This window comes from Scyliorhinus torazame, chromosome 12 (genome assembly GCF_047496885.1).
Source record: "Scyliorhinus torazame isolate Kashiwa2021f chromosome 12, sScyTor2.1, whole genome shotgun sequence".
NCBI classification, from domain to species: Eukaryota; Metazoa; Chordata; class Chondrichthyes; order Carcharhiniformes; family Scyliorhinidae; genus Scyliorhinus; species Scyliorhinus torazame.
In genome coordinates, this window is record NC_092718.1 from 65,611,772 (window position 1) to 65,855,564 (window position 243,793).

The following is a 243,793-nucleotide window of genomic DNA, read 5'->3' on the forward strand; positions in this document are numbered from 1 at the left end:
TGGGCCGTTAAGTCCTGTGACGTTCCAGGTGGCTACTCTGTATGTGGTAATCCTGGAGGGAGTTAAGGGTGGGTGGTTGCGAGCTTAGTGGCCTATTTTCGGTTTAAAAGTGCCAAATCCAAACTTCCAGAAGGAGGGCCACCTTTCCTGCCACTGCTCAGCACATCTCCACCACCGGAAGTCTCCTTAATCCTTTTAAACTCCTTCCCAGATACCTTTGCCGCTAACTTCCCATTCGGTCTCTCTTCGTCTATGCCCTTGAGATTTGCTGAACACCCCTCAGGGCTGATTGTTGAAGGTTACCGTTGTCTATTAATCGTTCATAACTTTAATCTTTTGTTCTAATAATTTGTCTGCAACATCGGTGGCTCGAGCACACCGTCATAACCTACAGGCTGCCCAGTCCTTTGTTTTATAATCCCTTCGCACATCCTGGCCATCACGTGGGGCTCACTGCCCTCTTAATTCAGCCTCAGGCGTTAACTCCTGACCGACCACTCTGGACCGACCACTCTGGACCTCTCTGAACTTAGGCGTGTCCCATTTGGGGTGACAAAAATACTGTCGCCCTCTACTGGCTTCAACTGATGAAATAGGCAAATCAGTTGAAATGTGGATTATACTCAATACCAACTTTATTTAATATACGTTTTGAGGGGATGGAGGATGTTTGTGAACACTGTGGAGGGGGGGGGGGGGGGGGGGTCTGTAAATCACATTCATATGTTTTGGTCCTGCCCAAAACTTGAGGGGTATTGGAAGGAGGTCTTTAGGGTAATCTCAAAGGTAGTGCATGTGAGACTCGAATCAGGTCCCTTAGAAGCCATATTTGGGGTGTCGGATCAGCCAGAGTTGGAAGTCTTCGCCTTCGCCTCGCTGATTGCCCGAAGGCGGATTCTGTTGGGGTAGAGGTTGACTTCTCCGCCCTGTGCCTCGGCATGGCGGGGTAACCTGCTGGAGTTCTTAACGCTCGAGAAAGTTAAGTTTGAGCTGAGAGGGAGGGTGGAAGTGTTCTACAGCCCATGGGCCTTGTTCATCATGCATTTTCATGAATTGGATAACATTGACCATTATGTGGAGATGCCGGCATTGGACTGGGGTGGGCACAGTAAGAAGTCTTACAACACCAGGTTAAAGTCCAACAGGTTTGTTTCAAATCACGAGCTTTCGGAGCACTGCTCCTTCACCTGAGGAATTGAAACAAACCTGTTGGACTTTAAGCTGGTGTTGTAAGACTTGTTACTATACATTGAACATGAGGGGAGGGTTGGAGAAGGGTTGGAATGCATGAATTAATGATGATTCTTTTTCATTGGTGTTTTGTATTCAAAATGTTGAGAACTGATGAGGGTGAACGGGATGAGGGGATTGTTGGCTCGGGGATTCCCATTGCATTTGTTGTTATTGTTAATTATTTGGTGTTGTAAATATGATAAATGTGGAAAAGGAGGAGAATAAAAATATATATAACTTTATTTAACTCACTGAGACTTTAGTTGTGTGCTTATTTGAACAGTCATACAAGTTTCAAGACTCACAACTTAAACTCAGAATCCTACCCGATAGATAAAACTTGGCCAAGTCTGCACTGGAGGGTGTGCTTGTCTCTGAGTTTCCAAAGTCACAGTCTCTTCTTGCAAATGTTGGTCCCAGGGTTATCGCTGCTGAAATCTCGGAAGCTTCTGCGATTTATAAGGTTTACAGTTCTTAGTTGTAAACAATCCTTTACCACTTAGGCATCAGTTGTCCATGGAGAATCTTGTTTTCGCTGTTTCAAGGTAAAGTGTTATCAGTGAAAAGTCCAAATTGTAAGGAACCCTCTTGTCAATCCTCATCGGGCTCTTCTGACTGTTATAGTTCCTGCACCTGGGCATTGCTGGGGCCTACCCCTTTATCACAGAATCATAGAATTTACAGTGCAGAAGGAGACCATTCGGCAAACCGTGTCTGCACTGGCCCTTGGAAAGAACACCTGACCTAAGCCCACACCTCCACCCTAAGCCCATAACCCAGTAACCCCACCTAACCTTTTGGACACTAAGGGCAATTTAGCGTGGCCAATCCACCTAACCTGCACAGCTTTGGACTGTGGGAGGAAACCGTAGCACCCGGAGGAAACCTATGCAGACATGGGGAGAAAATACAAACTCCACACAGACAGTCACCCAAGGCCAAAATGAACCTGAGACCCTGGAGATGTGAGGCAGCAGTGCTAACCAGTGTGCCACCACGCCACTCATTTAATTTGAAAAAAAAACCAAGAGCAGGATGTGCTCTGACATCAGCAAACCCGCAGCAGCCAATTGGCTCTCCTAGAATTCTGGGACAACCCCTTTTGTCGATTGCGATTGGTGGAACCCCTCAGAAGCTCCTATGAAGACAGGCAGACTGACTCTCAGGTTTTGGTTTCATTCTTTGGGACAGTGTTGAAGAAGGCTTTTTAAGTTCTCACTCCCTGAAGGGGGTGGATCTCTCTCAAAAACCCAAGTTGGAGGCTCTGTTTTTTCCTCAGCTGAGCTGATAGGCAATCTGTGTGAGACAGTTTATCCAAATTAGTTTTTGGTTGGATCCAGCAGCTGGAGAATAAAAGCCCTGATCTCTCTGATTTGATAGTTTTATGTCTGAAAGGGCAGATTTAAAACATTCTCTTTAGCCAGCCAGGTCTGAGGAAGTTTCACTTCTGATTAAAAGGCTGAGCATCTGAAACTGATTTTCCTCTACTGATGACCTGTGTTCAAAGACCTTTCTCTCTGTACTCAGTTAAACCTGCAGGCGGTTCCAGTCCAGCGCCACCTGCAGGAAGAGGGGCAGGTTTAAAGCCCCATTTGAAATCTTCAGGTGAAAGATTCTAATATTGGGTTGAATTCTCCGCCCCGCCGCGCCACATTTCTGTTTCACCCCACCGGTGGGATGCTCCGTTACGCCGGCTGGTCAATGGGGTTTCCCATTGTGGGGCAGCCCACGCCGCCGGGGAACCCCCCGGCTGCAGGCAAAGCGGAGCATCCCGCCGGCGGAGAAACCAGCCCATTGTCTCAGTGAGTCAGAGAGCCAATCTGGTGGAGGTCATTCAACTGAAATCAAATATTTTGGGACAAGACATCCAAGAAGAAAATACTGTCACAGCGCGAGCAGTCTCACAGCCTGTGCGGTGAGTGTACCATCCCAGTGTTTGAGGATGTAAATAGCATATGGAGAGCAACCTAAGGGTCGCCGTAAAACAAACAAAAGAGTTTTGAACCAAAAGTTCCGAATGGGGTGCGTATGGGCCGCGGCTGGTAAGAATGGGTGGAATTCCCGGGTAGGACGGTGACCAGTGCCGTATGTGTACTACCTGAGTATAGCTGACCAGATGGGGGGGCCACAGGCAGGGCGGGGACCAGTGCCGTTTCTCCACTGCCTGAGCAACCGGACAAGAGCGGTAAGAATTTGTGTTCATCGTGGATGTTGCCTTTCGTGATTACCTTCAAATCAGGAGAGTAGTTATGATCGGTTGTCTGCTGCCAAACTTGTTCCTTTAAATGCCAGTGGGCATTAAAAGAGTGGTGGCGTGGGGCCATGAAAAAGTTCCTTTTTACCATCATCTGGACACCTTATTGCTCTATAGCGAACAGAGTTGCAAAGGGCTTCATCTGGTGGGAGTCAGACTCTAAGTCATCATCATCCCCCGGTTGCCATACTCGTGACTGGAGTAGCTGTGCCAAAGCTGCTTGGGGCGAATTGGGGTCCATCTCATCATTCCGGATGAGTCTGAATGAATATCTCGGTGCCAGTGTTTTGTGTCGAGGTTGGAGGTGGTAGGGGGAAATCCATAATCATCGGGCGGTGGGTCTGGATCAGGGGCCTTAATGCGTGTGGTTTCAAAGGGGTCGAAGGAATCTTTTTCGGAGTCGCTGGGAGTGGAGCCTGGTGCAGGGGTGTAATCATGGCGTGGTGGCATGGGGCTGTCGCTATCGCTGCCGCTGTCGCTGCTGGTTGGAGGAAGGGGGAGGCGGAGTCGTGCCTCTGGGGATGGAGTCGAAGTAGTGTCTGAGGATGGGCTGGACTGGTTGTGGGAGGGTAGGAATAGGTTGTTCGTGGGCGGGGCGTGTTCATCTGCTGCTGCAAGTGAGATGTGGTGTGAGTGGTTGTTCTGTGTGCCATAAGCCTTAAGCTGGTTTATGTCGAACCATGCAGACTTGCCATTGGGATAGGTGATTTTATATCAAAAATGGAGTACAGTCCTGCAAATTTGGGGGAAAGGAATGAGCTCGGGTTATATAGGAATAGCATGACCTGCTGCCCTACTACAAATTCTGTGGCGTGTACTGTCTTGTCAAAGCAAACTTTATATTGTTTCTTTCGTGTCCCAAGGCTAACAGCTGCTGCGAGCTGGGCTGCTTTTACATTCTCGACAATCTGCTGAACTGCTTTCTCATTGGTGAGGGCGGTGACTGTGGGGCTGGCCAAATCGAGTCCTAACAAATATTCTGTCCCTTTCATGGATCGTCTGGTCATGAGGGTGTGGGGGGTGTATCCTGTCGAAGTGGATACCGTGTTCCTTATGAACATCAGTGCAAAGGGGAGAACTGTGTCCCAGGTGCTATTGTCCTATTCATTCTTTCTACTATTCCGCTGGATTGGGGGTGGTATGCAATGTGGAATTTTTGTTTGATTCCGAAAATTGTGAGGACGTTTTTCATCACTCGTCCTGTAAAATGTGAGCCTTGGTCGGACTCTATGCTACGGAGAAGTCCCCATCTTGTAAAGATGTGCTGAGTGAGGATCTTGGCTGTCGCTTTAACCGTGTTCGTTCTGGATGGAAAGGTTTCCACCCAATTTGTGAAGGTGTCGATGACCACCAACACATACTTAAAACCATTCTTGCAGGGGGGTAGGGGTCCTATATAATCAATTTGCAAATTCGTCCAGGGGCCATTAACGGGGCGGGAGTGACTAAGCTGACCTTTCCTTGCATATCTGTCTGGATTGTTCTGGGCGCAGATTAAACAGTTTTCAATATAGTACGTTACATTGGCTTTTAAATCAGGCCACCAGCAGAGAGGCCTGAGGTGGGCGAGGGTGGCTTCTATGCCTTGATGTCCATGGTTGTTATGGAATTGACAAATAATTTGGTTTCTGTCCTGACTGGGGACTTCATACATACGTTCTTTTAAAATTACACCGTCATGTGTTGTCAACGTGTTCTTGTATTTATCGTAGGGGGCTGGGAAGTTGTCTTTTAAAACTTCCCTGAGCTTCTCATCTTCCTTTTGGGCCTGTGCTAAATCCTGAATGTTGGTCTGTGAGACCTGAACCGTGCGTACTGGGGCACTCTCGGGAGGATTCCAAAAGTGACCGTGTCTGGAACCTGCCTTTGCTAGGGCGTCTGCCTTAACGTTACCAGGGGGGGAAGAACGATGGGGGCTACGATCTTTAATAATGCCATATTTCCAATCTTTTTCTGTCTTTAGGATATGCTGGAGTAATGGGGCTGAGGGTAGGGGTTTTCCATCTGCGGAAACGAAAACTCTAGATTCCCACAGGGGTAGGAACTCTGTCAAACTATTACAGACATATAGACTGTCGGAATATATGTCGGCTGGGGTCGGGAATGAGTCGGGGTGCTCTACAATATACGCTACAGCTGCTAGTTCTGCTGCCTGCGAGCCTAAATGTCTGGGCAATTTCAAAGATATTTCTTCTAACGTGCGTCCCTGCACGTCGTCTACATGTATACCGCAACCGGTAATCCTTTTTCCGTTCAAAATTGTGGAGGAGCCATCCACATAAATCCTAAGGGGTGTGCCAATGTCTGTGGGCTGGGATCTCTGGGGTGTAGTACCTGGTTTTGGGGGAGCTGACTTGGTATAAAGGGTCCCTATAAGAGAAGGGTCCATTGGGCTGCGCGAATTTGGCTGACTGTGCCGTCCTTTAATCTACCATCAAGTAGGAGTTGTGTTGGGGTGTGCTCAGTTAAAATGGTGATGGGGTTGAGTCCTGTAATGTAGGCGAAATATTGGACTGCTCAAAAAACTGCGAGCAGGTGCCTTTCGCAGACAGAAAATCCTTACTCAACTGGATCAAGTACTCGTGAGGCGTATGCGCCGGAGCCTAAACGATCATGTCTTTCTTGGAGGAGAACGGCTGAATGGGTTCAGTAGGTGGTTGCAACTTCAATTGCGTACAGGGAGAGTGGATCTGGGACCTGTAATGCGGGAGCTGAGCTGAGGGCTCGTTTTAATGCATCCACGGCATCCGTGTGCTGTGGAAGCCATTCCCATGGTGCTTGCTTCTTTAGGAGTTCGGAGAGGTGGGCTGCCTTTGTGGCAAAACCGTCGATGTGATTCCTACAGTAGCCAACCAGTGCTAGAAATGACCAGAGGGCTGTGACATTATAGGGCAGGGGTAATTTGACAATGGAGTCGATGCGTTTCTGTCGATCTTGCGTTTGCCATGGGTAATCACTCATCCTAAGTAAAGTACTTTTTCTTGTAGAATCTGGGACTTTTTGGGGTTCACTTTACATCCAATTTGTTGAAGAAGTCCTAATAGTTCGGCGAGAAGCGAAATGTGCTCTCCCTTAGTGTCGGTCTGTAGAAGCAAATCATCTACATATTGGACCAGGCAATCGGGTCGGGAAAATTTGGCTAAACCATTCGCCAGCTGTCGGTGGAAAATGGAGGGGGAGCTGTGGAAGCCTTGTGAAAGGCACGTCCACGTGTATTTCTGTCCCTGGAAGGTGAAAGCAAATTTTATATTGGCACGCTTTATCCAATGGAATGGACCAAAAGCCATTGCTAATGTCCAAAACCGATTTTTTATTTTTATTTTTTGACTGGAGTCCCTGTTTTAGTATTGTCTCGGGACTCATGGCTATGGTGGGGGCTGCTACTGGGGTACTTTGTTTAGTTCCCAATAATCAATGGTCAGTCGCAATGATCCATCGGGTTTCCTGATGGGCCAAATTGGGGCATTTTTCTTTGAGGCTACTGAACGGAGTACGCCTTGGTCAAGCAAACTCTGGATAACTTTTGAGATTTCTCCCTCTGCTTCTTGGGGAAAACCGTACTGCTTTTGGGGTCTCGGGTCGGGACCTGTAATGTTCACTAAGCCAGCGATCTTGCCACAGTCGTGCTTGTGCTGCAAAAAGCTGCTTTGTGTCATTGCAAAACTTCCCTATCTTCTCTATCCTGACTAATGGCTCGAGGGTCGAACCAGAGGTCTCCTACTGCACTGATTCTGTTTTCGTAGTCTCCAACTGTGAGCGTGGGGCGGGGCTCGTGCTGCCTTTGCCATTCTCCGCACACATTTGTTTACTGGTTCAAGTGATAGATTGTGCGAGCTCATAAAATCGACACCTAAAGTGTGTTAGGCTGTCTGGGGTAGATCGACTAGAACTACGGGGTGTTTAGTTTTAATGTTCCCTATCTGAATCGCTACAGGGGCTGTGATGTGTCCCTGCTGCAAATGCCCTGTAAAACCGCTGAGAGTAATAGTGTCTGTGGTGGGCCATGTGTCTCGCTGAAACATTGTGGAGGAGTTTAGCGTGGTGCGGGACCTTCCTGTGTCCCAAAGAAATTCTACGGTGTGTCCCTGGACTGTGCCTGCCACTACCGGTCTTCCGGACTTGTCCCAAAGGGTGTCGCAGACCCAAGTTGGGGAGTCCGAACACCATCAATCGGTGCCGTTCATATCTGCGTTATCGGAACGGGCGCTGACACTATGGATTGGCTTGGCCCTATTCTTATTCAGGGTGCCTGCCTGCTGGTTGTGCTGCTGCTTCTGGGGCGCATTGCACTCTCATGCGTAGTGTCCTAATTGTCTGCAATTGTAACATTCGTGGGATTTATGCTGCTGTGGGCTGTTTCTTCCCTCATTTACTCATGCGGGGTTCTGGTGTGTCCTAACTGGATGCATGTTAGCATCTGCCTGCTCTTCCTCTGCTTTACCATAAGCTGATTTTCTCTGGACGGACTGTTCCCAAGCGCGGGATAATCGTTTTAGTACCCATTTCTCATTGTGGGCCTCGTCTGAGGGGTCATAATTTGCGCAAGCTCTCTGTCCTGCTTCTGTCGCATGAGAGACTAGGATGCCGGTCCATTTGGCCATATTGTCTGGGGTCAAATGGGCACGGGCTAACTCTCCAAATACTGCTGTGAAATGAATCCACAGTCGTCCAGCAAATGCTGTGGGGTGCTCTGTCTTTTTCTGCCTACATTTGTTTAGGCCTTCTACGGGGTCTCCTTTGTTGTAGCTGATCGCATCTAGGATCGCTGCATGCATTTCTTGGAGGGTGCCCCCTCCTACATTCTGTGGGTCGGGAAGGGCTGCCACGACTGAGGGGTCGAGGCTCAAAACTGTGAGCTTCACTTGCTCTTTTTCATCCAGGCCGTACATGGTCGCCTGTTGTTTGACTCTTGCGAAATAATGGTGTGGGTCCGTGTGGGTAGGAATGGTGTTATCTTATCGCACGCGTCCCTTAATTGAGTGACGGTTAATGGGGTGGTGTACAAAAAATCTGGGTCTCCGTCTGTTGTGGCCCTGCGCTGTGTGGTGACAGGGCTCATGGGGTTGTGTTCTACCTGTGCAGTCGGGGGGTGGGGGTGCTTTCCTTTTCTGAGGCTTGTCCTGAGTACATGTTCCATGTACATATCGATGGGCAGTCTCATTTAACTCCTGCCAATCGGGGCCATTTTCTTGGTCTAATTGGGGTCCAAACGTGTTCTGGAATCCATTTTGTACAGAAAGCAGAGATTGCAGGTCTGCAATTTGCTTTCGGCATTTAGCGTGGTCTACCGAACTCTGCCTTTGTTCCGTCGTGGAACTGTGGAGTGCTCGTAGGGCTGTTTTTAAATCGTTACATTGTTTCTGTAACTGTGCGACTTGGTGTTCTGTTTCTTCTCTTACCAACACCGCGCGTTGCGTGTCTTGGTAGGCCTTATCATATTGCGACTGAAAGCTGCTTAAATGGGCGAGACAAGATTGGTGTGCCCGTTTGACATCAGTCATCTCCTTGTCCTTCGCTGCTAACTGCTCTCTCAGTTCCCTGTTAGCTTTCTCATACTCGCTCACCTCTCCCTCACTATTCTTATCTCTCTCTTCAATCTCTCTGCAGAGCGTCCTCGCAATTGTGCCAAGCAGGACACGATTGCCATCGGCTTACGAGCTTTCCCTAAGCTCTTCTTATGGATCTCTATCAGGTTCTCCCAACAAGTATGCCTTATACATCCGGGACCTGTTTCAGCATTCTCACAAAATTCACTCCAAAGGGTCCATCCTTTCCCTTTGAGGTACTTTCTAATCTCTTCTTCCCGTAAGGGACACTGTCCTACTCTACTGGTCGCTGCAACCTCGAATTCCTGGGGATTCATAAGGCGTTCCATTGCCTTCATTGCCATTTCTATCGCTATCTCTGGGGTTTCTACTGAATTTGGAACAGGGGGAATAAAGTGGTGATGTAAACACGGGTGCGACTTACGTTATTTTCCGTTCTACAAAACTCCCGACAGTTTTACGCAACAAAATCTCTCAGGTTTACCTTATATCCCTGTTAGTACGCATGCAAATAACACACTTCCGAATCTTGGAGGCTTGATCAGTATTGGTCTTACGCTTGTGGTTTTTCTTTTTCCAATTGGATTCTAATTCAAATTTGGGTTCTCTCGGAGTGACTAGGCCACTTCTAGGTCGGGTCCCGTCAGATGTCGCCAGTAATGACGCTCTGTTTATCTGGTTATAAATATGGCGGTCAATATGGTCACCTTCCTTAATCCTAATTATGTTTGCTTTAGAGTCGCCAGGTATCTCTCGATACCGCCACAATGTTCAAACCCGAATACTGATCAAAGAGCCAATACACCAGTTAGTTAGTTCAAAGTCAATACTATTTATTTACACACACAGTAAGATCTACTCCTGCACAACAGTACTACAAACTAAACTATCTCTAACGCTAATGCCTGTACTTAACTTCGGATGCCCACTTAGTCAGAGGAACAATGGCCGTTGTTCGGATCTGAGGCTGTTGGGTTCGAAGATATACAGGAGAACAGCTAAGGTCACCCGTCTGGTACCTTGAACTTACTTACTTCTGGTGATGCTGGTGAATGGGTCTCTCCGCTTTGAGAGCCAAGTCCAAGAGAGCGAATCTCTCGTGGGGGTTCCTTCTTATACTTGGAGGGGCTTCGCGCGTTTAGGCGGGCCTTAAACTTGGTCCCAATTAATTGGGCCGCTTCTCGATCACTGTTATAGATCTTGACCAATTAAGGGGTGGGTGCCCTGATGGCTGGGCCTGTCTTAAGTGGCCGTTGGCCTTGCTTTGTTTGTGCTTTTCGGTTGGGTAACTGGCGCCGGGATGTCTGCAATAGTGTCGGTTACCTGAGTGTCAATCCTTTGTTTCCCGGAGATGGGCCATCAATATGCGAATCGACCCATAATTTCAATTCTGTCTGTTTGCCAAATATCAATCCAGGCTCAGTGCCTGCTTGTTTTCTAGCATTGTCCACAGTTCCCTATATTTTTTGTGAGCGCCCATTTTGTATTCTGGAATTGTCCATCCGAGATGGCTACACAGTGTGTAAGAGATTGGGACAATGTATGAGAAACTGGGACAGTGTATGAGAAATTGGGACAGTGTGGAAGAAATTGGGACAGTGTTTGAGAAATTGGGACAGTGTGTAAGAAATTGGGACAGTGTTTGAGAAATTGGGACAGTGTGTAAGAGATTCGAACTATGTATGAAAAATTGGGAAAGTGTGTGAGAGATTGGGACAGTGTGTGAGAGATTGGTACAGTGTGTGAGAGATTCTAAGAGCGTGTGAGAGATTGGGGCAGTGTGTGAGAGATTATGACAGTGTGTTTGAGATTGGGACAGTGTGTGCGAGATTAAGACAGTTTGTGTGAGAATGGGACAGTGTGTGAGAGATTAGGACAGTATGTGAGGGATTGGGACAGTGTGTGAGAGAATGGGGCAGTGTGTGAGAGATTGGGACAGTTTGTGAGAGATTCGGAGACAGTGTGTGAGATTGGAACCGTGTGTGGTAGATTGGGACAATGTGTGAGAGATTGGGAGAGAGTGTGAGAGATTGAGACAATTTGTGTGAAACATTGGGAAAGTATGTGAGAGATTGGGACAGTGTATGAGAGACTTGGACAGTGCGTGAGAGATTAGGATAGTGTGTGAGAGACTGGGATAGTGTGTGAGAGACTCGGACAGTGCGTGAGAGATTGGGACAGTGTGTGAGAGATTGCGACAGTGTGTCAGAGAATAGGACAGTGTGTGAGAGATTGGGACAGTGTGTGAGAGATTAGGATAGAGTGTGAGAGACTGGGATAGTGTGTGAGAGACTCGGACAGTGCGTGAGAGATTGGGACAGTGTGTCAGAGATTGCGACAGTGTGTCAGAGAATAGGACAGTGTGTGAGAGATTGGGACAGTGTGTGAGAGATTGGGACAGTGTGTGAGACTAAGAGAGTGTGTGAGAGATTGGAACAGTCTGTGAGAGATTGGGCCAGTGTGTGAGAGATGAGACAGTGTGTGAAAGATTGGGACTGTGTGAGAGATTAGGACAGTATGAGAGATTGGGACAGTGTGTAAAAGATTAGGACATTGGGTGAGAGATTGGGACAGTGTGTGACGTCATGATATTCAGGTAAACATCATGGTGCAAACATACATACATACTGATGGACAGATCAACGGACCAATCAATACACACACAACACCACAGCCAATCACAGGCAAGAGCATACACACTATAAAACGGGGAACATGACACTTCCCGCGCAGTCCAGCAGGAGACAGCTCAGGGCACAGAGCTCACAACAAGCCACTCAGATATCCACCATGTGCTGAGTGCCACTCCAAGATAGTGTTAGGAATCGGTCCACAGATTCAAGGGTTATGATCGAACCACAGTAACCAGTTTAACATTGTAAATATATGTTAGTAATAAAACTGAGTTGTACCATCCGCAAACGTGTTGGTTCGTCTGTGTAGCAGAGCACCCAACACAACGTAGTACCAGGATTAGAATCCGGTAACTGTGAGACCTACCTACGAATCCTCAGGAATCTGCCATACTGCGCCATGGACACCGTCAGCACACCGCAGCCGCTACAAATCGCTGGAAACCTCGGCATCAATTGGAAGCTGTTCAAACAGCGCTTCCAGCTCTTCCTGGAAGCCACCGAAAGGGAGAGCGCTTTGGACATCAGGAAAGTCACCCTCCTCCTCTCCACGGCAGGGCAACACGCCATCAACTACAACTCCCTGGTGTTCACGGAAGGTGAGGACAAGACCAAGTACAAGACGGTCCTTCTCAAACTCGACCAACACTTCAGCGTCGAGGTAAACAAGAGTTTCGAGAGGTATCTCTTCCAGCAGCGCCTGCAGGGTAAGGATGAGCCCTTTCAATCTTTCCTTACACACCTCCGTACCCTCGCGCAGTCCTGCAGTTACGACACCACCTCCGATTCAATAATTCGGAACCAGATTGTTTTTGGGGTCGCCTCGGGCACCCTACGCCAGCAGCTCCTCAAAATTAAAGGCCTCACCCTAGCCTCTGCAATCGAAGCCTGTGTCCTTCATGAAAACGCGACCAGCCGCTACTCCCAATTTCAAGTGGCCGAATCGGCGCGGCAGGGGTCCTACGCGCCCGAATCGGCGAGGCAGGCGTCCTGCGAGACCAAACAGGTTCAGGCGATTGGGTTCCTCCCGGCCCGCGGCCCGGACGAGGTCAGACATTTTGCGTGCTTTCCGCGACCGCCCGCGTTTGTGCGCGCCAAGAAAGACGTCGACGCAGAGGGATGTGATGCGCAGGCGTGCTCGACGCAAGGCTGAACTGCGCATGCGCGGTGGCACAACGAACACCATGACTTCACGACGTGCGGCAACTGCGGAGCCGCACATTTAAAGCGGCAATGTCCGGCAAGAAACCGACAATGCTTCCGCTGTGGCAAGATGGGCCACTACGCTGCCTGCTGTCGAGCAGCTCAACCTGCCAATGCTCCCCAATTCCGACAACCTCGCAGGGACGTGCGGACCATTCATCCTCCGTACCACGAGTCGTGCCCAGACGATATCCAGACCAGTGACACAGACGACCGGGACGCCTTCTGTGTTGCGGTCATTGATAGGAACCGGATGTCTCCAGGCAGGACCCACCAGCCGATGCCAGTGAACAGTGTCAATCCGGGTGATGGATGGTGTGCCACCCTAACGGACAACTGATCACCGATAACATTCCGTCTGGACACTGGCGCCTCCGCCAACCTCATAGCATGGTCAGCCTTCTACACCTTGAAGATCAGACCACCAATTCGGCCATCCCGTTGCAAGATGGTCGACTACAATGGAAACGTTATCCCGGCCATGGGATCCTGCCAGCTCCAGGTGACACACAACACATACGCGGCCACACTGTGATTTGAAATAGTCGGATCATCAAAGGACTCCCTGCTAGGCGCACAGGCATGCAAGGTTCTCCACCTCGTGCAGCGGGTCCACGCTCTGCCTCCAGAAGGCACATCAGACTTCCCGGATGCAGAATCTAGGGCACAGCTTCAATCGCTCCTCGCCCACAACCAGGAGGCATTCGAGGGCATGGGCACATTGCCCTATACCTACAGAATACGACTTAAACCGGACGCCACCCCGGTCATTCACGCACCTCGCTGAGTCCCAGCAACACTCAAAGAGCACCTCAAGCAGCAGCTGCAGGATCTCCAGGACCAAGGGGTGCTATCCTGGGTCACGGAGCCCAAGCCATGGGTCAGCCCCATGGTGTGTGTTAAGAAGCCCTCTGGCAAGCTCCGGATCTGCATTGATCCAAAAGACCTCAACAACAGCATAATGATGGAACACTACCCCATACTCAAACGGGAAGAGATCACGAGCGAAATGGCCCGGGCTAAAATCTTTACAAAGCCTCGAAGGGTTTGAGAGATTGGGAGAGTGTGTCAGACATTGGGGCAGTGTGTGAGAGATTGGGACAGTATGTGTGAGAATGGGACAATGTGTGAGAGATTGGGAGAGAGTGTGAGAGATTGAGACAATTTGTGTTAGACATTGGGACAGAGTGTGAGAGATTGGGAAAGTGAGTGAGAGATTGGACCAGTGAGTGAGAGATTGGGACAGTGTGTGAGAAATTGGGGCAGTGTGTGAGAGATGGGGACAGTGTGTGAGAGACTGGGACAGTGTTGAGAGATTGGGAATTTCTGTGAGAGATAAGTCAGTTTGTGTGAGATTGGGACAGTTTGTGAGAGTTTGGGACACTGTGTGAGCTTGGGACAGTGTGTGAGAGACTGAGACAGTGTGTGAGAGATTGGGATAGTGTGTGAGAGATTGGAACAGTGTGTGAGAGATTAGAACAGCGTGTAAGAGATTGGGACAGTGTGTGAGAGATAGGGACAGTGTGTGAGAGATTGGGACAGTGTGTGAGAGATTGGGAAAGTGAGTGAGAGATTGGACCAGTGAGTGTGAGATTGGGACAGTGTGTGAGAATGGGACAATGTGTGAGAGATTGGGAGAGAGTGTGAGAGATTGAGACAATTTGTGTTAGACATTGGGACAGAGTGTGAGAGATTGGGAAAGTGAGTGAGAGATTGGACCAGTGAGTGAGAGATTGGGACAGTGTGTGAGAAATTGGGGCAGTGTGTGAGAGATGGGGACAGTGTGTGAGAGACTGGGACAGTGTTGAGAGATTGGGAATTTCTGTGAGAGATAAGTCAGTTTGTGTGAGATTGGGACAGTTTGTGAGAGTTTGGGACACTGTGTGAGCTTGGGACAGTGTGTGAGAGACTGAGACAGTGTGTGAGAGATTGGGATAGTGTGTGAGAGATTGGAACAGTGTGTGAGAGATTAGAACAGCGTGTAAGAGATTGGGACAGTGTGTGAGAGATAGGGACAGTGTGTGAGAGATTGGGACAGTGTGTGAGAGATTGGGAAAGTGAGTGAGAGATTGGACCAGTGAGTGAGAGATTGGGACAGTGTGTGAGAGATTGGGACTGTGTGTGAGAGACTGGGACAGTGTTGAGAGATTGGGAATTTCTGTGAGAGATAAGTCAGTTTGTGTGAGATTGGGACAATTTGTGAGAGTTTGGGACACTGTGTGAGCTTGGGACAGTGTGTGTGAGACTGAGACAGTGTGTGAGAGATTGGGATAGTGTGTGAGTGATTGGAACAGTGTGTGAGAGATTAGAACAGCGTGTAAGAGATTCGGACAGTGTGTGAGAGATAGGGACAGTGTGTGAGAGATTGGGGCAGTGTGCGAGAGATTGGGAAATTGTGTGAGAGATTGGGATAGTGTGTGAGTGATTGGAACAGTGTGTGAGAGATTAGAACAGCGTGTAAGAGATTCGGACAGTGAGTGAGAGATTGTGACAGTGTGTGAGAGATTGGGACTGTGTGTGAGAGACTGGGACAGTGTTGAGAGATTGGGAATTTCTGTGAGAGATTAGGACAGTTTGTGAGAGATTGGGACTGTCATGATATTCAAACACACACATCATGATAGACACACCAACAGACAGATCAGCACACACAACACGACAACCAATCATAGACAAGGACAGAGACAGTATAAGAGAAGAAACACGACACCTGGTGGCCAGTAGATCTGGAGACCAGGACAAGGACAGGACCTGATTAACATCACACACAGGGAGTCACCATGTGCAGAGTATCAAGACAGAACTGTAAATAACAAGCTGAAATAAAACAGCGTTGTACCAAATACAACCATGTTGGTTCATCTGTACATCAGAACACCCAACACTACAGGGACTGTGTGTGAGAGACTGGAACAGTGTGTGAGAGATTAGAACAGCGTGTAAGAGATTAAGACAGTGTGTGAGAGGTTGTGACAGTGTGTGAGAGACTGGGACAGTGTGTGAGAGACTGGAACAGTGTGTGAGAGATTAGAACAGCGTGTAAGAGATTAAGACAGTGTGTGAGAGGTTGTGACAGTGTGTGAGAGACTGGGACAGTGTGTGTGAGATTGGGAAAGTGAGTGAGAGATTGGGACAGTGTGTGAGAGATTGGGACAGTGTGTGAGAGACTGGGACAGTGAGTGAGAGATTGGGACAGTGTGTGAGAGACTGGGACAGTGTGTGAGAGATTGGGACAGTGAGTGAGAGACTGGGACAGTGTGTGAGAGATTGGGAAAGTGAGTGAGAGGTTGGGACAGTGTGTGAGAGACTGGGACAGTGTGTGAGAGATTGGGAAAGTGAGTGAGAGGTTGGGACAGTGTGTGAGAGACTTGCACAGTGTGTGAGAGATTGGGCCAGTGTGTGAGAGATTGGGACAGTGTGTGGGAGATTGGGACAGTGTGTGAGAGATTGGGAGAGAGTGTGAGAGATTGAGACAATTTGTGTGAAACATTGGGAAACTATGTGAGAGCTTGGGACAATGTATGAGAAGTTGGGACAGTGCGCAACAGATTGGGACAGTGTATGAGAAGTTGGGACAGTGTGTGAGATATTGGGACAGTGTATGAGAGATTGGGAAAGTGAGTGAGAGATTGTGACAGTGTGTGAGAGATTGGGACTGTGTGTGAGAGACTGGGACAGTGTTGAGAGATTGGGAATTTCTGTGAGAGATTAGGACAGTTTGTGAGAGATTGGGACTGTCATGATATTCAAACACACACATCATGATAGACACACCAACAGACAGATCAGCACACACAACACGACAACCAATCATAGACAAGTACAGAGACAGTATAAGAGAAGAAACACGACACCTGGTGGCCAGTAGATCTGGAGACCAGGACAAGGACAGGACCTGATTAACATCACACACAGGGAGTCACCACATGCAGATTATCAAGACAGAACTGTAAATAACAAGTTGAAATAAAATAGCATTGTACCAAATACAACCGTGTTGGTTCATCTGTACATCAGACCACCCAACACTACATGGTACAGGAGTGGATCGATACCTGCCGGCAAACCTGCCATCCTGTGATATGGACATCACCAACAAACCGCAGCCGTTGCAAGTCGCTGGGAACCTTGGCACCAATTGGAAGATTTTCAAGCAGCGATTTGAACTGTACATGCGAGCCAACGAGAAACAGAGTGCCTCGGACGAAACAAAGATTGCGATGCTCCTCACCACCGCAGGTCAGCACACCATCGATGTATTCAACTCACTGGTGTTCGCGGAAGGCGAGAACCAATCCAAGTATGACACGGTCCTCCTCAAGCTCGACCAGCACTTTAACGTTGAAGTGAATGAAAGTTTTGAAAGGTATATCTTTCAGCAACGCCTGCAAGGTAATGATGAGCTCTTTCAACCCGAATTCGTCGCACACCTACTAGATTGGACTTATGAGACTGTTCACACGTTACAGTTGAAACACTATTGTATTGTAACATGTTACTGTTTTATCATTCCAGATATTGTTTGACCGGACCACACTTCAAAGTTTTTCTTCTTCCTGTTTTGTTATGGTACAACCTCGTTAGCATGACACACCCGACATCGCCCCATGTATATAGTTACGCCACATGCACCTGCTGTAAATATCACGCACACACACTTTTAGATGCACTCATGACACATTTGTATTTATAACCACGTAGGCACATAATTTTGTAAAAAAAGGGGGGATGTCATGATATTCAAACACACACATCATGATAGACACATCAACAGACAAATCAGCACACACAACACGACAACCAATCATAGACAAGGACAGAGACAGTACAAGAGAAGAAACACGACACCTGGTGGCCAGTAGATCTGGAGACCAGGACAAGGATAGGACCTGATTAACATCACACACAGGGAGTCACCACGTGCAGAGTATCAAGACAGAACTGTAAATAACAAGTTGAAATAAAACAGCGTTGTACCAAATACAACCGTGTTGGCTCATCTGTACATCAGAACACCCAACACTACAGGGAATGTGTGTGAGAGATTAGAACAGCGTGTAAGAGATTGGGATAGTGTGTGAGAGATAGGGACAGTGTGTGAGAGACTGGAACAGTGTGTGAGAGATTAGAACAGCGTGTAAGAGATTAAGACAGTGTGTGAGAGGTTGTGACAGTGTGTGAGAGGTTGGGACAGTGTGTGAGAGACTGGGACTGTGTGTGAGAGATTGGGACAGTGAGTGATAGATTGGGACAGTGTGTGAGAGATTGGGAAAGTGAGTGAGAGATTGGGACAGTGAGTAATAGATTGGGACAGTGTGTGAGAGATTGTGACTGTGTGTGAGAGACTGGGACAGTGGTGAGAGATTGGGAATTTATGTGAGAGATTAGGACAGTTTGCGTGAGATTGGGACAGTTTGTGAGAGTTTGGGACACTGTGTGCGAGCTTGGGCCAGTGTGTGAGAGACTGAGACAGTGTGTGAGAGATTGGAACAGTGTGACAGAGACTGGGACAGTGTATGAGAGACTCGGACACTGTGTGAGAGATTGTGACCGTGTGTGAGAGATTGGGACAGTGTGTGAGAGATCAGGGGCGTCATTCTCCGCCGGCGGGAGTCTCCGTTCTGCCGGCGCCCGGGGGTTTCCCGACGGCGTGGGGGTGCCCCACAATGGGAAACTCCATTGACCGGCCGGTGTTACGGAGACTCCCGCCGGCCGGTCGGGGCAGAAATGTGGCGGGGCGGGTAGGAGAATTTTGCCCCAGGATTGTGTGCGAGCGATTGCGACAGTGTATGACAGGTTGGGACAGTATGTGAGAGATTGGGACAGTGTGTGAGAGATTGGGACAGTGTGTGTGAGATTGGGATGGTATGCAAGTGACTGGGTCAGTATGTGAGAGATTGGGATAGTGTATGAGAAATTGGGACAGTGTGTGGGAAATTGCAACCGTGTATGAGTAATTGGGACAGTGTCTGAGAGATTGGGACAGTATGTGAGAGATTCCAAAAGTGTGTGAGAGATTGGGACAGTATGTGAGAGATTGGGACAATGTGTCAGAGAATAGGAGAGAGTGTGAGAGATTGAGACAATTTGGGTGAAATATTGGGAAAGTATATGAGAGATTGAGACAGTGTATGAGAAATTGGGAAAGTGTGTCACAGATTGGGACAGTGTATGTGAGATTGGGACAGTGTATGAGAAATTGGGACAGTGTGCCAGAGATTGGGACAGTGTATGAGAGATTGGGACAGTGTGCAAGAGATTGGGACAGTGTGTGTGAAATTGCAACCGTGTATGAGAAATTGGGAGAGTGTGTGAGAGATTGGAACGGTGTGTGAGAGATTCTAAGAGTGTGTGAGAGATTGGGCCAGTGTGTGAGAGATTGGGACAGTGTGTGGGAGATGGGGACAGTGTGTGAGAGATTGGGAGAGAGTGTGAGAGATTGAGACAATTTGTGTGAAACATTGGGAAACTATGTGAGAGCTTGGGACAATGTATGAGAAGTTGGGATAGTGTGTAAGAGACTGGGACACTGTATGAGAAATTGGGACAGTGTATGAGACATTGGGACAGTATGTAAGAGATTCAAACTGTGTGTGAGGAATTGGGACAGTGTGTGAGAGATTGGGAGAGTGTGTGGGAAATTGCAATCGTGTATGAGAAATTGTGACAGTGTGCGAGAGTTTGGGACAGTGCGTGAGAGATTGTAAGAGTGTGCGAGAGATTGGGACAGTGTGTGAGAGAATGGGACAATGTGTGAGAGATTGGGAGAGAGTATGAGAGAGTGAGACATTTTGGGAGAAATATTGGGAAAGTATGTGAGAGATTGGGACAGTGTGTGAGAGATTGGGACAGTGTGTGAGAGATTGGGAAAGTAAGTGAGAGATTGGGACAGTGAGTGAGAGAATGGGACAGTGTATGAGAGATTGGGACAGTGCATTCGAGACTGGGACAGTGTGTGAGATATTGGGACAGTGTGTGAGAGATTGAGGATTTGTGTGAGAGATTTGAACAGTGTGTGAGAGATTGCGACACTGTTTGAGAGATTGGGACAGTGTGCGAGGGACTGAGGCATTGGGTGAGAGATTCTAAAAGTGAGTGAGAGAATAGGACAGTTTGAGAGAGATTGGGACAATGTGTGAGAGATTGGCAGAGAGTGTGAGAGAATGAGATAATTTGTGTGAAATGTTGGGAAATTATGTGAGAGATTGGGACAGTGTGTGAGAGCTTGGGAATTTGTGTGAGAGATTAGGACAATTTGTGAAAGATTGGGACAATGTGTGAGAGATTGGAACAGCGTGTAAGAGATTAGGAATTTGTGTAAGAGATTAGGACAGTGTGTGAGAGATTGGGACAGTGTGTGAGAGATTGGGAAAGTGAGTGAGAGATTGGACCAGTGAGTGAGAGATTGGGACAGTGTGTGAGAGATTGGGACTGTGTGTGAGAGACTGGGACAGTGTTGAGAGATTGGGAATTTCTGTGAGAGATAAGTCAGTTTGTGTGAGATTGGGACAATTTGTGAGAGTTTGGGACACTGTGTGAGCTTGGGACAGTGTGTGTGAGACTGAGACAGTGTGTGAGAGATTGGGATAGTGTGTGAGTGATTGGAACAGTGTGTGAGAGATTAGAACAGCGTGTAAGAGATTCGGACAGTGTGTGAGAGATAGGGACAGTGTGTGAGAGATTGGGGCAGTGTGCGAGAGATTGGGAAATTGTGTGAGAGATTGGGATAGTGTGTGAGTGATTGGAACAGTGTGTGAGAGATTAGAACAGCGTGTAAGAGATTCGGACAGTGTGTGAGAGATTAGGACAGTTTGTGAGAGATTGGGACTGTCATGATATTCAAACACACACATCATGATAGACACACCAACAGACAGATCAGCACACACAACACGACAACCAATCATAGACAAGGACAGAGACAGTATAAGAGAAGAAACACGACACCTGGTGGCCAGTAGATCTGGAGACCAGGACAAGGACAGGACCTGATTAACATCACACACAGGGAGTCACCATGTGCAGAGTATCAAGACAGAACTGTAAATAACAAGCTGAAATAAAACAGCGTTGTACCAAATACAACCATGTTGGTTCATCTGTACATCAGAACACCCAACACTACAGGGACTGTGTGTGAGAGACTGGAACAGTGTGTGAGAGATTAGAACAGCGTGTAAGAGATTAAGACAGTGTGTGAGAGACTGGGACAGTGTGTGAGAGACTGGAACAGTGTGTGAGAGATTAGAACAGCGTGTAAGAGATTAAGACAGTGTGTGAGAGGTTGTGACAGTGTGTGAGAGACTGGGACAGTGTGTGTGAGATTGGGAAAGTGAGTGAGAGATTGGGACAGTGTGTGAGAGATTGGGACAGTGTGTGAGAGACTGGGACAGTGAGTGAGAGATTGGGACAGTGTGTGAGAGACTGGGACAGTGTGTGAGAGATTGGGACAGTGAGTGAGAGACTGGGACAGTGTGTGAGAGATTGGGAAAGTGAGTGAGAGGTTGGGACAGTGTGTGAGAGACTGGGACAGTGTGTGAGAGATTGGGAAAGTGAGTGAGAGGTTGGGACAGTGTGTGAGAGACTTGCACAGTGTGTGAGAGATTGGGCCAGTGTGTGAGAGATTGGGACAGTGTGTGGGAGATTGGGACAGTGTGTGAGAGATTGGGAGAGAGTGTGAGAGATTGAGACAATTTGTGTGAAACATTGGGAAACTATGTGAGAGCTTGGGACAATGTATGAGAAGTTGGGACAGTGCGCAACAGATTGGGACAGTGTATGAGAAGTTGGGACAGTGTGTGAGATATTGGGACAGTGTATGAGAGATTGGGAAAGTGAGTGAGAGATTGTGACAGTGTGTGAGAGATTGGGACTGTGTGTGAGAGACTGGGACAGTGTTGAGAGATTGGGAATTTCTGTGAGAGATTAGGACAGTTTGTGAGAGATTGGGACTGTCATGATATTCAAACACACACATCATGATAGACACACCAACAGACAGATCAGCACACACAACACGACAACCAATCATAGACAAGGACAGAGACAGTATAAGAGAAGAAACACGACACCTGGTGGCCAGTAGATCTGGAGACCAGGACAAGGACAGGACCTGATTAACATCACACACAGGGAGTCACCACATGCAGATTATCAAGACAGAACTGTAAATAACAAGTTGAAATAAAATAGCATTGTACCAAATACAACCGTGTTGGTTCATCTGTACATCAGACCACCCAACACTACATGGTACAGGAGTGGATCGATACCTGCCGGCAAACCTGCCATCCTGTGATATGGACATCACCAACAAACCGCAGCCGTTGCAAGTCGCTGGGAACCTTGGCACCAATTGGAAGATTTTCAAGCAGCGATTTGAACTGTACATGCGAGCCAACGAGAAACAGAGTGCCTCGGACGAAACAAAGATTGCGATGCTCCTCACCACCGCAGGTCAGCACACCATCGATGTATTCAACTCACTGGTGTTCGCGGAAGGCGAGAACCAATCCAAGTATGACACGGTCCTCCTCAAGCTCGACCAGCACTTTAACGTTGAAGTGAATGAAAGTTTTGAAAGGTATATCTTTCAGCAACGCCTGCAAGGTAATGATGAGCTCTTTCAACCCGAATTCGTCGCACACCTACTAGATTGGACTTATGAGACTGTTCACACGTTACAGTTGAAACACTATTGTATTGTAACATGTTACTGTTTTATCATTCCAGATATTGTTTGACCGGACCACACTTCAAAGTTTTTCTTCTTCCTGTTTTGTTATGGTACAACCTCGTTAGCATGACACACCCGACATCGCCCCATGTATATAGTTACGCCACATGCACCTGCTGTAAATATCACGCACACACACTTTTAGATGCACTCATGACACATTTGTATTTATAACCACGTAGGCACATAATTTTGTAAAAAAAGGGGGGATGTCATGATATTCAAACACACACATCATGATAGACACATCAACAGACAAATCAGCACACACAACACGACAACCAATCATAGACAAGGACAGAGACAGTACAAGAGAAGAAACACGACACCTGGTGGCCAGTAGATCTGGAGACCAGGACAAGGATAGGACCTGATTAACATCACACACAGGGAGTCACCACGTGCAGAGTATCAAGACAGAACTGTAAATAACAAGTTGAAATAAAACAGCGTTGTACCAAATACAACCGTGTTGGCTCATCTGTACATCAGAACACCCAACACTACAGGGAATGTGTGTGAGAGATTAGAACAGCGTGTAAGAGATTGGGATAGTGTGTGAGAGATAGGGACAGTGTGTGAGAGACTGGAACAGTGTGTGAGAGATTAGAACAGCGTGTAAGAGATTAAGACAGTGTGTGAGAGGTTGTGACAGTGTGTGAGAGGTTGGGACAGTGTGTGAGAGACTGGGACTGTGTGTGAGAGATTGGGACAGTGAGTGATAGATTGGGACAGTGTGTGAGAGATTGGGAAAGTGAGTGAGAGATTGGGACAGTGAGTAATAGATTGGGACAGTGTGTGAGAGATTGTGACTGTGTGTGAGAGACTGGGACAGTGGTGAGAGATTGGGAATTTATGTGAGAGATTAGGACAGTTTGCGTGAGATTGGGACAGTTTGTGAGAGTTTGGGACACTGTGTGCGAGCTTGGGCCAGTGTGTGAGAGACTGAGACAGTGTGTGAGAGATTGGAACAGTGTGACAGAGACTGGGACAGTGTATGAGAGACTCGGACACTGTGTGAGAGATTGTGACCGTGTGTGAGAGATTGGGACAGTGTGTGAGAGATCAGGGGCGTCATTCTCCGCCGGCGGGAGTCTCCGTTCTGCCGGCGCCCGGGGGTTTCCCGACGGCGTGGGGGTGCCCCACAATGGGAAACTCCATTGACCGGCCGGTGTTACGGAGACTCCCGCCGGCCGGTCGGGGCAGAAATGTGGCGGGGCGGGTAGGAGAATTTTGCCCCAGGATTGTGTGCGAGCGATTGCGACAGTGTATGACAGGTTGGGACAGTATGTGAGAGATTGGGACAGTGTGTGAGAGATTGGGACAGTGTGTGTGAGATTGGGATGGTATGCAAGTGACTGGGTCAGTATGTGAGAGATTGGGACAGTGTATGAGAAATTGGGACAGTGTGTGGGAAATTGCAACCGTGTATGAGTAATTGGGACAGTGTCTGAGAGATTGGGACAGTATGTGAGAGATTCCAAAAGTGTGTGAGAGATTGGGACAGTATGTGAGAGATTGGGACAATGTGTCAGAGAATAGGAGAGAGTGTGAGAGATTGAGACAATTTGGGTGAAATATTGGGAAAGTATATGAGAGATTGAGACAGTGTATGAGAAATTGGGAAAGTGTGTCACAGATTGGGACAGTGTATGTGAGATTGGGACAGTGTATGAGAAATTGGGACAGTGTGCCAGAGATTGGGACAGTGTATGAGAGATTGGGACAGTGTGCAAGAGATTGGGACAGTGTGTGTGAAATTGCAACCGTGTATGAGAAATTGGGAGAGTGTGTGAGAGATTGGAACGGTGTGTGAGAGATTCTAAGAGTGTGTGAGAGATTGGGCCAGTGTGTGAGAGATTGGGACAGTGTGTGGGAGATGGGGACAGTGTGTGAGAGATTGGGAGAGAGTGTGAGAGATTGAGACAATTTGTGTGAAACATTGGGAAACTATGTGAGAGCTTGGGACAATGTATGAGAAGTTGGGATAGTGTGTAAGAGACTGGGACACTGTATGAGAAATTGGGACAGTGTATGAGACATTGGGACAGTATGTAAGAGATTCAAACTGTGTGTGAGGAATTGGGACAGTGTGTGAGAGATTGGGAGAGTGTGTGGGAAATTGCAATCGTGTATGAGAAATTGTGACAGTGTGCGAGAGTTTGGGACAGTGCGTGAGAGATTGTAAGAGTGTGCGAGAGATTGGGACAGTGTGTGAGAGAATGGGACAATGTGTGAGAGATTGGGAGAGAGTATGAGAGAGTGAGACATTTTGGGAGAAATATTGGGAAAGTATGTGAGAGATTGGGACAGTGTGTGAGAGATTGGGACAGTGTGTGAGAGATTGGGAAAGTAAGTGAGAGATTGGGACAGTGAGTGAGAGAATGGGACAGTGTATGAGAGATTGGGACAGTGCATTCGAGACTGGGACAGTGTGTGAGATATTGGGACAGTGTGTGAGAGATTGAGGATTTGTGTGAGAGATTTGAACAGTGTGTGAGAGATTGCGACACTGTTTGAGAGATTGGGACAGTGTGCGAGGGACTGAGGCATTGGGTGAGAGATTCTAAAAGTGAGTGAGAGAATAGGACAGTTTGAGAGAGATTGGGACAATGTGTGAGAGATTGGGAGAGAGTGTGAGAGAATGAGATAATTTGTGTGAAATGTTGGGAAATTATGTGAGAGATTGGGACAGTGTGTGAGAGCTTGGGAATTTGTGTGAGAGATTAGGACAATTTGTGAAAGATTGGGACAATGTGTGAGAGATTGGAACAGCGTGTAAGAGATTAGGAATTTGTGTAAGAGATTAGGACAGTTTGTGAGAGATTGAGACAGTGTATGAGAGATAGGGACAGTGTGTGAGAGATTGGAACAGTGTATGAGAGATTAGAACAGCGTGAAAGAGATCAGGACAGTGTGTGAGAGATTGGGACAGTGTGTGAGAGAAAGGGACAGTGTGTGAGAGATTGGAACAGTGTGTGAGAGATTAGAACAGTGTGTAAGAGATCAGGACAGTGTGTGAGAGATTGGGACAGTGTGTGAGAGATAGGGACAGTGTGTGAGAGATTGGGACAGTGTGTGAGAGATTGGAACAGTGTGTGAAAGATTAGAACAGCGTGTAAGAGATCAGGACAGTGTGTGAGGGATTGGGACAGTGTGTGGTAGATTGGGACAGTGTGTGAGAGATTGCGGGAGAGTGTGAGCGATTGAGGTAATCTGTGTGAAACGTTGGGAAAATATGTGAGAGATAGGACAGTGTGTGAGAGATTGGGACAGTTTGTGTGAGATTGGGGCAAAGTGTGAGAGATTGGGAGAGAGTGTGAGCGATTGAGACAATTTGTGTGAAACGTTGGGAAAATATGTGAGAGATTGGGACCGTGCATGAGAAGTTGGGACAGTGTGCCAGGGATTGGGACAGTGTATGAGAGATTGGGACAGTGTGTGAGAGATTGGGACAGTGTGTGAGAGATTGGGACAGTGTGTGAGAGATTGGGACAGTGTGTGAGAGATTGGGACAGTGTGTGAGAGATTGGGACAGTGTGTGAGAGATTGGGACAGTGTATGAGAAATTGGGACAGTGTGTGAGAAATTGGGACAGAGTATGAGAAATTGGGACAGTGTATGAGAGATTGGGAGGGTGTATGAGAAATTGGGACAGTGTATGAGAAATTGGGACAGTGTGTGAGAGATTGGGACAGAGTATGAGAAATTGGGACAGTGTATGAGAGATTGGGACAGTGTTTGAGAGATTGGGAGGGTGTATGAGAAATTGGGACAGTGTATGAGAAATTGGGACAGTGTGTGTGAGATTGGGACAGAGTATGAGAAATTGGGAGGGTGTATGAGAAATTGGGACAGTGTTTGAGAGATTGGGACAGTGTATGAGAGATTGGAACAGTGTGTGAGAGATTGGGACAGAGTATGAGAAATTGGGAGGGTGTATGAGAAATTGGGACAGTGTATGAGAGATTGGGTCAGTGTATGAGAGATTGGGACAGTGTATGAGAGATTGGAACAGTGTGTGAGAGATTGGGACAGAGTATGAGAAATTGGGAGGGTGTATGAGAAATTGGGACAGTGTATGAGAGATTGGGTCAGTGTATGAGAGATTGGGACAGTGTATGAGAGATTGGGAGAGTTTGTGAGAAATTGGGACAGTGTGTGAGAAATTGGGACAGTGTGTGAGAAATTGGGACAGTGTATGAGAGATTGGGACAGAGTATGAGAAATTGGGAGAGTGTGTGAGAGACTGGGACAGTCTATGAGAGATTGGGACAGTGTGTGGGAGATGGAACAGTGTATGAGAGATTGGGACAGAGTGTGAGAGATTGGGACAGTGTATGAGAGATTGGAACAGTGTGTGAGAGATTGGGACAGAGTGTGAGAGATTGGAACAGTGTGTGAGAGATTGGGACAGAGTGTGAGAGATTGGGACAGTGTATGAGAAATTGGGACAGTATATGAGAGATTGGAACAGTGTGTGAGAGATTGGGACAGAGTATGAGAAATTGGGACAGAGAATGAGAAATTGGGACAGTGTGTGAGAGATTGGGACAGAGTATGAGAAATTGGGAGAGTGTGTGAGAGATTGGGACAGTGTGTGAGAGATTGGGACAATGTGTGAGAAATTGGGACAGTGTGTGAGAGATTGGGACAGTGTGTGACAGACTGGGACAGTGTGTGAGAGATTGGGACAGTGTGTGAGAGATTGGGACAGTGTGTGAGAGATTGGGACAGAGTATGAGAAATTGGGAGGGTGTATGAGAAATTGGTACAGTGTATGAGAGATTGGGACAGTGTATGAGAGATTGGAACAGTGTGTGAGAGATTGGGACAGAGTGTGAGAGATTGGGTCAGTGTGTGAGAAATTGGGAGGGTGTATGAGAAATTGGGACAGTGTATGAGAAATTGGGACAGTGTGTGAGAAATTGGGACAGAGTATGAGAAATTGGGACAGTGTGTGAGAGATTGGGACAGTGTATGAGAGATTGGGAGGGTGTATGAGAAATTGGGACAGTGTATGAGAGATTGGGACAGTGTAGGAGAGATTGGGAGGGTGTATGAGAAATTGGGAGGGTGTATGAGAAATTGGGACAGTGTGTGAGAAATTGGGACAGAGTATGAGAAATTGGAACAGTGTGTGAGAGATTGGGACAGAGAATGAGAAATTGGGACAGTGTATGAGAGATTGGGACAGTGTGTGAGAGATTGGGACAGTGTGTGAAAGATTGGGACAGTGCATGAGAGATTGGAACAGTGTGTGAGAGATTGGGACAGAGTGTGAGAGATTGGAACAGTGTATGAGAGATTGGGACAGAGTGTGAGAGATTGGGACAGTGTATGAGAAATTGGGACAGTGTATGAGAGATTGGAACAGTGTATAAGAGATTGGGAGGGTGTATGAGAAATTGGGACAGTGTATGAGAGATTGGGACAGTGTATGAGAGATTGGGAGGGTGTATGAGAAATTGGGAGGGTGTATGAGAAATTGGGACAGTGTGTGGGAAATTGGGACAGAGTATGAGAAATTGGAACAGTGTGTGAGAGATCGGGACAGAGTATGAGAAATTGGGACAGTGTATGAGAGATTGGGACAGTTTGTGAGAGATTGGGACAGTGTGTGAGAGATTGGGACAGTGTGTGAGAGATTGGGACAGTGTATGAGAGATTGGAACAGTGTGTGAGAGATTGGAACAGTGTGTGATAGATTGGGACAGAGTGTGAGTGATTTGGACAGTGTATGAGAAATTGGGACAGTGTGTGAGAGATTGGAACAGTGTGTGAGAGATTGGGACAGAGTATGAGAAATTGGGACAGAGAATGAGAAATTGGAACAGTGTGTGAGAGATTGGGACAGAGTATGAGAAATTGGGACAGTGAATGAGAGATTGGGACAGAGTATGACAAATTGGGAGAGTGTGTGAGAGATTGGGACAGTGTGTGAGAGATTGGGACAGTGTGTGAGAAATTGGGACAGTGTGTGAGAGATTGGGACAGTGTGTGAGAAATTGGGACAGTGTATGAGAGATTGGGACAGAGTATGAGAAATTGGGAGAGTGTGTGAGAGACTGGGACAGTCTATGAGAGATTGGGACAGTGTGTGGGAGATGGAACAGTGTATGAGAGATTGGGACAGAGTGTGAGAGATTGGGACAGTGTATGAGAGATTGGAACAGTGTGTGAGAGATTGGGACAGAGTGTGAGAGATTGGAACAGTGTGTGAGAGATTGGGACAGAGTGTGAGAGATTGGGACAGTGTATGAGAAATTGGGACAGTATATGAGAGATTGGAACAGTGTGTGAGAGATTGGGACAGAGAATGAGAAATTGGGACAGTGTGTGAGAGATTGGGACAGAGTATGAGAAATTGGGAGAGTGTCTGAGAGATTGGGACAGTGTGTGAGAGATTGGGACAGTGTGTGAGAAATTGGGACAGTGTGTGAGAGATTGGGACAGTGTGTGACAGACTGGGACAGTGTGTGAGAGATTGGGACAGTGTGTGAGAGATTGGGACAGTGTGTGAGAGATTGGGACAGTGTGTGAGAGATTGGGACAGTGTGTGAGAAATTGGGACAGTGTGTGAGAGATTGGGACAGTCTGTGAGAGATTGGGACTGTGTGTGAGAGATTGGGACAGTGTGAGAGAAATTGGGACAGTGTGTGAGAGATTGGGACAGTGTGTGAGAGATTTGGACAGTGTGTGAGAGATTGGGACAGTCTGTGAGAGATTGGGACAGTGTGTGAGAGATTGGGACAGTGTGTGAGAAATTGGGACAGTGTGTGAGAGATTGGGAGAGGGTGTGAGAGATTGGGACAGAGTATGAGAAATTGGGAGAGTGTGTGAGAGACTGGGACAGAGTATGAGAGATTGGGACAGAGTATGATAAATTGGGAGAGTTTGTGAGAAATTGGGACAGTGTGTGAGAAATTGGGACAGTGTGTGAGAAATTGGGACAGTGTATGAGAGATTGGGACAGAGTATGAGAGATTGGGAGAGTGTGTGAGAGACTGGGACAGTCTGTGAGAGATTGGGACAGTGTGTGGGAGATGGAACAGTGTATGAGAGATTGGGACAGAGTGTGAGAGATTGGAACAGTGTGTGAGAGATTGGAACAGAGTGTGAGAGATTGGGACAGTGTGTGAGAGATTGGGACAGTGTGTGAGAGATTGGAACAGAGTGTGAGAGATTGGGACAGTGTATGAGAAATTGGGACAGTGTATGAGAGATTGGAACAGTGTGTGAGAGATTGGGACAGAGTATGAGAAATTGGGACAGAGAATGAGAAATTGGGACAGAGTGTGAGAGACTGGGACAGTGTATGAGAGATTGGGAGGGTGTATGAGAAATTGGGACAGTGTATGAGAGATTGGGACAGTGTATGAGAGATTGGGAGGGTGTATGAGAAATTGGGAGGGTGTATGAGAAATTGGGACAGTGTGTGAGAAATTGGGACAGAGTATGAGAAATTGGAACTGTGTGTGAGAGATCGGGACAGAGTATGAGAAATTGGGACAGTGTATGAGAGATTGGGACAGTGTGTGAGAGATTGGGACAGTGTGTGAGAGATTGGGACAGTGTGTGAGAGATTGGAGCAGTGTGTGAGAGATTGGGACAGAGTGTGAGAGATTGGAACAGTGTGTGAGAGATTGGGACAGAGTGTGAGAGATTTGGACAGTGTATGAGAAATTGGGACAGTGTATGAGAGATTGGGACAGAGTATGAGAAATTGGGACAGAGAATGAGAAATTGGAACAGTGTGTGAGAGATTGGGACAGAGTGTGAGAGATTGGGACAGTGTATGAGAAATTGGGAGAGTGTGTGAGAGATTGGGACAGTGTGTGAGAGATTGGGACAGTGTGTGAGAAATTGGGACAGTGTGTGAGAGATTGGGACAGTGTGTGAGAGACTGGGACAGTGTGTGAGAGATTGGGACAGTGTGTGAGAGATTGGGACAGTGTGTGAGAGATTGGGACAGTGTGTGAGAAATTGGGACAGTGTGTGAGAGATTGGGACAGTCTGTGAGAGATTGCGACAGTGTGTGAGAGATTGGGACAGTGTGAGAGAAATTGGTACAGTGTGTGAGAGATTGGGACAGTGTGTGAGAGATTGGGACAGTGTGTCAGAGATTGGCACAGTGTATGAGAGATTGGGACAGAGTATGAAAAATTGGGAGAGTGTGTGAGAAATTGGGACAGTGTGTGAGAAATTGGGACAGTGTGTGAGAAATTGGGACAGTGTATGAGAGATTGGGACAGAGTATCAGAAATTGGGAGAGTGTGTGAGAGACTGGGACAGTCTGTGAGAGATTGGGACAGTGTGTGGGAGATGGAACAGTGTATGAGAGATTGGGACAGAGTGTGAGAGATTGGGACAGTGTATGAGAGATTGGGACAGAGTGTGAGAGATTGGGACAGTGTATGCGAGATTGGGACAGAGTATGAGAAATTGGGAGAGTGTGTGAGAGATTGGGACAGTGTGTGAGAGATTCGGACAGAGAATCAGAAATTGGGAGAGTGTGTGAGAGATTGGGACAGTGTGTGTGAGATTGGGATAGTGTTTAAGAGATTGGAACAGTGTATGAGAGATTGGGACAGAGTACGAGAAATTGGGACAGTGTATGAGAAGTTGGGACAGTGTGTAAGCGATTGGGACAGTGTGTGAGAGACTGGGACAGTGTGTGAAATTGCAACCGTGTATGAGAAATTGGGAGAGTGTGTGAGAGATTGGGACGGTGTGTGAGAGTTTGGGACAGTGTGTGGGAGATTGGGACGGTGTGTGAGAGATTAGGACTGTGTGTGAGAGATTGGGACAGTGTGTGAGAGATTGGGACAGTGTGTGAGAGATTGGGACAGAGTATCAGAAATTGGGACAGTGTATGAGAAGTTGGTACAGTGTGTAAGCGATTGGGACAGTGTGTGAGAGTTTGGGACAGTGTGTGGGAGATTGGGACGGTGTGTGAGAGATTGGGACAGTGTGTGAGAGTTTGGGACAGTGTGTGAGAGATTGGGACAGTGTATGAGAGATTGGGACAGTGTGCAAGAGATTGGGACAGTGTGTGAGAGTTTGGGACAGTGTGTGAGAGATTGGGAGAGAGTGTGAGCGATTGAGACAATTTGTGTGAAACATTGGGAAAATATGTGAGAGATTGGAACAGTGTATGAGAAATTGGAACAGTGTATCACAGATTGGGACAGTGTGTGAGAGATTGGGACAGTGTGTGAGAGATTGGGACAGTGTGCCAGAGATTGGGACAGTGTATGAGAGATTGGGACAGTGTGCAAGAGATTGGGACAGTGTGTGTGAAATTGCAACCGTGTATGAGAAATTGGGAGAGTGTGTGAGAGATTGGAATGGTGTGTGAGAGATTCTCAGAGTGTGTGAGAGATTGGGCCAGTGTGTGAGTGATTGGGACAGTGTGTGAGAGACTGGGACAGTGTGTGAGAGATTGGACCAGTGTGTGAGAGATTGGGACAGCGTGTGGGAGATTGGGACAGTGTGTGAGAGATTGGGAGAGGGTGTGAGAGATTGAGACAATTTGTTTGAAACATTGGGAAACTATGTGAGAGCTTGGGACAGTGTATGAAAAGTTGGGACAGTGTGCAAGAGACTGGGACACTGTATGAGAAATTGGGACAGTGTATGAGACATTGGGACAGTATGTAAGAGATTCAAACTGTGTGTGAGGAATTGGGACAGTGTGTGAGAGATTGGGAGAGTGTGTGGGAAATTGCAATCGTGTATGAGAAATTGTGACAGTGTGTGAGAGTTTGGGACAGTGCGTGAGAGATTGTAAGAGTGTGCGAGAGATTGGGACAGTGTGTGAGAGAATGGGACAATGTGTGAGAGATTGGGAGAGAGTATGAGAGAATGAGACATTTTTGGTGAAATATTGGGAAAGTATGTGAGAAATTGGGACAGTGTGTGAGAGATTGGGACAGTGTGTGAGAGATTGGGTATTTGTGTGAGAGATCAGGACAGTTTGTGAGGGTTTTGGACAGTGTGTGAAAGATTGCGACAGTGTGTCAGAGATTGGGACAGTTTTTGAGAGACTGGGACAGTGTGAGATATTGGGACAGTGTGTGAGAGATTGAGGATTTGTGTGAGAGATTTGAACAGTGTGTGAGAGATTGCGACACTAGTTGAGAGTTTGGGTCAGTGTGTGAGGGACTGAGGCATTGGGTGAGAGGTTCTAAGAGTGTTTGAGAGAATAGGACAGTTTGTGAGAGATTGGGACAATGTGTGAGAGATTGGAATGGTGTGTGAGAGATTCTCAGAGTGTGTGAGAGATTGGGCCAGTGTGTGAGTGATTGGGACAGTGTGTGAGAGACTGGGACAGTGTGTGAGAGATTGGACCAGTGTGTGAGAGATTGGGACAGCGTGTGGGAGATTGGGACAGTGTGTGAGAGATTGGGAGAGGGTGTGAGAGATTGAGACAATTTGTTTGAAACATTGGGAAACTATGTGAGAGCTTGGGACAGTGTATGAGAAGTTGGGACAGTGTGCAAGAGACTGGGACACTGTATGAGAAATTGGGACAGTGTATGAGACATTGGGACAGTATGTAAGAGATTCAAACTGTGTGTGAGGAATTGGGACAGTGTGTGAGAGATTGGGAGAGTGTGTGGGAAATTGCAATCGTGTATGAGAAATTGTGACAGTGTGTGAGAGTTTGGGACAGTGCGTGAGAGATTGTAAGAGTGTGCGAGAGATTGGGACAGTGTGTGAGAGAATGGGACAATGTGTGAGAGATTGGGAGAGAGTATGAGAGAATGAGACATTTTTGGTGAAATATTGGGAAAGTATGTGAGAAATTGGGACAGTGTGTGAGAGATTGGGACAGTGTGTGAGAGATTGGGTATTTGTGTGAGAGATCAGGACAGTTTGTGAGGGTTTTGGACAGTGTGTGAAAGATTGCGACAGTGTGTCAGAGATTGGGACAGTTTTTGAGAGACTGGGACAGTGTGAGATATTGGGACAGTGTGTGAGAGATTGAGGATTTGTGTGAGAGATTTGAACAGTGTGTGAGAGATTGCGACACTAGTTGAGAGTTTGGGTCAGTGTGTGAGGGACTGAGGCATTGGGTGAGAGATTCTAAGAGTCTTTGAGAGAATAGGACAGTTTGTGAGAGATTGGGACAATGTGTGAGAGATTGGAATGGTGTGTGAGAGATTCTCAGAGTGTGTGAGAGATTGGGCCAGTGTGTGAGTGATTGGGACAGTGTGTGAGAGACTGGGACAGTGTGTGAGAGATTGGACCAGTGTGTGAGAGATTGGGACAGCGTGTGGGAGATTGGGACAGTGTGTGAGAGATTGGAAGAGGGTGTGAGAGATTGAGACAATTTGTTTGAAACATTGGGAAACTATGTGAGAGCTTGGGACAGTGTATGAGAAGTTGGGACAGTGTGCAAGAGACTGGGACACTGTATGAGAAATTGGGACAGTGTATGAGACATTGGGACAGTATGTAAGAGATTCAAACTGTGTGTGAGGAATTGGGACAGTGTGTGAGAGATTGGGAGAGTGTGTGGGAAATTGCAATCGTGTATGAGAAATTGTGACATGCGCCTCTTCCTCAACAATCCTTCCTCAGGCTCTTCCGCATACCTCCTGTCTACCCTCACCATCTCCCCCACCAGCCTCTCCCTCTCCCCCCACTCCCTCCGCTCCTTGTGGGCCCTAATGGTGATCAGCTCTCCCCTCACCACCGCCTTCAGTGCCTCCCATACAATCCCCACTCGGACCTCCCCGTTGTCGTTGGTCTCCATGTACCTCTCTATACTTCCTCGGACCCGCTCGCTCACCTCCTCGTCCACCAACAGCCCCACCTCCAAGCGCCACAGCGGGCGCTGGTCCCTCTCCTCCCCCATCTCCAAGTCCACCCAATGCGGGGCGTGGTCCGAAATGGCTGTTGCCGAATACTCGGTATCCTCTACTCTCGCTATCAGCGCCCTACTCAAAATGAAAAAGTCGATTCGAGAATAAGCCTTATGGACATGTGAGAAGAATGAAAATTCCCTAGCCCCCGGCCTTGCAAATCTCCAAGGGTCCACCCCCCCCATCTGGTCCATAAACCCCCTCAGCACCTTAGCCGCTGCCAGCTTCCTACCCGTCCTAGACCTGGAGCGATCCAGTGCCGGATCCAACACCGTGTTAAAGTCTCCCCCCATTATCAGGCCCCCCACTTCCAAGTTTGGGATCCGACCCAACATACGCCGCATAAAACCCGCATCGTCCCAGTTCGGAGCATACACATTACCACTTACCATTATGCACCTGCCGCCAATGTCTGCCACAATGCTCGACGCCTCGAATAACAGCTTCGTTCCCACCAAGGTCGCCATCCCTCGATTTTTGGCATCTAGCCCTGAGTGAAACACCTGACCTACCCACCCTTTCCTCAGTCTTTCCTGGTCTGCCACCTTCAGGTGTGTCTCCTGGAGCATAACCACATCCGCCTTGAGCCCCTTCAGGTGCGCGAAAATGCGAGCCCGCTAAACCGGCCCATTCAGTCCCCTTACATTCCAGGTTATCAGCCGGATCAGGGGGCTACCCGCCCCCCCCTCCCCCGCCGACTAGCCATGACCCCTCCTCGGCCAGCCACGCGCCCGCACCCCACACCCGGCCCGTTCCCCACAGCGGCATACCCCCGTCTTGACTCCCCCCACTCGCTCCAGCTCCTCCTTGACAGCAGCAGCAACTCAATTCCCCCCCACCCACCCCCGGCTAGGACCTATCCTAGCTGGTTTACTCCCCCATTGCACTTCCGCAAGTCAGCTGACTCCTGCTGTCCCCGGCCACTCCCGCCTCCCCTTCGACTCCTCCCATTGTGTGGCCCACCCTCCTCTCCCGCTCCCCATCCACAGGCTCTCCCCCTCCCCCCTCCATTCTAAGCACGGGAAACAATCCTCGCTTCCCCGCCCCGGCCCCCCCAGTCTTCGGCGCAGGAAAAAAGCCCGCGCTCTCCATCTACCAGTCCCCGCCACCAACCAAAACAGTGCCCAACCCGCCCCATCCACCCTCCCCAACCCGAAAGAGAAAAACACAGAGAAAAGGAAACCCAAAACAATGCAAAGGCCCCCCCCCCCCACGAACGTAAAATAGGCATAACATATCCACCGTAGTCCCCAATCGTCCATCCCGACCCTCAGTCTGTGTCCAGCTTCTCGGCCTGAACAAAGGCCCACGCCGCCTCCGGTGACTCAAAATAATGGTGCCGGTCCTTTTAGGTAACCCACAATCACGCCGGCTGCAACATGCCAAACTTCACCCCCTTCCTGTGCAGCACCGCCTTCGCTCGATTGTACCCGGCCCTCCTCTTCGCCACCTCCTCACTCCAGTCCTGATATATCCGAACCTCCGCGTTCTCCCACCTGCTGCTCCTCTCCTTCTTGGCCCACCTGAGCACACACTCCCGATCGACGAATCGATGGAACTGCACCAGCACCGCCCGCGGAGGCTCGTTAGCCTTGGGCCTCCTCGCCAACACTCTATGGGCCCCTTCCAGCTCCAGGGGCCCCTGGAAGGACCCCGCTCCCATCAGCGAGTTCCACATGGTGACCACATAGGCCCCCACGTCCGGCCCCTACAGCCCCTCCGGGAGGCCCAGAATCCGCAGATTCTTCCGCCTCGACCGATTCTCCATCTCCTCGAACCGCTCCTGCCATTTCTTGTGGAGTGCCTCGTGCGCCTCCACCTTTACCGCCAGACCTAAGATCTCGTCCTCATTGTCAGAGATCTTTTGTCGAGCCTCTCGGATTGCCACCCCCTGGGCCGTCTGTGTCTCCAGCAGCTTATCAACAGAAGCCTTCATCGGCTCTAGCAGGTCTGTTTTAATCTCTCTGAGGCAGCGCTGGATACCCTCCTGTTGCTCCTCCGCCCACTGCCTTCACGCTGCCTGGTCTCCGCCCGCTGCCATTTTGTCCTTCTTCCCTCCCTTCTTTGGGTTCACCACCACCGTTTTTTGTTGCCCCGCTCCTAGTTGAAGCCATATACTGACGGGGAGCTATTATTAACTCCTTCCCACACCGGGAAGCATCGAAAAAGTGCCCTTTGGGGCCCTAAAGTCCATTTTTGCGGGAGCCGCCGAATGTGCGACTTAGCTCTGCATAGCCGCAACCGGAAGTCTGTGTGAGAGATTCTAAGAGTGTGTGAGAGATTGATGTCGTGTTGGGTGCTCTGCTACACCGACGAACCAACACGGCTGCGGATGGTACAACTCAGTTTTATTACTAACAATATTTACAACGGAAAACTGGTTACAGTGGTTCGTTCATTACCCTTGAATCTGTGGACCTACCCCTAACACTATCTTGGAGAAGCACTCAGCACATGGTGGATGTCTGAGTGGCTTGCTGTGAGCTCTGTGCGCTGAGCTGTCTCCTGCTGGAATGAGCGGGAAGTGTCGTATTTCCCGTTTTATAGTATGTACGCTCTTGCCTGTGATTGGCTGTGGTGTTGTGTGTGTATTGATTGGTCCGTTGATCTGTCCATCAGTATGTATGAATATTTGCACCATGATGTTTACCTGAATATCATGACATCCCCCCTTTTTTTACAAGAACATGTGCCTATGTGGTTATAAATAGAGATATGGGGCGAGATTCTCCGACCCCCCCCGCCGGGTCGGAGAATCGCCGGGGGCTGGCGTGAATCCCGCCCCCGCTGGTTGCCGAAGTCTCCGGCACCGGATATTCGGCGGGGGCGGGAATCGCGCCGCGCTGGTTGGCGGGCCCCCCCGCGCGATTCTCCGGACCGGATGGGCCAAAGTCCCGCCGCTAAAATGCCTGTCCCGCCGGCATAGATTAAACCACCTACCTTACCGGCGGGACAAGGCGGCGCGGGCGGGCTCCAGGGTCCTGGGGGGGGCGCGGGGCGATCTGGCCCCGGGGGGTGCCCCCACGGTGGCCTGGCCTGCGATCGAGGCCCACCGATCCGCGGGCGGGCCTGTGCCGTGGGCACTCTTACCCTTCCGCCATTGCCACGGTCTCCACCATGGCGGAGGCGGAAGAGACTCCCTCCAATGCGCATGCGTGGGAATGCCGTCAGCGGCCGCTAACGCTCCCGCGTATGCGCCGCCCGGAGATGTCATTTCCGCGCCAGCTGGCGGGGCACCAAAGGCCTTTTCCGCCAGCTGGCGGGGAGGAAATTCGTCCGGCGCAGGCCTGGCCCCTTAAGGTTGGGTCTCGGCCCCCAAAGATGCGGAGCATTCCGCACCTTTGGGGTGGCGCGATGCCCGATTGATTTGCGCCGTTTCCGGCGCCAGTCGGCGGACATCGCGCCATTTCCGGAGAATTTCGCCCTTGTACTGAGTGCAGCTGAATGTGTGTGTGTGCAATATCTACAGCATGTACATGAGGCTAAACTATATACAAGGGGCGATGTCGGGTGCGACATAGCAACAAAGTTGTCCCATAAACAAAACACGTGGAAATGTTAAACGTCAAAACAAACTCTTGTAACGACAAGGAAAAAGAGAAACATATCAACACAGTGGTATGATACAGCAGTGAGTTCAATGTTCAAACAGGCTCATAAGACCAGCCTAGTAGGTGGGCGACGAATTTGGGTTGACCGCCTCAACGGTGGGTCAGGATTCACCGGCTGAGGAATGGGCCTGGCCACGGGCGACGACAGAATGGGCATGGTGGCAGGAAGCTCCACGAAGTCGACATCAGGAACAACAGGAGGGCGTGGCACCGGTGTAAGTTCCCGTAGCGAGCGTGGAAGCAGGCGAAGAGCCCGGCGATTGCGCCTGCGAATGGAGCCATCAGGGATGTTAACCAGGAACGAGCGGGGAGCCACGCATCGGAGAACTTCGGCAGGTGCTGACCAGCCACCTTCTGGTAGGTGGATGCGGACATCGTCCCCAGGCGCCAGGGCGGGAAGATCAGTGTGCCCGTGTGTCATGTGCCACCTTCTGGCGAACAAGCTGCTGTCGCATCCTGTGCAGTACCGGAGCATGGTTGGTTGTGGGGACCAGAATGGACGGCACAGTAGTCCTGAGGCCGCGACCCATCAACAGCTGGGCTGGTGAGAGGCCAGTGGATAGTGGGGCCGAGCGATAGGCCAGCAGGGCTAAGCAGAAGTCCGATCCGGCAGCAGCAGCCTTGCAGAGGAGCCGCTTGACGATGTGAACGCCCTTCTCCGCCTTTCCATTGGACTGGGGATGCAGAGGGCTGGACGTCACGTGTGTGAAGCCATACGAAGCAGCAAAGGACGACCATTCCTGGCTGGCAAAACAGGGCCCATTGTCCGACATGACAGTAATCGGAATGCCGTGGCAAGCGAAGGTGTCTTTGCAGGCCCTTATGACAGCGGACAATGTCAAATCGTGCAGGCGTATGACCTCTGGATAGTTTGAAAAGTAATCTATAATGATGACGTAGTCCCTGCCGAGCGCATGAAAAAGGTCCACACCCACCTTCGCCCAGGGGGACGTCACCAGCTCATGGGGCTGAAGCGTCTCAGGGGGTTGCGCCGGCTGAAACCTTTGGCAGGTGGGGCAGTTGAGCACCATATTGGCAATGTCATCACTGATGCCCGGCCAGTATACCGCCTCTCGGGCCCTCGTCTGCACTTCTCGACCCCCAGGTGGCCTTTGCGTAGTTGGTCGAGGACCAGCTTGTGCATGCTGTGCGGAATCACAATCCGGTCCAGCTTTAGGAGGACACCATCAATGACGGCCAAGTCGTCCCGGACATTGTAGAACTGCGGACACTGTCCTTTGAGCCACCCTCCCGTCATGTGGAGCATCACACGTTGTAGAAGGGGGTCAGCCGCAGTCTCCCGGCGAATACGGGCCAGACTGGAGTCATCGACTGGCAGATTTGCCGATGTGAAGTCCACCTGTGCTTCGACCTGACAGGTGAACCCCTCCGAGTCGGGCGGTGTGCTCACTGCTCTAGATAGGGCATCCGCAATGATAAGGTCCTTTCCCGGGGTGGAGACCAGTTGGACGTCGTACCTCCTGAGTTTGTGTAGGATGCGCTGGAGGCGAGGGGTCATCTCATTCAGGTCCTTATGTATGATGCTGACCAGGGGGCAATGGTCAGTCTCAACGATAAACTGGGGGAGACCATACACGTAGTCATGGAACTTATCTATTCCGGTTAGCAAACCCAGGCACTCCTTTTCGATCTGCGCGTAGCGCTGTTCTGTGGGGGTCATGGCCCGCGAGGCATAGGCGACCGGGGCCCATGACGCAGTGTCATCCCGCTGTAGGAGTACCGCCCCAATGCCGGACTGGCTGGCATCAGTCGAAATTTTAGTGTCACGAGATGTGTCGAAAAACGCCAATATCAGGGCTGTGGTGAGCTTGATTTTGAGCTCCTCCCATTCCTTCTGGTGTGCGGGCAGCCACTGGAACTCCGTGGACTTCTTGACGAGGTGGCGCAGAGCCGTCGTGTGGGAGGCAAGGTTGGGAATGAACTTCCCCAGGAAGTTGACCATGCCTAGGAAGCGTAGCACTGCTTTCTTGTCTGCCGGCTGCGGCATGGCTGTAATGGTGCTCACCTTGTCTGCATCCGGACGGACCCCTGACCGGGAAATGTGATCCCCCAGAAACTTCAGCTCGGTTTGGCCGAAAGAACACTTGGCTCGGTTGAGGAGCAGGCCATTTTCCCGTATCCGTGCAAAGACGCGCTGGAGACGATTGATGTGCTCCTGTGGTGTGGTGGACCAGATGATGACATCGTCAACGTAGACGCGCACCCCTTCGATGCCCTCCATCATCTGTTCCATGATCCTGTGAAAGACCTCGGATGCCGAGATGATGCCAAACGGCATTCTGTTATAGCAGAACCTGCCGAAAGGAGTATTGAAGGTGCACAGCTTCCTGCTGGACTGGTCCAGTTGGATCTGCCAAAAACCCTTTGAGGAATCCAGCTTTGTAAAGATTTTAGCCCGGGCCATTTTGCTTGTGATCTCTTCCCGTTTGGGTATGGGGTAGTGTTCCCTCATTATGTTGTTGTTCAGGTCTTTCGGGTCGATGCAGATCCGGAGCTCGCCAGAGGGCTTCTTGACACACACCATGGAGCTGACCCATGGCGTGGGCTCCGTGACCCGGGATAGCACCCCTTGGTCCTGGAGATCCTGCAGCTGCTGCTTGAGGCGGTCTTTGAGTGGCGCTGGGACCCTGCGAGGTGCGTGAATGACCGGGGTGGCGTCCGGCTTGAGTCGTATTCTGTAGGTATAGGGCAGTATGCCCATGCCCTCGAATGCCTCCTGGTTGTGGGCGAGGAGCAATTGAAGCTGTGCCCTAAATTCTGCATCCGGGAAGTCTGATGTGCCTTCTGGAGACAGAGCGTGGACCCGCTGCACGAGATGGAGAACCTTGCATGCCTGTGCGCCTAGCAGGGAGTCCTTTGATGATCCGACTATTTCGAAGGACAGTGTGGCCGTGTATGTGTTGTGTGTCACCTGAAGCTGGCAGTATCCCATGGCCGGGATAACGTTTCCATTGTAGTCGACCATCTTGCAGCGGGATAGCCGAATTGGTGGTCTGACCTTCAAGGCGTAGAAGGCTGACCATGCTATGAGGTTGGCGGAGGCACCAGTGTCCAGACGGAATGTTATCGGTGATCAGTTGACCGTTAGGGTGGCACACCGTCCATCACCCGGATTGACGCTGTTCACTGGCATTGGCTGGTGGGTCCTGCCTGGAGACATCCGGTTCCTATCAATGACCGCAACACGGAAGGCATCCCGGTCGTCTGTGTCACTGGTCTGGATATCGTCTGGGCACGACTCGTAGTACGGAGGCTGAATGGTCCGCACGTCCCTGCGAGGTTGTCGGAATTGGGGAGCATTGGCAGGTTGAGCTGCTCGACAGCAGGCAGCGTAGTGGCCCATCTTGCCACAGCGGAGGCATTGTCGTTTTTGTGCCGGACATTGCCGCTTTAAATGTGCGGCCCCGCAGTTGCCGCACGTCGTGACGTCATGGCGTTTGTTGCGCCACCGCGCATGCGCAGTTCGGTCTTGCGTCGAGCGTGCCTGCGCATCCCGTCCCTCTGCATCAACGTCTTTTTTGGCGCGCACAAACGCGGGAGGCCGCGTAAAGTGCGCGAAATGGCCGCCCTCGTCCGGGCCGCGGGCCGGGAGGAACTTGATCGCCTGGACCCATTCAGCCTCATAGGACCCCTGCCTTGCCGATCCGGCCGCTTGAAATTGGGAGTAGCGGCTGGTCGCGTTTTCATGAGGGACACCAGCTTCGATTGCGGAGGCTAGGGTGAGGCCTTTAATTTTGAAGAGCTGCTGGTGTAGGGCGCCCGAGGTGACCCCAAAAACAATCTGGTCCCGAATCATTGATTTGGAGGTGGTGTCGTAACCGCAGGACTGCGCGAGGATACGGAGGTGTGTAAGGAAAGATTGAAAGGGCTCATCCTTACCCTGCAGGCGCTGCTGGAAGAGATACCTCTCAAAACTCTCATTTACCTCGACGCTGAAGTGTTGGTCGAGTTTGAGAAGGACCGTCTTGTACTTGGTCTTGTCCTCACCTTCCGTGAACACCAGGGAGTTGTAGACATGGATGGCGTGTTGTCCTGCCATGGAGAGGAAGATGGCGATTTTCCTGCTGTCCGAAGCGCTCTCCTTTTCGTTGGCTTCCAGGAAGAGCTGGAAGCGCTGTTTGAACAGCTTCCAATTGACGCCGAGGTTTCCAGCGATTTGTAATGGCTGCGGCGTGCTGACGGTGTCCATGGCGCAGGATGGCAGATTCCTGAGGATTCATAGGTAAGTCTCACAGTTACCGGGTTCCAATCCTGGTACTATGTCGTGTTGGGTGCTCTGCTACATAACGAACCAACACGGCTGCGGATGGTACAACTCAGTTTTATTACTAACAATATTTACAATGGTAAATTGGTTACTGTGGTTCGTTCATTACCCTTGAATCTGTGGACCTATCCCTAACACTATCTTGGAGTGGCACTCAGCACATGGTGGATGTCTGAGTGGCTTGCTGTGAGCTCTGTGCCCTGAGCTGTCTCCTGCTGGATTGAGCGGGAAGTGTCATGTTCCCCGTTTTAAGTGCTCTTGCCTGTGATTGGCTGTGGTGTTGTGTGTGTATTGATTGGTCCGTTGATCTGTCCATCAGTATGTATGTATGTTTGCACCATGATGTTTACCTGAATATCATGACAATTGGGACAGTGTGTGGGAGATTGGGACAGTGTGTGAGAGTTTGGGACAGTGTGTGAGAGATTGGGATAGTGTGTGAGAGATTGGGACAGTGTGTGAGAGATTGGGACAGTGTGTGAGAGATTGGGATAGTGTGTGAGAGATTGGGACAGTGTGTGAGAGATTGGGACAGTGTGTGTGAGATTGGGACAGTGTGTGAGAGACTGGGACAGTGTGTGAGAGATTGGGACAGTGTGTGAGAGATTGGGATAGTGTGTGAGAGATTGGGATAGTGTGTGAGAGATTGGGACAGTGTGTGAGAGATTGGGACAGTGTGTGTGAGATTGGGACAGTGTGTGAGAGATGAGGACAGTGTGTGAGAGATTGGGACAGTGTGTGAGAGATTGGGACAGTGTGTGTGTGATTGGGACAGTGTGTGAGAGATTGGGACAGTGTGTGAGAGACTGGGACAGTGTGTGAGAGACTGGGACAGTGTGTGAGAGATTGGGACAGTGTGTGAGAGATTGGGACAGCGTGTGGGAGACTGGGGCAGTGTGTGAGAGACTGGGGCAGTGTGTGAGAGATTGGGGCAGTGTGTGAGAGATTGGGACAGTCTGTGAGAGATTGGGGCAGTGTGTGAGAGACTGGGATAGTGTGTGAGAGATTGGGACAGTGTGTTAGAGACTGGGACAGTGTGTGAGAGATTAGGACAGTGTGTAAGAGATTGGGACAGTGTGTTAGAGACTGGGACAGTGTGTGAGAGATTGGGACAGCGTGTGGGAGACTGGGGCAGTGTGTGAGAGACTGGGGCAGTGTGTGAGAGATTGGGGCAGTGTGTGAGAGATTGGGACAGTGTGTGAGAGATTGGTTCAGTGTGTGAGAGATTGGGACAGTGTGTGAGAGATTGGGACAGTGTGTGAGAGATTGGGACAGTGTGTGAGAGATTAGGACAGTGTGTGAGAGATTGGGACAGTGTGTGAGAGACTGGGACAGTGTGTGTGAGATTGGGACAGTGTGTGAGAGATTGGGACAGTGTGTAAGCGATGTTTAGTGTGTGAGAGATTGGGACAGTGTGTGAGAGATTTGGACAGTGTGTAAGCGATGTTTAGTGTGTGAGAGGGTGGGACAGTGTGTGAGAGACTGGGACAGTGTGTGTGTGATTGGGACAGTGTGTGTGTGATTGGGACAGTGTGTGAGAGACTGGGACAGTGTGTGTGTGATTGGGACAGTGTGTGAGAGATTGGGACAGTGTGTGTGTGATTGGGACAGTGTGTGAGAGACTGGGACAGTGTGTGAGAGATTGGGAGAGTGTATGAGAGACTGGGACAGTGTGTGAGAGATTGGGACAGTGTATGAGAGATTGGGACAGTGTGTGTGTGATTGGGACAGTGTGTGTGTGATTGGGACAGTGTGTGAGAGACTGGGACAGTGTGTGAGAGATTGGGACAGTGTGTGAGAGATGAGACAGTGTGTGAGAGATTGGGACAGTGTGTGAGAGATTGGGACAGTGTGTGAGAGATTGGGACAGCGTGTGAGAGATGGGGACAGTGTGTGAGAGATTGGGACAGTGTGTGAGAGGTTAGGACAGTGTGTGTGTGATTGGGACAGTGTGTGAGAGATTGGGACAGTGTGTGAGAGACAGGGACAGTGTGTGTGTGATTGGGACAGTGTGTGTGTGATTGGGACAGTGTGTGAGAGATTGGGACAGTGTGTGTGTGATTGGGACAGTGTGTGAGAGATTGGGACAGTGTGTGAGAGATTGGGACAGTGTGTATGTGATGTTTATTGTGTGAGAGAGTGGGTCAGTGTGTGAGAGATTGGGACAGTGTGTGAGAGATTAGGACAGTGTGAGAGATTAGACCAGTGTGAGAGATTGGGACAGTGTGTGAGATTGGGACAGTGTGTGAGAGATTGGGACAGTATGTGAGAGATTGGGACAGTGTGTGAGATTGGGACAGTGTGTGAGAGATTGGGACAGTGTGTGAGAGATTAGGACAGCGTGTGAGAGATTGGGACAGTGTGTGAGAGATTGGGACAGTGTGAGAGTTTGGGGCAGTGTGTGAGAGATTGGGACGACGTGTGAGATTGGGACAGTGCGTGAGAGATTGGGACAATGTGTGAGAGATTGGGACAGTGTGTAAGCGATGCTTAGTCTTTGAGTGATTGGGACAGTGTGTGTGAGATTGGGACAATGTGTGAGAGATGAGGGTAGTGTGTGAGAGATTGGGACAGTGTGTGTGAGATTGGGACAGTGTGTGTGAGATTAGGACAGTTTGCGAGAGATTAGGAAAGTGCGTGAGAGATTGGGACAATGTGTGAGAGATTGGGGCAGTGTGTAAGCGATGTTTAGCGTTTGAGTGATTGGGACAGTGTGTGTGAGATTGGGACAATGTGTGAGAGATGAGGGTAGTGTGTGAGAGATCGGCACACTGCTGGCCTTGGATCGACTTTCTGGTGTTTTCAGCTGCCAATTTAACTCACTGTTCAACCCAAGTTTAATGAAACGCGTCCCCACTCCCAGTTCGTTTCTTGTTACAAAAGCTGCTCACCTTTCGGACAGTGTATATTGTGTGCCAGAGTGTGCTGGCAGTGTTAGTCAGTGGCAGCTCAGTGTGAGCCCTGACTTTAAGCACGATTCATGCTGCCACTCTTTTGGATTTATTAATTGACTGGGTTAACATGAACTCCACGGTCCAGATTAACTCAACAATAACACATCCACTGTGGTAAATGTCAAAGCTAATGTGTTCACCACAAATCACATTCCTGTACACACAATCACATATTTGTCCACATACTTCCACCTAATTAAATGTTTCCTTTTCCTTTACGTCGTCAGTGTTCATAGGAAGCATTCTCTGAATAAGCAGTCTCGGGGAGAGTGTCGCTTTAAACAGGCGGGACTCGTTGGGTGAGGTGGGAGCGACCAATCGGTGTGGTCTCTGTTTAAAAACTAGCTCGATACAAACTTTCCCAAATTCCCTTCCACCCTCAGTGGAACCGCAGTCACGGGAAACACTGGCTCAGCGATGGCAGAGAACGGGGTGATGGACAACGGAGAGACAGAGAGAGAACTGCTGCCTCGACTGCCGAACTTCTCCAAAAGCCTGACCGTGAAATACACCAAGGTAACTCAGATATTGTAATCTAGATATTGTAATCCTGACATTGTAATCTAGATATTGTAATCCTGACATTGTAATCTAGATATTGTAATCCTGACATTATAATCTAGATATTTTAATCCTGACATTGTAATCTAGATATTGTAATCCTGATATTGTAATCTAGATATTGTAATCCTGATACTGTAATCTAGATATTGTAATCCTGATATTGTAATCTAGATCTTGTTTTCTTGCCATTGTAACCCAAATATTGTAATCCAAATATTGTAATCCAGATATTGTAATCCAGCTATTGTAATCCAGATATTGTAACTCAGATATAGTTACCCAGGTATTGAAATCCAGATATTGTAATCCAGGTAGTCACCCTGACATTGGGAACTATGCCTGGGAATGGGATACTGAAAATTATTGTCAATGATGGGCTGTTAATGATGTTCGCTGTGATCCGGGATTCAGTATGAACAGCAATAGGAACAGGGTTAAACTGGTTCAATGTGATCCAAATTCAGTGTGAAGTGAATAGAAGCAAGAGTGAACTGGTTCAATGTGGCCCGGTACATTGTGATCTGGAACGGGAACAGGAGTGAACTGTTTCACTGTGATCCAGAATCAGTCTGAACCGGAATAGGAAATGAAGGAACTGGTTCAATGTGATCCGGATTTATGTGAACGGGACTAGGAATATGAATGAACTGGCGCAGTGTGATCCGGATTCAGGGTGATCAAGAACAGGAACAGGAGTGAACTGGTTCACTGTGATCCAGAAAAGTCTGAACTGTCAACAGGAATGGGAACAGGAGTGAACTGGTGTGATGGGATCCGGATTTATATAAACTGGAATAGGAAGATGTGTGAACCGATACAATGTGATCCAGATTCATTGCAAACAGGAATGGGAATAGGAGTGAACTGGTTCACAGCGATCCTGACTATGCGTGACCAAGAATGTGAACAGGTGTGAACTGGTTCACTGTGATCTGGATTCATTGTGAACTGGATTGTGGGCAGTGTCTTGAGATGGATTGAAAGCTGGTTAGCAGACAGGAAGCAAAAAGTTGGAAAAAATTGGTCTTTTCCCGACTGGCAGGCAGGGACTACTGACGTACCACAGGGGTCTGTGTTAGGACCCAGCTGTTCACATTGTATATTAATAATTTGGACAATGTATTATCTCCAAATTTGCAGATGGTACAAAGTTAAGTGAGAGGGTGAGCTGTGAGGAGGATGCAGAGATGTTTCAGTGAGATTTGGACAGGCTGAGTGAGTGGGTATGTGCATGACAGATGCAGTATAATGTGGATAAATGTGAGGTGTCCTCATGCATCAATCGCTGAAAGTAAGCACACAGGTACAGCAGGTAGTAAAGAAGGCAAATGGTATGTTGGCCTTCATAGCGAGAGGATTCGAGTATAGGAATATGGATGTTTTGGGCAGCACAGTAGCACACGTGGCTAGCACTGTGGCTTCACAGCGCCAGGGTCCCAGGTTTGATTCCCTGCTGGGTCACTGTGTGTGCGGAGTCTGCACGTTCTCCCCGTGTCTGCGTGGGTTTCCTCCGAGTGCTCCGGTTTCCTCCCACAGTCCAAAGACGTGCAGGTTAGGTGGATTGGCCATGATAAATTGCCCTGAGTGTCCAAAAAAGATTAGGAGGGGTTATTGGGTTATGGGGATAGGGTGGAAGTGAGGGCTTAAGTGGGCCGGTGCAGATTCGATGGGCCGAATGGCCTCCTTCGGCACTGTATGTTCTATGTTTTACTGCAATTGTATAGGGCATTAGTGAGGCCACACCTGGAGTATCGTGTGCAGTTTTGCTGTCCTTATCGGAGGAAGGATGTTCTTGCTATGGAGGGAGTGCAGCGAAGGTTTACCAGGCTGATTCCTGGGATGGCCGGACTGTCATATGAGAAGAGACTAAGTTGGTTAGAATTATATTCATTGGAGTTTTGAAGAGTGAGAGGGGATCTCATAGAAACTTATAAAATTCCAACAAGATTAGTCAGAGTTGATTCAGAAAAAATGTTCCCAATGATGGGATGTCCAGGACTAGGGGTGATGGATTAAGGATAAGGGGGTAAAGCTTTACGACTGAGGTGAGGAGACGTTTCTTCACCCAGAGAGCGATGAATCTGTGGAATTCACTCGTTGAGGCAAAATCATTTTGGAATTTCAAGAAGAAATTAGATATAGCTCTTGGGGCTGAAGGGATCAAGGGATATGGGGGGAAGGTGGGATCAGGGAATTGAATTTGGTGTTCAACAATGAGCATATTGAATGGCGGAGCAGCCAAGGGCTGAATGACCTCCTCCATTCTATTTTCTCTGTATGAACTGGTTCACTATGATTCAGATTAAGGGTTTATTAGAATAGGTACAGGAGTTAACTGGTTCACCATGATCTGGATTCTGGATGAACTAGAATAGGAGCAGGAGAAGACTGATTCGCTGTGATCCAGATTAATTGTGAACAGGAATAAGAACAGGAGTGAACTGGTTCACTGTGATCCAGATTCAGAGTGAGCTAGAATAGGAATGGGAGTGAACTGGTTCATCATGATCTGGATTCTGGATGAACTGGAATAGGAGCAGGAGAGGACTGGTTCACTGTGATCCAGATTCATTGCGAACTTGAATAGGAACAGCAGTGAACTGGTTCACTGTGATCTGAATTTAGGGTGAACTGGATAGGAACAGGAGGGAACTGTTTGAATGTGAGCCAGATGCAGTGTGGACTGTAATAGAAACAGGAGTGAGGTGCTTCGCTGAGATCGAAATTCAGTGTGGACTGAAATAGGAACAGGAGTGAACTGGTTCACTGTGATCCATATTCGTTGTGAACTGGAATAGGAACAGTAGTGTTCTGGTGCTGTGTGATCCAGATTCTTTGTATCCAGATTCATTGTGAACTTGAATAGGAACAGGAGTGAACTGTTTTAATGTCATCCTGAATCAATATGAACAGGAATAAGTTTGGGGTTGAACTGGTTCCCTGTGATCTGATTGAGTGTGAACTGTAATAGGAACAAGGAATGAACTGGTTCACTATTATCTAGACAGTGTAAACTGGAATAGAAACAGCAATTAATTGGTTCAATGTGATCCGGGTTCAGTGTGAACTGGAAAATGGAACAGTAGTCAAATTGTTCACTGTGATCTGATAGAGTCTGAACTGGAATAGGAACAGGACTGATCTGGTTCAATGTGATCGAGATTCAGGGTGAATGGGAAGAGGGGCAGTTGTGAACTGGTTCAATGTGGTCGGGGTTCAGTGTGAACTGGAACATGGAACAGTAGTCAAATTATTCACCGTAATTTGATAGAGTCTGAACTGGAATAGTAACGGGACTGATCTGGTTCAATGTGATACAGATTCAGAGTGAACGGGAATAGGAACAATTGAGAACTGGTTCAATGTGATCCAAATTCAAGGTGAACGTGAATAGGAACATGAGTGAACTGGTTCAATGTGACCCAGATTCAAGGTGAACGGGAATAGGAACATGAGTGAACTGGTTCGATGTGATCCAGATTCAGGGTGAACAGGAATAGAAACAGCTGTAAACTGATTCAATGTGATCCGGATTTGGGGTGAACGGGATCAGGAACAGAACTGACCTGGTTCAATATGATCCGGATTTGGGGTGAACAGGAATAGGAACAGGACTGATCTGGTTCAATATGATCCGTATTCAGGGTGAACGGGAATAGGAACAGTTGTGAACTGGTTCAATGTGATCTGGATTCAGGGCGAACGGGAATAGGAACAGGAGTGAACTGGTTCAATGTGGTCCGGATTCAGGGAGAATGGGGATAGGAAAAGGAGTTAACTGGTTCAATACGGATTCAAGGGGAACAGGAAAGGAACAGTTGTGAACTGGTTCAATGTGATCCGGATCCAAGACGAATGGGAATAGGAACAGGAGTGAACTGGTTCAATGTGATCCAGATTCAAGGCGAATGGGTATGGGAACAGGAGTGAACTGGTTCAATGTGATCCAGATTCAAGGTGAACGGGAAGAGGAACATGAGTGAACTGGTTCAATGTGATCCAGATTCAAGGTGAACGGGAATAGGAACAGGAGTGAACTGGTTCAATGTGATCCAGATTCAAGGTGAACGGGAATAGGAACAGGAGTGAACTGGTTCAATGTGATCCAGATTCAAGGCAAATGGGAATAGGAACAGGAGTGAACTGGTTCAATGTGATCCAGATTCAAGGTGAACGGGAATAGGAACAGGAGTGAACTGGTTCAATGTGATCCAGATTCAAGGCGAATGGGAATAGGAACAGGAGTGAACTGGTTCAATGTGATCTAGATTCAAGGTGAACGGGAATAGGAACAGGAGTGAACTGGTTCAATGTGCTCCAGATTCAAGGTGAACGGGAATAGGAACAGGAGTGAACTGGTTCAATGTGCTCCAGATTCAAGGTGAACGGGAATAGGAACAGGAGTGAACCGGTTCAATGTGATCCAGATTCAAGGCGAATGGGAATAGGAACAGGAGTGAACTGGTTCAATGTGATCCAGATTCAAGGCGAATGGGAAGAGGAACATGAGTAAACTGGTTCAATGTGATCCAGATTCAAGGTGAACGGGAATAGGAACAGGGGTGAACTGGTTCAATGTGATCCAGATTCAGGGTGAATGGGAATAGGAACAGGAGTGAACCGGTTCAATGTGATCCAGATTCAGGGTGAATGGGAATAGGAACAGGAGTGAACAGGTTCAATGTGATCCAGATTCAAGAGGCGTGATTCTCCACTCCCACGCCGAAGTGGCCGCGCCGTCGTGAACGCCGTCGGGGTTCACGACGGCGCGGAACGGCCCCGGTCCCGACCGATTCAGGCCCTGACAATGGGCCAGTATCGGGGCCGCGTCATCTACCCGCGCCAGGCCTTGTCGCCCACGTAAAAGCGGTGCCGCATAGATGACGCGGCCGGCGCCGCATAACGGACGTCATCCGCGCATGCGCGGGTTGGCCGGCGTGGTTGCCGTCCTGTCCAAATCCGCCCCGCTAGAAGATGGGGGACGGATCTTCGGGGCCGCGGAAGGAAGGAGGTCCTCCTTCAGAGAGGACGGCCCGACGATCGGTGGGCACCGATCGCGGGCCACCCCACATTGCAGGTGAAGCCCGGTGCAGGATCCCCCCTCGCCCCCCCCACAGGCCGCCCCCCCAGCATTCACGCACCGCCCACGACTGCAGCGACCAGGTGTGGACAGCGCCGGGGGGAACCCACCGTTTTGGCCTGGCCACTCGGCCCATCCGGGCCTCAGAATCGCGGGGGTGCCGGAGAATCGCCATTTTGGGTGTCTCCGGCGATTCTCCGGCCTGCGGCCCGCGAAACTCGACCGGGCCGTTCCCGCCGCTTGGGAGCATCGCGGGAGGGCGTCGGACCGGCGGCCCCGGATATTTTGGCGGCCCAGGCGATTCTCCCAACCGGCGTGGGAGTGGAGAATCGCGCCCATGGTGAACGGGAATAGGAACAGGAGTGAACTGGTTCAATGTGATCCAGATTCAGGGTGAATGGGAATAGAATCAGGAATAGAATTGTTCAATGTGATCCAGATTCAGGGTGAATGGGAATAGGAACAGGAGTGAACTGGTTCAATGTGATCCAGATTCAGGGTGAATGGGAATAGGAACAGGAGTGAACTGGTTCAATGTGATCCAGATTCTGGGTGAATGGGAATAGGAACAGAAGTGAACTGGGTCAATGTGATCCAGATTCAGGGTGAATGGGAATAGGAACAGGAATAAAATTGTTCAATGTGATCGGGATTCAGATTGAACTGGAATAGGAACAGGCATGAACTGGTTCAATGTGATCCGGATTCAGGGTGAACTAGAATAGGGACAGTAGTGAACTGATTCAACGTGATCCGGATTCAGTCTTACCTGCTATAGGAACAGGAGTAAACTGGTTCACTGTGATCTGGATTCAGTATGAACTGGAATAGGAGCTGAAGAGAACTGGTTCAATGTGATCCAGATTCACTGTGCACAGGAATGGGAAGGGGGCTGATTTAAAAAAAAATTAATTCATGGGATGTGTGTGTCGCAGGCTGGACCAACATTTATTGCCCATCCCTAATTGCATTTGAGGGGGCAGTTAAGACTCAACCTGTGGATCTGGAGTCACATGTAGGTCAGATCAGGTACGGTTGGCAGGTATCCTTCCCTCAAGGACATTAGTGAACCAGATGGGTTTTTACAACAATCAACAATAATTTCATAGTCATCATTAGACTTTTAATTCCAGATTTTTATGAATCTGGGTCCCCAGGTATTACTCTGGGTCTCTAATGTAATAGTGCAGTGAAAATGTCACTACGCCACCGCCACCCCATTCTGGGTGAACTGGGAGAGGAACAGGATTGAACTGTTTCAATGTGATCCTGATTCAGTGTTAAGGGGAATAGAAATGAATTGGTTCACCGTGATCCGGATTCAGGCTGAACAGGAATAGGACCAGGAGTGTACTGTTTCAATGTGATCTGGATTAATGAGATTTGGAATAAGAACATGAGTGAAGTGGTTCACTGTAATCCGTATACTGGGTGAACTGGGAGAGGAACAGGAGGTAACTGATTCAGTGTGATCCAGATTCAATGAGATCTGGAATACGAACAGGAGTGAATTGGTTTAATGTGGTCAGGATTCTGGGTAATCAGGAATATGAACATGAGGTAACTGATTCACTGTGATCCGGATTCAATGAGATTTGGAATACAAACAGGAGTGAACTTCTTCACTGTGATCTGGATTCTGGGTGAACTTGGATAGGAACGGAAGTGACTGGTTCACTTTGATCTGGATTCTGGATGGACATGGATAGGAATAGGAGTGAACTGGTTCACTGTGATCCAGATTCAGTTCAAACTGCAACAGGAACAGGAGTGAACTGGTTTGCTGTGATCCTGATATATTGTGAACTGGGACAGGAACAGAAGTGAACTGGTTCACTGTGATCCGGAATCTAGGTGAACTGGAATAGGAACAAGAGTGAGGTTCAATGTGATCCAGAATCTGGGTGAACTGGACTAGGAACAGTAGTGAACTGATTCACTGAGACCCGAATTCAGTGTGAACTGGAATTGGAACATGAGTGAACCGGTTCAATGTGATCCGGAATCAGTCTGAACTGGAATAGGAACAGAAGTGAACTGGTTCATGTGATCCAGATTCAATATGAACAGGGAAATGTTGTAGATTTATTGAGAACTGGAATAGGAACAGGAGTGAACTGGTTCAGTGTGATCCGGATTCTGGATAAACAGGAATACGGACTGGAACGAACAGGTGCATTGTGATCCGGATTCATCGTGAATTGGAATAGGAATAGGAATGAACTGGTTCACATTGATCCAGATTCGGTGTGACCTGGAATTGGAACAGGAGTGAACTGGTTCACTGTGATCCAGATTCAGTGTGACCTGGAATAGGAACATGAGTGAACTGGTTCACTGTGATCCAGATTCAGTGTGACCTGGAATAGGAACAGGAGTGAACTGGTTCACTGGGATCCAGATTCAGTTTGCCCTGGAATAGGAATAGGAATGAACTGGTTCACATTGATCCAGATTCAGTGTGACCTGGAATAGGAACAGGAGTGAACTGGTTTACTGTGATCCAGATTCATTGTGAATTGGAATAGGAACAGGAGTGAACTGGTTCACTGTGATCGGGATTCATTGTGAATTGGAATAGGAACAGGAATGAACTCGTTCACATTGATCCAGATTCAGTGTGACCTGGAATAGGAACAGGAGTGAACTGGTTCACTGTGATCGGGATTCATTGTGAATTGGAATGGGAACAGGATTGAACTGGTTCACATTGATCCAGATTCAGTGTGACCTCGAAAAGGAACAGGAATAAACTAGTTCATCATGATCCGGATTCGGGTTTATAAAAACCCATGAAGCCGAACGGTAGTATGAACGCTGCTTTACTCATGGTCATAAGCATCTGCTTATGGCAGTAAATACACACACAGAATAAGTCCAGTTCGGAGAACCAACACGGCCAACTAACTAGATTTTTGTCAGCCCCTCTTGGGCAGCCTCTGCCCTCTAGTGGGGAAGCTCATTTCCCATGTGACCCATGTGGAGATCAGCCAGGGTATCCTGGTGGGCCTCTTGGGGTTATTACATTCCTTCCCCCCTGCACACTACCCCCCGCCCCTCGCAAGTCCAAACGATCCCCCCCCCCCCCCCCCCCTCTGCCACAATTTGGGGAGGCCTTCTGTACCACATGGACACAGCTGTGCTTCCACCAGCGGCGGTTCTGGGTCGGGTTACATGTAGCGATTCGCCGATCGACTTTTCCGAAATGACTGCCGGAGGGACACTGCCGGGGGTTCGGCTCCGGACACAACTTGTTCCGTGAGCGTGGACGATAGGGCTGGGGAATGGCTAGGTTGTTTTTTTGGGAACCGGTGCAGACAAGATGGACCAAATGGCTGTCCGTCTGTTCTGTAAATAGCAAATAAATAACAAACAAAGAATCGGCGTCATTTTAGGGGTTGTGATGCAGTTAGAATCATCGAACCATAGAATTTACAGTGCAGAAGGAGGCCATTCGGCCCATCGGGTCTGCACCAGCCCTTGGAAAGAGCACCCTACTAAAGCCCACACCTCCACCCGGTCCCCGTAACCCAGTAACCCCACCTAAACTTTTTGGACACTAAGGGCAAAATTAAAGTGGTCAATCCACCTAACCTGCACATCTTTGGACTGTGGGAGGAAACCAGAGCACCCGGAGGAAACGCAGACACGGGGAGAATGTGCAAACACCACACAGTCACTCGAGGCCGGAATTCAACCCGGGTCCCTGGCGCTGTGAGGCAGCAGTGCTAACTAATGTGCCACTGTGCCGTGCCATTTTGGTGGTGATCTGGCCATTCGAGCACTGCACCGAGAGAATGCCGGATTCCAGCATGGAGGTCGAGCAACACTGTGTTCCATGGAATCTTGGAGTTTCTGAACCCCCTTCTCAGAGTTCTCGCGGGACAGCACTAACCCAATGACTCTCTTCAAATCAAGTCTCGGCTCCGCCAACAGCTCCCTCGGAGTGGCCATGTTATGAATTCCACACAGCAGCCGATCCCTCAACATCTCAGAAAGGGATGGTCCAAACCCGCAATGCTCCGCCAGTCTTCGGAGTCAAGTTAAAAAATCTGAAACTGACTACCCCGGAGTCCGCACAGCAGTATTGAATCGGTCGGCCTTTGCATAATCACGGACAGTTTCGGGTCATAATGGTTAGATACAAACTCTGATGATTCGTCAAAAGATTTTGAACCCAGAGAAGCCAGGTACTTTAGGCTTTTACTTATGCTGAAGGTCCGGGCCCCGCAGGCAATTAGGAGGATTTCCTGCTGTCGGTCCTCTCACTGATACCGTTAGCCTAGATAAGGTACCTCATTCACAGGGCTACTGAGGATGAGGTTAGAGAGCAGGAGCAGATCCAGGCTCTGGAAGCATCTTCCTCACCACAGAAACATTCAATGGTACATTAGTGCCCAGGACCAGAAAGTAGATTTTGTAAATGTGCCAAATGTTAACAAAAGATTGAGCCGGATATCTGAGTAAACGGAATAAAGTTCTGAAACTGAGGATGGTCTTCATTTAGTATTTAAAAACTGGTTTGACCAGAAAATGATCTGCTGCATCCATGAATGGTGTATTTCTTTTGCCTGTGAATAAAGTCAGGAATCCTGATTTGATGCTGGGGGAATAATCATTTCTATCATGAAAATGCACTCCATGGTTGTTCGGCTGTGCATTGGCCCCCCCCCCCCCCCCCACCCCCCTCGTGCTTTAACCATGATCTTTATATTACCAGAGCTTTAATAGTTACTTTTCCGTTTTAAAAACTTTGCAAGACCTCTTTCCTTTTATATATTGCCAGTGTAGATTTTGTTTGCAGGCCCCAGCTCGGAACTGTCTGCTGGTTATTGAGGATGGGGCTCTGGCAGCTTCACATCTATATAAGCCCCAGACCAGCCGAACCCCAGGCTGTGCTCCACCACAAATGCAATGAACAGTGTTTTGTGATGGTTCGTTTTCCCTCATAGAACCCAACAAGCTTGGCTTTTGCAAATCTCAAACCTTTGAAATGGCAATTTCGAATGCCCCGTGTATGCAATTTCATAGAATTTACAGTGCAAAAGGAGCCCATTTAGCCCATCGAGTCTGCACCGGCCCTTGGAAAGAGCACCCTGCCTAAGCCCACACCTTCGTCCTATCCCCGTAACCCCACCTAACTTTTTTTGGACACTAAGGGCAATTTATCATGGCCAATCCACCAAACCAATCCAATCCAATCCAACCTGCACATCTTTGGACTGTGGGATGAAACCGGAGCACCTGGAGGAAACCCACGCAGACATGGGGAAAACGTGCAGTCTCCGCACAGAGAGTGACCCAAGCCGGGAATCGAACCTGGGACCCTGGAGCTGTGAAGCAACTGTGCTAAACCACTGTGCTATCGTGCCGGCCACTTTCTTTTACCACCATGCCGCCACCTCCCCCTTGGTAAGCAAGGGGGTAGTAAGTTATTGGTTGTAGGAAGGATACGGATTTGAAGTTACGATCAGATTAATCTATATATGAATGTCCTTATGTTGGCATTGCCCCACCAATGCTTAAATGCCAGCGATGTGATATCAACCAGAAGAGCATGGAGACAGCATAATGTGGTCCACCTCTTCAGGAAGTGTGGGGGATGAGATAATACTGGTTAATGGAGAATTTTGTCATCTTATTTCAATGTTTCTTTTGCAGAATACCTAGGGGGAGGCAGTGGATTAAGTGGTATTGTCACCGGACGGGTAATTCACAGTTCCAATCCCATCAGCATGGTGAAATTTGAATTCAATAAAAATCGGGAATGAAAAGTTTAACCATGCATGGTCTTGTTGTAAAAACCCATCTGGTTCACTAATGTCCTCACCTGGTCTTGCCTACACGTGACTCCAGATCCACAGCAATGTGGTTTATTCTTAACTAGCCTCTGATGTGGCCCAGCAAGCCCCTCAGCTCAAGGGCAATTGAGGCTTAGCTAGGGCCGCCCACATCCCATGAAAGAGTTTAAAAACTCGACACTAAGATGACACAATTCTCATACGAATAACATTGTATAGGCAGTTCAGCTTTATTGCTGTGTAATTGTATACGTGTAACTGGATTCCTTTTAGTTCTGGAATAATTGCAAACATTATTGATTGCTTCTTTCCCCGAAGCCCTCCCCTTCTCACTTCCCTTTGCTCCTCGAAAATGCTCCTTAAAATCTGCCCTTTGATCATTCCTTCTGTCAAAACCTTAATTCTTCCCTCACCACTTCTCGGTGCCCAGATGTTTTGTCTTTGTGAAAGACTTGGGGACATTCTATTCCAGACATTAGATAAGGACAAGGTGTGATTGTTATTACATTCAGTCTGCGTGTCTCTACACATGTGTGAAAGTTTATGGATAAAACTGTTTGTACACCGATGCATGTTGCTTTACATATAACGTGTTTGTGTGGATGCATATTTCTATATCGAGATAAAAATCTTAACCTCGTTAATTATCCCTTAATCTAATGTAATTGCAATAAGTTTGGCAGGAGTCTATCAAAAGAGGCAGAAAGCAGGGTGGGAACAGACAGACTGCATCCTAACCTGGAGCCTGTCAGGTAGGGCTGGGACAAGAGTGGGGCCTGGTGTGTGTCCAGTTGCTTGTTTTCTATCTGCTGTCAATTGAACCTCATCGGTCTGAGTGGCAGTGGGGCTCAATCATGGTTATCGGCCAGGATTGACATTTGGACTTTGAGAGAAATACATTCTCCTTTCTCAATGGTTTATTTCTGGATGAGGTTTAGTAATCCTCTTACAAAGGACCCATAGGACGCAGCTATTATTTCTTCACAGAGGGGGACACCTCCCACCGCCCTTCAGCCCATCCATCATTGTTGGACTTTCAGCCAATGAATCATTGAACCTTGGCCATGCACAGAGCTGAAAGAAGCCATTTAGTGGCTCTTTGCTGCGATAATCCAATATTAATCCCATAGCTCGTGCTTTCTCCATCTATCTTTCTCCATCTAAAATATATTTCTAATTTTCTCTTAAAAGGTGCCGCAATCTCTGCCTCAAGGACTCACTGTGACAAAGCATTCCATGTTCCAAATACCCTCCATGGAAAAAAAATCTCTCCTCACTTCTTTTGTCAATGGTATGGAAATTAAAGAGCTTATCCCAGAAAAATCCACCAGAATCAATGGGGGAGCTTCCGACAGATGCTTCACCTCTAAGTAAAATGTTTTGGGTTTGAGACCCACTCCAAAGACTTGAGAACATTTATTTTAATGCATTATTGATGGAGTGCAGCACTGTCATCTTTCAATGAAACCCAAAGCCCTGTCTTCCCTCTTCGATGGATATAAAAGATCCCTTGGAACTTGTGTATTCATAGTGTTCTTAATGTTTCCTCACAAGCAGCCTTGTAGCTGAACAGGGGCATTTTACGAGAACGCTTAGAGATGACATTAGGTTTGGAGGATTGACCATGCTAAATTTCCCCAAAGTGTCCAAAGGCTAGGTGGGGTTCCGGGGATAGCGCAGGGGCCTAGGCGGGTCGGTGCTGACTTGATGGGCCTCCTTCTGCACTGTCAGGATTCTATGACATCATTAGCTGTTTGTGCGGGCAAATTGGCAGTCTAACATCACAGCCAGTAGTGTTAACACCTTCTAAATAAATCTCTACATTTTGGTTGAACCTTCAAGGCCTGCAAACTCAATCTTGAATCTACCACAGAACTACTCAAAGAAAAGCAGGGGAGTTCTCCCTGTTCTCCTGGCCCATATTTACCCCTCAAATAACATAATTTAAACAAACCATCTGGTCATTACCTTACTGCCATTCCTGGGATCCTGTCTTGTTTCTGTTGACAGTAATTACACTTCAAAACAATGCATTTGGCTCAATAAAAGCAACAACTTGTGTTTATCCTGCACCTCTAGTGTAATAATATATCGCAAGAGTATTTTCACAGGCGCATTATCAAAGAAAACTGTGCGCCAAGCCACATAAGGAGATTTAAGGTAAATAACTAGATACTTGGTCAAAGAGGCAAATTATAAGGACTGTCTTAAATGTGGAAAGTGAGGTTGGGAGGTAAAGGGAATTGCAGAGTCTGGGGCCTTGGCAGTTGAAGGCATGGTCACCAATGGTGGAGTGGTTAAAATCGCAATGCACAATAGACCAGAGTTAGAGGGGTGCAGAGACCTGGGAGTGCTGTATGGATGGAGGAGGTTACCTCGATAGGCTTTGGGGAGTCAGGAGGTGAGTTACTCACTGCAAACAAACCCTGCTTCTGATCTGATCTTAGTCCAGTTAAGTTGATGGTTAATCGTGACCCTCAGGATGTTGACCATGATGGTTGTTGTGTTCTGTACTCTGGGATAACACAGGCTGCAACTCGATGCAGCTTTGACCAAAGGATACTCCAGACTTTGAAGTAAGTTGAACTATTAGCACAGTTCTCTATGAGTTTGACTCTCCTGCTAATCTTGCTACAGTAACTCAGTTTAACTAACCAGTCTGCTCTAAGCCACATGGTGGGTGTGATGCTTCTGATCTGCCCCTGTCTTACTCTCTAAGTGTCGCCTGTGGAAAGAGACAGAGCATTTGCGCCCTGTCCTTATATATGGGTTGTGTAATGTCCCCTTGTGGTAGTGTCACCCGTGGGTGCCTTGACTGCCCATTGGTCGTGTCCTATTCTATGTGTTCATTAGCTGTATGTCTGCATGTCATGACGTCTCTGGTGCTCCCTCTAGTGTTTACTTAGTCGTAGTGTATTTACATTAACCCCTTGTGTATTTACAGTGATGCATATCACCACAATAGTAATGTCATTGTCAAAGGGATAGAAACAGAGAATGGTGGAAATACTCAGCGGATCAGGTAGTATCTGTGGAGATAGAAACAAAGTGAGTGTTTTAGCTCTGCGTCCTTTCATCAGAACATGCATCCTGCTTCTAGCATTTTCTCTTTTTATTGCAGATTTCCAGCATTATCAGTATTTTACTTTTGTATAAGCGATAATGGGAGATGGTTAGATTCTCTCTCTTTAGGGATGGTGATTGGTTCGTGTGAGGCACAAACACTCCTGACAAATTATTAGCCAAGTCTGAATTTTGTTCAGGTCGTGCTGGACATGGACTGCTTCAGTATCAGGAGTCACAAATGGTGCTGAATATTGTAATGGAGGGAAGGTCATTGATGAAGCAGCTAAAGATGGCTGAGCCTAGGACACGACCCTGAGGAACTCCTGCATTAATGATGTCCTAGAACTGAGATGATTGACCTCCAACAACCACGGCCACCTTCCTTTGTGCCAGGTGTGACGCCAACCAGTGGAGCGTTTTCCTTCCGATTCCCACTGGCTCCAGTTTTTCTGGGACTCCTTGTTGACAGTTAGACAAAATAAACATCTGGCTTATTGACATCTGAGAGAGAGATTGAGAGGGGGTGGACAATAAGAGGGTCTTTCTGAGTGTCTCGCATTATCTCACTAGGTTGTTGACAATGGTATTTTGTCTGTGAGACAGAAAGAGAAAGAACGAGAGATAGAAATGAGTTAATGAGAGGCAGACATTCTCTTCCCTCATATCATTTTAATTTATTGTTGAAAAGAATTCAGCTAATGTTTGAAAGCAATTAGGATCACGTCATTAGGGAGGAGACAGGATGAGATCTGCCGAGTCACATCTTCCCTGAAACCCCCCCAGTAAAGAACACAGCCTCCAGCCATTAGCAGCTCCCCTACCCGATCTTCACATCCTCTCATATTGTGTCACCCACTCACCTCCTGTCTGAAAGGGAAGGGAAATCAAATGGTTGAGGGAGACAAGCAGAAAATTCACAAAAAGAAGTCTTGAGAAGAAAGAGAGAGCCAGAATTAGAAAAGTGAGACAGAGCAGGAGCCAGTAATAGTGAGGCAACTGAGAGAAATAGGGGAGATGAGAACGCCATTGTAATGCTGTAGTTTCAACTATGGCCACCGGGTAGCTCCATTGAGCGTGCTACTGATATCCCTCTTCCAACTCCATCTTCACCATGTACTCATCAACTAACTGTGGCAACACTGAGAAATATACTGTCCACATAAACACAGCTATACATATTGTATGTGTTTACATATTGGTGTGGATCTGTGTGCATCTCAGTGTTTGTAAATCTAAGTGTATGTACACATGTGTGTGCATACATGTCACGTGTGTGTGTGCATGTACGTATGTGTGTACGTGTATCTGCCGCGTTTTAAAGCATTTCCGCTGTGGGATGTCCTCAAAGCATCCTGAAGATGTCAAACATCCCCCACTGGCTCAGGAGAGACCCTAGTTGTGACCAACTAAAATGGAGAAGGTTCATCTGAAACGGCACCGAATGTGCAGAGGCAACGTCAAGGTGTTGGAGGGAGCTCAAACTCCTCCAAATAACCCACCGGGCCGTCACTTCAAGCACCACCTGCCACATGTGTCAGAGTCGAGGATCATGCACTGGACTGATCGGCCATTTCAGAACCCATTGAACTGGAGTAGAAGCAAGTCATCCTCAAACCCAAGGACTGCCTAAGAAGAGAAGATGTGTGTGTGAGAGTATGTGTGAGTGTATGTATGTGTGTATTGTGTGTGCGTTAACCTGTGTGAGTGTGGATATGTGTACATGTGTATGCTTGTTTGTATCATTATTGTCACAAATAGGTTTACATTAACACTGCAATGAAGTTATTGTGAAAATTCCCTAGTCGCCACACTCCGGCACCTGTTCGGGTACACAGAGGGAGAATTCAGAATGTCCAATTCACCTAAAAAGCATGTACTTTGGGACTTGTAGGAGGAAACTGGAGCACCCAGGGGAGACTCCACACAGACAGTGACCCCAGCAGGGAATCGAACCTGGGACCCTGCGCTGTGAAGCAACAGTGCTAACCACTGTGCTACCGTGCTGCCCATGGGTATGTGCGTGTATGTGTGTACCTATGTATGCGTGTTTGTATACGTGTGCGTATCTGTGTATATGTGTGTGAGTGTGTGTGTGAGTGCATGTACGTGTGTACCTGTGAATATCTGTATTTGTGTCTGTGCAAATGTTTTACTCTTTGTTGCATGTTTCATTTTATAACAAGACCATTGTTTGGAAAGTAGTGGGCTGTACTCAGCCATGCCTACTAGGTAGAATGGAACTGACATCTTAATAATTATTTAATTAGTAACTAAAATGTGAACAGAGAAGGGCGTAGACCATCAGAGTCTGGTCTGCAGACTGAAAAACCAACCCAGCTGCAGGAAACAAAAGTCTCTTCATTCTCACTGAACACCAATATACCAGGTACAGTGACTCAACAATCTGTAAGGAGATGCAGCAGTTCGCTGTCCCACTTTCTGCTGCTTGACTGGTTTATTGAATTAAACCATAGAATAGAATGCATAGAATCCCTACAGTGTAGAGGGAGGGCTTTCGGCCCATTGAGTCTGCACCAACCCTCTGGAAAAGTACCCTACCTAGGTCCACTCCCCTGCCCTATCCTCGTAACCCCACCTGACCTGCACATCTTTGGACACTGAGGGGCAATTTAGCACAGCCAATCTACTTAACCTGCGCATCGTTGGACTGTGGGAGGAAACCGGAGCACCCGGAGGAAACCCACACAGACACGGGAGAACGTGTAAACTCCATACAGACAGTCACCCAAGACCGGAATCTAACCCGGATCCCCGGTACAGTGGTTAGCACAGTACAGGAGCAAAGTACAGATTGTAATTTTAATTCAAAATCCTAAATATGCGGCAATCCAAAGTTTTAACAAGGTTTTTTAAGGAAAATTCCAAATAAGGGGCAGATTAGCGTGGCCAATACACCTACCCTGCACATCTTTGGGTTGTAGAGGTGAGATCCACGCAGACACATGGAGAATGTGCAAATGCCACACGGGCAGTGACCCTGGGTCGTGAGGCAGCAGTGCTAACCACTGCGCCACCGTGCCGCCATCCACCAGGTTAAACAATGTGGTTTACAGCAGGCGTAATAAGTAATATATCTGATTTGAAATTTTAAGGGAGTTGCCAGTGTACTGGTCTGTATGGTTGAGCTAGATGCTTGGCTCAATGATGTCGATGCCAGCTTCAGAGATGGAACCTCTCCGCTGACGTTTTCCAGTATCTGTAATATTTGCTTTCTTCTCTATTCCTCAAAAGAGCAAAATATGTTTGAAAAGATATGATAATGAGAGGATATTATCCTGCAACATTTCTAATGTTAGGGAAGAAAGTGTCCTGCAGTCTAGTTCATACATAGCATCTTCAGTTTTGTGAAAAGTTGCATTCAAATGTCTAAAAATCCTTCAGTCAAGAACTCAAGGACGTTCGAGAGACGGAACAATCTACTTCAAACCATTCTTTGAATCTGAGTGGCACTCACAGATAAAAGGTAAAGCACTGATGTTAGATGAAGTGAAATTACCATGACATCCACCGATAACTCACTTAAAACAATTAAAAAAGAACATTATTCTCCGACGCCCCGCCGGGTCGGAGAATCGGTGGGGGGCGGCATGAATCCGAATCTGAATTCTCCGGCGCCGGGGTTTTGACGGGGGTGGGAATCGTGGCGTGCCGGTTGGCGGCTGCTGGCAACGGCCCCCCCTGGTGATCTCCGGCCTGCGATGGGCCGAGTGGCCGCCCGTTTTCGGCGGCTCCTGCCGGCGTAAATCACAACAGGTCCTTACCGGCGGGACCTGGCTCCACGGGCGGCCTGCAGAGTCCTCGGGGGGGGGGGTGTGGGGGGATCTGGCCCCGGGGGGTGCCCCCACGGTGACCTGGCCCGCGATCAGGGCCCACCGATCCGCGGGCGGGCCTGTGCCGTGGGGGCACTCTTTCTATCCGCACCGGCCGCTGTCAACCTCCGCCATGGCTGGTGCGGAGAAGAACCCCCCTGCGAATGCACTGGGATGACGCCAGCACACGCTGGCGCTCCCGCGCAGGTGCCAATTCGCGCCGGCCGGTGGAGGCCCTTCGGCGCCGGCCAAACACTCCGGCACCGGCCTAGCCCCTGAAGGTGCAGAGGATTCCGCACCATCCGGGCGGCCTGACGCCAGAGTGGTTCACGCCACTCCTCGGCGCCGGTACAGCCCACCCCGCCGGGTAGGGGAGAATTATTTGTCAAACTGCCTCTGAATTGACTCTCTGGTTCTCACTGAGATGGTGTCACTCTATCAAATAGCAATCGTGTCCTACTCTCCCAACAGAGAATAAATTCCGACCTCCAACTTTTGGAATTCCCCATTCATCTGTTTTAATGTTAGGGTACAATGTAAGCTACAAGCAAAATCAGTCAGATTATAATGAGGCCTAGCTGATGAATAACAAAAGCTTGAAATCCAAATTCTAAGCATGCTCTCTGCAATAAATCAGAATAGAGTAATCTCCCTCACAGAACAGCTTATTCAATCGTTAATCAGCTGCATGTAATGACATCAATGATTCAATTGCTGACCGGAACAAACTTTCTTTCCAACAACTCCCTCAATCCAAGTGAGAGAGGCTGGTGGGTATATTTATTAGTGAGTCTCAGAATCGCCCCACTTTCACTGAGTGCTAGAACAATTTCTGACAACTTTCTGTTCACTGACTGCTGATGTGGTGTGAAGCAGAAACTTAGCATCTTCTCGATCAACACACAGGGCCATCGGGATAGATCTCAACATTGAGGACTGCTGGGATTCAGACAAACTGAATCAGGCAGAGTGGCCAACATCTGGACATCCATATATCTCCTGTCTCCCCATACCTCCACTGGCCCCTTACCAATTTACCCACACACTATCTTCCTAATATTTTTTCCTGTACGTGCTTTTGCCTTGTATATACTTACTTGTCCACCTATGTCCAGTCCACAAAAAGCAGGAAAAATCCAATCCAGGCAATAACCACCATGTCAGTCTATTCTTGACCATCAGCAGAGTGATAGAAGGTGTCCTTAACAGTGCTACCAAGCGGCATTTGCTTAGCAACAACCTGCTCACTGACACTGTGTTTGGTCCGCCAGGGACACTCAGCTCCTGATCACATTACAGCCTTAGTCCAAACATGGACAAAAGAGCTGAACGCCAGAGGTGAGAGTGACTGTCCTTGACATCAAGGCAGCACTTGATTGAGTATGGCATCAAGGAACCCGAGCTAAATTGGAGATAATTTGGAATCAGGGGAAAACTATCTTGTGGTTGGAGTCATACTTCGCACAAAGGAAAATGGCTGTGGTTGTTGGGGGTTCAGTCACCTCAGCTGCAGGACATCACTGCAGGAGTTCCTCAGAATGATGACCAATCATCTCCAGCTGCTTGATCATAAGACGGAATGTTCGCTGATGATTGCACAATGTTCAGCACCATTTGAAACCGCTCAGATACTGAAACCGTCCATGCCCACACACAGCAAGACCTGGACAACATTCAGTTTTGAGCAGATAAAATACAAGTGACATTCACCATCTCCAACAACAGTGACTCTAAAAATCTCTCCTTGACAACGATTACCATGTTAATTCCTTGGCGTTACCATCACTGAATCCATCAACGTCCTGAGGATTACCATTGGCCAGGAACTGAACTGGACCAGTCAAGATCCCATTGAAACATAAAGAATTCTTAAGGGGCATGACAGGGTAAATGCTAAGTGGATCATTCCCGTCATGGGAGTCTAGGACCAGAGGGCATATTCTTAGAATAAAGGGGTGCCAATTTAAAACTGAGATGAGGAGGAATTTCTTCTCTCAGAAGGTTGTGAATCTTTGGAACTCCTTGCCACAGAGAGCTGTGGGGGTAGAATTTTGTGTATATTTAACGCTGAGGTAGATGATTCTTGATCAGCAAGGGAATCAAAGGTTATGGTTAAAGGGCGGGAAAGTAGATGTGAGGAATGTCGGAAGCCTGTATTGAATGGCAGAGCAGGCCTGAGGGGCCTATTCCTGTTCCTAATTCTTACAGTCTTATATAAATACTGTGGCTACAAGAGCGGGTCAAAGGCGAGGAATCCTGCATCGAGGACCTCACTATCTGACTCCACCAAAGCCTGTCCACCACCTACAAGTCAGGAGTGTGATGGAATACTCTCCACTTGCCTGATTGGATGCAGCACCAACAACACTCAAGAAGCTCGACACTATCCAGGACAAAGCAGCCCGCTTGATTGGCACCCCATCCACAAGCATTCACTCCCTCCACCACCGATGAACAAGGCAGCCGTGTGTACCATCTACAAGATGCACTGCAGCAACTCACTATCGCTCCTTCTACAGCACCTTCCAAACACACCTTCCTACCACCCCAAAGGACAATGGCAGCAGACACATGGGAACATCACCACCTGGAAAATCTTCTCCAAGCCACTCACCATCCTGACTTGGAAATATATCACCACTTCTTCAGTGTCACTGGGGCAAAATCTTGGAACTCCCACCCTAACAGCACTGTGGGTGTACCTACACCACCTAGACCTCAGCGGTTCAAGACAGCAGCTCATCACCACCTTCTGAAGGGCAATTCAGGATAGACAATAAATGTTGGTCTAACCAGCGACACCAACGTCCCATTAATTAAAAAGTAAGATTGTCAGACGTTTAAAGGGAATTTTCTGTTCTGAATCAGCTACATAAACGTTTCCCATTTGCTTTACAATTTTATCATTTTAAAACAATTATATAAAGTACTCACCCATGAGTGACTCATTACTTGTGAGAAGTCAAATTTAAGAAAAATCAAACCAAATCCTGACCGACCTCAAATCTACAAAGTCTGGTTTTACTGAAGACAGGTCAGGTGATGTTTCTCTCAGGAGGTGGGTGGATTATAGAAACATAGGGCGAGAGTCTCCGACGCCCCGCCGGGTCGGAGAATCCCCGGTGGGAGGCGAGAATCCTGCCCTGGCTCCCCGCCGCCGGCTGCCGTATTCTCCGGTGCCGTTTTTCAGGCGGGGGCAGGATCGCTGCAACGCCGGTCGGGGGCCGTTGACAGCGGCCCCTCTGGCGATTCTCTGGGCCCCGATGGGCCGAGCGGCCGTCTATTTTTGGCCAGTCCCGCTGGCATGAATCACTCAACTCACACACCAGCGGGACCTGGCAGGTGAGTATGAGTGGGCGGTCCTCGGGGGGGGGGGGGGGGGGGGTGCACGGGGGATCCGACATCAGGGAGGGCCCCCACGGTGGCCTGGCCCATGATCGGGGCCCACCGATCCTGCGGGCGGGCTTGTTCCATAGGGACACTTCTTCCTACCGCGCCGGGCCCCTGTTGGGCTGCGCCATATTGCCCGGGGACCGGCGCGGAGACGAGAATACACCGGCCGGTCCATGCATGCGCGGAATCACTCTGGCCGTTCTGTGCATGCGCAAACTCGCGTTGTCCCTTCGCCGCCGGCTGGAGCGGCGCCAACCCCTCCGGCGTCAACCTAGCCCCCTAGAAAGGAGGAATTCCTCACCTTGGGGGGCCGTTGATGCCGGAGTCGTTGGCACCGGTTTTCCCGCCGGCGTGGGGACTTAGTCCCCAGAAGGGAGGATCCCGGCCATAGAATTCCTACAGTGCAGAAGAGACCATTGAGTCTGCACCTAGGCCCATTCCCCCATCCTCTCCCCATAACCCCATAACCCCACCTAACCCCACCTAACCCCACCTAACCTGCACATCTTTGAACTGTGGGAGGAAACGGGAGCACCTGGAGGAAACCCACTCAGATACTGGAGAACGTTCAAACTCCATACAGACAGTCACCCAAGGCCGGAATCGAACCTGGGCCCCTAGTGCTGTAAGGCAGCAGTGCTAAGGAGGCTGAGCTCCACCACTCCATGACCACCATGCTCCCCCACCCCCCCGTGTACCATCTTGAACACTGCCTCCCTTCATCGAGCTCTGAAGGGAAGGGAGATGGAAAATAATGTGGGAAAATGTGAGGTTATCCTCTCTTCTTAGGCAATCTCTCAGGATCGAGGATGACTTGCTTCTACTCAAGCTTGATGGGTTCTGCCTGTTCAGTCCAATATGCGGACTCTGCGACACGCAGGTCAGATGGTGCTTGAAGGTTTGGGTAGGTGAGCTGTTTGGCGGTTTTTGCACTCTTTCTGAAACCTCAACATTGCAGTCACTCGATGCGTTTGGTGCGTTCTTGAATGAACCTTCTCCATTTTGTTCAGCCACAAGCCAGGGTCTCCCATGAGCCAGCAAGGGATGGTGGACCTCTTCAGGGATGCTTCGTGGACATCCCAAAAGCATGTCTATTGTCTTCCTGGGAGTCTCTTGTCACAGCCGAGTTCAGAGTAGAGCAATTGCTTTGGGAATCTGATGTCACACAAATGCTGGGTATGTTGGTCCACGAGCGGTTGCTTGATGTTGCCTTTCTTGGCACTAGATTTAGAGGATCTTGCGAAAGCACTGCGGGTGATACTTCTCCAGTATTTTTGAGGTGGCTGCTGTAGGTTGTCCAAATCTTCTGAAGCATTTCGCAGCATTTCGATCACGACTACCTGGAAACCAGGCCTTAGTCTCAGGTTTGCAATCTGGGTGCCTTTCAATGGGTGGAAACCGCACTGCGACTCTGGAAGGAGCTCTTCAGCTATGGGGAGGAGACAATTGAGGAGGATCCTTGGAATGATCTTCCCTTTGGCAGGCAGCAGAGAAACTCCTCTGTAGTTACCTCATTAAGACTGGTCTCCCTACTTGAATGTAGTCACAATCAGAGTCCCTGAGATCCGCCAGAATGCACACCTCTTCCCAGATGAGGGATATGAGGATGTGCAGCCATGTCTGGAGTAAGTCTTTGCTGTGTTTCAGAAGTTCTTCCAGGGTCCATCTGTTCCAGAGGCTTTTTCAACTCTGGCCGAGACCAAGATAGTGCTGAGATGGAGTTGGAAGACGATGAGGTATTGAGGAATGGATTTGGGGGCATTCAAGTCGAGCACAGCATCTCGGTTTAGAATTTGTTTGAAACGTTCTCTCCACAGGGCGCGGACTGCCTCCCTGTCCTTGATGAGCTCCCATCCAATGCCTGGCTCTCAGCAGGGTTGTCCCTTGAGCGCTTGCGCCATAAATTGTGTTGACGGCGTTGAAGAAACCATTCATGTTGTTGGAGTCTGCAAGTTGTTGAATCTCCCGCGCTCTTTCGATCGTACACCGCATTCACCCGCCAGCAGGGCTGCCGCTTTACTCCAGCGGGTGGCGACGTTTCCAGTCACCAAAAACTTTGTGCTTACGAGCGATTAGGTCGTGCCACCCCCGATCACTTTTGTTAAACCAATCAATGTTTCCTGGGTAGAGAGACCTGGGACCTCCTGGCAGCTGCTTGCTGTGGTGGAGTTTAGGGTTGACCAGGCAGTATGGGCACTCTGTGGCTCCTGGTGGCTGCACATTGAGAGGTTGGCAGTGAAGTGCTTACTGAGAAGGGCAGCCTTGGTGGGATCTTTGAGGCTTTCAATGGTACATTTCTTGCAGCATTTCTTCGGTTACCTTTGCTGTTTGGAGACCAATGCTGATGGAGGTGGTGAATTGGATAAGGCAGTAATCAGCCAAGTTGTCATCAGGACCTGTCATGACGCGGGTGATGTGGATATCTCTGGGGTTCCTTGCTCGAATTATGATGTAGCCGAGCTAGTGCCAGTCTATTAAAAAGGCAGCAATTGGAAAGTTTCAATGCGAATTGACAAAGTCAACTTGTGAAACGGAAATCATGTTTGCCTAATTTATTGGAGTTTTTTGAGGAAATAATAAGCAGCATGAACCTGTGGATGTGGTGTACTTAGATTTCCAGAAGGCCTTTAACAAGGTGCCTCATCAAAGATTACTATGCAAATGACCAAATGTATGGCTACTTCTTGAAAATGAATCTTCGGTAGGCGATGGGTCCGGATGGGCCCCTGGTCGTGCACTCAAATCCAGCGTGGACCAGCTGGCAGATGTGTTCACAGACATCTTCAACCTCTCCCTAGTCCATTTCAAGGTCTCCACCTGCATCAAGAAGACCACCGCCATACCGGTGCCAAAGAAGAACCAGGCAATGTGCCTCAGTGACTATCATCCAGTGGCCTTGACATCGATCGTAATTAAGTGCTTCGAGAGGTTGGTTATGAGGCACATCAACTCCATACTCCCAGAATGCTTAGATCCACTGAAATTTGCATACCACCGCAAACGGTCCACAGCAGACACCATCTCCCTGGCCCTATACTCATCCCTGGAGGATCTTGACAATAAGGGCTCCTACATCAGACTCCTATTTATTGACTACAACTTTGCCTTCAACACCATAATCCCAGCCAAGCTCATATCCTAACCCCAAAACTTAGGTCTTGGCTCCTCACTCTGCAACTGGATCCTCGACTTCCTGATCCATAGACCACAGTCAGTAAGGATAAATAAAAACACCTCCTCCACGATCGTCTTCTGGGCCCCACAAGGCTGCGTACTTATCCCCCTACTATACTCTCTCTACACACACGAATGTGTGGCAAAATTTGGCTCCAACTCCATCTACAAGTTTGCTGATGACACAACCGTAGTGGGTTGGATCTTGAACAAAGATGAATCAGAATACAGGAGGGAGATAGAGAACATGGTGGAGTCGTTAACGACAACAATCCCTGCCTCAATATCAGTAAAACTATAAAGCTGATCATTGACTTCAGCAAGCAAAGTATCGGACACACCCCTGTCTGCATCAACGGGGCCGACGTGAAGGTGGTTGACAGCTTCAAATTCCTCGGTGTGCAGATCACCTACAATCTGTCCTGGTCCACCCACGTCAACGCTACGACCAAGAAAGCACAACAGTGCCTATACTTCCTCAGGAAACCAAGGAAATTTGACATGTCCACACTGACTTTTACCAACTTTTACAGATGCACCATAGAAAGCATCCAATCTGGCTGCATCACAGCCTGGTATAGCAACTGCTCGGCCCAAGACCATAAGATACGTCAGAGAGTCGTGAACACAGCCCAGTCCATCAGAAGAACCCGCCTCTCATCCATTGACTCTATCTACACCTCCTGCTGCCTTGAGGAAGCGGGCAGCATAATCAAAGTTCCCTCCCACCCGGCTTATTCACTCTTCCAACTTCTTCCATCGGGCTGGAGATACAAAGGTCTGAGAACACGCACTAACCGATTCAAAAACAGCTTCTTCCCAGACTCTTTAATGACCGTTTTATGGATTGATCTAATCTCTTCACACATCTTCTCTACTGAGTATGCTTCACCCGATGCCTGTGTCTATGTATTTACATTGTGTATTTTATGTTTGCCCTATGTATTTTCTTTTCATGTACGGAGTGATCTGTCTGAGCTGTACGCAGAACAATACTTTTATCTGTACCTCGGTACATGTGACAATCAATAAATCTAATCCAATCCAATACTAATGTTGCTGATGACACAATGTGTAGGAGAGTAAGTTGTGAAGAGGACGTATAGATAGATTAAATGAGTGGGCGAAAACTTGGCAGATGTGGGAAATGCAGGAAGATGCGAACTTGCCCACTTTGATGGGAAGAACAGAAAATCACCATGTCATTGAAATGGTGAGATATGGGCGGCACAGTGGCGCAGTGGCTAGCATTATTGCCTCACGGCGTCGAGGACCCGGGTTCGATCCCAGCCCCAGGTCACTGTCTGTGTGGAGTTTGCTGATTCTCCCCATGTCTGCGTGGGTCTCACCCGCACAACTCAAAGATGTGGGGCGACATTCTCCGACCCCCCGCCGGGTCGGAGAATCGCCGGGGGCTGGCGTGAATCCCGTCCCCGCCGGTTGCCGAAGTCTCTGGCACCAGATATTCGGCGTGGGCGGGAATCGCGCCGCGCCGTTTGGCGGGCCCCTGCGCTCGATTCTCCGGCCCGGATGGGCCGAAGTCCCGCCGATAAATTGCCTGTCCCGCCGGCGTAAATTAAATCACCTACCTTACCGGTGGGACAAGGCGGCGTGGGCGGGCTCCAGGGTCCTGGGGGGGGCGCGGGGCGATCTGGCCCGGGGGGGTGCCCCCACGGTGGCCTGGCCCGCGATCGGGGCCCACCGATCCGCGGGCGGGCCTGTGCCGTGGGGGCACTCTTTCCCTTCCGCCTCCGCCACGGTCTCCACCATTGCAGAGGCGGAAGAGACTCCCTCCACTGCGCATGCGCGGGAAACTGCCAGCGGCCGCTGACGCTCCCGCGCATGCGCCGCCCCAAGATGTCATTTCCGCGCCAGCTGGCGGGGCAACAAAGGCCGTTTCTGCCAGCCGGCGGGGCGGAAATTCCTCCGGCGCCGGCCTAGCCCCTCAATGTTGGGGCTCGGCCCCTAAAGATGCGGCGCATTCCGCATCTTTGGGGCGGCGCGATGCCCGTCTGATTGCCGCCGTTTTGGGCGCCAGTCGGCGGACATCGCGCCGTTTCGGGAGAATTTCACCCGTGCAGCATAGGTGGATTGGCCACGCTAAAATGTCCCTTAATTGGAAAAAAAAGAATTGAGTACTTTAAATTTTATTTACAACAAAGAAATGGTGAGATATTGCAGATTTCTGAGGTACAGAGGGATATGGGCATCCTGGTACGTAGAATCAGAAACAAATTGAAGGAGTAGGCCATTCGGCCCTTCGAGCCCGCTCGTCCTCATGGTGGATCCTCTATTTCAACACAATGCTCCCGCTCTCTTCCCATACCCCCGACACCTTTAGCTTCTGAAAAGTTATTTCCTTCTTAAAATATATTCAGTGACTTAGCCTCCACAGCCTTCTGTGGAAGACAATTCCACAGGTTCACCACCGTCTGAGTGATGAAATCTCCTTTCATCTCAGTCTGAAATGTCCTACCCCATTTCCTGAAACTGTGACCCCTTGTTCTAGATACTTAATGAGGGGAGGCGGACCAGGTTGGACCTGCATCTATTGAAGTTTGGAAGAATGAATGATATTTTGAATTCATTCATGGGATGAGTGCGTCGCTCGCTATTTATTGGCCTTGAAAAGGTGGGAGGTTGGGAGAATTAGAGGTGATCTTATTGAAACATATAAAAACTCCTGAGGGTGTTTGACAGTGCAAGTATTTAGATGCGGAACAGGTATTTTTTAAAATGGGATTTAAGACAGGAGGAATTTAGTCTCTCAGAGGGCCATTAATCTTTGGGAATCTCTTCCACAAAGAGCAATGGAGGCTGACTGACTCAAGATATTCAAGGCGTAGAAGGCAATGAAGTGGAATTGAGGCCACCAAGGCCACAATCAGATTAGCCATTATCTTACTGAATGGTGGGGCAGGTTTCAGTGGCCAAAATGGCCGACTCCTGCGCCTATATGTTATGTTTGTATCTTCACGACCACTTGCTCTCATCCTCAACCACATTTCCAGGCCGCACTCAACCCCATTGACCACTATCCAGCCCTTCCGCACACCCAGTCCGCAGTCACCTTGCCAAGAGACCTTGCGCAATGGGGATTTCTTCATGACTCCCTCCTTGCTTTCTTGGCTGGAGGGTCTCTTGTTCAACAGACTGGCAGCCGTCCACCACCCTGCCAACCAACCCATCCACCATAAGACCATAAGACATAGGAGCAGAATTAGGCCACTCGGCCCATCGAGTCTGCACTGCTATTCAATCATGGCTCATATTTTCTCATCCCCATTCTCCTGCCTTCTCCCCATAACCCCTGATCCCCTTATTAATCAAGAACCTATCTATCTCTGTCTTAAAGACACACAGTGATTTGGTCTCCACAGCCTTCTGCAGCAAAGAGTTCCACAGATTCACCACCCTCTGGCTGAAAAAATTCCTCATCTCTGTTCTTTCCCGTCCACTCTATCCAGGCCTCGCAGTATCCTGTAAGTTTCAATAAGCTCCCCTCTCCAACTCTTCTAAACTCCAACGAGTACGGACCCAGAGTCCTCCAACGTTCCTCATATGACAAGTTCTTCATTCCAGGGATCATTCTTGTGAACCTCCTCTGGACCCTTTCCAAGGCCAGCACCTCCTTCCTTAGATACGGGACCCAAAACTGCTCACAATACTCCAAATGGGGTCTGACCAGAGCCTTATACAGCCTCAGAAGTACATCCCTGGTCTTGTATTCTAGCCCTCTTGACATGAATGCTAACATTGCATTTGCCTTCCTAACTGCCGACTGAACCTGCACGTTAACTTCAGAGAATCGTGAACAAGGACTCTCAAGACCCTTTGTGCTTCTGATTTCCTCAGCATTTCCCCATTTGGAAAATAGTCTATGCCTAAATTTCTCCTTCCAAAGTGCATAACCTCACACTTTTCCACATTGTATTTCATTTGCCACTTCATTGCCCACTCTCCTAGCTTGTCCATGTCCTTAGCCCCCTTCCTTCCTCAATACTACCTGCCCCTCTACAGATCTTAGTATCATTTGCAAATTTAGCAACAGTGCCTTCAGTACCTTTTTCCAGATCCACCACCCTGCCAAACATCCCACCCACCATCCTGCCAACCATCCCACCCACCACCCTGCCAACCAGCCCACCTACCATCCTGCCAACCATCCCACCCACCACCCTGCCAACGAGCCCATCCACCACCCTGCCAACTATCCCAGCCACCACCCTGCCAACCATCCCACCCACTGCCCTGCCAACCAGCCCATCCACCACCCTGCCAACCAGCCCATCCACCACCCTGCCAACAAGCCCATCCACCGCCCTGCCAACCATCCCACCCACCACCCTGCCAACTATCCCAGCCACCACCCTGCCAACCATCCCACCCACCGCCCTGCCAACCATCCCACCCACCGCCCTGCCAACCAGCCCACCCACCACCCTGCCAACGACCCCACCCACCACCCTGCTAACCAGCCCACCCACCATCCTGCCAACCATCCCACCCACCATCCTGCCAACCATCCCACCCACTGCCCTGCCAACCATCCCACCCACCACCCTGCCAACCATCCCACCCACTGCCCTGCCAACCAGCCCATCCACCACCCTGCCAACCAGCCCATCCACCACCCTGCCAACAAGCCCATCCACCGCCCTGCCAACCATCCCACCCACCACCCTGCCAACTATCCCAGCCACCACCCTGCCAACCATCCCACCCACCGCCCTGCCAACCATCCCACCCACCGCCCTGCCAACCAGCCCACCCACCACCCTACCAACGACCCCACCCACCACCCTGCCAACCAGCCCACCCACCATCCTGCCAACCATCCCACCCACTGCCCTGCCAACCATCCCACCCACCACCCTGCCAACCAGCCCACCCACCGCCCTGCCAACCATCCCACCCACCACCCTGCCAACCATCCCACCCACCACCCTGCCAACCAGCCCACCCACTGCCCTGCCAACCATCCCGCCCACCGCCCTGCCAACCATCCCACCCACCACCCTGCCAACCATCCCACCCACCACCCCGCCAACCATCCCACCCACCACCCTGCCAACCATCCCACCCACCACCCCGCCAACCATCCCACCCACCACCCTGCCAGCCAGCCCATCCACCACTCTGCCAACCAGCCCTTCCACCACCCCGCCAACCAGCCCTTCCACCACCCTGCCAACCATCCCACCCACCACCCTGCCAGCCAGCCCATCCACCACCTTGTCAACCAGCTCAGTAGTCAGATTGGAAGTTCAGCGCAAAACTTTCACCAAGTGAATTTAAAGACAATCTATCATTTAAAGCTATAATTAATTCAGAGAAGCTGTAGTCCCAGCTTTCCATACAGCGCTGCTAGGCACCCGATCCCCACTCCCGGACCACTGGCCCACACTCAGCCTGGCCACTATTGGGGCATCTCGTATCGCTCGAGCCAGTTTGGGGGAACAGCTCCACCTGGTGGTCAAGTACAGCCTCACCGGCACAAAACCCCTCAAGTTCACAGACCACAAGTCACAGTTTACAGGAAGGTTATGGTGCAGAAGGAGGACATTTGACCCATCATGTCTTCGTCAGCTCTCCAAATGAGTCTCATTCTCCTGTCTTCTCCCAGTGACTTTGTACATTCTTCTTTTTCAAATAACGAACGTGATGTCGAAAGGGGCTGGGGATCGGGATAGGCGGGGCGGGGTTCACTCAAGTTAATAACTCACGCAGATGTCCAAACACCAAAAACTGAACATTTATTCAAACGTCTTCAGGTACTCAGCAAAACAGAAAGGAAAGAAAATAAACACCAAGCTCTTCTTTTAGCCGAACGTTACACACAGTGGGCACAGTCTAACTGAATTGCAACTGAGTCCCGTGTCGAGCGCGTTCAGCCAGGTGTTTCCCACACTCGCAGCATTATCTAAAGGGACTTTGTTATAATCCGGAGCCTCAGCAAGGAACGCGTCACCGAGGCTGCACTTACGTCCCAGTGTGTCGACCCTCCCGAAGTGACCGCCAGAACCTACAAAACCCCAATTAACTGATAAGGAGTCACCTCGCACGGGCAGGACACCCCCGGGCCTGATCCCCAGCGGGGGGGGAAATGCCAGCTTGGTACCTTGGCACTGCCAGCCTTGCACACTGGCCTTGCACACTGGCAGTGCCCCTGCCAGCTTGGCAATGCCAAATGGGCATCTTGGCACCCCCTTACAGGTGAGTTGGGACTGTGGAGGCGGGCGTTTGAGCGTCAGGGGGGGGTTCAAGAGATCGGGACGCCATTTAAAAATGGCATCCCGACCTCTCCCTGAACTGGGGAGTTCCGGCAAGCGGAGCATTCGGTGCAGAAAACGGGACTAAGTGCAGCCTCGGCTGCGCGTTCCCCGCTGAGGCTCCCGATCTATCTAAATGGCTATTCAAAAGCGTTGTGTTTCTCAGCACTCTGAGCCCCAGGAAACACCCGGCTAATCGCGCACTAAGGGACATTCGGGTAGGTTGCACCCCATGACAGGTTCGGCAAAAGAAAACTGCTCCCATTGGCTGACCGTACAAGGACCGGGGGCACAGGTTTGAGCCAGAAATGCAAGGAGAATGCGAGGAAGAATTTTTCTTTAGCAATGATTGGTGATGACCTGGAACTCGCTGTCTTTGAGGGTTGTGAAAGACAATTTTTAATTCCAGTGGGAAATGAGGTGGGTACTTGAGGGAACTAGACTTAAATGGTTATGGGGATAGAATGGGAGAATGGGTCTGATTGGGTTGCTCAACAGAGAGCTAGCATGGACTCAGAGGTATGACATGGACATACAGTGCAGAAGGAGGCCATACGGCCCATCGAGTCTGCACCGACCCACTTAAGCCCTCACTTCCACCCTATTCCCGTAACCCAATAACCCCTCCTAACTATTCTGGTCACTAAGGGCAATTTATCACGGCCAATCCACCTAACCTGCACGTCTTTGGACTGTGGGAGGAAACCGGAGCACCCGGAGGCACCCACGCAGACACGGGGAGAACGTGCAGACCCCGCACAGACAGTGACCCAGCGGGGAATCGAACCTGGGACCCTGGCGCTGTGAAGCCACAGTGCTATCCACTTGTGCTACCGCACTGCCCCACCGTGCTGTTGTAATGGCTATTACTATAGCATTGCGGGGATTAATACCCCTGACTTTTAAAACAATGATATTGCTCGAGTTAAATATTGTGCTTTTTGAACAATGACAGTGCAAGAGATGTTTTCGAGCATTAAGAACTGATGATCATCCCTGGCCAAATTGACCCTCATCTTATCGTTCCTTATTACTTATCTTTTATCAAACACTTTCAGAACTTTATAACCAATATTATTACAGGGTTAATTATTCATGAAGTTACTGCTTTTTCTTTCCAATAGATCTTCATCAACAATGAATGGCACGAATCAGTCAGCAGAAAGAAATTTGCTACATTCAACCCAGCAACAGGGGAGAGAATATGTGATGTGGAGGAAGGCGATAAGGTAAATTGTTCCAAAATGTTTTTTTTAAGCCGTGCAAGGATTTTACTATGTTAGTTTTGTTATTAATCCTCAGGCTGTAAGAAAAATGTCAAACACTCCCCTCATTTTGCTGAATAACCAGTTCAGCAATTGCTAGACTGTTCTTCTTCCAGGGGAATATTGAGTCTCTTGGCCCATTGCCTGTTTCCAAGCAGTGTTTTGTGGTGGCGAGCTTTCTCAAGCACCTCCGATGGTCAAGGCTGACTACTTACCCACTCGGAATGTTTTACTACCACATCCACTCTGCATTTATGCCACATGCCTGCCCAATTCCCAGCACTCTGGGTCAGACACAAACAATAACCTAACAGTGAGAAACCTTTCTAATGTCAACCCGTTACTTTATTACTCTTGCTTCAACACGATCCAGAGAAAAAAAATCAACCAATCGCAGCTTTTTTTCCCCCCCCTGTCTCCTTGTTGCCCTCATTTCTCATCGCTTTCTAATGTCAACGTCAAACTTTAGGGCTAAATTTCCCGACACTGTGTTCCCACGTTCTGAATGAATCCACACGTATGTTATTCCCCCAGGATCTAGAGGCAGGCTGGGTGTGAGGACACTGCCTCCTGGTGCCTCCTGGAGGTGGGAGCGAAGCTGGGCAAGTGCCGATGCCAGAGGGTTAGATGTCTCCCTCCATTCACTGGGGCATCGGCTCAGTTCTGTGGATGTCTGTTAAGTCCCCTCGTCCTCACCCCTCACCCGACTCCCCTGCCCTCGCCGTGCCCCCATGTCTGCTCCCGCCACAATTCCTGTGCCGGTTAAAATGCCGGGGGCCGGGACCCGTGTGGGAAATTTGAAGATATAGCCCTCCTGCCTCTATTTCCAGCTGTCCAACACAAGTTTTACAAAACAGCAACATCCAGCCCTAAAACCTTCCCTTACTTTCTGCCTCTGGTCCCCACTCTCTAACTGGGAAGCTGAAGAACTGTCAAATAAATGAGTCTTTCTCAATTGTTAAGCTGCTTCAAAGGTTTTTTTTCAGTTAATCCAGAGGCCAGGAACTCAGACAAGTAACCAGCTGCCATCATAAATATGATCAGATCAATCCTTAATATGTTTGACAGCATCAAACTACAAAGGGTGCTGCTGCTGAATGAATGAGTATACTGATATGTATACTGGTATATGTATACTGGTATACTTACTTGGATCTGCATGGCGGTTTAGCTCAATTGGCTGGACAGATGGTTTGTGATGCAGAACAAGGCCAACAGTGCAGGTTCAATTCCTGTACTGACTGAGGTTATTCATGAAGGCCCTGCCTTTTGAACCTTGCCCCTCACCTGAGGTGTGGTGATCCTCAGGTTAAATCACCAGCAGTCAACTCTGCCCCTCAAAGGGGCCAAATATGGTCATCTGGGACTATGGTGACTTTACTAGTATATGTATACCGCTGTATGTATACTGGTATATGTATGCTAGTCTAGATATACCGATATATGTATACTTATAATACTACTATATGCATGCTATAACACAGAACATAGAATCCCTTCAGTGCAGAAGGAGGCCATTCAGCCCATTGAGCTGGCTCCAACCCTCTGAAAGACCACCCTACCCAGGTCCACTCCCCTACCCTATCCCCATAACCCAGTAACCTACTTAACCTTTTTGGACCACCAAGGGGAAATTTATCTTTGGACTGCGGGAGGAAACCAGAGCACCCAGAGGAAACTCACGTTAACACGGGGAGAAAGTGCACGCTCCACACAGACCGTCACCAGAAGCCAGAATTGAACCAGGCCCCTGGCGCTGTGAGGCAGCAGTGCTAACCACTGCACCACTGTGCCGCCCGTCCAGATTTACCGCTTTAACACGACAGGGAGAACTCAGGGTGAACCCATCACCGGATTTTTGGCCAGATTACAGAAATTGGCAGAACAGTGTGAATGTGGGCCATCCCTGACTGACATATTGTAAGACAGATTGGTGTGCGGAATGAACAATGGGACAACTCAAAAAAAATTATTTGCTGAACCCAACCTGGATTTTTAAAAAAAATAATTGAAAAAGCTCTATCACTCGATAGAGCAGACAAAGGGGCTCAGGAGCTACAAGGGGCATCAGACAGCAAACTCCTCCAGTTAGGGGGGAGGGCCTCATGTAAAATGACTATTCCTCAACTGAAGGTGACTGTGTCAATAAGATGCTTAACAGTCCATTGAAAAATCAGAGCTCAATTCGAGTCACCCAACAATCAATGTTAATCCCAAGGATAGAACATAGAACATAGAACATTACAGCGCAGTACAGGCCCTTCGGCCCTCAATGTTGCGCCGACCTGTGAAACCACTCTAAAGCCCATTTACACTATTAGGGAACCTGCTCCAAAAGGTTGCAGCTGTCAGATGATGGACTATTGCAAGCACTACTAAAGGGCACAGCCAAGACAAAACTATGGGAATAAGCGAAAGGCGTGCTACTCAGGGAAAAAGCCAAGACCAGCGCCGATACTACTGGAACTACATGACGACCACCCTGGGGTATTGAAAATTTAATTGCTCACCAGGATCTATGTCTCATGACCCGGCCTAAATTCAGACATCACAGACTTGGTGAGACAATGCAACCTTTGCCAGGAGAATCAAAGACTCCCTCGTCAGCCCCCCTACATCCATGATAGACCTTGGGTGCGAGTGCGCAGGGACTTTTCCAGGCCTCTTATGGGTTGCATGTTTTTGATCCTGGTGGATGCACACTCCAAATGGTTGGAGATACAGTGCATGGGTTCCATGACCTCCCACACTACAATCGAGAAATTGGGGCAGAGTTTATGCATGCACGGAATATCAGAAGTCCTGGTTTCCGACAACGACACTGCCTTCGCCAGTAGTGAGTTCCGAAGCTTCATGCAATCCAATGGCATCAGACACACCAAAGCAGCACCTTATCACCCGTCATCTATTGGATGGCGGAATGGGCAGTGCAGAGCTTTAAAATCAGCATGAAGAAACAACCGGCGGCATCCATGGAGATCAAATTGGCACGATTTGTGTTCGATTAGAGGACCACCCTTCACACAACCACAGGAACTACCCCAACGAAGCTGTTAATGGGACGGCTAAGCCGACCATTCCCAAACCTGGTGGGGAGGGTGGAGCCCCAGCAAGAGAACCAGAGAATAAATTACGATTCTGCAAGAACAGAAAGAACATTCAAAAACGGCGATCAGGTTTATGTGAAGGGCTTTGAAGATGGTGCCAGCTGGGTACTTGGGATCATAATGGAGGAAACTGGGCCAGTGCCGTACAAAGTGAATGTCCAGGGTAAGGACACAAAGAAAAACCTAGACTACCTCAGGAGTAGCGAATCAGCCCCCTGAGCAAGCCTCATTACCGGCCATGTGGTGGGCGCCGCTAGTTCCGGCTAACAGAGCGAAGGCAGCCCAGCGTCCTTCCCCCCTGATAACGAGGACGCGGACTCCGAGATGGAAGCAGAGGAAGCTGGGGCCCCGACTGAAGCAGATCCTGAAGAGGAATCTGTGTCGGTAACTCTTTGACGGTCCCTCCGGAAAGGAAGGGCTGCAATTTGGTACACACCTCCTGATCTGCGTCCATCTTCAACTGACCTCAGTCCGATCACCAAGCAACAGAAAGGGCCTCTCCGCAGCAGGAATCCTGGGGAGAAACGGATTTGATGGGGGAGGGATGTTAATGATGGCCACAAAGGGGGTAGCACGGTGGCACAGTGGTTAGCACTGCTGCCTCGCGGCACCTAGGACCCGGGTTCGATCCCGGCCCTGGGTTACTGTCCGTGTGGAGATTGCACATTCTCCCCGTGTCTGCGTGGATCTCCCCCCACAACTCAAAGATGTGCAGTGCAGTTGGATTGGCCAAGCTAAATTGCCCCTTAATTGGAAAATCTAAAAACAATAATGGCCAGGGAGGACACAGGGGATCAGCAACAAAACTTGCCATGGGCTCTGTGCATTATGAATTCCATTTTTACAAAAAATAATAATTTAGAGTCCCCAATTATTTTTTTCCAATTAAGGGGCAATTTAGCGTGGCCAATCCACCTACCCTGCACACCTTTGGGTTGTGGGGGTGAAACCCATGCAAACATGGGGAGAATGTGCAAATTCCACAAGGACAGTGACCCAGAGCCGGGATGAAGCTTGGGACCTCGGCGCCGTGAGACAGCTGTGCTAACCACTGCGCCACCCTGCTGCCCTATAAGTTCCATCATTGAGCGGGTGGGAGCTTGCCCAATGGCAAATGAGCAGAGGCAGCTTCAAACCCGCTGCTTGGACACGGGCCGGTATTCTGTAGGTCCCTGGGCTTCGATTTGTGCGCTGTAAACCGCGGCAGTGGCCTTTTCCGATGCTTTAGTACAGGGCTTGGTACTGGCAGACTAGCCTTGGCGAGGTTACTACAGATCATTGGATAGAAGGAGTTTAAGAACTTGACAAGTTCTCCATCTCTTTAATTTCAATGGATCAAAATACGAGTCTGTTCCCTCGGAGCAGACCGTCCCTGGCCAGATTTTCCTGCTTATTTTGAGCTCCCTAGGAACATTGAACCGGGAACATTTACCAGGTTTTATTTCTAGTCTTAACTTTATCCTGAACATATTCCATCATAATCACCATAGATTCAAATGTTTCAGCAATTTGAATAATTAATACTATTCATGTAACAAGGTTAAAAGAAAGTGTAAAGATATTTCAATATTATCTAATATTTCAGAAAGGTTCCCTTTGAATTAAGCATCCTCTGGCTAGAAGTGTGCCTGTGCGCACCCACAATCAGCATTCATCTTTACTGGGAGGCCTGAGACACCTCTGTGGGCCTCAATGACATTGTTGGCCTATGACACCCCCACAGGCAGTTTTTTAGATGACTATAAGGCTGCTACCTAAGCAGCATCATTCTGAAGGAGGAACATGGGGACCATGAGGATGTTAGAGTCGGGAGGCCACGGGGGTGTTTGGAATCTGGAGATGAGGGGAGGGGGGAATGTGGAATCAGGAATGCACCGGACTCTGCCTCCACAATGAGTCTCTTGAAGCAGCTGAGCTTTAGTTGTGGTGGGGGAGCACTGAAGAATGCTGATTCATAGCATCCTCACAACCCAGAAGGAGGCCTTTCGGCCCATTGAGTCTGCATCGACTCTCTGAAAGGCCACCCTACCTCGGCCCATCTGTGGAATTCTTTGCCGCAGAAGGCTGTGGAGGCCAATTCACTGACTGTCTTTAAGACAGAGATAGATAGGTTCTAGATTAATAAGGGGATCAGGGGTTATGGGGAGAAGGCAGGAGAATGGGGATGAGAAAATATCAAAATTGATTGAATGGAGGAGCAGACTCGATGGGCCGAGTGGCCTAATTCTGCTCCTATGTCTTATGGTCTTATGGACTTGAACCAGAACTGGAAAGGGCACTTTGAAGTTCAAAATAATCGTGATTAAAAATATAATCGTTGAAAAATATTGGTGGTCACTGCTTTCATTTCTAAAGAACTGGCTCATCTAGTTGCTGAATGGGGTAATTTAGCATGGCCTATCCACCTAAGATGCACAGAATACTGATCCGCCCTGTTTTTTACTTCACGGCTGGGTCAGATTCCTGACCCACTCACTGCTATCCAATTTCTATCAGGTAGACTCAGTTACAATGAACGTTTGACCGTCCACCGCTATTTCTGGCCCCACCCGCACCTCGACAAGAATGTAAAACTTTGCCCAGTGTAGAGAACTTAGACCAGTAAATGGCCTGACCCAGAAAACAGACACAACAGGGTTGAGTTCTTAACCCAGTCAGTACCTCATTGTCACAGAGTGTCTCAATTTGAAGTTCCACTCTTTCACATTAAGCTTTGATTTTAATCTGGAAGAAGGTACTGAAGGCACTGTTGCTAAGTTTGCAGATGATACAAAGATCTGTAGAGGGACAAATTGTATTGAGGAAGCAAGGGGGCTGCAGAAGGACTTGGAAAAGCTAGGAGAGTGGGCAATGAAGTGGCAAATGAAATACAATGTGAAAAAGTGTGAGGTGATGCACTTTGGAAGGAGGAATTTAGGCATAGACTATTTTCTAAATGGGGAAATGTTTCGGAAAGCAGAAGCACAAAGGGACCTGGGAGTCCTTGTTCACAATTCTCTTAAGGTTAATGTGTAGTTAAGAAGACAAATGCAATGTTAGCATTCATGTCGAGTGCTAGAATACAAGACCAGGGATGTACTTCTGAGGCTCTATAAGGCTCTGGTCAGACCCCATTTGGAGTATTGTGAGCAGTTTTGGGCCCCTTATCTAAGGAAGGATGAGCTGGCCTTGGAAAGGGTCCAGAGGAGGTTCACAAGAATGATCCCTGGAATGAAGAACTTGTCGTATGAGAAACGTTTGAGGACTCTGGGTCTGTACTCATTGGAGTTTAGAAGGATGAGAGGGGATCTTATTGAAACTTACAGGATACTGCGAGGCCTGGATAGAGTGGACGTGGAGAAGATGTTTCCACTTGTAGGAAAAACTAGAACCAGAGGACACCATCTCAGACTAAAGGGACGATCCTTTAAAACAGAGATGAGGAGGAATTTCTTCAGCCAGAGGGTGGTGAATCTGTGGAACTCTTTGCCGCACAAGGCTGTGGAGGCCAAATCACTGAGTGTCTAAGACAGAGATAGATAGGTTCTCGATTAATAAGGGGATCAGGGGTAATGGGAAGAAGGCAGGAGAATGGGGATGAGAATATATCAAAATTGATGGGCCTAGTGGCCTAATTCTGCTCCTACATCTTATGGTCGTATGGACTTGAACCAGAACTGGAAAGGGCACTTTGAAGTTCAAAATAATCGTGATAAAAATATAATTGTTGAAAAATATTGTTGGTCATTGCCTTCATTTCTAAAGAACTGCCTCATCTAGTTGCTGAATGTACAGAATGGCAGCACACGGGGTGGAGTTTGGCAGCCGGTCCCAGTGGTTCAAAGGCCCATTGACTTCGGTGGGATTGGGAAATCCCACTGGTGGGACGGGACAGAGTACAATTTCACCAAACGGTCAGTTCACGACATCCAGTTTCAACCATTGTCACAAATTGAAAATGAATTAAGCTCTCAGGCACAAGCTGTTACACAACTTATTTTTTCAGGATGAGCAAGAGTTCCCAGAATTTCCTCAATCCAGTTCCCCCCCCCTCCCCCTTGGCTGGCCAAAGTTTACACAATGACAATATATTGAAACTCTTCCGAGAACAGCAGAGTGCAGAAAATGATGTATTGCAAAAGACCAAAGTGTTTACACCAATGATTCGCTCCATCATAGAATTGTATCAATGAAGATTGTTGCCATGGTTTTAATGAGAGGATCACGAGCAAATTGTTGGCACAGATTGGGCAAAATGTGGGAACAATATTTCAAAGGTCTGTGAGCAAGGAGAGGGTTCACATTTGGCCCTTCCCTCTTTGTCATCCGATCTGCCAATAATCTTCACTTCCCACACACGGCCGTGACCCTGCTTCCGGTGCACAAGGTTTCACATCACTGGAGGCCCTGGCTTCATTCCTGGCACATACCTACATGGAAATTATCAAACTATGAAAACAAGATATTTATATGATGCGTAGCTATTAGTAACTAAATTTACCTCCCTCACATTCCACAGAGATAAACGACGGACAGAATTTTCCCACCTGGAGACTAAGTGCAGCGGTGGGCAGGTTTCGTGGCATATTTCCCGCTGGGCAGCAGGACGGGAAATCGTGCCCATTTGTGCACTCAGAAGCTCATTAATTATGCATCTGATAGTAGCTCTTCGCATCACATTGCGAGACAGGCACTGATTGGTTAGCCCCGCAATTACCTAATGGGGTTGAATGTCTGTGCGCCATGTTTAAAAGCCACATGAACACAGGACAACCAGTTGTCAGGAGACATCTTGATACGGCTCCTCTGAGGAAATTAGCTGCTCCCAGCTTCAGTAATGACTCCCTTGAGGCCCTCACCCGTGGAGTCCACCAGCATCGATGTGTCCTCCACCCAAGGGTTGCCACCAGAAGACCCACCAGCTTCACCTTGCCGACTTGGGAAGGTCATCTCCCCGGCAACTGCCTGAGAAACACCATCCAGTGCAGGGAGAGGATGTATGATCTCATTCACCCTGCCAGCGTAAATCAACCTTTCAGCTCACTTTAGCGTTCTGACGCTAAAATCACGGCGGGCATCGATTTGACGGCAAATCGCAATTCACCATCACCTCGACAGCAGCGTCAATGCATTCCGTAATGCACGTACAGTAAACACCGTGCATGTCATTAGTGGGCCCAACCAGTTATTCCCCAGGGCCTCAGCGATGCTCCATCTCCGATGGGGCGTGTTTCAGTCGGCGCAGTTCACTTGTGCTTTTAAAAATCGTGAAACCGGCATGGCGGCTGCTGAGGGAGAGAGAGGGGGTACGGAAAGTGTCCAATATCGCCATAGTGTGCTGACAGTTTGCCGCTGGGCAGGGGGCTTCTGCCAGGGCCGGGCGGAGTATTGGGGGGTGGCCAGGAGGAGAGCTGTGACATCAGGGTGGACGGGCATGGAATACTATTGCCGCAGCTGGCAAGGCAGCCATGCAGCTGCACACACCACTAACAGCCCACTGTGAACTCAGGGCCACGGGTCGTATAGGTGTCCACCCCAGGCTACCCCCCTAGGTGCCCTCTGGCCTCAGCTGATCCAGCAGCTGAATGGGTGTGCTCCCGCACAACCACCCCACTCCCCCCTCCACCCCACTCCCCCAACTCCCCACCACCACCATCGTGTTGGCTGGGATTAATGTGTGTAGGGAGTGTAATGTGTATATGTGGCTGCAGCTTGTCAGCCTCTTGAGTGTCAATCAGGGACCCGGCGAATCCCTCACCGTTTTTCATCGGAATCGATTGTGTTCCACGTGGCTCGGTGCTAGCCCCTCCGCAGTTGCTGAATTAATCCAGGTTCGGCGCCAGTTTTGCTGTCGTGAAAGTCCACAAATTCTGCGTCAGCATCAATGCTTAGTCTCAGAAACGGAGAACCCAGACCATGATCTTCACTGTGCAGCAAATTGAAGCGCAAGGCAAGGAACAGCACCAACCACTGTACAAGGCCTTTTTCGCTCTGTGAAAGCCTTTGCCCCTCAATTGCGAAGGCTCCAATTTGGCTGTCCACAAACCCTGCCTTAGTAAAAACTGTGGTCAGACAAGGCAGTGTCATTGCACCAAATGTCTTCTCCATTTACCTCACTTCCTGCAATTTACCTACAAGCCTGGAGGTAATCCTCAGAACAAGTGGGACACTGTTCACCCCAGGCTGCTTTCAATCCAAAACCAATCCCAACTTAAACTCTTTACAATCTGCATCAACGACTCAGGTGAGGGGGTGCCCAGTGTGTGTTGTTGACAAGACATAGAAAGCTGAGAAACTAAGCGATGCAAAAAATTATAAACAGGTTAAAGCACAAAGATGTCAGATGGAATTAAATGTTGAGAAATGTGAAATTACCTATTCTGATAGGGACAATGGAGAAGCAGGATATGTTTTAAAAATTAGAGACGAGTAAAAGTTGGTAGGCAAATGGTTTTTGGTATCCTTGTGTATAAATCTGAGAAAGTTAACATGCTGGTGCAGCGAACAATTAGGGAGGCAAATGTTATGTTGACCTTTAGTGCAAGGGGAGGAGTTGCAGTACAGGAGCTGAGACCATACCTGAAGCACTATGTCTAGTTTTAGACTCCTTTCCAAAGGAAGGATATATTTGCCTTAGAGGGGTTGGAACAAAGGTTCACTAGATTGATTCCTGAATTGAGAGAGTTGCACTTATGTTATGAGAAGATGTTAAGTAGAATGGGTTTATAATCTCTGTAGTTCAGAGGAAAGAGAGGTAATCTCATTTGAAATATACAGAATTCATAGAGGCCGGGATACTCTGAGCCTCTGCGCCAACATCGCGCTAGGCGCAGGGGCGGAGAATGGGGCGTCAGACCCGCGATCGGGTCCGACGCCGGGACGCGAACCTCCGGCGACTGGAGAATCGCCGCCAGCCGCGCGTGCGTGGTCGACGCAGCGCTGGTCGGGGGCTGTTGAAAGAGGCCCCCGCAGCGATTCTCCACAGTCGATCGACTGAGTTCCTGCAGCCGTGGTTCCTCCATGGTCCCACCCGCTGGGAGCTTGCCGTCACGGCTGCGGTGGCCGTCCTGGTGGGGCAGGGGGGTCAGTCTCCGGGGGCGACCTCCACGCTGCCCATGCCCGCGATCGGGGGCCTCCTGATCGGCGGGCGCGCGCGATCTGGGGGTGGGGGGGTGGGGGAGGGCCTACCTTTTTGACTGATGCGTCATGTTTAAAATCATGAGGGGGCTGGACAGAGTAGATGGGCAGAAATTGTTCCCCCATCATAAAAGGACCGAGAATGGGAGGACACAGATTGAAAGTCATTTGCAAAAGAAGCAAATGTGATGTGAGAAAAATCTTTTTCGTACAGCGAGTGGATGGGACCTGGAATGCACGGCCTGGAAGTGTGGTGGAGGCAGGTTCAATCGAGGGGTTCCAGAGGGTGTTAGACGATTATTTGAATAGAAATAATGTGCGGGGGTACAGGGAAAAAGACAGGGGAAAGGCACTAAGTCATGATGCTCGTTTGGAGAGCCGGTACAGACATGATGGGCCGAATGGCCACCTTCTGCGCCGTAACAATTTTGTGATTCTGTGAAGTTGAAGGGGAAAGTCTACACAGCTGTTAATGAAGTGAAGGCTTTGAGATCAGAGTGTGAAGGCCTGTCTAAGGTTGGTGACCTGGCTAGATGTCCACTCTCTGGGTACATCTAATGCTAACCTTCTTGGCCCTTGTTGGCATTGAAAGTGGATCAGTAATTGTTTGGTAACTGCCAAAGTAACACTTATCTTTATTTTATTTGAGTACAGCAAACTTTAAATCCACCTGTGAAATGAGCAGTGTCAAGTCATTTGTCCAGGACGTGGCAGTTCTGGTGAGAACCCAAGTCTTTTGGAGTTTTACATGAGTAGTTTTGGGTGCAAGCCAGCACTGTCTTTTTTTCCTGTATTAGTTACAGGCAATGAAGAAAGAATGTTGCTCCTGCAGATAATACAGAACGTGTTTAGCGCCAAGATTGCAGCTCATTCTGCTTCCCTCAAAAACCAAAAACTATAAGAAAAGCACATTCTGTGTCAGGCATATTGCCAGCACAAGATGAGAATGTAGTTTTGAGTCTAGTTACCGTGACAGGCTGCAAATAAATGGCTTTGACCCTTGTAATATGAAGCTTAAATTGAGTTCCTGTTACAAAAATCTAATTCTAATTCCAACAGAGCCTTATGCAAAACAATTTACTTTTATTCGTGCTAAGCTGATTATTTCTTGCTCGTTGTCCAATTTTTTATGTATATCAACATAAAAAGTGTCATTGGTAATTTTTATGTGCAGACTTTATGTGCATTCAGCTCCCCAGTATGAGCTTGTGCATTAGAGTAAAAATGTATTTTATCTAGAGCCTTTCGTGGCAGCCCAAAGTGTTTTAGAGCCAATTAAATGGTTTTGGATTGTAGTTTCAGTTGTAATATAGAAAGTGGGGCAACCAATTTGCTCACAGGAAGTCACCATCCCACATACAGTAAAGTGACAAGGCTGAGTTAGGTAAATGTTTGATAGACGAGGGAGTCAAGGGTTTTGGAGGGCAGACAGGAAAGTAGAGTTAAAATCACAACCAGGTCAGGCATGATCTTATTGAATGATGGTACAGGGTCAAAGGGCCGAATGGCCTACTCCTGCACCTCTGTTTCTAAGCAGATAATATGTATTTTTGATGTTGATTGAGGAGTAGATATTGGCTGGTGCACTGGGAATCCTCAACAGCTCTTGTCCAGAATTACGGCAGCAGGACTTTTAATATCCAGACATAGACAGAGCCTCAATTTTGCATCGCTGGCATAGCAGCACTCCTTCAATTCTTTATTGAAACATCAGTGTGATAGTCGAAGGTAAGGACTTCATACAACATCAGGTAGGCAGGATAACAACTAAATTTATTTACTCTACTCACAATACTCCAATTACACCGCAGGTTCACCCTCTCCTACCTGCTCCCAGGTCGGGGTATATATCCTGTGAGGCTCCTCCCAATTGGGGGAGGGTGCCCCCCTCGGATCACCTGGGGGGTTTGCACTCCAAGATGTAGGAGGGGAACCATATACAATATAGGACTTGACCCCTGAGGGGGTCATAACACCGTCCCTCCCGCTCAGTCTGGAGAAACGTTCATTGCTTCAGACATGGTTCCCTCGACTGCTTGGGAAGCGTACGGTGGTCCAATGGCGGTGAGGTCGGTCCGGGAGGCGTGTAGCGCACCGGTGACCGTCGTTTTCATGAAGAGCGCTGAGGTGGGAGTGGCTTGGCTGGCAAAGGTGTCGGCACAAACGGCGCCAGTATGCTGTCACCAGGCAGGCCGGTGTCCATGTTGGAGTCATCATCGTTGTCGTCAATTGGACGGCCCCGCGGGTGCATTGAGTGCCTCAGCTTCCCAATGTCTGAAAGGGGCGCGAAGGAAAATGGTGTTCTGGCCCTGGCGGTGCCTTGGGTGTTCTCTTAGGCTGTGAAGGAGGTTGTGCCCAGATCCTGGTCAGGGCACCCTGACTTAACTCTAGCGGTTCTTGTCAACGTCGTTCAATGTGGTCAAGCGGCACGGTAGCACGGTGCTGCACTGTTGCTTCACAGCTCCAGAGTCCCAGGTTCGATTCCCGGCTTGGGTCACTGTCTTTGCGGAGTCTGCTTGTTCTCCCCGTGTCTGCGTGGGTTTCCTCCGGATGCTCCGGTTTCCTCCCACAAGTCCAGAAAGACGTGCTGTTAGGTAATTTGGACATTCCAAATTCTTCCTCGATGTCCCCAAACAGGCACCGGAATGTGGTGACTCGGGGACTTTCATAGTAACTTCATTGCAGTGTTAATGTAAGCCTTCTTGTGACACTAATAAAGAATATAAAGGTGGCGGTTGGCTGCATTCACTTGAGTCTGGACTGCGTAGGGGGTCGGGCCTGTCGCTTGGAGTACCACGCCAGGAATCCATGTGGCTCCTGTGCCAAAATTTTGCACGTAGACCCCGTCGCCTAGCTCGAAAGTGGTAGTAGTGAATGCCGATGTGAGTCCGCCTTGGAGCGATCCTGCTGTTGGCGGATCCATGCACCGGTGTTGGGGAATTCAAGGCTGAAGCGAGTCTTGAGCCGTCATCCCATGAGCAATCCCCGGTGCTGGCATGCGGTGCCGTACGGTAGCCGAAGAGAAACGGAACCAGCTGTGTCTCCCAAGGTCCGGCAGTCGTTTTCTTCATGGCCCACTTAAAGGTCTGGGCTGCCCGCTCAGCCAATCCATTGGAGGTCAGCTGGTACGGGGCAGTCTTCACCTGACGGATACCATTCGTGGCCATGAATGATGCAAAGTCTTGTCAGGTGAACGTTGTCCCATTATGAGTTTCCAGGACTTTGGGTATTCCGTGTATGCTAAAAATGTATCCTAACCTGTCCACGCTCGTCCGTGTTGTCACAGTTTGAACCTGGTGGTCCTCGAGCCATTCAGAATGGGCATTAACCAGAATAAAGAACGTGGGCCCCTGGAAGGGGCCGGCAAAGTCCGCGTGGATGCAGGACCGTTGTTTCCGCGGCCATTCCCATGGGTCATTCGGGTCCGCTGGTGGGGCTTTCTGGCGCTCTTGGCAAGGGACGCTTTGTTGGGCTACTCTCTAAATCTCTGAGTCCATCTCAGGCCACAAAATGTGGCTGCGAGACAGCATCTTCATTTTGGCCCGTTGTAGAGGTCCTTCATCAAAGACATGCGACCCTGCTTGGCAACAATCACTCGCATCCCCCACTCAGCTCCAGTAGCTTTGTGGTTTGGGCCCTCAGATCGTCAGGCAGTACTCTATGCTGGGCTGGGTATTGAACCATGTGCCGGACCCGTGACAGTTGTGGGTCTGTCTGGGTCCACTCCTTGATACGAGCCGCCATGACCGGCAAGGTGTTCATGAAGTGGAGGGCGCCGATTACCTCTGTGGCTGAAATGGGCACTGGCGGTTTCATGGAGAGGGGCAGGGGGCTCAATGTGTCGGTGTGTGGTATTTTTGTGCCCGGACGGTGTTCGTAGGCGGCTAGTAGCAAAGCCCACCATTGGACCCTGGCGTATCAGTGGGATCACCCTGTCCTCTTTAAATAACCCAGCAGGAGCTTGTGGCATGTGCAAATCGTGAACATCCATGCTGCAAATACGATGGCCAAACCTTCCTTCTCAACCTACGCGTAATTTTGCTCGGCATCGACAAGTGTGCGGGAAGCGAAGGCTATTAGCCGCTCTGAGTCATCGGGCATCCGGTGCACCAGGACCGCTTTGACGTCGTAAGGTGAGGTGTCGCATGTGAGGAGCACCAGCTTCGATGGGTCAAAGTATGTCAGTAGTTCGTTTGACAATTGGCGCCGCTTGACCACCTGGGAGACTTTAAGGTGCAAGAGGACTCAGTCCCATCGCTGCCCTTTCTTTAAGAGCTGGTGGGATGGGTTGAGCAACGTGGCCATCCTGGGTATGAATTTTCAGTAGTAGTTGATCAATCTGAGAAAGGAACAGAGCTCCGTCGGGCCACAAGGGATGGGGGCCTTGTCGGATTGCCTTCACCTTGTCCTCCACTGGGTGGAGGCCTCAGCTGTCCACCCGGTAACCCAGATAAGTGACCTCAGGAGCATGAAAAATGCATTTCTTCCTTCGCAGGCCTGTTCAAACCTCTCAAAGACTTTGGTGAGATTCTCCATATGTTCCTTTTGGGAGGTGCCTGTGATTCACACGTTGTCGAGGTGTACGGCCACCATTGGCAAACTCTGTAAGATATTTTCCATGATGCACTGGAAAATCACGCAGGGTAAGTAAACCCCGAACGGCAACCAGTTATATTCGTAGAGCCCCTTATGGGTGTTAATCGATATGAATTTTCGGGAACCTGGATCCAGCACCAGCTGTAGGTATGCATGGTTCATATCAAGCTTTGTGAGCATCTTTCTCCCACTGAGCTTAGCGTACAGGTCCTCGATACTCAGGACCGAGTAACGGTCAAGGCGGGATACCCGGTTCACGGTTATTTTGTAGTCGCCGCTAAGTCATACAGACCCATCGGGCTTCAATACTGGGACCGCTGGTGCAGCCCAGTCCGCGAGGTGGACAGGGTGGTTTATACCCAAATGCTCCAACCGGTCCAGCTCGTGGTCGACCTCGGGGCGCAGTGCCTAAAGTACTGGATGGACGCAAAAATACCGGGGTTGAGCGTTCCCGTCCACGCTGATCTTGGCCATTGTTCCCTTTATGGTACCGATGCCCTAGGCAAAGACTCTCGGGAACTTGGCCAGCACTCCCTCCGTCCTGCAGGGGTACATCCACAATACATGCTGCTAATCTAACCACAGGCGGTATAGCCAATTGTGGCCCAGCAAGCTGGGTCCGTCGTTGGGGAACACCACCAATGGCAAGCACGCTGATTGGTTCCTCTATACTATGGGACATGGGCAGTGCCCTCGATGGCCAAAGGCTCCCCAGCGTCAGTGGCCAAAATGGCTCCCGTGTCCCGAAGTTCCAGTCTGGAGGACAGTCCAGATTGCGCCGAATGGCCAATGGCTGATCACCGAGCCCCCCCCCCCCCCCCCCCCATCCCGCTGTTGAGTTCCATCTCAGTGGGGTGGCCATTTATCTGTAGCGTGAACCAGATAGGTGCGGTCCTGGGCCCGTAACACAGTGCAGCAGCAGGGGAGTGATCCCCAGGTGATCTCCAAAAGCCTCGCTCCTGGTAGCAACGTCCTGCTCGATTTCGGCAGCTGCAATTCAGGAATGTTAGCTCGGAGCAAACTCCGCGGTTGGCCCGGGGTGAGTCGCTACGACAGCTGCGGAACCTGCGGTGGGTTCATCCTCGTGAAAACCCCGGCTTCCGATTGCAGCTGTCCTGTCGATGGCCGATAATGAGGACCGCTACTCGGAGGCCGCACTCGGCACTCTCCGTGGAGAGTGCGATGTCTACTGCTATCTGGAGAGTGAGGGGAGTCTCCATCAGTAATTTGTGTTGCGTCTCTCTGTCCCGTAACCCACAGACAAAACGGTCCCTCAGGGATTCGGCCAAGGCTGTTCCAAATTCGCAGGGGGCGGCTAGCATCAGCAGACACACCAAAATAATCCCCGTTGGATTTGGTCGGGGCCTGCAAGGTCAAGTAGAAATGGTACCTCTGGACCATGATTGGGGACTGTGGTTTAAGTGTCTTTTGAACAAGTCAACCAGCGTACGAACGACAGTGTGTCCGGCCTGTCTGGGTAAGGGAGGCTTCTAATTAAAGCCTAGGTTGGACCGCTGATAGCGGTTAGCAGCGTAACCGTCTGTGACAGTTGTACCTGCTTGACGTATTGGACCCAATCATCAGTGCCAGCATCAAATGGTTCCAGCTTAGCAATGAGCGCCATCGCTCTGCTCAGGTAAAAGGCCTCTCCAAGCATAGATGAAGCTGGTCGGTGACAAAATGTCCGGTGGCTGTGGCAGCTCAACTTTATCCTCGTCGCCAGTGTGATAGCCGAAGGTAAGGACTTCATAGAACACCAGGTAAGCAGGATAACAACTAGGTTTATTTACTCTGCTCACAATACTACAATGACACTGCTCCTCACCACACAGGGTCACCCTCCCTGACCTGCTCCCAAGTCAGGGTTTGCATCCTGTGAGGTTCCTCCCAATCACCTCGGGAGCTCATACTCCAAGGTGTAGGAGGGGAACAGTGTACAATATACGATTTGGCCCCTGAGGGGGTCGTAACAATCAGCAGAGCAGTTTTGTACCGGAGTCTTGGAATGGGATTTAAACCCACAATCTTTTGACTTAGTGACAGTCACACATTTATCTGAGCCATAACACATTCTGAGCAATCAAGGATAAAATTTGTTGTTACTCTGAAAGTCATGCTTGAATAACTGACAGCCAATCTCATTTAGTGTTTCCAGCTGCATCCATCTATTTAGGGGCTTCCCAAAACACACCAAAGTGGGTTACGCTCGATCTTATCTATGCACAAAATGAATTGACCAAATGGTTGGGTGAGTTGCTACATTCAATTTTGAGCAAGTTTTCCACATACACTGTGCAGGATTCCTTCACATTTGCAGAGTCCTTACCGGACTTGCAAACAATAGCAATGTCATTTCTATGTTACTGCTGTCGATACTCTTCCTCTCCCTCTCCTTTTAATCAAGATTTTAAACTGATGGAGAATTTTGATGGGGGAAATAGGAAATGACTATGGGAGAGAAATTTAACTTAACCATTAAGTCCTCACTTAAAGTTGGAATTATGTTCGTGAAAAGTGAAAACTTTAACTGAAATGATTTTAAGCAAATCAGATTTTCCCATTGAAACTAATAAAAAAGTTTTGGTCAGGTTGTTGTCCTTCACAGAAAAAAAAATTAACATTACACCCTCTAAGTGAGTGATTTATATTCCTCATTTCCTTTTTTGGTAAATGAAATAACTTTAAAAATAAAATCAATTGAAAATATAAAACAAATACAGCCTTCTACTTATCTCATCTCTGATTCTGCTCACTGGCCCTCTGGCTCGCAGTCTCTACCACTCCCTGACTCTCTTCTTGACTGCGGACCCTTCCTTTTGTCAGACGTCCCATTCCCCACCTCTCCCTCTTGCCACTTCCTTCTCCTGAATCTGCGCTCTGAGCGAGTGCACTGGGGATGAGCAGTGAGAGGCAGAAAACGTAGCTTTTACTTGTAGGAGGTAAGCCACAAATGAGAGGCAGGGTCAGGAAGGGGTAGAGGGAGGGTTGGTAGTTAGAAGGAGGGTCAGGATATGGCAAAGGAGGGTCGACAGTGAGAGGGAGGGCCAGGGAGCGACAGAGGTCACTCCAAAAATGCCGCTGATTGGGCCATGCAGTGATACTTCAGACCCATGTGGAACGACTTCAAAATGAAACTCGCAACACTAAATGAGTTAGCCAACGTTAAAGCAAAACAACTTATGGCTGCGTCGTTAACACCACAGACCAACCTGTCTCTCAACATGTCATTGAGTGCAGACCCGATCTCTCACTGTTCAGCTGTTTGGCTTAGGTGCACCACAAACGGCGCTATAACCTCCCCTAGGGCTTGTGTCATGGAATTAAATTTGTATCATTGTAATATCACTGAGGGCTTCAGGTGATAATGTCTCTTGACTAGTTCCATAAGCTCTTCAAAGATTTTGGAGTTGGGGACATCTGGAGAAGTCAGACTCCTAATCAGGTTATAGGTCTGATTACCTGCTGCTTCTCTTTCCCCATCCCCAAATTCATTGGCCTGAAGAAAATGGCGCACGTGTACAATATATGGCACCCACTGCTCTGTGTCAGGATCGAATGGCTCAGGTTTCCCAAATAGGGGCATTTTGACACTCAGGCTGTTGAATGAGTTTTTTTTTAACAAAGCTTCCACACGAGGTCTGTTCTTCTGATGCTCTCAAGAGTATTGAAAGTCACTCAAGAGTATTGAAAGTCAAAGAGATCTAGGAGTACAGGTCCACAGGTCATTGAAAGGGGCAAACAGGTGGAGAAGGTAGTCAAGAAGGCATACGGCATGCTTGCCTTCATTGGCCGGGGCATTGAGTATAAGAATTGGCAAGTCATGTTGCAGCTGTATAGAACCTTAGTTAGGCCACACTTGGAGTATACTGTTCAATTCTGGTCGCCACACTACCAGAAGGATGTGGAGGCTTTAGAGAGGGTGCAGAAGAGATTTACCAGAATGTTGCCTGGTATGGAGGGCATTAGCTATGAGGAGCGATTGAATAAACTCGGTTTGTTCTCACTGGAACGAAGGAGGTTGAGGGGAGACCTGATAGAGGTATACAAAATTATGAGGGGCATAGACAGAGTGGATAGAGGCTTTTCCCCAGGGTAGAGGGGTCAATTACTAGGGGGCATAGGTTTAAGGTGAGAGGGGCAAGGTTTAGAGTAGATGTACGAGGCAAGTTTTTTACGCAGAGGGTAGTGGGTGCCTGGAACTCGCTACCGGAGGAAGTGGTGGAAGCAGGGACGATAGAGACATTTAAGGGGCATCTTGACAAATATATGAATAGGATGGGAATAGAAGGATACGGACCCAGGAAGTGTAGAAGATTGTAGTTTAGTCGGGCAGCATGGTCGGCACGGGCTTGGAGAGCCGAAGGGCCTGTTCCTGTGCTGTACTTTTCTTTGTTCTTTGTTGTTCTTTGATGCCTGTGGCAGTCGGAAGGCACTCCGATTGATCCTTGTCCCCAAATCTAGTTTCCAGTAAGATTAATGAATAAACGATTTATTAAGGTAAGTGACTATTTACTGAGAGTGAAGTAAAAGCTACCGTACGCCACAATTCCAAACTCCGATCTGGCAAGGAAAGCCCACACTCAGCCTTGGAATTCGCACACTCCAACCCGATTGGCCAAACAGGTCACATGTACCCCCGAGAACCCGCCCTTTAAAGGGGCACACTACCACATGAGCTACGTACAGTGCATATGTTTTATGTTTTGTTATACCCCTATGAAGTGCCATGGGATGTTATATTAAATCACGTTTCGTTAATGCTCTTATTACAGTGATAAATTGGGGTTAGTGTGTGATGGCATTGAGATACTTCATTTCTTCTACGGAAGGATATGCTATGAATGAGGAGTTAGGCTTCCAAATGGCACATTATGGTCAGTCCTGCCTCATCTGGATTGGAAGTGTCTGACTTGGCCCAAGGGACATTTAGTAGTTACCAGAGCACCCACATTAACCTTCTAGGTTCCTTAAATATGCAAATTGTTGGTTCCAATCTCTATTTAACAGTATCTGGACATCATTGACCTAATCTGTGATTCTTTCATGTTTGTCTTGGTGACACACCCTTTCAAAAATAAACCAAAATAAATATAATTACTTGCCAGCGTAACATTAGCTAAAAGAATTCCAATCTGATGATTGAAATTACCCCTGACGTTCTGCCCTGACGTACCTGCGTTGCTGGATTAATGATTTACTTTTCACTAATTTCCTTCCTTGTTCCTGCAGAAATGACTTCACAAATTAACGTAGTTAAGGTGTAGCAACCTTGTTCTGCGGCATATGTTATTCAGCAGACTTAAGGTGCAAGTTAAGAAAAATATCAGTAAGTGAAGGTTATTGTATTAACACCTGTGCTTTCGGTCTGGCTTAGAGCCAAGGTAAACACTTTTGAAATACAAGCTCGATATTTACCACACCATGGTATTTATTTTTAAGTCAGTGATTATAGTTATGAAGACAAAGCAGATATTTTGCTAAGGCAGGTTTTATAGATGTGCCAAAAAATGTAATATTTGTAATATGCACTGAATCACAGTCAGTGAAACATTCTTTCCACCGGATCAAGCAACTTTGTCTAATTCTTCAATTTATTATTTTATTAATTTGTTGAATTTATTTATTGAGCTTGGCACTGACTCACATTTTAATAACTAACCACCTTGTGTATATTGCTGAATACCATCCATTTTTGAGTGACTGTCATAAAACCGAGAGATTTATAATAATAATCTTCATAGTGTCACAAGTTGGCTTACATTAACATTGCAATGTGGTTATTGTGAAAATCCCCTAGTCGCCACATTCCGGCACCTGTTTCGGTACACTTGAGGGTGAATTCAGAATTTCCAATTCACCTAACAAGCACGTCTTTCGGAAACCGGAGCACCCGGAGGAAACCCACACTGACACGGGGAGAAGGTGCACACACTGCACAGACAGTGACCCAAGCCGGGAATCGAACCCGGCACCCAGGCACTGTGAAGCGACAGTGCTAACCACTGTGCCACCGTGCCGCCCATTGTAAGTTGTGATATTAAATGGTGTCAGATAGATCCAAGTTGCAGTTAGCTTCTGGCCGTTGTTTCACTGGAAGTTCTCCTGAGCCTCAATTTCCTTGTGCCTGTCGAAGAGCAGAGTTGGGCCTTTCGTTGTGCAAGGGAGTGTGTGCACAATGAATTTACACCAATTTTATGCCAAAACATTGCTGTGTGTGAGTTTCCTCAGTCATGAAGTACACCCGCCAATAGGATTAGAATTTAAACTGAAGTAAATGGGATTGAGATTTCTTCTACAATATGGCATGGTATGCTCTCCTCGATTAACATTGTAAAGGCTTTTCCCAGCAGTACAGATGGAATTGGCCAGTATTTCAGTGATGGCAATGTGCTCCTAATTTTAAAAGAGAAAAAAATCAAGGAAACAACTTGTTTATCTGGTGGGAAATTCTCCATGGTGAAAGACAAAGTTACCGGGAACGCTGCATCAGAGAGATCGCTGAGTTACATCTTGTTAGAGGCCTTTTGGAAAACTTTCAACACGGGCTTTCTGATGAGTTGTCTTAAACCTGAAGCAAATTACCCCAAGGTGCCAAGGCTGAGCCTGTGTCTCATTAGACTGTAATCTGTACACACCAGCCTAGCCCTGTAAAAGCATCATTAGAGACGTTTGCCTGACCCCAGAAGATCAGAACTGCATCATGCCCTGCTGTTCTACCCAACATGTTTTGCCTTCATATAGTGTCATTGGTGCAGTTATACTGCATTAACCTCTGTTCCTGCTCTTTGTTTATCAGCCAGATGTGGACAAAGCAGTAGCAGCTGCAAGAGTAGCATTCCAACAAGGCTCCCCGTGGAGAAATCTGGACTCATCGGCCAGGGGAAGGCTCTTATGTAAATGGGCCGACCTCATTGAGCGAGACCGGCACATTCTGGCTGTAAGTAAGATCAGATAAGGTAAAATATACACTCTTAAACCACAAACCATGGAATCATAGATATGGAAATGAAACTACACAAATAGATCCCGGACTGAATTTAGTTCCAGTAATTTTATCACAGTTTGATTAAATGCTGCACTTTTCAAATCACCCAGATTTCAGTGAACCTGCATTTTTATCCACTATTCCATAAAGAATATCAGACTGTATTTATGACTTGATTTATGACTCTGGGCAATACTCTTGATATGGAATATGTGCAAAAAGTATGATGCAATTATTATTTATGTTGATTAGTCATTATTGCTATAATAATGTTGTATTTAATGGGACTTTGGTATCTTAAAAAAATTCAAACACTGCTTCTTGAACACTATAAAAATGTTGTATTTGTAAAGAAAAGACAGAAAATGACATTAAAGATGCAGCTGATATGGTTAACTAATGCACCTCGTGTGTCAAATGAAGAATAGTCCGATTGGGGCACAGACAATCCTGGAATCAATGCCAATTCCCATACCGGCCACCCCGAATGTGGGGCTTTTCACAGTAACTTCATTGAAACCTACTTGTGACAATGAGCGATTAAATTTCTGCAAAGGTATTGCTGACCAAACCTGTGACAATTTTCCTGTGGGGTTTATCTGTGCCAGCTGGAATGTAAGGGCTGGTATATTGGTTTATCTTGCAGAGGTCCTGATGTGAGCAAAACTAAGGGCTGGATTTTCAGATTCTGAGGCTATGTACCCATGTCGGTGTGGGAACGGTAGCATTTTACGCCAAACAAAATGGTGCAAAGCGGCCACCGATTCCCACGCCCCGGAGAATTGCCAGGTCCGTGGCCGCGCATGTGCACGGAGGCGTCCTGCAGCGGCCGTGCCGTGCTACATGGCGGCGGCCACTCATGGACTCAGCCCACAAAATAGTGCCCCCCCATTGGCCGGCTTGCGCACCACGGACCATCCCCCACAGTGCCCCCAGCCCCTGATAAAGATTCCCCCCTGCCCGCGGATCAGCCCTCCACCGACTGTGGCGGTGCTGGACTGAGTTCGCAGCCGCCACGCCGAGTTCCCGACGGATGAGACCACACTTGACCGACACCATCAGGAACTCGGCCGGTCGGGGGCGGAGCATCGGGGGGAGGGCCTCAGGCAATGTCCTGAGGCCGTCGATACATTGCGCAGCGTACTCCGAGTACGCCATTTTGGAGTGGGCGGAGCAGCGCAAAAGCAGCGCCGTCCCCGATTCAGTCGAGAACTTTGATTCTCCGGCCGATCGCCAAACACGATTTTGGCTTAGCCGACCAGAGAATCCAGCTCCAAAAGTACATTTTATATATCAGTATACAGTTTGAGCCTCCACCATCACTATTCATAGCTCCAGGCTACACCACATATGTAACCATAGAATTCCTACAGTACAGAAGGAGCCCATTTTGCCCATCGAATCTGCATCGACTCTCCGAAAGAACACCTGACCTATGCCCACTCCCCTGCCCCATCCCTGCAACCTGGTAATCCCACCTAACCTTTTTGGACACTAAGGGGCAATTTAGCGTGTCCAATCCACCTAGCCTGCACTCCTTTGGACTGTGGGGGGAAACTGGAGCACCCGGAGGAAACCCACGCAGATATCGGGAGAACATGCAAACTCCACACAGACAGTCACCCAGGACTGGAATTGAACCCGGGTCCCTGGCCTGTGAGGCAGCAGTGCTAACCACTGTACCACTGTGCTACAAATGCATGTTGTCACAGCAACTTGGGCTCCCTGAGTGAACTGTAAAATAACACCATCACAAGTGTGTATTTATATCTGTGTGCGTGGGTGTATTTGTCCATCTGCACATATATATATATAAAATATATGTGTGTGTGTGTATGAGTGTTCATGCTTGTCCTTGAGTGTTAATTATATATTTATATTTGTATAAATGTTGTGTGCATATGTCTATGTATGCAACATGCTTGTAGATATGTGTATGTATGTATGCTTATGTATGTGTATATGTATGCACATGTGCTTGTGTCTAACAATGTACATACATAGTTGTGTTCATGAGCACAATGATGAATCTGGTACTGTGCTAACTAATCAGACAGATATTTATAAAATTAAAGCTGGAGTTTATATATGCGGACGATTATAGATTTATTCACCTTCGCTCGTTGTCCATGGTAAGGTGGTGGGTCTTCCCTTTGAACCATGATGTTTTGTGTGGTGCATATGCTCCCACAGTGCTGTTCAGTAGGACTCCCAGGGCATGAACCCAGCGACAATGAAGGAAGAGTGATACATGTCCAGGTCAGGATGCTGTTTGTCTCGGAGGTGATGCTGTTCCCACAACTTCACAGCTCTTATCCTTTGTGGTTTGAGAGTTTGCAGGGGAGGGAGCAACAGTTAAAGGAACCTCACTACTGTGAGTTATTGCAGGGTAACCTGAAAATCATACATTCTGAAATCAGAGGGAACTGGAAGTGGTGGGGTTATTCAGAACACTGGCATTGATTGAGTAAACTTGGCTTTCCTGGATGGTGTTGAGTTTCTCGTATTGTTACAGCTGCTCCCCTTCCAGATAGGTTTTCTATCACAGACTGCCTTGAGCCTTGTGGTTGTGTGGGTTCAGGAGGTCAATAGCAACACCAGCAGCAACTTGCTATTGTGCTAAAACAATTTATATGGGCCGAATGTGATAGAAGAAGCTACGGTGTTTCACCCCAATGTTATCAAATAGAAATTGGCACCATACCACATGAGATATTGATGAAAAAGTTTGGTCAAAGAGATCACGTTTAAGGAGCATCGTAAAGGAGGGCAGAGAAGTAGAGAAGAGAAAAGGGTTATGGAAAGATTTTCAGAGCTAAGGGCCCAGGCTGAAGGGATCAAAATTCCAGGAGCTACATATCTGGGAGTATTGTGGGGGCAGGTGGAGATCACAGAGATAGGGGCGGGAGGGACATGAAAACATGGATGGGAATTTTGCTTTCCCAAGAGCTAATGTAGGCCGATGAGCGGAGAGGTGATCGGGGAATGGGTTAAGACACTGGCAGCAGGGGGTTTATATAACCTCAAATTTACAGTAAGGATAACATGGGAAGCCAGCCTGGAGTGTGTTGGGATTGTCAAAGCTGACAGCAGAAGAGTTGCTGAGACAGGGATGGAGTCTGACGATGTTATGGAGGTGAAATATAGGCTGTCTGAGTGATGGCATTATGTTACATGTGACACCAAAGTTACAAACAGTCTAGTTCAGCCTCCAACGGTTGCCGGGAGAGGGATAGCATCAGTTGTTAGGAAATAAAGCTTGCGATGACAACACAAGACAATACCTTTGTTCATTACTTGGCAGAAATTTCTCTTTATCCAGTATTGGATGGAGAAGCAGTCTGACAAGGTAGAGGCAATGAAAGTGTCATGAGGGCTGCCGATGAGGTAGTGTTGGGTGTTCATGTGGGAGCTGAGCGTACAGAGTACAGGCTGAGCACTCCTTATCTGAAATTTCGAGAACTGAAAAATTCTGAAATCCACACTTTTTCTCGAGTGTCAGCGTGACATCACGAGTGGAAATCCCACAAGGCTCTGGGCAGGTTCCCGGGTGCTGCGCAGGTCCCCACATGCTGCACACGTGCAATTCCCAACGCGCCACGCATGCGCATGTCCCCAAAGGCTGCATATGTGAAGTTCCCATCGCGCCACGCATGCGCATGTCCCCACACGCTGCACATGTGAGGTTCCCAACGCACGCACGCCAAACATTTGCAGTTCCCAACGCGCCGCAGATGCACATTATATTCCAAACTACAAAAAATTCCAGAATTTATACACACTCGGCCCCAAGCATTTCGGATAAGGGTGCTCAACCTGTACTAAATTCCACCCTGGTCTTGCTTTGGCTGGTTTAGACCATCTTCTGCTCAATGGTGACCTCAACATGCTAATATTGGGGGAGCACTTGGGGCTGCTGAAGTTCAGCAGAGGCAGAGAGGTTTTCTCTTGTTAGAGGTGGTCATTCCCTACTATTTAATTGGGAGAAATGTTACCTGTCACAGAGGAATATCAGACTTAAGCACCATTCGACCCTTCAATCCTGTTCTATCATTCAATAAGGTCAAGGCTGATCTGGTTGTCTCATCTCCTGTCTGCCCCATGTAACCCTTCACTCTATTAACAATCTGTTGAACTCAGCTTTGAATTAATTCAGTGACCCAGGCTCTACTGCTTTCTGGGGAACAGAATTTCACAGACTAATGACTCTCTGAGAGAAAGAAAATCTCCACATCTCCATCTTAAAAGGGAGACCTCTTAGTCTTGAATAAGAATAAATAATTAGCAGCCAAGGCCTGGCTGTGCATCACATTTTGCTATTGGTGAACATCAGATGCTTCATGATTGGAGTTGAACACTGTACAATCAGCAGGGAACAGTTCCATTTCTAACCTTATGAAGGAGAGAATTGGGTTGTGGTGAACCACTGTAATAGGAGATGTAAGGTAGGACCTGCACTACAGGTTCGCCGGTAGCTCCTGCCGGCTGGCTCCACCCACGGAGAACTATATAAATATGTATGACTTCCAGCGCCCTGCTATTTTGCCAGCTGCAGCAGGAGGCCACACATCTGACTGTAATAAAACCACAGTTGTACCCAACTTTAGTCTTTTGATCGTGCATCATGGGTCAGATCTTCTGAAGACTGGCCACTTTGCTCCTTTTCACTCACCAGGTCGGGAGCTGCTCTTTTCGAACCCAAGTCTCAAGAGAAATGTGCAGTGTACCTCATTACTGAGGCCTTCCAGTGCACCTGGTTACCAAGACCTTTAAGTGTACCTGGTTACCGAGGCTTTCCTGCGCACCTGGTTACCGAGGCTTTCCAGTGCACCTGGTTACCGAGGCGAGGTTTTCCAGTGGACCTGGTTACCAAGGCCTTCCAGTGTACCTGGTTACCGAGGCCTTTCAGTGCACCTGGTTACCGAGGCCTTCCAGTGTACCTGGTTACCATGGCCTTCCGGAAAACCTCGGTACCGAGGCCTTCCAGTGCACCTGGTTACCGAGGCCTTTCAATGCACCCCATTACCGAGGCCTTCCAGTGCAACCAGTGACCGAGACCTCCCAGTGCAGAGCAATGTGGGGGGAAGTGAAGCCACACTCCTTTTTACTGCATTAGCTACCATAAAGCAGGTAAGATTAAAGGTCCCCTTTGACAAGCCACGGAGAAGGTAAGTGTGTCAGGTAAGTGGATGGGGGGGGGAAGGGAGCGTGTATAGGGAGTCGAGGAGATTGGATGGGTCGAGTGGACCAGGTGATAGGTCAGCGGATGGGGGTTAGTAAGGGATTGAGGTAGTTGGGGGCTAGTCCGTGGGATGTGGGGTAGTAGGAATGTTCAGGGAGTAGTCAGGGACGGGGGATAGTCTGGGTAGCAGGCGGTAGTCAGAGTTGAGGGGGTCGTCGAGGGGTTGGATGGGGTGTGGTCAGGTGGTGGGTAATCAGAATAGTCAGGGGGTGGGGCTTGTGGGGGGGGGGGTTCAGGGTTAATCACGGAGATGAGAGAGTAGTCAGGGGGTCCAGTGGGGTTTTGTGGGGTAGTCAGGGGATGGGGTGAAGTTGGAGGTAATCGGGAGTATTCGGAGGCAGTGGGGTTACAATTGGGGATGTAGTTGTGGGGAGGGGGTTGTCTAGTGGGGGATCAGTTGGAGGTCAGTACCATAGTTACCCAGGAGTTACAAACTGGTTTTAGTCCTTCTAACCTTTCCTGGGTAACTATCTTACTAAGAGTCTCCCATTGGATGGTTCTCAGTGCAGGGTAATTACCCTTTGGAAATTTAAACTTCCCTAGCAGTTCCCTTGTAGTCTTCACGTGGGGACGTCCGGAGCGGCGGTCTCCAATTGCAGCATCTTCTGGGGTACCACACAGGTACGACCCTTCCCCACACACCACCCCAGAGATCAGAATATCTGCTGTAACAAAGATATTTCTCTGAGAATCTGCTGCTGTGATGTCCTGAGGTTGTAATGAATGTATCCAACAACCACAACCATCTTGTTTTGACTCTAGCCACTGGAGAGTTTTCCCTTTGATGCCACTGTTTGACAGAATTCTTTGGTACTACGCCTGATCATGTGCCTCATGACGTCACGGGCAGCTACTCCCATTGACATTCGGTGCTGAATGTCATGTTTGGATCAAGACCATGACGCAACCTGGAGGTGAATAGTTCTGGTGGAACCTTAGCTGAGCAGGTTAATGGTAAATCGGTTGCAATCGATGACACTATTGGAGATTTCATCTTTCACTTCACTGGTGACAAGACAGGCTGAAAGGATGTTTTTTGCAAAGCTAGATCAATCCTGGTTCTTATGGATAGGAAATACCTGGACAATATTCTGCATTGATGTCTGGATGACAATAGCTAGGGGAGCACAGGGTTTCAGTATCACTGCCAGGATGTTGTCAGGATCTTGGTATTTGCTGTGTTCAATGCGCCTGTTGCTTCCTCAGATCATGTGAAGTGAATTAGAGTGGCTGGACACTGATGTACATGATGGTGGGGCTTCTGAATGAGTTTGTGGAGAATCATTCAGTTGGCACTTTTGACTGAAAAATCTCACAGCCACTTCAACCATGTCTTTAACACTCATGTGCCGACATCGACCATAGAGCTGTCCCAAGTCTTCCTGTTAGTTGCTTGGTTTCCTGCAACTATTCGGATTGGATTCGAAAGGGTTTCCATAGAATCCCTACAGTGCAGAAGGAGGCCAGTTGGCCCATTGAGTCTGCACCGACGCTCTGAAAGAGCACTCTACCACATCTTTGGACTGTGGGAGGAAACCGGAGCACCCGGAGGAAACACACGCAGAAGCACAGGGAGAACGTGCCAACTCCACACAATCAAGGCCGGAATCGAACCCAGGTCCCTGGCACTGTGAGGCAACAGTGCTCACCATTGTGCTACAGTGCCACCAAGTACAGAGCTTTCCTCCAATCTATTGATTGTTGGACTATTTATTCCTGTCTATAACCAGCTGCTTTTGCTGTTAATAAGGCAGGTACCCCAACGTGGTACCTTCACTGGATTAATATTTTATTCTAACACTAAAATCCTAACATCCTCTTTTACATCCAACTATATACATTGCTATGCATATGCATGTCACCACAGTATTCAATTCTATTGCTGCAGATGGTTCCCACAAATTTGTAGCTGCTAGGTTTTTTTCTTAGTCTGTCCCATGGTGATAGTCACATGGTAAAGAACATCCACAGTAGTGAAGACAGCACTTTGTGTTTCAAGTAAGACACACTGGTCACTTCTATTGCCTTCGGAAGGTGAAGGTAACGTGGGTTACCTCCTCATGTTGGTTCCTTCTACATCTGAAACAGGCCCAGTGGCAGCTCTGTGTGTTTTGACTCAGCCATCTTAGTCAGTGGCAGCAGTACTGAGCCAATCATGGGTATCAAAGCTGTCTCATTCACAGAATGACTGGATTGTTATATTGCACAATGAGGCCATTTGGCCCATTGTTTCTGAGGCAGATCTCCAAGTGAGTAATTCCTCTTTTGCCAATCTCCTACCTTCTCTCCATAACCTATTCTTCCTTTTCCGATAGCAGTCTAACTCCCTTTTCAAAGCTTTGTTTGAACCTGCCTCCACCACACACGCTCAGGAAAAGCATTCCAGCCCTCAACCACTCGCTGCAGGAAAAAGATTTTCTTCAGGTCACTTTTTGTCTTTTACCAACTGTTCACAATTGGGGACAATTTCTCTCTATCTACTCTGTCCAGACCCCTCATGAGCTTGAGGTGTCTCTTTCAAATCTCCTTTCAAAACTATTTTCTCCATGGAAAACAGCGCTAACTTCTCAAATCAATCTTCAGAATTGAAGTTTCTCATCCCTGGAACCATTTTCATGAATCTTTCTGCACTCTCCCTATTGCCTTCACATCCTTTTAAAATTCCACGCTCATAACTGAACTCAATGCTCCAGCTGAAGCCAAACTAGTGACTTCAACAAATTCAACATAACCTCCTTGCTCTTGTACTATGTGGCTCTCATGGCAAAGCCTGCGTATGCTTTATTAATCACCTTCTCAACATCTTCTGCCACTTTCAATGATTTATGCGTTACACCCAGGCCGCATTGCTCCTGCACCCTTTGATAAATTGTATCCTTTCTTTTACATTCTTTCCATGTTATTCAGTGAATCACCTCATATTTCTCCACATCGAACTTCATCTGCCACCAGTCTGTCTATTCCACCAACATGTCCATGTCCTTTTGACGTCCTGTGTGATCTTCCTCCCAGTTCATAATGCTTCCAACTTACGTATCGTCTGCAAACTTTTGAATTGTGCCCTGTACATCAAGCTCAAGGTCATTAATATATATCAGGGAAACTGACCCCTGGGGAGCTCCACTACAAACCTTCCTCCAGCCTGAAAAATATCCATTAACCGCGACTTTGTTCCCTGTCATTCAGTCAATTTGTATCCGTGTTGTTCCTGTGCCTTTTATTCCATGCTATAACTTTGCTCAGAAGTCTGTTGTGTGGCACTGTATCAAATGGCTTCTGAAAATCCATGTAAACCACATCAACAGAATTCCTTGCATCAACTCTCTCTGTTACCTCCTCAAAAAACTTCAGAAAGTTAGTTAACCATGATTTTTCCTCAACAAATCAATGCCAGTTTTCCTTAATGAACCCACATTTGATAACATGACTATTTATATTGTTCCGAATTATTGTTTCTAGAAGGGTCACAACCACTGAAGATAAACTGCTAGGTTTATCTTTACAACCTTTTTTGAACAAGGATATGAAATTTGCAATTCTCCAGTTCTCTGGCACCTCCCCTGAGTCTCGGGAAGACTGAAAAATTGTAGTTGATGCCCCTGCAATTTCCATTCTCACTTTCCTCCGTTTTCCACCCAGTCCTGGTGCCTTATCCATTTTAAATACAGTCGATTCATGACCTCCTCTCTATCAATTTTAACACCCCCCCCCCCCTTAGTGCCTGACTTACCTCCTCTTTCGCCATTCCATGTGTAGCATCTTCTTCAGGTAAAATCCTTTATTTTGTTTGTCATCCAGGGGGCTCGGGATTTGTTTGCCCTACCTTTGCCTTTTGAGGTGGTGATCAGTCACCAATTTCCTTGACCTTTGACCTGAAGCCATGAGGTTTCATGGGGCCCTGAGATCTCCTCCAATGGTCACTCTCTCATCTGGTTTTAAATCACTGCACCCCAGCTAGTGGCAGGTCTGTTCCATTGGTGGTAATGGGAATACCCAGGGATGATGATGGAGGAGTTTGGGATGTTGGCCGATAGTTATGTCATTTTTAGCTTGACCAATGTGTAAAGACAGCTCTCCCAACCATGAAATGTCTGTGCAATGGATTTTGCTGGTCCTCAATATTGCCTTTTTCTGTAGTTATAAGGTGCACATATTGCAATAGAGAATGCCCAATCGACTCTCTTTAATAAACTTTATAGCTTACTAGGCCATTAAGAGTCAATCATGCAGTGCGGAATGGAGTCACAGGTAGGCCAGACATGAGTCGGGCTGGCATGTTTCTTTCCCTGAAGGGCATAAGTGAACAAATCAGACTTTTACAATTACCTTTATTTTTCTGCTGTTATCTCCCAAATGATCAGATTTATTTAATTTGATTTCATAACTACCGGAGTGGAATTGAACTTGTGCCCTCAGAGTTGCTGATCCAGGACTAAAGCCATTCAGATACTCTATCTAGTTTTTAATGATGTGCCTTCTGGTCGGAATCCATTTGAAGATCTCACTCTTTTATGAGTTCCTTAATCAGACAGAATCACGCACAGATGAAACTATTAGGGTTAATCGAATAACACAATTATCCCACATCATAGCACAAGATGCCAATTTAAATTGATTTTCACCAGATAAAGGCAGATTGCTGCTGAGCTACTTTTTAATAAGACAAAGACCTCGGTAAATTAAAGGAACGACCGACAACGAAGATTCTGAGGATTGGGTAAACCCTTTTGTGTGAGCCATGGTTCTATTACTGCAAAAGGGAAAAATGATACAATCACATTACAAATGCTTTCCACAAGAGAAAAGTAGCGTGAGTAATTCAATCGCAAATAAATAGCTTTAGAGTCAAGTTCAAACACACCTGGACAGGAGCGCATGGTGTGGTTCATCTGATCTGGAAACTTCAAGTTCTTTTCATGTCAACATGAATAAAACGCACACCTAACTTTGATGATTGCAAACATTCGGTTTGTCAGCAAATGTCTCCATCATCATAAACCACATCAGTGCGGTTGGCCTGGTAACACAGCGACAAGCTGTTTCAAATCAAGGGCTTCCATGTGAGTCGAACCTGTTGCCCTTGATGCCTCTTTGTGACTACTCAGAAATAAAATGGGTTCTCATTGTTCAGTAAGGACAATGGCTCCGATAATCCATGTATTTCAGGATTTCATACACAGTGGTTGGGTGCTCGATTCTGGAATCATAGAATAGAATAATAGAATCCCTAGAGTGCAGAAAGAGGCCATTCGACCCATCGGGTCTGCACTGACCCTCTGAAAGAACACCCTACCTAGGTCCACTCCCCTTCCCTATCGTCGTGACCCCGCCAAACCTTTGGACACGAAGAGGCAATTTAGCATGCCCAATCCATCTAACCCGCTCATCTTTGGACTGTGGGAGGAAACCTGAGCACCCGGAGGAAACCCACGCAGACACGGGAAGAAAGTGCAAACTCCAGACAGTCACCAAGGCTGGAATTGAACCTGGCTCCCTGACGTTGTGAGGCAACAGTGCTAACCACTGTGCCACCATGCCCCCCATTAGCTGAAAGGGGGGGTGCACCCATAAATTGGGGGATATGAAAACTTTCATTGACACTGCGCTGTGCCATTTAAGAGCTGGTGTTGCTTGGCGAAGACCTCTATTGCAGTCCGAGGTGCCCGTCATGACTCAGTGGTTAGTACTGTCACCTCCGAGTCAGAGTCTATGGGTTCTCACAGCATTTTAAAGACTTGAGTACATAATAGAAGCCAATGAACCTGAAAACAGGAAATGTCTTGACCACTAGAACCTGTTCCAGTTCCATTCTGAAATTTAAAATGCACAATTGATGCAGCGCCAATTATTAAGCTTCCTGTGTAGAAACATTTCTTAGTTTTACTCCCAAAAGGTCTGCCTCTAATTCTTAAATGATCTCCCTTCATCCTAGATTCCCCAACCTCTCTAACTCACCCATCTGATCCCCTTTAACATCCTAAACATGTTGATCAAGTCACCCCTTAGGCGTTTAATTTCAGGGGAATACGTTGTGGGGCTGCCTCCTGAAGTTTGAGTTTCTGTGCTTCCGCACTGGAAAGCACACACAGTCGTGGTTTCGTGGATAGAATCCAGGAGACGTTGTCCCTTTTCCCTCCTGTCATAACGTCTGACTAATGAGGCATGTGGGTGCCCGGGCTGCTGCAGGGTTTCATCTTGTTTTGTAAAAATTGAGGGATATGTGCAATAAGACAAGAGGCTGAGAGGGACCCTATGCTTCCTCGGATTCCTGGCTGTGAGTATCCACTGAAATTCCCTGACTCGCTCTGGACCCAAGGATTAGCCATTTAGGTTGTGCACCCACAGCACAGCTCTGTCTATGCTTCTTAAGAGGTGCACAGCTATGAAGCTTTGTGTTTGAGAATTGCTTCAAGCCGCCCTGGATGATTTGACAGGGGGAAGCATTCCTCAGTGCATTGATGCTTATCACTGGAGCTCTGCTAAAGCACATGCCCTGCAAAGAACACCTTGGCATGAAGCCAGAGCCACAGACACCCAGGCAGCTAGGATTCTTTGATATCTGCAGTTTCCCAAGGGTATAGGGTATCATTGATTGTACACACGGGACCATTCAGCCTCAATCAGGCCAAGCCTTGCCTTAGAGAAATAGAAAAGTATAATAGTCAGTGCGGAGATAATAGTCATTCTGCAGATCTTCCTGCTGATGGAACTCTATCCTGGAGATGGATCATTCCTGAATCTTCAATAGATCTATTCCGAGGAGGTAAAATATGGAATGGATGGTTACTGGGCCAACCCTGTGGTGCTTTTTGACCTTAGGTGATGAGCACTGTGTTATTCAATAGAGTCTTATAATGAGACGTGTGTCAAAACCAGGATTCCTAGAGCAATAATTCTTGAGCTAAGTAGTTGATCAACGTCCCACTTTTGGGTTGACACCACTAGCCGAGAGAGAACAAGGGCAATGATAGGCTGTGTGTGATGAATGGTTACCGTACCCTTAACATCATGTAGGTGATGCCCCTTTAAGACCGGGTTTGGAACCCTGGGGGACTCCGCCTCCGGCTCTGCCCACCAGGGAGCCGTATATAAGGTAACGTCCTGTAGGCGGCACCCAGTAAGCACACGTCTCGGCAGCAGGCTAGTTCTCTGCTTATCAAAGCCTTCATTTACCACTCCACTCTCTCATGTCGTTATTGAGAGTACTACACTGTGTTTATATATTGTAAAGTTATCGTAGAAATGTCATCAGTGTACACAGGTCCTATAGCCACTTGACACAGGAAGAGGATATAAGATCTTCTCCCAGGGCAAGTGGCTTCTACTCATACAGATTGACACTAGACCGTGTATGTGTGTCAGTGCACAGGGGGTCAGACAGGAGTTTAGGTTGCAGGATTCAACAGCAGATGGGACAAGTGCACTGAATGTGTGGCAGTCACTTCATGTGGTCAATGTTCTATCAGTTGCAGGATATCCTGTTTGTTAAACACTTACTGGGGAGGGTTTGGGAGCCCTTGAACAGCTCCTGAACTGTTCCTGAACTGTTCTTGAACAGCTCCTGAACAGCCCCTCAACTGCTCCTGAACTGCTCCTGAGCAGCTCCTGAACTGCTCCTGAACAGGACCTGAACTGCTCCTGAACAGGACCTGAACTGCTCCTGAACAGGACCTGAACTGCTCCTGAACTGCTCCTGAACAGCTCCTGAACAGGTCCTGAACTGCTCCTGAACTGCTCCTGAACAGGACCTGAACTGCTCCTGAACAGCTCCTGAACTGCTCCTGAACTGCTCCTGAACAGGACCTGAACTGCTCCTGAACAGCCCCTCAACTGCTCCTGAACTGCTCCTGAACAGCTCCTGAACTGCTCCTGAACAGGACATGAACTGCTCCTGAGCAGCACCTGAGCAGCTCCTGAACTGCTCCTGAACTGCTCCTGAACAGCACCTGAACAGCCCCTCAACTGCTCCTGAACTGCTCCTGAGCAGCTCCTGAACAGCCCCTCAACTGGTCCTGAACTGCTCCTGAGCAGCTCCTGAACTGCTCCTGAACTGCTCCTGAGCAGCTCCTGAACAGGACCTGAACTGCTCCTGAACAGCTCCTGAACTGCTCCTGAACTGCTCCTGAACAGCTCCTGAACTGCTCCTGAACAGCTCCTGAACTGCTCCTGAGCAGCTCCTGAACAGGACCTGAACTGCTCCTGTACTGCTCCTGAACAGCTCCTGAACTGCTCCTGAACTGCTCCCGAACAGGACCTGAACTGCTCCTGAACAGCTCCTGAACTGCTCCTGAGCAGCACCTGAGCAGCTCCTGAACTGCTCCTGAACAGCACCTGAACTGCTCCTGAACAGGACCTGAACTGCTCCTGAACAGGACCTGAACTGCTCCTGAACAGCTCCTGAACTGCTCCTGAACTGCTCCTGAACAGCTCCTGAACTGCTCCTGAACTGCTCCTGAACAGCACCTGAACTGCTCCTGAACAGCTCCTGAACTGCTCCTGAACAGCTCCTGAACTGCTCCCAAACAGGACCTGAACTGCTCCTGCACCCATTGAGATGACACTTTCTGCCTGCCTGCAGGACACGAACACCCACGATATGAGGGAGTGGGCCAAGAGCGGAGGCAGCATTCCTGCCATGTGAGTCCGCATGCCTTTCTAGGAGCAGGCTACCAAGTTAGCCAGGAGGAGCAGAACCGTGACTGTGCCGAAGGTGAGACAGGACTCCCCCACCGATTTTGCCTCCAGTCTGTTATTGACAGCTGCACCCACAGAGTAACACATTGTTTTAATTAAGAAGCCTGCGTAGGCGGCCACTAAATCTCTCTTTTCCCCATTCCAGGTACCAGCAAGAAAAGGGAGAGACCCACAAGGCAGACCAGCCACAGAACCAGCCCAACCCCACCTCTGAGGGGATACCTTAGAATCCTCAGAGAATGCATTGTCACAGCACTTACCTTACCCTCCACCAGCGCAGATATGTTCACCTCGGTCGGTATATGTTCTAGAGTCTGCTCGGGGTCACCTCGGCCAGTGCATGTTCTAGAGCAGGCTCGGGATCATCGCCCCTGCTCAGCCCCATGCAGACAATGAGCCTCTGCCCATAAGAGACATAATGGAAACAGGCAAGGGGACATCAGGAAGAGATGCCAGAGGCCATGCACAGATCGGACTGATAGCTGGAAGAGCCCATCCACATCTGAATAATGTCATACCTCTGGCATGTGAGTTCTTGGCTGTCTTCATGGAACCCAGATCCAGTGCAACTCCCAGTGGTGCCGGATGTACGTTCAGACTGCACTCTGTCGCTCCAGCCATGGGTCCAGTGCAGGAGTGGCTGTCTGAGGGTTGGATGGGACATCTCAACCTCCCTCCAGGTGCCCCTTCTCCTCACGGAGTTAGGGAGGTACCACCATCAGGCACCCACAGGGAGGAGGAGTGCCAGCCAGGCACCCCGGGGGCTTTCAACCCAAGATACTCCAGGGCTGCCTTGCTACTCCAAACCCCCCCCCCCCATCTTTCTCTGTCCGTGAACCCCAACACCTCCAGCAGGCCAGGCTGAGGAGGGTGCGCCTACACCTGAACAGGAGACCTTTAGCAGGCCAGTGCCCTCCAGGCCTCGGGCCATCAGAGCACATCTGCCACAGTCATCACGTCAACAGGGCCTCGCAGTGAACAGGCTGCCTCCACATCAGCTGTGGATGTCGAGACTGCACATAAGCAAGGTAATAGAAAAAGAAAGATAAACATGTTCTAAAGGCACACAGGGTGTACTATCATTAGATATAGTTCTGGCACATGGAAATATATGTTCACTTGTACAATTTGGAAGTGTCCTTGACCCCATCTTGTTGATAGTGAAGAACACAGGATGTAGGAACACAGGACATAGGAACACAGGACATAGGAACACAGGACATAGGAACACAGGATATAGGAACACAGGACATAGGAATACAGGACATAGGAACAGAGAATATAGGAACACAGGAACACAGGATATAGGAGCACAGGACATAGGAACAGAGGATATAGGAACACAGGATATAGGAGCACAGGACATAGGAACACAGGACATAGGAACACAGGACATAGGAACAGAGGATATAGGAACACAGGACATAGGAATACAGGACATAGGAACAGAGAATATAGGAACACAGGAACACAGTATATAGGAGCACAGGACATAGGAACACAGGATATAGGAACACAGGATATAGGAACACAGGATATAGGAACACAGGATATAGGAGCACAGGACATAGGAACACAGGACATAGGAACACAGGATGTAGGAACAGAGGATATAGGAACACAAGATATAGGAGCATAGGAACACAGGACATAGGAACACAGGACATAGGAACACAGGATGTAGGAACACAGGACATAGGAACACAGGAATGACATAATATACACCAGTATATCATATATATATATATTTACCCACAGTTCAAGTATGTTTAAATAGTTAACCTTTTAATAAAATAGTATTGCACTACTTCAAGTGTTGGTGACCTGTATGTGATCCAGAACACCCAACACATCATGATACCAGGAATGGTTGCATACTAGCACTTCTTAGACCTACCTGCAAGTGATCTGCCTTCCGTCAGCATTCCGTCATTCTGCAACATGGACAACATCAGCCCGCCGCCGCCGCTCCGCATCGTCGGCAACCTCGGGGCCAACTGGAAGATTTTCAAACAGCGCTTCCAGCTCTACCTCGAAGCCACGGACAGGGAGGGCGCCTCAGATACCAGAAAGATTGCTCTTCTCCTCTCCATGGCCGGGGACCATGCCATCCATATTTTCAACTCACTCACCTTTGCAGATGACGAAGATAAGACAAAGTTCAAGACGGTTCTCCTCAAATTTGACACTCACTGCAGCGTAGACGTGAATGAAAGTTTCGAACGTTACGTGTTCCAGCAGCGTTTGCAGGGTAAGGACGAACCTTTCCAATCTTGCAGCTACGGGCCCACCTCCGACTCCGTGATACGCAACCAGATCGTTTTTGGTGTTCAGTCGGACCCCCTACGTCAGCAGCTCCCTCAAAGTAAAGCAACTCACCCTAGCGACCGCCATCGAGACCTGTGACCTAAATGAAAATGCCATCAGTCGGTACTCCCATATACAAGCGGCTGAAACGGCGCGGCAAGGTCCCCACGAGGCAGAACGGGTCCAAGTGATTGAGCACCTCCAGGGCCTCAGCCTGGATGAGGGCGGCCATTTTGCGCTCTTTTCGTGGTATCCCGCGCTTGTACGCACCAAACGAGGGGACGGCGACATGGAGGAACGTAATGCGCAGGCGCGCACCATGCAGGACCGCACCACACATGCGCGGTGGCGCAGCGAACGTGCTGACGTCACGACATGCGGCAACTGTGGCTCCGCCCATTTAAAGCAGCAATGCCCCACAAAATCTCGACAATGCCTATGATGTGGAAGACTTGGCCACTATGCTGCATGCTGTCGAGCAGCTCAGCCTTCCAATTCATATCGCTTCAGCCATCCTCGCAGGAATGTTCGGGCAATTCAACCCATGGTCACCGAGTCCGATTCCGACCTCCCACACAGCAGTGACACCGAGGACCCGAAGGCGCCTTTTCGAGTCAGTGTCGTAACGAAAAACAGGCTGTCCCCGAAGCAAAGACACCAGCCGCTGTCGGTATACAGCATCGATCCAGACGATGAGTGGTGTGCCACCCGGACGGTCAACCAGAATTTGTCGTCCACCTCAGAGACTTAATTTGTGAATTTTGCACTAATGGACTCTCTGGTCTGTTCTGTTCTTCCGTTTAATCGTTCAAGTGGTTTGTATATAGTGTTCATCTCGTTATTTGTGTGACAAACTGTTTTTTTCTGCACCAGGCACCTTCCCATGTAAATAGCTTAGTTTTATGTACATAGTCCTGTAAATATTTCGCACACACGTAGTCAGGGACATTCACCACACTATTTATTGTCACGCAGGCACATTTTTTTATATAAAAGGGGGGATGTCATAATATACACCAGTATATCATGGTGCAGACACACACTGATGGACACACAGTGGGACCAATCAACATACACCACACCGCAGCCAATCACCAGTGAGAGCACACACTATAAAGACAGGGGACATCAGAGTTCCCGCTCATTCAAGTAGCAGCTAGCTAGGAGCACAGAGCTCACAGCCTGCAACACAGACATTCACCATGTGCAGATTGCATCAACTGGTTAGGACAAGGCAAAGGTCTTTAGTTAAAGCTGGTGTTGTATTTACCCACAGTTCAAGTATGTTTAAATAGTTAACCTTTTAATAAAATAGTGTTGCACTACTTCAAGTGTTGGTGACCTGTATGTGATCCAGAACACCCAACACATCAAGGAACACAGGATATAGGAGCACAGGATGTAGGTATACAGGATGTTGGAGCACAGGATGTAGGAGCACAGGATGTAGGAGCACAGGATGTAGGAACACAGGATGAAGGAACACAGGATGTAGGAACACAGGATGAAGGAACACAGGATGTAGGAACACAGGATGTAGGAACAAGGACATAAGAACAAATATGTAGGAACACAGGATGTAGGAACACAGGATGTAGGAACACAGGATGTAGGAGCACAGGATGAAGGAACACAGGATGAAGGAACACAGGATGTAGGAACACAGGATGAAGGAACACAGGATGTAGGAACACAGGATGTAGGAACAAGGACATAAGAACACAGGAGATAGGAACACAGGACATAGGAACACAGGATGTAGGAACACAGGATGTAGGAACACAGGATGTAGGAACAAGGACATGGGAACACAGGATGTAGGAACACAGGATGTAGGAACAAGAACATGGGAACACAGGACATAGGAACACAGGACGTAGGAACACAGGATGTAGGAACACAGGATGTAGGAAAAAGGACATAAGATCACAGGACATAGGAACACAGGACTTAGGAGCAGGAGGGGTCATTCAGCCCTTTGTCGATGCGCCACCATTCAATAAGCGCATGGCTGATCTGATTGTGTTTCAACACCACCTTTGCCATCTGCCCCCATAACCCTTCATTCCTTAGTCCATCAAAAATCTGTCTAGTTGCTTCAATAGTTGCGGGCATTTAGGGGTGTGGAATTTGAGTGACAACCGGAGTCCGATGATTAACTCCCACAGATTCAATTCTCTCACGTTACCAACAAACTGCTTACCGAATATTCCAACATGAGAATGCTTAAACACTGGCCATCATTTGTGAGTGTGGGCTGGGCACGTATAGCACAATCCATCATGTTCTGACCTCTGAGAATGATGCCTCTTAGAGTATTGAATGAGGTCATTGCATTTCCTGCTGCTGTAACAAGGCAACAGGCAAGTTAGCCTTGACTGCGAAACGGATTGAGTGTAGGATTGAAGAGGTGTGTGTGCCTTTGACTGAAGCCTTTGTCCAATCTCACGTGGAGATTTCTTTGGCCTGTTCACCTCCTTATCAAGGGCAGCAGTAGACCTCTCAGAAAGGTTTTGCAACCAAAGTACGTCAGACCTCATTAATAATAATAATCGGGCAGCACGGTGACGCAGTGGATTAGCCCTGCTGTCTCACGGTGCCGAGGTCCCAGGTCCGATCCCGGTTCTGGGTCACTGTCCGTGTGGAGTTTGCACATTCTCCCCGTGTTTGGGTGGGTTTCCCCCCACAACTTCTGCACTGTAAATTCTATGATAATCTATGAACCCAAAGATGTGCAGGGTAGGTGGATTGGCCATGCTAAATTGCCCCTTAATTGGTAAAAATGAATTGGGTACTCTAAATTTAAAATAATAATAATAAGTCTTTATTGTCACAAGTAGGCGTACATTAACACTGCAATGAAGTTACTGTGAAAAGCCCCAAGGACTGGGGTCCGAGTGCATGAGGTGAGAGAGAGTAGAATGAGACTGGGTAGTCCTTGCTGATGAGTGCAAGGCAATCAGCAGCTCGAACAGTGCTCTTCAGGGGCCATGCAGGAATGATGTTTACCTTGGCTGGTGTGTCCACAATGTTGGATCACAGTCTCGCACAAATACAAAAGTTATAAAGGGCTGAGACTTGTAAGAGTGTCGGCAAAGAACAAAGAACAAAGAAAAGTACATCACGGGAACAGGCCCTTCGTCCCACCAAGCCTGCGCCGACCATTCTGCCCGTCCAAAATAAAATCTTCTACACTTCTGTGGTCCGTATCCCTCTATTCCCATCCTATTCATGTATTTGTCAAGATGCCCCTTAAACGTCACTATCGTCCCTGCTTCCACCACCTCCTCCGGCAGCGAGTTCCAGGCACCCACTACTCTCTGTGTAAAAAAATTACCTCGTACATCTCCTCTAAACCTTGCCCCTCGCACCTTAAACATATGCCCCCTAGTAATTGACCCCTCTACCCTGGGAAAAGGTCTCTGACTATCCACTCTGTCTATGCCCCTCATAATTTTGTAGACCTCTATCAGGTTGCCCCTCAACCTCCTTCATTCCAGTGAGAACAAACCAAGTTTTTTCAACCTCTCCTCATAGCTAATGCCCTCCATACCAGGCAACATCCTGGTAAATCTCTTCTGCACCCTCTCTAAAGCCTCAACATCCTTCTGGTAGTGTGGCGACCAGAATTGAACACTATACTCCAAGTGTGGCCTAACTAAGGTTCTATACAGCTGCAGCATGACTTGCCAATTTTTATACTCAATGCCCCTGCCAATGAAGGCAAGCATGCCGTATGCCTTCTTGACTACCTTCTCCACCTGTGTTGCCCCTTTCAGTGACGTGTGGATCTGTACACCAAGATCTATCTGACTGTCAATACTCTTGAGGGTTCTACCATTCACTGTATATTCCCTACCTGTATTAGACCTTCCAAAATGCATCACGTCACATTTGTCCGAATTAAACTCCATCTGCCATCTCGCCACCCAAGTCTCCAAACGATCTAAATCCTGCTGTATCCTCTGACAGTCCTCATCGCTATCCACAATTCCACCAACCTTTGTGTCGTCCGCAAACTTACTAATTAGACTAGTTACAATTTCCTCGAAATCATTTATATATACTACGAACAGCGAAGGTCCCAGCACTGATACCTGAGGAACACCACTAGTCACAGCCCTCCAATCAGAAAAGCACCCTTCCATTGCTGCTCTCTGCCTTCTATGGCCTAGCCAGTTCTGTATCCATCTTGCCAGCTCACCCCTGATCCCGTGTGACTTCACCTTTTGCACCAGTCTGCCATGAGGGACCTTGTCAAAGGCCTTACTGAAGCCTATATAGCCAACATCCACTGCCCTACCTGCATCAATCATCTTTGCGACCGCCTCAAAAAACTCTATCAAGTTAGTGAGACACGACCTCCCCTGCACAAAACCGTGCTGCCTCTCGCTATTACGACCCCTTGCTTACAAATGGGAGTAGATCCTGTCTCGAAGAATTCTCTCCAGTAATTTCCCTACCACTGACGTAAGGCTCACCGGCCTGTAGTTCTCTGGATTATCCTTGCTATCCTTCTTAAACAAAGGAACTACATTGGCTATTCTCCAGTCCTCTGGGACATCACCTGAAGACAGTGAGGATCCAAAGATTTCTGTCATGGCCTCAGCAATTTCCACTCTTGCCTCCTTCAGTATTCTGGGGTAGATCCCATCAGGCCCTGGGGACTTATCCACCTTAATATTTTTCAAGACGCCCAACACCTCGTCTTTTTGGATCTCAATGTGACCCAGGCTATCACCACCCCCTTCTCCAGACTCAACATCCACCAATTCCTTCTCTTTGGTGAATATTGATGCAAAGTATTCATTTAGTACCTCGCCCACTTCCTCTGGCTCCACACATAGATTCCCTCCCCTGTCCTTCAGTGGGCCAACCCTTTCCCTGGCTATCCTCTTGCTTTTTGTGGGCAGCACGGTAGCATGGTGGTTAGCACAATTGCTTCACAGCTCCAGGGTCCCAGGTTTGATTCCCGGCTTGGTTCACTGTCTGTGCGGAGTCTGCACGTTCTCCCCGTGTGTGCGTGGGTTTCCTCCGGGTGCTCCGGTTTCCTCCCACAGTCCAAAGATGTGCAAGTTAGGTGGATTGGCCATGCTAAATTGCCCTTAGTGTCCAAAATTGCCCTTAGTGTTGGGTGGAGTAACTGGGTTGTGGGGATAGGGTGGAGGTGTGGGCTTGGGTAGGGTGCTATTTCAAAGAGCTGGTGCAGACTCCTTCTGCACTGTTAATTCTATGATATTCTATGATATTTTTATGTACGTGTAAAAAGCCTTGGGATTTTCCTTAACCCTATTTGCCAATGACTTTTCGTGACCCCTTTTAGCCCTCCTGACTTCTTGCTTAAGTTCCTTCCTACTTTCCTTATATTCCACACAGGCTTTGTCTGTTCCCAGCCTTCTAGCCCTGACAAATGCCTCCTTTTTCTTTTTGACGAGGCCTACAATATCTCTCGTTATCCAAGGATCGCAAAATTTGCCACATTTCTCCTTCTTCCGCACAGGAACATGCCGGTCGTGAATTCCTTTCAACTGACATTTGAAAGCCTCCCACCTGTCAGATGTTGATTTACCCTCAAACATCCTCCTCCAATCTATGTTCTTCAGTTCCCGCCTAATATTGTTATAATTAGCCTTCCCACACTGCAGTAGCTTTAACTCCAAAAGGTGGGCTGATCAGTGGCAAATGAAATTAAATCCGGATAAGTGTGAGGTGATGCACTTGGGAAGGACAAACAAGGCAAGGGATTACATGATTAATGGCAGGACCCTGGGAAGCACCAAAGATCAGAGGGTTCTTGGTGTGCACGTACACCGGTCCCTTAAGCTTGCAGGGCAGGCAGATACAGCGGTTAAGAAGGCATATGGTATACTTGTCTTTACTAGTTTAAGAGCAGGGAGGTTATGGTGGAACTGTACAAAACGTTGGTTGGGCCACAGCTAGAGTATTGTGTGCAGTTCTGGAATCCACATTATCAGAGGGATGTGATAGCACTGGAAAGGGTGCAGAGGAGATTTCCAGGATATTGCCTCAGTTGGAGAATTTTAGTTATGAAGAGAGTTTGGATAGACTTCGGTGTTTTCCTTGGAGCAGAGGAGACTGGGTGGGGAGATGATTGAGATGTATAAAATTATGAGGGGTATAGATATAATGGACAGGAAGAAACCTTTTCCCTTGGTGGAGGGATCAATGACCAGGGGGCATAGATTTAAGATAAGGGGCAGGAGGTTTAGAGGGGATGTGAGGAAGAACTTTTCACCCAGAGGGTGATGGGAGTTTGGAGCTCACTGCCTGAAAGGGTGGTGGAAGCAGAGACCCTCGCAACATTTAAGAAGTATTGAGATGTGCACTTGTGATGCAAAGGCAGACAAGGCTATGGGGCAAGTGCTGGAAAATGGGATTAGTATAGTTGATATGCCATCAATGAACACACGACGAGTGGTGAATGTAACTGAGGCTTTAATACATTAAACAGAAAGTCTCCTGACCTCTGATCCCAAACTGGATCAGAGGCGGAGACTAGCCACCTTTATACATGAGCCCGAGGGGAGGAGCCACAGGTGGAGCCAGCCGTGGCAAGCCCAGGCATGCACAATACAATACAATACAATAGTGGTTTACCACAATAGTTAGGTCGTTGTTTTTGACCAGCGCAGACCTGAACAGAGTCTCGCGAAATGTCCCAATCTGGATCTCGTTCTCACTGGGCGAGATCCAGATCTGCATATTTAAATTAGTCGTTAGGCTCATTTAAATATGCATTCGCCAGAATTTCCTGAGGCCCAGGATTAACCGGCCGTGCCTGGTAGAACCTGCAAGGACGTTGTTGAGTACCAAGTCATGACCAAGTCATTAAGGTGCCTGGGGTCACACCCAGGCCATTGGAGACCCCCAGGTGGCCGGGCTTTGGACAGGGTGGCACCCTGGCACTCCTACTGGCACTGTAGCACCTTGGCACTGGCACCTGGGCACCCTGACAGTGACATCCTGGCACTGCCAGGGTGGTCAGGTGGCACTGCCAGGATGCCAGGCCAGCAGTGCCAAGGTGCCCAGGTGCCAGTACATTTGAGCAAAGTATAATGTCTGTCACCAAAAAGGAGCTGGAGCTTTCCAACCAGCAAAGGATTAAAAATCAAATAGTAAAAGAAATGTCTTAGCAGCTCACTCTGCCTGGAATCTGTTCGTTATCAGATTATCAGGGCCTCCATGTTGCTTCGTACTTTTACATGTGCCTCAGCAATATCCTGGCCTTTCTCAGCATCATCTTCACCTCCTCATTGTCAGACGAGACTTCTCAGACCTCCATGCCCCATCAGCGAAGACCCTTTTGTAGTGCAAAGTTGTGCAGCAGACAACGATGATCTGAGTCACTGTCTCTGGTGACTATTGGAGAGCCCCACTTGAACAGTCCAAATGTCGAAACCTCATCTTCAGGAAGACTATCATCTGCTCAGTGGTGGCCCTTGTGAGGCAGTGTACCTCCCTTCAGCAGTTCCCTGTGGCATCTGGGAGTGATTCAGAATTTTGGCATTGTGAGAACTCCCTGGAAGCCAAGCAGAAACCAGCAGGATTGGCCTTCCATGATCACATGGAAAGGGTGGAAATCTTTCCTATTGATGAATGTGACTGGCTGTTGCCAGGGAGCTCTCAAGGCCATATGTGGGCAGTCAAGAGCTCCTTGCACTTGTGAGAAATTCCATATTGCAGCAAAACCCAAGGCTCCGGCAGCCATGACACCCCCATGAACCCTGAAGCTAGAAGATTATCACCCTAGGCCTGCCACCCTACAGTTTGCCATCCCCCTCGCCCCCAACCCCTTACTCTGACTGTTCCTTCTGCTGCTCAGTACTGTCAGTTCAACTCCCAGGTCCCCACCAAAGACAGTATCAACCCTGCCCTTAGGACCATCCTTCTCTCATCATCACTGCCTGGAAAGCCCTTCCCCACCCAGGCACAGAACCCTCCAGACCAAACATATAAGGCTCTTCCCTGCATCCCTGCACCCAACATTCCCTTGCTGCCTCCCTCCCTCTGACCCTTAGTCACCCTCCTGTGTCCAGCCTTCGTGCAGTTGTCTTTGACCATGAGTCATTGTCGTAAAAACCCATCTGGTTCACTAATTTTCTTTTAGTGTAGGAAATCTACCATCCTTACCTAGCCTGGCCTACATGTGACTCCAGATCCACAGCAATGTGGTTGACTCTTAAATGCCCTCTGAAATGGCCCAGCAAACCACTCAGTTCAAGGGCAATTAGGGATGGGCAACAAATGCTGGCCTAGCCAGTGACACCCAAATCCCATTTGTGAGCTGTCCCCAAGAGTTCAAAGCAACAGCCACTCACTTCAAAGTCTAGGAAGAAGTCAGAGAATCATAGAATCCCTGCACTGCAGAAGGAGGCCATTTGGCCTATCGGGTTTGCACCGACCCTCCAAAAGAGAACTCTATCCAAGCTCTATCCTCTAAGAGAACTCTATCCTCCACTCTATACCCATAACCCCATCTAGCCTTTGGGCACTAAGGGGCAATTTAGCGTGGCCAATCCACCTGCACATCTTTGGACTGTGGGATGAAACCGGAGCACCCGGAGGAAACCAACGCTGACACACGGGGACAATGTACAAACTCCACACAAGAGAGTCGCCCAAGTCCGGAATTGAACCCGGGTCTCTGGGTTGTGAGGCAGCAGTGCTAACCACTGCCACCGTGCTGCCCGTCAAGCTTGCCAGGTGCACGCCAATTATATACAGTCATAAATGTGAACGTTCTAATTTCTCACTGGAAGGGAATTTAAATTTGGCAAACAAAACGCTTCTCGACATTGTTCACCCGTAAGCCCGACCACCTTTAATTTGATTCCGACAGTTCATCCTGAATTCAGGAAGCAGAGTTTTGGCTTCAAGCCACATTGAGCTCCCCTCCTGCCAATGCTCCCACTGTTGGTGGGATCGGAAGATTCCAGATGGCCCTTCCCACAATTTCCAGCTTTGTCTGCTCCATGGGATGTAGGAGATGAAGGCCACCTCTATCCCAGCGGTTAGATCCTGGTAATTCGGGTTATACACCACGTTTTGTGACAGAGCTGGAAGTGTGCCATTGAGTGACGTGCAGTCTGTTTGGATGCTGTGGCTGTCATTGTTGACTATCTACCTGTGTCTGCTGACTGTGAGATGCATGTTTGATGTTTACAGTCATGTTAAATAGGTGGGGGTGCTATGAAACATACAATGTGAGGTATGAGTTGTTGAGAGGTGAGTGATGAGGGTGTGGTACATTGAGCAACGTGTGAGGTTACTGGTGGAGTTAGTAGGGTTTGGCATGTGAAGACGTATTCACTGACCTTAACCTTACCTTATGGGAAGATGGTGACATAAGCGGTAATGTCACTGGGCTAATAATGTAGGAAATGTACTTGGAATGTGGGTTCAAACCTCACCATAACAACTGGTTGAATTTCAATTAATTAATCTGGAATTAAAAGCTAGTTTCAGTAATGATGACCATGAAACTATTGATTGTAAAAACTCATCTGGTTCAGTAATATCCTTTAGGGAAGGGAATGTGCTGCCTTTACCTGGCCTGACCGACATGTGACTCCAGGCCCACAGCACTGTGGCTGACTCTAAAGAGCCCCTCTGAAATGGCTGAGCAAGCCACTCAGTACAAGGGCAATTAGGGATGAGAAACAAATACTGTCTCAGTCAGCCACTGCCCACATCCCATGAAAAGATGTTTGAATAACACTCAAGCGAGGTTTTTAAACCTCTTAAAGAGCTGCATTCACGTCCTTGCTGCCGCCCTCCTGCCATTACCCTCCAACCACCAGCAGCTATTGCATTGCCTTTTCGTCATTGTGTTGGGAGGGTCTCCTGAGGATACCCCTCTGCTCCTTTCCACCTCCTCCACCAAGACCTCCAGTGTAGAGTCCAGGAAGCTCAATGCCAGCTCTCTACCGTTATCATTCATTCTTCGCTCTTTCCCAAATGGGATTCAGTTTCAGAATGAGTCCCAGGGCCAGCCACAATGCACCTCCCCTTTAAGAGGTACAGGCTGACTTTAAGTCATCCATGTTAGTAATGTTATTAGTCCCCTGCTGAGGCAGCAGCCACGGAGCCGTGCAGTTAGTGCTGGCTGAATGCAGAAACCATTATAATGTGCAGGCAGTGTGAAGTTGTTCTGCTGCCTAATTTCAATGGGCCTGGCTCAATTATGCACTGTGATCTCTGTGAACCTCCTGGGAAGAAACAATCAGAATCTGCAAGTGTTGTTCCAACATGGACCCCTAATTTCCTTTGGACTCCCTCCAGTGGTGCATTTGTGTATTGCTGCCTTAACTGGACAAAATACATGGTGCACTGCACAATGCCCCCCACCCCCCCCCCCTCCTTTCTTGCCGTATTTCAATGGTTTGCTTCCCAAGTACAAGGTTCACATTCAGTTTCACCAGTAACATTATTACCCACTCTAACTTTTGTATGAATTTAACAATGCACTCAGTCATGTACAATGAGATGAAAGATTCCTTCACAACTGGAAATAATTCACTTTGTAACAATCGTCTCAGTCTGGTGGACATGTTCCCTCACGAGTAGGATATCGTCTAACATCAGGTGTGGCCTCATTTAACTCATGTTCTTCACCCGAGATGTCGGTGTCAGAATCTGAATCAATGCCTCAGGAACATTGCTTGGGAAAATGCTGTGTTTTGTGCTGATTTGTGAGTCATGCTTAGCAGCTGACCATCGATCCCACTGAGATGGCCGCAAGAAATCACCGGATGTTGTTAGCTTTCCAATCCGACCATCACCTTTCACAAGCACTTTTAGCTCCTGGTTTTAGTGGAGTAACTCTGAATTTCATGTCTCAGTTGGCATTTACTCTCGTTTGATCCGTCTGTTCTCAATCAAGTACAAAAATGTGTAGCTCCACCGAACAGCTCAGGAAGATATGTGAAAATAGGATGTGCAAATTTGTGCAGAGGCTTGAGGCCTCTTTGCAGTTGTCAACTAAGGTGTCATCCTGTAATTGTGAAAGAAGCAACACAACATCTGCTTCCACAATGGTGGCACGTTGGTTAGAACTGGTGCCTCACAGCACCAGAGTTCGACTCTGACCTTGGGTCTGTGGAATTTGCATGTTCTCCCCATAGAATTTCATAGAGTTTCATAGAATTTACAGTGCAGAAGGAGGCCATTCGGCCCATCGAGTCTGCACCAGCTCTTGGAAAGAGCACCTTACCCAAGGTCAACATCTCCACCCCATCCCCATAACCCAGTAACCCCACCCAACACTAAGGGCAATTTTGGACACTAAGGGCAATTTAGCATGGCCAATCCACCTAACCTGCACATCTTTGGGCTGTGGGAGGAAACCGGAGCACCCGGAGGAAACCCAGGCACACACGGGGAGGATGTGCAGACTCCGCACAGACAGTGACCCAAGCCGGAATCGAACCTGGGACCCTGGAGCTGTGAAGCAATTGTGCAATCCACAATGCTACCGTGCTCCCCATGTTTGCGTGGGATTCCTCCAGGTGCTCATGTTACCTCCCACAGACCAAAGATGTGCAGGTTAGAACATAAGAACTAGGAGCAGGAGTAGGCCATCTGGCCCCTCGAGCCTGCTCTGCCATTCAATGAGATCATGGCTGATCTTTTGTGGACTCAGCCCCACTTTCCGGCCCGAACACCATAACCCTTAATCCCTTTATTCTTCAAAAAACGATCTATCTTTATCTTAAAAACATTTAGTGAAGGAGCCTCAACTGCTTCACTGGGCAAGGAATTCCATAGATTCATAACCCTTTGGGTGAAGAAGTTCCTCCTAAGCTCAGTCCTAAATCTACTTCCCCTTATTTTGAGGCTATGCCCCCTAGTTCTGCTTTCACCCGCCAGTGGAAACAACCTGTCCGCATCTATCCTATCTATTCCCTTCATAATTTTATATGTTTATGGATTGGCCATTCTAAATTGCCCCTTAGTGTCCAAAGATGTGCATGTTTAGGTGGGTTACGGGGATAGGACGGGGGACAGAGGGCCTGGATGGGATGCTCTTTTGGAGGAGCGGTGCAGTCCTGATGGCCTGAATGGCCTCCTTCTACACTGTAGGGAATCTATGATTCTATGAACTTGCTTTCACTGTAGCTGTGTGTAATACGTTGCCAAGATACACCTAAATCTCGCAACGTCTCCGTGACTATTCTCTGGTTTGCAGAGAATGGTATCATGGACAGAATTGATGTGCTTTCTTGCCGCCTCTGGTCAGTATGTTTGTACGTGTTTCCTCATCCACAGAGTGAGTTGTCCCAATTTAAATAAACCCCAGCAGCAGGAATGTGGTGAGGTTTTTGTTTGCACACTTGCACCCAGAGGTTTACAAGCACGATCGGGCGGGATTCTCCGGTGCCCCCGCGTGTTTCTCGGCCGCGCACCGTTCGCTGGTGGCGGGATTCTAACTCCCGTCACTCAGCAATGGGATTTCCCATTGAAGCCACCCATGCAGTCGGGAAACCCCCCCCCCCACCCCCACTGTCAGATCAGCCATGATCTTATCAAATGGCTGTGCAGGCTCAAAGGGGCCGAATAGCCTCATCGTGCTCTAGTATCTTGTGTTGTGTTCCAATTCTTCACCTCCAACGTGGAGACGGAAGGGTCGGGATTCTCCGTCGGCGCCCCCCCACCGGAAGCGGGATTCTCGTGCCGCCAGCTGGCCAATGGGGTTTCCCATTGTGGGCAGCCCCACACCATCAGAAAAATGGCCGGCTGGCGGTACGGAGAATTTCGCTGCCGGCGCGGGTGCGCTGCCGGTGCAATGGAGAATCCTGCCAGCAGACAATCCAGCCCAAGGACTTTGCTCTTTTGTCATCTGTGAAAATCTGCCATCAGTCTTCAAAACGTGGCAGCCAGTTTGTCACCATGGGAATACAGGCTGTGAATGTACTTGAAAAGGTGGATTGGGCATAGACAATGTCGTTTTAATCAACAATACAATGTGTATGTTTGTGTATATGTGTGTTATTTTTGTTTGTGTGTGCATGAGTGAGTATTGTTTTGTGTGAATTTGTGTGTATATAGAACATAGAACATACAGTGCAGAAGGAGGCCATTTGGCCCATCGTGTCTGCACCGACCCACTTAAGCCCTCACTTCCACCCTATCCCCGTAACCCAATAACCCCATCTCACCTTTTTGGACACTAAGGGCAATTTAGCATGGCTAATCCACCTAACCTGCACATCTTTGGACTGTGGGAGGAAACCGGAGCCCCCGGAGGAAACCCACGCAGACACGGGAAGAACGTGCAGACTCCGCACAAACAGTGACCCAGCAGGGAATCAAACCTGGGACCCTGGAGCTGTGAAGCCACAGTGCTAACCACTATGCTACCGTGCTGCCCAACGTCACATATATGTATGTGTGTGTGCGTGATCAAGGAGCTGGGGGTATATTCGTTTCAAAGAAAAACTTCTTTGCAATGATCCAAGATTTTATTTTTATAAATGGATGGCTATTTGGTAAGATCTTGACAGAAATCTCTGTATCCTCACTGGCTACAGGTGAGGTCTCAGAGGACTGGAGAATAGCTAATGTTGTTCCTTTGTTTAAGAAGGGTAGCAAGGATAATCCAGGAAATTACAGGCCAGTGAACCTTATGTCAGTGGTAGGGAAATTATTGGAGAGGATTCTTTGAGACAGGATTTACTCCCATTTCGAAGCAAATGGATGGGTTTTTAAAGAAAGTGATGAAGATGATTGATGAAAGTAGGGCAGTGGATGTTGTCTACATGGACCTCAGTAAGGCCTTTGACACGGTCCCTCATTGCAGACTGGTACAAAAGGTGAAGTCACACAGTATAAAAGGTGAGCTGGCAAGATGGACCCAGAACTGGCTCGGTCATAGAAGGCAGAGAGTAGCAATGGAAGGGTGCTTTTCGGAATGGATGGCTTTGACTTGTGGTGTTCACATGGATCAGTGCTGGGACCTTTGCTGTTTGTAGTATATATAAATGATTTGGAGGAAAATGTAGCTGGTCTGATTAGTAAGTTTGCAGATGACACAAAGGTTGGTGGAATTGCAGATAGTGATGAGGACTGTCAGAGGATACAGCAGGATATAGATTGGTTGGAGACTTGGACAGTGAGATGGCAGATGGAGTTTAATCTGGACAAATGTGAGGTAATGCATTTTGAAAGGTCTAATACAGGTGGGAAATATGCAGTAAATGGCAGAGCCCTTAAGAGTATTGAAAGTCAGAGGGATCTGGGTGTACAGGTCCACAGGTCACTGAAAATGCCAAAGCAGCTGGAGAAAGTAGTCAAGAAGGCATATGGCATGTTTGCCTTCATTGGCCGGGGCATTGAGTATGCAAATTGGCAAGTCATGTTGCAGCTGTACAGAACCTTAGTTAGGCCACACTTGTAATATAGTTTTCATTTCTGGTCGACACACTACCAGAAGGATGTGGAGGCTTTCGAGAGGATAGAGAAGAGGTTTACCAGGATGTTGCCTGGTATGGAGGGCATTAGCTATGAGGAGAAGTTGGATAAACTCGGTTTGTTCTCACTGGAACGATGGAGGTTGAAGGACGACCTGATAGAAGTCTAAAAATTATGTGGGGCATAGACAGAGTGGATAGTCAGAAGATTTTTCCCAGGGTGGAAGAGTCAATTACTAGCGGACACAGGTTTAAGGTGCGAGGGCAAGGTTTAGAGGAGATGTACGAGGGAAGAATTTTACACACAGGGTAGTGAGTGCCTGAAACTTGCTGCAAGAGGAGATGGTGCAGGTACGGTAGTGACTTTTAAGGCAGGGACTGGTTTAGCACACTGAGCTAAATCGCTGGCTTTTAAAGCAGACCAAGCAGGCCAGCAGCACGGTTCAATTCCCGTTCCAGCCTCCCCGAACAGGCGCCAGAATGTGGCGACTAGGGGCTTTTCACAGTAACTTCATTGAAGCCTACTTGTGCAGCATTTTGACAAATACATGAATAGGATGGGAATAGGGGGATACAAACCTGGAAGTGTAGGAGGTTTCAGGTGAGAAGGGCATCATGATCAACACAGGCTTGGAGGCCTGAAGGGCCTGTACCTGTGCTGTACTTTTCATTGTTCTGTGTATCTGAGTTTGTGAGTATGTCTCTGTTTGCATTGATGTCTCATTGTATGTATGTGTGTGTTTTTATGTGTCTGTATGTGTGTTGTATGTGCGTTTATGTGTACGTGTGTCTGTGCATGCGTGCATGGTGCATGTATCCGTGGGTGTGTACCAGTGTGCATACATGTATGTGAGTGTGTATGCATGCATGTGTGCATGTATGCGTGCCTGTGTATGGGTGCGTGTGTGCATGTATCTGTGTGTGCATGTGAGCATGCGTGTGTCTGTGCGTGCATGCGCATGTAGATGCATGGGTGCGTGCATGAGTGTGCATGTGTATGTGCATATGCATATGTATCTACGTGCATGCGCGTGGGTGCATGTGTGAGTGTGCGCGCGAGTATTTGTGAGAGATTTCAGCGAGAATCTCCCCAAGCTTCAAACGAATGACGTGTGGGTTAATTGTGATGGGAATTGTGCCAGAACAGCCGGCCGGATTCTCACCAGTTTTCGGACCCCAAAAACATTTTTGGGGAGAATTTCACCCTCAGAATCAGAACTGCATGTGTTGTTTAAACATGGATCCCTTATTTCCGTCAAACCTCCCTCTCTTGTTACATGTGTTATGATCACCTTAATTTGGCAAAATGCACCATCAATTTTTAATACACTGCAATCATCACATCCATTTATGGGGGTTAACCAATTTTAACCCAATATGTTCTAAGTCTACTGTTATTTTGACTTGTCAGACATTGGAAACTATGGACACAGGAAAACCCTTTCTGCAATCATTTGCCATTGACTTAGAGGGCTGTATAAGAACGTTACGTTACTATGCTGGCTGGACTGATAAGATCCATGGACAAAGTATACCAGTGGGTAAGTCAGTTATATACATTGCACCATTATTAAAGAATGCTACATATGTAGAGATGTATAATCTGTTAAGACGCCTTTACACTCACACACTAGGGGCCCTCAAACTTATCTCATTGTAGCCTCATCATGTGCAAGGACTTGGTCATCAAAAGCTGATCATTTCCTGCTCTCTGTATCCCACGGCCAATTGGAAATATCTTTATCCTTACAGTCTCCCCTTGGAAAAAAATAACTAATCCCTTCATCAGCTCCTTCTCCAACTCTTCACTCCACTCCATTGTTCCATTGATATTTGTCTTTGGGATGTGGGTGTAAACGATGCTGCATTTGTTCCCAGCTCTGCTTTCCACGAGTTCAGCCATGATTAACCACATAGTATCAGACTGGAGTCACATGTAAACCAGACTTGGCAGGGATACAGTTTCCTCCTTTTATGCTCTTTAGCTGGTGGCCACCCAAATGGTCAGATTTATTGAGTTTAGTTTTAGTTTGCTCGCGGCTGCTGATGCAGGATCACAATCACGTCACCTCTCGTTCATGTTTCACTCTGACCTGCCATGTAACCAGTATCTCTCCTTCTGTCTGCAATGTTATCTCTCTCATCGCCGATGATTTTATGTCGCTCTGGAGAAGGACATATGGACTCGAAACATTGGGCGCAAATCACCCAAAAAATGGCCACGTGTAATTTTGGGCGGGTTTGGCCAGGTATTTCCCGCCGGATGTTTGGGTGAGATCTGGACCTGGATTGACTCACACCTCGGGGCGAATTCTCAGCCTCCCCAGCCGTGTGTTCCTCGTCAGCCCACCGGCGGAGGATTCACCCCTGAGTCATTTCTTTCGGGCTTGGGGAGTCTCTCGCTGGTCACTCCCACACTTCGAATTTTTTTTCTGCTGTGGGGAACGAAGGTCGGCGGCCAGTCCGGCTCCTCAGAGATCGGGGCGACATTTTGAAAGGGTGCCTCATTCTCAAAGTGAGGTTGAGGGTCCTCCAACTGCCCACCCACAGACAATGCAAGGCCCTGCAGACAAGGGGAACACCCTCAACCTTTGACCACAGAGGGACAACCTTCCCCTCACCACTAAATGTTCGGGTCACCCTCCACATCACACAGGCATCAAAATGACCGGACCACGCCCCCCCCCCCCCCCCCCCCCCCCTCCCCCCCCCCCGCATTCATCTTTGCCAACGTCAGGCTTCTTACCCCCCAATCACCAGCATCAAACTCCACCCCCTCCCCCCCAAGTGAGAGATACTCCACCATGGGGTCGCCAAAGGCCCCAACCCCATCAGAACCCCTTCTGGCTCTGCTGCCCCTTGGCATTGCCAACATGGCAGTGCCAACATGGCAGTGCCAGGGTTCCTGGGTGCCTGGGGGTGGTGCTTGCCCTATCATGTCCCTGGCCACCCAGGGACTACACTGGGCAGCACTGTAGCACAAGTGGATAACACTGTGGCTTCACAGCGCCAGGGTCCCAGGTTCGATTCCCCGCTGGGTCACTGTCTGTGCGGAGTCTGCACGTTCTCCCCGTGTCTGCGTGGGTTTCCTCCGGGTGATCCGGTTTCCTCCCACAGTCCAAAGACGTGCAGGTTAAGTGGATTGGCCATGATAAATTGCCCTTAGTGACCCAAAAGGTTAGGAGGAGTTATTGGGTTACGGGGATAGGGTGGAAGTGAGGGCTTAAGTGGGTCGGTGCAGACTTGATGGGCCGAATAGCCTCCTTCTGCACTGTATGTTCTGTGTTCTATAATAGCCTCTGGCATGGTCATGGCGTCCGGTCTCTGATTGTGGAGACCAGTAGTGATTCTCGCCAGCGCCACATCACGCCAACAGGTGGGAACATGGCGCGTATCCGGAGAATTCGGTGTCAAGCTGACTTTGCATATTGAAATCTTATTTAAATGCATGGTAATCGGAGCCCTTTGCTGGGCATGAACCTGATCACGTCTGCTGAGAGAGCCAAGGAACGTTACAATCTGCTGGGCCCCCAGAGAAAATCCTGTTCGGGGGTCACCCGGTATTTTCCCGACATAGTGGATTTGGGCGGGGTGTGGCGCAGCTGGAAAATCGCCTTGTTTCAAAGTGTGAAGCTACGTGGGTTCTGAGGGAATTTGTTTTCTTCCAGGCTTGTATTTGGGATCAGTATCTTTTGTTTGTTCAAATCAGAAATTTGGTCATTCCTTATTGCCCATGAAGCAAATGAATTCCTGGCCCCACAATCCAACACCAAACTGACTCCATCCCCCACCACCACCTCCTCCAATCACACACCGACCCACTGCACCATCCCTACTCTGGCCAACACCCCTCCCCTTCCCATCACAGGAAGCAGAAAATTAATTCCCCCATGCCCCTCACTCCCACCTTCCCAGTTACACCCCCAATTTCAGAGCGTACTCCTGCCCCCACCCATTTACACTCCTCTCCCACTCCCAGCTATGCTCTCAGACACACTCTGCTCCCATCTCCACAAGATACTGATGCTTCAGGGAAGATGCACTCAGTTTCCTGGCTGAGAATCCATTTCAACATCCAGCACAACACAACAGGCTGAGGGACCACGGCTGAAGACAAGCCTGCAATGGTGGCTGCTGTCAAATTGATTCTCAAGCCTCTATGCCAGCTTTGGGCAGAGGATGTGGGCATCTCCCATTTGTTGAAAGGACCAATCACTGGCTTACTGAGTGATGCACTATCAATTATGACGAGACGAGAGTAGAGAGTAATCGAGGATTTATTACACAGAGATGTGTGGCCTCCTACAGCTGCAGCCGAAATGGCTGCCGTTCGGAGAGCACACACATTTATACTCTGCCTACTGGGCGGAGCCAGCAGGCAGGGATCTACCCCCGTACCTGTACTACAGGGGCCTTACCGTAATACCCTCGTATGCAGTGCAGTATATACAACATAACACAACAGTGGTGTCTACCAAATTCACCCCCTGTTAAAAATGAGTCCAGGGGGGATGGTGAAAAACTATTTACATAAAGGTTGTCATTAGAATTTCAGAGAAGGTTACAAATTTAGACGGTCGGGCGCCTTGATCCGTCGTTGAGAGCGCCGCAGTGCTGGTGGCGAGTCAGGCGTCGGCTCGGTCATTGGTGACTCCGGGAGCGTGTCAACATCCTCTTCATCCCCGGGTGGGACCAAGGGGAGGACGGATTGTCCTGGATCGGGGGCTGTGGTGGGATGCACTGGGGGAGGGGAGTGTGGCGCCGGAGCAGAGGGGGGGGGGGGTGGGGGGGTGGGGGGGGGGGGGGACCCGGCTGGTGCCAGGTCCCTGAGGGAGACTGTGTCTTGGCGGCCATCGGGGTACGCTACGTAGGCGTACTGCGGGTTTGCGTGGAGTAGCTGTACGCTCTCAACCAAAGGGTCCTCCTTGTGGAGCCGCACGTGCTTGCGGAGGAGAACGGGTCCTGGAGCTGCCAGCCACGTTGGGAGCGAAACCCCGGAGGTGGACTTCCTGGGGAAGGTAAAGAGACGTTCATGGGGGGTTTCGTTAGTCGCCATGCACAGGAGCGACCGAATGGAGTGAAGTGCGTCGGGGAGGACCTCCTGCCAGCGGGAGGCCGGGAATTTCTGGACCGTAGGGATGCTGGACGCCCCTCCAGACCATCCCATTCTCCCGCTCCACCTGCCCATTTCCCCTGGGGTTGTAGCTGGTCGTCCTGCTCGAGGCAATGCCCCTTTTGAACAGGTACTGGCACAGCTCATCGCTCATAAATGAGGATCCCCGGTCGCTGTGGACGTAGGCGGGAAAACCGAACAGAGCGAAGATGGTGTTGAGGGTTTGATGACGGTGGCAGACGTCATATCGGGGCATGGGATGGCGAAGGGGAATCTGGAATATTCGTCGACCACATTGAGAAAATACGTGTTGCGGTCTGTGGAGGGGAGGGGCCCTTTGAAGTCCACGCTGAGGCATTCAAAAGGGTGGGAGGCCTTCACCAGGCGCACACGGTCTGGCCAATAGAAGTGCAGTTTGCACTCCGCGCAGACCTGGCAGTCTCTGGTGATAGCCCTGACTTCCTCAATGGAGTAAGGCATTTTGCGGGCCTTAATGAAATGATAAAAGGGGGTAACCCCTGGGGGACAGAGATCGTCGTGCAGGGTCCGGAGTCGGTCCACTTATGCGCTGGCGCATGTACCTCAGGACAGGGCATCGGGGGGCTCGTTGAGCTTACCGGGGTGATACAAAATCTCATAACTAAAGGTGGAGAGCTCGATCCTCCACTGCAAGATCTTATCATTTTTGATCTTACCCCGCTGTGTGTTGTTAAACATGAAGGCAACCAACTGTTGGTCTGTGAGGAGAGTGAATCTCCTGCCGGCCAGGTAATGCCTCCAGTGCCGCACAGCTTCAACGATAGCTTGGGCCTCCTTTTCAATGGAGGAGTGCCGAATTTCGGAGGCATGGAGGGTGCGGGAAAAGAATGCCACGGGCCTGCCTGGTTGAGGGTGGCGGCCAGAGCGACGTCTGATGCATCGTTCACGACTTGGAAGGAGAGCGTCTCGTTGACCGCGTGCATCGTGGCCTTGGCGATGTCGGCCTTGATACGGTTGAAGGTCTGGTGAGCCTCGGCTGTCAGTGGGAAACAGGTGGAGTGGATGAGTGGGCGGGCCTTGTCCGCATAGTTAGGGGCCCACTGGGTGTAGTACGAAAAGAACCCAGGCATCGTTTGAGGGCCTTGGGGCAGTGGAGAAGGGGGAGATCCATGAGGGGGCGCATGCAATCGGGGTCGGGCCCTAGAACTCCGTTCTGAACCACATAGCCGAGGATGGCTAATCGGTTCGTGCTGAACACACACTTCTCCTTGTTGTAGGTTAGGTTGAGGAGTTTGCCGGTGTGGAGAAATTTGGAAAGGTTAGTGTTGTGGTCCTGCTGGTCGTGGCCGCAGATGGTGATGTTATCCAGGTACGGGAAAGTGGCCCGCAGTCCGTACCGGTCAACCATTCGGTCCATCTCCTATTGGAAGACCGAGACCCCGTTAGTGACGCCGAAGGGAACCCTAAGGAAATGGTAAAGGCGGCCGTCCGCTTCAAACGCAGTGTACGGGCGGTCCGCCTTGCGAATGGGGAGCTGGTGGTAGGCAGATTTCAGATCCACTGTCGAGAAGACCCTGGTATTGTGCAATCTGATTGACCATATCAGATATGCGTGGGAGGGGGTACGCGTCGAGCTGCGTGTACCGATTGATGGTCTGACTGTAGTCAATGACCATCCTGTTTTTGGCCCCCGTTTTCACCACTGCCACTTGGGCTCGCCAGGGGCTGGTGCTGGGCTTGATGATACCTTCCCACAGCAGCCGCTGGACCTCAGACCTGATGAAGGTCCTGTCCTGGGTGCTGTACCGTCTGCTCCCGGTGGCGACGGGTTTGCAATCCGGGGTGAGGTTTGCAAACAGAGAAGGCGGGTCGACCTTAAGGGTCGTGAGGCCGCATACAGTAAGGGGTGGTAGGGGCCCACCAAATTTCAGGGTTAGGCTCTGTAGGTTGCACTGGAAGTCCAGGCCGAGTAGCAAGGCAGCGCAGAGGTTGGGGAGGACGTAGAGCCGGAAGCCGCTGAACTCTACGCCCTAGATGGTGAGGGTGGCGATGCAGCACCCCCCAGATCACCACGGAGTGGGATCCGGAGGCCAGGTAGATTCTTTGGTTAATGGGGTGTACCGCTAGGGAGCAGCGCCTTACCGTATCGGAGTGGATGAAACTCTCAGTGCTCCCAGAGTCCAGAAGGCAGGACATCTCATGTCCGTCGACCTTCACCTTTGTTGACGCGGTCGCGAGGTTGTGCGGTCGGGACTGGTCGATCGTGACGGAGGCGAGACGCGGCTGGTCATCGGCGGTTGCAGGCGATGAGCAGCCCGATGAGGTGCCTGATGGGCAGGGGTCCTGAGGCGGGGAAGATGGCGGCGCCCACGGACCGCATGTGTCCTGAGGCAGGTAAGATGGTGGCGCCCTCGGGCCGCACATGCCCTGGGGCAGGCAAGGTGGCTCCCCCCATTGGTTGTGAGGCAAGCAAGATGCCTGCACCCACGGGCCGCACGTGTTGCAGGGGAGCAAGATGGCGGCGCCCACGGGCCGCACGTGTTGTGAGGGGAGCAAGGTGGCGGCGCCCACGGGCCGCACGTGGTCTGAGGCAACGAAGATGGCGGCACCCACTGGCCGCACGCGGGGGGTGCAGGGACAATAGCGGCGATTGAGCGGGCCTGGCACACTGCAGCAAAATGTCCTTTCTTGCCGCAGGCCTTGTAGAGTGCGCTCCGCGTCGGGCAGCGCTGCCGGGGGTGTTTTGTCTGTCCGCAGAAGTAGCACTTGGGTCCCCCAGGGTTGGTTGGCTGCCACGCGGCACAGGCATGGGGTTGGCTGGGGGCGGTCTCGCTGATGGGATCCACAATGGGGTGGCCGTGCGGTCAGGGGTATACGCCTGTTCGTTGCGTGAGGCGACTGTGAGCGAGAGCGCTAGTTTCTTGGTCGCCACGAGATCAAGCGTAGCCCCTTCCAAGAGGCACTGGCCAATGTAGTCTGACTCTATGCCCGTAATGAACGTGTTTCTCATTAGCAGGTTAGAATGTTCAGTGGTCAAAACGGCCTGGCAATCACAGTCTCTCACCAGGGTGAGCAGGGCACGCCAGAAATCTTCCGCAGACTCACCGGGAATTTGGTGCTGTGTGGACAGGAGGTGCCTGGCGTAGATCTTGTTGTTCTGCTGAGCGTAGTTCTCCTTCAGTAGCGCCATGGCCTCTGCATAGCTAGGCGCGTCCTGGATGAGGAGAAGACATCGGAGCTCAGCCGCGTGTACAGAATCTGGAGCTTCTGTACTTCTGGGATTGGATCTGTTGCAGATCCGATGTGTGCTTCAAAGCAAGCTACCCAATGTGCGAAGTCCTTTTTGGCGTTGTCTGCTTGAGGAAGCAGCTGCAGGTAATCCGGCTTGATGCGGAGATCCACCTTTGTAAAATCTCTGTGTAATAAATTGATGCACAATCAATTACGACGAGACGAGAGTAGAGAGTAATCGAGGCTTTATTACACAGAGATGTGTGGCCTCCTACAGCTGCAGCCGAAATGGCTGCAGTTCGGAGAGCACACACATTTATACTCCGCCGACTGGGCGGAGCCAGCAGGCAGGGATCTACCCCCGTACCTGTAGTACAAGGGCCTTACCGTAATACCCTCGTATGCAGTGCAGTACAACAGTAGTGACTACCACACTGAGCAGGCAAAATGGCAGCTGAAAATATTTCCAGATATACAGGCACTCCTACTTTATTTGTTGTTTACTTGCAGCAGTCAGGGTTTTTTTTGTTTGCTTATTCTCTAGCAAGTGAGTGAGCCAAGTCCTGCTCCTTCCAAACCCATCCTTGTCTGTCGGACATGGTCATATCCTTGCACTCCAGCATCTTACACCTGTTTTACACCAATAACTACTCCAATGGCCATGTAACTGAGCTGACCCAGGACACTGAATTAAGTAACCATCAAGCTGACGTCCGGTGACGGCGGGCAGGAGACAGCCGCACATGGAGGGCACCCGTTCGGGAACAGCATTTATGGGGTTTAACGCCTGGTCCCAAGGGCAGCGGAGGCGGCAAAAGCAGGGAGAAGGCACAGTGAAGGGAAATGTCGAAAATAAGTTTAAAAACGTCCGTGAGAAAAGCGGCTGAAAGTCCGTCGGGGAGTGGAAAGGTCACCGCGGGGACAAGAAAAGTGGAGGCTGGGGCACCAGGGGAGGCCGCATTGCCCATGGCTGAAGAAATGACCAAGGTGATGGCCGTGGAACTCGAAAGGCAGTTCACAAAACACATGGAGGCGATGAGGAAGGAGATGGCGGCGGTATTGAAAGTGCTGGTGGAAGAGGCGATTGCCCTGTTGAGGGCGGCGGTATTGAGCACAGTGGCGGAGGTATGGGAGCAAGGGGATGCGCTGAAGGAAGTGGAAGAGACATTATTGCAGCACAGTGATCAACTTACCTCGATGGGGAAGGAGATGCGGAAGGTGATGGAGATTAACAAGGATCTGCGAGCCAAAATGGACGACTTGGAAAACAGATCCAGGCGACAGAATCTGAGGATTGTGGGTCTGCCCGAAGGAGTGGAAGGCCCGAGGCCGACTGAGTATTTTGCCACGATGTTGGCGAAGCTATTGGGGGAGGGGGTTGATCCCTCCCGATACGAACTGGATCGGGCTCAACGGTCATGGAGGCCTACACCAAAGGAGAGTGAGCCGCCAAGGGCAGTGACTCTGTGTTTTTGTAGGTACAGTGTGAAGGAGAAGGTCCTGTGCTGGGCAAAGCAGAAGCGGGTGGTGCAGTGGGCTGGAGCTGATATATGCATATACCAGGACTTTACGGTGGAGCTGGCGAGGAGGCAGGCTGCCTTCGGCCGAGTGAAGAAGGCACTGTACATCAGTAAGGTGCAGTGCGGCATAGTATATCCAGCTACGTTGAGGGTGACCTACAAATCCAAGAACTTTTATTTTGGGACGGCGGAAGCAGCGGAGGAGTTTGCGAAGGCAGCAGGACTGTGGCTGAATTGAGAAATGGTCATGTACCGCTGTAGCCTCATGTAACTGTATTTTTTCACTGCGAGCTGGTGTATGTGCTAAATCAGCCAACGTTGTATATATTTGGGTGTGTATGCGGGGTTTGTGTGCGAAAGGGATTTCTTGGTTTCCTGGGACCGGGCAAGGGGGAAAGGGACCCGGGCGGGGGCCTCCACACTGGCCAGTTTAAGCCGGCCAGTGAACGGGAGTGAGGTGGGGGGAGGGGCTGCGGCCATCGGAACCTGGCAGAACAGGGTCTGAGTGGTCTAGCTGGGGTGGAAAGTTGGGAGTAAGGAACAACACTGCATTTTAAAAGTGGAAACAAGATTCACACAGCCAGCTGTAGGGGCGGGGCCTAAAGGCACCGGCAAGGCCAGGAACCTCGATATTGGGGCTCCCTTTTTAAAGAGTGGCCCGATCTCTGACTTAAATAAAAGGCCCCCCTCCTCCCCCTCTAAAGAAATCGGGACTCCCCAAGCACCAGACCACCCACGTCCCCCACCACAATTCCAACATCGGCCCCCTCTTCGCAGACATGGGGACTCTCCTCCAACCCACTCACGGCGATTGGGGTTCTTCCCTCTACCACCCCACCACACATAAAGGGTACCCCGCATAATGGAGCACCTCAGAGGGCCTGCCCCTGGCAGTGCCAGAGGCCAGTGCTAGGGTGCCAGGGAACAGTGCAAGGGCACTGCCCGGGCATATCCCTCACCACCTGGGGGCTATACTTACCCTTGATTTTTGAAAACAAGTTGTGATTTGCGCCGGCATGACGTCCCACCAACTGAGTGGGAGGATAGGCTGTGGGTGGACGTTACGGCATCAAGGCCAATAAGTAGATGTTAATTTATGAAAGCATATGGAAATCAGGGCCACGCCCTTTTTGGGTGCTAACCTCATCACGTCACTGGCCAGGGCGGGGAAGATCTCAAACTGAGACCTCGCCAGTGCAAATTCCGTTTTGTCCTCTCGTGAGATTTAGCGGGCAATACGGGATTTGCACCCGCATCGAACATGGCCACTCGATTGTTCCCAGTATGGATGGAAAATCACAGGCTGGATTCAGGATGGAGACTCCGTCTTATAGAACCACAGAACCGTAGAATCCCTACAGTGCAGAAGGAGGCCATTCGGTCCATCAAGTTTGCACCAATCCTCCGAAAGAGCACTCTACCTAGGCCCATGCCCCACCCTATCCCCGTAACTCCACCTAAACCTTTGAACACCAAGGGGCAATTTAGCCTGGCCAATCCATCTAACCTGCACATCTTTGGGCTGTTGGAGGAAACAGGAGCACCCGGAGGAAACCCACACAGACACGGGGCGAACGTGCAAACTCCACACAGTCACCCAGGTTGCTGGTGCTGAGGCAGCAGTGCTAACCACTGTGCCACCCTTTCAACAGAGGTTTTGTGTTTGGAAGCTCATGAACAGCAGTGACAAACCAGGAACTTGCATTTAATTCTCACTGTGTCTCATCCTCAGGAAGTACATGAGATCACCGAATGGCTCTTGCAGTGTGATGTAGGCGAGGTTTACAATAGGTGCACCTCACATATGGACACACAGAGCTGGAGCAGACTGTTTGCTCTCTGTCTGCCGCTCTCAATATTGAGAAAGACTCATCCAATGATCTGGTTCATTCCCTCAGACAGATTTCTGTGAGGTATTTTAATTTAGAAAATGATAAGTTTTAATGCCACCTTTCAGATTGACTGAGCAGGATAAATATAATTGCCAAAAACTCTATGAGGGACATTCAAACCTTTATTAATGACACACAATTCTCGATGTTGTGCATATCACCGTGATTATACAGAATAAATATGATAGAATTAAACTGTTTCTCTTTTGTATTGGCAGATGGAGATTTTGTGATGTTTACAAGACATGAACCTATTGGTGTGTGTGGACAGATTACACCAGTGAGTTGAAATGAGAAATTAATTTAGGCATTAAAGATCAATCTTTATTTTTACAATAATTAACAATGCTTAAATGAAATGAAAAATAATTTAACTGTAGCAAATGTTTCTCAGCAAGCGGAATTCTTATAAGAAAGTGTTCTTTCCAGTGTTAAATTGCTGTCAGGTATTCTCTGCGCACTATTCCTTGACCCTTGGAAAAGAATAACTAAACAAAACTCCAGAAGTTAATAAGTTTGACATGCCTCTAATTTCTCTGAAGGTACATTCCAGTCATTCTGAGATCTATTCCATTACAATTAGTTCCCTCCCATTTCTGATGGTGGATACTGCACAGGGACTGATAACAAGGACAGAGCTGCTGAGCTCCCGAGCAGGGGCACAATACATTGTCTAGTCTACCTCTTCCAACAGAGTCAGGACTGAGGAGATGGACAACTATTCCCTTCCTGCTGGAGTTCTTGACAATGGACAGAAAGGAGTAGAGACCTGGAGCAAATGGGTCATGGAAACATAGTAAAGAGGAGCAGGAGGAAGCCATTCGGCCCTTTGAGCCTGCTCCGCCATTCAATATGATCATGGCCGATCCTCTATCTCAATGCCATACTCCTGAGCTCCCCCCATAACCCTGCACACCTGCTCAAACTTCACCTTCCTCCACCCCCATACCCAATGTACATCTTTGTGCTGGCTCAGAACATTCTTACCTTTAAAACACAAGAGTTTACCAACAAACCTGATATAAATTCCTCCTATCTATATGGAGGCAGTTTGGAACCTCAGCCCTCAGTCACGCGTTTCATATGTGTGTGAATCACTGTTTAATCAGTTAGATTAACACTTTGATCTTCACTATATGTCTTCAGGTAAGAATATTTTAACAGAATAAATTTATTTTGTTGTGTTTTGTGGAAATTTTTATCATCCTCCGTGCTGGTGATAGAACTGCAGAGTTCAACATCAATTCATAAATATAATAATTGCTTATTGTCACAAGTAGACTTCAATGAAGTTACTGTGAAAAGCCCCTCGTCGCCACATTCCGGCGCCTGTTCGGGGAGGCTGGTACGGGAATTGAACCCGCGCGGCTGGCCTTGTTCTGCATTGCAAGCCAGCTATTTAGTCCACTGTGCTAAACCAGCCCCTGGATGGATATATGGATGAATCATAAATTAACATAACTGAAAAGGAGTCTTTGTTTTGCCAGCTGTGAGGCTGAAGTTATTGGATCTGAGCTGTCACACTGTCACATTCCAATCTGGCAGTCACTGTTGGCTTTACTCCAACTTCCAATAGAAAGCTGCCCTCTGATATTTGTTTCAGAAAAAATAATCAGAGAGCTGTGAGGCAAACGGCTCAGAGTATTCAGGAGGTATGTGACCAAAGCAGCAGGAATATTCTGGGTTATTTTCCATTTCTTGAGTTCCATTTCCATTAACAGTCCACTCCTGAATATCGTTCTCCTCCATCTCTTACTTTTCCGTTTCGGCTGTCTCGCTCGCTCATTTCGAATCTCATCAGCCTCTGCATTCCAACATTTAATTTACACATCTACAATTTTGCCTCTTTCCCCAGTGGAACTTCCCCCTGTTGATGTTCATTTGGAAAGTGGCACCAGCACTTTGCTGTGGGAATACAGTGGTGATCAAACCTGCTGAACAGACACCCCTCACAGCACTTTACATGGGATCCTTAATCAAGGAGGTCAGTATTGTTTGTTAATTGTATGTTAATTATATTGCACAAGTGAAGGATATTGTTTAATTAAGTACTTGGAGCACAGAACTGAGGAGAGGTGGAACACTGGGTGTGAAGGGAGAGCTATGAAACGGAATAAAGTTCATTAATGCTGCCCACTAAAGAACATCTCTGTGTCTTCATAGAAGAAGAATCATAGACTTCCCACAGTGCAGAAGGAGACCCTTTGACCCATCAAGTCTTCACTGACCCTCCGAAAGAGCACCCAACCTAGCCCCACTCCCCTGCCCTAATACCTTACCCCACCTAACCTGCATATCTTTGGACATTGTGGGGCAATTTAGCATGGCCAATCCACCTAACCTGCACATCTTTGTACTGTGGGAGGAACCCGGAGCACCCGGAGGAAACCCACGCAGACATGGGGAGAAAGTGCAAACTCCACACAGACAAGTCACCCAAGGCCAGAATTGAACTTGGGACCCTGGTGCTGTGAGGCAGCAGTGCTAACCTCTGTGCCGCCCTGGTTTTGACTTTACTAACTCGCCTGGATTCTATTAACGTTGGGAGCCGAGAGCCAGAGGCCGGCATTCTCCTGCTGTTTGCTGGTGGCGGGATTCTGGGGTCCTGCCTGCAGTGCACCCCTGTCTGTGGGCTTCAATGGGAATTCCCAATGGCAGCAGCCGGAGCAGAGAATCCCGCCACCAGCGAACGGCGTGTCGTCTCCTGATGCCGAGAAACACGCGGCTGGGAGGCCGGAGAATCCCACCCAGAGGATTAGATGTGAAGATTGAAAACTACGCCCTTATCTTTGGACATAAGGGCCAGGAGTCTCCGATCCGAGTTCACCCTGCCACCTTTTCCACCGAGAGCGGAGAATTTGGCGCCAGAATTCTATTCACTGCAGCGGGACTGGAGAATCCCGTCGGTGTGAACGGACGGAAATTCCAGCCAAGGTTGTGATTGGAGTTAACCTTGGAGAAGAATGGCTGAAACCAAGTGTAATGTATCAGGGTATTATTTCCCACCATTATCCTGTGAAGCTGAACCTCATGGCCAATGGAAGAATTAAGTGGATTATATGGACATGGGTTACATCCTTACCAAAGGAAAAGTAAGGTATGCCTTGGGCACTTTTGCTTCCCAACAGGATCAGGGGCAAAGTATTTTTGGAGTGAGAGGCTCATTTGGACATTGAGGAAGGTTTGTATCATCCATCACAATGTATAAGATAGATGGTCTGTTAAATGCATTTGAAGCATTGTCAGACTTTAATAAATTTAATAGGATGAATGGTTGTTACATCGAAAAATATATCATAGAATTTGACTGTATGCAATATTTCAGAAATTCTGTTTGGAGATCCTAATTCAGCTCTTGTTTCACAGAATCTTTACAGTACAGAAGGAGGCCATTTGGCCCATCGAGTCTACACTGGCTCTCTAAAAGAACATTTTTCCCAGTCCCACTCCCCTGCCTTATCCCCATAGCCTTGCACATTCTTTCTTTTCAGATATCAATCCAATTCCCTTTGAATACCTCGATCGAACCTGCCCTCTCAGGAATTCATTACAGACTCCAACCACCCTTTCGGTGAAAAACATCTTCCTCAAATCACTTCTACTACTTTTGCACATTATTTTGAATCTGTAACCTCTAGTTCTTGATGTGGGGACAGTTTCTCACTATTTACCCTGTCTATGTCCCTCAGAATCCTGAATCTCTCTATCAAGTCTCTTCTCAGCCTTTTCTCCAAGGAAAACAGTCCCAATCTCACCAATCTATCCTCATAGCTACAGTTCCTTACCCCTGGAATCATCCTTGTTAATCTTCTCTGTACCCTCTCCAAAGCCTTCACATCCTTCACCAAGTATGGTGCTCAGAACTGGACACAGTCTCCAGATGAGGCCTGGTTAGTGCCTTATACAAGTTCAACACGATCTCCTTACTCTTGTACTTTTCAAGTTCAGGACTATCCTCATCACAGTTGATGACATTTCCAATCTTTGCATCATCTGTAAATTTTGAAATCTAGCCCCAAAAACCACAATCTAAGTCATCAAAATATATCAGGAAGAGCAAGGATCCTAACACTGATCCCTGGAGACCTCCACTACAAACCTTCCTCCAATCTTAAAAATAACCATTTATCACTACTCTGGCGGGATTCTCCATCCGTGTTCACCTGGCAACCAGAGAATCCCGCCCAAGGTCAATGGAGTTCTCCATTGTACAAGGCTCGCCCGTGGCATTCTTGCGGTGGGCAGGGCGGGAGAATCCAGCCACTGTTTCCTGTCACTCGGCAAATTTCTTATCCAAATGCTGATTTTCCCTTTTAATCCATGAGCTTGGATCTTGCTCAAGTCCGTTGTGTGGCACAGTATCAAATGCCTTTTGAAAATCCATATACACCACATCAACAGTGTTGCCCTTATCAATCTTCTCTGTTATCACCTCAAAAAACTCCAAGTTAGTTAAACATACTTTCCTTTTGTGCTTTCCTTAATTATCCTGCACCTGTCTAAGTAACTATTGATTTTATCCCAAAATATAGTTTCCAGGTGTTTCCCCACAAGTCAAATTGACTGGTTTCTATTTGCCTTGAACCCTCTTGTGAACAAGGGTATAACATTCAGCAATTCTCCAATTCTCTGACACCATCCCTGTGTCGAAGGAAGACTAGAAGATTATCACTGGTGCATCTGAAGACATCTGTATATCATTAGTACATCTGTAAAGACAGATGTTAAGTACAGTGCCGAAGGCGGCCATTCGGCCCATTTAGTCTGCACCAACCTGCCAAACGAGCACCCTACCTGGGTCCACTCCCCTGCTGTAACCCCACCTAACCTGCAAATGTTTCGACTGTGGGAGGAAACCGGAGCACCCAGAGGAAGCCCATGCTGGCATGGCGAGAACCGTCACTATTTCTCCTGCCTCCACCTGCAGGTTTACTTTTTTTTTATCCCGAATTGGCCCTAACCTTTCTTTTACTATCCTTTTATTATTTATCTGCTTTTCGGGGCTGGTTTAGCACACTGGGCTAAATAGCTGGCTTGTAATGCAGAACAAAGCAGCAGCGCGGGTTCAATTTCCGTACCAGCCTCCCCGAACAGGCGGCGGAATGTGGCGACTAGGGGCTTTTCATAGTAACTTCATTAAAGCCTACTTGTGACAATAATCGATTATTAAATTAGAAGACCTTGCGATTCTCTTTTATGTTAGCTGCCAATCTCTTTTCATGCTTCCCCCTTGCTTTTCATATTAGTTTTTTCACTTCTCCTCTGGTCCTTCTATATTCAGCATGATCCTTCATTGTATTTTCTACCTGACATCGGGCATATGCGCACCTCTTTCTTTTCATCTTCCCTTCTTTCTCTCGCATCATCCAGGGTATTCTGGATTTATTTGGCCTGCTGTAATATTTCCTGTTCACCAGTCAAGTAAATGACAACTGCAACTTTTATTTACATATAATTACAATGCAGAGGCTGCGAATCAGCTTCCAGGACCAAACTGATACAGAAACCAGCGTTTGCGAGGGTGATCCCCCACCCTAATCCCTGATTGCTTGCCCAGGCCACATGACCCTTTCAGCAGATCGGCGCATAAAGGGGACAAACACCACCTCCCTCCCTCGCTAAATTCCCAATAATAATTAAGTTACTCAGTCCCCGATAATTAGAACATTAAACACATGCAATCAGTCCATCATAAATTGAGTCTTTCAGGTGATTTCCGATTTCTAGAGGAGTGGGATAAGTCCTCTGTCAGGGATGTCTCCACTGGGGATCTTTCTGCAGAAACCACTATATCCGGAATCTCCTCAGGTACTGGTAACTCAGCTTCATCCGTCTCCATGGGGACGACAAACTCGCCTGTCACAGGCTGGCTCGGTATTTCACTGATTGGAAAGTCAACAACGTTTCCTGTTGGCAACGTGGTTTCAGGTGGCTGCATTGGCTGCTGCAACAACTCTTGTCCTCGTAAATGGCCTACATGCTTCCGGATGATTCCTCCTTGTATATCCACTTGATAAGACAAAGGTCCTGTTTTTGATACAACAATTCCTGGGACCCTGATTAATGAGGGGATCAGCAGTTACAGGGTAAAGGCAGGAGAATGGCGACGTGAAGCATATCAGCCATGATCAAATGATGGGCCGAATGGCCTAATTCTGCTCCTATATCTTATGGTCTTATGGACCTAAATCGAGCCGCTTCCAAAACTTCTGGCATACATGGCTTCCTGCACTGAAAACGACCTTGCCTGAATCATGATTTTTTTCCCCTCTCACTGCACTGACTGGCCTCTACCCTCCCCGGCAGATTCGGAATCACCGGGCTTAGTCTGGTCCTAATACGTCGGCCCATCAACAACCCTGCCGGTGACACTCCCACTGGGGACAGTGGGGTGGTTCTATAGCCCAGAAAGAGTTGTGAGATTCTGGTCTCCAGTGTGGAGGGAATCACACCAACTGCTTCTTAAAGCCTGCCTTGAAAATTTAGACTGCTGTTTTAGCCAGTCTGTTGGATTCTGGGTGGTAAGACCCAATCCTGATGTGTTTGATACCATTTAAGGAGGTGAAATTTTGAAATTCAGCAGCCATGAAGGTTGTTCCATAATCCAATACAATGACTTCAGATATCCCGTGGATTGAAAAATACTAATGCAATTTCTCAAATGTGAGTGCGACATCGTAGACTTAATCTCAAACATTTCCATCCACTTTGGGCATCAACACACTGCAAAACAATTGTGCCCAAGAATGGCCCCACATACTCAACATGAATGCGTACCCATGGCCGGCCCAGCCATTCCCAAAGGTGCAGTGGGGCTGTAGCAGGCAACCTTTGTTGCATTTGGCAGTGTTCATAGTGCTTCACCGGAATCTCAAAGTCAGGATCGATGCCAGGCCACCATCCATAACACCTGGCGAGCGAGCATGTTCATCTTAGATATACCCGGATGGGCACAGGGCAATTCGGCTAGGAGCAACTCCCTTCCTGGTACAGGGACGACTACTCTGGCTCCCCAAAGTTTGAAGTCATCTCCGCAACTTAATTCATGCTTTTATATATAGTATGGTTTCATCCTCTTCAGAAACTGGCCCACTATCGGACATTTTGGTAACCTGTGCCTCACTTTGGACAACAGTCCCTGCTGGTCCGATACTTGATTTGTTGCGCCGAAACTGAGAACGAGTCCAAGAAATTCAACACCTTAACAATTTCCTGTGGTACTGGGGGAGGTGCTACACTCACTGATCAAGGCAGGTGACTAAATGCATCCGCATTCGCGATATGTGTTCCAGGCCAATGGTTAAATGTAGATTCGTAGGCAGACAGACTTAATGCCCAACGCTGAATTCTTGCTGATGTGATCGGTGAAATAAATAAAATAAAATCAATAACCTTAGACGGGATTCTCCATTGGTGGACACCAAGCTTTGGAAAGGCAATTGAACGGAGAATCAATTCCGACGCCAACATCACGGCAGGCGCCGATTTCACGGCAAATCCCAATGCTCCAGCACCTCAACAGCGGCGTCAACGCATTCCAGAAAGCATGTACGGCAGACACAGTTTGCATATCATTAGTGAGCCCGACCTGAGTGTCAGTCATGGACCCGGCGAATCCCCCACCTATTTTCATTGGAATCTATTGTGTTCCACTCAGCACCGGTGCTAGCCCCTTAACGGTAGCAGAATCGGTCCAGGTGTGACGCCGGTATTTCTGTCGTAAAAGTCCATGGATTCTGCGTTGGCATCAACTTAGGCTCAGAAACAAGAATCCTGCCCATGATCTTTTAAAAAGACCTGAGAAATGGTAAATTACCTCTCATACACATACTGGAAAAACTTCTTTACCTCGTATACCATTGACAAGCCTTGTTTTGCAATTTTGCAGCCTCTGTGAGGGTGTCGAGACATACCCTAACGGTCTTTCAGATCTGTCATTCACCTAATGCGACAACACTGTACCAATGCCATATGGAGAAGTGTCGCAGATTAACACCAATTCCTTAGGCCGAAATGTGTCAATAAACTTGATGAATGTAACAATTGTTTTACTCTATTAAAAGCTTCTCTTTGGGGCATCTCCAAACCCAATGCTGATGCTTCTTCAGTAGCAGAACAAAGGGGCCAATAATGTCAACAGGGTTTAGTAGAAAACGGCCTTAGTAATTCACCATTCCTAAGAATGACTTGAGCTCAGATGTGTTTCTGGGGGCCGGTGTCTCCTTTATTACTCTCATCTTGTCTTCCATGAGGGTGTAATCCTTGTGCATCTACACGATATCCCAGACAGGCAACCTCAATGGACTGAAAAGTACATTTTTCCTTTCTTGAGGCATGCTCCAGCCTTGTGAAATTTCTTTAGCATCTCCTCTAAGTTAACTAGGTGCTCAGCTTCTGACGATCCAATTATCAAAACATCATTCAGGTATACCATGACTCGTGACAGACATCGTAATAGGCTTTGCATTGTTTGGTGGAAAATAGCACATGCCGATGACACACCAAAGGGTAGACGCGTATGCTGAAACAAACCTTTGTGCATTTTTATTGCAACATAACCTCAGAATGCCTTGCATGTCTCATACATAGCTTTGTATAAGACTGACCTCCAGCCAACATTATAAGTACAATCCTTAGAATCCCTACCGTGCCATTCGGTCCATCGATTCTGCATCGATTCTCTGAAAGAGCACCCTATCTAGACACACTCCCCCATCTTTTTTAAAAATTTGTTCATGGGACGTGGGCGTCGCAGGCAGTGTCAGTATTTATTGGCCATCCCTTGAGGGGGCAGTTAAGAGTCAACTACATTGCTGTGGGTCTGGAGTCACATGTAGCCCAGACCGGGTAAGCACGGCAGATTTCTTTCCCTAAAGGACATTAGTGAACCAGATGGGTTTTTCTAACAATCGATAAGGGTTTAATAGTCATCATTAGACTTCTTAATTCCAGATTTTTATTGAATTCAAATTTCACCATCTGCAGTGGTGGGTCCCCAGAGCATTACTCTGGGTCTCTGGTTAACTAGTCCAGTAACAATACTACTATGCCACCACCTCCCCATGCACCACCTGCATATCTTTGGACACCAAGGAGCAATTTAGCATGGCTGGTCTACCTAACCTGCACATTTTTGGACTGTGGTAGGAAACTGGTGCACCCAGAGTGGTGGGGAGAAAGTGCAAACTCCACACAATCACCCAAGGCTGGAATCGAACCCAGGTCCCTGGCACTGTGAGGTAGCAGTCCTAATCACTGTGACAGCACGTTTCCGGCTCTTTAATCTTGGGGATTGGATACTTGTTTAATTTGGCAGTCTAACGGCTAATTTGTAATCCCCACAGACCAGGACGGTCTGAGTGGACTGCTGCTGATAGTTTACAGGGACTGTGGTCGCATCCTTTATCTTGATGGCTTCTCCTGTATAAATTGTTAGTTTTGCTATGGTACCCCTCAAACTCAGTGTCTGGACTTGTAAAATGGAAACGTGTGGTCTCCAATCACCCTGGTAACGGCTCCCTTGTCAACTTCCTTTTTTCTAAAGTATATATATGAAGGTTTTACATTTCTGTAACTAATGCAACAAAATAACTACATTGCAGTGAAGAAGGAAAAAACAGCTCAACATACGAATACAGAGGGGAACAGGAGAACACCATTATCGCTGGCTCGATATAATCGCCTGATAACTCTGAAGCCCCACCAGAGACCAAGGGAGGAACAGGATGAGGCCATGGAAACATGGTAAAATGGTGCACACCCTCCCATGAAGTGTCTGTTCGCAATTACTACAAGAATTCAGGATATTTTATCTGGCCATGTTTGGGCGCGCACTAATATACATATCCCTCAACTCTCACAGCACCAATGACACACCACAGTCTCCTTCCCTTGGATACCAACCCATCTGCACCCATGCAGGAAGCAATCACAGATTCTTTATATCACCTTTATAAAAGAAAAACAAAGAAAATGCATTAAAATCCCAGTTCGAAGGTAGTTATATATACACCACAGGACGCAACTAAACCCCATCTCAGGCCTGGTATAGAGCCAACAGCATTCTATTTATTTGTACAGAGAGGACCGGCAACAACAGGTTTGGATTATGATCAAAGCCTTCTGGCCTCCCAAGAAAAAACGAGGAAAAAGAGCGAGAGCTACCAGAAGTCAACTACAGGGTAACAAAGGATCAGGGCTCAACCCTCCTTCCATTTCTCCCTGGTGCCACCGAGCACCAACCAGTGAGGAGGAGGACAGGCTGTTCATTCAACCAAGCATTCCATCCCCCAGGGGCGCAACAGGATGTCAACCGAAGTACAGGACTCAGCTCAACCCCAGTCCTTGGAGCACCGAAGAAGCTAAACCCAGCCTCCCAGGTCGTCCCTAATAGGCGCCTTCGAGAAGCCCCAGGGGACAACAGGATACCAGCCACAGCACTGGACATGGCCTCGCCCCAACACCTCCCCGACACACAGAAATCAATACCCCCCAGGACCTCCAGTACACCACAAAACCCAAACCCAGCAGGACCTGCACCTCTCCAACCACATCCAGGTGCAATGCACCGCCCCCATTGATATTGAAAAGAAAAATGGATGATTCCATCAGCTCCAGCCAGGTAGATTCCATCACTGAAGAGATGAAGAATCGTCAAGAGGCCCAACAATTGGTTGCCCTGGGAGGGAGGGCCAATATCTTCCCCCTCGGAGAACCTCCCCTGAACCACCGGAACTGACCACGATTAGTAACAGCACCCTGCTCATCCAGGTGAGCAGAGGAAGAAGAAAAGATAAACTGTCTCCACAAAGACGGACCAACATGTCGGGCTTGAGGTCAGGGACTACTGGTGCAGCCCACTCTGCGAACTCCATTGGTTGCATTTTCCGAGACTCGGGCGGCATAGTCGCGCAGTGGTTAGCACTGCGGCCTCACAGCGCCGAAGACCTGGGTTCAATCCCAGCCCCGGATCACTGTCCGTGTGGAGTTTGCACATTCTCCCCGTGTTTGCGTGGGGCTCATCCCCACAATCCAAAGATGTGCAGGGTAGGTGGATTGACTACGCTAAATTGCCCCTTAATTGGAAAAAAAGAATTGGGTACTTTAAATTTTTTAAAAATTATTCCCAGATTCTCTACTCACTCGAGTTCAGTCTCTACTTTGGTAAGTAAAGGGTGTGGGACAGTCATGAAATATTTGGGTAGAGCGTCAGGATGCACATAAATCTTTGCCTTTGCTCCCATTATTCTACCTAGGGCTTCTTGGAATACCTCTGGGTATTTGCCAATAACCTCATACAGTCCACCAATTCCTAGTGGAAAAATTTGTAGCCTTCCAGGCGGATCATCTGGAGTCAACCTTGCCCAAGAGGCTGGGTCCTGGTCCTCGTAAGACTATGAGTTGGAGTCTGGCCATCTGCTGCCCAGAGATAACTGTGATCATAGTGGTCCCCATAATCCTCAATGATTCACCTGTATATGTGGACAACCTGACACTGGTGTCTCGCAGACCTAGGGCAAGATACCCAATTGGAAAAGCCGGAATGTCTGTTCCCCGATGATGGAGATGGCGGCTCCTGTATTCACCTCCATTTACAGGGAATGTCCTTGCATTTTTATCAAGGCAACCTTAGGGGTGATGATGCAGTTTAGCTGCATTGTCTCGTCTTCTACGGGCTGATAGACTTGCAGGTGCCAGGCCTGAGGTGGCTTTGGCTTCCCGCCTGGGTGACACGTGTACTGGTGATTCTGGCAGCCTTGCCTGGGTCGTGTCCTTTGGTCCCACTGACCTTGTGGCTGACAGGTGCAGTCCTCTGGTTAGGCTTTCCTATACTTCTAGGGTTATCCAGCCGTCTTTTGAGATGCAAGAATGTTCTGGCTGAATGTTGAGTTGGTGGTGGGTGAGGCACATGGGAACCTTTGTTGGGAATGCTGGATTTACTGTATGAGGGTCCTCCCCACCCCCTCCCCCGACCAAGCCAGAGAACTCTACTGTCCATCATCCCTTGGAGCTCTTTCTCAGCGTCATCCAAGGATAGTGCTAATTCGATAGCCCTTTTGAGGTCTAGGGAGGGTTCTGGGGTACTGGCCCTGTTCCACCAGTCTGCATCACAAGGCGCGAGCTTCCCAAACAAGGGCATTTCCAGGTTTTTCATTTTGCTTTATTTCTTACCGGAGTTGTTGTCTGGGAGTTTCGAAAAGGCTGCTCAGAATCCTGTGCTTGATCCTCGTCGTCAGTGCAGTAATTCCAGGAGGCGCGCAGTGAAAGGCCAAACTGGTTTATTTTAAACTGAAAATATACCACACGCAGCACACAAAACAAATGTCCCAGCCCAAGACTGTCGCTCCGGGTCTGGAGGCTTTGTTTAATGGTCCCGCTCACGAGCCCCAGCTGCATGGGCCTCCGCCCGCTCGCCACGGGAATCCGTATTCAACAAAACCCACGGGGAGGTCAATCAGTGATTTCCCTCTGGTCCTCGTGAGGGCTATCGCAGTTTTTTCAATTTCTAAAGTAAATAAAGTCTAATGTCGCGCAAGAAATTCCAGAAAATGCCTTTGAGCTCAGGTTTCAGGTTCATGAAATACTGTCAGCATCTTTTTCTAATTATCTCAACAAATTCCTGTTTCGAGCGCAGGAAGAAAAGGAATATTTCTGTCATTTGGTTGAAGCCTGCATTTACAGATCGTGATAGCAGGGGGAATTATACCAGCTCCTCGTGGATGATCTCACATGGGAATGTGAGTGTGTGTGTCCCTGGGACTCACAGAGCTACTAATGGGAACAGTGCCCTCTTGTGCCTGATTCCTGAGGCTTCAACTGGTGCAGTACTATGCCAAGTGCACCATGCGTGGGTGCAGTTTCATGCTGGATACATCATGCATGGGTGCAGCACCATGCTGGATGCACCACATGGGGTTGCAGTACCATCCTGGGTGCACCATGCATGGATGCAGCGTCATGCTGGGTGAAACATGCATGGGTGCAGTACCATGCTGGGTGAACCATGCGTGGGTGCAGTACCATGCTGGGTGCCGCATGCATGGGTGCAGTAGTGATCCAAAGATCAGACAGGATTCCCCACTGGAGACTGAGCTCTCCAACAAATAAATATTGGGGGAGATCTGGGTAAGGGAAGATGCCTCAGTCCATCATGTTTCGACATGGTCATTACTGCCCCTTTCCCAGATCTGCCAGCACCCCCCTGGTCATGACCCAGGAAGCAGCTGTCACACAGGTTGGCAGGGAAGTAGGGATTGGGCAGTGAGGTGACAAGACTTCACATGCTCAAATTGTCCTTCATTTTACAACATCATTCCAACTAATTTCAGCACAGGAACCCCAGCACTGAACCCCCAGGATTGAATGACACCACCAATAACTTGCATTTATAGAATGCTGTTAACATACTAACATGTCCCCAGGTGTTTCACAGAGGGGTTAACAAACAGTGAGCCACATAAGACAAAACGTTTGTCAACAGGCACGTTTGATGGCATTGTGACGGAGGAAAGGCCGGTCGAGGTTTAAAGATGGAATTCCAGAGACTGAGGCCTATGCAGCTGACTGCTCAGCCATCAACTGTGGAGCAATTGAAATTGGGGGTCCGCAAAAGAGAGGAATTAGAAGAGTGCAGTTATCTCGAGGAGCTGGACGGCTGGAGGAGATTAGGCAGATAGGGAATGTGAGGTCAGAACGAGATGTGAAAACAAAGGAGGGTTTTAAAATCAAGGGTGAGGGGCGAATGAGAAGGATGAGAATTAGGACAGTGTAATTCTGGATTGTTATCTTTGGGGTAGGTGGTGCTCCTGAATAGATGAATAAGCTGAAGGAGTTAGGCACCAGATAGAAAATCCAAGACTGTTGAGAGTGGCAATGTGCTCCTCTTCGTTGTGCCACACACTGGGTGTAGAGGAGGATAGGGAGTGTGAGAGGAAAGTCAATGTGCGGCTTCAGACTTTCTGAGGGAAAATTGACATTCAATACGAATTAGAATGAGTTCTGGCACACGGGAGGTTATAATTCCCCTGAGTAGAGAACACATAGTGGAGGGAAGGGAAGGGGTTAAAAGTGTTATTCGGGCATTGGGGGGCGGGGGGAGTCAAGATTTCAGACCAACAACGGGAAGAAAGGTTATTAAACCTGCTGGAATGGAAACAGAATACATTGAATTTCCAAAATTTTCACTTTCTCCCCGTGTCTGCGTGGGTTTCCTCCGGGTGCTCCGGTTTCCTCCCACAGTCCAAAGATATGCAGGTTAGGTGGGGTTACAGGGTTACAGGGATAAGGTTGAAGAGTTGGCCTAGGCCGGGTGCTCTTTCGGAGGGTCAGTGCAGACTTGATCGGTTGAATGGCCTCCTTCTGCACGGTAGGAATTCTACGTTTCGCTCATTGACACATCACAAAGGACACTGGGTGGGATTCTTCCATAATCGGCAGGGCGGGCAACTCCAGCGGGACGGAGTGGTGTGAACCACTCCGGCGTCGGGCCGCCCCAAAGATGCAGAATCCTCCGCACCATCAGGGGCTAGGCCCGCCCCGGAGTGGTTTGCGCCCCGTCGGCCGGCGGGAAAGGGGCTTGGCGCCACGCCAACCGGCGCCGAAGGGCCTCTGCCGGCCAGCGCGGGTTGGCGTATGCGCGGGAGCACCAGCGTGTGCTGGCGTCATCCCCGCGCATGCGCAGAGGGCTTCATTTCCGCACAGGGAATGGCGGACCGGTACAGCCTCCGGTGCGGAAGGATAGAGTGCCCCCAGGGCACAGGCCCACCCGCGGATCAGTGGGCCCCGATCGCGGGCCAGGCCACCATGGGGGCACCTCCCGCAGCCAGATCCCCCCGCCCCCCCCCCAAGAACCCCGGAGGCCGCCCGCGCTGCCAGGTCCCGCCGGTAAGGAACCTGCTCCAATTTACGCCGGCGGGACTGGCAAAAGACGGGTGGGAATTCGGCCCATCACGGGCCGGAGAATTTGGGCAGCCCCGGAGCCCATTGAGTCGTGCCGGACCCCGCCATTCTCCGAGGACGGCGGGGCCGGATTCAGGCCGACCCCCGGCGATTCTCTGACCCAGCGGGGGGTCGGAGAATCCCGCCCCCTGTGTCAGTTCCAAATTCTCAGGGCAGTGTCAGAGGGTTCTTCAACCTTCCTGCCCTATTCCAGGGAGCCAGTGAAGTGGCCTGCCCCTCACTCCAATGGCTCATGATCTCAAACACAACAAACCCCCTTCATTAATAAGAAAGGCACTAAACATAGAACATAGAACATACAGTGCAGAAAGAGGCCATACGGCCAATCGAGTCTGCACCGACCCACTTAAGCCCTCACTTCCACCCTATCCCCATAACCCAATAACCCCTCCTAACCTTTTTGGTCACTAAGGGCAATTTAGCATGGCCAATCCACCTAACCTGCACGTCTTTGGACTGTGGGAGGAAACCGGAGCACCCGAAGGAAACCCACGGACACACGGGGAGAACGTGCAGACTCCGCACAGACAGTGACCCAGCGGGGAATCAAACCTGGGACCCTAGTGCTGTGAAGGCATCGTGCTATTCACTTGTGCTACCGTGCTGCCCTAAAGAAAAGGGTTCAGTGCCTTGATCGATGTGGAGGCTGTCGGAGTTCCTCAGGGTGGTGCCCTAGACCCAACCATCTTCACTTGCTTTATCAATGACCTTCCTTCCATCATCAGGTCAGAACTGGGGATGTTCACAATTGCACAATGTTCAGCACCATTTGCGACTCCTCAGACACTGAAGCAGTCCACGTCCAAATGCATCAAGACCTGGACAATTTCCAGGCTTGGGCTGACAAGTGGCAAGTAACATTCATGCAAAACAAGTGCCAAGCAATGACTATCTCCAACAAGAAAGGATATAACCATCATTGCTTCATATTCAATGGCATTACCATCACTGAATCCCCCACTGTCAACATCCTGGGGGCTATCAGAAAATGGACGAGTCATTTAAATACTGCAGCTACAAGAGCAGGTCGGAGGTTTTGACTCCTGCGGTGAGTAACTCATCTCCTGACTCCCAAAGCCTGTCCACCATCTACAAGCCACAAGTCAGGGGTGCAATGGAATATTCTCCACTTACCTGGATGAGTGCAGCTCCAACAACACTCAAGAAGCTCGACACGATCCAGGACAAAGCAGTCCACTTGATTGCTCCCCGTTCCACAAACATTCAATCCCTTCACCACCAACAAACAGTGGCAGCCGTGTAAACCATCTACAAGATGAACTGCAGTAACTCACCATTGCTCCTCAGACAGCACCTATCAAATCCACAACCAATACCATCTAGAAGGACAAAGGCAGCATATGCATGGGAACCTCACTGCCTGGAGGTTCCCCTCCAAACCACTCACAACCTGACTTGGAAATATATCACTGTTTCTTCACTGTCGCTGGGTCAAAATCATGCAACTCCGTCACTAATAGCACTGTGAGTGTATCTACACTACAGAGACTGCAGCAATTCATGAAGGCAACTCACCATCACCTCAAGGGAAGTTAGGGATGAGCAATAAATACTGGCCTAGCGAGCGATGCTCACATCACGTAAATGAACAAAGAAAACTCTTGCCCACCACTAACCTCTCCCTCGATTTTCTTTGCACCCATGTGACAGGCTGTCACAGTCCCCATCTTCGAGTGCTTCACTAGCTTGACTGATGACCCCCAGCCTCCAGTCACATCCTGTTGGCATCCTATTTTGTATCATCATCTTGCTCGTTAAATGTGGTGCCGTGATTCCCAATTACTCCTGGGTTCATGTTCAAAGTCAGATAGGCGACAGCTTTTCTCCTGCCTTAACATGTTCAACACTAACTCGCAGTTTTAGCTTCAATAACGTTTACAATTTTTGGCATTGTCAGAGGGATCTTCAACCTTCCTGCCCTATTCCAGGGAGCAGTGGGTTTCAAGCACTGCTCATCTCAGCAAGTTAAAAATTAATTTACACAATCTGTACAGTGTAGATTCAGTTTAATGATTAATTGATTAATCCATAGAGAGCGTACAATGTAGATTCAGCAGGATGATTAAACACATAGACAGTGTACAGTGTAAATTCAGCAGGATGATTAAACGCATAGAGAGTGTACAGTGTAAATTCAGCAGGGTGATTAAACTCATAGAGCGTGTACAGTGTAAATTCAGCAAGGTGATTAAACTCATAGAGAGTGTACAGTGTAGATTCAGCAAGGTGATTAAACCCATAGAGAGTGTACAGTGTAGATGCAGTTTAATGATTAATTGATCAATCCATAGAGAGCGTACAATGTAGATTCAGCAGGATGATTAATCCCATAGAGAGTGTACAGTGTAGATTCAGCAGGATGATTAATCCCGTAGAGAGTGTACAGTGTAAATTCAGCAGGATGATTAAACCCATAGTGTACAGTGTAGATTCAGCAGGATGATTAATCCCATAGAGGGTGTACAGTGTAGATTCAGCTGGATGATTAGTACCATAGAGAGTGTACAGTGTAAATTCAGCAGGATGATTAGTACCGTAGAGTGTACAGTGTAAATTCAGCAGGGTGATTAAACCCATGGACAATGTACAGTGTAGATTCAGCAGGATGATTAAATCCATAGCGAGTGTACAATGTAGATTCAGCAGGATGATTAAACCCATAGACAGTGTACAGTGTAGATTCAGCAGGATGATTAAACCCATAGAGAGTGTACAGTGTAGATTCAGCAGGATGATTAAATCCATAGAGAGTGTACAGTGTAGATTCAGCAGGATGATTAATCCTATAGAGAGTGTACAGTGTAAATTCAGCAGGATGATTAGTACCATAAAGTGTGTACAGTGTAAATTCAGCAGGGTGATTAAACCCATGGACAGTGTACAGTGTAGATTCAGCAGGATGATTAAATCCATAGAGAGTGTACAATGTAGATTCAGCAGGATGATTAAACCCATAGACAGTGTACAGTGTAGATTCAGCAGGATGATTAAACCCATAGAGAGTGTACAATGTAGATTCAGCAGGATGATTAACCCCATAGAGAGTGAACAGTGTAGATTCAGCAGGATGATTAAATCCATAGTGTACAGTGTAGGTTCAGCAGGATGATGCTGGGGGTGGAATGTATAGTATAAGGAGAAACTAGCGATACTGGGACTATTCCCATTGAGGCTAAGAGGAGAATGGATCGAGGATTGATAGCATAAATAAGAATAATATTTCCTCTGGTGGAGGAGCCATTGATGATGGATGAATTTGTCAAATGATTGTTGAGATTCTGAGAAGAAACCTTTAGGGAATGTATTTAAATACAGTTCCCGGAGCATGGGACAATTTGCCACAAGGAGTTGTCAGGCAAAAATCAGTGCAACCTTTAGAGAAAACCTGGGCAAATATTTGAAGCTCAGAAACATGCAAAGCTACCGGACAAATTGGGACAATGGAGTTGCTCTAGTAAAGTGTTAGCACGGGCACATTAGGTCGAATGGCCCCTACTCTGCTGTAAGCATCTTTGATTCCACATCCTGTTTTTTAATGTTCATGATTATTGCCAATTCTATTACCTGGCCATGACACATGCATCAGTGATGAACTTTATTTTGTCATTGGGATGTGGTGAGTGTCCCTTTAAGGGTGACAACAGATTAAGGGTCACGGGGCCAATTGGTACTCAGGGCAAAGAAGCTGGGGGTGGGCCCTCTTTGACAGGAGATATGTAAGGGGCAAACTGCAGCCATATGGCTGCTGAACAACTCTTATTAGCAAATCTTTTTTGTGTTCAGTCTGTGAAATGCATCATTACAGTGAACACTGCTGGTTAGGCCAGCATTTATTACCCACCCTATTTGCCTTGCAACAGTGGTGGTCAGCTGCCAGCTTGAACCGCCGTTGTCCATGTGCTTTTGGCATTCCCACAATGCTGCTCGTGAGGCAGTTCTAGAATTTGGATCCCCCAATGGTGACGGGACAGGAAGAAAATGTCCCCGTCTGATGGAGTCTGATTGGGGCAAATCCTGTAGGGGGTGCTGTTTCCACAGCATCACAGTGTCCGTCCTTCTCTGTTTGTAGAGGTCACAAGGAGGTGAAACTGAAGTAGCTTTGACAAGTTGCCACACTGCATCCCCTGTGGATTGTATGCCATCGTGTTCTACTGCACGGTGAGGTGAATAATGTATTTTGTGGAAGTGAGGTCAATCAAACAAACAGCTCTGTCCGAAATGGTGTTATTCTTCTTAAGTATTATTGTGTTCACCGCCACCTTCCAGAAAAGTGGACAGTGTCCCATCAAACTCCCAACTGATATAATACAGACACTTTATTCCATCTGTTTGGTATTACTGGGCTAACCCTCCAACTCTGTTCTTATAATGGGTAAGCTCCCATCTGTACTGTATATCAGTTCGATGGTTTGGAAGATCTCACCCAGCGTGAGCCCACATTTCTAATGGGAAAGCTCCCTGTCAGAAACTAGCAATCAGATAATGCTTGTAATTTCATTTGTGTGTGCCACACAGAAACCGTTTTGAAATTTTGATTCATGCTCGAGACTGGGAAGTGTTCAACATTTCAATCTGTTGAAGTCTGACTAACCATTTTGTGATTTTCAGATCCCAATCCCCCCAGGTGTGGTGAATATTGTCCCCGGATTTGGACCCACTGCTGGGGCAGCGATCGCTTGTCACAAGGACATTGATAAAGTTGCGTTCACTGGCTCCACTGAGGTAATGATATTGCTTCATTATTCTGATTGTGTTTGGATATAGTAAAGATTTTAATTCTGGGAAAAGAATCTGCTGTAAATGAGGAGGCGTGCATCTTCTAAATCTTGCCCTGGACAGAGATACATGTGAGGTAGTGCGTGGAATGAGGCATTACCCAGGTGCAGAGAGATGCATTATCAGGTGTGACTTTTTCTGTGGAGCATTCTGTTATCGGAGCTGGGTATAAACCACACCGACTTAGGGGGTAATTCTCCAAAATGGAACTCAAGTGTTCGCGCCCTCGTGAATGCCATCGCGTTTCACGACGGCGCGAACCGGGCCCGGGTACGACCGATTCTGGCCCCCATAGGGGACCAGCATGGCGCTGGAGCGGTTCACGCCGCTCCAGCGTCCCTCCCCGGTGGCAAATGGGCGCCGCACCAACCAGCGCATGCACAGTTGGGCCGTGCCAACCTGCGCATGCGCGGGGGACTTCTTTAGCGTGCAGGCCCCAACTCAACACGGCGTCGGTGTTCAGGGGCCGATTGGTGGGCCCCGATTGCGGGCCAGATCCCATTGGAGGCCCCCCACAGGCCGCCCCCCGACCGTTCGTGCAGAGTTCCCGCCGGCAGCGACCAGGGGTGAACGGCGCCGGCGGGACTCTGTCGTATCTGCGTTCGGCCCATGCGGGCCGGAGAATTGGCGGCCCCGCCGATTCCAGTGGCCGGCGCCGCGCCAAATGCGCCTGCGCAAATGCCGGCGATTCTCCGCACCTCGGATGCGGTGATTCTCCAGTCCGGCGCGAGGCTCGGAGAATTGCCCCCTTAGAGTTTCCAAACCAATTTCACTGTTTAGCTAAAATCACGATACCAATGGAACTTGTCAAGAAATTTCAAGTGCAAATTACTTCCAATGCAAATGAGCTTTCCGTGTTCGCTATGAAAAACACCATCCTGAGTGACAGCACCATAACATTACTGCTGTATATACCCTTGTAAAGTCGAGCTTCCAAGACTGAATTTTTAGGCAAAAGGTGGAAAGAGGGTCAATTTTAATAGGCGTAGAATTTTGGAGAGGGTGAAATTCATCCTATCCCATTGCCTCACGATTGCAGACTGTCAGAGTCTGTTCCCGCCAACCCCTGCCCCCAAAATAGAGCCAAAAGTATTTCCATTATATAATTTTTACTTAGAAATGAATAATCACCATGGAGGCAGATATTAATTTCTATACTAAATTCATCAAAACAAGACCTATATATAAAAGTTTATAACATCTCACTCTGCATTTGCATTATGCAGTAATGAATACTTCTTGGAGACAGAGCACACACTGAATCTCAAGAGTTTTACAGCACAGAAAGAGGCCCTTCAGCCCATTATGCCTGCACCGGCCATCAAGCACCTATCCATTCTGTGTATTAAAGTCCATAGAAATTACCCACCTCCTTGTCTTCAGAACCATCCTAATCTGCTTCTTGAATGGAATAATTGTAGGGATTATCAACATCCTCATCATCAGTCATGTCATAATCATCTTTTGTGCCATCAAGTGCATTGGCTATCCTAAATTTCTTGAACAATTTGATAGCATCCTCTGTTCTGATTTCATCTCAGGCCTCCATAACACTAATGTCAGAGCTAGTATACAGCCTCGCTTGGTGAATTTCACCTCTCTTCCGATCAGCCAGCGCTTACAAGTTTTTCACATGCTGTTCTTGAAGAGCTAACTTAGAGACACACCCAAGGCTGGTTAGACCACCGGGAATCGCTACACTTCTCACTTATCTTACAATCTAACTTCAGCAATAACAGCATTGATAAGGTGCGGTCTGAACATGCCCCAGATGAGAAGACTTTTATTTTGCTTAACCTTCTGGTCGGAAACTCTAAACTTTCATTTGCATATTTTCAAACCACCATCCATCCTTTATTGTGAACATGAATAACTACTCCTTTTAGAAATTGGTGTTTTGGGAGGGTTTTTCTCTTGAATTTCACCATTGGCTTAAAGCCTTGTTCTCGTCAAACATACATAACAGCAGAACTCAGAATCTAAGCTTTTCATGGTCACTTTTCTTCACTAACACTGTTTTCTCTCCAACTTTGCTCACTGTTTGGCTGGCTGACATGTCAAAACCCGAGGGTGTCTCATCCATGTTCCCAATACAGGCCAATCTGGATCGATTCTTTTGTCAATGTTTGATTATAAATCACTTAAATGCAATAAGCCTGTCATCAAGTTCTGCTGGGAGATCCTGTGAAATTTTGGTCTTCTGTCACAGTACAAAATTGTTTCTCTCCATAAACCAGGTACACCATCTACAATTGGCTTTGAAATCTGCAATGCCTAATTTTCTTGCTTGCTTTAGGGCCAAGGTTCAGAGCGATCCTCGGGTCAGTTCTGGCGACTTTCACTGACATACTTTCCAACTGCAGCCACCCGCTAGGCTTTCCTGTTTGTGCATTTATTCTTAGGCATCTGCCTAAGCAGTGTAGAGACCTTCCTCCAACCTCTAACGCTCTTCTCCTATTCCTTGAATTCTCTCGCCCCTGTGCAATTATTTGTCTGCTCTGCAATCTCGACAGCTTTGGACTGAATTTTCAGGGTCAAAATGACTCAGGAACCCTTTAAAAATGGCGGTGGGTCCCGATCCTGGCATTCCTCACTCATTCCTGGGCTATCTGTGCCTTTAAAGGATGCAAGCTAGTTTCTGTCAAAAGCACGCACCTCGCACTCCCTACCCTGGCCGGCTACTTTGCGGGAATATCCTCCTCTTCCTGCAGTTTTGATGGAGTCGGACCGTGGGCTGGATTCTCCGCCCCGCTGTGCCATATTTCTGCCTCACCCCACCGGCGGGATGCGCTGTTACGTCGGCTAGTCAATGGGGTTTCCCATTGTGGGGCAGCCCCATGCCGTCGGGAAACCACCGGGCTGCCAGGAAAACGCAGCATCCCGCCGGCGGAGAATCCCGCATGACTCCTTGGGAGTCGTGACCCCGAGTTGGCAGGAATGGACCTTTTTAAGAGGTGAGTTCCAAAGATCCTCCTCATGATCCCATGCCAAGATACGGGCCCCCACATATACCCTATGGCCTCTCATGCCTCCTATATCAAGATAAGGCACTTCCATGCCCATGGATCCATTATACACAATATCGGCCCATATATTAGGATGTATATAAAAAGCTTTCTTTCTTCTATTACTTTGCACTCTTTTTAAAAAGAAGTAATTTCATTCCAAAGTAACAAAGGCTTCAATCATCCAGATCCTTTAAAGCAGGCTTGTCCAACCCATTGGGTCTGGGGCCAGATTGTGACCCCAGAGCCACTGTTCAGATTACCAGACAGATGGTAAGTGGAATTGAAGATTCTGCAAGGGGCTCTGCTCCAATCACAGGCTGCTGCCCTCCCGCTGCTTATCGGCTTACTAATAAGCAACACTGTGAAACTGATCGCAGAGATCAGAGAGCCAGAGCTGTCAATCAAACAATGTTTTCTCTGGGGTTCAGAGAGTAATGAATCTCTGGGCTTTCAGCCAAGCCTATATAATAAACCATCACATTCCTGACTTGTGTCTTGTAGATGGTGGGCCGGCTTTTGGGAGTCAGGAGGTGATTCACTGCAAAATTCGCAACCACTAATCTGCTCTTGTAGCCACTGTATTTATATGGCTAGACCAGTTCAGTTTCTGGTCATTGGTAATCCCCAGGATATTGATTCTGGGGGATTCAATGATGGTAATGCCATTGCATATCAAAGGGTGATTATTAAATTCTCTCTTGTTGGAGATAGTCATTGCCTGGCACTTGAGTGGCGCGAATGTTACTCACCACTTACCAGGTCAAGCTTAAAAGCTGTTCATACCTTGATGCAAATGGACATGGACTGCTTCAGTATCTGAGGAGTCGCGAATGGTGCTGAACATTGTGCAATCATCAGTGAACATCCCCACTTCTGACCTTTATGATGCAGAAAAGACTATTGATGGAGCAGCTGAAGATGGTTGGGCCTAAGACACTACCCTGAGGAACTCCTGTTTGCGATCATTGACCTCCAACCGCAACCATCTTTCTTTGTATAAGTATGACTCCAACCAGCGGATAGTTTCCCCTGATTCCCATTGACTCTAGTTGTGCTGGGGCTCCTTGATGCCATACTCAGTCACATGCTGCTTTGATGTCAAGGGCAGTCACTCTCACTTCACCTCTGAAGTTCAGCTCTTTTGTCCATCTTTGAATCAAAGCTTTAATGGGGTCAGGAGCTGAGTGACCTTAGCGCAACTCAAACTGAGCATCTGTGAGCAGGTTATTGATACGTACGTGTCGCTTGATAGCGCTGTCGACAGCCCCTTCCCTCACGTTACTGATGATCGAGAGTAGACTGATGAGGCAGTAATTGGCTGAGTTGGATCTGTCCTGTTTTTTGTGTGCAGGACACACTTGGGCAATTTTCCCCATTGCCAGGTAGATGCCAGTGTTGTAGCTGTACTGGAGCAACTTAGCTAGGGGTGCTGTAAGTTCTGGAGCACAAGTCTTCAGTACTGTTGAACAAAACAAAGAAAAGTACAGCACACGAACAGGCCCTTCAGCCCTCCAAGCCTGCACCAATCATGACGCTTGTCTAAACTAAAAACTTTCTGCACTTCCGTAGTCCGTAACCCTCAATTCCCACCCTATTCATGTATTCGTCAAGATGCCTCTTAAACGTCGCTATCGTATCTGCTTCCACCACCTCCTCCGGTTGCGAGTTCAAGGCACTCACCATCCTCTGTGTAAAAAAACCTGCCTCGCACATCTCCTCTAAACTTTCCTCCTCACATCTTAGACCTGTGCCCCCTAGTAATTGACTTTTCTACCCTGGAAAAAAAGCATCTGACTATCCACTCTGTCCATCTCACTCATAATTTTGTAAATCTCTATCAGGTCGCCCCTCAACCTCCATTATTCCAGTGAAAACAATCCAAGTATATCCAACCCCTCCTCATAGCTAATACCTTCCAGACCAGACAATATACTGGTAAACCTCTTCTGTACTCTCTTCAAAGCATCCACATCCTTCTGGTAGTGTGGTGACCAGAATTGTACGCAATATCCCAAATGTGGCCTAACTAAGGTTCTGTACAGCTGCAGCATGACTTGCCAATATTTATCTTCAATGTTGCTTCATGCAAATTATTAATATCCTAAATAGCCTAGATGCAATTTTACAATTAGGCCCCCTTATTTCTAAATCCTACCAACTGCCCTGGCTTGAGGCAATTCACACCTCTTTAACCTGTGATTATCCCTCTCTCAAGTTGCTCCATCTGGACCTGTAAAGACTTAATTACCTGCAAAGACTTGCATTCAAAGTATCGTCTTGCAGCTTTGACTTTGTCTATATATATATATGTTTCTGGAACCTACCTCTTCATTCACCTGAGGGAGGAGCTGTGCTCCGAAATCTAGTGATTCGAAACAAACCTGATAGACTTTAACCTAGTGCTGTGCTCACCCCAGTTGCGGCATCTCCACATTATTTCTAGATGTAAGTTTCTTGGTATCTATGCTCTTGAATTCCTTTATCATTTTCAGCTTCTTGATTTAATCCCCTTCTCAATCTCTTATCCGCAAGAAAACACTGTTGTAACATCCATCATTTTGTATCCCAACCCTCCTCGAGATAAATGCTGGCATTCCATTCAACCTTTTGGTTACATTATGTATTTGTTCACTAGTTTTTAGTGTTTGTTGTGTGAGAGTAATTGAGTTTCACCTAGTACGCCCATGTTTCAAACCTTTAATCATTAATAAAATCATATTGCAATTCTCTTTCTCACATCCAAAATGGATGACTTTATACATCTCCGCATTGATATCTATCTGCCAGGTTTTCCAACGGGGTAAACTGTCCAAAGCACGAGAATTGCTGACCCCAGGTTAAAACAATGGTGGGGGCAGGGGTGTGTGAGTGGGTGTGCAGGAAGAATGCCTGCTGGATTTAATAAGCTACGCCCCCCAACAACTCAACATCAAAACTGTTGATGGTGGTGGTGTTGGGGAGGGGAGGGGAGGGGGGGTAATAAAGTCCCTCATAAAGTTTTCTCCCAATCTGCGATGTACTCTGAGGCAGGCTGCTGGATGTTAGAGCGAGACACACAGAGAGTACTGTACTGGCATTATTGGAGTTAGAGGTTATCACAGGTTCCATTTTAAACTCATTAATAGTTTTCAAGTCCAATGTGTTGATGTATTCCGAGTGAGAAGGTGGGTTTCCCTGCAGTTCTCAAACCGTGTGTGTTGCTTGTTGGCAGGTTGGAAAGTCCATCAGTGAAGCAGCTTCCAAAAGTAACCTGAAGAGATTGACCCTGGAGCTGGGCGGGAAGAACCCCTGCATCGTGTTCGCTGACTCTGACTGTAAGAGCAACTCCCTGCGGCATCACAGCTTCATTTTTCTGCATTACTCAACTGTTACAAAGCAAGAACGTGTGCATTTGAATTCAGATTGTACCTTGGTTATGAATACATGTGAGAAGCTGGGTTTGTTCTCCAGAGAAGGTTAAGAGCCGATTTGACCGAGGTGTTCAAAATGATGAGGAGTCTGGACAGAGTCGCTGGGGAGAAATTGATCACCCTGGTGGTGTGGACGGAAGGGGGGGGGGGGTGGGGCTGAAGTGGTGGGAGTGGCAGAGGAGAGGGGAAAGAATGGCAAGGGAAAAGGGTTTCACCCCGCCCTCTCACAATGTGTTTGCCCCCCCCTCCCCCCGCACTGCCCCTGCCCCCCCTCCCCCCCGCACTGCCCCTGCCCTGCCACAGCGTGTTTGCCCACCCGCCTAACCACAGTCTATCTTCCCCCTATTAGTGTGTCTGACCCCACCCTGCCCCTGCCCTGCCACAGCGTGTTTCCCCCCCCACCATGCAACAGTGTGTCTGCCCCCTTCCCTGATGCAGTGTGTCTGCCCCTGACCTGCCACTATGTATCTGATCACTGCCCTGCTACAGAGTGTCTGCCCCCTGCTCTGCTGCAGTGTGTCTGCCCCCACCCTGCTACAGTCTGTCTGCCCCTTGCCACATTGTTTCTGCCCCCAGCTCTGCTACAGTGTGTCTGCCCCCTGCCCTGCTACAGTGTGTCTGCCCCCTGCCCTGCTACAGTGTGTCTGCCCCCTCTCCTGCTGCAGTGTGTCTGCCCCCTGCCCTGCCGCAGTGTGTCTGCCCCCTGCCCTGCCGCAGTGTGTCCGCCCCCAGCTCTGCTGCAGTGTGTCTGCCCCCTGCCCTGCTACAGTGTGTCTGCCCCCTGCCCTGCTGCAGTGTGTCTGCCCCCAGCTCTGCTGCAGTGTGTCTGCCCCCTGCCCTGCTACAGTGTGTTGCCCCTGCCCTGCCACAGTGTGTCTGCCCCCTGCCCTGCTACAGTGTGTCTGCCCCCTCTCCTGCTGCAGTGTGTCTGCCCCCTGCCCTGCCGCAGTGTGTCTGCCCCCTGCCCTGCCGCAGTGTGTCCGCCCCCTGCCATGCCGCAGTCTGTCTGCCCCCTGTCCTGCAATAGTGTGTCTGCCCCCTGCCCTGCCACAGTGTGTCTGCCCCCTGCCCTGCTGCAGTGTGTTGCCCCTGCCCTGCCACAGTGTGTCTGCCCCCTGCCCTGCTGCAGTGTGTTGCCCCTGCCCTGCCACAGTGTGTCTGCCCCCTGCCCTGCCGCAGTGTGTCTGCCCCCTGCCCTGCCGCAGTGTGTCTGCCCCCTGCCCTGCCGCAGTGTGTCTGCCCCCTGCCCTGCCACAGTCTGTCTGCCCCCTGCCATGCCACAGTCTGTCTGCCCCCTGCCATGCCGCAGTGTGTCTGCCCCCTGCCCTGCCACAGTGTGTTGCCCCTGTCCTGCCACAGTGTGTCTGCCCCCTGCCCTGAAACAGTGTGTCTGCCCCCTGCCCTGCTGCAGTGTGTTGCCCCTGCCCTGCCGCAGTGTGTCTGCCCCCTGCCCTGCCGCAGTGTGTCTGCCCCCTGCCCTGCTGCAGTGTGTCTGCCCCCTGCCATACCGCAGTGTGTCTGCCCCCTGCCCTGCCGCAGTGTGTCTGCCCCCTGCCATACAGCAGTGTGTCTGCCCCCTGCCCTGCCGCAGTGTGTCTGCCCCCTGCCCTGCCGCAGTGTGTCTGCCCCCTGCCATGCCGCAGTGTGTCTGCCCCCTGCCCTGCTGCAGTGTGTTGCCCCTGCCCTGCAGCAGTGTGTCTGCCCCCTGCCCTGCCGCAGTGTGTCTGCCCCCTGCCCTGCTGCAGTGTGTCTGCCCCCTGCCCTGCCGCAGTGTGTCTGCCCCCTGCCCTGCCGCAGTGTGTCTGCCCCCTGCCCTGCTACAGTGTGTCTGCCCCCTGCCCTGCCGCAGTGTGTCTGCCCCCTGCCCTGCTACAGTGTGTCTGCCCCCTGCCCTGCCGCAGTGTGTCTGCCCCCTGCCCTGCCACAGTGTGTCTGCCCCCTGCCCTGCCGCAGTGTGTCTGCCCCCTGCCATGCCGCAGTGTGTCTGCCCCCTGCCCTGCCACAGTCTGTCTGCCCCCTGTCCTGCTACAACGGGTCTGCCCTCTGCCCTGCCACAGTGTGTTGCCCCTGTCCTGCCACAGTGTATCTGCCCCCTGCCCTGCCACAGTGTGTCTGCCCCCTGCCCTGCTGCAGTGTGTTGCCCCTGCCCTGCCACAGTGTGTCTGCCCCCTGCCCTCCCGCAGTGTGTCTGCCCCCTGCCCTGCCGCAGTGTGTCTGCCTCCTGCCATGCCGCAGTGTGTCTGCCTCCTGCCATGCCGCAGTGTGTCTGCCCCCTGCCCTGCCGCAGTGTGTCTGCCCCCTGCCATGCCGCAGTGTGTCTGCCTCCTGCCATGCCGCAGTGTGTCTGCCCCCTGCCCTGCCGCAGTGTGTCTGCCCCCTGCCCTGCCACAGTGTGTTGCCCCTGTCCTGCCACAGTGTGTCTGCCCCCTGCCCTGCCACAGTGTCTGCCCCCTGCCCTGCTGCAGTGTGTTGCCCCTGCCCTGCCACAGTGTGTCTGCCCCCTGTCCTGCCACAGTGTGTCTGCCCCCTGCCCTGCTGCAGTGTGTTGCCCCTGCCCTGCCACAGTGTGTCTGCCCCCTGCCCTGCTGCAGTGTGTTGCCCCTGCCCTGCCACAGTGTGTCTGCCCCCTGCCCTGCCACAGTGTGTTGCCCCTGCCCCGCCACAGTGTGTCTGCCCCCTGTCCTGCCACAGTGTGTCTGCCCCCTGCCCTGCTGCAGTGTGTCTGCCCCCTGCCCTGCCGCAGTGTGTCTGCCCCCTGCCCTGCCGCAGTGTGTCTGCCCCCTGCCCTGCTGCAGTGTGTTGCCCCCTGCCCTGCCGCAGTGTGTCTGCCCCCTGCCCTGCCGCAGTGTGTCTGCCCCCTGCCCTGCCACAGTGTGTCTGCCCCCTGCCCTGCTACAGTGTGTCTGCCCCCTGCCCTGCCACAGTGTGTCTGCCCCCTGCCCTGCCACAGTGTGTCTGCCCCCTGCCCTGCCACAGTGTGTCTGCCCCCTGCCCTGCTACAACGTGTCTGCCCCCTGCCCTGCCGCAGTGTGTCTGCCCCCTGCCCTGCTGCAGTGTGTCTGCCCCCTGCCATGCCGCAGTGTGTCTGCCCCCTGTCCTGCCACAGTGTGTCTGCCCCCTGCCCTGCTGCAGTGTGTTGCCCCTGCCCTGCCACAGTGTGTCTGCCCCCTGCCCTGCCACAGTGTGTTGCCCCTGCCCTGCCACAGTGTGTCTGCCCCCTGCCCTGCTGCAGTGTGTCTGCCCCCTGCCCTGCTGCAGTGTGTCTGCCCCCTGCCCTGCTGCAGTGTGTCTGCCCCCTGCCCTGCCGCAGTGTGTCTGCCCCCTGCCCTGCTGCAGTGTGTCTGCCCCCTGTCCTGCCGCAGTGTGTCTGCCCCCTGCCCTGCCACAGTGTGTCTGCCCCCTGCCCTGCCACAGTGTGTTGCCCCTGCCCTGCCACAGTGTGTCTGCCCCCTGCCCTGCCGCAGTGTGTCTGCCCCCTGCCCTGCCGCAGTGTGTCTGCCCCCTGTCCTGCTACAGTGTGTCTGCCCCCTGCCCTGCTGCAGTGTGTCTGCCCCCTGTCCTGCCGCAGTGTGTCTGCCCCCTGCCCTGCCGCAGTGTGTCTGCCCCCTGCCCTGCTGCAGTGTGTCTGCCCCCTGCCCTGCTGCAGTGTGTCTGCCCCCTGCCCTGCCGCAGTGTGTCTGCCCCCTGCCCTGCTGCAGTGTGTCTGCCCCCTGCCATGCTGCAGTGTGTCTGCCCCCTGCCCTGCTGCAGTGTGTCTGCCCCCTGCCCTGCTGCAGTGTGTCTGCCCCCTGTCCTGCAATAGTGTGTCTGCCCCCTGCCATACCGCAGTGTGTCTGCCCCCTGCCCTGCTGCAGTGTGTCTGCCCCCTGCCCTGCTGCAGTGTGTCTGCCCCCTGTCCTGCAATAGTGTGTCTGCCCCCTGCCACACCGCAGTGTGTCTGCCCCCTGCCCTGCCGCAGTGTGTCTGCCCCCTGCCATGCTACAGTGTGTCTGCCCCCTGCCCTGCCGCAGTGTGTCTGCCCCCTGCCCTGCCGCAGTGTGTCTGCCCCCTGTCCTGCAATAGTGTGTCTGCCCCCTGCCATACCGCAGTGTGTCTGCCCCCTGCCACACCGCAGTGTGTCTGCCCCCTGCCCTGCTGCAGTGTGTCTGCCCCCTGCCCTGCTGCAGTGTGTCTGCCCCCTGCCCCGCCACAGTGTGTCTGCCCCCTGTCCTGCAATAGTGTGTCTGCCCCCTGCCACACCGCAGTGTGTCTGCCCCCTGCCCTGCTGCAGTGTGTCTGCCCCCTGCCCTGCTGCAGTGTGTCTGCCCCCTGCCCTGCTGCAGTGTGTCTGCCCCCTGCCCCGCCACAGTGTGTCTGCCCCCTGTCCTGCAATAGTGTGTCTGCCCCCTGCCCTGCTGCAGTGTGTCTGCCCCCTGCCATGCTGCAGTGTGTCTGCCCCCTGCCCTGCTGCAGTGTGTCTGCCCCCTGCCCTGCTACAACGGGTCTGCCCTCTGCCATGCCGCAGTGTGTCTGCCCCCTGTCCTGCCGCAGTGTGTCTGCCCTCTGCCATGCCGCAGTGTGTCTGCCCCCTGCCCTGCCGCAGTGTGTCTGCCCCCTGTCCTGCTGCAGTGTGTCTGCCCCCTGCCCTGCTGCAGTGTGTCTGCCCCCTGCCATACCGCAGTGTGTCTGCCCCCTGCCCTGCTGCAGTGTGTCTGCCCCCTGCCATGCTGCAGTGTGTCTGCCCCCTGCCCTGCTGCAGTGTGTCTGCCCCCTGCCCCGCCACAGTGTGTCTGCCCCCTGCCCTGCTGCAGTGTGTCTGCCCCCTGCCCTGCTACAACGGGCCTGCCCTCTGCCATGCCGCAGTGTGTCTGCCCCCTGCCCTGCCACAGTGTGTCTGCCCCCTGCCATACCGCAGTGTGTCTGCCCCCTGTCCTGCCGCAGTGTGTCTGCCCCCTGCCCTGCTGCAGTGTGTCTGCCCCCTGCCCTGCTGCAGTGTGTCTGCCCCCTGCCCTGCCGCAGTGTGTCTGCCCCCTGCCCTGCCGCAGTGTGTCTGCCCCCTGCCATGCCGCAGTGTGTCTGCCCCCTGTCCTGCCACAGTGTGTCTGCCCTCTGCCCTGCCATAGTGTGTCTGCCCTCTGCCATGCCGCAGTGTGTCTGCCCCCTGCCATGCCGCAGTGTGTCTGCCCCCTGCCATGCCGCAGTGTGTCTGCCCCCTGCCCTGCCGCAGTGTGTCTGCCCCCTGCCCTGCCGCAGTGTGTCTGCCCCCTGCCCTGCTACAACGTGTCTGCCCCCTGCCCTGCCGCAGTGTGTCTGCCCCCTGCCCTGCCGCAGTGTGTCTGCCCCCTGCCCTGCTACAACGTGTCTGCCCCCTGCCCTGCCGCAGTGTGTCTGCCCCCTGCCCTGCCGCAGTGTGTCTGCCCCCTGCCATGCCGCAGTGTGTCTGCCCCCTGCCCTGCTACAACGTGTCTGCCCCCTGCCCTGCCGCAGTGTGTCTGCCCCCTGCCCTGCCGCAGTGTGTCTGCCCCCTGCCATGCCGCAGTGTGTCTGCCCCCTGCCATACCGCAGTGTGTCTGCCCCCTGCCCTGCTACAACGTGTCTGCCCCCTGCCACACCGCAGTGTGTCTGCCCCCTGCCCTGCCGCAGTGTGTCTGCCCCCTGCCATGCCGCAGTGTGTCTGCCCCCTGCCCTGCTACAACGTGTCTGCCCCCTGCCATGCCGCAGTGTGTCTGCCCCCTGCCATACCGCAGTGTGTCTGCCCCCTGCCCTGCTACAACGTGTCTGCCCCCTGCCATGCCGCAGTGTGTCTGCCCCCTGCCCTGCTACAACGTGTCTGCCCCCTGCCATGCCGCAGTGTGTCTGCCCCCTGCCATACCGCAGTGTGTCTGCCCCCTGCCATACCGCAGTGTGTCTGCCCCCTGCCATGCCGCAGTGTGTCTGCCCCCTGCCATACCGCAGTGTGTTTGCCTCCTCTGCCCCATAGCTATGTGTCTGTCCCCCTGCCCTGCCAAGACATGACGACCCCCCACCCCTCTACAGAGTCAAATGTCCATTTTTTGCTGATTGGGAAAGTGCCAGGATGGGCCCCCCCATGTAAGCTGTGGTCTGGAAAATGCCTGGAGGCAGCAGGCCTGAGGGGCCCACGAGGCCTCCTCACCCTCACTGCAATCTCAGCCATCAATGAGACAGAGCTGATGCTGCGTCTGGGCGGGGTGTATTCCCAGTCCACAGATGTGACCTTGCAGCTGTGTACACATACAGAGAATCAGAGAATCCCTACAATGTAGAGGGAGGCCATTCAACCTATCAAGTGTGCATCGGCACTTGGGAAAAAGCACCTTATTTAAGCCCACACCTCCACCCTATCCACATAACCCAGTAACCCCACCTAACCATTTGGACACTAAGGGACAATTTAGCATGGCCAATCCACCTAACCTGCACATCTTTGGACTGTGGGAGGAAACCGGAGCATCCGGAGGAAACCCACACAGACACGGGGAGAAAGTGCAAACTCTGCACAGTTAGCCAAGGCCGGATTTGAACCCGGGTTCCTGGAGCTGTGAGGCAGCAGTGCTAACAACTGTGCCACCATGTCGCCCTAGCAGAAGGAGAACATTCGGCCCATCAAGTCTGCACCAACCCTCTGAAAGAGCACCCTACCTAGGCCCACTCGGACGGGAACAAAAGTACATTTGAGATTTACTTCAGTGATGCTGTCACCAAGTGACTTGGCCAATCTTTCCCAAACTTTGTTTGCCACGACGCTGGCAACTTGTTTCCTAGTTTTTCTTTGAAATGATGTGGTATGGGACGTTTTGTATTTTAAGAACATTAATGACCACAATGATGTGATGCTCGACAGATGGAATAAGAAATGACAATCTCCTGCTCCCCTCACACCTTTTATATAAAATCAAATAATGATTCATTTCCCTTTGAAAATACATTATTGGTTCTACTTCTACTGTTTCTAATTGATTATTCCATGTCCTTGGAGCCTCTGTGCAAAATGATTTCTCCAGTTACACCCTCTTTTCTGAGAGTAATCTGAAATGATTGACCAATGCCAATAATTCCTGGTTTCACTCATCAAAACACTTGATTGTTTTAAATCCTATTGCATCCTTACATTCTCTGTTCCATTGCAAAGAACCCTGATCTCCCCTCATACCTAAAGCCCGTCACCCAGGGATTATCTCAGTGAATCTATCCTGCCACATTTGCTATGGCCTTCATATCCTTCCCAAAATGTGAGGCCTGAAACTAAGCCCAATGGCCTAGCAATTAGTCTGAGCCTGTTTGGTGCCAAGAGTTGACTCTGTGATCAGTGAATGCTGGAACCGAGAGGCTCAGTGCTCAGTCTCTGACTGAGAAGGCCACACTTGAGTGGATGATCCAGGCGTGTCGCTGTGCTCAAAGTGGCACTTTGTATCCAAATGGAGAGGCTCAAACTTGCGATAGAGGATCTTCAAGGCCCAGACTTGGAGCTGCGCATGAAGTGAGAGGAGTGATATGGAATCTCAGAGACTTGGAACTTCCTCCGAGCCGCTGCTGTTCTACTGTCATAGATCTGGCGGAGGTTTACATGTAGTTTGCATTGCACGTCAGGCAACATTATGGCAGCAGAACAGGAAAAGTCCTCTGCAAATTCCTGGTACTGGTGTTTTAAAGTCAAATCGCCCTTCCGGGAGCATCGCCATAATTTCTAAGCAGATTGTTCTCCCTTTGCCCAGTGTCCCTGGCAGTTGACTGTGCTTCGCAGGGAGCTTTCTTCAACCAAGGCCAGTGTTGCACAGCCGCTGCTCGGATATTCGTCGAGGAACCAATATACGAGGAATTTGTTCGCCGCAGTGTGGAACGGGTCAAAAAACGAGTGGTGGGAAATCCTTTCGATCCGAAAACTGAACAAGGGCCTCAGGTAAGAGAAAATCACCAGAACTGAAGAGAAATTTTTAGGACACAGGACGATTAGTTCACCGGTGTAAACCTTTATGGAGAGCAGATTGAGTCAGAGGTTGTCAGTTGTAAGGATCCTCCTGTTTAAACCTAGTTTCTCCTGTGTATTCCATTTATTTTCTGTTATTCTTTGAACATAGAATATAGAATATAGAACACACAGTGCAGAAGGAGGCCATTCGGCCCATCGAGTCTGCACCGACCCACTTAAGCCCTCACTTCCACCCTATCCCCATAATCCAATAACCCCTCCTATCCTTTTTGCTCACTAAGGACAACTTAACATGGCCAATCCACCTAACCTGCATGTCTTTGGACTGTGGGAGGAAACCGGAGCACCCGGAGGAAACCCACGCAGACATGGGGAGAACATGCAGACTCCACACAGACAGTGACCCAGCCAGGAATCGAACCTGGGCCCCTGGCGCTGTGAAGCCACAGTGCTAATCACTTGTGCTACCGTGCTGCCAGATTTGCTTTTAGAACTTTTGTTCCTGGACAGTTGCTGGGACTTAAGCCTTTCAAATGGACTGAAGTTTTTACTTTTAAAAAGGGACACCCCTGGCAGATGTGTTAGTTGGTCTAGCCTCATGGAACCCCCCCCCCCCCCCCCCACTGAGATGGGCTGCTTGGTTTGGTCCAGTGATGGTACATTTTGATAGACCTGGTTGGTAGCCAACCAGCTACTTTAAATTCCCAGGCATTAACTGACCCTCAATGCTGATTGGGGCTGATTGTTCCGGAATGTTCCTTGCTGTGTAAGGCTGTTTGTTTGTTTCAGTTTCGATTTTGAACTCAGCGCTGAACAGAACACTTTTGTGTCTCTCCCAGAAAGTGTGGAACTCTCTTTAATACCTCAGCTGGAGCTCACTCCAGGTAAACGGAGACACCAGTGTTTTTCTCTCTATCCAGTGTTTAAAGCCTGAAGACAGAGCTGGAGGGAACTTTTCAGATTACTCTCTGTGTAAGGTTACCAAATCACTCCAACGACACATGAAAGTTGCTTCTCTGATGCTCTGTTTCTCTGAGACAAGCTTTTGGTCAGTTTGCTGAAGCTGGAAACAAATAAGATATTGAACAGACCTGAAATGTGTCTTCCGTGCGAAGGCCCAGGTTAACACAAGTTAAAGTGACTCCCTAGAGTGGATCCCACAGCCTGAGAGTCTGGCCTGAATGTTTCAGCCAGAAGAACCAAACCAACTGGTGGTTTCAGCACTCCACATCTTGGGAAGATAGTCGGCTACAACAATCTAAATATCAGCAACAAGGACAGTCAACTCTCTTTCTTCCATTTTAATCACTATAATTTTTACCCCTTTTCCTTTCCCTGTGTGTGTGTGTCTTGTGTGTGTTTCGGTAGAGGGAGGGACATAAAACAGGAGTAATAGATCAGCTGGCCGATATTGCATGATAATCATTGCATGTCTTATCTCTATTGATGTTACAAATAAACATTTTTGTTTGTGTTTCACTTACAAATCTGGTCCCTGTAAGTCAGTAGAGCAGTCAAGGGTCAAAGATCTCAGAAACTATACATGGATTATTGGTTTATTCACTGGTGTTGGGACTCCAGGGCCTGTGGGGCTGGAATTGATCGTGCACTAGCCCAGGGCATCATAACACAGTTCAAGTCCCAGTGGAGAGATTTGAGCATGATAAATCTATGAACATGCCCAGTGCGGTACTGCAGGAGTGCTGCACGATCCGATGTGTTGCCTTTCAGGTGAGACCAAGGCCTTGGCTGTTCCCTCCGATAGATTTAAAAGATCCCATCATACTGTCTGGAAGAAGCACAGAGGAGTTACCCCCCCCCCCCCACCTCCCCCCAATGACTTAACCAATATTTATCTCTCAATTAACAGCACAGAAATCTGTTGCGTGTGGGAGTTTGCTGTGCACAAACTGGCTGCCATGTTCCCTACGTCACCACGGTGGCTACACGTCAGGAGGTACTTGATTGTCTGTGAAGCACTTTGAGACATCCTGAGCTCCTGAAAGGCGCTATGCAAATGCAAGCCTTTTATTTTCAAGCTGAAGATCCGGAATCCATTTTCTACTTCAGATGCGGTTGTTTTATTCAATGAATGTCAATATTCAGACCACAGTAGGAGTAGATTATCCTGGAGGGGGGTTAGGCCATCCCAGGGTGGGGGATGGGGTGGGGGGGGAGGTGGGATAGACTATCTCTGAGTGGAGAAAAAGGAGGGATAAATTATTCCTGGGTGTGGGGAGGGGTAGCTCAATCCCAGGGCAGATGTGGCATTACTGGCCACTTAAGAAGTCCAAGTTTCTATGGCAACAAGCATCTAGTCGAGAGGGATGGACAGTGATGATCGACGGTCCGACTTTCATTCCATCACAGGGGCGGATCAGGAATCTCTCTGTTCTTACCACCTGCCATTAGTGAGTGGATTGGAAGGATTTTGTAGGTTAATGAACAGCATCCACTGCTTTCTGAGTAGAACAACCTTGTAGTGCACGATTGATCATTCAGTCGAAAAATCCACTCGTTCCATACAGCCGATTCCACAATTTAAACATATACCTTCAGGCCTTTACCAGCTGACTCTTCTGTCAAATCAGCATGTTTACATAGTTTTGAAACTTGTTTGGGTTCATTCTGAAATCATGAGGTCGCTCTGACATCGAGATATTAATCCTTTAATATTCCAGCTGCGCTGTCATTGCAAACACACAGAACAATGGGACCGACAGCTCCCCAGATGGAATGTTACTGTGTTGCCCACTTGTTTTCCATTCATTCAGATGAGTCAATCACTCATCAACATTTCTGATATCAACTTTTAAACAAAGGAAATAAATGCTAAATATTAATAAATGCATTCTTGCTGTAGGTGTGAGGTTAGGCGATGAGCAAAGTCACACGTAGCGCTCGTGGGTGCGGCCTGTGAAATTAATGGAATGAACGCATCATCAAAAAATCTTTGTTTCTTCCTTTGGAATGGTTTCAAGTCTTCTACCAGCTATTGGTGCAGTTCGAGCGCCTGTACCTCCTGGGAATTGTTTCACAGGCTTGGATTATATTTACCCAGCTTCAACCGCTTTCTACAGCATTGGTTCATGTCAATGTTTCCGGTTGCGGCTATGCGGAGCTAAGTCGCACATTCTGCAGCTCCCGACAGAAACATACTTTTGGGCTCTTTTTAGGGCCCCCAGCGGGATTTGTTCGACGGTTCCCAGTGTGGGAAGGTGATAGTAACATTTCCCCGGCACTGTATAGATTGGACCAGGAGTGGAGCGGTGAAAAAAGTAGTTTTGGAGCAGCAAAAAGTGCGAGGGAGGAAAACCAAGATGGCGGCGGGTGGAGACCAGGCAGCGTGGGCGCAGTGGACGCGGGAACAGCAGGAGTTTCTCAAGCGCTGCTTCACGGAATTGAAGGCAGAGTTGTTGGAGCCGATGAAGGCTTCGATAAACAAGCTGCTCGAGACCCAGAAGGCCCAAGGGGCGGCGATCCGGGAGGTGCGGCAAAAGGCCTCGGAGAACGAGGATGAGATATTGGGCCTGGCGGTGAAGGTAGAGGCGCATGAGGCGATGCAAAAGAAATGGCAGGAGAAGTTTGAGGACATGGAGAATTGATCGAGGAGGAAGAACCTGCGAATTCTGGGTCTCCTGGAGGGAGTGGAGGGGTCGGATGTTGGAGCATACGTGGTCACGATGTTGAACACGCTGATGGGCGCGGGGGCCTTCCCGGCGCCCCTGGAGCTGGAGGAGGCCAACCGAGTCCTGGCGAGGAGGCCCAAGCCCAACGAGCCGCCGCGGGCGGTGCTGGTGCAGTTCCACCGCTTCGTGGACAGGGAGTGTGTCCTAAGGTGGGCAAAGAAGGAGCGGAGCAGCAAGTGGGAGAATGCAGAGGTCCGGATATACCAGGACTGGAGCACGGAGGTGGCCAGGAAGAGGGCCGGGTACAATCGGGCTAAGGCGGCTCTGCACCGGAAGGGGGTGAAATTTGGAATATTGCAGCCGGCGCGACTGCGGGTCACTTTCAAGGACGGCCACCACTACTTCGAGACGCTGGAGGAGGCGTGGACCTTTATCCAGGCTGAAAAGTTGGACTCGGATTGAGGGTCGGTTGCGAGGGGATTGATGTGATTGTTGTGTTTTGGGGGGATGTTCTGTTCTGTTTGGTACTGTTTTCAATTTGGCTGCAGGATGGGGTTGGGTGAAATGGTTCGTGGTGGGGGTTTGGTGAGAGTGTGGGCGTCGGTGGTTGGAGGAGGGGGCCCCATTGGGGGGAGGGGGGAGGGGAGGCCCGAGGTGAGGAAGCTGGGATCAGGCCGCGAAAGGGAGCTGCGCCTGAGGGGGTGGGGCCGGCTTGGTGGAAAGCACGGGTTTTTCTCCCGCGCTAGGGAATGAAGGGGGAGGGGTCAGGGGGAGGGGTGGTGCTGGAGAGGAGCGCCCGCTGATGGACAGGAGGGGGGGGGGGGGGAGAGTCTCACACTGGCGGGGTCGATGGAGTGGCGGGAGGCGGCCGGGGTCAGCAGGAGTCAGCTGACTTACGGGAGTGCTGTGGGGGGAGCAACGCAGCTAGGGGGGGACCTAGCTAGGGGGGCGGGGTGGGGGGGGGGGGCACTGGGTTGCTGCTGCATTGGCCAAAGAGGAGCTGGAGCCTGAAGAGAGAGTCGGGACAGGGGTCTGCCGCTGGGGGGAACGGAGAGTGCGAGAGGCGCGGGCACGCGGCTGGCCTAGAAGGGGAGATGGCTAATCGGCAGGGGGGTGGCGGACAGCCCCCTGATCCAGCTGATAACTTAGAATATGAGAGGCCTGAACGGGCTGGTCAAGAGGGCCCGTGTGTTCGCGCACCTGAAGGGACTGAAGGCAGATGTGGTTATGCTCCAGGAGACGCATTTGAGGGTGGCAGATCAGGTTAGGCTGAGAAAAGGGTGGATAGGGCAGGTTTTCCACTCGGGGTTGGACGCAAAGAATCGAGGGGGGTGTTGGACGCAAAGAATCGAGGGGTGACGATTTTGGTGGGGAAGCAGGTGTCATTTGAGGCACTGAGCATCGTGGCAGACAATGGAGGTAGGTACGCGTTGGTGAGCGGTAAGCTTCAGGGGGTGAGGGTGGGCTTGATGAATGTGTATGCCCAGAATTGGGACGATGCCGGATTTATGCGGCGCATGTTGGGCCGGATTCCGGACCTGGAGGCAGGGGGCTTGATAATGGGGGGGTCTTTAATATGGTATTGGATCCAGCATTGTCCCGCTCTAGATCCAGGAAGGGTAAGAGGCCGGCGGCGGCCAAGGTGTTGAGGGGGTTTATGGACAAGATGGGAGGAGAGGACCCATGGAGGTTTGTTAGGCCGGGGGCCAGGGAATTCTCTTTCTTTTCCCGCGTCCATAAAGCCTACTCCCGGATTGACTTCTTTGTTTTGAGCAGAGCGCAGGTAGGGGTGGTCTGGGAGGTGCTGAAGGCGGTGATTAGGGGAGAGCTAATCTCCACTAGGGCCCACAACAAGGGAAAGGAGAGGAGAGAGGGGGAGAGGTTGATGGGGGAGATTTTAATGGTAGATAGGAGGTATGCAGAGGTCCCCGAGGAGGGACTATTCAAGGAGCGATGAAGCCTCCAGGCCGAGTTCGACCTGTTGACTACCAAGAAGGTGGAGGTGCAGTGGAGGAAGGCGCAAGGGGCGGTGTATGAATACGGGGAGAAGGCTAGCCGGATGCTAGCACACCAGCTTCGGAGGCGGGAGGCGGCGAGGGAGATTGGGGGAGTTAAGGATAAAGGGGGGAACACGGTGCAGTGTGCGGTGGGGATAAATGGGGTATTTAGAGACTTCTGTGAGGGGCTGAATAGGTCTGAGCCCCCGACGGAAGAGGGTGGGTTGCGTCGTTTTCTGGACCGGCTGAGGTTCCCGAGGGTAGAGGAGGGGCAAGTGTTGAGGAGGTTCGGGTTCGGGGAGGGGTTCGTTAGTTGGGTTAGGCTACTTTACAAAGCCCCAGTGGCGAGTGTGGCCACAAATCGGAGGAGGTCGGAATACTTTCGGCTGTACCGGGTGCCCCCTATCCCCCCTGCTATATGCGTTGGCAATTGAACCTTTGGCAATGGCTTTGAGGGAATCCAGGAACTGGAAGGGGCTGGTCCGGGGGGAGAGGAACACCGGGTATCACTGTATGCTGACGACCTGTTACTGTATGTGGCGGACCCGGTGGGGGGGATGCCGGAGGTGATGCGGATCCTCAGGGAGTTTGGAGACTTTTCCGGGTATGAGCTCAACATGGGGAAGAGTGAGATTTTCGTGATACACCCAGGGGACCAGGGAAGGGGGATAGACGAGCTTCCACTGAAGAGGGCGGAAGGGAGTTTTCGGTACCTAGGGATCCAGGTGGCCAGGAGCTGGGGGGCCCTACACAAGCTCAACTTGACGAGGCTGGTGGAGCAAATGGAGGAGGAGTTTAAAAGGTGGGATATGCTGCCACTCTCCCTGGCGGGTAGGGTACAGTCGGTGAAGATGACGGTGCTCCCGAGGTTCCTTTTTATATTCCAGTGCCTCCCCAGCCTGATCCCTAAGGCCTTTTTTAAGCGGGTCAGCAGGAGCATCATAGGGTTTGTATGGGCGAAAAAGACCCCGAGGGTGAGAAGGGTGTTTCTGGAGCGGAGTAGAGACAGAGGAGGGTTAGCGTTGCCTAATCTGTGTGGATACTACTGGGCTGCCAATGTGGCGATGATACGCAAGTGGGTAATGGAGGGGGAGGGGGCGGCGTGGAAGAGGCTGGAGATGGCATCCTGTGTGGGCACGAGCCTGAGAGCGCTGGTGACGGCATCAGTGCCGCTCCCGCCGACAAGGTACACCACGTGTCCAGTGGTGGCGGCGACCCTCAAAATTTGGGGGCAGTGGAGACGCCACCGGGGGGAGGCAAAGGCTTCGATGTGGTCCCCAATCCGAGAGAACCATCGGTTTGTCCCGGGGAGAATGGATGGGGGGTTCTTGAGCTAGCACAGGGCAAGTATTAGAAGGATGGGGGACCTGTTTATAGATGGGACGTTTGCGAGCCTTGGGGCATTGGAGGAAAAATTTGGGCTCCCCCCTGGAAATGCCTTCAGGTACATGCAGGTAAGGGCGTTTGTAAGACAGCAGGTGAGGGAGTTCCCGCTACTTCCAGCACTCAGGATCCAAGATAGGGTGCTCTCGGGGGTTGGGTTGGAGAAGGCAAGGTCTCGGTGATCTACCAGGAGATGCAGGAGGAGGAGGAGGCCTCGGTGCAGGAGCTGAAAGGTAAATGAGAGGAGGAGCTGGGGGAGGAGATAGATGAGGGTACGTGGGCGGACGCCCTGGGTAGGGTAAATTCTTCCTCCTCTTGTGCCAGGCTTCGCCTGATACAATTTAAGGTTCTGCTCAGGGTGCACATGACTGGGGCAAGGCTGAGTCGGGTTTTTGGAGTGGAGGACTGGTGTGTGAGCTGCTCAGGGAGCCCAGCAAATCATGCCCACTTGTTCTGGGTGTGCCCAGTGCTGGATGGGTTCTGGAGGGGCGTTGCGAGGATGGTGTCTAAGGTGGTAAACACCCGGGTTAAGCCGAGTTGGGGGCTCACACTATTTGGGGTATCGGACGAGCCGGAAGTGCAGGAAGCGAAAGAGGCCGGTATTCTGGCCTTTGTGTCCCTGGTAGCCCGGCGAGGATTCTGCTACAGTGGAAGAATGCGAGGCCCCCAAGCCAAGTGGAAGCCTGGATCAGCGACATGGCAGGGTTCATTAAATTGGAGAGGGTAAAATTTGCCTTAAGAGGATCTGTGCAAGGGTTCTTCAGGCGGTGGCAACCGTTCCTAGACTTTCTAGTGGAGCGTTAGGATGTGGTCAGCAGCAGCAGCAACCCGGGGAGGGGGGAGTACTTTGTGTTTACTACTGTGTTTATTAGCGTTTAATGGGGGGCGTGTATATTGGGGGAATATGTGACATAGCTAGAAGATGTTTATTTATGTGTTCTTTGTTTTTTCTTATTTCTGTAAGGGTTGTTGGGGGTTGTTGAAAATATGTAAAAAATTTGAATAAAAATATATATTTTTAAAATTTGGTTCATGTCAATGTTCACCCTATCACTCGGGGTAGCCTTTCCAGACTCTCCACACAATGCTCTATTCTTTCCTCCTTCGTGTCAGTGTCATTTTAAAAGGATCAATATTCTCTGACTCCACCATTCTTTGTGGGGGTTGTTATAACCCACAAGTATCTTACGGGGTGGGAACAATTAACTTCCCCGTGAACCTTGCAGAATACCAGCTCCCCAGTTGAGGGGGTGGGGGGTCCTCGAAGCAATGTCTAGTTGTTGTAGGGTATATAAAGCCGGTCAGTTTGGCACCGTCAAGGCAGAGCCAGTTGGAAACTAGCGTTTGGTGTATATGTTATTGCAAATAAACGAAGTTTTTTTTAAACTACTCAGTGTGGACTCCTTCTTGGCCTTATAAAAGGAGTGAAGTACAGCCTCTCAGTGAGAATAACTTCCTCCCGAATTCTGAGATGTTCAGAGATTGACTCAATCAGGGCAAACAAAGGTCCATTTTAAAATGGAGCTGTGTTGGACTGGGGGAGGTTCCGGGTGTGGTGTTTGATGGTGAGGTGGGGCGGGGGGGGTGCTGGTTGTGTGGTCAGGAAGGTGTGGGCACTGAATTAGACTGGGGGAGTGAGGGTCCCAGAAGGGAGGGTCCCTCGGAGTCAGTGTAACCACACCATTGTACACAAATAATTTGGAAACAGGGTCAGACGTTAAACTAGAACTTTGCTGAATGTTTTGACATCGGACTACATAGAAATTCAAACAGATGTTTCAGCCCAACCAACCTGTGTTACCAACCTGTGTTACTAACCTGTGTTACCAACCTGTGTTACTAACCTGTATTACCAACCTGTGTTACCAACCTGTGTTACTAACCTGTGTTACCAACCTGTGTTACTAACCTGTATTACCAACCTGTGTTACCAACCTGTGTTACCAAACTGTGTTACCAACCTGTGTTACCAACCTGTGTTACCAACCTGTGTTACTAACCTGTATTACCAACCCATGTTACCAAACTGTGTTACTAACCTGTGTTGATCATCATAGAATTTACAGTGCAGAAGGAGGCCAATCGGCCCATCGAGTCTGCACCGGCTCTTGGAAAGAGCACCCTCTTAAGCCCGCACTTCCACCCCATCCCCATAACCCAGTAACCCCACCTAACCTAAGGACAATTTAGCATGGCCAATCCATCTAACCTGCACATCTTTGGACTGTGGGAGGACACCGGAGCACCCAGAGGAAACCCAAGCAGACACGGGGAGAACATGCACACTCCGCACAGACAGTGACCCAAGCCGGAATCGAACCTGGGACCCTGGAGCTGTGAAGCGATTATGCTAACCACTATTTGACCAAAGAGAAAATGCTGGAAAATCTCAGCAGGTCTGGCAGCATCTGTAGGGAGAGAAAAGAGCTAAGGTTTCGAGTCCAGGTGACCCTTTGTCAAAGCAAGTGGTGCCACACAAAAGGTTGCTGCATAAGATAAAGATGCATGGCATTACGGGTAAAGTAGTAGCATGGATAGAGGATTGGTTAATTAATAGAAAGCAAAGACTGGTGTGTGTTTCTCTGGTTGGCAATCAGTGGCTAGTGGTGTCCCTCAGGGATCAGTGTTGGGCCCACAATTGTTCACAATTTACATAGATGATTTGGAGTTGGGGACCAAGGGCACTGTGTCCAAGTTTGCAAACGACACTAAGATGAGTGGTAAAGCAAAAAGTGCAGAGGATACCGGAAATCTGCAGAGGGATTTGGATAGGTTAAGTGAATAGGCTAGTGAATAGATCAGCCATGATCTCATTGAATGGCGGAGCAGGCTCGGGGGGCCAGATGGCCTACTCCTGCTCCTAGTTCTTATGTTCTATTTATCTTGCTCCCACATGCCTATTCCCTTTGTCTCCTTTTCAATCACCCACTGATTTGACATGTTCTCTACCTCACTCACCAACTCTGGTGCTTTACAAATTCCGTACAAAAACCTTTCCTTTGCTCACTTTATTTAATCCCTTACATTTAATCTTACCTCCTTCACTCTTGGTTGCTCAACAACTGGAAACAATGGGCTGGATTCTCCGTCGGTGGATCCTCCGCTTCGCCAGCAGCGCACTTGCGCCTGCAGGTTTCTCGATGTTTGGAGTGCCCACAATGGGAAACCCCATTGGCTGGCTGCGGGTACGGGGAATCCTGCTGCTGCTGGGGACACACCAGAAAACACGTCTGGAGGACCAGAGAAACCCGCCTCGGATTTTTCCAGTGTATATGTAGATTAAAATCACTCATGTTTATCGCCGCCCCTTTACCACAAGCACTCAATGTGTGCGATTTAATGGCCTCATTGTGCTTAAAGGAGAGCTGTATGAGGCCATTAGATCGTGGGAGAGGCCGAAAATGAGAACCGTGGCGGGCGCCGATCGGCTTGCGATCTAACCGGTGCCCGCTCCCGTTGGCGAAATCAGGAACCCGCTATCGTGTGCCGAAAAACCAATAATCACCACTTAAGGCCAATCTCCATACAAATAACGGGAGCGATCCCCTCCCGTGATCTAACTGCCTCCCCAGCAAGTGATCACACGGGCGCCAATTAGTACAACTTTTTAAAAAGGTGAAGCTGGCGGAATGACTGCTGTGAGGATCCGAGGAGGTGAGGAGCCATCTTCGTTCCCGGGCAATGAGCCCGGGGGTAATTGGGTTTCTACGGTGCTCGGAGGCAGTGTTGAGTGAGACCCCGGGTGGGGGGGTGGGGAGGGGGCTGCAGTCTCGGCCATGGTGTACCGCCATCGGTGTTGGAGCTCTGTGGTGCCAGAGTGGTGCCCGCCCATGGCCTGGGAGGAGGGAGTGGCAGATGGGTGCCCCAGCACCTGCAGGTCCACCATGTCACCCTCTGGATCATGTGTTCCCATTCCGGGGGCTACCCTAGCCCCTGCTTGTCTGGCCCATGGACCACCCATAACTCCCACTGAACGCGGCGGCCTTGGCTGTGCAGCTAAAGGCTACTGCTAATTGAGAATTGGCAATCGTAGTTAAAATAAGCACTTCACAGCTCCTAAGTACATTCCCATGGGTAGGAGTGCCATATAGCATGTGGGAGATATTGCCTAGCATACCAATTAGACCGTGCTGCCTGGACACTGTGCCTGAACACTGTGGGAAGACAACACCACGGATGCAGCAGCCAACATCCGAACATCCAGGGGCTGGGCCCCAGCACCAGGGTCATTTCGACGACCAGAATGTGGGTGTGTGCACCGGGGAGGGGACCAGTGCCTGGTCCAGGTAACATTACGTGCGGGTATCTGGGGTACAGAGTGTGGGGTCCGGTACCCAGGGGCAATCGTTGCAGTTGGGGGTGTGTGGGCAGGGCGTGTCTGATGGCAGGGAATGGGGGTGGGGGGTGGACCAATGGGGGAATGGACGGCCTCAGGGTGGAAGACACTTCCGGTTGTCAGTCTCATACTCTTTCCAATTCCTTACAGATATTACATGGGATGGGTGATATCTTGGATGCGTGGAAGCTGCGCCCGTGGTGCTGCAGGCAGGCCAGGCAGCAAGACCCCGGAGAAGGCCCCGCACCCTGAGTCCCCGGTGCCCAGCAGGCCAGGGTGGGACCCAGAGGGCGAAGCTGGCAACAGCCCAAGGTGTAGAGGCAACAGACAACGTTTGCTACAAGAGACACCGCCTCAACAAGGAGACGGTGCGGCACTTGTGGCATGTTGTTGTTGACTTGGTATCACGTGGAGAAGGAGCCCCTGACGCAACCCCTGACCACCACCCCCCAAGCCCCAGATCCCTATGAGAGGGTCCTCGGGCCCCCCCCCCCCCTGCAGCCACCTGAAACCCCTCCCCAACACCCATGCAGGGCACACCGGCCCGCCCGCCGCCATGCAAAAAATTGCAGCTTGGCAGTGCCAACCTGGGAAATGCCAGACTGGCACCCAGGTGGCACTGCTAGGGTGCCAGGCTGGCAGTGCCAGGGTGCCCAGGTGGCATCAGCAGTGCTAGGGTTCCACCCTGCCGAAAGGGCATGGCCTGGAGGCCTCCGATCTCCTGGGTGATCCCCACGAGTGCTGTTCCATTTGGTCCCCGTTTGTAAAGACCAGAACTGAACGGCGATCGCCCGAGGTCTCTGAGGCAAAGGGAATAGATCCCAATGGCTCTGGTGCCTCAGGAAACTGCATATTACAGTAAGTCTGATGTCTCGCTCTAATATGCAGATTTATCAAAATGTGATCCCACCCACAATGGACGGGTTCAGATCGCAATGCCTCACAAGATCGAGGTCTTGCGAGGAGTTGCGAGCGGGGTAGATCTGAGGAGCAGGATCTCCCGGCTTCTATCGGCCATGTGGCGCTGCGTTGCGCTGCTTTTCGGTTGCAGTGTGGTAGTTATTTGATCACCCATGGTGCCAACACCCTTGCAATGCTTCTCAGTGACTGGTTAAGTAGATGTATTTACTGCCTATTTCATGATAATTCTTGTTATAAATAAACAGTGATTGTTTTTATATTTACAGACCTGGTGACTGTAATTTAGCAACCAAGGCCAAAGACTTGGGAATTTTTATGGGAATGATTGGTTTATTCACTTGTGCTGTGATGCCAGTGTACAATTGCCTGTGCACTAGCCCAGGGTGTCAAAGTGCTTTCTTCTGGTCTGGTGCCCAGAACTGCCTACAGTAGTCCAGGTGTACTCTAACTAGAGCTTTGTACAGCAGAAGCATGACTTTTATCTCCTTGTATTCCACTCCCCTGGATAGAAACACAAGCATTCTATTTTGGATTTTTCTGTACCGGTTGATATCCTTAAATAATCTATGTACCACCTTTGGACTGTGGAAAGAAACCGGAGCACCGGGAGGAAACCCACGCAGACACGGGGAGAACGTGCAGACTCCGCACAGACAGTCATCCAAGGCCAGAGTCGAACCCGGGTCCCTGGCGCTGTGAGGCATTTGGATGATCTCAAATAGCCGACCTTGAAATCCATGTGCCACAGATTTCTCCATCCACTTAAGCTATCAATGACTCTCTGTAACTTTGGGCGCGATTCTCCGACCCCCCACCGGGTCAGCCGGCGTGGATTGAACCACCTTTGGGACGGCGGGACACGACGGCGCGGACGGGCTCCAGGGTGCTGGGGGGGGCGCGGGGCGATCTGGCCCCAGGGGGTGCCCCCACGGTGACCTGGCCCGCGATCGGGGCCCACCGATCCGCGGGCGGGCCTGTGCCGTGGGGGCACTCTTTTCCTTCCGCCTTCGCCATGGTCTCCACCATGGCAGAGGCGGAAGAGACCCCCTCCACTGCGCATACGCGGGGATGCCATGAGCGACCGCTGCCCCTCCCGCGCATGCGCCGCCCGGCAAAGTCATTTCCGCGCCAGCTGGCGGGGCACCAAAGGCCTTTCCCGACAGCTGGTGGGGGGGAAATCAGTCCGGCGCGGGCCTAGCCCCTCAAGGTAAGGGCTCGGCCCCTCAAGATGTGGAGAATTCCGCATCTTTGGGGCGGCGCGATGCCGGACTGATTCGCGCCGGTGGGCGGACATCGCGCCGATTACGGAGAATCCCGCCCTTTATGTTTATCTACGCTGTTTACAGTCTTGGCGTCATTGACAAATTTGGAAATGTGGCTTTCTCCTCTGTCATCTATGTTATTAATGAGATGAATAGTGTTTTGACTAAGGGGGCTTGAGAGGTCGAATAGAAAATGGGAGACAAAGTAGCATGCAGAGGCCTTCTCTGGTCATGTGTAATCTTGGGTCTCCAATATCAAAATACATTAAGAAATTGCAACTTGCTGCAACAAGCCCCCTATAGAGATGTGCAATGTATAATTACACCAGTGGTGGGAAACCTGTGGCCTGGGGGTCAGGTGCTGCCTATCAGGGTTCTGAGTGCAGCTACTGAGATGTAGGAGGGCCATGCGGGAGGGTCACTCACTTGCCTCGGTTGCCCATCACTGCTTTGCGTGATTGTACTCCAAACCAAACCGACTTAATTAAACTCAGAATAGTGAGAATACTCAGCAGGTCTGGCTGCATCTGGAGTTGGCATTTGAATGTGAACTCAGTTTCTCACTCCACAAATATGGCCTGACTAGCTGAGTCTTTCCAGCACATTCCGCATCGGCAGAATTTTGTTTTTTTGCGTAGGATTTTGAGCACCAGGCAGAGTGGGGAGAGAAATGTGAGGAGACCGAAAGTCAGGATGAGATTTCACTGAAATTTAAGTAGGTCGTGAATATAAACATCAGGTGAAAGATTAATATTATTAGCAATTGGGGTTGAAATTGAAAGGGAAAAGTTAGATAGGAATGGGGCAGACTTTGAACTGAGGAGGAGCAAGTAGCTGGAACTGGAACTGAACTGGAAAGAGAATTGACGCAGACTGGAGAGCATTTACGAATGGGATCCTTGAGATTTCCTGTGGGCTCTGAGGGCAGAGGGTGGTCAGACATTCCATTCCGCCAAGTATTCCCTTGGAATTCCAGCGCTGTTACCTCTCCCCTCTCTTCACTGGAATTGTGGAGGGAGATGTGAATTTTCACTCTATTCCCCCAATGTCATGATGCTTGTGGATGACGGGTGAGTCAGCAACATTATTGCGGATATTTGCTGATGGATTATCAGTTGTAACACAAAAAGCCCAGTGGGTAAACGGCGCCCCTGTAAAGCTGTTTGAAAAAGAAGAAATATCGAATGCCCATTTAAACACCAAATGAAAGTAAATTAAATCCATTGACGTACAATTCTGTGAACAACATCGCAAAATGAGTTTGAAATATTCACCGCAATTGGCAGTGAAGGTGTTAATTGGCAAGTAACTGAGCTCCTTAAATAAAGTGGTGCAACTTGAGCTTCTCTCAAAAGCTGTGGGCACCCAATATAGAGTGGTTGTGGTTAAAACCGCCACGACAGGGAGCTGGTTATACATTGCCACACCCTAAAGGGTGCAGGTTCTGAAAGTCTTGTCAGTTACCATCCTGGAAACTCGAGAGGAGCCGGAGAGTGAAGTCATGTCTCAAGATGGAGCTGCCTGGGGCTAGAGACTGAAACCGACAAGAAGACACAATTGTGTGCTCCGATTCTGATATCTTAACTGGAATTTTGTAATTACCCGACGGATTGTAGTGATGGAAGAAAAAGCCTCAATGCTGCATGTACGATTCCTGAATAAGAATAGGACTTCCTTTGATACATTTCCAATAAGCCTTATCCCAAAGCCAAGTGAGGCATGGAAGGAGGTGGACCTACTGAAAAATGCAGAGACCCACACCAGATCATATTTCCAACCACTTAAACCCTTCAGTATAGTCTGTGAACCTTCAGATGAAAGTATTGAATGGGTGACACCTGTAGAGGCTGGGGGCTGTTGTACCATGTCAAACTGTCAGTGTATGAATGGTGGATACATCACCGTCTCTTCGCTATTTATCTTTCAGCCAGATATAGTTAAGTGGAACACGCATGACGATCTGCCGTTCAAAGTGGCCAGTATGCAAGTAAGATGAGGCCGCTGTACAAATCTAGTCAGTTTCCTCTCCTCACTGATCACTTTCCTTTCCGTAGATTGACCAGGTTCAGTTTGACAAAATTATGGAGCTAATAGAGAGTGGCAAGAAGGAAGGAGCCAAGTTGGAGGCTGGCGGTTGTGCCATTGGCGATGTGGGTCATTATATTCAGCCGACTGTGTTCTCCGAGGTGACCGACAACATGCGCATCGCTAAAGAGGAGGTACAATCACTTCAATCAGACCTTAAATGTCAATGTTAACTTGACAACTGTGTAGGTTTCATCCATATTTTTCATGTGCTGCAGATCTTTGGACCAGTGCAAGTGATAATGAAGTTTAAAAGCACAGAGGAGGTTATTCAAAGAGCCAATGATAGTGAGTTTGGACTGACAGCTGGAGTATTCACCAGAAACATCGACAAAGCATTGACTTTGGCTTCTGCGCTTCAGTCTGGGACAGTTTGGTAAACAAAAAACATTTTTACCTGAAAATCCATTTTTAGCATCGCTCATATTCTGTTGTGAAACATTTCTAATGAGGCTAACAAAGTGTATTGTGATTAAACTGGATGAAAGGCAGAGAAGCAGTGGGTGAGCAATAGGTTCCCTCCTTGCCTTATGCTTGATATCTGCACCTGACCAGTTGCTGGATTTTCTGGATCTTTAAGGTAAACCGGTGCAGAGGGCGCACTCGGGTGACCAACATTAACGGATCATTTGAGGGAATCTCCATTGAAAATTCCATGGAAAATACCCTTGGGTCAGCAGGCACCATTCCAGTGTAAACAATGTGATTGAGGGTCCTGGACTCTCAGAGCCATGTTCCATAGCTTGACATACACACAAACTTAATTCGGAGCAGGAGGAGGCCATTTGGCCCCTCGAGGCTGCTCCACCATTTGATAAAATTGTGGATGATCTGATTGTTGCCTCAACTCGACTTACCTGTCTACCCCAATACCCTTTGACTCCCCCAATCAGTCAGAAATGTACCGAACTTGGCCGCGAAAATATTAAATGGCCCAGCCACCACCAATCTCTAAGAAAGAGAATTCCACAGCTTTTACTTGTGATCAAGCCTTTGACTAGGGGTAATCTTCTGTGATGGTTGTTCCCAGGGTTTTCTCTGATTAAACTTCGAATCCCTGCATCTTTATTCAATTTCTTCCAGCTTTTTGAAGGTTCGATGTCAGTTTTATGACCCTCTGATTGCTAAGGTAGTGTTTCACAGAGTGTGATAGAGCATGCAAACATGGCAGCAAATAAGGCCCAAGGGAACAATGTTTTTTTTTTAAAGCAGAATTTAAAGGCTATCTCTGAATGTACATAGCACTCATGACAAAATTGTTGAATTGATAGCACAAATATAAATAAATGGGTGTCATATGATGGTCATTACAGAGTCTTGGTTGCAAAGTGACCACCACTGGGATCCAAATAGTCAAGGGTATTTGACATTTTTGAAGGACAGGAAGAAAGGAAAAGGAGGTGATGGGTTAACTCTGTTAAGTATGAGATCGGTATGGTAGTGAGAAATTGTCTTGGTTCAAGGTTCAAAATGTAGGATCAGTTTGGGTAGAAATAAGAAATAGCATAGGGCAGAGTCACTGGTGGGAGTGGTTTATAGGCTCCCTAACAATAGCTAAATGGTATGATGCAGTTTGCAAGTTGTAATGGGGGCTTTCACAGTAACTTCATTTGAAGCCTACTTGTGACAATAAGCGATTTTCATTTCATTTTTCATTTCATTTGTAAGAAAGGGACTGAAATAGTTGCATATAGATTGGGCAAAATCAAATTGGCAAAGGTAGCCTGGAGGATTAAAATAGTGTATTTGGAACAATTTCCTGGAACAAATATGTCCAGAATCAATCAGGAAGCAGGCTATGTTAGATCTGGTAAAGTGTAATGAGGCAGGATTAATTAATGATCTTATAGTAAAGGATTCCCGAGGTAAGAGTGATCTTAACATGCTGGAATTTCACATTCAGTTTGAGCGTGATAAATATAGGTCTAAACCTAGTCTGAAACTTAAATAAAGGCAATTACAAAGGTGTAAGACAGAGTTCAGAGCAGAGGCAGTGACACACATGTAAGGAGTTGTTTCATAACTCTCAACAAAAATATCTTCAATTAAGAAACACAAACTCTACATGAAGGATGTACCATCCATGGCTAATTAGGAAAGCTAAGGAGGGTGTAATATTGAATTAAAATATGTACAATGCTGTAAAGTTTAATGGTAACCAGAGAATTAGGAACATTTTCGAAACTAGCAAAGGATGATTTAAAAAATAACGAGGGAGAAATTGGAGTATGAGAGAAAACTAGCACCAAATATAAACACAGACAATGAAAGCTTCTATAAGTATTTAAAAAGGAAAAGAGTAGCTAAAGTAAGCTATAGTCCGTTTGAGGGTGAGACTGAGGAATTAATGCTGAGAAACACGGAAATGGCAGACACGTTGAACACTTATTTTGTGTCTGTCTCCACAGTAGAAACCACAAAACAATCCCAAGAATAGCTGAAAAGCCCTGGGGGTAAAAGGGAGGGAGGAACTTAAAACAGTCACTATCCCAAGAGAAAAAGTATCTGAAAAACTAATGGAATTAAAGGCTGACAAATCCCCCGGATCTGATAACCTGTATCTGAGACTCGTCAAAGAACTGGCTGCCCAGATAGTGGATACGTTGTTGGCAATATTCCAAAGTTTCCGAGATTCTGGATCACAGCGGATTGGAAACCTGGAAATGTGGCACCACTATTCAAGAAAGGAGAGAGACAGAGAGCAAAATGCGTTAGGCCAGTTAATCTAACAATTGTTCTTGGGAAAATGCTACAATCCCACTATTAAGGATGTAGTAGCAGGACATTTAGAAAATCATAGTAATACCATTCAGCAGAGTTCACATGGTTTAGTGAAAGGGAACACATGTCTGACAAATTTATTACACTTCGATAAGGGTGTAATAGTCAAGGTGGATAAGGGGAACTAGTAGATATGGGACAGATTCTCCCATCTGGGAGCATATCCCATGGCGGGGACGAGGACGAGAAGTGTTTCCCAGTGCGGAGGCTGATGGGAAACCATGCTGAGCCCAACCTTATTAATTATACATTTGGGGGTTTTAGTGCCGTGTTCCATGTCAGGGTGGGTTTGATTGCAGGGGTCCCACCATCTTATCTGGGTGCCACACTTAAAAGGTGCCCAATATAACAGACCCAGTTGGATGAAGGAACAAACTATATTATAAGCAAGTTTGCTGATGATGCAAAAATGATTCAGAAAACAAATTGTGAGGAGGATGCAAAGAGTCTCCAAAGGGATTTAGACAGGTTCAGTGAGTGGGCAAAAATCTGACAGATGGAGTATAATGTGGGGAAATGTAAACTTGTCTTCTTTGGCAGGAAGAATAGAAAAGCAGGATGTTATTTAAGTGGACAGAGATTGTAGAATGCTGCAGTACAGAGGGATCTGGGTGTCCTTGTACATGGATCACAAAGATTAAGCATAAGGGGCAGCAAGTAATTAGGAAGGCAAATGGAGTGTTGTCCTTTATTTGAAGGAGAATGAAGGTTAAAAGTAGGAATGTCTTGCTGCACCTGTCCGGGACATTGATGAGATTGCACTCCGCAGCGGGGGGGGGGGGGGGGGGGGGGGGGGGGGGGGGCTGCTGTTGGCAGAACCGGGTGATCCCGCTGGTGTAAACAGGTGAAAGATCTCACTTGCAGGGTCTTTCCCTTCCTGCGGGAATCTGGAATGAGGGGCACAGTTTCAAAATAAAGGGTCTCCCAGACTGAGACGAGGAGGGATTTCTCTCCTGAGGGCGCTTAATCTTTGGAATACCCTACCCCAGAGTGTGGTGGAGGCTGGGTTACTAAATATGTTGAAGGATAAGTGTGACAGGTTTTTGATTGAAAAAGGTGCCAAGGTTTAGGGGTGGGGGGAGGGGGGTATGCGGACAGGTAGGTGAAGCTGAGGTGGTAATCTGATCAGCCTATGATCCCATTGAATGGCGGAGCAGGCTCAATGGGCCGAATGGCCTACTCCTGCTTCTTATGACCTCAGTCTCTTGCCTCACGCCTGAGACCTGAACAACAAACACACAAGTAACTGGCATTGATACAGAGCTTGAGGAAGTGAAATACTGCACTACAGTGCATCAGCCAGGAGATGGCGAACTGGACCTCACCTACGATCTGCTCCCACATTGGGAAGTACAAAAGCTTAATATCATTTTCGTTTTGTTTTGCAGGATTAATTGCTATAATGCTCTTCATGCTCAGGCGCCTTTCGGAGGCTTCAAAATGTCTGGAAATGGAAGAGAACTGTAAGAGTTTTATGTGATACATTTTTGTCTGAATATCAGTAATGTAGTTACAGCCATTTGGTTCCTCTCCTGTGTGTGTGTTCGAATATATCGAATAATCTTCTCCCCCTGTCGTTCTACTGAGGGGTGACCAGGTTTCCTCTCTATTTATTCTTTGTTTTTGAACGAATCAAAATGAAGGTCTAAAACTGCAGTCTGTAATTGTGCAGGACTCCAAAGCACTGGGATAGGGAGCATGCATGGATATCCAACAGGTACAGCTCGGCCTGTAGGAACCTTATTGGAACTGAGTTCAGAGTGCAACCCTACCCACGTGTGATATGATCACTTGTTGGGGACATTTCCAAGTCCCAACCTTGTGCCAGCCGGCAGATGGCGCCAGCACCAGCTTCGGGGAGGTGGTCTCCTAACCAGTGGGACCTGCATCCACTATCCAAGGGCAGTGGATGGGTTCATAATGCTATCGACCCAATCAGATGGTCAGCAGCCCTACGAGCAGAGGACATCATTGCTCTTGTGGGGTATCCTCTATTGAGGTATTTACTTTGTGGGATCAGGAGGGAATGAAACTATGAGGGAGTCCGGCCAGAGGCCCGACGGGCCACCCATTGGAAGGGAAACTCCTCACAGGATTGTCTCTAGTTGCTAATTCCTGCAATTCCTGTTGGGGGATGAGGGGAACTGAAATTACTCACTAGCCCCCACCCTCGCCAGTACCCAGCCAGCTGCTTCCTGGCACCAACCCCCCTTTGGTCGCAGCAGGGACCCTGCCTGGTGATGGGAAGATCTTGGTGATGTCCCCCAAAATTTGGCACTTCGATATTCAAATTGGGCGACAACCAATGCTGCCGATGAACTGCCTCTGGCCTGATCAACCCGAGGCAAGAGCACATCAAACCTCTGACCTGACTCCCTCATAGCTCCATTCCCTCCTGATCCCATCTTCAAACTTACTCCTCGGGATCAGGAAGATTCCACCCTCAGTGTGCAGAATATGATCAGCTCAGATCCCTGGAATCTGTTCGGTAAGGATTTGAACCCAATGGCTCGGTTAACCCACTTCCCAGTGACCTTGATTAACCCAGTGACCCAATGAACCCAGTGCCCAGTGCCTTGGTTAAACCCACTTACCAGCAACCCTGATGAACACAGTGCCAGTGACTCCAAGGAAGCCAGTGCCCAGTGATTTGTTATGTTGTAGGTGTAACTTGTGGTGCACTTGACAAAGGAAGGTTCAGACATGGAGATAACTTCAACACATTTATTAAACTATTTACACTTCTATTACTCGGGTTCGACACTACTGCTAATCCTACTATAGCTACCCAGACTGACTAACCAGTTGCTGCAATCCAGGTGGTGGGTGTGACATTGAATCAACCCTGTGTCTCTACTCACTGACTGTCTCCACTGGAAAGAGGCAGATCATGTGTGTGGTGTCCTTTATATATGGGTTGGTGTAATGCCCTCTTGTGATCGTGTCACCTCTGTGTGTATCGTGAATGTCCATTGGTCATGTCATATCTAATTGATCTATTGGTTGAGTGTGTGTGTGTGATGTCTCTTGTGCTCCCTCTAGTGTCTAGCTAGCCTACATGTATTTACATTGATGCACAGCACCACATCCCCCCTTTTTTATATGTTCATATTTTAAGAAAATTGAACAAAGAACAGGTAGAGAAGGTAAGGTATATACAAGTCATGGGAACAGTGAGTAAACAATAAGTCCAAATCATTTGTGTGAGTCCAAAAACCATCAATCATCATGGTCAAATGTCTCTCTTGGTTATGAACGCCATCAACGTCCCTGTGCCACAGGAACCAAGAAGTGGTCAAATCACTTTGCTGTCTGATTTGGAGTCCCTTTCTTTTTTCGATGTTTGTGATGGTGCTGTCAGATGGCATCTTGTAGCTGATAAGGTGTTGATGTTGAAGAGGTACCATCAACAGTATCATTCGAGGTCATGGATGTGCCAGATGTTGAAGTCGGATGAGACTGTACATACTGGTTCTGGCCACGTGCTGTGCAGGAAGGGTGATCCTGCTGAGAACCGTTGAAGCTTGTCGAATTGGAAACAGAATTGCTGCTCGCATCAATGTCTGATGATGGTGTGAAACTAGAACCTTGCATCGGATAATAATATGCCATCTGGCCAGGCTGGGGTGCAGCAAATCCTGGGCAGTAACTAAGGCATCCAGTCTGTAGTGAAGATTGCGCTGGCGGTAGTCCTCCTTCGGTCTTGATTCCATTAGTGGGCAATCCGTAGTGCTGGCCTGTTTGAGAATATGCTGCATAGACTGCTGGCTGCTGCATGCCTGGATATTGGGTTTGTCCAGCATGAGCTGTCATTGGCTGCACAGCTGGTGTGGAAAAAATGTGTGAATATAGCTGTGGTGAATATTGGTGTATTCCTCTTGGACTGTAGCCGCTGCTTGTTATTACTGACCCAGTGTGATTGTCACGTGATCCATCTCCTGTCGTTGTGGCTTCTGCTGTCACCCTGAGCGTGCCATCACTGAGGTTGCGGCACTCCCTGTCTGGAGTAAAGTCCGGCTTACGTGAATCAGAGTCGACGTTTGGTTGCTCCCCATCTGGAGTCTGATCTGTTTTAACTGAGTCAGTGTTGGTTTGTTGATGCTCCCCATCCGGAGTCTTAGCAGGTTCACTGGAGTCAGCTGAGATTTCTTGAAGCTGCACGTCTGGAGTCAGAACATGCAGGAATGCATTGACTTGTGGAGAGGTTCGAGCGAATGAGGGTGGAAGTATCATGGTGTCACCGGAGCCACCAGTGGTCTCACAGTGATCGCCGGTGCCTCTGTACACACTAGCTGAGGTCTGTCACTTTGCACACCTTGCATTGTAAGTGGGATGCTGTCGTCACTCGGCTAACATCCCGTGGGTAGAGCCTCAGTAGCTGCTTGTTGTTCACTTGGGCTGGGTAAATTGTCAGAGTCTTCATCTGGTGGCACAAACAATGTGGGTGGACTGTCATTGTCTTGCTGTTGTCCTTCATTTGGGCTTGGACTGTCATCGTCGCTTTGTTCTTCACTGTAGCATGATAGACCATCATGGTCGTCCTGCTGTGCAGTGGAGCGTGGTAGACTGTCATAGACTTCTTGCTGTTTACTTGAGCATGGCAGACTTGCATCGTCTGCCGCTAGTTGGTCAGAGGAGGTTGCTCGACCCTCATGGTCTTGTTCCTGCAAGGGCTGCGTGTCGGAGTCTTGCGTTGCTTCTATCCTGGAAGCTGTCCACGAGCTCGCTGCGGAGGCTTGTGACACTGGAGTCACGTCTTGTTCATGCAAGGACTGCGGTGTGGAGTCTTGCGTGTCTTCTTTCGTAGAGTCGGGAACCCTGAGTGGTGCATGGACCACGCTCTGTGTGGCAGCAGGCCGCTCTCTGTGGGCTCTGTCTCTTGGTGTCAGGCCGCAGCATAATCATAGAATCATAGAGTCAACAGTGCAGAAGGAGGCCATTTGGCCCATCGAGTCTGCACCGGCTCTTGGAAAGAGCACCCTACCCAAGCCCTCACCTTCACCCGATCCCCATTACCCAGTAACCCCACCCAACACTAAGGGCAATTTTGGACACTAAGGACAATTTAGCATGGTCAATACACCTAACCCGCACATCTTTGGACCGTGGGAGGAAACCGGAGCACCCGGAGGAAACCCACGCACACACGGGGAGAACGTGCAGACTCCACACAGACAGTGACCATAGGCCGGGAATCGAACCTGGGACCCTGGAGCTGTGAAGCAATTGTGCTATCCACAATGCTACCGTGCTGCCCACGGTAATCCTGCACTCACGAGTCGGGATGTCATATCTGCTGGGCTGAAGATCCTCAAATCCGAAGAATTTGTCGTCGGGGTCGTCAATGTGCAACACGTCTAGTTGCGGTTCGGGCTTGGTACTGCGGTAGCCTCCCAAGATGAAATGTTCGTCCGAGTCGTAGTCTTCCAGGACCATATCATCACTGTTTGCATCGGAGCTCGCATTGGGCTCGCAAAGTCCAGAGAAAATATCAACGTCGGTTTCGAAGTATTCAAGGTCGGAATCATCGGTTTGGGCGTAGGTACCTGCTTGTTGCAGGGTTCTTGGGAGGTTAATTTCATTTCCTGTTTCAATTTGAGACATTGTGCTGACATTCCAGGTGAAGGAAGGTTGTTTTACGGCTTTAAAAGATTTTTCCTTTGATTTGGGACGTTCCCCCTTTAAATGGGCGTGGTCCGAGGCCTCTGACGACATGCGCGCGTGACGAAGCGAAGGAAGCGATTGCACATGCGCAGATCGTGGTTCCTTTACTTTGGGCCGTTTTCGTGATTGCGCATGCGCGGTTTGTCGCGCATGCACAAACGGAACTTCCCGTTCTGTGCGCTTCTCGCGCAACTGCGCATGTGCAGTCCCTTTAGAAAGATGGCCGCCAATCAAAATTGTCCTCTGCTCCGGGATTTCGGCCTCGTGGTGAGTACTGGCGCTTCTGTTACCTTTTCTTGCTGGTTGGAGTGTGTTTTCCTCACAGTACTTGCCGAATTTGTCCAGGACTGCTGGAAGTCGCTCCTGTTTTGCCCTTGGAGAACTTGAATTGTTTAAAGATTTCTTCTGCTCTGGCACTGGCGATGGTGAGGAGAAGCTCTGTCCTTTCAGCATCAGCCAGGTCTTCTAGTTCGGCTGCTACCAGAAAGATTTCAACAATTTGCCGGAATACGCGCCAGTTTTCGCGGAGTTCGTCGTGGCACTGGAGCTGCTGCGGAACCCGGATCTCAAACATCTTGCCTGGGTTTTGTTGCTGGTTGTCACTGTACGCTGAGGTATTGCTATATGGATTGAAACAGCTCAGTCCTGGTACCATGATTTGTTATGTTGTAGGTGTAACATAAGCGGCTTCCTTGTGGTGCACTTGACAAAGGAAGGTTCAGACGTGGAGATAACTTCAACACGTTTATTAAACTATTTACACTTCTATTACTCGGGTTTAACACTACTGCTAATCCTACTATAGCTACCCAGACTGGCTAACCAGTTGCTGCAATCCAGGTGGTGGGTGTAATATTGAATCAACCCTGTGTCTCTACTCACTGACTGTCTCCACTGGAAAGAAGCAGATCATGTGTGTGGTGTCCTTTATATATGGGTTGGTGTAATGCCCTCTTGTGGTCGTGTCACCTCTGTGTGTATCGTGAATGTCCATTGGTCATGTCCTATCTAACTGATCTATTGGTTGAGTGTGTGTGTGTGGTGTCTCTTGTGCTCCCTCTAGTGTTTAGCTAGCCTACATGTGTTTACATTGATGCACATCACCACAGCCAGTGACCCCAATGAACCTAGTGACTCAGTTAACCATAGTGACCGCGATGAACCCAGTGACTTGGTTAACGCACATACCAGTGACCCTGATGAACACAGTGCCAGTGGCCCCAATGAACCCAGTGCCAGGTGACCCCGAAGAATCCAGTGACTCAATTAAACGTAGTGCCCAGTTACCCCGATGAACCCAGTGCCCAGTGACCCTGATGAACCCAATGCTCAGTGTCCCCGATGAACCCAGTACCAGGTGACTTGGTTAACGCACTTACCAGTGACCCTGATGAACACAGTGTGGTGATATACATCACTGTAAGTACACAAAGGGTTAATGTACATACACTACACCTAGCTAGACACTAGAGGGAGCACCAGAGACATGACACACAGACATAGAACATAGAACATTACAGCGCAGTACAGGCCCTTCGGCCCTCGATGTTACGCCGACCTGTGAAACCACTTTAAAGCCCATCTACACTATTCCCTTATCGTCCATATGTCTATCCAATGACCATTTGAATACCCTTAGTGTTGGCAAGTCTACTACTGTTGCAGGCAGGGCATTCCACACCCTTACTACTCTCTGAGTAAAGAACCTACCTCTGACGTCTGTCTTATATCTATCTCCCCTCAATTTAAAGCTATGTCCCCTTGTGCTAGACATCACCATCCGAGGAAAAAGGCTCACACTGTCCACCCTATCCAATCCTCTGATCATCTTGTATGCCTCAATTAAGTCACCTCTTAACCTTCTTCTCTCTAATGAAAACAGCCTCAAGTCCCTCAGCCTTTCCTCATAAGATCTTCCCTCCATACCAGGCAACATTCTGGTAAATCTCCTCTGCACCCTTTCCAATGCTTCCACTGTTGCTCTTATTAGCCTTAGTTTTATCAGCTCTGATTCTGTCACCTTTGCTCACGAGTCGACAGGTATCTTTCTGATACCGCCACGTGGTTCAAGCTCGAGTTATGATTAATAAGTCAGCACACCGCTTAGTAAGATTGAAATCAACGGTCATTTATTATGTACAGCAATAAATACTTACACAACAATCCTACTTTCTATATCACTACCTACCACTACTGGCCAATACTTAACTTTTGGGAATGGCCCACCAGGTCAGGGAAACGAATGGCTTATCGAATTGGGTCTGGCCTGCGGGATTCAAAGGCTGATACAGGTCGATGACTAGGAGTCTCTATCGGGTAGCGATCGCTGGAGTCAAACTTGTGGTTTCTGCTCGATGGTTCTTGCGAAGGTTGCGAGCAGGAGAAGAAGGGAGAGAGGGATCGATCTGAACTTGGCCCCTATTTTTATGGGTCCCAGGGGCTTCCTGCCTCTCGGGGCGGACCTTGACCCTGAGTCCCAAGTGATTGGACTTGTTCCCAATCACTGGGTTCGATATGCTCCAATAATGGGGCGATTCCTTGATCGGGGGGTGGTCGTTCACCTGTCTTTGTCTCAGCCACTGCTGGCGCCGAGAGGTCTGGCCCGGCATTCAATTGCTAATTTGTTGCAATTGTTCCCGGGGATAGCCGATTAAACTGCAGATGTCTGTGTTGATGTGCTGCTAATGGTCGCAGGTATCGATCTGGGCCGACTTCCCCAGAGCCGAATACGCTATTCTGTCTGCAGCTGTCCGTTTGTGCCCTGTTGGCTGCTTTTCCCATCAGCCTTTTTGGTTAGCCATTTTATATCGGGTTTTGGCCAAATTAATCGGGAATCAGCCATTTTAGGTGGCTACACCACATCCTTCCTATAATGCGGCGACCAGAATTGCACGCAATACTCCAAATGCGGCCGCACCAGAGTTTTGTACAGCTGCAACATGACCTCATGGCTCCGAAACTCAATCCCTCTACCAATAAAAGCTAACACACCGTACGCCTTCTTAACAACCCTCTCAACCTGAGTGGCAACTTTCAGGGAGCTATGTCCATAGACACCGAGATCTCTCTGCTCATCCACACTGCCAAGAATCTTACCATTAGCCCAGTACTCTGTCTTCCTGTTATTCCTTCCAAAATGAATCACCTCACACTTTTTGCATTAAACTCCACTTGCCACCTCTCAGCCCAGCACTGCAGCTTATCTATGTCCCTCTGTAACTTGTAACATCCTTCCGCACTGTCCACAACTCCACCGACTTTAGTGTCATCTGCAAATGTACTCACCCATCCTTCTACGCCCTCCTCCAGGTCATTTATAAAAATGACAAACAGCAGTTGCCCCAAAACAGATCCTTGTGGTGCACCACTAGTAACTGGACTCCAGTCTGAACACTTCCCATCAACCACCACCCTTTGTCTTCTTCCAGCTAGCCAATTTCTGATCCAAACTGCTAAATCTCCCTAAATCCCATGCTTCCGTATTTTCTGCAGTAGCCTACTGTGGGGAACCATATCAAACGCTTTACTGAAATCCATATACACCACATCAACTGCTTTACCCTCATCCACCTGTTTGCTCACCTTCTCAAAGAACTCAATAAGGTTTGTGAGGCACAACCTACCCTTCACGAAACCGTGTTGACTATGTCTAATCAAATTATTCCTTTCCAGATTATTATACATCCTATCTCTTATAAACCTTTCAAAGATGTTGCCCACAACAGAAGTAAGGCTCGCTGGTCTATAGTTACCAGGGTTGTCTCTACTCCCCTTCTTGAACAAGGGGGCAACATTTGCTATCCTCCAGTCTTCTGGCACTATTCCTGTTGACAAAGATGACTTAAAGATCAAAGCCAAAGGCTCAGCAATCTTCTCCCTAGCTTCCCAGAGAATCCTAGGATAAATCCCATCCGGCCCAGGGGACTTATCTATTTTCACCCTTTCCAGAATTGTTAACACCTCCTCCTTATGAACCTCAAGCCCTTCTAGTCTAGTAGCCTGAATCTCAGTATTCTCCGGACAACATTGTCTTTTTCCTGTGTGAATACTGACGAAAAATATTCATTTAGCACCTCTCCTATCTCCTCGGACTCCAAGCACAACTTCCCGCTACTGTCCTTGACTGGCCCTACTCTTACCCTAGTCATTCTTTTATTCCTGACATATTTATAGAAAGCTTTAGGGTTATCCTTGATCCTACCTGCCAAAGACTTCTCATGTCCCCTCCTGGCTCTTCTTAGCTCTCTCTTTAGGTCCTTCCTAGCTAACTTGTAACTCTCGAGCGCCGTTACTGAACCTTCATGTCTCATCTTTACATAAGCCTCCTTCTTCCTCTTGCCAAGTGTTTCGACTGCCTTAGTAAACCACGGTTCCCTTGCTCGACCACTTCCTCCCTGCCTGACAGGTACATACTTATCAAGGACACGCAGTAGCTGTTCCTTGAACAAGCTCCACATTTCCACTGTGCCCATCCCCTGCAGTTTTCTTCTCCATCTGATGCATCCTAAGTCTTGCCTCATCGCATCATAATTGCCTTTCCCCCAGATATAACTCTTGCCCTGCGGTATATACCTATCCCTTTCCATCACTAAAGTAAACGTAATCGAATTGTGGTCGCTATCACCAAAGTGCTCACCTACCTCCAAATCTAACACCTGTCCTGGTTCATTACCCAGTACCAAATCCAATACGGCCTCGCCTCTCATTGGACTATCTACATACTGTGTCAGGAAACCCGCCTGCACACATTGGACAAAAACGGACCCATCTAAAGTACTCGAACTATAGCGTTTCCAGTCAATATTTGGAAAGTTAAAGTCCCCCATAACAACGACCCTGTTGCTTTCGCTCCTATCCAGAATTATCTTTGCAATCCTCTCCTCTACATCTCTGGAACGTTTCAGAGGCCTATAGAAAACCCCTAACAGGGTCACCTCTCCTTTCCTGTTTCTAACCTCAGCCCATACTACCTCAATCGACGAATCCTCATCAAACGTCCTTTCTGCCACCGTAATACTGTCCTTGACTAACAATGCCACCCCTCCCCCTCTTTTACCACCTTCCCTGAGCTTACTGAAATATCTAAACCCCGGCACCTGCAACAACCATTCCTGTCCTTGCTCTATCCATGTCTCCGAAATGGCCACAACATCGAAGTCCCAGGTACCAACCCATGCCGCAAGTTCACCCACCTTATTCCGGATGCTCCTGGCATTGAAGAAGACACACTTTAAACCACCCTCCTGCCTGCCAGTACACTCCTGCAACTTTAAAACCTTGCTCATGAACTCACTACTCTCAACCTCCTGTACACTGGAGCTACAATTCAGGTTCCCAAGCCCCTCCTGAACTAGTTTAAACCCTCCCGAAGAGCATTAGCAAATTTCCCCCCCCACCCCCAGGATATTGATACCCCTCTGGTCCAGGTGTAGACCATCCCGTTTGTAGAAGTCCCACCGACCCCAGAATGAGCCCCAATTATCCAGAAATCTGAAACGCTCCCTCCTGCACCATCCCTGTAGCCACGCGTTCAAGTCCTCTCTTTCCCTATTCCTCGTCTCGCTATCACGTGGCACGGGTAACAACCCAGAGATAATAACTCTGTTTGTCCTAGATCTAAGATTCCACCCTAGCTCCCTGAATTCCTGCCTTACACCCCTATCCCTTTTCCTACCTATGTCTTTGGTACCGATGTGGACCACGACTTGGGGCTGCTCCCCCTCCCCCATAAGGATCCCGAAAACACGATCCGAGACATCACGCACCCTGGCACCTGGGAGGCAACACTCCAACCGCGAGTCTCTCTCGTTCCCACAGAATCTCCTATCTATCCCCCTAACTATGGAGTCTCCAATGACTAATGCTCTATTCCTCTCCCCCCTTCCCTTCTGAGCAATAGGGACAGACTCTGTGCCAGAGAGGCTTACCCCTGGTAAGTCCCCCCCCAACAGTATCCAAAGCAGTATACTTGTTACTAAGGGGAACGACCACAGGGGATCCCTGTACTGACTGCTTCCTCCCAGCCCCTCTCACCATCACCCATCTATCTTTATTCTTTGGAGTAACTACATCCCTGAAGCTTCTATCTATGACCACCTCTGCCTCCCGAATGATCCGAAGTTCATCCAGCTCCAGCTGCAGTTTCCTAACTTGGTTTCTGAGGAGCTGTAGATGGGTGCACTTCCTACAGATTAAATCAGCAGGGACACTGTCGGCATGCCTCACCTCAAACATTCTGCAGGAGGAACATTGCACTACCTTCACTGCCATCCCCTCTACATAAAAAAAGAAAAAGAAAGAAAGAGCTTACCTGTTATTCACTCCCCTTCTCAGCAAGCACTCACTCAGCAACTCTGCGCCCTGCACGACAACACCTGAGGGAAAATAAAAGAAAAACTACTTACCAGTCACCAGCCAATCCCTTACCTGCAGGCTGTGGCGTCACGGTTCAACTTCTTTCTACTTCTACCTGACCTCGAGCCTTCCAATAGGTCAATAAGATAGGACATGACCAATGGGCAGTCACGATACACACAGAGGTGACACTACCACAGGAGGGCATTACACCAACCCATATAAAAGGACACATCACACATGCTCAGTCTCTTTCCAGTGGAGACTCTCAGTGAATACAGACACAGGGTTGATTGAACATCACTCCACCCACATGAATTGTAGCAGACTGGTTCGTCAGTCTCAGTAGCTATAGCAGGATTAACAGTAGCGTTGAATCCAAGTAGGAGAATTGTTAACAGTAATAAACATGTTAAAGCTATCTCCAAGTCTGAACCTTCCTTTGTCAGACTGCACATCAAGGAAGCAGCTTATGCTACGTCAAGAACATAACAAAACACAGTGCCAGTGACCCCAATTAACCCGGTACCCAGTGACCCTGATGACCCCAGTGACTCAATTAAACCCAGTGCCCAGTGACCCCAATGAACCAAATGCACAGTGATCCCCAATGAACCCAGTGCGCAGTGATCCCCAATGAACCCAGTGCGCAGTGACCTGATGAACCCAGAGCTCTTATTAAACAAGTTGTAGAAATTCCCATTCAATTGTCATTTTCTGTTTTTTGTTGGCGTGCGGTCACATCAAATTGCTTCATAGTGACCCTGAAAATGATGTCGTTAACTACCTGATGGTGTCTTTGGGTTTCATCCCTGCAATCATTCACTCCTTCTCCAGCTTTCCTATGCAACCCAGAAAGTGAGAACAGTGCCCCCGACCCATACTACTAGCTGCCTCTGAGAGATTAATAAAATGGAGAGAGAAATGCAGTACAGGCTGATGCACTATCAATTACGACGAGACAAAAGTAGAGAGTAATCGAGGCTTTATTAAGCAGAGATGTGTGGCGTCCTGCAGCTGCTACTAGAAATGGTTGCAGCTCGGTGTGCATACACATTTATACTCTGCCTACTGGGCGGAGCCAGCAGGCAGGGATCTACCCCCGTATCTGTAGTACAGGAGCCTTACCGTATTACCTCTAATACACGTATTGTACAAACAATGGTGTCTACCACACAGGCCACCTTAATATTCTTGGAATGCTGGGAACAGGAAGTCCATGAGATATTTAAGGAATGTTCATCAAAGGAAACAAGCCTGACCTTTAACCTTATTTTAATTCCAGATTGACCAATTAGACCGGAGGTTTACCATTCACATTGGGGTGGTCAAAGTTCATTACTGAATAAAATTACCATTCCCTGAATATCAGTTCACAAGATTCCATTTACAGTCTGTATTTCTCCGCATACTGAGGGGTTAACACCATACCCGATCTGCTCCTACAGTGATTGGCCTAAGTTGGTGTTGGTGCTTCTGCCAACAACAACCATTTGCATTAATATGGCTCATTTAATATAAAATACTGTCCTCTCACCTGGTTCTATTCCTATCCAATCACAGCCAATGGATCATTTGCAATGGCTCCTCTCCCTGCTCCCACACTATCACCTCTAATGTCCCCCAAGGATCTATCCTAGATCCCCTCTTATTTCTCATCTTCATTCTGTCTGTCAGTGGTATCATCTTAAAACATAACAAATGTCACTGACAACATCTGGCTGATCAACCCAGCTGCTGGCTTGATTTACCATTGCCGCTTGTCTGACACCCATACGGACTGGGCAGAAATCCCTTCTCACCAAATTGTGACGGTCAAAGCCATTGTTTTCAGTCCCTGTGGCAAACTGTCCCAAAGCAACAGACTCCATCCTATTCCCTAGTAACTATGGCTAAAGTGCACTCTTCGCAACCTTGGTGCCATGTTGGCCCTGAGCTGCTGCTCTGACCACACATCCACACCATCACTTCTTCCTGTACAATTGTAACCTGGCCAAATCTGCCCCTGCCTCAATTCATCTGCTGTCAAGTCCTTCATTCCTGCTCCTGTTACCTCGAGACTAGAATATCCCAATAGACTCTTGGCCAACCTCTCATCTACCAATCTCCAGAACTTTGACTCGTTCAAGGCCCTGCCACCCATATTTTTCTCACATCACATTTGCTCCTTTTGCAAATCACTTTAAATCTATGCCCCCTCGTCCTTGATCCTTTTCCGAGCGGGAACGGTTTCTCCCCATCTACTCTGTCCACCCTCCTCATGATTTTGAAAATCTCTATCCAATTTCCTCTTTGCCTCCTTCTCTCCAAGGAGAACAGTCCCGACTTCCCCAATCTATCCCCATTACTGGAACCATTCTTGTCAAGCTCTCCTGCACTTGTTTCTAATGTGTTCACATCCTTCCAATAGTGCAGCGCCCAGAACTGTGCACAATATTCCAGTTGAGGTTCAACTAGTGTCTTGTATAAGTTCAGCATAATCTCCATGCTCTTCTACTCAATGCCCCTGTTATTAAATCCCGTAATACTATCTGCTTTATTAACTATTCTCTCCACCTGTCCTGCCACTTTCAATGGTCTAAGCACATATACACCCACGTCCCTCTGCTCCTGCTCCCCCTTTAGAATTTTACCCTGTTGTACCCTCAATAACAACGCTAGAGAGTAAAACGGTAAAGAAGGCTTTAATAAGCTAAGAACTAGCCTGGTGCCGAGACGGGTACTTACTGGCTGCCGCCTGCAAGGCGGTCCCTTATATATATTTTTTTAAATTTTTTTATTTTTTATTTTTTTTGCACTGAGTGCTGAATTTGGTGCTTTTTGAGTGCGATAGTGAGAGTTTGGTGACAGAGGGAGTATAAGGCTTCATTTTTATCTAAAGTTTAGTCTTTCTTTTATTTAGTTAATTAACTTAAAAGTTGCTGTTTGGTTTAGGAGAAGGTGAATTTTCAATCAGCTTTAAACAGGCTTCTACTTGTAGGCACTTGCAGCTGGAGCTTGTTAATTAGTTAATTGAATTAGGCCAGTTTTTCAGAGGCTAGATTCACAGTATAAAAGTGATCCCCTACAGTGCAGACTTTGTTTGCACTGAGTGCTGAATTTGGTGCTTTTTGAGTGCGATAGTGAGAGTTTGGTGACCGAGGGAGTGCTGAATTTGGTGCTTTTTGAGTGCGATAGTGAGAGTTTGGTGACCGAGGGAGTGCTGAATTTGGTGCTTTTTGAGTGCGATAGTGAGAGTTTGGTGACCGAGGGAGTTAGGTGAGGAGGGAATAAGGTGCTCCTTTCATTTTGTTTCCGACATTTCCGCAAAGAGTGCGAAGAGAGCCAGGAGTTTACAGGAAGTGTAGCTGACTGGGAGCAGAGTTGGAGGGCGGAGATCTAGTTAGTCCACACGGCAGCTATATTCTGTAAGGTAAGAGGGGATGGAGGCTAGGCCAGTTACATGCTCCTCCTGTAGGATGTGTGTGGTGAGGGATACCACCGGTGTCCCCACTGACTATACCTGCGGGAAGTGCACCCAACTTCAGCTCCTCAAAGACCGTGTTAGGGAACTGGAGCTGAAGCTGGATGAACTTTGGATCATCCGGGACGCAGAGGGGGTGATTGAGAAGAGTTACAGGGAGGTAACCACACCCAAGGTACAGGACAAGAATAGCTGGGTTACAGTCAGGGGGGAAAAAACAAACAGGCAGACAGTGCAGGGATCCCTCGTGGCCGTTCCCCTTCAAAACAAGTATACCGTTTTGGATGCTGTTGGGGGGGATGACCTACCGGGGAAGGCCCTAGCGGCCAGGTCTCTGGCACTGAGTCTGGCTCTGGGGCTCAGAAGGGAAGGGGGGAGAATAGAAAAGCAATAGTTGTAGGAGATTCAATGGTTAGGGGAATAGATAGGAGATTCTGTGGTCGCGAGCGAGACTCCCGGAAGGTATGTTGCCTCCCGGGTGCCAGGGCCAGGGATGTCTCGGATCGTGCCTTCAGGATCCTTAAGGGGGAGGGGGAGCAGCCAGAAGTCGTGGTGCACATTGGTACCAACGACATAGGTAGGAAAAGGGGTGTGGAGGTAATAAACAAGTTTAGGGAGTTAGGCTGGAAGTTGAAAGCCAGGACAGACAGAGTTGTCATCTCTGGTTTTTCATAGAATTTACAGTGCAGAAGGAGGCCATTCGGCCCATCGAGTCTGCACCGGCTCTTGGAAAGAGCACCCCACCCAAGGTCCACACCTCCACCCTATCCCCATAACCCAGTAACCCCACCCTACACTAAGGGCAATTTTGGACACTATGGGCAATTTAGCATGGCCAATCCACCTAACACGCACAGCTTTGGACTGTGGGAGGAAACCGGAGCACCCGGAGGAAACCCACGCACACACGGGGAGGATGTGCAGACTCCGCACAGACAGTGACCCAAGCCAGAATCGAACCTGGGACCCTGGAGCTGTGAAGCATTTGTGCTATCCACAATGCTACCGTGCTGACCGGTTTGTTGCCGGTGCCACGTGATAGCGAGGCTAGGAATAGGGAGAGAGTGCAGTTGAACACGTGGCTGCAGGAATGGTGTAGGAGGGAGGGCTTCAGGTCTTTGGATAATTGGAGCGCATTCTGGGGAAGGTGGGACCTGTACAAGCAGGACGGGTTGCATCTGAACCAGAGGGGCACCAATATCCTGGGAGGGAGGTTTTCTAGTACTCTTCGGGAGGGTTTAAACTAATTTGGCAGGGGAATGGGAACCGGATTTGTAGTCCAGCAACTAAGGTAGCCGATATTCAGGACGCCAAAGCATGTAATGAGGCAGTGGGGAAGGGAACACTGACAAAGGAGAGTACTTGCAGGCACGGAGATGGGTTGAAGTGTGTATACTTCAACGCAAGAAGCATCAGGAATAAGGTGGGTGAACTTAAGGCATGGATCGGTACTTGGGACTACGATGTGGTGGCCATCACGGAAACTTGGATAGAAGAGGGGCAGAAATGGTTGTTGGAGGTCCCTGGTTATAGATGTTTCAATAAGATTAGGGAGGGTGGTAAAAGAGGTGGGGGGGTGGCATTATTAATTAGAGATAGTATAACAGCTGCAGAAAGGCAGTTCGAAGAGTATCAGCCTACTGAGGTAGTATGGGTTGAAGTCAGAAATAGGAAAGGAGCAGTCACCTTGTTAGGAGTTTTCTATAGGCCCCCCAATAGTAACAGAGATGTGGAGGAACAGATTGGGAAACAGATTTTGGAAAGGTGCAGAAGTCATAGGGTAGTAGCCATGGGCGACTTTAACTTCCCAAATATTGAGTGGAAACTCTTTAGATCAAATAGTTTGGATGGGGTGGTGTTTGTGCAGTGTGTCCAGGAAGCTTTTCTAACACAGTATGTAGATTGTCCGACCAGAGGAGGGGCAATATTGGATTTAGTACTGGGTAATGAACCAGGGCAAATGATAGATTTGTTAGTGGGGGAGCATTTTGGAGATAGTGACCACAATTCTGTGACTTTCACTTTAGTAATGGAGAGGGATAGGTACGTGCAACAGGGCAAGGTTTACAATTGGGGGAAGGGTAAATACGATGTTGTCAGACAAGAATTGAAGTGCATAAGTTGGGAACATAGGCTGGCAGGGAAGGACACAAGTGAAATGTGGAACTTGTTCAAGGAACAGGTGCTACGTGTCCTTGATATGTATGTCCCGGTCAGGCAGGGAAGAGATGGTCGAATGAGGGAACCATGGTTGACAAGAGAGGTTGAATGTCTTGTTAAGAGGAAAAAGGTGACTTATGTAAGGCTGAGGAAACAAGGTTCAGACAGGGCATTGGTGGGATACAAGATAGCCAGGAGGGAACTGAAGAAAGGGATTAGGAGAGCTAAGAGAGGGCATGAACAATCTTTGGCGGGTAGGATCAAGGAAAACCCCAAGGCCTTTTACACATATGTGAGAAATATGAGAATGACTAGAGCGAGGGTAGGTCCGATCAAGGACAGTAGCGGGAGATTGTGTATTGAGTCTGAAGAGATAGGAGAGGTCTTGAACGAGTACTTTTCTTCTGTATTTACAAATGAGAGGGGCGATATTGTTGGAGAGGACAGTGTGAAACAGATTGGTAAGCTCGAGGAAATACTTGTTAGGAAGGAAGATGTGTTGGGCATTTTGAAAAACTTGAGGATAGACAAGTCCCCCGGGCCTGACGGGATATATCCAAGGATTCTATGGGAAGCAAGAGATGAAATTGCAGAGCCGTTGGCAATTATCTTTTCATCCTCACTGTCAACAGGGGTGGTACCAGGGGATTGGAGAGTGGCGAATGTCGTGCCCCTGTTCAAAAAAGGAACTAGGGATAACCCTGGGAATTACAGGCCAGTTAGTCTTACTTCGGTGGTAGGCAAAGTAATGGAAAGGGTACTGAAGGATAGGATTTCTGAGCATCTGGAAAGACACTGCTTGATTAGGGATAGTCAGCATGGATTTGTGAGGGGTAGGTCTTGCCTTACAAATCTTATTGAATTCTTTGAGGAGGTGACCAAGCATGTGGATGAAGGTAAAGCAGTGGATGTAGTGTACATGGATTTTAGTAAGGCATTTGATAAAGTTCTCCATGGTAGGCTTATGCAGAAAGTAAGGAGGCATGGGGTAGTGGGAAATTTGGCCAGTTGGATAACGAACTGGCTAACCGATAGAAGTCAGAGAGTGGTGGTGGATGGCAAATATTCAGCCTGGATCTCAGTTACCAGTGGCGTACCGCAGGGATCAGTTCTGGGTCCTCTGCTGTTTGTGATTTTCATTAATGACTTGGATGAGGGAGTTGAAGGGTGGGTCAGTAAATTTGCAGACGATACGAAGATTGGTGGAGTTGTGGATAGTAAGGAGGGCTGTTGTCGGCTGCAAAGTGACATAGATAGGATGCAGAGCTGGGCTGAGAAGTGGCAGATGGAGTTTAACCCTGAAAAGTGTGAGGTTGTCCATTTTGGAAGGACAAATATGAATGCGGAATACAGGGTTAACGGTAGAGTTCTTGGCAATGTGGAGGAGCAGAGAGATCTTGGGGCCTATGTTCATACATCTTTGAAAGTTGCCACTCAAGTGGATAGAGCTGTGAAGAAGGCCTATGGTGTGCTAGCGTTCATTAACAGAGGGATTGAATTTAAGAGCCGTGAGGTGATGATGCAGCTGTACAAAACTTTGGTAAGGCCACATTTGGAGTACTGTGTACAGTTCTGGTCGCCTCATTTTAGGAAGGATGTGGAAGCTCTGGAAAAGGTGCAAAGAAGATTTACCAGGATGTTGCCTGGAATGGAGAGTAGGTCTTACGAGGAAAGGTTGAGGGTGCTAGGCCTTTTCTCATTAGAGCGGAGAAGAATGAGGGGCGACTTGATTGAGGTTTATAAGATGATCAGGGGAATAGATAGAGTAGACAGTCAGAGACTTTTTCCCCGGGTGGAACAAACCATTACAAGGGGACATAAATTTAAGGTGAAAGGTGGAAGATATAGGAGGGATATCAGAGGTCGGTTCTTTACCCAGAGAGTAGTGGGGGCATGGAATGCACTGCCTGTGGAAGTAGTTGAGTCGGAAACATTAGGGACCTTCAAGCAGCTATTGGATAGGTACATGGATTACGGTAAAATGATATAGTGTAGATTTATTTGTTCTTAAGGGCAGCACAGTAGCATTGTGGTTAGCACAATTGCTTCACAGCTCCATGGTCCCAGGTTCGATTCCGGCTTGGGTCATTGTCTGTGCGGAGTCTGCACGTCCTCCCCGTGTCTGCGTGGGTTTCCTCCGGGTGCTCCGGTTTCCTCCCACAGTCCAAAGATGTGCGGGTTAGGTGAATTGGCCAATGATAAATTGCCCTTAATGTCCAAATTGCCCTTGGTGTTGGGTGGAGGTGTTGGGTTTGGGTAGGGTGCTCTTTCCAAGAGCCGGTGCAGACTCAATGGGCCGAATGGCCTCCTTCTGCACTGTAAATTCTATGATAATCTATGATTAATCTAGGACAAAGGTTCGGCACAACATCGTGGGCCGAAGGGCCTGTTCTGTGCTGTATTTTCTATGTTCTATGTTCTATATGACTCCCATGTGGGCGGAGCCGGAGGCAGAGTCCCCCAGGGTTCCAAGCCCGGTCTTAAAGGGGACATCACCTTACATGATGATAAGGGTACAGTAATACAATAACCGTTCATCACATACCCCTTATTTTATATTGTCTCTCTGTTTTCATCAAACCAAAGTGCATCACCTCACACTTCTGCTCACATTGCTGTGGGTCTGGACACACATGTAGACCAGGCTATGCCAGGTAAGGACAGCAGATATCATAGAAATTTATAAAATTCTAACAGGACTGGACAGGGTATGGGCAGGAAGGATGTTCCCAATGATGAGGGTGTCCAGAACTGGGGTCACAGTCTGAGGATACCAGTTACGACTGAGATGAGGAGAGATTTCTTCACCCAGAGAATGGTGAGCCTGTGGAACTCGATACCACAGGAAGCATTTGAGGCCAAAACATTGTGGGAGCGACGTTCCGGCCTCGTTACATTCGCGCTGATGCGTAACGAGGCCGGTGACGAGCGGGGGAGGCCAAAATCGGGAATCGCGCCAGGTGCCAAACTTTGCGATGCAACCGGCCCCGCTCCTGAAGGCTAAATCGGAGTCTCGCCGTAGCGTGACGAGAAACCAATTATCACCACTTAAGCTCCATTTCCAAACAATTAATGAGAGTCACCCATCATCCAATGGCCTCCAGTCATTCACCGGCCTCCCCAGCAAGTGCTCACGCTGGTGCCAATTAGTACTCCTTTTGAAAAACGTGAACCTGGCGGAAGGGCTTCCGTGGGGAGCCGAGGAAATGAGTAGCCATCTTTGTTCAGGCAAAGAGCATGGGGGCGCTGGGCTTGCCACCCCAGTGCTTGGTGGCGGGTGGGGGACCTTCTGCAGGAGTGGGCTGCCACGGGAGGGTGGGGGTGAGGCACTGGGAAGCAACTGGGAGGGCAATCGCTCGCGGCACCACCATGCCAACCCCTGAACCCCAACCGCATTCCGGAGGCCACCCTTGTCGCTACCCGTCTGCCACACCAATCACCCAAAGCCCCCACCGATTGCTGTGGCCTCTGGCTGCGCGACTGAAGGCTATTCTTAACAGGGAATTGGCAATCGTGGTTAAGTGAGCACTTGACACTTGCCAAGTGGATTCCCATCGGTAGGCAGGGCACGTAGCATGTGGGAGTCATTGCCTGGCATTCCAATCGCACCTTGATGCCTGGACACATGTGGGAGTCAACAACACACACGCAGCAGCCAACATCTGAACACCCGGGGGATAGGACACAGCTCCCGGGAGTGTGGGTGGGTGCCACGGGGAGGGGGGGCTTGCCTGGAGAGATAGGCATCATAATGTTTGTGCACAAAACTGTTTAATTTTATGTACAATACTCCATTCCCGATATTGCCACCCCCCGTAACCCACCCCAGAATCCAACCCGGCCCCTCCCCACCCCATACCCAACCTCTCCCCTCTACTCCACCCCTCCCGCCTACTCCGGTGCCGTCAGTGATGCTCAATGTGCCTGGACCTCCTAGATCTACCACTAGGTGTCCCCCCATGATGCCCATCTGAGGTGGAGGCAGCCAGCTGCTTACCTTGCCCAGTGGCTGTCGATGCCCCTGGCAGACGTCCTCTGGGGCTGGAGGGCCCCGGCTCACTTGTCGACGGCACATGCACAGCCATGCCGCCGTGTCCCGTGTGCAGAGCCCGAGACGCGGCCTCATCAGGGGGGGGTGGAACTCGAAAGTGCTAGTGGCCACCGTCGCTGCCCCACAGGACGGGCCCGGGATTGCACACAGAGCCCCCTCCTCCCGGTTGGTGCCCATAGGGCCCTGGGGTTCACCTTGGGACAAAGGGGCAGCTAGTTTGAACCCCGGCTGCCCCTAAATCATCTGGCTTTGTCGGCGCTGGTGGTTCCCCATAACCTGCACCATCATGTAACTGGCCTCGGCGATGCTCCTCAGTGACTGGGACACAGCCCCCAGTGACCGGGCTGTGCTCTGCAGCGCCTCGGCCATGCCCATCTGGGAGCGGGACATGTCCCGCCGAACTCCATCAAGGTCGGCCTGGTACTGGGTGACATCCCCCAGTGATGATGTGGAGATGCTGGCATTGGACTGGGGTGAGCACCAGTAAGAAGTCTTACAACACCAGGTTAAAGCCCAACAGGCTTGTTTCGACTTACTAGCTTTCGGAGCACTGCTCCTTCACCCGAGGAAGAAGCAGTGCTCCGAAAGCTAGTGAGTCCAAACCAACCTGTTGGACTTTAACCTGGTATTGTAAGACTTGTTACTGTGCATCCCCCAGTGAGGCAGACATACTACTGAGACCCTCAGCTATGGCCGTCACCGACTGTGCGACGCCTTGAACACCTTTACTCTGGGTGCCGATATCGTGCACTAGGCTGTCTACGTGGTCTCCACCGTAGCAGTGTTGGCCTCGGTGCCATTCATTGCCGGCACCATCTCCTGTGCCCGTAGCCTCTGGGACTCCTCAAATCGGCTGTGGATCTGCTGGAGTGATGCTGACATCTCCCTCTGTCAGTCCCGGCCGCTCCCTATCAGCTCTGGGAAGCTCTGTGCCAGAGGCGCTGCATTAGGCTGGAACCCAGCCGGGTACAGGGATCCAGCAGACCTCTGACTGGTGTCTCGCCTGGGGGGTTCCTGCCTCCACCAGATGTACATCAGCAGCAGTGTGGTGCTCACCAGATTGTGCCCCAGAAGCCTGACCAACTACTGCACTAAAAAATGTCTCCTCTCTTCTTCTGTACTGAGACATTGGGCCAAATTTATCACCCGCAGCCAGTTTGGTGGTGGAGAGCTTTAATTTGAAGAGAGGGTATTGCAACCCTGCCTCTATCTGAGTAAGTCCAGGGTGCGAACCCTACATAAGGGCAACAAGGGGCAGCACGGTAGCACAGTGGGTAGCACTGTTGTTTCACAGCTCCAGGGTCCCAGGTTCGATTCCCGGCTTGGGTCACTGTCTGTGCGGAGTCTGCACATCCTCCCCGTGTCTGTGTGGGCTTCCTCCGGATGCTCCGGTTTCCTCCCACAAGTCCTGAAAGACGTGCTGTTAGGTGAATTGGACATTCTGAATTCTCCCTCAGTGTACCCGAACAGGCGCCACAGGAATGTGGCGACTAGGGGCTTTTCACAGTAACTTCATTGCAGTGTTAATGTAAGCCTACTTGTGACAATAAAGATTATTATTATATTGTTTTCCTGCCACTGGTACTGAACCAGTTGGGTTATTTGCGAACCTCTAGGGGTGGGGTTCCTACTTCAAAGGCACATGTTGCCTGATTGAGGGGTCCAACATCATGAAGGCGACAGTACTCGTGACCGCCCCTCTCCCCCACCGCTGCCATCCCATCCTCATTCACCTGAGCCCTGGCTCCGCCAGCAATCCCAGTGCTCTCCCTCGAAACATTCCTGGCAGAGGCCACCTATGATGAGCCGGTAACTCCTGACGTGTGAGATTTCTACCCCCAAGGTCCTAAACGCCCAATGAAGGCCAGTTAAATGCCTGATGGGCACTTAATTCTGGCAGACCTTCCCCAACACAGGAAAAGTGGGGCTCCCACCAGTGGGTGAGACCCCCATCACCAGCATTAAATTCCACCCATTGCAGCTCATTTCTATTTTAGAAAAATGAAGCAGAACAGAAAGGCCCAAGAAGCATTCTAATTTCAGGCAAAGGCCAAGGGGCAAGCTGTACTCCCTCTGGATGTTCCATACCTAAAGGGAATTGCTTGAATCATTGGCAGTCTCTCTATATGCTGATGGTGTCTGCTCAGGGCCTTGGGTTTCTGCCACAGGCCTTCCTGTGACTGAACAGGCCGATTCTTGCACATGTTGTGGGATGTCTCACATGGTAGTGGCATCCAGAGAGCAGGATTTTCTTCCTTCTCTGCTGCCACTCTGCCTGATCATTAAGATGTTTGGTCCCAAAGCATGATGCAGCTTGATGGACAGGTTGTCGCTCCTCCCAGTCATTAGCATCAATACTGCCACGCTACCAGGAGTGCTTCATGGTGTCTTTGAAGTATTTTTTTTGTAAGGGCCACGAAGAATCCAGCACGAGTTTTAAGGATACAAAGTAATAACGTTTATTTACTATAATAATATATACATAACAGTAGCAGTAACTTCCCTTGCTACCTTCTCCTTTCTGCTGGTTCCTGAACTGACCAGCTTATTTATACTAGGAGTTTCTCCGCCCCCCTCATTGGGGAAGTTCATACTCCCACAGGATTGTGGGATAGTCATTAGTCCCCAGCCAATCGTAAGTAGGCAGGTTATAACATCCCTCCCCCCCAAAGTCCAAGGAATCCACCGAAGACCCTGGCGAAGGAAGGCGTCGAACTCGTTTGGCCGCAGGCCGGACGCCATTTGCACGCGGCGCTGGATCAGGCGGCGTGTAACGAGACGGAGACCGGCGCTTCCATGATGAACGGCGCGGTTGTACATCCACGGCCTGTGGACCCGAGGATTCCCCCTCTGATGCATCCTGTGTCTCCATCTCGGAGTCAGAGTCTGCTGCCTCCGTCATGTCAGCGTCTCTATCTCCATTCGGTCCCGTAACGACCTGCGCAGGGTTCGAGTGAGGCACCAGTGGAAGATTTTGAGGACTACCTTCCCTTGTCTCTGGTCTTTGCGGCTGTTGAAATGAGCTCCGGGGACGGGGAATCTTTTGAGGGGATGATCTTCTGGACCGGACGTGGTCTACGTGTTTTCGCTGGAGACGACCCTGGGCTTGCACTTGGTAAGATATGGGGCCCGTTTGGCGAAAGATTACACCAGGAACCCATTGGGCACCACCAGCAAAATTCCGCACGAATACTGGGTCACCGGGCGCAAACTGCCGAATCAGACGATGCCGAGACAATCCCTGTCCCTGCCGTTCTTGTGTGCGGCGTACTTTTGCGCCAATGTCCGGGAAGACCATACTAAGGCGGGTGCGAAGTCTTCAGCCCATTAGGAGTTCTGCGGGAGCTACCCCAGTCACTGCATGGGGGGTGGTCCTGTACGTAAACAAAAAGTGAGCCAGTCTCGTGTCCATTGATCCGGAAGACTGCTTCTTTAGGCCTCTTTTGAATGTTTGCACTGCACGCTCTGCCACCCCATTTGAAGCCGGGTGGTAAGGGGCAGTGCGGATATGGCGGATGCCGTTCATCTTTGTAAACCTAGCAAACTCCTCACTCGTGAATGGAGTGCCATTATCCATGACCAGCACCTCGGGGAGGCCATGCGTACTAAATGATAAACGCATCTTTTCAATTGTTGCGCAGGACGTTGTCCCCTGCATCTTATGCACCTCCAGCCATTTGGACTGGGCGTCAATTAGTAGAAGGAACATGGATCCCTGAAAAGGGCCTGCGAAATCTGCATGTAAGCGTGTCCAAGGCCGCCCTGGCCATTCCCAGTGATGTAGGGGCGCGGCCGGCGGAAGCTTCTGATGCTCCTGGCAAATGGAGCAGTTTTGGGCCACCTTCTCAATGTCGGTGTCGAGGCCTGGCCACCAGACATAACTCCGGGCCAACATTTTCATCTTGGTCACGCCCGGATGCCCATTGTGCAAGTCTGATAATATCAGCTCCTGGCCTTTTTCCGGGACAATCACACGCGTCCCCCACAAGAGGATGCCGTCTTCCACGCTGAACTCTGACAGCTTGGAGGAAAATGCCCGCAACTCGCCTGGGAGCTGTCTATGCTGCCCACCATACAGGACTATGTGCCGAACCTTTGACAAGACTGGCTCCGTCTGGGTCCACTCACGGATCTGTGATGCCGTGACAGGCAAGGTGTCCATAAAATTTAGGGTTGCAACCACCTCACCGGTCGTGGGGGTCGACATGGGGCCGGTCGATAAAGGCAATCGGCTCAGTGCGTCGGCATTTGCTATCTGCGTACCTGGTTTGTGCTCCAGAGAATACTCATATGCAGCAATATACAAAGCCCAGCGCTGGATCCGTGCAGAAGCAATGGGCGGTATTGGCTTATCCTCTCTGAAGAGTCCCAGCAGGGGCTTATGATCAGTCACGATAGTGAAATGGTGGCCGTACACATACTGGTGGAAGCGTTTCACCGCGAAAACCACTGCCAGGCCCTCCTCGACCTGCGCGTACTTTTTCTCCGCTGCAGTCAATGTGCGGGAGGCGAAAGCTATCGGTCGCTCGGCCCCGTTCTCCATCTTGTGGGACAGGACGGCCCCAATACCGTACGGGGATGCATCACATGTGACGAGCAAAGGCTTTCCCGGATCATAGTGGGTTAGTAACCCAGACGACGACAATTGTTGCTTTACCCGCCGGAAAGCGGTTTCTTGCGGCTGACCCCAAACCCAGGTGTGATTTTTCTTTAGCAGCAGGTGCAAGGGGGCCAGCGTAGTTGCCAGATTGGGGAGGAACTTCCCGTAATAGTTTACGAGACCGAGAAAAGAACGAAGATGCGAAGTGTCAGTCGGGGTGGGGGCATGTTGAATTGCACGCACCTTCTCTGCGACGGGGTGCAGACCCTCGCGGTCCACCTGATAACCTAGGTAGACTACTTCTTTTGCCTGAAATACGCACTGTGTGACGTAAACGGACTCCAGCCTCCGAAAGGCGTCTAAGGACAGCCTCCAGATTTTCCAAATGTTCTTGCTCCGACGTCCCTGTAATCAACACGTCATCTAGGTAGACAGCCACACATGGTAAACCTCTCAAAATGCCCTCCATAACATGTTGAAAAATTGCGCAGGCAGAGGATACTCCAAAGGTCAACCGTGTATATTCATACAGGCCCCGGTGTGTGTTAATTGTTACATATGGTCGGGAGGCAGGGTGCAGCTCCAACTGCAGGTAGGCGTGGCTCATATCTAATTTTGTGAATGAGAGTCCACCTGCAGGTTTCGCGTAGAGATCCTCTATGCGAGGCATTGGGTATCGGTCGAGTCGGGAAACTGTATTCACTGTAAGTTTATAGTCGCCACACAAGCGAACTGTGGCATCTGGCTTCATTACTGGTACAATTGGTGCTGCCCAGTCAGCAAAACGGATGGGCCTGATAATACCCAAACTCTCCAAACGAGTGAGCTCCCCTTCTACCTTCTCAAGCAAAGCGTAAGGCACTGGGCGTGCCCGGAAATAGCGTGGCGTGGCTCCTGGTTCAACTTGGATACGGGCTACGGCCTCTTTTATTTTCCCCAAACCAGGCTGGAATACCTCTGGATATCGTCCGAGCACCTCAGTCAACCCTCCAGAAACTGTTTGGAGGATATGCTGCCATTGCAACCGCAAATGGCGCAACCAGTCCCAACCCAACAGGCTGGGCCCATGGCCACGCACTACGATAAGTGGGAAACGCCCCTCCTGGTGTCCATAGACAACAGGGGTCATTGTAGTTCCTGCAATGTCCAGTGGTTCCCCCGTGTAGGTGGCCAACCTGGCCTGTGAGTCAGTTAATGTAAGGGTCTGTATACCCTGCTTGATGCGGTCGAATGTCCTCTGGGCGATCACGGAGACCGCTGCGCCAGTATCCAACTCCATCTCCAGCGGGTGGCCATTGACCCGTACTGTCACCTTAATGGGGGCCACACGGGGAGCTGCCACACAATGCAGCTGCAGGCAGTCGTCCTCCGTCTCCACGTCCTCAGGAGTGGTCGCCACAGGTTCATCCACATGGAAGGTACGGCCTCTGGGCTGGTCCCAGTTATGGCCCCTGGGCTGGTCCCAGTTTCGGTCGGAACGACGGCGCCTCTGGCGTCCCCAGGACCGCCGTCCGCGACGGGGTCGGCGCCTACAAGTCTGACACGGACATGGCTCCTCATCCATTGGCTCTGGAGAAGGCTCCCTTCGGGGAGGAATATCCGATGGCCACTGGCGTCGGTCCGTTCGTTGCCTCGCCCAAGGTACCGCAGGAGTGCGGGGGGACGTTTTTGGGCGGAAAGGGTTGCGCCCCAAGGCATGCACTTCCATTCCCTGTAGCTCCTGTACTCCTCGCTCTCCGCTCTCTCGGGACAAGACTATTTGTATGGCCTGTTGAAAAGTCAATGTTGGCTCCGCTAACAACTTTCTCTGGGTTGCTGCATTGTTAATACTGCAAACCAAATGGTCACGTAACATTTCTGACAAGGTCTCACCATAGTCACAGTACTCCGCAATCCCGCGTAGCCTGGATAAAAAAATCGGCAAGGGATTCTCCAGGGGTCCTCTCAGCGGTATTAAACCGGTAACGCTGGACTATCGTGGACGGGGTTGGGTTAAAGTGTTGCCCCACTATATTCACAAGTTCGTCAAACGTTTTGGTGTCCGGCGCAGCTGGGTACGTAAGGCTCCTAATCACCCCAAACGTATGCGGCCCGCAGGCGGTGAGCAATATGACCACCTGGCTCTCGTTTTCAGTGATATTGTTTGCCCGGAAATAGTAACGCATCCGTTGTGTGTACTGGTTCCAGCTTTCCAGCGCAGCATCAAAAACATCCAAACGTCCGTACAGAGGCATGGTATAATAGAAAACAACTTCCAACCTGTATCCAACAAAAATCCAGGGAGGTGGCTTCAGCAGTGTAGACAGCTATTCACTTTTACCTTCGTCACCAGTTTTGTAAGGGCCACGAAGAATCCAGCACGAGTTTTAAGGATACAAAGTAATAACGTTTATTTACTATAATAATATATACATAACAGTAGCAGTAACTTCCCTTGCTACCTTCTCCTTTCTGCTGGTTCCTGAACTGGCCAGCTTATTTATACTAGGAGTTTCTCCGCCCCCCTCATTGGGGAAGTTCATACTCCCATAGGATTGTGGGATAGTCATTAGTCCCCAGCAAATCGTAAGTAAGCAGGTTATAACAATTTTCTTCATCCTCCCCTGGAACACTGAGAGTTGATAAACAGGAACTGGTGAGGGAAATGCTTTTCACACGGCGTCCAGTCCATTATCCCTAGTTTTGCAGGAATTTTGACTGAATGCTTGTTGGCTTCAAGGACACGAGTGTTTGTTCAACAGTCCTCCCATTGAATCTGGCAGACAAAGTCTCGTGTCATAGAGGTGTACAGCACAGAAAAGGCCCTTCGGCCCATCGTGTCTGTGCCAGTCAAAAACAACCACCTAACTATTCTAACCCCATTTTCCAGCACTTAGTGCCTTGGGATCGCAAGTGCACATCTAAATACTTCTTAAATGTTATGAGGGTCTCTGCCCTTTCAGGCAGTAAGTTCCAGACTCCCACCACCCTCTGGGTAAAAGGTTTTTCCTCACACCCCTCTGAACCTCCTGCCCTTTACCTTAAATCTCTGCCCCCTGGTCATTGATCCTTCCACCAAGGGGAAAGGTTTCTTCTTGTCTACTCTATCTACATCCCACATAATTTTATACATCTCAATCATGTCCGAAGGCATTGTTGATGAGATTCCTTTAGCATCATTAAGTTTCACAGATATACAGTCTACGTCTCACTGCAGTACAGGAGTGTGGTGACAACAATTACTCTGTCCACTGAGATTCTAGTTGACTTGCAGAGGTCTTTGCTGACAAACCACTCGCAGCTGTAGTTGTAGAAATCGGAACTTACACAGCTGATCCGGTCTTTGATCTCCTCGTCAATGGTGATCTTTTCAGCAAGGTGTCTGCAAGGTATGGGAAGTCCTCAACATATTCCAGAGTGTCATCTTCAACAGGAGGTCCAATATCTGGATGACCAGGTGTGGGTTGATATGAGTTTTGTTTTGGCAACATTCAAAGAGCAGGCCAAGTCTTTGCTATGCAAAATTGAAAAGGTCAAGAGTGGTTTGCAAATCTGGTGCAGAGTGGACAACAACACTGCAGTCATCCACAAACTATAGTTCATGTATGCCTATGCTAATCAGTTTAGCATTGGCATGGAGGCAACTGAGGTTAAAGAGTTTTCAATCTAGGCAGAGTACAGTTGATCTTTGAGGTGGATAGCCACTGTGAGGTAGATTTTAAACAGTATGGGTTGATCATACAGCCTTGTTATTTGCTTGAGTATTGGTCTTTCAGTAAGCATTCCTGTTTTACAGCTGATAACTCACTTCCTTTGCTTGCATTGAATGACCTGCACAGACAGCAGCTGGAAGATATCTCTGCTCAAAAAACCCTCCAAGACCGGAATCTAATCTCCACTTGGAAAAAAAACAGGAAATGTTGGAAATACTCAGCAGGTCAGGCAGTACCTGTGAAGAGAGAAATACAGTTAACCTTTCATTTCTTTTTTAAATAAATTTTGAGTACCCAATTCTTTTTTCTCCAATTAAGAAGCAATTTAGAGTGGCTGATCCACCTACCCTGCACATCTTTGGGTTGTGGGGGTGAGACCCACGCAGTCAGGGGGAGAATATGCAAACTCCACACGGACAGTGACGCGGGGCCGGGATCGAACCCGGATCCTCAGCGCCATGAAGTGTCAGTGCTAACCACTGTGTCGCCCCTAAAGACCTTTCATTTCTAATGTTTTTTTAAAAATTATTTTTATTAAGGTGTTTATAAATAAACATCGTACCCCCCACCCTCTCTGCCTCTCCTTTTTCTTGTCAACCCTCAACCCCTCCCCCCTCTTACCCCTGCTGACTTAACTGTCCTGCAAGAAGTCAATGAACTGTTTCCATCTCCGGGCGAATCCTTCCATCGGCCCCCTTAAGGCAAATTTAATATTCTCCAACCTGAGGAAATCTGCGAGGTCTCTCACCCACACCCTCGGTTTCGGAAGCTCCGAGTCCCACTACCCCAACAAGATCCGTCTCCAAGCTATCAGAGAGGCAAAAGCCAGAACGCTGGCCTCTCTCACCCCCTGGACTCCCGGGTCTTCCGACACGCCAAACACTGCCAATTCTGGACTCGGAACCACCTTCACCCTCGGTATCTCTGACATCAGCGAACCCTCGCCAAAATCCCTGCAACTTCGGGCAGGCCCAAAACAGGTGAACATGATTCGCAGCCCCCCCCCCCCCTCCCCCCGCACACCGCCCACACCTATCCTCCACCCCCTCAAAGAACCTACTCAGTCTAGCCACCGTCATATGTGCCTTTCATTTCTAATGTTAATTATCTGCTGATCTGAGGAGTATGTCAGAATTTCCTGTTTTTAATTCGGTCTTCCAGCAGCTGCGCTATTTTGATTTCCCATTTGAAGTCATAGTAAGGGATGAGGAAGAAGATTGTTTATTTGCTGCTCGTCTCGTTCTGCTATTTTGCAGCAGTGGACCTTCCCTGACTGCGGTTCAATGTATTTAAAGCAGGAAGCCCATCGGCCGCTTCCTGTTGCTATAATTCTGGACATGTTCACAGTTAAACTCAGGGATTGCAGCTTTACAGAACAAGGCAGTGTCTGTGCCCCTACCAGTGCATTTAGTCACAGGCTAGATCGGATTTTGAGAATGTCTATAACTCTCGCAAACTAAAAATGAAGCCTGGTAATTACTGAGAGTGATGTTACTGAGAAATATTAGCTCTTGCATCAGCTTCCTGTCGCTGCTGTTTCACAGAAGCACTAAGCTGGTGTTTCGCAGTGATGGCTCCTGATAGGTCAGTGTTCTGATTGGAACACTGGACTCAGTAATGCCCAGTCTGAAAGGGATGAGCAAGGAAGGTTGGAGCAACCAATTTCACCAGGTGACCTGGCGGGAACCTGGCGGAGAAATGGGTGGAGCTTGATATTGTAGGGCACGATTTAATGGGACAGTAACAGAGCCCGTTTTGGGCGTGTTTAGCAGGGTGGTTCTCGGTGCCTATGATGCGACCATCAATTTACTCGAGACGGGAGTAGAAATAAACTGTGGCTTTGATCAACTTAGAACAGTGTCTGCCGGCGACTGATCCAATACTGAGAACCGCCTACAGGTCAACTGCTCTTTATACCTCCCTTCAAGGGAAGGAGCCATGGGCGGAGCCCATACAGGCCCCAACATGTTCCCCAATGGATAATGCCATACAATGGCCCATAGGAGGAGCCCACAAGGGCCACAGCATAGCACAGATACAAATACAAGGGCAACAGCACAGATACAAATACAATGGTGGATTATTGGCATAATGCATTCACCACATTCACCCCCTGTTAAAAAAATGAATTCCGGCGGGGGTGACGGGTTGATAGGTTCAGCCAGTCCAGCGCACAGATTGTGCGCTGTGATCGCCGAAGCTCTGGCATTGTTGCTGGCCCGGGTGTCAAGCTCGTCCGTGCTGGCATCGGTTGTGTGGGCGCCGGTGCGGGTACAGACATGGACTCTGATGTGTTGGGTACTCTGCTACACAGACGAACCAACACGGTTGTGAATGGCACAACTCAGTTTTATTACTAACATTTATTTACAGTGGTAAACTGGTTACTGAGGTTCGATCATAACCCTAGAATCTGTGGACCTATTCCTAATACTATCTTGGAGTGGCACTCAGCACATGGTGGATGTCTGAGTGGCTTGCTCTGAGCTCTGTGCCCTGAGCTGTCTCCTGCTGGAATCCCCAGGAAGTGTCGTGTTCCCTGTTTTGTACTGTGTATGTTCTTGCCTGTGATTGGCTGTGGTGTTGTGTGTGTGTTGATTGATCCGTTGATCTGTCCATCAGTATGTATGTATGTTTGTACTATGATGTTTACCTGAATATCATGACAGACTCCGGGAGCGTCTCTTCTGGAGCTTCATTCCTGTGGATCGGTGAAGAGGGGATGGCGGGCGGGAGGGAGCGCGGGAGCCATATGGGGCAGTGGCGCTGGTCATGGTAGGTTGGGCGGGATATGGTGGAGGGGCGGTGGTGGTGGAACCGGCGGGCGCCAGCTCCCGGAGGGAGACCGTATCCTGTCGGCCATCAGGGTGTTCGATATAAGTTTACTGGGGGTTGGAGTGTAGGAGCTGCACCCTCTCTACCAGAGGATCGGACTTATGGCTCCTGATGTGTTTTCTGAGTAGGACTGGCCCCGGTGTCTTCAGCCAGGATGGAAGCGAGGCCCCTGAGATGGATCTCCTGGGGAAAACAAATAGGCGGTCATGAGGGGTCTCGTTTGTGGCCGTGCAAAGTAGGAACCTAATAGAGTGGATCGCATTGGGGAGGTCCTCCTGCCAGTGAGAAACTGGGAGATTCCTGGACCGCAGGGTCAGTAGGACAGTCTTCCAGACCGTCGCGTTCTCCCTCTCCACCTGCCCGTTTCCCCTGGGGTTATAACTGGTCGTCCTGCTCGAGGCAATGCCCTTACTGAGCAGGTACTGACGCAGTTCGCCGCTCATGAATGACAAACCCTGGTCACTGTGGACATAATTGGGGAAAGCAAACAGGGTGAAGACACTATGTAGGGCTTTAATGACAGTGGGAGTGGTCATATCGGGGCAAGGGATTGCAAATGGGAAGCGGGAGAACTCATCAATAATATTGAAAAAATGGTGGGAGAGATACTCCGGGTAGACAGGAGATACGCAGAGGCCCCAGAGGGGGGGCAGCTGAACGAACGCGGAAACTTCAGGCGGAGTTCGATTTGCTGACCACGGGGAAGGCGGAGGCGCAGTTAAGGAAAGTGAAAGGGGCAGTCTACAAGTATGGAGAGAAGGCGAGTAGGATGCTGGCGCACCAACTGCACAAGAGGGAGGCGGCTAGAGAGATTGGGGGAGTGCGGGATAAGGAGGGCAACATGGTGCTGAGCCCAGAGAGGGTCAATGAAGTCTTCAGGGAGTTCTATGGGAAGTTATACGAGTCGGAACCCCCTGGGGAGGGGGAAGAGATGAGGCAGTTTATGGACCGGTTGAGGTTCCCGAGGGTGGAGGTGGAGTGGGTGGAGGGATTGGGGGCCCCAATTGAGTTGGAGGAAGTAGTCAGGGGGCTGGCAAGCATGCAGTCGGGCAAGGCCCTGGGTCCGGACGGCTTCCCTGTAGAATTTTATAAGACGTTCTCGGAGCTACTGAGCCCGCTCCTGCTAAGAACCTTCAATGAGACAAAGGAGAGAGGGACCCTCCCTCCGACGGTATCGCAGGCATTGATTTCGCTTATCTTGAAGAAGGAGAAGGACCCGCTTCAATGTGGGTCCTACAGGCCGATATCGCTCCTGAATGTAGACGCCAAACTGTTGGCAAAAATTCTGGCCACCAGAATAGAGGACTGTGTCCCGGGAGTGATTGGGGAGGACCAGACGGGTTTCGTTAAGGGTAGGCAGCTGAACACGAATGTGAGGAGGCTCCTGAATATTATCATGATGCCTTCGGAGAGGGGGGATGCGGAAGTGGTGGCTGCAATGGACGCGTAGAAAGCCTTTGACAGGGTGGAGTGGGAGTATCTGTGGGAGGCGCTAGGCAGGTTTGGATTTGGGGAGGGATTTATAGGGTGGGTCAAGCTGCTGTATCAGGCCCCTGTAGCGAGTGTGTCCACAAACCGGTTAAGGTCTGAGTATTTCAGGCTGCACCGGGGGACGAGGCAGGGGTGTCCCCTGTCCCCGTTGCTGTTTGCCCTGGCAATTGAGCCGTTGGCCATTGCGTTCAGTACTTCAAGGGATTGGAGGGGGCTGGTACGCGGGGGGGAGGAACACCGGGTCTCCCTCTACGCGGATGACCTGTTGTACGTTTCGGACCCGCTAAAGGGGCTGGGGGAGGTCATGCGGATCCTGAGGGACTTTGGGAGCTTCCCGGGGTATAAGTTGAACGTGGGGAAGAGTGAGCTGTTCGTGGTCCACGCTAGGGGCCAGGAGGAGAGACTGAGGGAGCTCTCGCTCAAGATAGTGGAGAGGAGCTTTCGGTACTTGGGGATACAAGTGGCCAGGAACTGGGATGCCCTGCACAGGCTCAACTTAACCCGGCTCGTGGAGCAGATGGAGGGAGAGTTTAAAAGATGGGATATGCTCCCGCTTTCCCTGGTGGGACGGGTGCAGACTGTGAAGATGACAGTTCTCCCCAGGTTCCTCTTCGTCTTTCAGTGCCTCCCCATTTTCATCCCCAAGTCCTTTTTTAAGCGGGTGAATAGGATTGTTACGGGGTTTGTATGGGCGAATAAAACCCCGCGAGTTTAAAGGGCATTCTTGGAGCGTAGCTGGTGGGGTGGAGGGGGGGGGGGTGGGGGGGAGGACTGGCTCTGCCGAACATCTGCAGCTATTATTGGGCGGCCAATGTGGCTATGATTAGGAAGTGAATGATGGAGGAGGGGGTGGCATGGGGGTGGCTGGAGGCGGTGTCATGCAAAGGCACCAGTCTAGGGGCACTAGTCACGGCTCCGCTGCCGTTCCCACTGGCGCGATACTCCTCAAGTCCGGTGGTGGCGGCGGCACTGAGGATTTGGGGGCAGTGGAGGAGACACAGGCAGGAGGAGGGGGCCTCTGTGTGGACCCCGATATGGAATAACCATAGATTTGCTCCAGGTAAGATGGATGGTGGGTTTCAAGGCTGGTATAGGGCAGGTATTAGGAGGATGGGGGACCTGTTTATAGACGGGACTTTCCCTAGCATGCAGGCGCTGGAGGAGAAGTTCAGCCTGCCCCTGGGGAATGCGTTTCTGCTGCTGCCCCCGCGTAGGATCCATGACAGGATGGTGTCTGGCATCTGGGTAGGGGAGGGGAAGGTGTCGGACATATATCAGGAGCTGCAGGAGGTGGAGGAAGCCTCAGTGGAGGAGTTGAAGGGCAAGTGGGAGGAGGAGCTGGGTGAGGAGCTGGATGAGGGCCTGTGGGCCGACGCCCTGGGCAGGGTGAACTCCTCCTCATCATGTGCCATCCTCAGCTTAATTCAGTTTAAGGTGGTGCATCGGGCGCATATAACGGCGGCAAGGATGAGTAAGTTTTTTGGGGTGGAGGACAGGTGCCCGAGATGTGCAGGGAGTCCGGCGAACCATGCCCATATGTTCTGGGCATGCCCGGCGCTTAAAGAATTCTGGCAGGGGTTTGCAAGGGTGATGTCTAGGATTTTGGACACTCGGGTGAAGGCGAGTCCAACAGTAGCGATATTTGGGGTGTCGGAGGATCCGGGAGTGCAGGAAGCGAAAGAGGCCGAGGTACTGGCCTTTGCCTCCCTGGTAGCCCAGAGACGGATCTTGTTAATGTGGAGGGACTCAAAACCCCCGGATGTGGAGACCTGGGTTGGCGATATGGCGGGATTCCTCAGCCTGGAGCGAATAAAGTTTGCCTTGAGAGGGTCCTTGATGGGGTTCTCCCGGCGGTGGCAACCTTTCCTTGATTTTCTAGGGGAGCAAGAAGTGTCAGCAGCAGCAGCATCCTGGGGGGGAGGGGGGGGCCTCAGGTCGGGGGGGCGGGGGGGGGGGGGGGAACTGTTGATATAATGTAAGTTCTATAGGAAGACAACACCCACCTTGTTTTGTTTAATAATCCTTGTTTATTTTTATTATTATTTGTACTTCTATTTTTGTTCTGTAAAAAACATTGGTTGGAAAAGCTTTAATAAAACATTCATTTAAAAAAATAATAATATTGAGGAAATATGTATTACGGTTATTGGAGGGGAGGGGCCCTCCGAAATCGATACTGAGGCGCTCATAGGGCCCAGATGCCTTTACCAGGTGGGCCTTATCTGGTCGATAGAATTGCGGTTTACACGCCACACCGATCTGGCAGTCCCTGGTCATGGCTCTGCCCTCCTCGGTGGACTAGGGCAGATTGCGGACCTTGATATAGTGGATAAGCCGGGTGACCCCCGGGTGGCAGAGGTCATCGTGGATAACCCGTAGTCGGTCATCTTGCGCGCTGGCGCATGTGCCGCGGGACAGGGCATCTGGGAGCTCGTTGAGCTTCCCAGAACGACATACTATATCGTAGTTATAGGTGGAGAGTTCAATCCTCCACCTCAAGATCTTATCGTTCTTGATTTTGCCCCGCTGTGTATTACCGAACATGAAGGCAACCGATCGTTGGTCGGTGACGAGGGTAAACCTCCTACCAGCGAGGTAGTGCCTCCAGTGCCGCACAGCTTCCACGATGGCTTGGGCCTCTTTTTCGACTGAGGAGTGCCGAATTTCGGAGGTGGTGAGGGTGCACGATAAAAAAGCTACCGGTCTGCCTGCTTGATTGAGGGTAGCGGTGAGAGCGACATCTGATGCGTCGCTCTCCACCTGGAAGGGGACGGACTCGTCCACCGCGAGCATCGCGGCTTTGGCGATGTCCGCCTTGATGCAGCTGAAAGCCTGGCGGGCCTCAGTCGCCAGTGGGAAGATGGTGGCCTTGATTCGTGGGCGGGCTTTGTCCGCATAGTTGGGGACCTACTGGGCATAATATGAAAAGAACCCGAGGCACCTCTTCAGGGCCTTGGGGCAGTGGGGGAGGGGGAGTTGCAGGAGGGGGCGCATACGATCAGGGTCGGGTCCGAGAACCCCATTTTCCACGACGTAGCCGGGGATGGCTAGCCTGGTTGTGCGGAAAACGCATTTCTCCTTGTTGTAGGTGAGGTTGAGTTTTTGGGCGGTTTGGAGAAATCGGTGGAGGTTGGCATCGTGGTCCTGCTGATCATGGCTGCAGATGGTGACATTGTCCAAGTACAGAAATGTGGCCTGCAGCCCGTACCGGTCTACCATTCGGTCCATTGTTCTTTGGAACACCAAAACCCCGTTCGTGACACCAAAGGGGACCCGGAGGAAGTGGAAAAGGCGGCCGTCTGCCTCAAAAGCCGTGTAGTGACGGTCCTCCGGGCGAATTGGGAGCTGGTGGTATGCAGACTCCAGATCCACCATGGAGAACACCCGGCAGTGTGCGATCTGGTTTACCATGTCTGCAATCCGGGGAAGGGGGTACGCATCAAGTTGCGTGTATCGGTTTATGGTTTGGCTGTAATCTACAACCATCGGGTTCTTTTCCCCGGTCTTGACGACCACCACCTGAGCTCTCCAGGGGCTATTGCTGCCTCGACGACTCCCTCCCGCAAGAGTCGCTGGACCTCGGACCTGATAAAAGTCCTGTCCTGTATGCTATACCACCTGCTTCTGGTGGCAACTGGTTTACAGTCGGCGGTGAGGTTTGCGAAGAGTGGGGGTGGGTCGACCTCTAGGATCGCGAGGCTACATGCGGTGAGTGGGAGTAGGGGCCCCCCAAATTTCAGGGTTAGGCTCCTGAGGTTGCATTGGAAATCTAGTCCCAATAGGAGAGGAGCGCAGAGGTCTGGGAGCACATATAATTTAAAATTGGCGTACTCAGCGCCCTGTATTGCTAGGGTTGCGGTAGTGCACCCTCGGATTTGCACCGAGTGCAACCCAGAGGCGAGGGAGATGGTTTGGTGCGCCGGGAAAATTGGGAGCGAGCAGCGTCTTACCATGTTTGGGTGAATGAAGCTCTCTGTGCTCCCGGAGTCGAAAAGGCAAGGCATCTCGTGCCCGTTTACCCAGATGGTCATCATGGAGCTCCGGAGGTGCTTGGGTCGCGACTGGTCCAGGGTGACCACGCTGGGTTGCGGGTAGCCGGCGTGGTCGGGGTGCTGGGGCGGTTCCACGATGGCTGCCCTTGTTGATCGTACGCGTCGAGCGGCGTAGCAGATGGCGGCCAAATTGGCAGCCCCCATTGGTCGAGCGTGGCGGGCAGTGAGGAAGATGGCGTCCAAGATGGAGGCCCCCATGGATCGCATGTGGCCAGCCGCGTGGGGGAGGATGGCCAAGATGGCAGTCTCCATGAGTCGCACGTGCTGTGAGGGCTGGTAGATGGCTGCCCCCACGGATAGCACAAGGCTGATGATGCGTCTACAGGGGGCCGAGTCGGCAGACACGCTGCCACACTGCGGGGTCTGCGGGCCTGTGAGTCTGAGGCTCGGGACTGTGAGTTAGAGTTCTTGGACCTGGCCAGGCAAACTTTGGCGAAGTGTCCTTTTCTACCGCAGCTGCTGCAGTTCGCGTTGCGGGCCGGGCAGTGCTGCCGGGGGTGTTGGGACTGGCCGCAGAAATAGCAGGTTAGCCCCCCATGGTGGGCGGGTGGCCGCGCGGCACAGGCCTGGGGTAGTCTTTGGTCGGTGGTCCACCAGGGGGTCGCGTGGTCAACCGGGAACGCGTTAAGGCTCTGGAACGCTACTTCCAGAGAGGAAGCTAACTTTACCGTCTGATCCAGGTCCAGGGCCCCCTTTTCGAGTAGGCGCTGTCTCACGTAGTTGGACCGGACTCCCGCCACGTAGACGTCTCGGACGGCGAGGCCCATATGTTGAGTGGCCGTAACGGCCTGGTAGTTGCAGCTGCGTGCGAGGGCTTTGAGGTCGCGTAGGTAGTCTTCTAGCGATTCCCCGGGGCGCTGGTGATGAGTGGTGAGGATGTGTCGCGCGTAGACCTCGTTCACGGGCCGTACATAGAGGCGTTCGAGCATTGTGAGGGCGTCTGCGTAGGAGGAGGCCTCGCCGAGTTGAACAGAGATTCGATGGCTCACCCGTGCGTGGAGGAGGCTCAGCTTCTGTTCGTCGGTGATGGAAGGCGTGGAGGAGGCTGCGAGATAGGCCTGGAAGCAGCGGAGCCAGTGTGAAAACATTTATTTTGCTTCCGCGGATCGAGTTCCAGTCAGTCAGGTTTGAGGGCCGATTCCATAGTTGCGTTTAAGTTGATTAAATTGATGCGACTATCAATTCACTCGAGACGGGAGTAGAAGTAAATTGTGGCTTTAATCAACTTAGAACAATGCCTGCCGGCGACTAATCCAATACTGAGAACCACCTACAGGTCGACTGCTCTTTATTCCTCCCTTCAAGGGGAGGAGCCATGGACGGAGCCCATACAGGCCCCAACATGTTCCCCTATGGATAATGCCATGCAATGACCCATAGGAGGAGCCCACAAGGGCCACAGCATTGCACAGATACAATTACAAGGGCAATAGCACAGATACAAATACAATGGTGGATTATTGGCCTAATACATTCACCACAGCCTACAGCACAGAGAATGACACAGCTACTTCACGACACTTTGCTGGGTTTCTTGGCCTCACCGAGAAGCACCCCGCCAAGGCCGCACGAACATAATTCGCTGTACTGATGAGCTCAGCTCGCCAGTGCAGGAAGCGTAGTTGTGGATCATCACGTCCTGATCTTTCGACCCTCCTCAGCCACCTCACTGCGGCCTCCGGACCCCCCACTGCACCCAACCTCTTATGATGTTCTTGAACCACAACCACCACCCCCAACATCTTTTAATGGCAAGGCACTCCCCGGGCCGGATCCCTGGCACGGGAACCTGGAACCTGGGCACCTTGGCACTGCCAGCCTTACACCCTGGCAGAGCCCCTGCCAGCCTGGAAGTGCCACGTGGGCACCCTGATAGAGCCTACTGGCCCACGTTTCTGTGGAAACTAGTGCTAAATAGTGCCATGGCGAGGTCTCCCAGACATGACCATTAGGTCCCGGGCCCCAGGTGAATACGGCGCAGACATATTTAAATGAGCCTAATGTGTGTGAGAAATACCGCTCACTTGATAATAATTTGCACTTAGTCAAATTCTGAAGAAGTATTTTATTCAATCGATCTTGCAAGAATGGGTGCCGCCTGTCAACAGTAGTAGACACACAGAATTAACACAGCATTGATTTTTATATACAATCTCTGAGAAACACGCCCCACTCTCTGCCCCGATGGCAGTTTCCTTATCAGTGATTCCTTATTTGGACTTGTTATGTTCATTTTGGCTTCCCCCTTGCTTCGACTAGCAGTGGTTTCTGTTAGCTCCTGGTACACCCTTGAACCGTCAATTAAAAATGATGTAGGATGAGGCCCACCGTCTGCACCTGCATCCTGTTATTGTAAATCCTGTTCATTCCCGAAGGTCAGTCATGTTCACAGTTACAACAACTTGGGCACTGCAGCTTACACGAAACTCCACTTTACATCTTATTTCCCATCAAGCACTATTGTTGACATCTTCTTTGTGAACCAGAGTTATTCATGTAAAAACAACATGTAAAAACAACATAAATTGCTCATTTCCCATATGTGTGTGGCATGGTAGCACAGTGATTAGCACTGTTGCTTCACAGCTTCAGGGTCCCAGGTTCGATTCCGGCTTCGGTCACTGCCTGTGTGGAATCTGCACGGTCTCCCCATGTCTGCGTGGGTTTCCTCCGGGTGCTCCAGTTTCCTCCCACAGGTCCCAAAAGACGTGCTGTTAGGTGAATTGGACATTCTGAATTCTCTTTCTGTGTACCCGAACAGGCGCCACAGGAATGTGGTGACGAGGGGCTTTTCACAGTAACTTCATTGCAGTGTTAATTAAGCCTACCTGTGACAGTAAAGACTATTATTATTATTAAAGAGGGGAGACCCCCCAGTGGTCCCATAGTGGGCTATCCTCACTTGGGAGGTGTGGGATAGTGTTCATGTGTGCGGGGGGGTGACATTGCCCATGGGTGGAGGTGTGGGGGACCCACAAGCTCACTTACAGATCGGGCACCCTTTCAAAATGGCGGCCCGATCACTGAGTTCAGCTCCTCAGTGCTAAAGAAAATTCTAAGTGTGGGCTAAACAAGTGAGAATCCCCCCAGGGCCCAACAAAGTGACTATGTGTCATTGAATAGCAGTGGGGAACTCGTCGGTAGAGCTGGCGGGAGACTCTCTGAAAAACCCACCACAAATTAACTTCGAAATTGTTTGGGAGAATCGGGTCGATAGTCTTGGTTTTCCAGTGTAGCGGCCGGTTTCAGCAACGTTCCGAGGATTTCAGAGGCGTTCAGCAAAGTGATTCATTCCTGTGAGGGCTGGATAAAAAGGTTGCTTCTTTCTGCCTTTCTATTCATTTGGGACCTGCTGTAAGTGGGGGTCAGTTTGGAGGGGGGTGCGGGATGGAAATGGGGAGGTTGTTCAGTTTGACATAAATGAGTCTGTCCCACTCACATCAGACCAGTGAAAGTCTCAGCACATTTGTGTGCATGGGAATAACGATACTGGAGATCCATCCCATAGCACATGGCGATGGCGAGGACTTGAGATTTGCAGGTAACGTGCTTGCAAATGTCCGAAGGGTGCAGTCTATAGATGATACTCTTCAACTGAAACTCCAAGTGGAATATATCAATGAATCAATGATTCACACTGATTTGTGTTGTGTTGTGTCTCACAGGGGTGAATATGGACTAACAGAATACACGGAAGTGAAAACCGTCACTATCAAAATCTCACAGAATAACCATTAAACTGATGACAAATAGAGAGTGAAATGGCAGAAAAGGAGGTCTGCAGAAAAGCCCCATCATAAGGACAACGACACTCACAGACAAAAACAAGTTTTATAACTTGACAAAGTTTGTTAAATTCTTAAGAAATAATTTCTGACTTTGCACAAAAGAAAATATTTTGTATTCATTGTAACTTACAATTTGTAGATTTGGTCTAATATACAACATTGTATAATAATAACTGCTGGAGTCTCCCCTTTGTTTTACTTTGCGGGATCCTGGTTATTGACTGGCTTAAGGGTGAGGGATACTCATTATTGACTGGTTTAAGGGTGAGGATTGCTGGTTATTTACTGGTTTAAGGGTGAGGGATGCTGGTTATTTACTGGTTTAAGGGTGAGGAATGCTGGTTATTGGCTGGTTTATGGGTGAGGAATACTAGTTATTGACTGGTTTAAGGGTGAGGGTTGCTGGTTATTTACTGGTTTAAGGGTGAGGGATGCTGGTTATTGACTGGTTTATGGGTGAGGGATACTAGTTATTGACTGGTTTAAGGGTGAGGGTTGCTGGTTATTTACTGGTTTAAGGGTGAGGGATGCTGGTTATTGACTGGTTTAAGGGTGAGGGATACTAGTTATTGACTGGTTTAAGGGTGAGGGTTGCTGGTTATTTACTGGTTTAAGGGTGAGGGATGCTGGTTATTTACTGGTTTATGGGTGAGGGATGCTGGTTATTGGCTGGTTTAAGAGTGAGGGACCTTGGTTATTTGCTGGTTTAAGGGTGGGGGATGCTGATTATGGGCTGGTTTACGGGTGTGGGATTCTGATTATGGGCTGGTTTACGGGTGAGGGATGTTAGTTATTGGCTGGTTTACGGGTGAATTATGATGCTTTTTGGCTGGTTTAAGGATGCGGGTTGCTGGTTATTTGCTGGTTTGAGGATATGGGATGCTGGTTATTGGTAGATGGGTTAATTTATCGGCTTGATTAAGAATCTTGCCAGTATTTACTGGACAACCTTTATAAATTCACATTCTTAACAAAAAGCTTCACTCAATGGAATTGTGTTAGCTGGATTCAAACTCTCTATCCAAGAATAACCATTCGGTAGACAGTCAGTCAACCGGTGTTCATATAATGATCTTAATGGAGAAAAATATCCCATGGTATTCATAAATTGGTAATGAGAAACCAGTTAGCAAGGATCCAAATTTATTTTGGGCAAAGTTCATTGCAAGGGCAGGGAATTTGTAAAATAATGTACATAATGTAGAAGCAATTATATCTCAAACTACCCACATTCCAATCTTGGAGTGAGACATGTTAAATTTAACACATTAATGACTAGCCATCATATAGAATCAGTTTGGGTGTGGAGGTCTCAAGTTAGCAATTGTTACCATCTTGATCATTTTGCTTTAGTTACAAAAAATACTTTTAGAACCATCACACTTTTTTTCTAGTAAATGTCATGCATGACTTCCAATAGCTGTTATGTGATGAGCAATTGCACACACGATGGTTCACACCAGGGCACTTAGATTTTGGCCCTTTTTGCTCAGTTTATGGACAATCTTGGGGGAGAAATTTGTTTAGTTTGATGGGATAGGGTCCCCTCATAAAAGTAATGCCCAATAAGTACAAGTACAATACAAGGCAGAAGTCGGGAAAGGGATCATTGTCAGACTCAGAAGTCCCTCGAGCCCCGTGGGGCGGGGCGAGGGGGGCGGAAGCTATTGCTGTGTCGCTGACCTCACCGTGGTCGACTGAGACATTGGCTAGCTTCTTGGTGGACGGATTTAAGAAGCAGCGGCAGGTCGTCGCTGAGGATCGGGACAAGGCAATGGAGGGGGGCTTTGTCCCCTATTTGGGTGGCTTTGAGAAGACAGCGGATAGAGGAGCAAGGTGAGGTAATACAGAAGGTGGAGGTGGCTCTCTCAGACCATAGTGATCAAATTGTCTCCCTGGAGGTAGAGATGGTATTTCTGGCTGAAGAGCGGAAAGAATTGAAGGCCAAGGTGGACAAACTGGAGAATCGCTCCAGACCTCAACATTTAGGAATCGTTGGGCTGCCAGAGGATCTGGAGGGCTCAAACTCTATTGACTATATGCCCAAGATGTTTGAAACGTTGGTGGGGGGGGTGCAGTTTGCCATCCCCTCCCAAATTGGACCGGACCAATTTGCTCGTTGAGGCTGAACTCCAGATCTGGGGCGCAACCACGGACGATCATCGTCAGATTTCACAGATATCAAGGCAAGGTCCTGAGGTGAGCGAAACTTCACTGAGACTGTAGATGGGAGGACCATGCCATTAGGATATCTCAGGACATTGAGGTAGAGCTGGTGAGAAGGCATGCGCTGATCAATAAGGCCAAGGCTGCGCTGTACAAGAGCAATGAGAGATTTGGCGTGGTGTACCCGGCTCGTCTTCAGGTGACCTTCAAGGACAGAGGTTACTCCTTTGATGTACCGGTGGATGCGAATGAGTTTGTCAAGAAGCAGGGGCTGGGAGTGAACTAAAGTGCTCAAGAACTATGAAGTTAGATATTTGTTCACTGTAAAGTTCATATGTATCTATATTTATTTGTGGGATTTTCATACTGTGAGGGAGGGCATTGGGTTGTTATGGGGCTTTGTTGTTGGATGTTTTTGCTGGGCGAAGTTGGAGTTTATAAATTGTGCTGGTGGAGAGTGTGTGGGGTGGATTGGGTGTTATTTTTCTCTACTGTTCTGTATTAAAGTTTGGTATGTGCAGGGGGGCTAACATTTTTTTTAATGTATTTCATTACAAACATGTATTAAAGCAGGTTACAGCAAATAAACACCCCGGGAAACATACTTCCCAACAATCAACTATGCAGCCTGTACAGATTTTTCTCCTTTTTCACCCAGTGCACCACCTTAAACTGTACCAGGCTCATCCTCGCACAAGAGGAGGTCCCGTTTACCCTTTGCAGTGCCTCACTCCATACACCCCAACTGATCACCCCTCCCAACTCCGCTTCCCATTTCTCCTTGACCTTCACCTCCCTGCTCCCCCAGCCACTTGTATATACCCCCAATTCTTCCCTCCCCTTCCACATCTGGAAGCAGTGCAGGGGGGCTAATTGACGGTATGTTTAACATAGACATAGATTAACATAGAATTTACAGTGCAGAAGGAGGCCATTCGGCCCATCGAGACGGCACCAGCTCTTGGAAAGAGCACCCTACCCAAGGTCCACACCTCCACCCTATCCCCATAACCCAGTAACCCCACCCAACACTAAGGGCAATTTTGGACACTAAGGGCAATTTATCATGGCAATCCACCTAACCTAAACATCTTTGGCCTGTGGGAGGAAACCGGAGCACCCAGAGGAAACCCACGCACACACGGGGAGGATGTGCAGACTCCGCACAGACAGTGACCCAAGCCGGAATTGAACTTGGGACCCTGGAGCTGTGAAACAATTGTGCTATCCACAATGCTACCGTGCTGCCCGTGTTTTGATGTTTTTTATTTTACCCTGTGCGGGGGTCACCCTGCTAGCTGTAAAGCTATTTAACAGGAGCAGAGAAGGAGAGGTATCTGCAGCTTGTTACCGTTGGGGTGAGGTTTTTTGTTTTAAAGGTAATGAGCTTGTGGGGGGGGTGTTCTGTTTTTTTGGGATTTGGGCTAGGGAAGGGGGGCTTTTGTCTTTCTCTTTGTTGTCTGTTTGGTGGGGTTAGGCTGGGTGGCGGGGAGGAGCAGGGCAGGGGTAGACTGCTGACAGTAACGGTTTCTTTGTCTTTGTGCTGGCTCTAGGGGGGGATATGGTGGCCATCTTGGGTGGGCCCGAAGTTGACATAATGAAATGAAAATCGCTTATTGTCACAAGTAGGCTTCAAATGAAGTTACTGTGAAAAGCCCCTAGTCGCCACATTCCAGCGCCTGTTCGGGAAGGCAGTTACGGGAATTGAACCGTGCTGCTGGCCTGCCTTGGTCTGCTTTCAAAGCCAGCGATTTAGCCCTGTGCTATAGGTTGGGGCACTGCTGGATTGCCTCACAGGGTGGGTGTGGCTGATCCTGGGTTGAGGGGGTGGGAAAGGGTTGGTAACTTGGAATGTTAGGGAATTAAACGGCCTGTTAAAAAGGTCCCGAGTGTTTACGCGTCTGAGAAGTTTGAAGGCTTCTTTACAGGAGACCCATTTGAGAATCAAGGCTCAAACAAGGTTGTGGAAGGGCTGGGTGGGGCAGACATATCATTCAGGTTTTGATTGTAGGGTCTGAGATGCCACTGTGTTGTTCAATAACAGGTGTTATTGGCGGCGGGGGGGGGGGGGGGGGGGGCTGGCCCTAATAAACTTTATTAATTATTACTGGGCAGCGAATATACCAATGGTCAGGAAGTGGGTTGTGGGGGAGGGGTCGATATGGGAGCGGGTGGAGGCGGCCTCATGTAAGGGCACGTGTTTGGGGGCACTGTTGACGGCACCTCTGCCATTCTCGCCGGCCAGGTACTCCACAAGTCCAGTGGTAGTGGCGGCCCTGAGAGTGTGGGGACAGTGGTGGCAGCACATGGGGTTGGAGGGGGCGTCGGCATGGGCACTACTGGTTTGCGCTGGGGGGGTGCTGGATGGGGGGTTCCGTGGGTGGCAGCAGGTGGGGATCGAGAGATTCGGGGATCTTTTTATTGATGAGGGCTTCCCGAGCGTGGAGGAGTTGGAGGAGGAGTTTGAGCCGCCAGGTAGGAATGGGTTCCGGTATCTGCAGGTGAGGGACTTTGTGCGGAGCCAGGTTTTGACCCTCCCCCACCTGCCGCACCGGGGGCTACACGACAAGGTGGTGTCGAGAGCAGGAGTGGGGGAGGGGAATTTATAAGGAGCTGATGGAGTGGGAGGGAGCGCGATAGGGGAGGTGTAGCGAAAGCGGGAAGAAGAGCTAGGTGGGGAGTTAGAGACCGGATTATGCGAGGAGGTCCTGAGGTGAGTCAATGCATCCTCGTCATGTGCCAGTCTCAGCCTGATACAATTCAAGGTGGTCCATAGGGCACACATGACTGTGGCCCGGATGAGTAGGTTGTTTGAAGGGTTGGAGGACAGGTGTGGGCAATGTGTGGCAAGGCCCGCAAATCACGTCCACATGTTCTGGGCATGTCCAAAGCTGAGGGGTTTCTGGCAGGGGTTTGCTGATGTCATGTCAGAGGTACTAAAGGTACGGGTGGTTCTGAGTCCAGAAGTGCCGTTTTGTGGCATGTCGGAGGACCCGGGAGCCTAGGGGGTGAGAGGCCGATGTCCTGGCCTTTGCCTCCCTAGTGGCCCAGAGACAGATCCTACCAGGGTGGAGGGTCTCGGAACCCCCGAAGGTGGGGGTGTGGGTTAGCGACATGGCGGGTTTCTCAGACTCGAGAAAATTAAATTCGCCCGAAGGGGATTGTTGCAGGGGTTTGCCCGGAGGTGGAAGCCGCACAGCGATTTCTTCGAGAAAATTAAGCTGTCGGGGGGGCACGTAGGAGGTTGAGGTTAGGAAAGGTAGAGGCAAGGGGGGTTGGGAAAGGAGGTCCTGTTTTGTAAGCCATGTTGGCTGGGGTTTGGTCGTGTGGGGGGGGGGGGGTATTTTGTGTTTTGTTACTGTTAAAAACCTTGCTGTTAAAATTATAATTGCCTGAATAAAATATTTTCCCAAAAAAAATAGGAGGGTGTTATTTTCCGCAGTTACTATATTAGCATACCCAGGTGGGAAGCATGTAATCGTCAGTGTGGCGGTACTATTGCTCAATGTGTATGCACCGATAACACGGTATTCATTAATAAGGTGTTGGCTTCCATCCAGATCTGGATTCACATCAGCTAATTATGGGAAGGGACTTCAATAACGTTCTGGATCCTTCGAAGGATTGGCGGGGGCGGGGGCGGGGGGGGGAGAGGTTTAGGGGCATGTTATTTGAAGGTAAGTTTGCCAGTTTGGATACATTTTTAGCTCCACCTCTTGAAAGTGAACCTATACAGGTACTTGCAGGTTCACAACTTTCCACGTAAGGAGCTTCCTTCATTTCCCCTGGCACCGTCACCCTCACTCTTGGACAGGGTCCGGACCTTGGTCGAGTCAGGGGACGGTAAAATTTTGGATATTTTGGGCAGATATTGTCGATGGAGCATGCTTCACTGAAAGAAGTAAAGGTGGAATGGGAGGGTGATCTGGGTTGGATTTGAGGCAAGTGGTGTGGAGTGAGGCTTTTACAGGGTCAACTTCACATCCTCGTGTGCCTGATTCAGCTCAAGGTGGTGCACAGGGGCATAAGAGTGAGTTCATCTCGGGGGTGGAGGATAGGTGTGAACGGCGAATTACACACACATGTTCTGGTCTTGCCCGAAGCTTGTTAATTTCTGGGTCTTTTTTAACACAATGCCAGGGCTTTTGGGTATTACAAAGAACAAAGAAAATTACAGCACAGGAACAGGCCCTTCGGCCCTCCCAGCCTGCGCCGATCCAGATCCTTTATCTAAACCTGTCACCTATTTTCCAAGGATCTACTTCCCTCTGTTCCCCGCCCGTTCATATATCTGTCCGGATGCATCTTAAATGATGCTATCGTGCCCGCCTCTACCACCTCCGCTAGCAAAGCGTTCCAGGCACCCACCACCCTCTGCGTAAAAAACTTTCCACGCACATCTCCCTTAAACTTTCCCCCTCTCACCTTGAAATCGTGACCCCTTGTAATTGACACCCCCACTCTTGGAAAAAGTTTGGTGCTATCCACCCTGTCCATACCTCTCATAATTTTGTAGACCTCATCAGGTCCCCCCTCAACCTCCATCTTTCCAACGAAATCAATCCTAATCTTTTCAACCTTTCTTCATAGCTAGCACCCTCCATACCCGGCAACATCCTGGTGAACCTCCTCTGCACCCTCTCTAAAGCATCCACATCCTTCTGGTAATGTGGCGACCAGAACTGCACGCAGTATTCCAAATGTGGCCTAACCAAAGTCCTATACAACTGCAACATGACCTGCCGACTCTTGTACTCAATACCCCGTCCGATGAAGGCAAGCATGCTGTATGTCTTCTTGACCACTCTATCGACCTGCGTTGCCACCTTCAGGGTACAATGGACCTGAACTCCCAGATCTCTCTGTACATCAATTTTCCCAGGACTCTTCCATTGACCATATAGTCCGCTCTTGAATTAGATATTCCGACTTCCGGGTGCGGCTATGCAGAGCTAGGTCGCATATTCGGCAGCTCCCGCTTGGAACAGACTTTTGG

At 49.5% G+C, this 243,793-nt stretch overlaps 1 protein-coding gene across 2 annotated transcripts; it reads left to right on the forward strand.

The window, feature by feature from the left end:
• Positions 1 to 45,630: 45,630 nt before the first annotated feature.
• Positions 45,631 to 236,804, forward strand: aldh1a3 (aldehyde dehydrogenase 1 family, member A3). Of its 2 annotated transcripts, XM_072468807.1 has the most exons (13): positions 45,631 to 45,847; positions 77,636 to 77,740; positions 99,392 to 99,532; positions 131,664 to 131,793; positions 142,206 to 142,267; positions 143,843 to 143,971; positions 161,575 to 161,688; positions 167,962 to 168,064; positions 175,873 to 176,057; positions 191,670 to 191,834; positions 191,919 to 192,076; positions 195,870 to 195,944; positions 236,509 to 236,804. In XM_072468807.1, exons 1-13 carry the CDS (start codon positions 45,749 to 45,751, stop codon positions 236,579 to 236,581), a joined length of 1,539 nt encoding a protein of 512 aa, XP_072324908.1. In that variant the 5' UTR covers positions 45,631 to 45,748; the 3' UTR covers positions 236,582 to 236,804. The 2 variants fall into 2 exon arrangements, with proteins under 2 accessions (XP_072324908.1, XP_072324909.1); XM_072468808.1 differs by lacking the exons at positions 45,631 to 45,847; positions 77,636 to 77,740 and adding an exon at positions 97,902 to 97,921.
• Positions 236,805 to 243,793: the final 6,989 nt, after the last annotated feature.

Coding starts and splice junctions, on each gene's coding strand:
- aldh1a3 (XM_072468807.1), top strand. CDS start 45,749: ATGGCAGAGAACGGGGTGATGGACAACGGAGAGACAGAGAGAGAACTG. Junction 142,268..143,842: donor TGTGTGGACAGATTACACCA/GTGAGTTGAAAT, acceptor CTCTTTCCCCAG/TGGAACTTCCCCCTGTTGAT. Junction 161,689..167,961: donor CGTTCACTGGCTCCACTGAG/GTAATGATATTG, acceptor GCTTGTTGGCAG/GTTGGAAAGTCCATCAGTGA.